Source organism: Ciconia boyciana, chromosome 17, assembly GCF_034638445.1.
Source record: "Ciconia boyciana chromosome 17, ASM3463844v1, whole genome shotgun sequence".
NCBI lineage: Eukaryota > Metazoa > Chordata > Aves > Ciconiiformes > Ciconiidae > Ciconia > Ciconia boyciana.
The window spans coordinates 10258033-10546390 of record NC_132950.1 but is presented as its reverse complement, the minus strand read 5'-3'; the positions used below and the strand labels follow the sequence as shown (position 1 = coordinate 10546390).

The following is a 288358-nucleotide window of genomic DNA, read 5'->3' as shown; positions in this document are numbered from 1 at the left end:
CTTTTGTCTGCACGATGGAGTGACTGCGGCTTAACGTGTTACCGCGTACCAGCTAAGCTGTGGCAACTCATTAAATCACAGCAAGTCTTCTCGCACGCTGGAGACCCAAGGGATCAGCGAGGGGTCCCTGTGAAGGTGATCATCTGACAGGAAGCAGTTGCCACCAAAGCTTGGTCTTACAGGCTGCTAAAAACTCTTGGCTAATTCGTTAAAGCACTGACGCTCGCTCCTGCCTTGGAACCCGTGTAGGTATCTGAAGAGCAGAAAACACTCAGCAAGAGCACATGCCAAAAAGTCTGACAGCTCTTAGTACCTCCAGGCTTCCCATTTAAAACAAGCTTTCAACCCAAATTATCTGCTGGCATGCCAAAGTAAAATAAAGCCATTTTAATCCTATTTTATTCCTCGATGTCTATTAAAGTTACTGGTGGATGACCCACAAGAAGAGTCTCCACCCACAGAAGTGGCACGAGTGGGGAACACCAGGCTGCTTGGGAGCGAGGACTGCAGGAGGGTCACCACCATGTTTTAAAGGGTCACAGCTAAATACAATTACAGAGGGGAAACCCAGCACCCGAGCCTGCGTTTGCCATGCCTGCACATACAAAGATGTGACAAAAGAAAAATCAAATCTAGTTTTGAAACGATACCACTGAAGTCGGCTGGAGCACTAACTCAAGGCAAGTCAAGCATGGGGCTTTTCTACAGAGCCAGCAGAAGAAAAAAAAAAAGGGGGGGACTTTTGCAGGTTTTGTAAGCCATTAACATTTTTATTTCAAAAGTCAAATAAAGAGCATTGGAGTCATGACACAGGTTTAATACCAAAACCGCAACTTTGCAATTCCTTCATTATCTTGCCTCAAGCCCGTACCTGATTTTCCAAGAGATTAAGAAATCTTGACATAGCATTTATTGCCCAAGTTAAATTCCCCACAAGACAGCATACTCTTTCAGTCACCAGTTTGCAGCAGGTTATAAAACCACCATATAGAGCGTTTCCAGCCACTTTACCTTAAAATGGATGACTAGTGCACAACATTAATGAAAAAATATGCTTTTGTACTACAATTTTGTACTGTATTCCTGGTTTTAAACTGTACCATTTGCACTCTTTCCATTTCAAGCTGCCTTGATTTATTTTTTGGGTTCACTCCTCTGCACACTATTATGCACAGTGGTATTTAGCTAATTATTCCATTGTAATACAGCAACAAGATTTATCCTGCAGCAACTATGGCCGCGATGCTCTAACCTCTCCTTTATTCACATCTGGCAACACCAAGCCCTCAGCTCCTTCATATTTCTCTCCTCTCATCCCTCTGTCACCGCACCCCAGCCCCGAACATCAGTGCCGCTTCCCCCATCCTGCCCCTTACGGGTGAGCCACTCTCCCCGAATTAGCACATCCTTCGAATCCCCACCCAGGCTTCCTGCAAGGATGCAATCCTCCAGCTCCCAACCCACAATGACTTGGAAAACCAGCAGCCGGAGATAACAGATGAGTGTATTTTGTGGATAGATCTGGTTATACAATAACTAATCAAGGTAATGACACACTCGCAGAACACTGATGGCATGGACCTTCCCGTTGCCTTCCTACTGCCCGCAGCATCCGAAGCCCCTCCAGCAGGAGCCCTGCTGGCAGCTCCCGAGACGGGGTCCGGCCGCATCGCCCACCATGCTGGCCACAGCACGGTCATGCCCCGCACACAACGCCAAACTCCCGCTCCTTGAGATGGCTTCTTACAGCCACGTCCAAAGTCCCAAGTCCCAGCGTGAGCTCAATAGTCTGAAGCCTGAATACCTTCCTCTTTTTTTTTTTTTTTTAAGAAAAAAAACACAAGGTGAAGCTGCTAGAGGAAACCTTAGTTATCATAAACAACTCTGCTCTGAAGGCACGGCAGGGGTCGGTAAGAAGCCTCATCTGTGCAGACACAAGCGTCCCTGGCAGCCAGTCCGAGGTGACGGACCTGTTCTGGGAGTGACGCTGGACCACCCCACGCTCCACCACCTTCCCTTCCCCGAGCGAGCAGCACCTCTGGGATTTTCTTCCTCTTTAAGGAAACATGCTTCACAATAAATAAAACCAGAACAGCAACGGAGCAGAACACAGTCCAGACACCTACCAAAACAAATGGCTGTGCGCTGCAAACACAATTTGGTCCTTAGAGAGGACGGGAGAAAGAAGGAAGCAGGGACAAATGTCAGCTGCGGTGTTTAACACGAGTTTTTGAAACACAACAGTAAAAAGAGACTTGGAAGATGCCAGACAGTCAGCACTGCTCAGCAAATGTGCATACCATGCAACCCGGATAAATCACCTGTATAAAATGTGATTGCATTTTGTGCAGATTCAAATAAAAAGGCAAAGTCTTTAAAAGCCTTTCTTAAATCTCTACTGTATTTTTGCCAGCAAAGTTTCAGAAAGGAGAGCTTTCAGGCTTCAGAAGGGATGCTCCCCTGTAGCACCAAAGGAAAATGTAAGTTTCATTTATTTTCTTTACCAAGGAAAATAAAAATATTTCAAAAGAAAAATCAAAAGGAAGGGCAATATGATAAATGGCTTTTCTTTCTATTTTGGAGGGGAATGGGAAGCAACGGCGTCCTTCACAGCATCCTTCACCAGACACCGTGAGGCTACAACAGCCTCATGAAGCCAGGGAATGAAAGTACACTAAACGCCGTCAGCCGCACGTGGGAAAGCCTTTGGAGAGCTCGGCTTTCCCTGTAAACCACAGTATCAAAACGTCAGGAAGTCCAGAATTAGAAGCAAGCCCCACAGGACAGTTAAACAAGTTACATCGGTGTAGTTTCTCCTCTCTGCAAGCGGTATCTTGCGCATTCATGATGAAGAACGGAAAAAGTTTTGTTTCTTCCGAGCGTTTCTTTATTTAACCCCGCTTCTCAGCAACACCAGCAGTGTCAAGCCTCGTTTTCCATGATTTCTTGGATGATTTGTTCTTGGTGTGGTCAGCTATGCATAGCGAGTCCTGTATCACCTTTGCTAAGGAAATACAAGCACTGGATGTTGGGATAGCTCTCCTTTGGCTCGGCAGGCACCGAACAACCGAGGTGACAATATTTAAGCTGTCTGACTCTAACTTTTTTCCTCCCTCGGAGGAAACTTCTTAAAAAGTACATAAGCTTTAGCTCATGCCATTGCGAGGGAAAGCCTACAAATGCACCCAACTACAAAAAAGGATCCCACAGAAACTGTTTCTTTTAAGCATCTTTATTTTTAAGCCAACGGCGTGAGGTTTTTGACTTGGCTCTGGAGATGCTGGTCGTAGGGGTAAACAACACACTAAGGACCGAAACCCTATTTTAACATTAACTCATAGAAGCGTCCCCCCTCCCCGCCAGAGCACGCTACATCCCACACCGAGCGGGGGTCACCATGCCCCGAAACATTTCGCAGCCGAGCCCCGCTCCCGACACCGCCGGGCCGGGCAGGCAGATGCTCCCCGTCACCTCCATACGAGGCACCCCAAGAAGCCCCCCCCGGACTGAATCTGCTCCTCGGGCAGCTTCCAGCCAACCGTCCCCGCTCGCTCCTCCGGGGTGGGAAAAACCCCGCAGGGCTCCGTGCACGCCCCGGGCGGGGAAGCCCCCCGGCACCGCCGCTCTTCCCCCCGGCCGGGCTCCGGGAGCCAGCGCAGCCCGCGGACGCGCCGGCTCCTGCCCGCGCCCTGCCACCGCCCGCAGCCCGGCCCACGGCGGCCCCTCGGAGCCCCGGCCCGGCCCGCCGCACCCCCGCCTCGCACCGCCCGCGGGCCCGGCCCCCCGGCCCGGCTGCCGGCAGCGCTCCCGCCCCGGCGAGGCCTCGCAGGGAGGCGGGCGGCAGCGGCCGCGGCCCGCCCGTGGGGATCTCCCGCCCGCGGGGCGCTCCCGCCCGTGGGGCTGCCCGCGGCCGAAAGGTGCCCGCGGCCCCCGCCCCGGTACCTCGATCTTGTCGACGCTGCGAGCGCAGCCCACCACCTTCATGCCGTGCTGCACCAGCGCCCGCGCCACGGCCGCGCCGATGCCCACGGAGGCGCCGGTGACCAGCGCGACGCGCCCGGTCCAGCGCTCCATGGCCCCGGCCCGGCCCGGCCCGGCCCCGCCGCCGCCGCCGCCGCGCACAATGCGCCGCCCGCCCGCGGCCCCGCCCCCGGCCCGCCGGCCCCGCCCCCGGCCCGCCGGCCCCGCCCACCGCGTGCCACGCCCACCGCGTGCCACGCCCACCGCCTCGCACGCACCGAGTTTGCGAGGGCTCAGCCCGCGGGGCGGGGGCGGGAGCGGGAGCGGGAGCGGGAGCGGGGGGGTGAGGGCCGGCTTGCGGTGTTCGGGTTTGGGGCTTTTCCTCCCCAAAATGGCCCCAGGGAGAAGGGCGAGTCCGGAAAGCAGAGAGGTGAAGTGCTGATAAAGGACTTTTTCCGCTTTAAAGGTAAACCACGCTAGGTCAGCTGGGTGACGGAGAGAGACGGGCCGCTTCGAATCAAAAATAGTTCATTAGCCTGCAACGGCTGCCTTAACTCCTGTTCTCTTCAACCACGTCATAACTGCATGAGCTGTATTGCAGTCCTGTCGCCGACGGCGTTACCCGTTCACTCATACGTCCAGCGAGGAGAAGGCGGCTTTGTGCTTTTATACAGAAGTCAAAAAGCATCCACAACGCAATACGGGTTCTGAAAACATAGAGCGCCGAGGGAATCTTAACGCTGTTTTGCTGCTTCTCCGCCGCCGCCCGTGGTGCTGCCGGAGGGTCCCTCCCGCTGCAGAGGAGACGCTCGCTGGCTCCCATCCACGGCCCAAAAAACCGCAGCCCGGGGAAGGAGCTGTGGGTGCCAGCATGGACGCACGGAGCCCAACCGCAGCGACCCAGCCGCGGCAGGGCGAGCGGTGGGTTCGGGAGGGAGAAAACGGCTTTGGTGAGATCAGAGGAAAGGGCTCTGGCAGAGGGGGAAGCAGCTTTGTGAAGGGACTGTCGTCCCCCCGCCCGAGGACCGGGGAGCACGCCTGAATAATTCGCAGAAACTTTTGAAGAAGCGGATGAGACGAAAGTACAGATAATTTATGAGAGAAGAAAGGGTTGGGATTTGACAATTGTGTTTCAACTCTGCGGGAGGATGTCCTGCAATGACTGCACAGACCTGAAGGAGGATAAACACTTGCGGTTCTTGACAAAATTATCGTTCTATCACATCTAAGATTTTTGGGCATCCAAACCACACGGGTGTTCAACTCCCTGGGGGAGACGGAGCCAGCAGCACGTACAAGCAGGGCGGGTGGTGGTTGCGCAGAGCTCCCTGCCTGAGTTTATCTGGGATACGAGCACGTTGCTGCTGAAAACGCGACGTTCGGGTTCCCTGCTAGAGACGAATAATATAAGGAACTTAAAAACGGGTCTGGGCCCAGCTTTGGATGATGTAGACCAGCTGTATACAAAGGATACAAGGAGGAGAAAAATAAAAACAGCTCTTTCAGCAGTGCTGAAAAGGTGTGGTCTTTCGTAAGCTTCACAGCAAAATCCTAGCTCTCAAATCAGAGAGCTCAAATACCACCTCTCAAAGACGACGGATGGGCCGTTCTCGCCCTCCGCATGGAAGAGGTTAGTTAGAAATGGGGAATTAGACTTTCTATGGAATGCTGCTTTTGGGGATTTTTCTCCGGGGTGCGACTTTCCTTGCAGTGGAGCGCGCAGTCCCGACACCCAGACCTCCCAGGGGTGTAGCAAGACCTGACAGCAGCTAAGCAGCGGGACAGACCAGATTCGCTCCAGCGCAGAAGCGTCTTCAGTCGTAACGAGTAGCAGAAGCTCAGAAAACAAGCACAAACCTGGGAGCCGAGAGGGCGCGCGCTGCAGCCGTGCTGCCCAGGGACTTCCTCAGCTGGAGGCTCCGCAGCATCGAGCCTGACGGTTTCCATGTGCACGTCCAGCTGCATTCTGAACCCAGACACCCTCACCGTGCTGGGAGAACGAGCTGCCCAGTTTAACTGGGATGAATTTAAGGGATTCCCCCCTTTGCTCTGGAGCTGCTCAGATCTGGAGCAGAACTGCCGACCTCCAGGGCCCATCTACCACGGGGGCAAGGGCTTGCCGTGAGAACGTGCTGGGAAAGCTATTTTTGAAGGTGTTTCCTCCTGTTCTCTTTCCGCTCAGCCATGCATTGCTGGGCAGCTTAATTTAAACCTACTTTCAACTGACACAAAACAAAGGAGAACATTATTAAAAGTCTGATTCCTAAGTACCACCCCTAGAGCTGATTCCGCAGCCTGTCACTGAAAATTAAAAACCAAAAAGTGAAGAATAAACTACGCAGGTATTCAGGTTCTTTTGGTTTTATATATATAAAAACAAATGAAGTAGCACTTGTGTATCTCGCCCAATAGGGCAAGGGGTGCAGGAGATTTTCGAGGGGGAGCTGAGCTTGCGTCGGCGCGGGGCGCACAGGGAGCACAGGGCTCCACCCGGGCAGCAGGACGCAGGAGCCGGGATGTTGCAGGGAAAAGGGCTCCTCGGCCGTAACACATCTATAGGGTTGTAGACGCTGCCGTCCTACACACAGCAAACACCACGTCCAGCACCTGCCAACAGCCAAGCTGGCCCCACGCTGCAGTGCCTCCGGTACTCGAGGTGTGACCCTGATCGCTCAAGCAGTCTGTGATCTCCATTCATTTTTTTTTTTCCCCATCATTTCAGCTCCTGGTAAAGCACAAAACGATGAACACTCCACTTGAAAGTGATGATTTCATCAATTACCAAGGACAACTGCCCCTCTGAACCAGCTCCTCGTGCATGCACGAGCAGCGCGCAGCCAGCAGCTCAGCTCTTTGAAGTTAACTGCATTTTTCCCGTAGCTGACAAACGGAGTATTTGATTAAAGAAACCACCACGATAAGGACTCCCCTTCCTCACATTAAAGATGGAAACGTCTTCCTGTTGCAAAATTAGCCTTTTGCCACAGCAAACACAAGAGTCCGCGTGGCTTCAGAGGAAGCTGAAGGTTCGTTTTCATGAAGCCGGATTTCACAGTTCAAATCAGGACTAGGAGAAACGTCCGTACGTGTTCTCCGTTACTCTCAGTGATTTGACTCTCGGGTTCATTGCGAGAACCCTGGGCAAACTAAGCCTCGCCAGGCACGGTGCCTCTCTGTAACATGTCTGAAGCACGGAGCAAAGCCAAGAAAACAAACCTCTTTCCCTTTGGCGGAAAAACTAAGGGACCACAGTACAGAAAATGAGGAAATGAGGAATGATATTCTGTAATTCTGCTTACACCCCCCAAACCAGAAGTTTCTTCTTTTAGTGGCAGCTGCTACCAAAGTCTAAGTACTGTCATAGAAAAAAGCACTCCTATCTTCATAGTTTTCTTCTGTGTTTTGTAATTGAGTGAAATAATCAGTAAATATATCTTAACTAACGTCCAAAGGGACTATTTATCAGTATTACTATTACCAGTTAACTCAAAAAATCATGAAGCTAAAGCTCACTCAAGAATGTGTATTTTACATCTGATTGTGTAGAACAGCTATAAAATAGCCAAGTGGGGGCATGCATTAACAGAGCATGATCTCCTGTAAATATGAAAGTTATTTGGGGCTTCTTTATTATTATGAAAACATTTGTATCGATTTCAATTTGCATACACTAATTTTTTAATTCCTACATTTCTCGAGTTGCACTCGTACAACGGAACACCCTCCATTTCTAGACACACACCAGCGTATAACAGCTTCCCGGTGTAAGTGCCACAGAAGCCAGCTCACGTCAGCTGAATCTGGATGCTTACCATGCACAACCCTACCACCACCTCCGGTCTTGTCCATTTAGTACCAGGTTTTAAGCTGCTTTTTTCTTCATCTCCCACATGCCGTACCTTCACTGCTTGTCAGACCACCCTCTTACAAACAAGCCACGCCATTAGATACCATAGTTGTAAGAACAAGATACAGCTGAAAGGATATTTATGCAAAAGCATTGCTGTCCCGTCCTCAGAACAGAGCTCGTTATTCCATTAAGAAAACGCCAAGGTGGGTTGAAAACCTGCTTTTTGTTTGATTACATTCTGATGGGCTCGTGCAGAAGCTTTAAGTCTGCTTTGTCAGGGGAGAAGGAAAATGAGCACAGTGGTCTCCCAACTCACTGGCATCAGTAGTCGCCTCGATGAAAAACGAAATTAAGCCCCAAAAATGGTACAGGCTGCACGCTCCAAACAAATCCCAAACCATCACCAAACTCGGCCCAGCACTCACGACAAGATTCATACAGCACGTCCACGCAGCCCAATGCTGTTTGGAGACGCCTCAGACAGCTCCGCGTAGCGCCGCGCCACGCCGATATGTTATCTGAGATCCTCAAGCGGAACAGCCACTCGGTGCCAAGGAGCGCCAGCCAGGTTGGGTGCAGTGCCATAGTGACACAGCCGGGGTATCGCGGACCCAGCTTGTTTGGCAAGAACTTGAAGATCTCTCAACCACGTCACACGGCCCGGTGGACTGGTTTTCACGAGCACCATGGAAGGATCTGTACTTTGCCTGGGCAAGTTTACTCACCTTACAGCTGCCTCCGTGAAGCTACGCAGACTGAAGCAACAACTATCCATCTGAAGAGCGAGAATTCAGACTGCTGGGAAGGAGTGTTTAAAGTAGAAACATGTACACCAACTTTTACTATGCATATTAATAAATATTCTTTATTTAAATTTTGCACATTGCGCTTTAACATATTACATCCAAAACATTTTGCAAATGGATGTCTACTTTGTAAAATCTTATATTCAGCTCATTGTCATTCTGTACAGAATTATAGGTACAACATTACTTTGCCACTAGTTTGCTTTTTGTAAGTCTCACAGTAAGAGAAACATTTAATGAAAAGAGATGGCTTAAATTATGAGAGGCTTGCACAGCTACTCAACTAAAGATACAAGCCTGAAGAAAGAACAAAATTAATGAAATCACCTCCACCAGCCGCCCCAAAAAACCAAGAAAAAAAAGAATCACATTAATTTAAGATAAAATTTTGCCATAAGTCACTAAATTAAGTTTTTGAAAGAGAAGGCGCAGTAGTCATCTTGAGAATTTCAGTGAAAGACAGAGCTATTTTATTGTATTTAGTTCGCTCCAGCCGTTGTCAACCAACCATTACAAATGGGCCTCTTGTGATCATTTAAGCGGCAGTATTTATTAAATTTCTCCTTCAGATGCTGTCGGTATTGTTCTCTATTGCTGTAAAAAGACTTGTTGTTTGCCATAAAGGACTGTATTTCATCTTGTGAGATAAAGATTTCCTCATCAGAAGTGCATTCAGACTCATCCTACAAATGAAAACAGGCATTTAAGAACTCAAGCACTGCCCTTCCTGTGCAGTACACCTCTGCCCACTGGACACGTTGTCTGCAGTTCCTCTGAAGACAGACGCGGCCTTCGTGTCACGACACCACAGGTCTCAGCTGGCTAATCCAGTCACCCGACTCACACACAACGCTCCCCTAGTTTTTGGGTAAGAGGCAGCCTATACAGGCATGAAAGCTACCAGAATAAGCTTCAGAGTCTTAGCACATTTCCATTGAAAGAGGATGGCTTTTATCAGAGTTTAAAAAAGAAAAAAAAAAAAAAAAAAAAGAAAAAAACCAAGAATGTAAAGCAAGGGGAAGGAGAAGGGAAGGAAAGGGAGAGAGAAGAAAGTTGTCCAAGGAGCCTATAGTGGGAAGTAACATTTGAGGTGTGAAGGCAGCAATAATGCCCGCTTCATTTTATGGAATAATACGATCCTTGATAATGAATACTTATCATACAAGTCCTGTCACTTGCATTCCAGTGACAGGCAATTTCTCCTCCTCTGCAAAGCAGCTGGGTTATATACTTTACAGAGAACATGCAAAAGCAAACAAACGAAACGCTGGGAGAGTAAGCTATGAATCTTAGGTTGAGTTACGTTCTCCCTTGTAAGAGTTCTGCAGTGCGTTGTGAGTTCTAAACCCCATCCTCAATCCCGAGGATTTAAACCAGTATGCCACGACCTAAAATTCAAAGTAAGTGGTTACTTACAAGGAGTTCCACTAAGCTCTTGGCACCTTTTCCAGTATCAGGAACAAGTGACATTTCTGTAGGTTCTGCAAACTGTGACACATTTTTCATATGGTCAAACCAAGGCAACTGCTGCCCGCTTTTTTCTGAGCTACAGCAGCTTTCAGCATGTGTGTCTTTGGTCTTGTCGCGATGAAACTCTGTGTGCATGATATTTCCTGAGGTCTCTCTGTTACCTGGATCTGCCATACAGCTTCCAAGTTTCTGAATCTAAAATTGAAAATAGCCTGTAATGAACTACGAGCAGTGTTAAACCTGAAACAGTCAGGTTTCAGGTGGAAGCAGAGAGAAAGAGGAAAGGAAAAGTTCAAAAAGAGAGCAAGGATATATCTATTTTTTTAAATGTGCGTGCCTGGGGAGGAGGGGGGAATGGCATGTTAATTCACTGAGAGCGTGCAAAAGTGCACATGCTTAGGAACACAGGAGAGAAGAGACTCCTTCCGCCACAACCTATTCGAGGAAGGACCTCGATTTCAAAACTTGGATGGAGACGTAACAGAAGATCCTTGTTACCCCATTTACAGCATTAGTCACGACTGAAATGCTTTTGTAATGACTTTAAAACACATGCATTTAAATAAGCATTTTGGAATAGCTATGTTCCTTACATGTTCATTCTCACACTTCAAAGTTTTACTTTTCTTTTTCTTCTTTTTGTTTTTGCCTTTTGTGTTATTCTCTTCCGAATTAGCCCAACATTCCACACAGCTATCTCCATCCTCCTCTTTGTCGTCACAGCGATGGACACATGAATCATCTCCTGCAAAAGACAGGGAATTTTCTTCTCAAATATTTACGTTTTGTGGATACTAAACCAATATTACGTTCTTACCAGACCTACCATTTTCGTCGTGGTTGCAAATGCCTTCAGTGCAGGCCACATCCGATCCCTCTCGAGATCCTGTTTCGCTGCCCTCCATGCTAGATGAATAGCCGCAATCGCTACCATTACAATGCGGAGATAAACCTGAGACGAAGTGAAAAGTTACGGAAATCTACAGTAGCTGTTGCATATTTTTTAGTTATGCCTCTAACAAGAAAGAATTCTTAAAAAAAAGTTACTTTTAAAAATAGCTGAGCACTGTTTACCCCATAAATGGTAAATGTTTTTAAAAATGAAAAATAATGACATTTAACATACCTTTCTTGATTTTAGGTGAACCTAATAGGGTACCACTACTAGGACAGGTGCAAGAAGTGCTTTCATTAGTAACAATTACTTCTACACAATTGTTAGCTTCTTCGGTGCTACCACAGGCTTTGCAACTACTTTCCGTGAAGTTCGCATTTTCCTGAAAACAAAACCAAAAAATACTTGCAAGTACTGAAAGTAGCTCAGCCAGTGTCTTTATAAAGGATGCTCTTTCCACAAGAAAAAAAAAAAACAGCTGACACTGGTAACAGCCACAGCACTGCTTATAATTCTTCAGAAGTACAAGACAACTAAAAAAAAACCCCACTACTTTCCCCACAATAACGTGACCTACAGTTAGCCCATTAAGTTCGGTCAAGAGATCCAGAATAATTGCCCTTACTCAGTCAATTAAAGCTTTCTCCTCTCCAAAAATTCAATAGTAATTGTCTGCAACTAGCATTTGAATTCCCATATTCTAAGTGATCTTTAAGAAATGATAGTTGAAAAGTATTCTGGCATAACCTGACCCCCTAGATTTAGGACTTTTTTTTTTTTTAAAAACCCCACCAAACCCCCAAAAGCTAAGGAGTGCCAGGCAACTACTTTACAAAAGGACTGTACGAATCTGAAAAAGTATTAAATTCCACTAGCGATCAAAAACGAGTTCCCAAAACTGAAATACACTAAAAACTTCTCAAGAATTCTAACATGGAACAGTGAGCTAATGAGTGAAGCACCAAATTAGAAATATAGTTATTTCACACCAGCAAAAAGCTGCAGCTACCAATGTTTACCTTTGCTTGATTTATTTCCTTCTCTTCTGTTGCCTGCAAAGGAGTAGGGATCTCACACACACACTTATTTTTCCGTCTGTTCTTTCGTTTTTGGCGCTTCTTCTCTTGTTTAAGCTCTCGCACTCTTTCTTCTTCTGAAAATTCTTCACAGAGCTGTTCCAATCGACTAATACCCTGTACTTTTTCCACAGCCATCTGTTTATAAGAGGTTAGATCTATTTATAGATGTTAACACAATTCAAGCTTTTACATTTATAAAAAAGGAGCAGGAAAATAGCTGGTAAGTGCTTTTTATAATAAAGTCCCAGCAACACAACTATTGACTATAGAGGAAAAATGCCTATCCAGATTTAGTCACTAAATTTAGATTGCTGGAGAAGATACATGTATGGGGGGAGCACTGCATGTAACTTATGGCCCAGATTTGCAGTTTTCAGTGAAAAGTTGTGGACTTGAATGCATTTTTGGATCTGTTTACATGGTAAATACTCTGATTGTTTAATAAAGAAGCACAAAAAACCACATTAGAACTACTGCTACAGAATTCCTGCAGTTCTAGGGTAACCAGTGAAAAATCTAACTGATTTTCTAGGCAGTCCGATTTTAAAGTGTAGCCGTTTCTCAAAATATAGCAAGCATCTAAATATGTTCCTTAGTATTAAATTTAGAACAAATATCATAATGGCACATCTACATACAAAGTTCCAAGAATACAGTTAAACTAGTAAACTATTCTGGATCAATGCTCCTACAGAGGTAAAACTAAATTCACAGGGTTTGTTTTGGTTGGTTTGTTTTGGGGGTCTTTTTGTTTTGTTTTTTGTGTGTGGGTTTTTTTTCCCCAGGTCACTCTGGGAACTCCTTAAGTCAAAATGAGACATCGTCATTCCCACTCACCTTAGAACAGTTCTGTACTTCAAATTCATAGCCAACCTTGCATACCAGTATAATTACCCAAGTTTTACAGTGTCAATGAATTTTCAACACCATACTTTACTAGATTAAAAAAACACCAAGACAAAACCTGACAAAAATGCCACAGTGTACCCAGCCCAATGCCACTTCCATAGCATTCTAAGTCTTTAAAAAAGTTACTTGTAAAAATCTCCAAGAACTAACTAGATTAGGGTTCCACTATGATCTTTCCCAAACTGATTTTGTTCCTCCTTCTCTGATGTTTTAGAAGTTTTTAGAGAGGACAGTCATTATGAATGGAAGATAAACATAACAAAAAAGATCTATGTCATACCGAAGGGGAAGTATACTATTGGCATATGTTGAAGGAACTCCATGGAGTTCTGTGTGAAGTTCAAGATCCCACAGGATTACAGAGTGCACTTGGAACATGCTGAATGCAAGAGTTAGCAGTTGTGTTTGTAATTCAAAAGCACAGCCTCCATTTTTACCAATAAGCCAAATAAAAACTGTTGTAGCCAGAGCTACTTTAAACGCTATCAGGCAGAAATACCTTCACTGTGAATTAAAAATACAGAAGATCCAGCGTACTGTAATGTGCAGCTTGGAAAGTAAAAGCAAGCCTCAATCTTTTATGCTCCGGCAGACTTCACATCAGAATGCAACTCAGTTGTGCTATGCATTGATTTCACACAACTGTTGCCTGCAGTGAACAAGGGATTGAATGCAACACCCTTGAAGCTCCTTCCAGCCCAACGTTAGCAGAAAGCAGAAAAATAATTTTAGTGAAAATGCACAGTTACTATAGCAATTCAAACACAAGTTAGATAAAATTTGATTTTTACCTCAAAGCTTTTGCGCAAAGCATCAACACCTAGGTAAAAAAGCATCTGCCACGTTTGTTCCTCAGCCCGCAACTTTTGCCAGATTCGATGTAATCTTTCATAAAGATGAATACCCAGGCAGGTCAAAACTTCTTCTTGGGCTATGTCTATTGTCTTAGCATGCCTTTCTCTTCGTCTAAAGGAAGAGTTGAACCAAAGTATAGTATGGTTAAAGTAGCTGGAAGTCTACCAAGAAATCAAAGCAGCTCAATGACGTATATTCTTTACGTACAACTGAAGATATGTTTGCATGAACAGCTTTTTAAATCGAGTTCTGCTATGCTGCATGCGGATGCAAAATAGAAAGGACCAGGTCAAAACCACCGCTACCTTCCTGCCATGCTAATCTGTGCGCGGCACCGTTAAGCTGCACTATGCCTTCCAACCTGGGACTTCTGAAGGTGTTGCCCCATCAGTCTCTGCTTGCTCCTCCTAGGAGGGATCAGCAGAGTTTTAGTGCCAAAGAGATGCAGCCATTCTTTTGTTTCCTACAATCTGTATTGAGTTTATATAGCAAATATTGCAGCTTCCTAGACATTTATGTGTCGGTTAACTGAAGCTGAATAAACACACATAGAAGTTTATACATTACTTACCGTACAAAGTAAAAATATGTCAGTATTAATCTGTATCTATAGTCTATTAAGGAAAAATCATTATAAAAGGATTTACCCTCCTAATCAAACAGTTACGATTGAGTTCTGAGGATACTGGGTTCAGAATTGTATTTTTCATTAGAAGCTTTTAAGATGCTAAAACAGGTTCAGAAATTACTAGAATATACAAACGGCGAGAAAACTAAATTGAACACTTGGCATTCGGTAAAACTGCCAACCAAGGTTCTCTTTCTATTTCGCATATTTTGAACACCTCAATGAAAAAGCAGGCAGCCCTAGTGAGTGAACAAATGAACTAGAAGACATTTGGCAATTTCTTTCAGTCTTGCCTTCAGAGTTAAATGCACTTTTAAGTCAAAAGCACATAAAAAATCTCCGCTACTTGGAAGCACTATCTTGAAAGCCTACTTCAATATGAATATTTATATTCAGAAGTTTATTATGCAGCAAGGAGGCAAAAATCACTTTTGCAAAATACATTCAATAATAAAATAAAGAAGCAAAGCGCTAGATAGCCCACTCTAGCAAATTACATACTCATACCCTCCTGCGAACTCTGGTTCAGCTCGACCCAATAGATGTGCGATGAAATCTGTTTCACAGCATACATGTATATGACGTTCATGGGGACAGCAACGCAAACCCTCGTAAAGTGCAGCGCAGTAGCCCTTTTCTTTGCTGCAGTCGAGCTCACCAATAAGAATATTGTATGCCCGAAGTACTTTGTTTTTGCAGTCAGTGCAAAACCTGTGTTCAAACAGAACATAACAGAACTGAATTCTTATTCAAGCAGAAATTTAGACCCGCTTCGTCTAAGTTATAATATACTGAGCTATTTAATAGTGCATGCTATATTTAAACTAGGTCACATAAGGTTTCTGTTACTTCAAAAAGTAAAATAGTAAGACCTTGGCTGTAAGCCACATAAGTTTACTATATGTATTATACTACCTATCATATATTACAAGTCTGGATATCAACTTTCATGCTCCAAGGCATAAATCAGGCTAATTGTTAATATGAAGAAATTCCTACACGGATATGCAATTCCATATTTGTTCAAAGATCAGAAATCTAATAGTGAACAAACTGAATCATTAGTACAAGCCAGGACAAAATTCCTCTCAAGTAACACACTCCAAGTTACTTTACAGCAATTATTTAAAGTATACTCAAGTGAGTGATAAGCAATAAGAAAAAAAAGTTTCCACTGTTGCCTGCTGTATAAGAGCGATGTTTCCACCACAAGCACCTTTAAACATATTTTGAATTATTAGATTACTGCACAGATAGCCAAACAAGGTTTATTTATAACACAATGGATTCAATTTAAATACGTGACAGCTCAGATAACTATACTCTTCTCATATTAGTTATGAAGTCTGTTATAATTAAAATACAACCAAATTAAGCTCATTCCATTTTATAAGAGGAAGTAATCTTCAAGAAGCTACAAAATCTCTTGCTGTATTATTCTAAAAATGCAAGTCAGACAAGCTGCTCACATTTCAGCTTTCAGCTTGAAAAGCTGGCTCTTCATGCCATCTCTGGATGGTGTTTTTCCCTTCCTAGTTTGTCCAGTCACTTGACAACACTAAGTCAAACATATTTTGATGTTTGATAGAACTATGATAAATGGCTAGTTTCTGTGGTGGAAGGAAAGAAAACAGTAATATTATTGCAGGTTAGCATCAGGAACGCTGCCAACACCATGTTTAATATCACAGGAGATTAAAGTTATTTTGTTTCCAAAGTGTTATTTCCACACCGCCACCACCCCCGCACCCATCTGTGCCCCCACAGTTTATATCAGAACCTTGAGACTACTGGAAATTAAAACTTTTTAATCAGCACGGTAGCTACCGTACACATGCAACAATAATTTAGTGGCCTGTTTTTTCCCTGCGAGAGAGACCTAATAGCACTAGCACTACTAAGTCATAAACAACTGTTTTAAAACAGTGATTTACAAGCAACACCAAGCCTAAAATCTGCTCCTATTAGTTTAGTTCACATTATTTGGAAATTGCACATGCTCCCCGAAAACCTAGAAGAAGGCATAGTCCCAAACAGAGTAGGCTACTTGTGAAAGAGTGAAAGAATATACACAGTTTTAATACATCAAATTGTAAATCATAATTTAATCCTAACCAAAAACAATTAAGACAAGTAGCTATGACTTCATCTGAGGTCTCCGCATTTCCCCTACCATAACCCAGAACAATAGGTAAAACGCAAAGAATATTTCACCAACTGTTAGAACACAATCTGGCAAGGTTCTCTGTCACCATGAAGCTTAGATCTTCAGTTTTAGAAGCGTACCAGAAGAATCCTCTCCACTTTTAAACGTTGTGTGAACTCTACACACATTTTGATTCACAAAAAAATGCAGCATGTATTCCTCAAAATGAAGGTGCGTGTCTGTTCTTTTAACATACCTGTGTTTTCGTAGATAGGTTTCTAATGTTTCTAAAAGACAACTAGAGTCAATTAAAACTACTTCATCCCTGCATTCCTGGGACATGAGCTCCCACACATCCATCCAACAGCCCCTGCAAAAAAAATCGTAAGAAACAAAAGACTGTACATTATCCTGCTAGGGGTTTAGAAGAGAAGCAAAGTAAAGCATCGTTAGTTTACCTGACTGCTCCCTGGAAAGGTCCATAGTGGAAAGTGATGCTACACTTGCTCTCCTCCTTCCTGCTGTCTTCACTATTTTTCTTATCTGCACTTAATTTCTCTGTACTGAGTGTGCTACTGCTCCCTTCACTGTCACACAGTATTAAAAAACATTTTTTTAAACCTATACCATATATATTACAAACTAGTTCTTTTTCCTAAACAAATGCTATGAAAATGCTACCATGTTCCTTAATTGACTTTGAATCCCTTATAGGCTAAGCCTTAACTTCCAGTAAAGTTAGGGTCAGACATGAGATACAAATTTTGCTGTCTGTGCTTATAAACCTAGATTCATAATGACTTTTTAAGCCAGTAGTAATTTTTTTCAGAATATTACCTTAAGTATAAACATATACAAGTTTTAATACTTCTGGTAGATTAAATTTCATATGATGACTTACTAAAAAAACCAAACCAAACCAAAAACCCAGAGAAAAAAAGCAAAACAAAAACCCCAAACTTCCACATATCTACCACCATAAGAAACCATAAAACACCCTACATTAAGTTTCCAAAATGTGTTAAGAAAAAAACACTTTACAACACACATTTGCATATGCTAAAAGTACACTTACAGAGCAAAGAACAAACTTTAAATAGCAAGTCATGTTTACTTACAGGCTTGTCTACACTTGACATTTTATCAGAACGGTCATTTCTGTTTAAGCTCATGTATGGATACAACAGATCAGGAAAACAGGGAAAGAAGCACTCCTATTTAATAATTAGCTCCTCAAGAGTATTTATGTATGCTATTATCTACTTTGCCAGATCATATGGCTTGCATTTATGAGAGGTTAAAATGCTCCTTAGCCCCAAATGGAACCGAGTAGCCATAAACCAGGCACATTGAAACTGAGGACGTCAAGTAACTCTCAGGTGGTATTAGCTAGTTACGTAACTTGTATAATTAAACATACAATTACAATTCAAAGCCTTTTTTGTGTGTATAAAATGCCTAACAGCCGCAACTCATCTGAAGAAGTTTCTTGTAATGAAGTCAAGCAGAAGCTCTAAGTTGATAAATAAAATTTGTTCTGTAAGACAATTCTATTTGATGCCTCCATGTCTAGGCTGTTAGCATATTTGCTTCCACTCAAGGCAGCAGATTTATTTGGAGAAATATCAGTACTGATACACCCTGACCATTTCTGTAGCATAACAAATGGGTATTGACTGAGCAAGCAGAGTGCAAGCCGTGTTTCTTTAGCAAACTACACCGACTGTCCACAAGCCATGTTATCAGATAAAGCCGAAAGCCTTACTTGCAGTATATTAAAATACTGCTCTTCTACATATTCCCTATCAACCTGCCAGCATTCAAAATACTAAGGGGATTTATCCCAGCATGAACTGAGGAAATAAAAGCAGCATTTTCCTCTCTATTCATTCGGTTTCAGAACTGTTCTGCCTTGCCAAGACGGTAAGTGCAGGTTCCATGATATATGTTCTTACACAGAAAAGATTAATCTCGCTAAGAACAAAGCAAAAAAAATTAACACTTTCATAATGCTTTGAATTTGCTTTATTTTAAAGAAAATATACCCCTACACCCCTATGACCTTTTGCTTGTGTAACATAAGCTTTAAACTAATTATATGAAAGGCTTGTAACCAAAATATAACAGGAGATAATGATTAGCTACCACTATCCTCAAGCAGCACAAGTAAAAATCAAGTGTCAAATTCCACATGCCTAGCATCTCAGGGGATTTATCTAAACCCAAAGAGACTCAAGTCTGCATAGAAAAATACATGTCCTGCAACTGGAAACCATGATCAAGCTTTCGCAGGTTGTATGCTTAACCAGAAGCAGAACACAACTGACTAAAAAAGGTCCTGGGCACTCCAGCTAAGCATAATAGTTTAATTTATTGGTCATCATACAAAAAAAAAAAAAAAAAAAAAAAAAGCCCCACAAACAAGAAAACCTCCCCAACTCCGTAACAGATTTACAAGGAGTGTTTTTCTGGTTAACCAGCTGGAATAAACCATTTTAACTTCAAGACACAGAGGCATATATGCATCTTTTTCACTGGTGTATTCAAAACACCTGCTGTCACATTTTGAGAAAATACATTTCACAGAGTTTTAGTTTTAACCCTGCAGCCCAACCACAATAAAGCCCTTTACTAACAGTTGTGCAAGGCATTTTTAATAATCCCAAGCAAAATTATGTATATTTGTTTAGCATGTACCCTTTCACCTCAATGCGAGAAAAACCGCTGATCAGTCATTTTGGTGTAGAGCACAAAAACCAGTTTGCCTTTCTAGAGCATTGTTTATATGACAATGCAGAAGCCATCCATGGCCTGAGCAGACTATACTCCAAGTTATGTCCAATGAGATATGAAAAGCACGTCAGAGCACTGGTCTGTAATGGCCAAGTTGCATTTTGGCAACTGGTTTTGAAATTAAACATGGATATTTTTATACAAAAACAACCAAACCCAAACAAAACACCCCACCACCAAGTAAAAGACCCAAAAGCCGAGAGGCAAAAATGGAACAGCTAGAACTAACAAGCAAGTTTTGGGAAACAGCTGGTTTCATACAGTAGCCTTAAACTTTATATGAAAGCATCACCAGTTGCCTTAGAGCGCTCTGACAAAGGGCAGAGGGACAACTCTCGCACCGAGGAAGGAGTACAGATCTTACGCTGGGAGGGCAGAACACCTTACTGCACTAGTTTTGTCCAATCAATAAAGCGTGAGCAAGGGCACTGGGGAAAGGACTAAACATCCTGCTGATAAGACTGTCACTCTTACTGCACAAAAAAGGACTACCTACCTTCTTATGAAAACCTATTGAGAAAGGCTCACGTCCTACAGCACACTGCCCAAAACTCTGTTCCTCTCCCCCACAACTATTTGGGTCCACTATAATCCAAATAGCTTGGAGATTACTACTCTGTCAAACAGGTAACAGCATAAGAATTTATCTCAATGCTTAAAAATTAATTGGTATCAATAGTTTGGTTCCTTACAGTATTTTAGATTGAATTGCGCATGTTAAACACAAACTTACCCCAAAGGTTTTGGTTTGTGTGTGTCCAGGGAGTGTAGTTGACATCTCTTGTTCTTCTTACTTTTGGGAATTGCATCAATCATATCATTCAGTTTGGACCTACGGAAAAAATGTAATTTAGTATTCTGAAAACACGGTTATCCAGAGAAATTTTTAAGGGATTGATTCAGCTCATGTATCAGAAACAAGTATGCTAATGAACATTAAATCTAAAACTTTCTTCCTGTCCCCCATTTCTACTTCTTACGACATACAATCCTGCAGTACACATGGAAAATACAGTATAGATTTTCCAGACAAATCCTAGCAAGCAAGATAAAGATAACTCACATCTAAAAAGCTATAGCATAACTTCATAAATAACAGACCTCAAGCAATTACACCTATTTCAAAAGTGTAGGGAACCACCAAGACCACTTCATCAAGTTACGTTACCTCATCCTCCAAATCTCAATATCCCCAGCTCTGCACTAGCCTTCCCTACTGCTCACTGGCCGGCTAACTGGAGCAAGAAGTAGAATGAGCTGAAGCCAACTGGACGGCAAAGGCACACTGTGGTGAACAGTCACTGTGTGGTCTGCTGACAGCTGAGAAACAAATGGCACTGAGACTGAGGCTATTTATTGTGCTAGCCAAACTCAGAAGGTTTAACTTTCTCAGTGTTACCTTTCTACCCAAGAGTAGAAAGTCTGGGGAGGGGCTGGCAGTGTTAATTTTTTTTTAATTATTTTATTTTTTACATGCAAAGTAGTGGGGTGAAAAAACCACTCTTCTTCCAGAGATCATGAAAAACCCACAGTGCTTATTTGAGATTAACGACTAAACGTTTAATATCGGTATCTTTCAATTGCAATCATAGCATTTGTTTTTTCCCAGTTTAGGCAATAGCTACTTTAACATGGCTGTAAAAGACAAGTATGTACTATAAGATTCAAACTTGCGATAATTTAGGTGCACCAAGAAAGGTGCAAAGTCAAATGCGCAGAAGCTAGCTTTCCTTTTCCCCAGATAAGAATAATCCGAGCAGTTCTAGGACACTTACCCATGCACATAAAACAGTGTATAAAGCTTCTTTGCATCAGTCATACAGCTTCGAGTTACAGAAAGAACCCCCTTTGGCCCTACTGTTAGGGGCTCAAGTGCTGGATTTCCAGACTCCACAAGCTGAGAAAACAGACGTTCCACGCTACGACGACAGCCAACACACGGGACCAGCTGAGAAAGTGCACTCAAAACTTCACGCGATGTCACCATCATGGCAATATTTAGATCCTGCTGTTTAAGCATGCTATGTCTCTAAAAAGAACAAGAAATGAAATAATTTTAAAAAATTAATAAAAACACATCTTAAACTGTTCAAGACTCCTTCGTCTTCAACAGCATTTCCGTATCAAAATACACTTGTGGAAACTGTATGCAGTGCTCAGAGTTTCAGGTCACTGTCTTACTGTAGATCGCTTAAAATACTTACTGCACAAACAAAACCACACTTGCTAATATCATAGGAGCAATTCTGCTTCAAGTCTTACAGTCTGCCCTCTGAAAGGAACCTAATATTTTTCTCCTCTTGTTCCCTCCTCCTACCACTCAAATCAGCAAATGCTGCTTCCGAACAAATGGCACACCTCCCTGTCCTTATCAGGAAGCCCTTTTTTCTCCACCCCAGCACAGATGTTTTAGTAAAGGGTCTCACATACAACTCTGCAAGTTTTCATCTTCTACTCACACTCATTTTATCTTTGGCACATAGAAAGGAAATTCCTGGACACTCACTGGCATATATGGAAATCTCATTTACAACAAACTTGTTCTGTTCAGACCAAGACAATTTAGCAATATTTTTTCCTGGAAGGCTAAATGCCATTTCACATTACAATTCTAATACCTGAAATTAAAAAAAAGCACACATTACCACTCAGGGTGAAACATTTTACTTCAGTAGCCAACATTCAATGTGTGCTAATAATAGAACATTAAAGAGAACACCTTCTAATATTTCTTATGTCAATAAACAATTTAAGGAGCTTCTCCTGGTTCCTCTGTCAAACACTTCCAGGCACACATACACACAAAAAGCACATACCCTTCTATTTCTTCTTCTAACTGCTAAATTACTGGCTTGGACTTCATCAACACTGAACTGCCACTAGCACAGCTATACAGAAGAGAGAGTCCCTCCCTCACACACCAGTCAACACATCTACACGTAGATTACCAGCACTACTGACACTTTCCAACATACCCTGTAAAAGCAGAGTCCCATCAGTGTATTAATTGTCATTATTCCCTGGTTATACAAAGTACAGCTTTGTAAGCATAGTTGTATCTATACAGGGAATATTTTGCCATGATAGTATTTTCTGTATTTTTGTCATATCACGCCACTTAAACACTCCTAACATAGACTTGTCACAATTTCTAGGGAAAGAAAAGACCATACAACATAGCGAAACTAATCAATCCCACGGAACGTGCAAATACATCAACTGAAAAGAGAAAATATTTTCAGCTCATTTTATGTAATACATGTTATGAAAAGTAAAGCTATTATCAGACAACATTTAATGTTTGTGCTCTTAAAGGCAGGCACATTAAATAATCTGACAAGTGATATCACTCTGCAATAATCCTCCTTCCTGTAATTAATAGTACTAGTCACGACAACAGCAGAAACGAGCTATTTTCACAACACAGCTATGCTTTATACACAGCATATGTCTGAACTGCTGCTGTCAAACCACACGTGAAGAAGTGCAAGCTGCCTATCAACAAAGTAGCCTGTTCCTTTGGACATTAAGTGGCACAATTTTTTAGTTGCTACAGGTGTTACAGTGCTACAGTTATTTGCCAGAGTGTTAGCAGATAAGTTTCTATTATTACAGCTTCAGGGGCACCACAAAACCATCTCTCACTATTCAACTATATATAATCTATAAACTGGCGCATTAATTCTATCTTGGTATGGTATTAATCATAAGAACTCAATCTTAAGCAATGCACACTTCTACTTGAATAAGCAGTTCAAAAGTATTACCAAAAAAAAATCAAAACGTAGTTAGAAACTGTAGTTTCCATTAAGTACAAACTGGCAGTGACCAGGACTCCTGTTTTTACAGGACTCAATTCTAACTAGATATGCAGCAATTGCCTCCTGACAAGACAGTGAAATAAATGCTGTGAAATACACAAAATGAATGCACCTGGTGTACTTTGGTACCAATATGTAATTGCATATAGGTGCTGACGTGCTTTTTAAGTCAGTCCAGGAGTGACAACCTCCGAGAGAAGCGAAAGCACGAATCTAAGGAAAGCAAGATCTGATATGTGGCCTTCTTAGAAAACAGAAGGATGTATTTACCTGAATGAACTGTTTTAATTGTGCACCGTTATTCTGATGTCCATCAAGGTTTAGCACATTATCAGGAAATTCCATCACCATCTATATAAGAGAAGGAGAAAAAAAAAAAAGAGCTTTCAGAAAAAAGTCAAACAGAGCATTAGTTTATTTTACTTTCTTGGGAGAAATAAGACAGAATTTATGTTAAATGCTCGATCTTTTCACATAACTATCAGAAGCTTGGGAAAGCATAAAAGTAACAGTTTAAGATAGTGAATGTTTCAGCAAAGTAACTAAATGCTTCACGAATATAATGTTCTAGAGGCAGTTTATAAATGGCAACTCTTAAATAGCTGTTATAGAGAAAGCAAAAGTTGCTAAGTGTAATATAAATACTGATGTTCCATTATCTACATGACTTGAGATTGTTTCAGTTAAAAAAAAAAATTGTACTTCAACACAGAGAGATCCAAATTGATCCAACAGCCTAACTCAATTTATAAAGCTATGAAGAAACAGTCACAACAGTTTAATGACTGAGTCGACTCCTTCAAAGGCTAATTTAAAACCATATTAACCCAAAAAGGTACTCCAAGGTATACTTTGTTTTGTATGATTGCAGCTGCAACTCTCAAGAGGCTCAAAGTAAAATGTTAAGCCTAGAGAACAATGTGACTACTCGTAAGCAATTAATAATATTTCTTTTCCAATTACTGAGCAACAAAGAGGGCAATTTCAGGGGGGGGACGGGGGGGACGACGGGGACGGGATCAGTAAAATAATTTTCAGTCAAAAATCCAACTTTACAACCCTGGAGAAAAATGAAACCAACTAGAAAAATGAGTAACGACTGGCTTAGTTGATCTTCTTTGTCCAAACTGAGAAATATAGCATTTATCAATATGAATACTGAAAGTTCATTTCAAAATCTGAAAGACAAAATAACTTTGGTTAATAACTCTAATACCAATCAACACAAAATTGTCTGATTCATCCTTTTTCTTCCCTCTACCTTTCCTCAGTTGTCTAGTAAAGACAGAATTCCCTGCTGTCTTCATAATTGCTGACACTACCTCCAGAGAACTCAATATATTTACTTTTACAGGCACTCAACATTGCTCCAGAATAAACATCTATTCTCTAAGGCCAGAAACAAGGCAATATTTTGATCTCACATGTGCTAGAATTGGAACATTAGCACAGCTGCCTTATCTTTGTGCAGAACAGTGCCACAGTCAGTGCTAGTTCTGACCTCTCACGCATTTCTTTTCCAGTTTCCCTTGCCCCTGACCCACACACCCTAAGCAGCAGCACAAGTTTTTGCTGCAGAATTACAGGTTTCCTACATTGCTAATTTGATGTTTCTGTGGGGAATAAGCTACATGCAAAAGTAAAAGCTCTATCTGCTAATAACAGAGAGAAGAGATAAATCTGTGTATTTTTTTCCCCTCGCCTTCATCTCCCACTATCAGACAACACCCTTAGGTGTTTTGTACAACAGATTGAAATTATCAAAGACTAAATTAATTCATGTGTCTGATGAGATTTTATTAAGTGGTTAAGCATCAACCACCATCACACCCTGAACTGGAAGAAAAAATTCCCGTAATACCACATCAAATGGAATGCCTTCTAGAAATCATAAGAACTGCTTAAGTAATGAAAAGGGTTAAATATTTAAACTTCCTTTAATTTCTAGTTGAGCCATAACACAGAAGTGTGACACTGAACAATTCATTTAGAGGAGCAGTATCATGTCGCACCTAAACAGCTTTCTGTGCTACTACAAAGCAACGTTACAAGCTTAAGAGCATTATAGGCCATTCATTCACTAATTCGCAACCACCGATTCACTATCTCTAGATTTAAGGCATAGATTAAGTCTTCCAGATGACTAACAGAAATGAAGTAGTCCCATTATTTTTAAAATTTGAGTTTTAAAAAAGAGGTCAACAGAAGCCAGTTACTATCAATAAACACTGCTATTTTTTAAAGATAATGCTGCAGACGTAAAATTATGTTTCGAAGGCAACTGCATCTCTTGCAATAGCTCTCATTAAGAATTTAAAACATAAATTATAGAAGACTGAGACAAGGAAACCAAGAGTTCATTCACTTGCTTCTGCAGATTTATTTAATAAAAGCCTGCAGAAAACACCTAGAAATCCAAGTACTTTGTAACAACAGTAACAGAATGGGGAAAAAAAAAATAGACCTGAGATAAGATTTCTTCATGGTGAGGATGACTTGCACTTGTATAAATGCTTTTCATCCAGATGGATACAAAACTGATTTACAGCTATAGAAACCTCTTCAATCATGAGTATGGCTCGCCTCTGGTGTAAAAAGTAGAAGGATAGCGAGCGACAACATAGTACAATTGCACAAAGTTTGGGCCAGGTGTTAAATTCTGGAACTAAACCACAAATGGAATTTTGGGTCAGTTGAAGTCATCTACCTGACGCCTGGTATAGCTGAATTTTCACTCACTCTCTCTCAACCTATTAAACACAACAAAGGTAACGAGCATGGTAAGTCTCCTACTTGACACAATCTAACGAGTAGTTTTTACTAGGGAGTCCAGGAGAGAGAAAAAAACCAAACCAAAACAAAACAAAGACAAATCTAACATCTTAAAACTACATAGGGAATGGAGGGGCACGATAACTTTCAAGGCGTGGCCAAGACATCAAAAAACCCCAAACTTACCCTATTCCTACACAGTGCTGGGTCTTCCAGGTAATCAGCCACTCTAGGAGAGCTAAATATTGCTTTGGACAACTTAAGGGAAAACTTTGCCTAATGTATAAGCACAGTTAACCAGAGATGACAGACTATGTAAAGCCAAAAAATAGTGATGACACTTGGTAAATTAATAATATGCCAGCATTTAAAATGATCAAAACTAAAATACAGCAAAGACCCTTTCTTCAAACGTAGCAAAACCGGATGGGATTGAGATAGATAACCTTTAACAGTGGGATGGAGGGTTAAGAGACCATCTGAAGATACTCAATTGTTTTGGTCTGGAAGATGGAAGAAGTTACATTACAAAGTTGCTCAAGTTAGCCAATGCAAGCCAGGCATTCTCCCATACTAAAACATGAGATAGGAATTTAAAGCACATGCATTTTACACCATTTAAAGTAACAGCAGTTACTGTCACACCACTCACAGCAGCAGAATTCAAATACAAATAATTAAGATACCCAATTACACTACCTAAGTCCAATTTTACTTCCAACCCAACATTTTCACACCTTAAGAATTAAGACGAACGACAACTGGCTAGTTAGAGGTTGCTCTTTTTTTTTCTCCATGTGCTCTGTGTTCACCTACGATGCAATTTCTGAGCCTTCCTCTAAACACGTGAGGACGACAAGAGAGACTAGAGAGCCTCCAAGCTGCATTTACTTCATTTTTCCACTGAATCTTCTGGAAATGGCAAACCCCCCATGTTTTTCAATTCAGAATAGCACACTGAAATGGAAACTCTCTCAGATTTGTTACTGTAGACATAGCAGCACATTATTACAGATTCAATAACCCTTACTTTAAGCCAAAGCTTTCAAAAACACCTTTAGCCTTTTCTCGCCTATTTAAAAGCATAATAATTACCTAGTTGTAAACCCGGGTTTTAACGTTAATATGGCTCCCTTCCTTATTAACTGAAAAATGGCTTTGCTCCACATTCGGGCTCGGGCACTGAGACACGCTTGTCACTTGAAAACAAGTTACGCGCAGGCCCCAACACAGCAATAACTTTCTTATTACGCGGTCTGCGTGTTTCTAGAGTTGGGAATCAGATAAAAAAGTTGCCACATTACGCGCTGTTAACCCGAAGTGTTGCAAAGTCCCAAAGATTAACGCTGCAGGAGCAAAGGAGGAGCCTAGGAGGCCTGTCTAGGGAAAAGGCCTCGCCTGGGAATTGCAACACACCGCCCGCACACGTTGCAAGCGGGCGGTGCAAGGGACAGCGGGTGCTCCGCGGGGCGCAGGCACTCACCGTGAGGGTGTCATCGATGTAGAGGGGAATCTGCCTCTTCTCGAAAGGGAATTCCTCCTCCCCGTCTCTGCAAACTGCAACCAGCCGCGCCATCTCTGCTGCTGTTGCTGCTTCCTCCCAGCTCCAGCCTGCGAGCAGCCAAACCCCGGGGAGGTAAATACCCGCCGCGCTTCCCCGGCACACTTTCACCAGCCCGGGAACAAGCCTGTTTTACCCCATCGCCTGATTCACCACGCCGAGCGCCGGCCCCGCCGCCCAGCCCACGCCCGGGCGCGCAGCCTGCCCGCCGCTTCAGCCCTGGAAGGGACTCAAAAAGACTACGGGCCGGGAACGGGAGAGGTGGGCAGGCTGGGAAATGCGACATAACATGGAAGAAAGGGAGGGGACGGCGGGGAGGAGCGCACCCGGCCCTCCGCCGGGCACAGCCGGGGGAGGAAGGCCGAAGGGGGACCCGCCCAGCCCGGAGCGGGGTTTGCGGCTCTCCGCCGCCCCCGTCCCGCCCCGCGGCGGCCGGGGAGGGAGGGTGGGGAGCAGCGGCGGGGCGAGGGGGCGCCTGCACCTGCGAAGCGGGGCCGCCTCTGCCCCCGGGCGAGCTGCTGGCGGGCCGCACCCCGCAGCCGCGGGGAGGGGGGCCCGCCGCCCTCCCGCTCCCCAGCTCCAGCGCCAGCCCGGGATCGCCGCCGCCGCCTGCGGGCCCGCCGCCACCTCCCTCCGGCGGGCCGGGGAAGAGGGCGAGCCGGGGGGCTGCAGCCCGGGCGACGCGGCGGGCAGACCCACCCCTTTCCTCCCTGTCCTCGCCCGGCCTCCAGCCGGCGCGGCTCCCCGCCCGGGGCGGCGATGGCGGGGAGGCAGCCCCGAACGGAGGCAGCCGGCGGGCCGGCTCCCGGCCTCCCTCTTCCTCCCGCCTCCCCTCAGCCCCGCCGGGGCCGCTGCCCTGCCCTGCGGCCCCACCGGCCGCCTCGCCCCCCTCGGGCCTTTACCGGCTCCTCCGCGAGTCGGCGGCCCGGGCGCTCTGACAGGCGGGCGGACACCCCGGGCTCCGCCACAGAGCCGCCTCCTTCCTCGAGCCCTCCCCACAGGCGGCGGCCCCGGCCCCGGGCCGCCCCGCCCTCCTCTCGCGAGAGACCGCAGCCCCGCCGCTCCCCCCCGGGCCGCGGCCCCGCCTCGCCGCCCCCGGGCCTGGCCGCAGGAGGCGCCCGCTCACCCGTTACCTCCCGTCCCCCCGGGCCCCCCTGCCCCGCCGGCTCGGCCGCCCGAGCGGCCCCTCACCAACGGCCGGAGCGGCGCCTTCGACCGCGAGTCCGGGGGGTCGCGGCCAGCGCGCTGGGCGGGAGGCTGAGGTAGGGCGGGCCCGCCGCGGCCCCGGGGCCTGAGGGCGGGGGCGCGGTAGAGGCCTGGCCCCGGGGGCGGGGGGAGCCGGGCGCGGGGGCTCCTCGGGCCTTCCCCTCCCGTGGGGCGGCCGCTGCCGTCGCCTTCCCGCCCCGGGGCGCGGCGCTGAGGAGCCGGCGGGACGCGGGGCCCGCGCTCGGGCCCTGGCCTCGGAAAGGCGCCGTGTCCGTGGTGGGAGATAAGGAGCTGTCCCCAGGGCGGTTTGCGAGCGGCCCCCGCCGAGGTGCAGTTGGGCGAGCGGGGAAGCAGGGGGTGGGTGAGGGGGAGCCAGCGGGGTTAAACCCCGAAGCGTTGGCGCGACGAAAACCCGTCGCTGTCTCGAGTGGGAGAGGGCCGGAGAGCATCGGGGCCTGCGTGTGGAAAGGGCCTCGGCGCAGGCTTTGCTCTAGATGCAGCCGAGCGCAGACCAGATGCAGCCCAAACATCAAAGTGCAGCCTCAGATTTCCCTGCCCTGATTACACGCCAGGTAGGCAGGCATTAATTGGACTTACGGTCTCTAACTTAAGGCTGTTGGCTTCTGCAGCACCCTAGTGCAACCAACTAGAAATCCTGTGGCTGCTTAATTCAGGCAGCCAAAAAAACCCCCGTAGCCTTTCTTGAGCTATTAAATAATACAGTTGATCTGTTCATTCTTGTTATTTATGTATGCAGATACTAAAGTCCTCACAAGAAAATGCAGGGGAGGCAATTAGGGAGCAGGATTTTTTTTCTTGTTTCTGTATAAAAACCATCTTTAGTGGAGGAGTTAATTTACTTGAACTCATCATGCAACATCTCTACCGGAAACATTGTGCAGAGCCACATCGCTGCACAGTTTGCAGTTTGGTATTTTTGTGGTTTTCTTCTTCGGCAAAAAAGAAAGCTGGCATTTTGTAACAAGGGCTAGTTTCTCACATGAGCGTATCATGAGCATACCAGCCTGTGAAGAGCAAACATTGTCTTCGCAGGGTCCATTCAGCGTGCGGGCTCCTGTGTCACGCCTGCCCCTCTACTCCCAGAGCGTGGTTGAATCACATCGACAAAACAGCAATACCCCAAATTTTGTATTCTGAGCGTGCACATGGATAAACTACGTGTGAAAAGCACCATTACGTTTTGTGTAATTTTTATCCACGGAAAAGGGGTTTTTGAAGTTGCTAGAACATGCAGCTTGCTTGTTATCTACAAAACAGTGGAAAGACAGACAGCCGCTTCGTGCTGTTCATTTGCATGCCCCTCTTTCGCCTGGAAGAAATACCTGTTCTTTAGGACATAATGGCTTTGAAATAGGATACTGCCCGGAATCTTTATTGTAACATTTGACTTCAAAAGAGACACTACTGGGTTGGAAGGGAAGGCATGCTAGTGCGTTGATCCTTAAAAATAATGAAATTTGGTAAGAAGCTACTAATGTTTAACAAATAACAAGGTTAAGGATAAATGTAATCAGCTCTGCTCTCCCACCGTATTTTTTCTATCGTGCAGCCCTGAAAAGGTCATTCTGTGGAATTAAAGCAGCAAAGGCAAAACAATTTATGTTTTCCCAGTCCTCTGCTTTACTGTTATTATTGAAGTCGGTGGCATGCTATAGTTGAGCCATTTTAGTCTTACTAGTTGAAATATCTTTAACTAATCTTTACTAATTGTGTAACAGCTAAATCAAAGTTTCTGATTTTTTTTAAATGTATCTTTGATCTGTACAAGCTTGCTACTAAACACACCCCAAAGTGAAATGAAATGTGGTGTTCTTGTTCCTACCAGCCGCTGAGCTAACAGCTATTGAGGTGTGTGTGGAGAAAGTGTCTACAGCAGTGCCATAGTGTTAACTCCTCTTGCATCTTTTCAAACTCGTTACAGTGCCGTTTGCTCGTACAGACTCTGTGATCAAAGCATGCTTGCTTGCGTTTCTTGGTTCCTTCAGAGGCATGGTTAATTATCTGTATCTATTCATAGCCTAAACATTCAGCATTAATAACTATGCTCGTTGCTTCAGGGCAGAGCTTGCCGCATTTATTATCGACAATAAGCAATGAGAATTAATTGTCTCTCATTAATTCAGTGGTGAACAACTTACTTCATACAGCTTTAAAAGCGGGAGACGGCCTCATGATGCGGTGTCGTGCCATTGTTGAGAGAAGCAGGTTGTTCTCGCTCTCGTCGTTACTTGTACACCACAGTCCCCTCGGTTTGCAGGCTCTGTTGTTGCAAACCGCAGCTCCAGTCCTGGAATCGGTACCCGCCACCCTGCTGCCTGTGCGGAGCAAACAGGGCCCTGCACAGACACAGCAGACCTCCCACGTAATTTTTTGCTTCATGAAATGGAGTTGGCATCTAGATAGTCTGCTGCTTGTCCAGACACAACTCCGCTTTGTCACGCCCAATTAATGCCTTAATTCTGAATCACATTGATAGACTTGTGCTCACAGGCAGAACTCATTGCAGGTCTTGTGCTTCAAATATTTCAAAAATTAATATCCGTGAGTAATTTTGCATAAATGAGTAGTGCCCTTCAGTTCATGATGGAGGCCTTTCTTCCCTAGGCAAGGCTAGGAAATGTTTTAAAATAAATACGTACACCAGTTACCAGAAAGCTTTGCTATAAACTGTGACAACTGTTTATAAGATGTTGTTGCCAATTAATTGCATTTGTCCCCAGGATAATACAGGCTGTTTTTCTTTAATTCTGAAGACAATGTGGCTGTAACTTGGAAGTAAACAAGCATGAAATCAGCATGGCCACAGCCTGTAATCCTCAGACTTCACCCTTCCATTGGCCCATGGCTAAGAGAACCTCATAAATTTAAGAATATTCCACAGCATGTCTGCCTTAAGGAATCTGATTTAGAGCCTTAATCTCCATAGGTTTCACGATTCATCACATTTGATAGACAAGGAGAAATATGAAATACGGCCCATGTGCACTGCTGTAACTCCACTGACATGAGGCATCTATCATCAATGACCATTTGTATTCTGCTTCTTAAGTATTTATACCTCCTATTATTGAATTCCTCACAATCTTTAAATGTATTTCTCTTCTCAACAACTTAATGAGGTCAGGAAGAACTGTCACAGTTAGGAAAGTGAACAAAGAGGGTGTTCTGCTCTGGGCTTGCAGGAAGACTGCGATAGAGAACCTGAGAACACCTCTTGTCAATACTCTGCCGGTACCCTGACCCACTGCATCCTGCTTCTTTCATTTGCACATTGTTTGCTAATAAAAATTAATACAGATTGTTCCCACTTGAAGACATCTCTGCTGTCAAAATACAATACTAAATAAGCTGCTGTTTAAAATAGTTTTATAGACAAGTAGGTGGGCCTTGAGTACTTTCAAAGTAGAGCTGGAGACTGTATTTTACAGCGTTCCTAAAGATGAGCTGTCACAACATGTTGGTGTGCAGGCTGGGGGTGAATTGGGTTTGGATCTTTGTATTTTCTTACAAAAGGCTTTGCTGCTCTTGTTATCTGCACCACAAATTCCAACAACTGCTTTATGAATTCATCTGCTGTTGAGTTTTATCCTTCAGAGCATCACACTTTATCTAGGGTCTTCATTTATATTCATCACTGAGGATGAAAATAAAATTTAGCTTTAATTCAAGGGCTAATTTAGATTTCAGTATATGATTAACGTTCCACATACAATTTCTCCCATCAAAGTCAAGCATATGCATAAATCTTTGCAGGACTGGGGCCAAAACATTTTTAAGTATCCACTTATTCAATACATTTTATATAAAGAATTATTCTTATCTATTATTTATGCAAGGGCCTTAACTAGGTAAATCTTGACACAGCTAAGTCTCTCTGTAAGAAAATTACTCATTTTCTTACTTTTCATCTGAATTCTACTCTATACATTGTTATCTAATTCTGCCAGCAGTTGGGTATGAACACACTTCGCTGACTGTAAATACAGTGTTCCTCTTCTGCACGAGTGTTTGTAGGAGCAGCAGGAGTATTCAGCAAACAATCTCAAAAACTAAGTTTTCAGGAAAATGTGTAACAACTCCAACAGGTAACAGAATTGACTGTATAATTTTGTAAAACAAACCATTAAAAAAAATAATCAACACTAAATCATAAAAAGCTCTACTAAATTATAAATTATTGCAATACATACAGGAAAAATACTAATTTTTCCATTCAAAAACCATCATTCAACTACAGCAAACAAAGTTCAACTAGTCCACTTAAGATGGAGTAGAATCACCAAAACTTTAATACTATATTTTTGGCATGCAATATATACATAATTAAACAGTTAAAAAACATATACAAGTGTAGTATACATAGTGTAAATGCAGTCTTGCTGTGGATTGTGTCTATTAGTATATTCACAGTACCAGTCATAACATTTGCCAGCAAGAAAAAGAGTAATTGATTTTTATTAATAGCACTAATCAGGCAAGCGTGCGACAGCTTGCCTTCCCTTCCACCAGGCACGGCCTCCGTTTTGTGCTTTGTGCTGGTGTCAGGCGGCTTTACAGCGTTCCAGCAACAGGGCACGCTGGACCCCTTCACAAGAAGCTTTGTGAACACCAACGCGAGATCAGTCAGTACAAAACAGATAAAGAAAGTCAGACAGTGAGCAACCACCCATATGCAGTAGGATAAGTTAGCCATCCGGCGGGACACGGGGTCCGCGTATGCTTGCGACACGTGAAGAAATATGAAGAGCACGAGAACCGTCAGCAGTAAGAGACACGCTGCTTCAATCCAGCCTTTGACTGAGTTTCTGCACTTCAGCAGCCAGAGCCCCACTTGGACGCTCGCCATATATATGGCTAGATATCCAAAAAGAGAGAGCAGTCCTTCCCTGTTGGCATTTAAAAAGCCAACCCTAGTATCTCTGCTGTTGCTCCCATGCAAGATAAACGTCTTCAGAGAGGTAGTGTTAAGAATAAGCTGGTAAAGTACAGCGAGATTTATAGCAACGATCCAAGAATTATTTTTTGGAAATATGGCTAAAAGTAGAGACGCTGCAAGCCTCACAAATGCTAAGGTAAAGAAAAAATTCCAGTGCACTCCATACTCTGAAGTGTGTTCATGATACTCGATAGATTTAACAGTAAGCAGTCGTCCAACGCCAAGAAAAATCAACGGCCAAACGGAAAAGAACTGCCTGGCCAGACTGGAAAATTTTGGTTGTGTCACATAAGACTTTTGTCTAACTTCAGGACAAACGAGAGCATTGCCAAAAATAAAAGCTCCAACCCCCAGATCCATAACTCCTGTTCCATAGGTCTCGGCTTTGGCATATCGCCTTGGATACTGCGGGAAATCCACTGCTAAAATGCTGATCGATGTCAACACATTGACATAAACGCGAAACACAGTTATGGCTGGAATGTATTCTGGATCCAAGTACGTCTCCTGGAAGTCTTTCACAATTTGCCTAAAAGGCACTCTGGTCTCATGTTTTCTTCGGCTGTATATTTTAGAAAATATTCCGGCACAGAAGGCTGCAATGATAGTTGGCACGAAAAAGATGATTGGAGACAAGACTGTACAGGAGAATAGGAGAGGAGATACTAGCACGAGGAAGTCTAGCAGCAGGCTGTGTTTCCTTGAACTTAAAGGTTTCCCATAGTGCAGGTAATATAAAATCAAGAGGAGCCCTCTGCAAAGCAGGCAGAGAGGAGCTAGAGACAAGCCTAGTGAAATTTCCAGCAAACTAGTTCCATTTAAGTTGCTGATAAAGGCTTCTTTCAGGTGTTTTTGTGACATTCTTCTTTCTTCCTCTGAAAACACAAACGTGAACTTGAGTTAGTTGTGTAAAACAGGGCTCTTAGAACGTCATCAAAAATGAATCTTATGTACTGGTTCATTAAAACATGCATTGATTTCAAAAATCATCTCTCTTTCAGTTACTCTTCAATTTAAAGAACACGGAACAGCAGCCCCGGCGCTGCAGATGCTGGCACTCAGCCGCGGCCTGGGGAACGAGCGGAGGCACAGGCACTTGCAAGACCTGACCAAGTTCCAGCACTACAAATCGTGCTGGGTTCCAACAAGATTCTTAACATAATTTTTTGCTGAAGCTCTCTGAATATCAAATACTCTGTTGCATATTCACATTGTGAATAATCTTACCATATGGCCTGCTCTGTAGAATATACTTAGTCATATTCTCTGTAGCGTAAATGAAATGGGTATGTAAAAATGTGATGCTAATGAAGTTTCTGTTGCCTGGTCAGCAGAGAGTGTGCAGTAAAACCGGCCGCTAAAATCCCCACTTGCAACAGACCTGCCTTGTTAAAAAAGTCCCAGTCCCGAGTGCTCCTACCCAGCCCTGTGGGACCTGTTTCAAGAGAATACGTGTTAAATGCAAAAAGCATTAATTAGAAAGTCAAAATTGCCGTTTTGTTTGTTTAACCCGCAGCGTGGGCAGCACACGGCCTCGGCAGCTAACCCCACTCGCTCGCACAACCCGGACAGCCGCTTCCCCACGCAGAGGCGGCAGAGCTTACCGGTGTCGGGAGCGGGGCCGGCTCCCGGGGGCCCGGCACTGCAGCAGCCGGCGGGAAATGGATGTCGGGGGGGGAACGAACCCGCATTTCAACGCTGCCGTCCCCTGCAGAGGCCGAGGTGCCGGCGGGGCGAGGAAGCAAGCCCGCAGGACCCCGGTGCGAATTAACCTCTTGCCCTCGGCGCCCCAGGCCCCTTCCCTTCCCCACCGCACGGCGCTGCCGGCTCCGTTCCCAGGCGCACCGCCGTTAGCGCGGCTGCCGCCGGGGCCCGGCCCGGCCCGGCGCGGCTCCGCAGCGCTTCCCCCCTTGTCCCGCCCGCAGGTAAACGCCGGCCGCGCTCCCCGCCCGCACTTTCGCCAGCGGGAAGCAGCCTGCCGTTCCGCTCCGCCCGATTCTCCACCGGCTGTTGCCGCCGCCGGCAGCCCCCGCCCCGGCTCCGCCTCCTCCGGCGGCCGCGCCGCGCTGCCCTCCGCCTCGGCCCGCGCTGCCTGCTCGCTGCCCGCTGCCCGCTGCCCGCGGTGAGTGAGTCTGCCCTGCCCTGCTCTGCCCTGCCCGCCGCCCGGGGACGGCGGGGCGATCGCCGCGGCCCTGAGCGGAGCCGCCGCCGGGCGCTGCCCGGAGCCCGCCCGCCTTTAACCCCCGGGGAGGGACCTGCCCGGAGCGGCTGCGCCTCCCCGCTGCTGGGCTCTGCGGGGCCAGGCCCCGGGGCCTGGCCTGAGAACGCGTGGTCTTGCCGTGGCCCGGTGGCGAGGCCCTGGGCGGGGGACACACGACACCGGCCCGTTGGGAGCGACCTTGGGGCCCGGGCGAATGTCGGAGTCTGCCCTGGCAAAGCCTGGGGGAGAGGCTGCATCGGCAGGGAGCTGTGGTAGCCCGTGTCCTTTGGGGAACTGGTTTAACTGGCACACAGAACTCCTCTGCCAGCTATAAGCGACGCTTCTCCTAGGAAAGCGTAATAGCATAACTAGATTAGAAACCCTTTAAAGGCGGAGAGGGTCTTGATGATGGTTGTGTGTACCATGAGCTCTTTGCACTTAGTTCATGGATCGAAGTAGTCTTTAACTGGCGTCTGTGCCAGGTAAGAATGGAATAGGAATAGGAATAGGAATAGGAAAGGATAGAATAGAATAGAATAGAATAGAATAGAATAGAATAAGAAAGAATAGAATAGAATAGAAGTGATGGCAGTTTCAGCTGCTGGAAGAAGACAGAATTCTTCCTGGGTATGTGACTGGAAGGTCTGTGTTTATCACAGAAATTCAGAGGGGAAGCTTGACTCACCTTGGGTTGGCTCCCACTGATTTTTAGAGGAAACAGGAAGAGGACAGCAAGCAAGCGTATCTTGTTTCTGCTGCAATACAAAACTTCTCTGAGTCACTCCCTTTCCAAAAGCTCTAGCTTCTCTGATGCCATCAGACCCACAAATCTTTCCTATTTGTCCTAAGGGAAGAATTTAACAAAAACAAAGTTGCAATTTCTTGCCAAGAAACCTCGTTTTATTAATTCAAGAGAAACAAAGCATTTTATTCCTGCAGTAAGGAAAGATGTATTATTCCCTCCAAATAAGCTTTATTTGCAGGGGCAAACAGAATGTATGACTATTACTCTGATAATACGGGTAGGCTTTCTAGCCCCAGCGTTATTGGGCCCTGCCAGGATCAGTACTTGTCTGAAGCCTTTGGGCTCTGCTTGTGGGACCCACCGGAGAATGACATATCCGGAGTTATTTTGTTCTAAATGTCTTCTTTTAATTTTTTTTTTTTATTTAGGCATTCTTCAGTCTGATTTGAATGAGATACCCTAGAGTAAAGGCCCTCTCCAGTGTTCCTGTCCATAGGGCTGGACAAGATGCCAAAGCAGGTAAAAAGAAAACCAGGAATTGTGTGTGCTAATTAAATTTTACTGCCAGGAAAGAATTCTCGGCTTGTTTCCATGCAGTCAAGATTAGGTAACTACTGACGTGTATTCACCCCTACTTCACGGATTGACTGGGCCTATTAACTGTGTGGTTTTGAGCTGGGTTACTAACAGCAGCTAGTGAGTTTTGTTATGCCATTGGCTTTAACGGGGCAGGTGTTAATGCACGTAGCAAGCACATCCTTAAGGGTATTTTTTCAGTAAAATTAATGGACATAGGAGCTATGCAGTATAGGTATCAGAAATGATTGTATTTTCAAATATTGTTTTTCTTCTGGCTAAGCTATCACCATCTCTTCCTAAATGAAGCGATGTTGAGCAAGGGGGTGCAGGCCAGCAAAAATAAGCCCTTTCTCAGGTCTTGCAATATCAGCTGCACAGTGGACTTAAGAACTTGGCTGGTGCCAGCGTAATACAGCAAACACATGGGAGGGTACAGGAAGAACGGGCAATTGGCAGAAACTCATCTTGTCCGCCGAGTATTTCATAATTGTGCATCTGTTCTCTGTGAAAGCAGCAAGCTTCTTAACGTTCGTTCAGAGCAGAATAACAGAAATCACTTTGATGGCAATGCTTAACTGCATTCCTAAGCTTTTTTTCCCCTTGCCGTGTAAAATTCTGTATTACTGGAAATGAACTACTTATGCTGTCTGCAAAAGATAATGATGCTCCTAAATGAGTACATTATCCTAGCTTTATTTTTTTTTAGAAATGCATTAATGGGGTTTGGCAGTATATTTTCCCCTTTATTAATGAGTTTAGCTCATGTAGTGGGAATGCTGCTAACTAAATTTAGCACTTTTTCCTGTATAAACAAGGTGATACTGTTCATTGACTTGGTTAACTTGTAAAGAATTGCAGATTTACGCTACTAAATACAAATGAGTAGGGTTACTTTGAAGGAGTTTCTGCCAAGGAGAAGGGGAACAGAAAAGGAATATCCAGAAAGCAAAAATCAAGACTGGCATCTTTTCCCTTCTTCATTTTCCCTTATAGCTCCTCTCTCCTTCCCCCCAGAAATGACAAAGAGGACCTGAAATCTCTCTTCTGGCTAAGTTTTCCATTACGTTTGTACAACAAATGTGTCCTTCCAACTAATATTGTCAAGGACACGGGAGCCCAGAGGCTAAGATTTAAATACTTTAAGTGATTCAGAGGGGACAAATCTTCACCTAATGCAGGCCAGTTCTTACAATGCCACCATTTCTTTCCCCTGGCTGTAATGTGTGCACTCTGCAACTTCACTCTTGGGGCCCTCCATCTCTGCTCTAAAAATGAAAGTCTCTGCTAGGAAAACTGCATTTGTGTTGGACCACAGTAGCTTTCAGCTCTGCCTTAGCCTCTGCAGCCAGTCCTTCCTGCTTCACTGTGCCCAAGGCAGTGTTTGCATTGCATGCATGACATTCATAGGCTTAGAAATACGCCAGTTAAGAACATTGTGTAAGTGTGTCTGTGCTGAAGGACCTGCAAAATTGCAAGTGTCAGGTGGTGTGAGTCTAAGGACATGTTCTTTCCAAGTGCCTTTGCTTACAGCCAGAATTACCAGCGATGAATTGAGTTTACAAACAGTGTTGTCAGCCTGCCATCTCTCACATGCTAGATAATACCTTTCTAAAAACAGAGCACCCCATGGGAACCATTGATGCCGGGGGAGGGCAACTGGGAGGAAGAGTAGCTCAAACATACGAAGTTATGACTCCTGCTGAGACTGAACTTCTGTTACATGGAAGCAGTAGAAGAGCTATAAACTATAGTGGATGAGGTGAAAGTCCAGCTATATTCAGCCTTTGGTGCTGATCTGGTATCCTCTCCAGGAAAATGGCCAAAAAGAAGATTCTATCATCCAGAATGACCTCAGTGAATCATTTGAAGAAGAAGTTAGAGCGTTCCTCAGTGATGAAGAGAAACTGCATCTTTTTGATGACCTCACAAAAGTTAATCCGGTGACAACTACAACGGGTAAGCAGCCAGCTAGGGGAGTATCTCCTGAGGAGCCACTTTCCCTGGTGGCTACTAATATATGGTAGTTACTGTTCTCATCGCATTAATAGTACCATGAACACAGTAGTTAAAGATTCAAAGCCTATTCAAGCCTATTCAAAGCCTTAGGAAGTGACATTTGGCTTGGTTGAATTTTTTTTTCAAAATACTTTTATTGTAGATTCAGCCATGCTGATCTCCTGCCAGGCTCTGCATGCAGAGCTCACAGTTGTATTGTTGGTTCAGGTAGCCAGGGTGTGGTTGAGAGTTAATGCTATTGAAGGACGCCTGCATGACCTTGAGATTGCAGTTTGGTTTTATATGAACCTACTGGAAAACAAGGGTCTGACTTCAATATTTTCAGATTCAAAATATGTCCATGAAATTGGTTTTGAAAAGCAAATTCCTCACTCGACTTTTAAAGATGGTCCTGTTAAGAGAAGCTAAGACCTGTTCCTAGTGCAGATGGGGAATTCTTGCCTCTGTCTGTTCTGCAAATGAACAGATTTGCTTTCTAGGACTGACTATGTGAAACCTCATAAAAGCAGAGGATTTATTGAATGGAATAGTTAGCAGATCCCTTAAGATTTTTAAAAATAAGGGCAACTCTTAATTACATTGTTCTGTGTATTAGACCTATATCACTTTCTTGATCACCTCATTCTCTATTAAACCGAATAGATAACATATCTGAAGATTTTTGTTAAAAACAGGAACAGGAAGAGTCAAATACACTTTTCAAAAGATGCTAACAGAAGGTGTGTCTTTCAGTTCTGAAATGTCTTCAAGCAAGATATACAGTAAACTTGTTTTATACAAATGCTGGCTGCAGCCTGGTGGCTTTAAATCCATTTCAGCCTGTCTCCTGCCTCTATTCACCTGAGCTTATGAGAGAGTACCATGTTGCACTTCGTCCTCAGGTAATCCTTATATTTGAAATAACTGTCCTTCCGCAGAACCCAGATGGCAAGTTCTTAAAAATCTGTACGAGCAAAATAATCCTAAAGGATAAAACCCATTCCTAGTGGAAGATGAGTTCTGTTAAAAGAGCAGTACTGTTTTCAGATAAATGTGAGAAGACCTTTGCTGTCCATTGCTGTTGAACTCTGTAATTACTGTTCTCTTAAATATGAATATTCTGTTTTATTGCCAGGATTTAAAACCTCACATCTTTGCAGTGGCTGAACAAACCTACAGAAACGTCCAAAGCCAGATAGACCCTGTAAACCAGTCTATAATTGTTAGTGGAGAAAGTGGTGCTGGGAAGGTAAGGAGATTTTTTTTCTAACATTGCTCTTAAGCTTTGAGATTTGCTACTGATTTGTAGTGTATGGCATTTCAGTGAACAAGCAAAGACAAAGAAAAAAAAATTCTGACAGAGCACGTCGCCAGTCTGCTCTAGCACGACTCCCCTGAAATACGCGTAAGGCATTAAGTGATTGCTGCAGTCAGATAGACTCTACTAAATATAGCTGCTCTTTAGGTGACATCTGTAATTTCTGGGAGGGCTAGATTTGAATCATTCAACAGGAACTGGACCTGAGTTAATGTCTTGGCCTGGTCTGTTAGGGAGCCAGTGAAGCAAACCCTATGTAGAGACTGAGAAGAAGCGGGAGAGTTCAGATCCTATCCTAGGCTCTTCTGTAATGATCCATCCCTATTCAGCAAGATATTGAGGATATTTTTAAGCCTAAGAACAAAATGATTTGCTGAGTGTTAATGACTCAAAGTCCATTTATATTCAAGTCATCTTAAGATACTAGCTGTTAATTCTAGCTGCGCTTCCAGATGGTTACATCTTGATAAGACTGCCATTCAGCAAAGCACTCCAATTCCAGTAGCATTTAAATGTGTGTCTGTTGCACGTAAGCCTATGCACAAAAAGTTTCCACTGAATTAGAGCTATAAACCTGACACAATTACTCTCTTTAGCATCAGCAGCAGCTGCATACTGTGTTTTCAGAAACTAGCACTGTTTCACTGACTGACATAACTAATAACGTGGTAAAAACAAAGGCCTATTGTCAAGCCTCTCTCTTGCAGACCTGGACGTCCCGCTGCCTTATGAAATTCTATGCTTCTGTTGCTGCTTCAGTTATCTCCCCAAAAGGCAATGAAACTGTGGAAAGGATAGAGAAGAGAGTGTTGGATTCCAACCCTGTCATGGAAGCATTTGGTAAACAAAACTTTTTTAATAGCAAAAAGAAGTAGTGGCCACTGTGGGAATTTTCTTTGTTAATACACAAGACTAAGCTAGCTCTTGGTCCTCTCCTTAAAAGACAAACTCTTAAAATACTGGAGCTATGTACAAATCACCCTTAATATCTGTATGTCTTACATGGAAGAGTGGAACCACTCTGATTATGCTGTATCTGTCACTGGCAATTTCACAGGAAATGCATGTACCCTGCGGAATAACAACAGTAGCCGTTTTGGAAAATATATCCAGCTTCAGTTAGACAGGTAATAATTACTGTGTAAAAACCTTATCTATTGTCTTCTTTCTTTAAGTCTTTACAAACCTACTTCTGAAGTCTGCCATAGAATATTTTATCTGTCTTTATAACATATTTTGGTTTGCTGGCAGCTTACATTATTATGATATCTTTTTTTTTTTCCTGCAAGCTCTCACCCTGATCTCTAAAAAGAGAGCAATGGAAAAACAGAGATGCAGTTAAGAACTCTGAATAAAATATTACTTTAAGCTTGCACAGAACTGAAGGTGAACTGCAAAGCATTCGTAGTCAGTCGGTATCGTAACAACATAACACCTACTGATTCTGTGAGGAAGTTTTGCTGAAATCTTTGCTTTTTTTTTTCCCCTCTAGATTCCACCATCTGAGTAGTGCTTCCATTCAGACTTTCCTCTTGGAGAAGACCAGAGTTGCCTATCAGGCCCCCAATGAAAGAAACTTTCATATCTTTTATCAGGTTTGCCTTCAGTTAATTTTGCTAGATATTTCTGACAAACAGTGGGGATGAAATCACCAGATTTAGCACAGTTGCAACTTTTAATATTTAACAGTTTTCCTGTCTCTGCCATGCTTCCAAATTAAATCATGCTTCCAGTGCGTTATTCTTCATTGTCTGTAAGATGTGAATACCAAAGGCAGAATTCAGTCATTACCTTGTTTTCTGTCTCCAGATCACAAAAGGTGCCACTGCAGAGGAGAGGCTGGAATGGAACCTTCCAGAAGGGGCTGACTACCGCTGGCTGCCAAATTCTGAAAGAAACTTAGATGGTAAAGATTAGTTTCACAGACTGTCCATTAATAATGGCTGTAACTTTGAAGGAAGGCAGGCAAAAATGTGTCTGTCCTATTAAATCCCGTGACCCAGGTTGGTCAGCCAACAGCAGACATTTTGCAAAGCCACCTGCATTAATGGGATTCTTTTTAAGTTTCAGTTTGCACTGTTAAGAGTTTTCACCTGGCTTAAACCAGCAGTTTTTGGCCTAGCGAATTTGCATCTCTCTGTGGCTGTGTTTAGAAACTGTCTCGTCTTCGGATGTGCTTCAGCAACCTGCTGCCTAACTTCAGAGCCCCACAGAGTCAGTATTAAGTCAATGACTTGGTTCTCCAGCTTGTACTCTGGGATTTACCAAAAAAAGCATCTGGCTTCCTTGATCTCCTTTGACAATTCTAGCTAAACTGGACGTGGTGTAGAGTGTTCTGCTTGCCTGTGTTTGTGTGCATGGCTTTCTTTTAAATAGCACTTGTTTGGCTTTTCAGAGGACTGCTTCGAGGTGACCAGAGATGCAATGTTTCACTTGGGCATTGACCGCTCCACGCAGAACAATATTTTCAAGGTCAGGTACAAAGCATGGTCACCACGAGGCTGCTAATGATATTTGGAATGTCTTTTTAGTGTGAGATTTCTGCAGGAGTAAATCTGTATCCATGTACAGAGCATGGGTTGTTTGGTACTCCTGACTGGAGGGCCTGCAGCTACGCATTAGGTTGCATAGCCAAATATTAGATCTTAAGTAAAAGCCTGAACCCGTGAACTTTAGTTTTTCTTTAGTAATTGCAGCATTAGGAATTAACACAGAAGCTTGGAATCTACTTGCTTTTTTTGCGCAGAAATGTTTTGACTTGTCCTGTTCATGTGGCTAGGGGAAGGCTAAAAGGACACTGCCTTGAAGGGGAGCTCTGTTTTAGAAAACTCAGAGATCGATTATATTTCAGGTATTGTCAGGCCTTCTCCATCTTGGGAACGTTCAATTCTCTAATCCAGTGGATGAATCTCAGCCTTGTGAACTAGAAGACAAAACTAAAGGTGAGGCAACAAGCATGCCGTGCTCCAGGGAGTCTTGTTATCTTAGTGCAGATGCCTAATGGGAAGGATTACTACGCTCTAGTCTCAGAAGACTATCAAGGTCATGGACAGACCAAAATTTAAGCATGTTTTTGTTCCGTACTTCATGGTTTCAAAGCACTGAACAAACAAAAACCTAGTGCTCCCCTGCTCTGAGAGATAATATCCTTCCGTTACGGGTCAAGGCAACTGCAACATTAGACAGTCATTTCAGAAGCATTATTGGCAGAACAGTTACAGTTACTCTTGATTGTAATCTTACGCTGACATCACAAGACTTCCAGAAATGACCCAGAGTGGAGAGCAGGACTTTGAAAATTAAAACTTCAAAGTTTTCATGATGAAGACTAAAACTTAGTAACAGCAAATCTGTTAAATTGCAGCACAGAACATAAGTTGTTCTGCATGTCTTTAGGAGGCTTGTGGATCTAGTTTTCCTTCAGAACTAAAACACTGTCCTGAATAGTGAAGTTTCTTACTATTATTTCACATGCTCTGAATTCACACTGCTTAATATTCAAATAGTTTTGCATACAGCTCAGGTTAGCAAGATCTTAAATGCTTCATTAGCAAATACTCATTCTTCTACATTTCCTTACTATCCCCAAAACCCCTGTTTTTTTCTGGCCATGACTGTTTGATTTGTCTATCTGGATTTAGAGGTCTCTGCTTAAAAAAGGTGAAAAAGTAACAAAGGCCTACCTAGAGCGTACTCTGTAAAATGCCTACTTCACTGTGGCAAACTTCAGACTTTTTTGGTATTGTTTCATTTTAATGGAGTACCTAAAATTCTAGGGGTACTGTACATCCAAATTAAGAGCCTTGTCTTGCAAAACTTTCTCCCAGGTTTGGGTAAAAAGATCCAAAATCCACATTTAAGTTGGTGAGTTCATGGAAGTGTAATTTTTCTGTACTACCTCTAGACCTTCCATAACTGTAAAGGGGCTGCATTAATTTGACACTCCAGATAACCTTGCAATGTTTTTTTTTTTCCTGAACAAGATTTTTTGAAGACCACTGGAGATTTGCTGAAGATACCTGTTGAGGAACTACTGGAATCATTAAGAATTCGAACAATAACTGCTGGAAAACAACAACAAGTCTTCAAGAAGCCATGCTCCAGAGCTGAATGTGAGACTAGGAGGGACTGCCTCGCTAAAGTGATTTATGCTAAGTAAGGACACGTAGGCCAGGCTGCTGTGCTAATCCATATAATTTTTGTGAGGGAATAGGGAGGCCGGAGAGATTTAGTTTCCTTGGCTTTCTGCTTGGACTCAATAGCAGTGCAACCCTCCCTTCCCCTCTCAACGCACCCTTGATTCAGTTGTAGATACTGACATAGCCGCAGTATCTAATAGAGAGATCTTCAGAGAACTGCTGTTTCGTGTCAGCAGGCAGTGTGTCATAATTTTTGTTTCTTCCATGTGATACTGGTATAAACAGCAGTAAAAGAAGACTGTGATTGCTGTAAGCAAGCACTTTCCAACTAATCCAGTTGTCATTGTCTGCAGGTTGTTTGAATGGCTTGTTTTGGTCATAAATGAAAGCATCTATGCAGATCCGTCGGTGTGGACCAGCTTCATAGGTATGGTTATTCAGCCCTGGTTTAACTGAGTAACCATAAGTCCTTCAAGCTACTCCTAGACCAAAGTGCACTGTCTTCCCATATTCCTTCTAGGTTTGTTGGACGTTTATGGTTTTGAAGCCTTCCCTGAAAACAACTTGGAACAGCTTTGTATTAACTATGCCAATGAGAAACTGCAGCAGCACTTCGTAGCACACTATCTGAAGGCACAACAGGTAACGCCCTGCTAAGATCAAATGTTAAATGCCTGATTTTAAAACAGCATCTTTTGTCTCTTTAATTGTCTTTCTGTGCTTCTGATCAGATTGCAACCTTCAGTTGAGTAAGTAATGCCACCGAAATCGGTAGGATGTGAGGAACGATTGCTTTTTTAAAGAGGAGAGTGTGGGGCAGCCGGTGGAATGAGACAGCCTTCTCTCCTAGGGTGCTGGAAATCGGTTCCCTCTTATACAGCTCCATTGGCTGTTAAACTGTTGGCATTCCCTCAAAGAGCCGAACACTTAAGACTAAATTCTTGAGGTCATTGTAGCCTAAATTGAGATTCTCTTGGAAGCTGCTGCTTATAACCATGTTAATTCTCTTCATCAAGCATAAAGTACCTAAATGGGTGGGGGAGCTTCTAGACCTGGACTTAGCGTGAGGGCAGAGAGCCCAACACAACCTTGTAACCCGAACATCAATAGCACGTGGTACCTGGTGGAGGTCTTCTGCTGCTGCAGAACAGCTTCATAAACCCAGCTGTCATGCTGGTACCTTTAAAGACAAAAACACACTGCGCATCAGCTTTTCTTTTTGAATGAGGAGGTACACGAGTTGTGTCGTTTCACAGTAGAGAAGGTATTTGCACCATGCTAAATACATTGCAGTCACTTGCCTAACTGGTCACACACTGCTAATTCCAGTTCTCATCTGAGTGCTGTAAAAGCTACAGAATCCCTGCCAGGCCTGGGCTGCTACTCTAATAGATGTACTGCGGTCCTTGTTGAATTCCTCCACGACACATACATTACCACAATGCTCTTTTGCCATTAACTGGAATTTGGGAAATTATTTTATTTATGGCACCAACATGATGGTACCTTCTGCCTCACGGCATAGTTTTATCAATTTATTCAGGAGATAAGTATCTCTTGGACCATAATTTGTGCTTTCATATGCCCAGCTTTTTTTTTCCTGCCTGCCCTCGTCAGTATGCCAGGGGTTAATGGTCAGTGAAGATGGAAACCAAGTTCAAGCACACAATTACTTTCCTTGAAACTGATTCATGACCTCTGTTTATAGTACCCCTCCCAGTTACTGCCTGCCCTCTTACCTCTCTTCATCTGGCTGTGTCCCAAACCACTTAAATGCCATTAGTGGCTGTGCTGAGCAAGCTTTTGGCAGGAGACTTTTAAAATAACTGGCCAGAGCTTGTGCTTGTTAAACACTCCTGACAGGTTGTTCTGTAATTCAGCATAAATATTGTACAAATGATTTCAACCCATATCTTTCTCCACTTCCGTTTGGATCAGACTTTGTTTTAAATGGAGCCCGGTTAGTAAAGTCTGGCACACAGTGGTTGGTTTAGGGCTATGTCCTAATCTAAGGAAGGAGTTCTGTGCGTTCCTTGCCCTTCAGGGCAAAACTCAGTACAGCCAGGAGAGGCTTAGTGTGACTGTAGCCTCTGTTTGTTTACTCTATAAAGCAGCCTTGCAGCTCGCTCTGATAAATCTGTGAGGTTCCCAAGTACTTAAATGAATTGCTCCAGCAGGATCTGCTGCTACATACTCAAAAGCTAGCTGGGGGAGAATATCCTCCTTTGTTTTTTTTCTCGAGATTGCCATTGAACATGAGCTGAGCTTTGGATGAGGAGGCTGAGCCTGGGCTTAACCTGTTAAACAGTAACTGCATCAAACTGCAAAAAGGCATACAGTTATTTGAGCTCTAGTGCCCTCTGCTGCAGAATAACCGGTTTCTCTCTTATTTCAGGAAGAATATGCAGCTGAAGGCCTACAGTGGTCTTTCATAAACTACCAGGATAACCAGAACTGCCTTGATCTGATAGAGGGCAATCCTCTCAGCATTTTTTCTTTGCTGAACGAGGTAAGTGTGGATCTAAACCCCTAACGCTTTTGGCCTAGTTGCCTGCCTTCTGTCCCATGCCACCAAAGAAAACATGAACACTAAATCAGTAGGAAACTTGTCAGCTATACAATTTCTGCAGAGCTTATTTTTCAGAACAATCATGACACTGCATCTTCCTATTCTGAGTTGTCTTTTTTCCTCTGATCCTGGATGTTCTGATTGAAATATGAAGCCTCAATTACTTTTTTTTTTTTAAACCTCCCCCCCCAGTATTTAGGGCTTGCATACTCAAAGCAACTCTAAAAGTAAAATGGCTGTGATTTTAATTTAAAGTGTCTTAGCTTTTAAAGACAGTTCTTTAGGACAAATAAGAGATGCTGCAATTTTGTCTCACTTGCTATGCAGGAGTGCCGTCTGAATAGATCCTCTAACACTGACCTGTTTCAAACTCGGATTGAGAAGGCCTTGTCCAATAATCAATGTTTAAGTCAAAACAAGTTTAATAAGAAGCCTAACTTTATTATTTCACATTATGCCGGCAAAGTCTGCTATCAGCTGGCAGCAATGGTGGAGAAAAATAAGGTAAGTGTTTTCAGAAAGAGCTGTTTAAAAACCAGCCAACCAACCAACCAAATCTTACAGACCAAAAGCAATTTAAATCAGAGCACCACTAACAAGTATATTCAGTGGTGCTTACTGGATATACATACCTTGCTCCAAAGAAATCCTTCAGGCCATGTAAAACCGGGTAATGTTCTTGGTCTGATTTTCAGTGAGTCATCGCTAGCACAAGCAAATGCTTTGTTAGCAGACCTTTCAGCTGAGGATTAAGTGGCCCATGTATCACCAAATCAGGGCTTCTTCCATTCCTGAGACAATGTAGAAGTGTTAATGACATCAGGGCATTTCTATAACCATAAATATAGTGCTTCATTTCCCCCCAAAATCAGATAAGTTTATGAGAAACAAGAGCATGGATTCGACTACTTGAAAGCTCTGAAAGTACCAGGAAATTCAGGTTTTGGCATCCTTGTGCCATCTGGGAATAAGTGAAATAGTCTGCAGATATGAGGGTCCCTTGTCAATTCTGACATCACCAGCAATTATGGCAAGTGGTATTAGGTGATGCAATAAAATACCATCCCTTAATTAAAAGGAAGACTTTCTAACAGACTTTCTAATATCTGGTGCAGACTGTCCTACGGGGATTAAACTAGTCCTGAGACTTCTAGCTCACTTAAGTTGTATAACAAGAACAATGTCAGGAGCAGTCGTACGTTTGACTAGATTTGCTAAATGTTCAGCCAGACATTGTTTTCCATTCCTGAATCCGACTATGATTGAATGTATGCAGTTAGATTTGAAACTACAGCTGTGGTTAAATCAAAGTTGGCATCAGAAATACTATTCCATCTACACATGTGGAATTTTTAGTCATTTTCAAAGGTGGCAGGTTTCTGCCTAAGTCCAAATACTAATGAGTGATGTTTGTGTTTGCAGGACCCCATTCCACCAGAGCTGGTCCATGTTTTGCAGAATTCTAGGGACCCTTTCCTTCAAAAATTATTTCCTGTGACAGAAAGCAATGAAAATAACATCAAAACCCAGAATAGAGCAGCTGTTGTTACAGTGGTGTCAAAGTTCAAGGTACATCCTATTCAAGTTTCTGCTTTCTACTGCTATCTTCATAACTAGATGAGAAAACAGGATAGTTGGACCAAGATCAGAAATGTTATTAAAATGAAACAGCTGTAAACCCGAAATAGCTTCAGACTCCTGAGATTCTCTGGGTTTTAACTCACTCCGATTTTACCTTTTCCTTTAACAGTTGGGCATCTGCCTTTGTGAGGCTTCTTCCTACCTGTTCCTCTTGAGAGGTTAGCTTCAACTGATGGCCCTGCTATAATTTTGGAAACTTTCTGAATTTACCATCAACAATTTTACAAAAGCATCCACAGAGTGGATTTTTTTGCTCAAGCTGTCCGTGTAGAAGAGCTCTGCTAATTCTGAGTCTGTAAAGCCATCCTTGCAAAAAATGGCTTGCTTGTTTTTATAGAGGACCACTGATTAGCTCAACTAGCTGTGGAGGAGGAGTCCCTAATGAAACCCATATTTGTTTTCTACAGGGTTCACTTGAACATCTCATGCAGATTTTGAATAGTACCACACCGCATTACATCCGATGCATCAAGCCTAATGCTGACTGCAAGGCAATGACTTTTAAAAGAGAAGAGGTAACTTTTCAAAAGCCTTTCCTCACCGAGTCAATGAGAAGCTTCCTAGAGACATTGTGCAGGGCTTTGCATTGGGTCTCTTATGATCTTGAGCCACTTGCAAAGCTCTTTCACAGCACATTTTGAAACACCTTTTTCTCCTTTGGAGCTTCTGAGATAAACGTCCTTTCAGAATCACTGATGATGCTTGTCTAAAATGGAGCTAGTAAGCACAGCAGCTCTTCCAGACACAACTTACTTGTTGCCGTATGAGAAGTTATCTTACCAGAGCACTTCTGGGTTATTTGGGGTGCCACCATCCCAGCCCTCAAAATAGATAAAGGTGATCTGACTGCTCAGCAGTCCTGGTCACACAGATATCTTCATGGTGAATGCCCACTACAAAACTTTGCTTGCTCCTGGAGTCTAGTCTAGGACAAGTTAGATGAGATCAGCCAACAAAAATGTCTTTGGGAGCAGAGCAGCAGATGCTAAAGCTATAACTAGAGAACCTCATCTGATGTAAAAACAAGCTGCTGGAGTAGCGCTGCACTAATTTTAAACACTCGGAGAATTTGCTGATTGCAAGCAAGTAGTATTAAAATACCAACACTGGGTTTTCATATTCTGCTGTATTCGGTCAGTGGAGGGGGTGTGGATCCCACAAGAGAGGGCACACGAGGACTGTCCCTCCGTGTTAGCACTGCCTTGACCCTACTCTGGGTGTTACTCAAAGCAGTAGCTCGGTGGCTGCATAATCCCCTTCTCCGCCCTCTCCGTCCGTTCCCCAGCTGCCAGTGTGGTGGTGCACACCAGGCAAGCTCTGGCGTGGGTGCTGAGCTGAGCTGCACGTGGCTTGGGTCGAGCACACCCTGTGCAGACCTTAGCAGCAGCTTCCACAAAGGCAGTGGTTACCTCAACCCTCTCAATTTATGCCTCAGGTTCTCAGCCAGCTTCAGGCGTGTGGAATAGTCGAAGCCATCACCATCAGTGCTGCGGGCTTCCCTATTAGGTAAGTCCCAATTTCTTGAGCTACGTCTTCCATAATCCATTTCTATAGCAATTAGTGGCATATTAGTTATTCAGAAGAGCTTATAAGCAGGAAATCTAAGTATTTTTGCTATCTGTTTCAGACCACAAAACTACTGATTCTTTCAAAGCTATCTGAAGAGTTCTGCTCACTGCTTGCTTTTAAGCTTCTCTGAACACCTCTCTTTCACGTTTTGGAGACAAAAATACCTGTCTCAAATCTGGACTGCTGTTCTGCATTTTGGATAATGAAACTGCTTGTTCAGCAAGTCCAAAAGTGCAGTAACAGCACAACAAGCAGTGCTAGTGCAACTTGCATTCAAAACAATGGGATTCTTAAAAATATAGCAAATACTAACAAAGTCCGGATGTGTCTATAACAGACCCCTGGTCTGAGAGCTCCCTGTACCTTTCCAGTCTGGGAAGCTGGGGAAGAGATGTTTTCATGTGGACTATCACGTACTAAAACTTCCTAATTGAATGTGGCTTCACGGTAACACTTTCAGCAATTAAAATTAAATTATAAGTGGCATTCATTTAAGCGTAGTCATCTCGAAGTCGAGCCTCTCATTGCAGCCAGTCACCTTGCTGGCCTTTCTTGACCACCTTTAAAGGAGGGAGGGAACAAGGCCTGAGCTAGTCACGTTTTTGACAGCTCGGTATTGATGGGGTGAAGCTCACCGTTGTCATACACGAGGACAATTCCTGCCCAGCCTTCGTTACAGGCAAAAGTCACTGTCCATTACTGAGCAATAGGCAGTCTCCTGAATTCCTTCAGAAGGTCTATACTTTCGTGCATGTTGGCGACTACATAGGGATCAGTCTATTTGCATTCTATGCACTGGATCTTTGAAGCCATTCTGCAATTTTTCCCCCTCAAAGGATAGGTTATTTACCGTATAGTAAATGATACTTGCCTAGAATTAACTGTACGTTTATCTGTCAGGATCCCTTTCCAAAGTTTCACTGAACGCTATGAAATACTGAGAAAATCATGTGGGTCCAATAAAAACAGAGTGTGTGATAAAAGCAACTATCATACTGCCAAGAAAAAAGGTATGTTTCTTTAGATAATTCCTCTGCTATCAAGTAAAATTATCACTGCACCAATTTGGTATCGCATAGATCAGATGCAGTTACTGTATTCAGCACTAGGGACACCACTAGTCTCAAAATATTTTTCTGATTGCCACCAATTTGAGTTTCTAATTTGCCTAACGCTTACAGCAGGCTCTTTCAAAGTCTGCAAATCTTTCATCTTATTGCTGTTTTTCTGTGTTCCTCTTGGGTAGAACAATTACAGTTACGATGGTGTTTGGGGTTCCCCCGATATAATTTGATTTAGAGTTGGTTCTTAGTAGACTTGAAAACCATTTACCTTTTTGCTTATATTCCTTCTCCTTCCTTTCTTTTTTTTCCCCCACCTTGTTTTCTTGCCGAACACACTGACCTTCTAGCTTACCTGGATTCTGCTGCTTCTTCTACCTTTTGCAAACTTCTGTATGTGATTCTTTTTTCTAAGCAAGAGTGAGGATGGACTTTAAAAAACACAATCCAATCTACAAGGTAACATCTTTGGAATGAACCCTGAAAGAAGGAGCCCATCAGGTGGTTACATTTAATGTTGAAAGTTACTGCAACCCCCTTCTCTCTCCCAGATTAATCCCGTCTTCACCCAACGGGTCTGTTCAGTAACCAGTAGATGTGGGAAGCAGGACCAGTAAGTACCAGCCTATGTCAGATAAGTAAAATGGCTGGAAATCTATTCACCTTGTGGAAATGGAATGAAGTAACAAAGTACAGGCTGGAAAATTACGTACACACCGTATCTTTCTCCCTCAATTACAAACCCATTAGCTGAAATGCCTCATTGTGATAGGTTACTAGTCCTTTTTATCTTTAGCGGGTAATAAGCTGCAAACAAAGCAAAACAATTTCCTAAACATGGGGATAAGCTTTTGGTTCCCTTATCAGCCCAGCACCATGAACACCATCATAGTCACCAGATGTCTTCCTGTAAGCAAGAATTGCTTATATTTGTTTTCAGTACCTTAAAATGCTCTCATCTCCTTAGAAATATTTATAGCAGAAAAGCAAACAGTATCCAGGATGGAAAGATACAAAGACCATCAAGTTCCAGCATTGGGCATGCAGAAACTCATGCAGCATTGCCTTGAACAACACAATCTCTTTCAAGGACAGGTCTGAATTAAGTATACCTCTATTTCCAAATAGATTAATCTGGCTAACCTGTTTGTCTCATAATGTAAAAATTTGTGTACTATGTCCCAGAAATGGTTTTAATAACCTCTTATTGCTGCAATAAACTGCTGCTTAGTACATGTCCCCGTAGCTGCTTCTGATGCCCTGCAAAAGCTGTAGAATTGTCTAGAATTTGTTTTCTGTTCCTGCGTCTTTCAGTACATTAAGGCTACAAGTCTAATGCCTTGCTTTTTGTTCTTTGTTCCCAACAGCTTTCAGTTTTGGGTATTTCATCAGATTTTCTTAGGACTGAGCTGCTCAAATCTATTCTTAATTGCATTGCTGTTGCTTTCTATTGTTTCCATGTAGGATGCTTTCAACAATGCGAGAACAGCTGAGCCCTCCGTATGTCTGTTTCATTGTCTAGATCTACCCAAAATGACATGTTACCTATGGATAAGTTATAATAGAGGTGATAAGACAGCACCCAAACTACATCCTAGTTAAAACACACCATGCTGGTTTTCTAGTTGCTAGCACATGGTGAAATCTATGCTGTCACATTTTTCCCTTAAAGACAGCTAGATCTAGTCATGTCTCAGCCATCACCTCCTCCCCTCTTGTTGTAGGTGTATCCCCCATAAATGGCCAAGAAGTCTCACTGTAAAGACAATTACTTGGTCCCGATTTCCAAGTTTTGTGATACCTTCTCTTCAATGCTTCATTTGCAGGTGAGACTCCAGTGGTGGACGATGACAAAGCATCACGTTCTGTTGTTTTTGAGATCCTTCAGAATGTTGTTACGGGACAAACTACTGCTGAGCAAACAGGGAACAGAGCAGAAAACACTTCAGTGTACTGCGGCAAAACCAAAGTATTTATGGCTAATTCTGTGGTAAGGCTGCTATTTCCTTGGCTAACAGTTCTGGAACGTACTTGCATAATAGGGATTCTGGCACAGATGATCATCATGGTTTAGGCGATACTCCTGCTAATGCCAGTGTGACCAGAATTTGGCATTTTCCTTCAAATTATTAAACTAAATCAAACATCCATCAGAATCCAACCATCAGGAGCACTTTGTTTAATGGCATCCGCGTTGCTAACAGACAAGGAGCTGCACTTGTGTCTAATGTTGTCAGTATCCTCCCAGTTCCAGTAAAGATTACAGCTTTCCTTAGCTTCAGCTGACAAGACTTGGCTACTCCGAGAGGCCTGAGCAGCTTCTTTGTGAAAGACATGAAGGAGACAAAGGCACTTTTGCAAAGCTTGCATACTGGAGGATGCAGCCATAAAAGAACCCCCTTCAATGGTGCTAGTTTTAAGCCAGCTGCTACTGTGACTTCGGGAGTGTCCACTTTTTCCCCCCCCAGATACTTATATTTTCATTTTACGTGTTACCTAATAAGCACTAATGAAGTGCTCTCACTTCTAAAACCTAATCCAGCAGTCTTAGGACACTGAAATACGCAATGTGGGTTTCTGACAAACACCAAGAGACTGTAGAAGAGGGAAGAGTTGTGAACACAGCTCCATCCCCAAGCATTAACTGCAGGCTCGTATCCCCAATGCAGCTGGAGCAACTTGAAGCTAGAAGAGCAGAGGTGTTAAATGAGAAAGCATTTTGCATTCAGTGTTGCTGGAGAAGATTTAAACAGAAGAAACTAGCCAAGGAGAGATGGTCTGCAACTGTCATCCAAGCAGGTAATTTGGTAAGGGTGGGGCTGAACGCAATGTAACAGGTAACATTTCCAGTTACGCTGGATGTTTAACGTGGCAGGAGTGGTTATGTTAATTGAACGTGGAGAAAGTTTAAGCGCCGTCTCTCTTACATTGTGTGCAAGAGCTTCTGAGATTCTTTGCACTCATTTCTTTTAATTAAATCTTCAGCTATTCGTTCCTGGTTAGCCAAGAATCGCTTCCGAAGGATGCGCAGGGCTGCTAATGTTATTAAGCATGGCTGGAGGAAATGGAAAGTAAGTACGTTGGTACAGGAAAGCATTGAAATTGAGTGACTGAGGCTTTTTAGTGTTTGAGAAAGAATCTACCTCTGTCAAGTAACTGTACAAAACCAATACTGTCAATTCTCCAGAAAACTCTTCTCAAGCTGAAGAGTAGAAGATGGATGCCAGTCTTGTACAGCTGCTTCGACAGGGTGGCAGCGTAGAGACTCCAGAATGAACTAATTCCTTACCTTCATAAAATGAGAAAGCGTCCCAAAAGGTGTCCTGTCCTTTAGATGCCCTCTTTTTCAGACTCTTAGTTATGCAGTTTTAAATTTTGTTGAAGATGTTTGAGAATCTTGTTCAAGAATATTGTTCTGCATCTCTTCATCAGGCAAAAATGGCTGCATTAGCAGCAGCAGAATTGGACGAGGGTGAAGAAAAGGCATTCTTCTCAGTTCCTGGAGCTACGGTGATCTCGGCCAAACCGCCTTGCTCTTTGGAAACAACTTGGCCTCTACGTGCAATAATTCAATTCTGGCCTCTTGGCCTTGTCCTGGCTGCTGCACCTGTTACTGTGGCAGGACTGCGGAGAGACCTGTCCCTGCTGGCGTGCCTCAAAGTACTTCAGGAGAGCGACTGCTACAAGGTGGAAAGCTGTTTCTTTGGCTGCGGCATCACTTCTATTAGAGCTCTCCCACAGGTAACAAACCTCATGCACTCAAGTCAGCAGCACAATTAAGCTGCCATGAGTTCAGGAACCTGAACTCTGCTATCGAGCAGAGCAACTATGAAGTCTGCTCTCAAGCTACAGTCTTCCTTTTTCCACAGGCTTGGACATGCAGGGATGACTCTGACATCAATAGGTCAAGCTAGACACAGGGCTGAGTTGGGACTTTCAACTAAGCGTGAAAAGTCTTGTTAATCGCTGTCATAGGAACAAACTGATCAAAGCTCTGCTTCAGAAATGGAGAGCAGAGGATTCCAACACGGGCTCTGCTATTACATACTATGTATTTTTTCTGCTTAGGGGATTCATGTTGCACAACAGGTGAACACATGAAAAAGCATCCACTTGGAGAAAAGCCACTGGATGTATTAATATCCCAGTAATTCTGTATTAACTTCACTGTGCAGACAACTGCACAGCCTAATTCGCACAGAGGATTTTCAGGGCAGAAAAGCAGGGTGTGACCCTCAAGTACTTCATCTCCTACGCACATGCAGAATAGTCTTAGATACCATTTACTACAAACAAGCCACAACCCACACTGGCTTCTCTCAGAAAATGCACTCTGGTTACAAACCACCTTGTGCCTGCGCTTGGTTTTTTGTTGATACATTTTTGAGGTTGCATAAAATTATGCGTGCAAGAACGGAGCCTGTGCCTGGTCGCAGTTACAAGTAGGAAGAAGCAGCACCAAGTTCAGTACTGACTAAATACTCACACCTTCAGAGTTTAAGCTAATTTCAGTTCAAATTACGGTATTAGTACTCTTTGTAGTAATAATTTCTCTTAAATCCATTTGTACTAGGACTCCTTTGGAGGTCTTCCTCTATCCTTATTCATATTCACTAGTTGCTTATATACTAAAGCACTACTTAGTTTGAATAGCAAAATTAGCTCAAAATCTGGCAAAAACATCAACTGACCTCTCCACCTCTTTTTCTTGTAGGGCTCTATCAAGTTTCACTGTAAGAAGTCTCCCCTGCATTACGCAAATGTCAGCCCCCACAAGGATGCCTTTTCCATCACTGGATTTAACCAGATTTTATTGGACAGAAAAAAACTCCTTCCAACATAGGTTTCAGCTGTCTGCATATACTGTATTTTTTCCTTCAGGGAAAGACTGTTGGCAAGCTGCTGCTTTCAAGTTACTCAACGTCCATATTTGCTGCTACCTCAGAGCTTTCGATATTGATGCACTGTAGGTATAATATACTTCAAATTTAGAACGCACGGGGGAGCATTCCTCCTCTCACACACACGCGCATATTGGAGAAAATACCAGTACTACGAGAACACTCAATTAATTAAAACAGATCAAGTGCTTTAAGTAATACATACTTGAACTGAACACTTCTAGCACTACCTGGGAGAAGCAAGAGGCTGGTAATGTGAGAGCAAATAAGGCAAACGTTTCTGATGCGTGCTGGATTCTCGTGTGGAGGTACAGCTACCACTGTTCTGACTGACCACGAGTGTTCAGTAACATCCGGACACTTTCTGACTCTGAGAAAGTGAGCAGCAGTCAACTGTAACACTAACAGCAGAGGTCTCAGGGAAAAGCGAGACTGGAGTCTTGCTTTTTGTCTATAGGACCAAAATATATGTACTCTCACAACTCCCATGCATTTCTAGCATTACCTCTGCCAAGGGGCCAAGGTTCTCATCAGAAGTGCTCTACACTGTCTCTTTGCTGCTCACATGGGTCTTGAAAATGTTCAGCTCTTCTGTGTATGCCACTTTTAAATAAACTGCTAAATAAGTTGTAAAGGTGTCTGACCATCCGCAACAGGGTTTAGTTAACAAAAACATTTCCGCTTAGTTTGTGGATTAAAACAAATGCAAATATATTTAATATAATTGTTATTGGGAAGCAATGTTTCCCGTGGTTGACAGTATTTCTGTACCAACAGAAAGCAAGTCCACAGAACATCAACTTTAATTCCTAGTATCTAGAAATCATTCCAACATGACTATGTCACTGCTTATAAACTCTAAATTGAAAATTAGAGCACTGACATCCATAAGCAAAGTGTGACCAAACCTTGAGGAAACACACAGAATGGCGCACCACAGTAGCATGGGGTGCTGTCGAATCTCTTCTGTCAGAAGGAAAAAATCTCAAGGAAAGAAAAACGTTCCCAAAGTAGCTCATTCAGGAAGAATGTTCTCCTTCTCTGGAGGTTCAATGATTCTCAAACAGCAGTCTGCAAACTCAACAAATAATGGCTCCTGCATGTACTTTTTCATGAGGGAGCTTTTATCTTCTGCTTGATCGACTGTCAGCAGTAGCTGCCTGAGATGTGGATTCAGAAGCAAGCCTCTCAGTTCTTCTGATTCCCCTTTAAAAAAAAAACAACAAAGAAAAAGATAAACAGTACTAATCTCAAACAAACGTGGTTGAGACCACCCTTATTTTGCAAATAAACTTTCAAAGAGACATGGCAAGAGCCCAGGTATCTGACATTTAAGTCTTTAACGCCTTGCAATGAAGTGCACGACTGGGATAAACTGCAGCGCTCCATGAAGAATTCGTGGCAATCACCAGCATCTCTGCTCGCTTTGCCGCAGGCCCGCCACCACCTGCACACCCGGTTGTCTTTTGGCTTCTCAAGATTACCTAAAAGCTTGAGTTTCTGCAGCGGGACGCGGTCCTGCTCGTCATCTTCTGTCAGGATGTCCTCCACCGACCAGGGGCCGTCTGCGGGCGAGGGCGGCAGAGCTGCAGGGGAGCCGGGGACGCCCCGCGCCCTCGCAGCCCGCCCGGCCCACCTACCTGCGTGCTGCCCGCCGCGGTTCGGCCCGCCGGGGAAGGCCTGTCCGCCCGCCGACCGCTCTTGCTCCCGCTTCGGCTCCGGCGTGCATCGCTCTGCGGGAGAAGGCGGCGTTAGCAGCGCTGCGGACCGCCCGGCCCCCTCCCCGGCCCCGGCCCCGGCCCGCCGGTCACTCACCCTTGTGGGTCCTGCAGCACGGCACGGAGCAGCTGCGGGGCAAGAGCCGCCGGTCGAGGCGCCGATAAGGGCGAGGGGCGGCCCCTCACCGGCCGGCCGCCGCTCCCCTCACCGGCCGGCCGCCGCTCCCCTCACCCCTCACCGGCCGGCCGCCGCTCCCTCACCCCTCACCGGCCGGCCGCCGCTCCCTCACCCCTCACCGGCCGGCTGCCGCTCCCTCACCCTCACCGGGCGGGCAAGGCCGCGCCGCCCCCCACCCCCCGCCGCTGCCGCCCCCGGTTCCCCGCCGCCCCCGCCCCGTGCCCGCCGCCCGCTGCCCCCCAGCCCGGCCCGGCCCGGCCCTCACTAGGCGGCGGCGCAGCGCGGGCAGCGGTACTTGGCCGCGCCGGCCGCCCCGCAGACGCCGCAGGGCCGCGGTACCCGCATGGCGCCCGCCACTGCCCCAGTTCCGGCCAGCGGAGCGCCGAGCTCCTCCACCCAGGCTCGCTAGTCCATCGCCGAGCGGCGGGCGGGGCCCAGCGCGGGCAGCGCGCAACCCTGCCCGCCCAGGGCCCGAGGTTATTCTTTTTATATATATATGTGTGTGTGTATGTGTGTGTATATATATATATATATACACCCTCTTGAGGGGATTCTGGCTGGATTCCAGCTGTCACCTTGCTTTTGAAATGGCGATCACTGCGATAGACAGTGATGCATTAAATATTCTGGTCGTTACGTATCCCCTTGCCAATGTCAATATGGAGATTAATATAAATTATTAGCACAAATATCGCATAACAAAACCACCCCCAGTCTGATCTTTACCATCTGCCCTGTGGTAAGTTTTGGTTGAATCTCCTGTTACTAAGTTTAGGTTGAAATAATACATTCAGTAGGAGACGGACATTCAGTTTCTAGCCAAACTCTTCCTGAGGCTGGTGGTGGAAATTTAACAGAACACACACACAGAACAGTAGTGTTCAGAAGAAAAAAATGGAGCCAGATTTATCTTGCCTGAGTTACATTATCCATTTAAATAATTCATTTTAGTTATGCATCATTTAGTGCCATTCATTTCCTTAAATGTCTGAATTTTCATTCAGACAAAAGAAATTCTCCCAGTTCCTCAAGGTAAAGCAGCGCAGAAGAGGGGTTTTACAGCCATAAACATCAAACACTGAGTATCGGCTTTGTTAATCTAACAGCACTTGCCCATTTCTTACACAGTGGGCAATCCCATTTCTTACACCAACGTGCTCTTTTCTCATACCTGCTCAGGAACAGATCAATGGGATTTTGTTCTTGGTTCGCTCAAACCTTTTGAAATGCTGAAACAAGGACCGCAAAGCAAACAAAGTGGAAAGAAACCCCTGAAAACTCCAACCTGTACTGGAAGGGCTGATCGCGGTTGGACCATGAGAACATTATCCCGGCATGGATTATCGCATTGGTGTAGATCCACTGAGCAGGGTCTGAGCATGCTTTAAAACCAGAAAGACGAGCTCATGTCACCAGGATCTGTTCAGTCAAGGCTTCTAGACTGGTAACTGTGCAAGAGAGAAGAAATTTAAGCACTGAGATTCTTCTCGACAACATCCCTGTAATAACTAAGAATAAGCATTCATCTCTACGAGGATCTGACAGAACAACTATTCAGCGGCCGATTTCTTTTTTGGAGAGGGAGGGGGTAAGACATCTTCCTTTTGCAAAATACTTGGTCTCAACATTTTTATTTTGTTTTGTTTTGTTTTGTTTTGTACAGACAACTCGACTGCAGTTCTGATACTGGAGAATTCAAGTGAGGTTTTCTCCCAGAACAGCGCAAAGTTCAAAAGCCATGGACTGAAGCGTGCCCCTGTTTATAAGCAGAAATATGAAAAGTGTAGTCACAAACGTCTCACAAAACCATGTCAGCCAGCTACATACTGCCATTAGAATTACAACAGTAAAACAGTGCTGAGTGCCCCCATTAATAAAGAGATTCATCAAATATTCAAAGACACGATTTGTCTGACTGTAAATGAGAAAGTAAAATTACATTTCCCCCCCACTGCTGAAAACCCGCTAGCCATTTAACTGCCTCCAAAAACATAAAAGCAACACAAAAGGGATGTGAAGCCCGGCGGCAAAGCGAGCACAGCAGCAGCCTATCTCCAAACGCCAAGTCAGCACGGCTAACGGAGTTCTTTTTACGGCCCGGCAGAGCAGCTCCCCCGCTTCCCTGCGGGGCCAGGCCGGCCGCCCGCCCGCCGCACCAAGGGAGCCTGCAACGCCGCGCCCCGCCCGCTCGCCGCCGAAGGCTGTGAAAGCTGCCGGGGGAAGGAAGCCCCGAGGCTCCGGCCCCGCGCCCTGCCGGCACAGCCACCCCCCGCCCCGCGCAGGTTTCCGCGCCCCGCGCAGGTTTCCGCGCCCCGGAGCTGTCCCCTCGCTGGGTGCTGAACCGCCCGGGGCGCGGGAGCGGGAGTCCGGCGTTGCTCTGTCTGACTACACCGGCTAGGCCAGGCAAGGCAGCAGTCCCGCAGCCAGGGCAGTCCCGGCTAGATGTTCTCAACGGTGCAGGCTCGGACGCGGTCGGCGGAGCGGCACTTCAGAGCCTTGAGTTTAGCCCCCAGAGTTTTGGCTTTCAGGGTATATATTACGGGGTTTCCCAAACAGTTCATGGTTATCAGCATAGCCGTGCAGTTTCGAAAGATGTAGACGCCTGGGTAGAGATCAATGTGGCACTGATGGTTAGTTGCATCGAATATGACTCCTGCGAAAAAAGGAGCGTAGGAGATCAACGCCAGGAGCCAAATAAAAATACTGGTTCTGGCAACCTGGATTTCAGCTGATTTGTAGGTGCCAGTAGCTTGTCCGCATGCTTTCATTCTCAGCTTTCTTTTCCTCAGGATGATAATGATTCTAAGGTAAGTGAACAGAGGTACAATAAAAGCCACCACAATGTTGGGAATGGCGATGAAGATGAGGTAGTTGACGCAAAACGGACTGTAGAGGACAGAGAGATTTTTTTCCATACGCAAGCAGTTCCACCCCATCAATGGCAAGGAGCCCAAAAAGAAAGCAAGGACCCAGTTAATTAAAACTGCAGCTACGGAATGGTTTCTAGCAACCCTGAATCTTGTCCTCATGCTTTCAGCCACAGCCAGATAGCGTTCAATCGCAATGCTTACCAAGTTATAGATGGTGGATAAAATAGACATAGTGTATAAGGCATAAGGTGCAAGCATATCCTTGGATCCAAAGATTGTAATGTCAGGATTGGTGATGAACAGCATTGAAATCCAAAAGCCCGAAAAGCTGGTGAAGAGATCAGAAAAAGCCAAATTGCAGAAGAGTATAGAGATAGGCTTGTGCAGATCCTTTGTCGCCATTCTGGTGAAGATGACTGTGCAGTTGAAGATCACAGACGCTATGTTTACGGTCAGTTGAGGGATGCCCAGTGCAAGTACTAACGAATGACTCCAGATTTTAGTGTGGTTAGCAGAGCAGTTTGTGTGTCCATTCATGGTGGAAAATCCTACTTTCAACTGTTTAACGAGGTCTGCTTTACTCATCCCATATTCCCTAAGAGACCACACTACATGACTGTTACTGCCACCTTGTTCTCCAGGCGAAGAATGAATCCTGACACACAGCTTCTCTTGCCACATCATCATCATGACGGTGGATTAAACTTTAACCACTCGTGTTTTTAAATATTTGGGTTACCAACTCAGAGCATAGCCAATTACCTTTAAGTTGCTAGGAGACCCAAAAGTGGAAAACATATTTACTACTATACAGATGATCTGCTTAAAGCAACCTTTATCAAGAGCAAAATCTGGCCAGTTCTTGTGAAGATGAACGATCACATCAGTAGTTTAAAAGTCTTTAAGGATATTTTAAAATTGAATGAAAGGATATTTTAAAATGGAATGAATGTGAATTCAGCTTTGGTTCACAAATAAATTAGATGGATAAAGGATTAGAGAGTCAGAAAATGGAGAGCAGTAATTTTTTGGTTTTGGAGGGGGGAGTATGTGACTGATGGAACTCAGAGAAGAACGTCACTGTTGTGTCACTAACCTGGACCCCAGTTCAGTGAGGATGTAAGTCCTAATTTCAGATCGACTCTAGTGACATCACAAAACTACTAAGGTGCTCAAGATTGAGCAAGAGACAACAGAACCTAGTTGTTCCCTGTCTCTCGCTTACAATTACAAATTGATGCAGCCAACAGTGGCTGTTTTTCTAAGCACAGTTAGATCATATCTACAGAACAAACCCCAAACTTGTAAGCAAAACCATATGATGAACCACAGCACTTCAAAGGGCATCCAAAAAGATAAGAGTCTTTGTCTCCACAGATGCTCTTGTGCTTGGGCCCCCTGAAATATCTCCGTACTGAGTACTGGAGTACTCACAAGTTGTCAGAATACACCTGAAATTGTATGGCCTTTCTTTCTCTTGTGTAAATCTGAGGTACTGATGCTTTACAAGCTAAAAAGAAAAGAGATGTGTTTAATGAGTTGTTGAATTAATAATTTTCAAACAAGGAAATGCAGGAGAAAGGCTTAACCTTTTAGTAGATTAATTGTATTGGAGACTTAAGATGCCTAAGCGGTTCTGAAAATGCCATTTTTTTCCACCTTAATTCTCGGATGAGAATGTACCTAGAAAATGACAGACATCTGTACTCATACCTTTGTTAGGGGATATTTTGTGTTTGCTTATTTAAAGTTAATGTGTAACTTGTACATTAATAAAACAACAGGATATCGTTATATCTTTTCTTTCTCTGTCTTTTTAAAGGTAAATGATTTTTGGGAACTAGATTTAAAATACTTGAGACTCGGGGCAAGAAGCTCTTTGGACATACATTCAAGGCTATCAGACAGCAGAGGGCACTGCTGGAACAAACAATACAGTGGCCAGTGGGGAATATGGGGATTTTGGACAGCGGAGCAGTTGTGTGAGCAGTCCATCAGTATATCAGTATGAACAGCACCAGGGATATTTTCTCTACGCAAAGTGGCTGCTTTTGTTTGCTAATGCTGAGTGTGGGTCGCCTCTGTGTCACCCCACGTTTTAGTCAAAATGCCCACATACAAGGAGAAATCCCCAATGCGCGCTGGCTGCTACCTGGCATCTATCTGCAACTGAGCAGCTTTCCTTTAGCAAAATTATCCAGGTAAAGCCATGTTACTTACAAAGTTATTCTGATGTAATTTATTTTTTACTGTTATCCTAACAAAGGATTAATTTGCATTAGTAGTAATTTTATACCATGATATTGCAAAGCAGCTCAGCTAAGTTTATGGGCTTTTCACATTCAGTGCTGACTTCTGAGCATTCTAGCAGTGATTCCAGCTCTGGAACTGTAAATCTGTGAACGATACGATAGCTCTGCCAGAATTTACAACATAAGAAATTTGTGCTAAACTGTTGAGCTTAAAAAGGAAAATTCTATAGCTTCTTTTTTCTATTAAAGTTGAAGTGTATGAAAGCATATTCAGGTTAGTGCGCAATTAGTAGTACACAAATATTATATACTAGAAATACTTTTTGCAAATAAGTAATAGGTATTTCAGATGGTCACGAGGAAGTGCAAAGAATGATTATATAGAAATAAGGGCTGAGAATTGATTGATCAAGTCTGCTGATGTATGAATATCCTACAAAGTATTCTTCTCACAGTGTCGCAGATAAACCATTCTTTGTGCATCCTGTAATCCACCTCATACAGACGTGTCAACCACACCTTCGGTGCGAGGCTGCTCCTGAACAAGGGCTCTACTATTTCTGTCACCTTGTCGGTGCCAGCACCACAAGTCAGCAAGTCCTTTTAATAACAGCAAGTATGTCAGCAGGTAACGTACAGCGCACGTCACCATCGGTCAGGAGTGGCAGAGGACACCAGACCAAGCCACATGCACTCCCGATCTCTTCTGGTTGTGTTTTCCATGGCTCTGTGAACTGAGGGAGAGGCTGAGGGCTGTGATGAACAGCAAGCTATCCACAAAGTAAAACATCTTTTAAAATATCCTAGTTACTAAGAAGAGTATAGCTGTGAACTTGGACTCCAAAGTGCCCTAGATATTCCTGAAAATGCTACTTAAAATTTCTCTAATTTGAAAATTCCGTGTTCAAGCATGAAACACTAAACGATATGAGATCAGAATGTAATTAAAAATAATATCAAGTAGTATAAATAGCTCTTCACAAAAGCTTTGTAATCTTATTTCCCTAATATAATTGCATAAAAATTAGCATAATGTTGCTAGATTAAAGGAGACTATTATTGTGGAAACTGCTTTTTTAGTGGGCTTCAATATACGGAAAAACCCAGCTTTGTATATTCCAACCCTCTGTAATACGGTTTGAGCTCTCAAAAACAGATGAAAAGTAGTTTGAATTGAAAACACGGTGTGAGACACAGGGCTACTATGTAGCCGAATCTCTACATGTAACAATCTCAATTCAAGGGTATTCTTGAATATTCTCCCATATTCTGGGAACTTTGCAATCTTTCTTGTGCTTATGCTCACAACATACCTGTGAGGAAAGAGTGTTATCTACTTTTTACAAGTTGGAAAAGATTAATCACATTATTTGCTTAAGATCACACAAAAGTGTGGTACAGAGGGAACTGAATCTAATCTCCTGTATCTCAGGCTAACACTTTAAAACCTGGCTGTAACTTGCTGTTGGCAAGCCTTTGATTGATATGTATCTAAATTTCACCTTCTACAACACTTTTTAGTTCTATAATTGTTTTTATATTTCTTTATCTGAATGTCCAAATTGCTATTGTTTTTATATTTGTCATGCGTAAGAAATGGCACTATCTTGTATAGAATCTCAAAGTTCAATAATAATTATCTGACGATCATGCCTGTGGAGAAGACAATAATCACTGAGCATGTTGACGAGACTTGAGAAAGGGACATGAGATGCTTCGGGCTGGATTTTTAATGACCATTCATTTCAAGCGGCTGTTGTGGAAAATCTAACTTCACACAACTGAGCTTGCAGTTTCAGAAATGCCCATAACCTGCAGCTCTCTGACTTCAACAGGAATCACAAGTGCTCAGCAGCTCTCAGAATAACAGACCCCGGCTGTGACATGCCAAAGTTGATTTCAAAACAGGAAATTCGGTTCAGGAGCTGAGTCTTAGTTCTGTGCAGTAACCCTTGGACAACATACACTTTTACCTTAGCGTGATGCAACAGCAATTCTCTATGTCCTTCATGCTGACAATACACAAGCAACCGGAGTTATGCCTGAAACTACAGGAGAAAAAGCTGCATCCATGTGATGAAAGTAAGAACTCCCTAGCACAATTAAGCTACAGAAGATTTGGTGTTACTTTCAAAGTCTTGTACATACATTATATGCACAAGAAAAACAAGGCACTGAAAGGGTAAGGGATTGTACTCTTCTGAGTACAATTCTCCCTGAACTCACATCCAATTCCTGCTCCCAGTCTTGAAACACCAGACCTTGTCTGTTGTGAAAGGCAATGGTTCAGCTTTCTCCTCAGTTACTGCTGCACTCCAACTATACACTTTACCAAGCTGCAGACACCACACAACCTGAGCCAAAAAATGGCAAGTGATGTGTGGCTTGGCTAAGTATTGAGGAAGATTAATTCCTGCTTGCCATGACCTTCAGCAAAGCCTTGAGACAAGAATATCCATCTGCTCAGTCTTTCAATGGGCATCATGAGGCCTGCAAATAAGGAACATTCAGGAAAGGGAGTAATACAAATAAGGAGCCTATTTATCCAATTGATGTTTTAATTTATGCAGATTAAAGTCTTCCTCTTTGGAGAGGAAGACACAAATGGGATGTATGATCTCCTTCCAAGATTTTTCTGAGATGTTTTCAAAACAGAGAGCTCTCTGCTCCTCCTCCACCCACTCTCTTTGAGGAATTTTTGCCTCACAGGTTTTGAGTTATCTGACGTCCCAGCTATGCTTTCATGGCCCTCACCAGGAACATAAAGCGAAGACAATGATCAGGCTTGAATGTCTCCAACTGCTGTTTAGCATTACGTTAGCTACACACCACAAAATAATGGCAAGGACAGCTTGTTGCAAGAACACCCCCACAAACCAGGCCCTCTCCCCGTCTATGCAGAGCCTGAACATTTCCCTGAGATGCCAGAACTGTTATTTCCACCTTTGAGGAACTTGTATTATGCTGTCTAAAGGGAGACAAACATTGATAAATACCTGAAACCAAGGTTGTATGGTAAACGAAGCGTTCTACCGGTATTTTATATGTGAAGAAGCCAGAATGCATCTTATCCCTTTAGATATGAAATGGGCCACATAAAGGGCATCTTCCTTCTGAACTAAACAACTACAGAAGCACAGTGAGGACTCTTGTTACAAGAAAGCAATGGGCAGAAATGTGTGTGCTTCAGAACCAGGCAAAGCAACTAGACAGGCTGTAAACACACAGGGCTAAATATACAGCTTAGAGGCGCACATCCTTCAGAATACGTCTTTATAATTCTAGGGAATGTTGAGTTGCTAGTGTTTCATCACTCACCAAATGAAGACTATTACAGAATCACAGAATCACAGAATTGTATAGGTTGGAAAGACCTTTAAGATCATCGAGTCCAACCGTAAACCTAACACTACCAAGACCACCACCACACCATGTCCCTAAGCACCTCATCCAAACGGCTTTTAAATACTTCCAGGGATGGCGACTCAACCGCTTCCCTGGGCAGCCTGTTCCAATGCTTGATAACCCTTTCAGTGAAGTAAAATTTCCTAATATCCAGTCTAAACCTCCCCTGGCGCAACTTGAGGCCATTTCCTCTCATCCTATCACTTGTTACCTGGGAGAAGAGACCGACCCCACCTCTCTACGGCCTCCTTTCAGGCAGTTGCAGAGAGTGATGAGGTCTCCCCTCAGCCTCCTTTTCTCCAGGCTGAACAACCCCAGGTCCCTCAGCCACTCCCCATCAGCCTTGTGCTCCAGACCCTTCCCCAGCTCCGTTGCCCTTCTCTGGACACGCCCCAGCCCCTCAATGTCTCTCTTGTAGTGAGGGGCCCAACACTGAACACAGTATTCGAGGTGCAGCCTCACCAGTGCTGACTACAGGGGGACAATCACTTCCCTAGTCCTGCTGGCCACGCTATTTCTGATACAAGCCAGGATGCCATTGGCTTTCTTGGCCGCCTGGGCACACTGCTGGCTCATATTCAGGCAGCTGTCAACCAACACCCCCAGGTCCTTCTCTGCTGGGCAGCTTTCCAGCCACTCTTCCCCACACCTGTAGCGTTGCATGGGGTTGCTGTGGCCCAAGTGCAGGACCTTGCACTGAGCCTTGTTGAATCCCATACAATTGACCTCGGCCCATCGATCCAGCCTGTCCAGACCCCTCTGCAGAGCCTTCCTCCCCTCAAGCAGATCAACACTCCCGCACAACTTGGTGTCATCTGCAAACTGACTGAGGGTGCACCCGATCCCTTCATCCAGGTCATTGATAAAGATATTAAACAGGACTGGCCCCAACGCAGAGCCCTGGTGGACTTTTTTCATCCTGTTTATCCTAGTGAATAGTGGACTATTCATCCACTTTACATAAATACTGGGAAAAGGAGAGAAGTTCAGCTTTACTAATGATGACATCACATAATACAGGGTCTAATCCTCAGGCACAGCCTAAAATAGATAGTAAGCAGTTAATGCACCAGAGCTGAGCAGAAGGCCAAATAAAGAGCCATTGCAAATGCTTCTAACTATTCCATGGAAATGACCTTGTATTAGAACAAGGTTCCCGATAGAGCAGACTCAGGGAGAATTGTAGCCAGCCCACGTTTTCACATGAAAGATGAAGACTTGATGTTTGTGATCCACCAACAGCTACGAAATTCCAGATTTCCTGTTCAGTGGTGAGGGAACTCTAATGAAGAAAATGACAACACGCAACTAAATGAAGAGCGCTTAGTGTGTTCTCTCACTCTGAAGGGTAGGTTTCCCAATCACCCAGTCACTAATCATGATATTCATCTGTGTTTTAAGTTTCTTGGAAGTGCTTCCCTGTCCCACTGCAGGGACAATTTCTCCCAGGTCAGCTCGTCTATGAACAGGATTTGGACTCAAGTCAGTCTCACCCTCACAAGCCTCACATTTTCCTTCTAAGAGCAACAACTCAGCCTCCCAGCACAAAAGCTGTGCCACCACCTTCACTTTGACTGGGACTCCTATGCATTTGTAGCATGGAGTCAGAGCCAGACTGCTCTCATCCCCTCCTGCCTGCGCTGCTGGGACATGGGGGGACTGCAGCCATTCAGCTGGAACGTTAGGAACAGCTCTGGACTTCCTCCCTTCAGCACATGGTAGGATCATTTGGCTCAGACACATGCAAGCTTCATTAGCCGTCACGTCAACCCCTCCGAACTTCCCGCGAAGTCCTTTTGGTAGCAGCAGACTAATGTCAGATCTCACGCATTTCAGAAACCAGGCTGGGGGGAACATTAAAATCTTTGCTGCTGTGGCTCTCAAGGCCACAGACTAAGTGCAGTTTTCACCGGTTTTGATATTCCCTCCTGTTCTTGCCTATCCTGTAGCTATGGATACAACTGCAATCATTATGCCAGAAGAAACGAGCCTTGAGTTCAGTGACCTGCAGCAGACTCCCTGTCTCTTACCTTCTCTGACTGAGATCCTCATATGCGTTTAGGTTCAATGTCCAAAGGCCTTTATGTAAAACCCACCTACAGTTCAAAAATATTCCTAGGTGCAAAGATGCCATTGAGAACTGATAACCAAGCACCTGTCAGCTAAGTTTCTTTAGACCAAAAAATGGAGATCACATGATGTCTGCCCTGCTTTTTTAGATTACAGACTTTATAAGGAAAGGGAATGTCTTTCCCTGAGTCTGCCTTCACTTTCTAGCACAACTAAAGACTCAGTTAACATGACTGCAGTGCTGTTTATTACTACTTTAATAATGGCAGTCTGGAAGGTTGACAAAAAAGGGCGGGGAGGGGGACCAAACCAAATCCAAGAATCCTGAATTTCAAAATCAAAATTTCTAACCCTCAGATTTTTCAGTCCTAAACAGAGGGTTTCTAGCAGGCTCTTAGCTTTCAGAGAACCAAACACAAATAGAGGGAAAAAAAAAAAAGATTACTCAAAGAGCTTTGGTTCAGCTCCCCCACTGAAGACTGCCCCCAGAAAAGAAAAAGAGAAAAGCTCAAGAGTAAAATGCCTTGTAGATGCCCTTGAAGGCTGACACCACCTGACGCCACCACGTTCACGCCCCCGTTTCTCTCTACGTGCTCAGCATGCACCTTGCTTAGATAGCTCCACCGAGACTGCCAAACTAGGAAGTTAAAAAATGCAACAAATTCCCTTATTGTTCTTGTCACTGCAATAACTATTTATCTTAGCACCATGTGCTAGGCAAATCATCATCTGTTCGTGCTTTAATCTACCTAATCCAGGATGGAAAAACACTACCCAGCAAATCTTCATTGTTGGAACGTTATTTATAGCCATCCTTTTTATGAATAAAAGACCTGCTCATAAGTCAGCTGTCAGAGTTCCCATTGTTATTACGGGTCCTGATCCTGTGCGACCCTACTACTAGCAGCAGAATGGCCATACCCTTCACCTGGGAGCCCACAGCTGTTGGTAAAGGCAAGAAGCATTTCCTTGGCTCCTTTTTTTAATTCAGCCCTTGCTGGATGACTAGGCTTGCTCAGTGCAGCTGGCAGAATGCCACTTCACTCTGTCCACCCCTTTATGGAGGAGCACTGGGTCAAGCATCCTGCTCTTCTTGCACCCAACCCAGCATGTGGGTTGCATCCCCGTGGACAGAGAGGCATTTGGGGAAGGGGAAGAAGAACTTGCACTCCCTCTTCTATTTTCCACAGCTGTATCAAAATCCAACCCCAAATGAAAAGATGAAAATGTGTCTATAATAGAGACTATAGAGCAAAAAGCAGTAGTGCCACTTTTCTGCACACACCTTTGTTTGTTGAACATAAAGCCTGAATTGCCTCTGAATCAGACATACGGAATTAAACCATTCAGATAGGAAAGCAAAGGGGACAGAAAAAAAAATATCTGTACATATTATACTATAGTACCAGAAGCAGGAAAGTTAAGAAAAAGCATCATTAAAAACCAAAAAGTACCCAAAAACCCCCAAACAAACAAACAAACACTAGGTGTGCTCTCAGTTAATTCACTAAGTGCAAAAGCATATATAAGTAAGGTGTTGGTATGCCACCTAATAAACGTTTCCTGCTACTGCACTCAGAAGTCCCATTGTCCAGCCTCACAAATCTACTCCGATCCTGAGTAGCTCTTGGGAGGGTTGCAGGGTAGGGATGGGGGGATGTGAGGGAGTAGGGTTTTTGTTTGTTTCATTAGGGTTTTATGGAACAAAACACTAAGCTTAACGCACACATTCACAGTTAATCGAATGTCATGTGGGCTGTCAGAAAAAAAGCTACCAGTAAATAAAAAGGTAGCATTTTAGTAATAGGTTACTAAAGGTGCATAGGTTGCAAAGTATCAGTTATTCACTACAGGCTACTTGCTTAGTGCTAGAAAGCCTTCTTCCTTTTGTCATTCATTTTGGAGAAATGAATACATTTAGGCAAATCAGGAGTAGGGTAAATCTGGAGAAATCACAAAGGGGAGGAGTTCACCTTCCTGGCTATGGCTTTCAGGTCTGTCCAGGACTACTTACTCCAGTATAAAACTGAGAGCAGAAATATGATCACATACTAAGAAGTCTAATCAATTCTGGTTTCAACACTGAGCCTATTTAAAATAGATAATGGAATTGCTGTTCCTTGTTCTGTTCTCTCTGCACATTCTCAAGACAGAGGCAGTAGGTAAGTCCTTGCCTGCTCTTTCTAACCCCATGTACCAAGGTTACTTTTATTTATGATTTGTTTCTGAGTATCGGTACATACAGTACAGACTCTCTAATTCTTCTGTATGACAAATGGAGAATGTTTTCTTTATTTCTCTGCCTTTTATTATTTGTGGTAAAATATCAAGTGTAGACTTTTCTCATGAATGAATGAGTGGGTTGGTTTGGTTTTTTTTCACCTTTAGAGATTCTAGTTGCCTTCCTCCTCCAAGAAAAATCAATGAGGTTTGACTTGATCTCTATAGTTAATTACTATGTAAATTTGAAAAATCAAAGCATGATTTCTTTATCTGGAAACTTCTTAATACTTCAAATAGCTTGTTTTAGTTTTCTACTCAGATTGCTTTGCTGCTTATGATATAAGATGAAACTTGTATGGTTGCCTACTGAGAAAGAAAGAACAATATGTCTTTGCTGCATTAGCCCAGCAGATCCATCTATTTTTGCAGTCTGTGCACTATGTACATAAGTACACTATGCACTTACGATGACTAGATTAAATAGCGATCTATAATTAGTATTGAAAAATGCAGAAGGTATTTTTATGCTTCTATTAGATCAGCAATGCTATAACATTGAATAAATCACCTTTCCTATGTAAATATCAGCATACAGACTCAAAATTTAAAGTAAACACTGCAGTTCTTAATAGTAATGAAGGGTCTATTATTTGCACTAAAATAGACTAGACTGCATTAAGGAAAAAAAAGAAATACAATATTATCAGAGGTATCAGAAAGAAGCACTGCACCAAGAGCCTATTAAAGGGACAGGGTTTTAAAGCAGATCAAGATTCAGTTGCCAAATTTAAAGTAACAGAGGTCTGAGGTGCTCAGAAAGTACCTTGAGGAGCACAGCCTGAGCACTGGGGAAACGGGGGTGTTTCCCCCATTTTATTCCTCTGTTCTTAATTAAATCTCCATATCCATGACTCGGTAGTTTGCCTTTTCCAGATTCTCACCTGACAGTTCAAATACCTTCCCTTTTCTTTAGTCTGTATTTTGTAGATATTCTGTCTCTGGAGGCTTCCCGCATGTGGTACAGGTGAACAGAAACACAAAGAACCTTTGCTCTTCCAAAGTCTACAGCTGCTGTTTGCTTCATATTGATTACTGACTGATTAATACTTTGCTAAATTTACTGCTCTATTAAGTGATTTATTACGGCATCTTGAAAGCCTATTTAAAAACCGTTATAGGCTTTATTAGATTAGTGTTAATAATTAGTGCTTTAGCAGATGGAAGTAAGATAGGGAATACATATAATATTTTTTGTTGCTTTTTTCCCCAACCATGATTACTTCCACTTTCTTCCTTGAGTGTAGAGGCAAACTACACAATCATTAATGCACAAGAAACCCGCTCTCCCCCTTACCTTCTTTTCCAAACCTTTTCTTGAGGTAGAAGCTTCACAGGACACATTATGCTAAGTTAAAGGCTAAATGTTTCAAGAAACCTCGACGTTCGAGAATCAACCTAAATTATTTTTTGTTATATTTGGAAGGTTTCTTCTTTTAAAAATAAGGATTTCATTTCTGTTTGACCACTTTTCAGAACTAGCTTGAGTGATATCCATTTATCAGCTCCTTTAACATACCTCCACCATGGTTGTTTTTCTAATCTGGGCAGCCTCATAATTCACCACACTTAAACAGTCAATATGACCGATTGCTAATCTTTCAAATTGCTTTCAGCCTTGACCTGTCTTAATATCATAGTGCCTGTGTCTTAAAATTATTACTAATAGTTCTTACAGGGCTTTGTAAAGAAGCAAGCTTCATTATCCCTATTCTACAAAAGGGAAACCGAGGCACATTGGTGCCGCCACCTGCCCAGAGATGAACGAGCACCGGGAAGAGAAACCATCTGGCTTGAATCTCTGTCCAGCATCTCATCCACTGACTTATACAGATCTCAGTTAGCATATTCCATTAATAGCCACACTGATGCACCTCAAATGGCTTGCTTGATTCATTTGAGAGATCAATGACCCTCTGGTACTGCTATTAGGCAGAAAAGAGCCAAAATGTCTGCAATGTTCCAACAGGAATATTCCAAACCTTTTGAGAGAGAGGTTTTATTAATGGTAGATTCAGTCTAGTGCCATCCAGAAAACAACAACTGTAGAGGACCATAATATATGTCCATCTAGAAGCTTTGTGGTGGCGTTACAGCAAGCTCCAAGTGTTACTGAAAAACAATTTTCTTTAAGAAGAATGGAATGAACCCCAGCATATTTTAACCTTTTTCTTTATCACAGACCAGGACTCAGCCATGAGAAGACATTCTCCCACAGACCATGCTCTAGTGCTCCAAAAGATTGATGCACGATAGAACGTGATTCCTCTAATTTTCTATATTTCTACTTACATACTTTTAACTTTCACAAACATAAAATGTACATAACCGTGCTGGCACTGATGTTGCCAGCATTAATTCTCAGTCTGAAGTTTCCTCAGGGCCCTTCAAATACAAAGTATACCTGATATGTCTATAAGCAGCATAAAAAGAGATGCTTTAACTTTTTCCAATTCTAACGGTATAGGCTGCACTTATATTTGTATTTCAAATCCATTTTAGGGTTGGCAAAATTGGGAAGCTGGTGCCCTTAGATACACCCTGGGATGAAAAGTTGCTTTCTCAGTTGTTTAAGAAAGAAGAGTCGTAACTGCAATATAAGACCTAGAACACATAGAAAAGGCAGTAAGACATAGCTACTTTAGGCAGTAATCCGTAGGTGCTTTAGGAAAGATGGATTACCTGAATTTTCGTCTCTCCACCCACCTAATCCAACAAATGAGTAAATATAACTGACAAGCTATCACTGACATTATCTCAAAGTAGTTACCTCAGCTATCTCAGTGCAGACTTTTGATCTCAAGTTATGATCTTTATGCAGGACACATTGCTTAGGGCTTCCTTCTCCTTCTTCCTTATAATCATTCAAGCTGCCAAAATAGATTTAAAGGCTTATCTGAGTCTGCCTACCATCATCCATACATATCAGTGTATGCCATCATTGTCAGATTCACTGTATGCAAGTGAATGTGCACTGTATGCACATTTGTCAGGTTGCTGAGTGTGCACCGAGAGCAAGAGATACCCGCTGGCACTGCTCTGTGCTCTCCCCTCTCCATTCAGCTATGTAAACTGCACAAGCAGGCTTCGGGCAGCAGAGAATTTTCTAGCTTTATCATCTGTGCTGAACCAGTAGCAGCACTTAGTACTTAATATCTTGAAACTCTGACATTTTTTTACTAATGAACTTTCCCATTAAATGTGGATCCTGCAATTAAATTTTAGCAAATGAACTCTATAAGAGGGACTGTTATGGTGAACAGAGGTTTAGCCACTGTCGTATTCATTGTCATATTCGGCTTACAATTGGAGGGGGTTTATGGCTGAGAGAAGAGTGGACACAGACTGCTTGACCAGGATATCTAAGGATGCAAACCCTGTAATCTCAGAGTACACTTATTTCCTTCCACAGCTTATGATAAAGGCACAAAGTGGTAAGGCATTGTAACAATGTCATTCTCACTCTCGCTTTGACACTAAAATTCAGCAAAAGACAGAAAAGAGCTTGTGGCCGAGCAGCAGATGAGACAGTGGAGCCAGAAAGCAGCTCTTCAGTTAGCTGTAACAGCCTGTTTCATTTAACGGGCAGAGAATCAAGCCCGGCGGGCAAAGAAACAACACTGTGTGTCACTGGAAGACTCCTGAAAGGCAGCTACAAGACAGTATTAGAGTCGTATATGAAATAAGCTTTGAAATGTTTTTAACTTCTTATGTTTCTGTAGCCTGCCAGGCGCAGCATCCAGATACACCTGTGTTGCACAAATGGATACATTTGTGTCAGAACAGGAATGCCTTGATTCTCTTCACATTAGTCTACATGTGAAGTTATTCAAGAATAGGTACTGGGCAGTCACACCTTGCTGTAAGCTACATTCATCTGCAGATCCTGACTTCCTCTTAAAAAATTACACATATAAGCGTTATAAGACCACCTCTCCTGTCTCCATCACATACGAATCCAACAACTGCCCCTCATCCCCATGCATGACTTCTGAACTGCTGAAGAACGATTGCATATAGCACGTATGTGCATATAGCATTGCATCAGTGATGAATGACTGATATCACACATGAGATGAATCCTGCTTTGTTTTATCTATGCTGCGCCTAAGGCAGCACACTTCTATGTGATGCCTTGATAGGCATTGAGGTTCTTGAGCAGACAGATTTTTTACTAGGCTGATGCATCCAAGGGCATCACAGCTCCAAGTTCAAAAATCATTGTTCACTAGTTTGCAGCCTGTTTCTGGTGACATGCAATGAGGAGGCAATTTTCCATGTACACAGTGGACCCAATCACATTATTAATGCTCCATTTAAGGATCAGCCTGACTAGCGTGAGTACACTACATTGTCGTCAATTTGTATTATCTCACTGTTTAGTTGACCTCATGCAGAACTGCAATGTGCTGCATCACCTCGTCCTTCTCCAGCATCCAAGCCAGGATGATTTCCTGCTGCTCTTCACTTCAGCTCTGGGGGAAGGAAAGGAGCATGGTGGAAGCCTTACATAGGAGCCATACGCAGGTGACAAGTGACATTACTTCAGCTTAAGAATTAGTCTCCTTTCTCCTATAGCAAAAGGTATCAGCATAAGAATTGGAGTATCCCTTACAGGCTGCAAGTTGTGCACTGTGATACTTAAGAAAACTGGAGTCACGATTTCTCCTAGCCCTTACATTTAGATTTTGAAGACTGGAAGCAGAAAAGCAGTTTCAGAGACAGGCGCTGCTGTGAAATGCCTTTCTCTTAGCTGTCCAAATAACCAGCACAAACCTTTAGGTCTTCAAGACAAGCTGCGAGGTCCAGTTCCTCAGCTAGGTGTCTGTCTCCATGCAAATAGGCTTTTTGTCCTTGTTTGTGGCATTGCAGGAGATGCTTTGTTATGCTGCAGAATATATCTATTGGCCTGTTATTAGATTTTTAGCCATGTTTCTAGCCATAGGATCAGTCATCATAAAACCAGCACAAAAGACTACAAAAGGACAGTAAAACCAAAAGTAATTTGTTTGAATTACATTTTAAAAACACTGAAAAAAGGATTTCTGAATTTTATTTGACACTACCTCTGTTGTAAACAAAGCAAAGCAAAATACCCCACAGAAGCAAATCACCTTAGCCCTGCATACTCATTTTTTGTTAAAGGCCAGCTTCCTTCTTTGATACAGCAAATTTATGAGGACACATATATATGACAGAGGCTACAACAGTATCACAGGTCACAGCTAAAAACATTTTCCTCGCTCTCTGACACAAAGGAAGTAGTTTGCAAGTGTTTATAGGGCATATCTAGAATCCTCCAATCTCTTTGGATTTTTCCTTTAGTTTATATGTGTAACAGACAACCTCACTGAGCATGTGATTTACGTATACACGTGCAAATTATAAACACTATGCTCAAATCAGATGTGGTTACTTGTAATGCTTCACTGCTACAATAAAGCTTATTTTCAAGGCTAACTCCCCATAATATCCTGGAATACATACAGATGCATATCACTATGAAAAATAAAATTTCTAGGTAAAAGTGACTAGAAGAGAGATGGATGATCACAAACATTTGTTTTTACTTGGTTAGAGACATACAAATCTAGAAGTAAATGTTTGGAACTGGTTTTGCTTGTCAAAGTAGCTGATCAGGACTTCCTGAGGATGTGTAATACTTCAGAATGTATAAATAGACGTACGTATATATGCTCAGTTTGTGCTCAGCAATCTCATTAATTAGAAAGACAGACTTAGATTCCACTTGTTTTTAAGTTGCTTTGTCTTTTGTACTAAAGATAATAAGTTGCACAAAGCAAGCTAAAAATAGTACGAGCCCAACACAAACCAAAGCTAAAAATATACCGTACGCAAAACTAGCTTTTGCCATTTTCATAGAAAAGGCCAGCCTTCACTCTGCTGCAAAGCCGGTGGTTATGACAGATTTTAGGGATGGATTTGAAACCGGTGGACAATAGAGCAGTAATGAGAGCTGTGACATTCAGGGCAGGCTGGGCTTTCTGCAAAGCAGCAGGGCAGTGGGAGCACTCTCAGCTGCGTGTCTCAGAAAACAACAAATTGTCACCGAGGACATGGCTGAAAGAGGGTGACACGAGATCTAAAGGGACAAACAAAGGAGTCAGTCAGTGAAAGAGAGAGAAGGGATTTTAACTAAAAAGCAACAGAGATTTCTTACTGCCTCAGTAATTCAGGCTGTTAGTGGCGTAAAGGTCATTCACACTTCAAGTGATGAAATATAGTTAATAAAAATAGCTAACTGTCAACATATAAAATTAATAGATTTCCAACCACTTTATCCAGAAGGAACAAACCTGGTTTAGTAACTCTTTTGTGCGGATTGACAAATTAAAAGGGCAATTTTGAGCTAGCCTGAACGCCACCTGTCTCACGGCACTGAGTCAGAGGAGATGTGGGCTTCCAAGCAGCAGCTCAGCAGGTCCAAGTAGGGCAGTAAGCAGGGAACAAGTAGAACAAAGCAGATTTAGGAACTTTTATGGAATTCAGGCAATCTGACCATGGTCCAAAGAGCTTAAGGGTCTTTTCCTAGATCACACAATAGCACATTGGCAAACTGCTGACACCCTGGCTTCCAGCCAGAAGCACTGTCCTCCATCCAGCTGCGTAAGTGAACAGAAGAGGGAGTTCTCAACTGAAGGAATTTTTTCCTCAAGTTTCCATGCTAGGCTTGATAGCTAAAACAATTGAAAACATTTACAATAAAATGAAAACAATACGTAATTGTATTGTTTCCCAGCGATTCTGGTGCCAAGAAACAGCTTTGGTCAGGAAACCAGTTGTAAATTTGACAAGGAAGAAACAGAGATAAGTAGGACTGCTTACTTGCCAAGAGAGACTCCCTAAATTTAACTGTCTTGAACTTTGTGAAGGAAGAGGAGGCCTTCAGCCCAGTTCAGACGTACTCTAAATTAAAACCCAGTAAAGTCAAGGTGAGACCTATGATATGGTGCATTGCTACTTAAATCAAGAATCCGTAATACCATGTAAGAGCCAGATACAGTTGATAATATAGCAACTCTAAGTCCAGGAATATATGTATACTGAATGTATATGTATACTGCATTATATTACTTCCAATGGTGACAACAATGCAAATGGCTCTATTTAATGCCTATTAGACAAGGAGCTTTTGGAAATCCTGGCTAGTATCTAATACTATGCTGAGCAAAGCGTGGCTTAACTCATGTGTACCAGCAAGGTGTGGGAGTAAGCTATGAAACGCTCCAGGGCAGCTCATATCACCGCAGTGGTTTTGGCACCTCAACTACAAAAACAAGCAAAAAACCCCAAAACACGAAACCCCCCCCATGTTCTGCTGCATATTTCTGGGCAATTAAACAACATGGAAGAAAATGGGGGAGCTGAGGTTTGATCAAAAGAGCAGTCAGGTGAGAGGACTGCAGGACGGGATCTCATATGTACTGAGTCCCTGTAAGAAAGGGGCTTCGGAGAAAGAGAGACGAAATACTTTGAAGTGGAAACGGTGGAAAGGTGAAGAGCACGTTGTCAAGAGATGGGACAAAGGATAGATGAAGCAAGAATAGGAATTACAAATTATGACGGAACTATTTGAATGCTGTGAACACCAAGGGAGGGAAAAGAATTGTTTAGGGTGGTTCAGTGATATTTCTAGGAGTGATGGGATGCAGATAAGCAAGTGGAAAATGTAAGCTACTAAACAGGAAACATTTCCTGACAGTGAAGGCTAATAGACTGTGGAAAAGTCTCCTAAGGGAAGTGGCAGGAGCCGCTCAGACAATTAAAACTAGACTAGACAACATACCTTAGGGCATAGTCATGCCTAAGACCACAGACAACTGACTAGATGTGACAAGTATCTTTCCTCCTTGCTTCAGAAATAAAGCCCAGGGGGAAAAAAGGACCATTGTAAATGCAAGGTCCCTATATGTAGGGAGGAAGCATACCTGACTCAAATAAAATCCAAACACAAATTTTCCTTGTAAGCGATACAGGGTATGGCAGTTTGGTTCCTCCTGAGCAGTATTTACACTAAAGATCCTGTTCTCTAATGTTACCTTACCGCCAACCAAAAAACAAAATCTAATTCACAATAAACATTAATTCATTGTTTGCTCAGGCATTTGGCAAGGTTTAATTAGCTCGTTGTTTAAGGTTTACGGACCTTTTTCTTAAGAATTGCTGACTTTATATCCTGTTCTACTTCATTGATGCTATCCAACATTCTAAATCAGAACTGTGATAAGTACTTGATAGAAAAACAGTAATTCTTTATTAGTTTGTAGACATGAGGAATTTTGCAGGAAGCCTGCAAAAATTAGATGCTAATTATTTGGTGTACATTGCATTTGACAGAAGGGAAGAATACTCATGAGTGCTGGATGTAAGGCAGCAGTAGCCACTGGAGGGCTGGATTTTTTTTTATTTGAAGTTTTAAAATTTTTTCTCCCCATCATCTTGGCTGAAAGATTTTTAGTGTGCTCACATGTCAGTCTACTAAGATGTGATTGAAAGCCACAAGCGTATTTGAGAGAACCTGCCAAACACCTATCAGCTGGTATGAAGTCAGTGGCTGCTTTGTTTGAGAAGGGTTGGACTCAGACTCAGCAACGAAAGGCTCCATAACCCACTTCCATTTCACTCCTCTGGCACAGAGACACTGTATCAGGACCACTGACAATATCATTTGGTGATATTTACCTTCCCTCAATGTTTCCTGTGGTTGTCTTTGATTTTCGTGGTTCTATGGTCATGGTCTAAAAGCTCCACAACCTTGAACCCGATGAACAAAGAACTTGCTGCACTTACTCCTAACTGTGAATCATACTGACTGTAAAATCTGATTGGCATTAAAGTGATGTCTAAATCATGATCACACTCCCATTGTGCCAGGCACTATACAAACCCAGAACAGTAGACTTTCTTCCAAGAATTTACAGTAAACAGTCTGGAATACCTCAACCAACCTTGATTTCTCACCTGACAACTTTCCTCTCTGGCTTAACTCACATCCCAAAGAGTTTGAGACCAAATTTTCGCAGGTAACTATCCTCTCATGCTGCATAGATGCTACCACCTTTAAACATTTGTGTCCAGGTTATTCCCACAGTGCAGCTTTTTTTCTCCTGAAGGTTCATGCACATGTAACTTGCAAAGAAAGAGCACTCCCAATCATAGCGTGCTGGTGGAGCCATTATTAAAGCCTATACTGACCACTGGGCTAGACTAGTTGCCAAAAATATGTCTGCAGTCATTCATCAATGCAAACACGAACACATATGAAACATAATCAGGCATTGTGAAGATTGGCTTACCTGGTATTTGCTAGGCATTTATTGATTAAAATATCGACTGAGGCACTTGGTGACATTCTGTGCTTGGAACTTCTGATTCTGCCATTTCCCAGTGGAGATGAGAAATCACTCAGTGCTGCTCAAGGTCTGGCCGCTGGCTTGTGTACACAGGCCTGAAATGATGCAACGATCAATATTAGAAATGGCAAGTCCTAAAGCTAAGGTTTGTGAATGTTTAGAAGTGTGTCAAAATAAAACTTTGTTGAAAACATTTTTTTGCTAATTACAAAATATTAGTGGAACAACAATGTAGAAATCACTGCAGTTCTTACAATAGAAATGTAGCAATGGTGTTTACTTTTCTTCTCAATATTACTAAACATTTGCTAAACTAGAAAGTGAGTCAACATTATCTATAGTTTTCAGCATTAATTTAATTTTTGTGAGAGATGAACAAAAACAGTGTCATTTTTTCAAGACTATATTAATTGCCACAAGCTCATCCAAGTCTCCCTCTGTTGTTCTAGCTAGCCACATTTTATATCAAGGTTCTGTTTATAACTTATTCTAAATACTTAATAGATGGATGGTATTGCTATGCTACTGATATGAAGATAAAGGTGTTAAAAGCAGTTACGAGCCTTCCAGCAGATGTGTTATAAATGACCACAAATTATGGTAATTAGCAATCTAATGACAGGACTCCTCCATAATAATCCCTAAAAATCGATTAGCCATTTATTAAAATGTCTATCATTTATTAATCATAGGCAAACAGAAATGATAGTATTAATCATGATTATAAGAGGTTTTGAATTGTTATTGATTAAAATTAAATAGCCAAAGAGAACTATTCCTGTTAAAGTCCATTTAAACTTTATAACTATCATAAACAGCCATTGAAGCATGCTGCGATAAACAAAATCATGCTTACTTTCCTGACTAGATCAACACATACTTAAGTTAAATCAGCTCTCTTCCTCTGAATTTCACATTTCTTCTGACAATGAAAAAGTAAGATTACGATGTTCTATTGAAAAATTTCACAACCGTCTCTGTGGGATCACAGCTGAGTTAGAATGAAGATTCGTCATGTCTTTCAGGAAATGAGATCCTTCATTTCTTAAAATTCCTTATTGCACCAAGTAATCTTTAACATGCTTCCTGGAACGGAGTGAGATAAGTCATCTTGCATAGTGAATTTACAAGTTTATGAAAGGATAGCAAGTACAGAACTGATAAAAGAAAATTTATTTTAACACTACATATATTCAGATGTGGAACTTTTGCCTCAAGAAGTTGCTGAAGCCAAAGTTTCAAAACCAAATTATTTAGAACTGCAATCCATCCAGAGTTCTATTTCATGCTAGCACAGTCTTTGGAAGGAATATTAACAGGTGTAAACTGATTCATTCAAGACTAGGAGGAGATCTAGAGGGAGACAGAGCTGCCTACTGCAGGGTTTTTATGCTCTCTTCTGAATTATTTGGTATTAGAACCCACTAGACTCACTGGATGGTGTGCTCCACACTTTACAGCCAAAGCACTCACCTCTTACCAGCCTCTGTTGTTTATGTATTTAAGAAATGAAAGATCTTACTCTAATAAAATTGGGCGGACAAAACCAATAAGTCATCAAAACTGCATGCCCAGTTATCACTCTCCGAGGATCACAAGTTGCAAACCCATTTCACATCTGCTTTTGGGGGGCACAATTTGTACAGTTTTTCATTCATCTAATTTTCAATATCTGATTTTTTTTTTCTTTTTTTAGTTGGAGGCCATTGGTGCTATCAGTCACAGAAGCATGAACAGCCACACTGTGAAGGTACTGCTAAACAATTTATTTTTCCAATCACATTAGTGTTTGGATTATCCTGTTTTGCAAAGGGCCTCTTTATAGAAATAATGCAAAAATTCACACAACTCAGCATTTAATGCTGCATGAGCCTGTTATATGCAAACATAAGTGCTAAACAGGATATCTAAAGAAGGGTATTTTGAAAATACCAGTGTTTATTCTAACTCTTCATTTTGTTTCAACCATGGATAATGCTACAAATATAAAAATAACTCTAAATGTGGTCCAGAGGTGATCATCCCAGCAAGCTGGCTATAGAGAGCTATTTAAATTCTTAAGGAAAGTTACGAAAAATCCTAATGTTCTACCTACAACTGCACCTTTTGTTTTACCAGCAGCATCCACCGAGGGTGCCTGCTCCCTTGCTCTTCCCTGTGTCCTGCTCAGCCCTCCCTGGAACCGACTGTGCTGGGAACAGCATTTCACACCCGGCACCACCACCACCACCATCACCTTCACCACTTTCTTTTAGCTTTTGTTATAGTTTCCAAGTTTCTCTAGTTCCTATAGTTCAGCCAACCTCAGTGGTAGTTCACTTTCTATTTTACAGCCATTTACATGTGCATATTTTCCTATTAAGCTTAACAGAACATTCTTGACACATATTAATATTTTTAAAACTACAAAAAACTATATGCTAAGAAAGTTCCCGCATTAAATTCCAACATCCAAAGACTTTTTCTTCAAAGATGTCTCCAATTTCCCAAGCAAGAATCTATTGACTGTTTGGTGGTTTGGCTTTATCAAGGATTTGCAGTCTACAGAAAAAAATTATTTTCTTCGTCTTTAAATAGATCCTCGACAATGGTATCAAGTAGCTGGCACCTGCAAAGGAAACAAACAGTCACCTATCAATATTGTCACCAAAAATGTCATTTATGACAAGAGCCTTAAGCGACTGGATTTTGAAGGATATGATGTGAAGGGATCTTCAAAATGGAAAATAGAAAATAATGGACATACAGGCAAGTACTGTCAAATTATTACTGTTATTAAGGGATTTTCTTGTGCCTTCACTTGGAACCATCCATTTGCTTCTTCCATGTCCTAGCCAAGTTGTTAGATATCACTACTGCTACTTAAAAGCAAGCAAGCGAAAATAAGATAGCACCCCTATATTTCAGAAATGAAACTGTCTGAACCAAGGTCTCCTGGGAACTTTGTGGGAATTATCTAGTTTTTGGATCCTGGACATGATCCTTGAGCGTCTCAGCAGAAATTGTTTCTGCGTATATGCAGAAACAGAATTTGAGATGTCTAGGAAACCTCTAGGACTAGGAGGCAGGTGAGCATAGGGGTTTAAGGCCACAGTTTTGGCAGAGGTATATAACTTCTGCTGAATGCTCCTATAGCCTTCATTTCTGGGCTTGCCCTTTCTGACTCTTGCTTCTGCACAAAGAAGAATTCTGCTGAAGAAGACCATAATCGGGGAAAGTCATTCAACCAGTGGCTTGCAGTGTGTGCGTCTTACTAGTTCTTTAAATAATGAGCTGAAATCTTCTCAGATTTCAAGCTGTTTTCTGTGCACACGGAAGTAATCTGATGTGAGCTTGTTGATCAGCTACTTACTAATTCAGTAAACAGTGAATCAGTGAACAGCAAATCAGTAGTGAATCAGTGAAATAGCACTGTTTCACTGCCGCCACTTGTCTTCATTAAAAGCAATACTAATGAAGATGCTTCAACAATATTATGCTAAAATACTTTAACTTTAAAAACAAATCTGTTGTCCTTTTTTTTTTTTTAATTATCTATAGGTCTTCTTAAAATCTTAGATGGATTGCTTTAACTGCCAAATCCCTAAAATGGAAAGTTTCAAGTGGCAAATCTTTTCCTAACTTAAAACGGAAAAGTATGGAGGTAGACAGCTGGGTCCATTTTCACAGCCAGAGATTCTAGTTTAAAATATCAGTATTTTGACAAACCATACAAAAAAGGTTTTGACTTTTCACTAGTATACGGGTTAATGACTTTATCATTACAGAATGATAGTCTAGAATCTCCATATTACAGTCGCTGTGCATAGAAATATCTTTTACACAAAAATTCATATTCATAAGGATTGGTCAGAATTTTCATCTTTCCCAGCCATGCAAAAGGATTAGGTTTTCAATCTGGGCTTTTTAAGTGTCTTCCTTCTGAGGGCAACCAATTCCTGTGCTACAATGAGTACAACACTAGAACTGTTCTTGCCTAAAATACAGCTGCAATTAGAAGCTCTACGTGACAGTAGACTATCATTATGTTTGATGATGTGCAGATAGCAAAGGTCAGTGTCTCAAAGGTCCTACAATCTAAATAAACAAAGTCAACAAAGATATGTTACTCATCTATTTACAGATAAAAAAGCAAAGTAACTAAATGACTCACGCAAGCTTCCAGTTCATTTGGAATTCAGAATAGAAATGAAATCTCTGGGGCTTCAATCCAGGTCAAAACAGTCTTTCCTATGGAAAGAAAAGTACTGTGCTTAATGCAGAGGTCTTAAGTAAATTTTAAAAATATATCCCAAATGTCTCAAGCACAGGAAGTGATGGTGATTTATAGCTAGAAAAATATCTCCTAAGAAAATTTTGTTTTGCTGTTAACAACAGATCAAGCATCACATTAAATAGATACAATGACTTAGATGCTTAGGCTTAAGTTGCAACACTACTCTAAATTAAAACAGAATATCTTTAAACCCTGCCTAAGACAAATGTTACGGTGCAGACAATAGGAGATAAAAATGATGCTTAAAAACCAAATAAACGGTGATCAAGTTTACTTTTAAGAATACTTTGACAGAGGGTATTCACCTAGACAAAAAATGAAGGAATATGGGGTCTTCTGAAAGGTATAAGTAGCTCTGACTCCTGGGGTTATAATGGCAGTGAACAAATCCCCTCAGTGCAATCAAGGAAAGACAGTCTATTACCTTGTTTTCTTCAAGATGCAATTAACTGATGATACTCCAAAGGGTATGTCAATGGCTGCCATAAAAGTCTATAAAACCCTTACCCTAGAACAATCCAAAGTAGCGCTCTGTCCTTTTCCTCCATTTTACAAAGGGAAAAAAGTATTATCAAATTTATTTTCTTTCTTATTATTTATTCAACTGAAGTAACGGGTAGCTCAGCTCTCCAGCAAGTGAGGCTCTACAGAAGTCATTCAAGTTCACAGAGCAAATCCTAGGTAGAAATGGGACCAGGAGCTCCAAGTGCTGTGCCATAGAGGGATGCCCAAATGCTGTTGCATGCTACTGGGAAGTGGGCTATGATATTTCTCCCTTTCATCTCAAATTAATCACAGCTAGCATTTTGTAAGAGTTCAGCTTCTGCAGAGTTGAACTTCTGGAACATTAGGTATGAAAAACCAAGCCAGAACTTTAGGATAAATTTGCATCTCAAGAACAGGCATCTCTCTACTCTCCAATACTATTAATGTATGATCCGATTATTTTTTTTTTAAACTACTTATTTGTTTTCCCCAGTTAAAGTAAAATTAAGCACATTCCCTAAAATGGGAGGAGGCGGTCTGGGAAGAAAATACAAGGCGATAGAATTTCATTTGCACTGGGGAGTCCAAGGTGTGCAGCAATACCTTCCCGGGTCAGAGCACAGCATAGACGGAGAAAAACAAGCCATGGAGGTAGGTGAGACTGCTTGTGGATCATGGCTTTTACTCAGGAACTCTGGCTTTTTAAGATCCTGTTGCACAAAAACTATTGGCTAGTTCTCCTATGAAACCCCAACAGTGGAAATAAAGAACCAAGGACACGTTGCTGACTAACCAGAACACACAGGAAAACACACTAGCTTTGCATAGCAAAGGCACAGGACAGACAGCAAATCTGGAGTTATATAGCCTTTGGGCGGAGAAATGTTTCAAAGTCTATACAGTCTAATTGCACTCTCATACTGCTTATTCAGATTATATATTCATTTCTGGGACTGCAACCATGAATCAACCTATGCAACCGAAAAAAAATATTATCTTCAAGGCAAGACAAGTCGCCAGTGCTGATACACATGGACTGGTGGAAGGCAACCACCCCCCTTTCAAACCATGATGTAAAAATCTGCCTGTTCCACTGCACAGGCTGAAAATTGAGGGCTGCAGCAGTCCACAGAGCACTTCACCTTCTGGGGGGATGTATGAAATGATACCACTGTTGATGAATGATGTTTCAAATTATAGTCCGCTTATTGCATCGCTCCTGCCTCAGGTCAAGGGCCTCGAGCTGTCTGTCCCCAGCCTGTAAGCAGCAAAGCAGCTCTGGCCCCACTGCAGCGTAGGTGCAGAGAAGCAGCCAGGCTTTACTTACAACAACGAACTGTAGAGGAAAATGAACAAATAAATAATGGGCCTTGACAATATATTGTCTTACAGCTCCATATTGTCCACATAAGAGAAGATGTTTCAGATATAACAGAAGCAAAGAAACATGCAGATGGTGTGGCTGTGTTAGCATTCTTTATAAAGGTAGGTAGCTGAATTTTTAATTGCCCATCTCGAATCTACCAGCAATTTGGCTGAGTGATCAATTGTGTTAATGTGACAGCAGTCCAAGACCTAAGCCCTCCTATCTTCTGCAGGCATTCAGTGCCAGCACTTAGTTCCTTTACCCTTTTCTATATTCTGCTTGCTGTTATCTTTTAGCTTTGTGGTTCTTTTCTGTTTTATTCACAATTAATTTAAAGCAACCAGTTGTTGAGAAATGTATGATTTGGAATCAAAATATTTCCATTTCAGGTTGAAGAAGAAAATAAAAACTATGCAACTCTAATAAATGCATTAGACAATATTAAATACAAAGGTAAGACACTTGTGTTGGTCAAAACGCAACATATCTTTATTTTGAGTGCATCTACTACCAGGTAGTTCATGGCCCAGTCCTATTCTAATTACAGTGGAGATTGTTACTTGAAAGTCAAAGATAAAGGTTAGTTTGTCAAGCACTCAGAGCACTGCAGGTGGGACAAAATCTAGTTCTCCATATTTGCAGGGAAGAACCCCCCCCCAGCATCAGAATGAATATTCCCACTTCTGCAGGAGGAAGCGAAGTGAGAAGAAAAACATGCAGAGCATTAACACAAGAGGTGTGCGTAACTTGTGCTCTGTGGATCCTGCAGCTGGCAGGCAGGGATTTCACAAGCAGCGCAGTGCGGCTGGCCCAGGCGGCGTGGGAAGCGTGCGTGGGGATGAGGCTTTACACAGCCGCGTTGGAAGACAAGCGCGAACAATACCTGCAGCCGCGCTTCTTACAAGCACTATTTCCACATGGTTTGTCTAGGGCAAACAACAGAGATGGAGCCTTTGCCACTGAGTTCTCTGCTCCCACCTGAGGAAGACCTTGAAAGGTACTATCGGTATGAGGGTTCCCTCACCACTCCCGACTGCCATGAGGGTGTCATCTGGACAGTATTTGAGAAGCCAGTTGAACTCAGTATTTCTCAGGTAAGTCGCAGAGGGATAGCCCGTGAGGTCTGCTTACGGTTATTTTGCCCCTTCAGCTGCCTGCTCACTCACACCAATTAACACAGATTCGTTAACTGCTCCACTGCTTTGTTCCTATGACACACACACGCTTGCTTGGCATTAGCCTAAACACAGTCGCCAGTGCCAGTTTTTTGACCCTATTAAGTCATCTCTCAAAAAATGGCAGGAAAGGGGAAGGAAGGGGAAATGACAATGTGAAAAGAAAGCCAAAAATCCCCACAGGTAAACGCCTAGCTCAGTGCTTCATCAGCAGCACTTCCACTGCTCACCCCCAAATTTCACTGCTTTTTTCCTATTGTCGTAGTATTAGGATACCAGAACAGAACACTTCAAAATCCAAACTTTGAGTCTATCAGCATCAGCTTTAAGCAACCCATTTTTGTCCCATAGAGAGGAACAGGAGACTGAATCGTGACTGCCTCTGAAATGCAGATTGTTTAGCTGACAGAGTACACGACTAAAAAATTCAGATGTCCTGGCGCGGACTCGCAGCAATACTACTGGCCAGCACAGCCTGGCCAAGAGCCAGCATCTGTATTTTAGTTCCTTGCCGAACGTACTCATAATCACGTCAGTCACAGGGCAATGCTCAGCCACACACACATCAGCATAGCACAGTACCCAGGAGGGAGCATCTGCTTGCTCTGAGCCAGCTTCTTGCTGAAGCAGTTAGAAATTTGAAGTGAAGAAAGAAATCCTAGTCCTCTTACTTTGTGTCACTGTGACGTGATGGACAAGAACAGGACTGTGCGTCAAGAGGACTGGTGTAACCAGGTCCTTGAGCTGGACAAAGCATTTGGCTCACACAGAAAGGAAGTCCCCATGATTTCCAAGGCTAAAAGAAGTCATCTGTTGGTGACCTCTGGCAGTAGCCTCCATCACATTGTTTCCTGCGAGGTTTAATGCATCCATGCAGTTCAAAACAATACCACAGAGTAAGAAACTGCAGATTTATAATATCACAATTTCCAGTGTTCTGTGGAAAAAGAATTTAATGATCTATTCTTTCTTCGATGTCTGCAGATTTCTCAATTCTCAACAGTTCACTTTGATGGGAAGAACTCAACGTACATGGTTGAAAATTTCCGGCCTGTTCAGTTTCTGAACGAACGGAAGGTGTACTGGTCCAGTGCCAGCATCCTCCTGCCTCCTGCTAAGGTTTTAATGGTGGTCCTGATCCTTACGTACATCCTGAGTTCTCTTTTCCAATGAACACTTCTCACCTCATTCAAGGTTCTGGGCTTTTTGGAGGGTTTTTTTTGTTGCTGTTGTTGGTTTTTTGTATCAAGTATTCTCTCTAACTACCAACTCTTGAATCATAGCTGAATACAGAATTTAACCTTTTCCTCCTCCAGACACTAACCAAGGACTTCTGCTGCTGCTCTTATATCAAATGAAACCTATTGCACTAAATCACAAGAATTCAAAGGAACTGTGAGATAAAACTACGAAGATTCAAATTAAAAAAAAACACTTAAAGAAAGCATTAGGATGGATTATCTGCAAGCCTGTAGTTTTAACACAACACTGAAAGGACACTTTACAAGCTATACAGAGGACCTTCAAGAGGAATCTGTTCTTAAGTGCCTATGAAGGGTTTGTTTGGAGTATGTTTACATTCAACACTGCAAATCAGGAAGACAGGAACACAGGGAGTAATTCTTACCATCCCTACCTTGTCCTACGTGAAGGTACAATGCAGAGCAAAGAAAAAATGCTCACACACAATTGAGCAACATCTGGGTCATCCTAGCTAGTGAAGGGTATGTGACAAATTTCATCTGTACTGACACAATTTTCCCCCTTCTTCCTTCAGAATATCGGAAGTTAAATTTTAGATAAGGATACTGGATTCCTTTAATCTAATCTACTGAATCGGGATTTCAGGTTTCTCTATTAAGCCTGTTTATTCAGCCTAGTACAGCATCCTGCTCTGGGATGCCCATGGCCGATATGATGTGCTAGAAAGAAAAAGGGAAGCTCAACCACATATACCAGTTGCACATCTGTGGAAATTCCCTCACTTTGGAGGGCTGCATTTGAAGCATGAGACTTTGCATAATAAAATGGGACAGCCCAAGAATTGGTTCTTTCCAGTATCACATCTTAGAAGGTTTTAAATTTCAGTTTGAACATTTCAGTGTGAACATTTCTATATGATTTTTCTTTCTATTTTTTTGGTATAATAGCATAGCTGCAAAATTTCACATATGGTTGAGATTCGTAGTTTTTCCAAGAAGATCGTGATTTGAACTGATTTCTTCAGATCTTACCCAATTACTTACAGAAAAGCTCAATATATTGGGAAATGGGATTTCCTTATATTATTCCAGTTCTCTCTCTGAAGACAGACATAACTGTTTTCTTTGGCTATTGCCATATAACATGTTACAGCTTCTTTTAGAATTTTAGGTTTTGGCCACACCAAAATAGGATTTCATATTAGCAGACTTGTATTTTTTTTCTTTAGGGCAATGTTTGCAGAGATGACTATGCTACAGCTATATGGCCATTATCAGGAAAATCATGGCAGTGAGACTAACCACAGCTCACCAAAGGAGAAAAAGCAGGGTGAAAAATTATTTTCATATTTAACAATCAATAATATAAGCTTAAAAAAACCACATGGGAAAGCAAATCCACCTTTTAAAGTTTAGAGGAATGATTAAGACTTTAACTGTATTTTTAGCTAACTGAAAAGCTTTTGAGAAGCAAACATAAATGAAAGATTAAAGTTGCACAGAGACCTATATTTCAATTGCCTTGAGTTTTTATTTCGTTCGTCCTTGCTGAAGGGGAATCCACACAACACTCATTCAGAAAAGGAGCGTGACTTTTTTTCCCTATTTTCTTCACAACGTTTAGGGTTGGGTTTGCATTTTGGGGCCGGGGGGGGGAGGATTTGCAGTACATTGGGACATTTCTGATGTCAGCAGCCTTCTGGAGATTTTACTTCACATGGGTCATCTGGGAATTAGCTGCACATAGCAAAATTGCTTTGAGTACGGCACCTTGCTCAGCAGAGCTGGTGCACACACCCAGCCCAACAGGTAGAGGACAAGCAGGTTTCTTACAATGAAGGAAAGGGTACCATGGATTTACCCCGTATAACTTCACCTCTGTACAAACACTTGGCTAGTTAGTTAACCAGGGTAAACAGTTGCCTACTTACTCATCTGTTGAACATCTCTGTGTTAGCTATGTCCATTACGTCCCTCAACATCCCCCAAGCAGAGAACGCATCAAGAAATTAAGAGGAAAGATGCTTTGTTTTCAGGCTACTTTACAAGATGTAATAAATGGAAGTATTCTGAAAGGCTCACGGTTTATTTCTCTTTCAAGATTTACGAGCAACATGGTAAACAGCACAATCGCACACAAAAGGCCCGTAGGCCTGGGAGCTGCTGTTTTAAAGACCAGAGATGTGAATACTCCTCAGGATGCCTCTACTGAGAATAATGCCTTTTGCACTAAAAAAGCCCTCTGCACCTGCTGGGAGTATGTGTAAGAGCCCCCCATCCCTCTCCATTCAGATTATTTACTAAATTCATGATGTGATTCTCATTTCATAGGCAGCTCTCTTAAGAACGACTGGAGGAAACTATGGAGGGTCTGGGTCTACTGTCATTGATTGCTAGTGATTCACAGGGGCAACTTTTCACTAGGTGGTGCCTCAGTTTACCATGTGGATAGAGAGGAGCGTTTACAGCAATTAGTTATGACGAGGGAGGATCTTATTTACTATGAAATATATTAAAATATAACTAAGAGGAAGAAACAAAAAATCTGCTGAAAAGATGGTTTGTCCTCTGTAAGTACTCTTCTGCACAAACCTCAGCATGAATAAAATCTGAATAGGCAAGTATGACCATTTTTACTGAGTGAATCTGAATTTTATGCCAATGAGGAAAAGGGAAATGCTACAATCTGCATCTGTGTCAATGATCTAGTTCAATTTGTTCTTTGTCAGAGGCACCTCTTTGCAACCAGGCAGACACATTCTGTTCTGGTGCAGGATGTGACAATTACAGGACTAGTATTAATGCAGTAAATCAATATAAATCGACAGCAAAAGCTAGTCAATTAAAATAACAGTAAAAGACAGGAAGGCTTGAAGTGGGACATTTGGTTTTCTTTTGTGAAGATAGTTATGGAAAAGCAATTTGCCGTTCCACAGGTAGCTTCAGGCGCAGATTTTCAAGAACTGTGTCTACGCTACATTTGGCATGAAACTTCTTATATTGCGAAGACGCTACGAAACAACCGTAACTCCTGAAGAACTAATAGCCAAGCTGATAATACAGGAAAGGGCGGGGGAAGGAACAGAAGTATTTAGAAAGACCCAGAAAGAACACTATTTTCCCATGTACTGAAAAGTTAACACAGAACTTTGCTAACACATTTCACATATGTTGGAGCCAGAGTTGAAGACTGCTTAGCTTCTGTGACTGAAAACTGGAGTACAGTAGAAAATGAAACAGTACTGGAAACTAAAATTCACTAGAGATGTATGTTTTAAGTTTAAAACAAAAAAGACCAGCAGGGGCTTTGTCAGTCTGAATCAAGTCAGAAGTAGACTAGCATCTGAATTGCAGAAAACCATATGCATGAACTGATCGTGTTCAAGAGCGCAAAGACCAAAACATTCTAGGAGATTATCGACGTTTGGATGTAGCTTTGCTTATGAGAACTCTGTCCTTTGGAGGCAGCTTGCATTTTGGTTTAGGGTTTGCCCGTAACGGCTGTTGTGGTAGAGTCCATTCGCTGTAAGGTTGAACAGCAACTAGGGACTCACCAGGCTTTAGCAGGTCCTCCCCATCTCTAAAAATATACCAAGCTGAGATTACATGGTGCTGTATAGTGCATCCAAAAAGCAATCCTTTTCCAGTTTTGGATCAGACCTTCATTTGAGTGCAAGCCTTCAAAGGTCTGAGAGGTGAAGGAGCAGACCTGCCACATGAAAACAGGCCCACCTTCACCCCTATCACAATCATCTGACAATCAGTGGGGAGCCGGGGGGACGACAGGAGGAGGCAGACACAAAAAAAAATTCCTAGTACGATATGCTCTCAGCAAAATATTTTCTCAGGAAGCAGAAAGAGGCAAGGAAACCTAGCCATTCCTCACAAGAAATCTATTTACATTATCCACAAAGAATTTTAACAAACTTGCCAGCTTCATTGTATGGCCAGCTCCTCCTGCTGACAAACATGAACTCAGAATGCACTTTTCTTCTCTACAGAATTATTTTTCCATGACTGCTTGGAGAAAAGGATAAAGCTTTTTGCTTTCTCCTTTCCTCCCTTGCCCGTCCAGAAGTGGATTTCACAGGGCAGACAGCATTTGCCAGCACAGCCAGCAGCCTTCCTGTTAAACAGGTATCATACAGCAAATCCATGTAAAATACCCTCCATACACCTGTAGTCAAAAAAGGGTACAGAGAAGCCTACCTAGCTTCCCAGGCTGGTTTTGAAGTCTAATAAATACGTTCGTACCGGGTGTAACCTCAACCACCTCTGATCCAGAGACAGGGAGGCCCATTGCCTATTGCTGTACCTTGCACAGGAGATGACACTCCACCACAAAAATGATTATGCTTGGAGATGTGAGGCTCTTTTCAGTAGAGTTAGAAGTGGACGCGGTGATTTTCTTCCAATAAGCACTACAAATGACATGGGATTTAGAGAAGTTTCAATGACAGAGGAAAAAAATGTCATGGTAGCTCTGTGCAGCCAGAGGCAGCTGTGGAAAATGTTTCATATAGGAGAAAATCATATACAAGTTTAAAAAAAAAAAAAGGAAATGCAGGATTTAGTTGTAAATTAATGTGTACCTGTGGAAAAGCCAAGAAAACTCTAGCTGAGATGCACTGAAGAAATACACACGAGGAAACGGAGATGGTAGCCTCCTGCCACGCTGCCGGGCATGAGCGGCTGCTCCCCACAGACACAGGGGATGACGCGGCCGACCACGATCCCGCGGGGAGCAGCATCACCTGTGGAAATACACCCCACGAAGCATGTGAAACCCACCTTGCTTGTATGCTGCATCTCCCACTTGCTGCTTACAGAGCCTTACGGAAGCATCTGTTTCAACACGAGGAGAGGCACCCAGAGGGAAGCAGCCGAGGCACCCAGGACACTGGTCTGAGGTGTCCCATACCCTGGGGCAGTGCTCAGCATGGCAAGTCTTTGCGCACCTTGTTTTTCTTGGCGTTATTTCCCCATGTGTAATCTCCTTTGCGGACAGGACTGACTCACCGCTTTGCTGTTCACAGGCTGTGGGAAGTGGCAGCGCGGCCGGGCTGGGGCCCCCCTGAGGTGGGCATGGCGGCTGGGCAGGCTGCAGCACCCACTGTCACCAAAGTCAGGTTCAAATGCCAGGCAGGGCAATCCTGCCACTTAAAAAGTGAACTGAAAGGAAAAAAGGTGGGGGGAGAAGAAAAAAAAGGGGAGATAAAAGACCCTCTCAGCACAGCAGGGGTGGCAGGCTAGGGGCTGGGCACCCACAGACTTCGCCTGCTGCTGGCCGCCATCTTCTGAGGGTCCCTTTCAGTCAGGCTGAGGGGAGCCCAACAAGCCTGGCAACCCCCTTGCTCAGGCATCTGCCGCGGGCTCGTCTCAGAGAATAAAACAGCCAGGCGCTGCCTTCCCCACCACGTTTCAGGTAGCCCTGGGGCTTCGGTGGCAGAGACGCGGCAGCAAACGTCACACCGCAAGGAAACCCGCCAAAAGTAGCGTTGCTTTGGGCTGGTGGAGGAGCCTGCTGCCCAGTGCCGCACCGGCGGCTGCAGGGAACAGGGGAAACATTGCCAGTGCTTTTCCAGATGCCGGTGGTGGAGCTGGCCAACGCCTCGGGGCTCCCGACGTGGACTCGGTGCCCATCGCAGGATAAAAAGCGATCAAAGAATTTGGGAGGATGAGCGATGGAGCAGTATCATCAGGGCCGCAGTGACCTCCTCAGCCAGGCTGGATAAAGCCAGGGCAGTTTGTCTTCTTGATGCCCTCCAAACTTTCTGAACACAAATACAACTCATTCAAGCCAACTGTTGTTGAACATGTAGTTTTCATTATGAAGTTTAAATATCTTTCCTAAAAATAACCCGCTGTTTGGGGCTTTTAGTATCAGAAATAAATCCATATACACCCATAAAACCTGATTATAATTAGTCACACAAGCAAAATTATGAGTGTAATTAACTACAGCAATTAATTGAAATGCCTTTGGGACATTATATCCCTTCTTGCAGTTGAATGCAATTTGCATTTAAAGTTATATTATAAAAGGTATAAGATTGTAATAAATTTTGGTTATTTTATTATCTTTTACCTATTCATACCTAGTGAAATGATTTAGACATCTAGTACTCAAACACAGTTCTGATGAAAAAAAGTCTAAACAGCTGACACTATTTTAATAACTATGGGTTTTGTTTTCTTATGATCTGTCTCCTCCTAGCTAAACTTTTCCATGCCCTTTCCTTTTATCATATGAAGAGAACCTCACAAAAACCTATTAGTTTCCATCTACTGAAATTACCTTCGTAATGTCAACACCCATTCACTTCCCACATTACTAAGACTACTCGTTGTTCCCAGCACGTAGGAGAAAGATCTTGATTGATTAGTTTCCAGATATGTGTGGTTATGAAGAATTTATGAGAGAGAAAGGAAGGCAGAAGTTTTACATTTTGCTGATTGTGCTGATGTTGAGATTAAGCCCTAAATAAATCATAGTCTTTTTCTATCAAGAATGCTATAACTTTGAAAACTTAGAATCATTTGAGTTTGTTGTAAATGCAACTCTCAGCATTACACAAAATGCTTTCTTACATGCAGCAAAACATAATGTTTGATGTCCTGGAACCCAACAGTCACTGCTGAACCTGTGAATAATCCTGGGAGAAAAACAGAAAGCTCCCTAAGGTAAAGGAAAGCTGCTGCTTAGAAGAGCAGGACAAAGACACAAGGTCAACCACCGAGGTGCTGAAGTCTTCCTCCAGCCCCTTCAGCTGAAATCCACTGCACCTGATGGCTACTCGGCTTTCTGTGCACCACTTCATTCCAAACCCACGTAGGTAAAAGGGAGGATTCACCATTAATTTCCACGTCCTCAGGGAATTTCAGTGCTCCAAATCACTGATATAGCTCAAACATTTTGGGAAGCGGGTGTTGGGACAGTCCCAGTCCAAGGAGTGTCCCTGTGTACAGAGAGCTCAGATGAAGACTAGGAAGCAGGTTGTAAGCAGAAAAATTGCCAAAGCTCCATTTACTTCGATGGTTTTACGACATTTTGATTGGCAGGGAACACGGTGTCTTATTAAGCACTGCGAAAAGGACTCCTGTGTCACTCATATAAAAAAACCTGCAATGAGTTTCTATTGTCCTGCTAATATTGCAGTGCCAGAGCACAAACGGGAAGTTCGGGTTTATGATCCCGCAGATATGAACGCACATGTCATGGAACAAGCTTGATTTATTTTAAGAAACAGCTATAAAAGCTCATAAAACACGAACATTCAGGTTACATGGAAATACATTTTAAAAGCCATGGAATTTCTACTGCAACCATAGGAAGGTTTTGAGGTTGTGACAGAGAAGAGTTGGGAGGACAACAGGCAATCCACAGTTCATGATTTAGAAATGCTTCATATAAAGCTTATTAAAAAGAAAAATCACCCCTGACCATTTCTCAGCAAGTACTGAATGACCTTGGTAACAGCTTCAGCCTCAAGAAAGAGATGTCAGCTTGGAGAAACCTTGTGGCCTGTTTTGCTAACAGGAGGCAACGCACATAGGAAGTTTATAAAAGGGCTGTACAACAGAAGTATATACACAGAAACACCTCTGACAGATAAAATTCATTTACAAAAGAAAAAGAGCATGCACAGTAAGCTGTATAAAATAGAATTAACTCTTCCAATAGCTCATTTCCCCATTTGACTGAGACATTTATGGCTAAATCTTAACTTCTCCAGAAGACAGAGCTGCCTAGTGTTTTCAAATTTCTGGCTAAACAGACTAAATAGAGGCTTAAAAAAAAAAAAAAAGACTGAGATAAGGGTAAAAAAACCCCCCAAGACATGAGAAAGTAAAAGTTTACTTTACGAAAGTTATTTTGCAAAATTTTCCCCCAGCAGAGCCTATGGAAGCAATAGCGTACCTTGCTTGTCCATTTAGAAAATCAGGAAAAACAGTACAATAATAAAACCTGCCGGTCGCATGGGCAGTGGTAATAAAAACTTCAGTATCAGTGCCTGCTTTGCCGTAACAAGAAGCTCCTTGCAGCACGTTCTCGATCAACAGCGCTGTTTGATCTTATTAAGAGGAATCTGATTGTCGCTGATGACTTCCAAAAGTACTCTGCCATCAGTAACGTTATTTCTAATACTGGAAGGACAGTAGTTTCCTCTCCTCCCACCCCTTGCTCCTTTTCCCCCTTTTTTTAAAAACCATCCCAGTATTATAAATGGCACACAGCAAAATGCACCATTACCAGTCTTTCGTAAGAGCAAACCAGCTACGCAATACAGCTCTTGACTCTTAGAATTACGCCTTTCCTGACAGATTGGAGGAGTTATGGGAACTCAGACTAAATGGACAGAAGACAACTGTAGGACTCCAGACTTCTGTATGTAGCTATATATAGGCATACACACACACATATATATACATCAGTGGACGTGGTAACACATGAAATAAAAGGAAGTGGCAAGTACATTTCTAAAACGTAGAAGGATACAAGATAGAGGGAGGATATTGTAATATACAGCTCCATTGTACACAAGAAGGAAAGGTGACGTTTTAGGAGTAGGTAGCTACCCTCACCTGTAGCTGAAAGACTCAATCACATACAAAGAAGCTTATTATAATAGCATTTACTAGATGCAAATTGTAAATTGGAATGCTAGCAGCATTCCACAAACCCAGCCTGCTGCTCCTGTGTGTCATGTCATGATACAGTAATGTGGCTTCACCGATTATCAGTTCATTGGCTCTCTGCAAGACGTTCTGGGACAGGGAGTTGGAGAAGTGGGGCAAAAATTGACCCAAATCAAATTTTTGTTCAAAAAGATGAAGACAAATAGCAAGCCAGCCTGGAAGAAATTGTCCTCTACACAAACTACTATAATAGCAATTTTTTTTTTTTTTTGTAACTGATCTGTAACAATTCCCATAAGAAATGATTTTAAGTTCATATTTAAGTTTCAGTCTTCATTGGGGCAGAAGGCAGGGAATCCCCTCACTCACAGCTAGTGAGACTTACTCTTGTGATGGGAGTTTGATTTTTTTACCAGTATGCAGTAATGCCTACCGGGCTCTGAAGACGGGTTCCTGGCACCTCTACCAGAGACTAGCAGAAAACCAAGGAATTCAAAGACAGCTTTGTAAATCACACCGAATGGCGCTGCTCCCCCAGACCACCTCTTTTCTAGAGAGCTGCTCTCCACCATCCATGTTTGCAGAGCCAGGCATTTGGGCCTAAGGCATCAACACCACTTTATGGTGTTGATCCATCTGGAACGCTATTTGTTAAAGCAGGATGTTTTTTACAAATTAAAATCAAAGTGATTTATGGTGTGAATCTGTAACCCTGTCAGGATCATCTATGCAAAGGCCAAAGGTCCAAATCTGATAGACTGAAGCGCACAGCCAGGGAATAACCTACCACTTGACAGTCTCTCCGGCAGATGACTGCAAAGACTAGACAAAAATACTAATATTCTGAAATAAAAATTCAATTAGAGCCCTAACAAAAGAAATAAAGTCCCATATAGGGTACAGCACAGCACCCAGAAGTTAGCACAGCCGTGTAGCATACGAAGGGTATGAGCTCCTGCAAAGCAGAGAGCAGAGCTCTACAGCCACCCTGCTGGCAACTGCACCCTGTGCTGTGACCAGTTAAAAGTACCCAGTACATTTTTCTGACTGACCTTATAACATTCATCAGAGTGCTGTGGCTTTGAGGAAAAACACACGCGAATCACAAGGCTTTCAGTTAAACTGGGAGAACAGATAGCACCAACCATTTAAAGAACCTGGGCAGCAAAAAAGGCCGTGAGGACACTTGAAAACTGGTTCACTCAGAATCTATTCACTCTGAGCCAGGGCGTACAACTGCGGACGTGGAAAAGCTACAAATAGTACAAGTGACCTGCCCATAACACGCTATTTTTGGTATTCCATTTATTTGGGGGATCTAAGTAGTGAAATTACTGGAAAATATTTGGTACAGCTTGCAAGGGATTGTCAGTGTAAGTCAGTTCAGCTAGGGTAGGTATTCTACGTTAAAATTAATTGTGGTGAAGGCAACTGTAAGCAGGTTGAAGGTCTCTGTAAATTGTGCAGGTTGTTCTTTAGCTGCTAGGCCAGAACAGCCAGCCAAAATAAATCTGGCCTCTCTCTGCAAGTATTCTTCCTCAAATACCTTCCTTTGGAGTAATCTTTTATTTTAAGCAAAATACACAAACAAAAGAAAATAATGTCAGTGTTTTACTATTGTACACGTGAATCTAAAATACCTGTTATAATCATCACCAAAATAAATTCTTGTACCGGTTTGAAATGGTGGGAAACTTCAGTTTTCCTTTCATTTGGATGGAGAACATCTTATAGTAAGACATTCCTCTGGAACAGTATATCTTTTCATGGATTCAGATAAAAGTTATCATATATTTTTTCATATCAAGGCTACATACATTAAATTTAGTACTGTGGGAAACAGAAAAAGAGCCTGATGAGAATCTTAAATGACCATTTTTATGCAAGAGAAATAAACAATGCCATTTCCCATGGCTCGTGCAAGAGCCCCTTAAAACAACAGCTTTCCACAGACTTCTGAAAACAAAATAGCAGATATTTGTGCAAAGAATCTATTTTCATATTTGAATGACTGTAGCCTCTTTCTGTAGGCTAGTAACTCTGTGCAGTGTTTTTCCAGTAAGCAGTTTACAGCTGAATTATAAAACAGAGAACCTGGCTAAGAAAACACTCCCCTGCCCCCTTTTTCCTCTGTTTTTTTTTTTTTTTAACCACAGAGCAAAGAAAAAGAAGTTTTGTTTAACAGACTGGAGCGATCTGAAAAAAATCAGAGCTCAGGTTGCGTACGTGTCAGCTTTTCCATCGCTGATACTGTTTTCTTCAGCTCTTCTGCATTTATTTTTAAAAGGTCATTAAGCAAGATACAAAAGGTGAAGTGCAGTGTTACAGATTTATAACCTGCCTGAGCACTTGTTAGACAAAGGGTCAATGCTGCCTTGAACACAAAAGCCTAGGTAAAGTAGGCGTCTGCTTTCTACCCTGAAACATCAAAGCCCAGCAGTTAAAGGAAGCAAGACTGAACCCAGCTAAGAGTGAAATGTATTAGGAGGGGATATTCACATCTGTGTTCTACCCCTAACCTTCCTTTAATCAACTCTTAATATTTTTTATTTGTTTGTTTGAACTCTACCCTTCCTCACACTCAGCCTGCCTTTTGCTGTATTAGACTGCCTGCTACCCACATGAAAGAGAAGGCAACCTTAAAATACAGCTAGCATTTTTGTCCCAGTTAAATCAAACAGGTTAAACAACAGTCCAAGCTTCTTATCCCTACAGATTTTGTGCTCAAAGCTAATCATTCTTCAGGTCACTCTTAATTCTTACTACTTTAAACTGCTGCTAGTTTGCCTCGTGCCTCGTTAAGCAGTCAAATCTCTGGATTATGCTAAAAGTGAAATTCAATGACTTCTTTAATTGAGACACTATTTAATATGAGACACTACTCTAAAGGCAATTGTATTCTAGCTTATATTTCATTCATAATCATTTAAAGAAATATAATTAGAGGGAAAGGTAAGAAGTTTAAACACCCAGTGTGGCATCTTTGTTCACATCTCATGGTCAAATTGGTCCTCTGATACGCTGCCAACTTTTTGTCAAAAAGCTTCCACTAAAATTCTCTTTGCTACAAGTTAAATACTGGGGCTGCCTATGCTCAAAGAGGCTGTGGGCCCAAAGATTTATTCCCTCGCGTATGTCTTCTAAACAGAAACATTTTTATAATCAAAACTGAAGATAAAAAGGCAAGAGCACATGGCAAGCAAACATTTACAATGCACTTGCTCGTGAGCAAGGTCACAAACATGAGCGTGGTCAATGTGCATCATCTGGGTATTCCTGCGTAGAATCCTTTCCTGCCGCTTGAAGCAGCATGCTGATACAATGTGAACGGGTTTGACTGAAAAGTCTCAAAAGGGTTTTATTCCATACCTAAAGGAAAACATCATCTAACGAATTAATCTAACTTTCTGTTCTGTTCGCTGGTGGATCACGAAAGAAAACCTCGGGCATCTAGATGAAGCACTGAGCCATGATTTAAATTGCTGCATGAACATCTGAACAGCAGAGCTTAAAAAATCAGCCGGTTCTACCCTTGTGAGGTTGGAAATTATTTCCAATCACAGGAGAATTCAGGCTGGAAGGGCCCTCAGAGGTCTCTAGTGCAGCCTCCCGCTCCGAGCAGGGTGGGTGTGCAGCCAGACCAGGCAGCTGAGGGTTTTATCCAGGTGGTTCTTGGAAACCTCCAGGAACAGAAGTTCACAGCTGCTGCACTGCCCTCTTGGTGAACAAGTTTCTCCTTATATCAGGGCAGAACCGCTCTCACTTATATTTCTGCCTGTTGCCCCCATGCTCCTGCCTTGCACCAGCAAAGAGGCCGGCGGCATCTTTGCGATTACGTCCTTGTCTGTCTTGAACTGGAGGGGGCTCGGGGAAGCAGACGCTGTACGCTAGATGTGGCCTGATGAGGGCCGAGCGGAGAGGGATAATCACTTCCCTCAGTCTACCGGCTCGGCTCCGGCTAACGAGGCTCCGGGTGCTCTTTGCCTTCCTTACTGGCAGGACACTCTGCTGGCTCCTGCCGAGCTTGCCCTCCTAATCTTTAGTTTACTTTGAGGCCGCATCGCATCAGCGTACGTTCATCCGATCCCCATTGCCAAGCTCTTCCTCCCTACTCTTCCTCCCTACCTCGGGCAAGCCTTCACGCACAAATCCGGTATACTTTGTTCTCCCCGCGGTACGCTCCGGCGTGGCACTGGCACCGAGCGCGGTACACGGGGGCAATTGTCAAAATGTCAGTGGAGCACTTTGGAGGAGGGATCTGTCTAACAATGTGAGGGCCAGATCTCTGTAATCACATTGTTCCTTGCATTGTCTCGTTACTCCAAACATCGCAATACAAACATCATTTGTAAGGCTTTCTTAATGTGCCACTCGTGGTGTTGGATCCTGTTTCTGGCTCTGAAGCAGCAGCTTTCCTTTGTTGTTATCCAGTTCTTAACTAACGTGCACTCTTCAGTTTTCCTGCAGTTTCGCATCGGGAGGCCAAGGTTTATTTATAATACATATAAATATTTTCTCCCTCAAAATGCTGCATGAGTGAAGGGACAATTTTTAATCTGCAAAGCATCTCAGCCATTGTATGCTAAACATAAAGAAGGTTTAGAAGAATACTGTGTTTTCTGTATCATATTTTAGCAAATTTTAAACAAGATTAGCCATGTACCCAGAGCTGCTGAAGTACCTGGCCAAACTTCTCTCTGATGTTAAGAGTGAGTTAAGCCTCTTGCTTCAAACTATTTCTTTGACTCCAAACATAGCCAGCACATAATCCACCACCTTTCCAATTTATTTGTCAGTTTAGTTCCTTTATTCTACCTCAGTTTGTCCAAAAAACCCTCAAATGGATGCTGTAAAGACAATATAAGTTGCAAGATAATTTGAGGAAATAAAAAGCCATTGAAGAGCCAGTAAGAAGAAGATACGTATTTGCAGACAAGATCTGAAAGCCTAGATATGATGACCTGGCTGTTACAGAATCCTGACAAACCAAAGTAAAAAGAAGGTATTTCAGAAAAGAAAATATCTTCATTTATCTTTGTTTTTTTAAATTTTATTTTATTTTTTTTAAATCAAATGTATCTGCAAGGATTAGGGCATGCCCAAATTCAGTGACGATACTGCTGTGAGCAGAAGCCTGGACTGGATCAACTCCTGAAGTCCCTTCCAACCTGAATTATTTTAGGATTCAATAGTTCTATGCAAAATTATACACCATGCTATTATTGAATTCATAGTAAGTCTGTGTTACACTCTGTGGAACAGGCAGATGGTATAAAACCACCGTGACCCCTTCAGTTTGAGTAAAAGGGAAATGTATCTGTTTCTTTCACGAGAGAAAATGCCATCTGCCTTGGTAAGGCCCACAGGAGCTCCCCGTGCTTCAACCTTTCTGGAAAAGGGAGAAGCTCATTATTTTATCACGTTACACAGAACTGAGAAACAACTTACCGAGAAACGTTGAGAGCCGTTTGGATATACTATTTCCAAAATCTGGAAAGCACGGTCGTCATACACAGGAGCTCTCTGAGCTCAGTCATTTGTACTTTGCACCCAATAAAGACCTCATGCTGAAAAAATTTTCAGCAGTACTTCAGATAAATAATATTGCTTAACCGAGTACAAGGAGTCCTATATTTTCAGAGATCAGACAAACACTTTAACAAAGGCTGTGAAGCATCTGCTGCTGTATTTATTTTTTTTGCAGGGGATGGAACTACATGAACTCTGATAAACAAAAGCAGCATGCGACCCACCTGAGGACATCTGTTTGCTCTGCAGTCACGATTTTTAAATACAGTGTTAAAAGTTAGAAGTCAGGGAACGTGGGACAGGAGATTCAGCTGCCTTAGCTCTGGTTTTACAATTTTATATTGACAAGAGACATGAATGACTGGAACCAGCACTGAGGGGATGGTTTATATCTAAAGACCAAGGAGAACATCAGAATCCGAGAGTTTTCAAGAACTGCTGTTAGGTATCACGCACAGCGCTACTAGCCAGAAAAAACACACGCCGTTCCTTGAAACCGTGTGATCCCTTCGTCTGGCCCCAGACGCTGCCAGGCAAGTAAGTAATGACTGCAAAGGAAGCCTACGCGGTGGTAATCAGACTGGAAGCACGCAGTAGGATGGCAGCTTCCAATCCAGCCAAAAGAAGCATTTAACTCTTAGAGTCTGTCTGGAATGATCCTAAATACAACTGAAAGTTGTACAACTGATATTCAACTCATATTCGGTTGTAAATACAACTGAAAGTTGTATTTTGCCATTCTTTTTCCTCATTTGATTTCTACACCAACAATTCACAGAGAGTGCCTGCTGGATGTGCTTTTGTACGAATGGATGTTCTTTTCATACTTGTTTGTTTATCTTTTTTTAGTCTTAAAATGAGTATCCATACGTACTTTTGTTGTCTCTGCACTTCTCACAGACTTGAATAAACACAGGAAAGCAGCTTGGGTTGGTTTCATCCCCGATGCCTGTTTCAGGGGCATCACCGCCACGCAAGATGCAAACACTGCCAGCAACTGATTGCATTGAAGCACAACAATTAACTTCAGTTTAACAAATTAATAGAAAACTTCCTTGTGATTTTCAGCCTTGAAGTCACTTTTCATGAAATCTAAATAAAAGACTAAACTTGATTTTCCAGTATCTTTCAACTGTGCCCTTAGATGAACAATTACATGAGCCTACGACACGTCCTGGGGACACCCCGATGTCCTGCTCAGTTATCTTTCCTCAGAGCCTACTGGTTGTGTTTGCCCAGACAAAAGGACTAAATTGCAAAAACTAGGAAAACTGATAAAGTCTGTCTCAATGATAAACATTATTTAATCCCCAAAACCCAAGAATCTTGAGTTTGTGTGTCTGTATGATACAAAAGCTGGGATGTCACCCATCTGTTTTAGTTTCTTTGTGAGCTACCGAGACTCGTGAAGTGAGCGACCATCAGCGAGAGCAACGTTTCTAGATTCTACAAATACACTCAGAAAATTTCGATTTATATTAAATCCAGAAGCATCCTTAATGTATTTTCTAGTTTGGGGCTGATTTTGCTACAGGAACCTTATCAAACATTGCTTCTGATTTTCCCAAACAGGAAATCTTTTACACATGAACAAGGAAGTTGGAGGCTTGTCCCAAACAAAAGGCACAATCTTCCAAGCTTCTGTCAGGTTTTTATTTTCCTGAAACAATAAATCAGCAAGCATGGATGACTGCATCTCACTAACTTCTTGCCTCAATTTACTGGACCTAAGGGAAAAAGCGTTACAAAAGCTGCAATTAATACATACGCTGATCCTATGGGCCCTCGGCCAGCTGTGCCCGCAGTCCGTGCGCTTTCTCAGGACGCTTAATGGCCCTGATCTGTAGATAACGGATAAACCTATGATATAGAGAAAAGCAGCAACACAATCTCCTGTGCCAACCACAGGGAGTGCAGGGGACAGAAGGATACACTCCGGCCGTAACCAGCAACTCCAGAACAGATGCAAACAATAGGATAAAGATGAAAAATCCTTTTGGAGTTGGGCTTTTAAGAGGAAGTGACGGTGGTCAAGTCCTTTTGCTAGCGGGGCATTGGCAGGAGTTGGTGCATCCATGCTCCCCACCATGCTGGGGGAAATAAGAGGTTTTTGCATAAGAAGGTACTTTCCCTGCTGCGTCTTTCCCCCTCCCAGGAGAAAGACCAAAAGCCATTCGGTTGATGGACTTTACCCAAGGTTTAAAGGAAGGCTACCTAATCACCTTCAAGTGTAGGCCACCTATTTTTAGCACTTCAGACACACATACAGGTATGTGGGGAAAATTGCAGCACAGCTCATTTCGCAGTTGCTCCTATCTGACAAAGTGGACTCTGCTAATTTCAAGACAGTCCTCACCTGAAACTTGTACAGTTTTGATCGGGGAAGTAAAAGGCATTCAACAGCAGAAAACGGCTGCAGTTTTTTGGCAGTGATACAATCCCTTCATCTATTTAATGGCCTTCGGTACACTGCCAAATTGATTAAAGCTTTACTACCGAAAACAGCATGTATGAACATCTTTGGTAATTAGAATTTTTTATTTTTTTAAATTGTACTTGCAATACCTAAAAGGCTTAACAGAGGAAATTCATGACAGGAGCAACTATACGTCATAGTCCTTGATTCAAATTAAATTTTCAATATTGAAAATGCACAGATGACTCAAATGACGCTGTGGAATTGTTACACTTGTGAAGAACGACCACAGTGAACGCTCTGAAAATTTATCACTAGGCAGTAAAGACGACTGCATTGACCAAGCGTCATCATTTAATGCTGCACAAATGCTCCAATTGCAACTGATAAACACAGCAAGAGATGGCTCCATTTCCAGAGACACCAGCTTCTCTGGCATCACCCTTGGTGATACTGATGCGTGCTAATCCTTGGTTAAATATCCATTTAGCATTTTCAAGGGCCACAAAATAAGAACAATAGTTCATTTCCAGCTAAACATAACCACACTGGTTTTGGAAACATTCAGAAAACAACCAACCCCAAGCGATATGTGACTCCTGATAGACCAGCTTACCGTGGACTTTGGTCCAGTTGCCAACTCAACCAGATTTACTTCCTTTTTGGAAAAAAGCATGATTATAATTGTAGTCTTATATAGTCACTGTCTGCTCAGAGGAAATGGCTCAAAACTATATACAATCAAGAAGAAAATACGTGAGCAAACACTCATAGATGGCGAAGCAGCAGCAGGAACATACCAGACTGTACATGAAGTACCTTCAGATCCTGGTTTCAAAGGCACTGCTTCCAAGAGCAAAACCGTCATCTACGTAAGGGATCATTTCCCTTACTGTTAAAATGGATCGTTTTCTAGGAATAAGTGTCATTACTATTAACAGCAGTCCTGAACAAGGGATTCCGCTGAGAAAATATCAGACTTACCTTTTGTAAACAACAGAAGAGTTTCAGATGAAAATACAGTTTAGGTACAGGCTGCTTATCAGTTATTGGAGTTATGGTTTCCGTTCTTTTCAGAAATTCCATGAACCAACAACTGGATTCACCTCCTGAAGTTTTATTTTACTTCTAAATTGCAATCCATCTGCAAGGGCACGTGTCCAAGCAATAGCACGATCAATTTTGACCTCGCACTCCTGTATGTTTCTCTGAGTTGATACCCCTCCAGTGACTAAGTGAAAGATTTTTGCCTTTGACTTCCCGCTTTGTTAGCCTCAAGCCCTACCTAGCAGTAGGATACATCTAAAGTACACTGGCATATATTAAAATAGTATCAACAAAGATGTGCATCATGAACAGAAAAGATTCTAGAAGAAATCGCATATTCAACTCTGAGTAAAAAGCCCCAATATTTCCTCAAATATTCTCTTTCTTCCTTTCCTTTTTAAATCTCGGTGTTAGGATCTGACACACGCAGGGACTGCTTCCACTGCAGTAACACATCAAACGAGCCCGATCTCCAGCAGAATTTACCTTGCTAAACTCAGTTTGTATCCTGTGCAAAATTTTCCCAAGGACTTTTTGCCATTAGCATTAACCTCACAGTTATTTGGATTCACGACGAAGCGTATCTTCCTACAAAGCCTTTTCTTAGTCTCTGTTTACATAAAACTCCATCTTATTTCTGCAGGTAGTACCAGAAAGTGGGCTTCAGGATGGCGTCAAGTTTTTTCTGCTCTTAAAGAAAAGAAACCTAGTGGCACATTTGCCAAGAAAAATAAAATGTAACCGAACACATCACCCTCTGTATTGACCACAGCCACAATACAGGGAACTGTTACCATACGTGAATGGAGGCGTACTTTCAACATTTAGATGGAGCAGATGACCTCCTTTTTTCCATCCCAAGTTATTCTGTATTTTTACAGACTTCACAGGTTACAAAACAACATCCGAGGAAATGATGACCGCCTGTGCTACAGCATATGACTCTTCCTTTAGCTACAGGAAAGAATTTCCTTTGCTGGCGAATGTAGCAGCTTCATTCTCCCCCTATGCAAACTGCTGTCTGGGGACAGCCAGGCATCTACGCGCGAGCAGTACAGACACATGATTTCTCGGCCTGTTATTATGAACTATATTTATTTTTTTTAACATGCATCTTTCCTTCTGCTTCTGTGTCTTTTGTGTGAATCATATGTTGAGAGCGCTGTTTCCCTCTGATGGAAACTGATATTCTGCTTGAACTAAGATGCCTATGGATCAATTATAGAAGAACAATTAAACAAACGATTACGCACAGAATTCCTAAGTGTCATTTTCTGCAGATTCCATTGTAACGCAAAAAACTTTAACTTCAGAAATTGTTCCTCCTGGTGAGGCGAAGCCCTGTGCTAATAAGCAATGTGCAGATGATTCCCACTGCAGAGTAACTTTGTTTTATTTTCCCATTTTAACAGGTTAAAACCGAGTTATTTCGTGAGCGCACATTATGAAACACGAATTCAGGCTTCTGCTCGCAGAGCAGCCGAGGCGGGCAGCGCTGCCGCCGCGTGGCTGTGAGCACCGTTGCACTGCCCCGGGTCCAGCTGAAAGCAAAAATTCAGCGCGTGCCATTAAAAGATTTGTCTCATAACTTCCTATCAAACCCTCCAATGATGGAAATCGTTGCACGATTTTCTTATAATCCCATTCTTTCTGGAACATTGTGAAGCAAAGCCTTTTTTTACCTACTTTTCTGTTAAATTCAAAAGGAGCCTTATTTACCACAGCATGAGAACCTGGAATAAAATTATTACAGCTCGAGTTTTAATTGTCCGAGTACACATACAAAAATGAAGCAATTAAATATTTAAAAAGACATTTAATTTTTTTTCCCCGCTTTAATAACCTGCAGAAGGATTCTCAAGGGCAGGTGAGAAGGGATCCCACATGCAGCCACTGTGCTTCTAAGTCATCACTGATCTCACTTCAGATCTATCGGAATTACACCATGGCAAAACGTGAGAACCGCTGAATTCATGTGGTTCAGTGCCCTAGTTCTTCAGACTTATTTGTAAGAAGGAAAAGTCTCACTCTCCCTCATGTACACAAGCACACATTTTAAACAGAATTAAATGGACTAATTCTCAAAAACTGAACAGAATGCTCTTAAAAGGAAGACTAAAATAACCTCAAAACAAAACTTAGAAGAGCTGAAATACCTTGGTACTTAGAACTAAGTGCTATGCTGGACAAACTGCAAAGAATTGCTGTACGCTTACTCACACGTTCCAAATCCATTTAAGCTTAATGAAAACAGCACAGAAACTTCAAAGCAGGAAACCAGCTACTAAAAATTATCTGACAAGAAGTGACACTTCATCTGCATCCACAGTATTTAATTTGTTTGAATAATATAGTTACAGATAAACATGTTCACTCCATATACAATTACCGATACCTTTTTTTAATACAGCTCATATTCCAGTACATCAACACTATTTTATTTACAACGTATTTATGTACATTAACATCTTTCTAAAGTCAGTGCATTGTCAATAAGTTTTATACAATAATTTACAAAGTGAATGTAGTTAATAGTTAACTTAATAAATTTACTACTAATTCATGAATTAATTTAATTTAAAAAAATTAATTACAACCAATGTAACAAACACAGAAGATCAAATAACATTAGTAGATTGTGCTACCTGCTTAAATAAAACATTTTAAAGTAAATCAGTTGAAAATCTTTCACTTTTCATGGAGTTTGTGTAGGGAGGAGTAGACAAATGGGTATTGAAAAAGCTTCTAACCTAGAAATTCACAAGTCATGTTTGCTTTTCTTCAGTCTCAATGTTTAGACCACTTTAAGGATAAAAGGCCATATAGGATAGGGAGCAACACTTTACGTGTAAGACAATACTTATTTTGGAACCAATCGGCTGTCCTCGAAGAGGCATGACCTCCAACAAAGGCAAGGAGGTTTTTGCCTGAGTAAAGACAGCAAGACCAGCTGATATAATTTCTTAAATGGATAAAACTCAGATCTTTCTGGAAATTACAAACTTACTCGTAGGTTTGGCATTCTTGTAAAACACATTAAAATGAATCCAAACATTTATTTCAGAGATCAACCGTGTAAGTATCAATTTTGTTAGTGAACATACAAAATCTAAAGAATTTGGAAGATGACATATGACAAAATTAGTAAGCTGCTTAGACTCAGCTGAAGAACAAAAGGCCCAAAGAGTGAAACTCTTATCTTCATTCAGATATGCAAACAATTTAACACTGAAAATGTTTAAAGAAATGCCTACTCAAAAAAATAACCCTCTTTTTTCCAGTCTCTGCTAAGACTCAGTCATGCCTTCCTTCATGCAATAAGCCCGTTGACGTAAAAGAGCATGTTGCAAGGGCACGGAAAGCAATTCTGGTTTAATTGCAAGTATATGCATAATCTGTTGCAAAAAAGAAAATTTGAAAACTAAATTTTCAAAAAAAGAAACTCCATTAAATTATGAAACCAATTTATAAAACCATCCATGAATGCTACGATAGCTACCTGACAGCCACAGCTTCTTATTTGTTTGAAATACACAGTGGATAATTCACAGCCATTCACTCCAGAGCCCTTACAACAACAAAAACAAACTATGTTTTTGAATTTAAGTATACGAATTTTTAAAAGTGCAAATTTAAAAGCAACACCAGTCATGAAACATAAGCTGCATCTTTCCTTCCAAAAGCTGGGAACATTTTGTGCAATGTGCACATTTTAAGACACCATGCGTGTAATCACAACTACTCTCTTCAACCTGAAGCTTCTTCTTGAGGCATCTCAAAAGTTTGAGATAGCACCCTTCAGGCAGAAAAGCCATTCCTGAAACATGTTGATCTGCACAGCCAACACGTGGAGAAAACACAATTATAATAAACCATTCAAGTGTAGAAATTAATCTCTTCTCAAATTATGATTTGGTTGTGCTCCCAACATACAGAAAGAAAGCAACTGACACACACTAGTGGCGGCAAAACTGGAAACGTCTCCTACTCTTGATGTTCATTCTTTAAATTTGTGCACTTTTCATTCTCTTGCTTTCCCTGTTTTGCCAATAAAATGCAATAAAACTGCAGGAGAAAGGAGGTAGCAATATCATGTTGTCCAAAGACAACACTACAAATTTTTTTTCCCCATTATCTTAAACCTAGAGAGCGCCTTAGGGGTTTGTTAGAACAGTTGGTAAACTCTACACTACTTTGTTTAGCTCTTATTTGGACTATTTAATTTAGCTCTTATTTGGTCCTAGTTGGCTTTTCTCAAACCATTTTATTTAAAGGCCAATGGCAGTCTCAGCCTGATGTCTAACATCAGAAATGTTTAGAGCATGTAGTGAGATAACAGAACAAAACAATACTATCTTTATATTAACTGCTATTGGATTAGGGTTTTCTTTTTGTGCTTTCAGATCACAGGGTACAATAACTACACTTAGGTTATCTGTTTCAATAACATTTTTGCCAAATGTAAGTTTCAGGATGTTATCCCTCACATTCTCAAAACAGTCCACAGAAGATCATCAGCTTACTGTAAAACACAGTACTTCTTATAATCTGACTCAAAATCTTCATCCATGCTGCTTGTGTCTGCCATCTTTTTGCCGTCTATCTTTGGCAGAAATTGTGCATAGTCTACCCCCTGCTGCTCGTAGAAAAGAATGTAGGCAGAGTCGGTGTCGATTTCATCGGGATGCAATTCCTGCAAAAGAGAAAAACATGTTCTGAAATACGCAACGGGACAATTGTGTTACTGTCACTGAACTTAAAATACATGCAATTGCCCTAGAAACAGTATTTTTAACTGGCTGTTTACAACAAGAAGAATCCCATTTTCTGTCTCCCTTATTACAGTTATCAGGCTCCATTATTTGCTTGAAAAGTATGACAAATTTTACTGTGATAAATGCAAATACTTAGAAATGTCAAATTTCTATTCAAATTCTTGAATACAAAACTGCTAGGATCATGAAAAAAAATATTCTTGGACTTCCATTTTTAGTAATTTTTCCATCTTTGTATGAAATAAGCACCTTTCCTTAACCATGATAGCAGGTGATGAACAGATGTTAAATTGAAAAAAAAAAAATCTCTGGTACAATTTCAGTTAACAATTTTAATATTTATCCAATGCGACTTTTGAGATGCTCATGATTTAAAAGAACAGTTGTCACAAGATGTAAATTTCTGGGGCACTAGGTAAGCAAGACAAGAATTATTAGCTACAAAAATAAATGATTTACCTTACAGCTACTGTCATTGTAGCAGTACCACTTGTTGTTCGGGTTTTTGGCATAAGTGACATAATGACCCCCTCCCATAATTCCTGAATGGCACTGAAGAAAACAAAGAAGAAAATAATTTCTGGATCAGACATCAAATCTCAGAATTCACAGAACAAATGGTTCACAAATGGTTCACAAATTCATGATCTTTAAGTGAGTGACAAAACATTATGCAGAGATATACTTTTCAGTTGTACTCGGTTTTATGGCAAATTTATTTTGCTGACAATGGCTCTACTTTGTTCTCCTTCTCAATAGATCCCTCCTTTTTGTAATGAAAACAATAGAGTAAATGCATTTAGTCAAAACAATGCCACATAAAGATAGTTTACTTGCATAAAAAAAAGTCAACTTACCGAAATTGCATATAGATTGTAAATAGGGTTAACACATACTTCTTCTCTTTGGTCATCTGTAATATCATCCTCGCTGTGGTTATCAATTTGACCGTTGATACTGCCATTACTATATGCATTCTGCTCACAGATGTATCCATTAGCTAGAGTCATCTCACTGTCCTGAGCAGTATATAGGTCACTCTGGCTACCACCCAAAATCTGCCCTCTGGTAAGAGCATCACCTTGATCAGAAGTAAATCTCTGTTCCTGGTCAGTACCATTCTCTTTACTTGCATCCAAATTTTCTTTGCTACTTGACAGTTTGTTTTTACCCAGTTGTGGTAGCCGCAGACGCCCTTTACCTCTTCCTAAAGTCCTTGGGCTACTATTTGGGCTACTGTTTTTACTTGAAGGACAGCTGGTTCCACTTTTCCTCCCCAAAGACGGAGATGCTGAAACAGAAAACATGTGGACTACTAAGATAAGTAAACACATAGTCCAGATTTTTTTTAAAGTGTTTTTTTGAATAGCCAAATATTAAAAACACTGTTTCAGTACAACTAATGAGCAGTATGTAAAAGTAAAACTATCTTTGCACACACACATACCTACACCTATAAACTGAAATTTAACTCTTTTATGCAGGAGCACATTCCTCACTCTCAATCCAGCCCACTTACACAAGCAGACAGTGCCAATATCTGTTGTCATGGAGTAACTTTTTTTTCTTTTTAATTTTTTATTTTAAAGTTTCACCAAGCTTTCCAGGGCAAACAACAGCAGAAATGAGTGTTTCAAATTAAGTGTAGTGTTTTGGCCAAAGAAACATTAAAATTTTGTTCATAATGTAATTTGTCCCCCCCTCCACATATCAGTATTGACTGGAATTTTCCCTAATTATTACCTACCTTTGATATTATTCAAGACAGTAGTGTTAAGGGAGGATGGACTCCTGTTCAGTGTATCTCCTTCTCCTGGTGTGTAAGTGATCTGCAGATCTATTTTTCTAGACTCCCCTTGGAGAGTCCGTGGTTCAGGAAGGCTGTCAACCTGGAGCGTTAGCTGCTTTCTTTGAAAATGACTTGGATCCCTTTGTACCAAAAAGGCACTTGGGTCAAAATTTTCTCTGGGAAATTTTACAATTTTCTGAGATTTTATCCAGCGGCCATTTACAAACTGAAATCTTTTCAGGTGAATGATCTAAGGAGAAACATGTTAGAGAAAATTAAAGGAGAACAATTACATCACAGTGAGTACTTCCACTGTTTAAAAATAATTTTTCCCAAAACACACACATTTTATCATATCCTAATAAAAAACAGTAACAATGCGCTAGTGTGACAATTTGGATTTGGGGATCAAGCTGGTAAAGTATGGAACTACTATTTTCATGGTGAAATGATGGAAAAGGTTGCTTCAATTAAGTGATCTGCACTGTATATTTTGAATAACCTACCAAATTTGGAAAGCAACAAATGCAGGTGTTACACAATTAGACGAAAGATCATGTTAAGATCATAAGTGCAAGGTCCTGCACTTGGGCCACAGCAACCCCATGCAACGCTACAGGCTTGGGGAAGAGTGGCTGGAAAGCTGCCCAGCAGAGAAGGACCTGGGGGTGTTGGTTGACAGCTGCCTGAATATGAGCCAGCAGTGTGCCCAGGTGGCCAAGAAAGCCAATGGCATCCTGGCTTGTATCAGAAATAGCGTGGCCAGCAGGACTAGGGCAGTGATCGTGCCCCTGTACTCAGCACTAGTGAGGCTGCACCTCGAATACTGTGTTCAGTGTTGGGCCCCTCACCACAAGAGAGACATTGAGGGGCTGGAGTGTGTCCAGAGAAGGGCAACGGAGCTGGGGAAGGGTCTGGAGCACGAGGCTGATGGGGAGTGGCTGAGGGACCTGGGGTTGTTCAGCCTGGAGAAAAGGAGGCTGAGGGGAGACCTCATCGCTCTCTGCAACTGCCTGAAAGGAGGCCGTAGAGAGGTGGGGTCGGTCTCTTCTCCCAGGTAACAAGTGATAGGACGAGAGGAAATGGCCTCAAGTTGTGCCAGGGGAGACTTAGACTGGATATTAGGAAATTTTACTTCATTGAAAGGGTTATCAAGCATTGGAACAGGCTGCCCGGGGAAGCGGTTGAGTCGCCATCCCTGGAAGTATTTAAAAGACGTTTGGATGAGGTGCTTAGGGACATGGTGTGGTGGTGGGCTTGGTAGTGTTAGGTTTACGGTTGGACTCGATGATCTTAAAGGTCTTTTCCAACCTATACAATTCTGTGATTCTGTGATTCTATGTTACTGGAAAGACTGCCTAAGCGTGAATTCTATGTCAGAACAGATGACACTGAATGCAAAATGCCACCATTTCCTGCAATGTATCAGCTAAAAAGATTCAAAACAGGATTTGAGGTTTTTTTTATTTGCCTGCATTACTGAAATGCATGAAACAAAGTCAATGCCCCTCCTGAGACTGTGAACAAAAGCAAATCTTCTTATTCAGAACAAGGAGACATACCTAGCAATTCAATTTTGTGATCAATGTACTTTGGTTTTGATGCTGTAGAGGAAAATTACACAAGATCATACCAAAATAGGGGGAAGTCTCCAAAGATCCAGTTTTTTGGTGGCCAAACAATGGGTCTTGCATTTGGAACAGTAGTACATCTCATCCTCCCCCAGTTCTTCCTCACTGGTGAAGGCTCTAAGACAACTATCCAGACTGATGGGCTCTGCTTGAGCTCGTCGGCTTTGTTCAACACTTTCATGTTCTTCTACAATCTAAAGTGAGATAAAACTGTATCTGACTTGGAAACATATACAAACTGCTCAAAGGAAGGCTCTATTCACAGTATCATACAAATAATATCATATAGTTATTTAAGATTAAAGATAAAAATTAGGTGCACTAAGTTTCAGCAGAAATTTTATTTCAATTATGAAGGCAAATAATGCACTGTCCTTATTCTTGGGTTCTGCTTACAAATTATCCATAAAGCACACATTTATAGATTCAACTCACAAGTTTGAACAGCTATTCTACATTAACTCAGCTACAGGCTTACCTTTAGATGTTTTGTTGACTCAATGAGGACATAGATTTACTCACATGCATTACTGTTTATAGCACTGGAGTGCTTAGAAAATTTTATCAAATTAACATATTTTGTAATATATTCTGGAGGCTAGATCAAAAGCAACTCACAACAGACAGAAAATACACTGCTGTGGTTTCTTAAAAGCTTCCCTTCCACATTATAGTCATCTAAGAGGTCTAACATGAAGACATTAATTTATCCAGAATGTACTGTTCAACGATTACTTGACTTTATGGACAAAAGAAACATCAATTGGGGGGGGGAGGATGGGACACAACCCCCAGAAAACACCAAACAAAAAAACCCCATGGTAAAATGGCTTATGCTTCAGAGCTATTAACAAACAACAAAGGGTTTGAATTGAAATTTTACCCGTTCTTGCGACGTCTGGTAGCGCAGATGGAGTGCTGTTGGATCCCAGTCTACCGCAATGTAAGCATTCCCAACACAAGCTCTATCTTCTGTGCACTCAATTTTACAGCCACGGCAAAATCTAAATCAAAAAGTTAGATGTGGTAAGTAAACTGTCCAATAAGTTTTACATGACTTCACACTCCCATTCTGCTCCTTATTTCGTAACATATGCACCCCCAAAGTTTCAGGCGTTGCCTTCAGTGTAAGAGAGAGGCATTTTTATAAAACAATAATGAGTGCCAGTTTGCTATTTTACTATAAAACTTTAATAGAGATGAGAAGTTGAAGCAGATGGGTGAGCTCAACCATCTACCCGCGTATAATGCTGACCAAGCCTACCTACAACACCAAAAAACTACAATGCTTTGTCTCCATAAATATTTTACAACATGATAGCTAATGTACTTTATTTATCTAGCTGTAAGAGACTTTTTTTTTTAAATGAGTATATGGTCTGAATACCTTCCAGCAAGGGTCTGAAATGTTCATTAGCATGTCTTTGTTTAGGGAAAATTCCAAGCGTGCTTCCAGGGTGAATTTCTTATTATCCATTTCAGTTCTTACTCTTCAAACAGCACAGAAATTAGCAAGGGTAAATGATTTACATCTAAAAGTTTGGTTTTGTATGAATCCCCCCAAAATCATCCAAATATGTACACACATGGGCCTGCATATATACACACATGCACACAGAATACTGTAAGGGGGTTAAGAGGTTTTCAATAACCTCATGTCTGTCTCCTAATTTAAAGTTTCTGTGTCAGCAGAGCTTTCAGCTCTCCAAGCCATAAAAGCTATTCTACAGTGAAAGTCTGCCATGTGAGGGTTTTGGTTAAATTAGATTCTAGATTCTTATAGTTTGATATTACCTCTGAAGTCTGAAACATATCAAAAACCCATTACCATAAATTAAATTTCTGCTGGAGTTATTCCCCTTCCTTAAATCTAAAAAGGGTAATTTACCTGTACCATGGACACCAAGCACAAGAATTTCCATCCTTCTGAACTACCCTTAGGGTGAATGGATACTGATATCCCATACTATCATCACTGAAACAGAAGAGAACGCAACATGAAACATGAGCACTCATTCAGACTGCCAATTACCTTCCTACACTGTGCTTCCTATACTTACTTTAAAAAAAAAACACCAAAAAACCCCCCTCTCAAAATTACAGTTTTGATTAGATTAAGCTATTAAAACAAGACCGGCCTTTACATGGCCTAAATTTGTCAGATATAATGAATTATCAATCACTAGATGAGACTGAACCAACCAATTTATGTAAAGTCAACCTTTAAGTGCAGCTAGAAGGTATACTACATTTAACTGTATTAAAAGGGATTAAAAGTTATTTTTAATTATTGCCATTATTAAATTGCAGGACTCCAAAATGACTTCTTACAGAAATAACCCACTAAATGGAATCTACAGGCAGAAAGCATCTGGGGCAAAAGCACACACAATTGTTCCTAAAGTTGTTGACATTTAAAGCTTAATTATACATTAAAAATATCTGTTCATTCAACAGAGGTATTACAAAAAGTCAAAACTGATAAAGATGGAGAACAAATACAGTTTTAAATCTTGTAAGCAAGTCTATGCCACTCTATTACATCATTCAAGCCAAAGACTGAGATGCCCAGCTCACCAGTCTTGTGCATGATTACTAGCTTCCTGAGGCGGGAGAGGGCTAGCAAGCCTGGAAACCTGAATCCACACTGCGTCATACAGGTCTTTTTTCCGTGTATGAACTGTGCAAGGAACAATTAGTGGCATTCCAAAGAGACTAGGACGATTCTTCTGAGATGAAAGAAAATATAATTCTGTCCGCATCTGCGTATGTGAAATAAAAGAATGACTCAGATATAAGTATGCATTAACTCACATTACCATAATTACTAGAATGCTGACCTTGTTAGTTATTTCAGGCTTTGGCAATTAAAATAAACCACGAATTCTATTAAAAGTACTCCATTTCAGCACTATTTTCCAATATTGAACACTGTAAATTTTGATCATTGACTTGAAACTGCCTGAAAACTTTTCTGTATTTCATGATATTATGGCAATGTTATTTAGGCATTAGGCCACATCAACATAAATCTGTATTTCAACCATGTACAATATTTTATATTTCATATGATGCGTATTTCTTACTTTTCCCACCACATGGTAATATTGTAATGCAGACATGCACCTAATGATGCTAATACCTGTCCCAAAATGACCTTTACACTAAGCAAGCTTATGTTTGCTAGAGAAAGAAAACCTTTACTTCTACAGGAGGCACTACAGACTTGTACACGACTTATTCCAAGCAGACAAACTAACTTTCATGCTACATCTCCCATTTATAGGAAAGATTTAACACACTGACTTAATGACACTGAGGAACAGCAAACAGCTACCACCGTGCATAAGTTTTACACAATTAACCCGTTCCACTGATACAATTTTTGACAATGACAAGTGTGGATTCCTGGAAGAGCTTCCACAAACAACTTTTATTGGTTTTTAAGCTGTATAACTAGAAGCTTGTAATGGCTCAAAAGCGTTATACCAATCACCTAAGAGATTCTGCAAAATTTGCATCAAGATAACAGTGATAACAGTGGTTAGGGGCCACTGCTTGAGAGAATAAAGCAAAAAAGCCTCACACAAACACACAGTATCCTGGCCCACATCCACCAGGCTCTAAACATCAACAGACTCTAAAGTCCGGACGCAGCGCACACAGAACGTGTGGCTATTTGAGGTGTTCAGGCATCCAGCTTTGACATTTAGAGTTCAACTTAACTATAGATGCTTTTACAAAGAGTAGTTCATGCTAACAGAATGACCCAGGAATGTACTATGTATCTTCACTGTTTCCATATGAGAAATAAGGCTGTTCCACATAATGGGAAAGAAATGCATTTCTAGTAGCTCCTCTAATTAGATTTTTTTCTCCTCAAAGAATCTGGAACATTTAATCAGGGAGTCAGTGAACACCCAAGTATGCATCTCAGCATTAAAGAACTGGGAAGCATGCCAGTACTAAGGAAAGAAAAATACACCAACATTAGACATTACGATTTAAATTTACGAGTCATGTTTCTGTAGAACTTGCGCTCACTTAAGAGGGAAAGGTACTCATGCTCCCTCTTCTTAAGAAATAAAAGTTAATTTATCATACAGGCATTAAAAAAATCCTCGCTGACTTTCTCTCAAAGTGTGTTATGTGAACAATTTATAACAAATGCAAAATCTACTAACCATTTTTCTATGGACTGCAATTATATACCCTGTACATGGACTATCAGAAAGCAAGGGCACATGGCCATTGAGAGTCCAGTTGGCAAGGTTACGCTCTGTTCCACATGGCACTACAGTATTTGGCATTCCGTTTGGAATTAGGGCTGGTTTAGGAAGGCCCCCATTCATCATTATGTTGGGTGCTCCATTAGCTGATGGTCCAGTTGAGACATCTGTAGAAAGACATTTACATTCTCAGTTACCTACAGTAACCAGGACTGATCACAAGATTTTTATCCTTTTCCATTCTGTTCAACGCATTTAATGAAATAACTTCTACTCTCCTTAAGACCAACATCTAACCTTTTATTTGCCTACAACTTTGCAAAACCAGAGCATGCAAAGGCAAAGAATAATAGAGGTGTTTACAACCCATATAAGAAACCACAAACAATAAAACCAAATCCTAACACCATGCTTCCAATTTTTTACATGTCCTGCCTTAGAGCCAATCCACAAGTAATAAAATATTTTGCTTGTTCCTTGTGTCTTTAACTAAAATAAGTATGTAGCAATCTTCAGGCTGCTATCCTGGGCATGATCCTAAAAAGGATCACAGACCACCAGTAGATACTGAGACTGCTCACAGCTTCTTTGTGGACCAGAACTCTAATTTAGCTGTCTTTTTTTAATCCTCACTGTTTACTTATTACTAAGAAGTAAGGTTTTCTCCTGAATTTCTCCAGTACCTAAGCACTGTGCGTTTTAAATGAACAGGAAAATAAATGTTTTCTTTTACCTGTCTGCACAGGACTTGATGCTGATGTAGGGGATCCTGGAATTGGTATTTCAAATGCACACAAAAACCCACTCACTGATAACCGGACTTTCTGGTTGTCTTGAGGAAAGTTCTTCAGCAAAAAAGGGAAAGTTAGTCAGACATGTATATACTTCCATCTGTGACTCTGAACATGTTTTGTTCTTTTGAAAACAGTGTATCTATCAGCTCATCTCTACCCTCCCATCTGCTTTCTTACACCTTTCTAGAAGGAAAAAAGGAAGCCAACATGCACACCCCTTTGCAGATCTCTGCACCAACACCTGAGAGTTATTAATGGTTCTCTATACAGACTAAGAGCACCTAGTTTCAAGCACTTTTAATCCTATTCCATGACAGCAAAAAAAATTATATATATATACATATACACTGTATAGAACTAAGCCAGTCATTACTTATGCCTCCAACATCTTGACAGTGTTTAAACTCATCACAGCACTCTAACTTGAGATTTATTACCTCAAGATGATTTTATCCTTTTTTTCCTAAAAATATCATTAGTAATTAATTCAATTAAACTTCTGCAAGCTCTACATCCCTATCAATTTTGTTTACAAGTGGTTTATTTTGGTTCAGTTTACTTTGATTTTCAATCTATTTAAAGCAAGCCAAATTACTGTTTAAGAACGAAATAAAAGTTCATATAGAGATATAACTAAGCTGACTTTTTAATCACACTTCTAGTTAAATTATTTCACAGTTCTCGTAAGCAAAACGTCAAAAAGAATGAAGAATTATGCTGATGTAGACAAATAACAAACAAAAAGACCAAAAGTATGTTGCATCAATGATTAATTTTTTTTTCTTCTTACCTTTATATTGGAGCTATGCACTTCCGCAAGTAGAATCTGTTCTGGTTTTAGCCCGCAGAGTTCACTTAACTGTTTTTTCAAACCTGTATACTTTTCATCCATGTTCAATCTCAGGCCATACCGAACAGGGGTAGTACCATCTAATTTAATTACTTTAAAGGGGAAAAGACACACACTAGTCAGCAAACCAGGAAAGTTTTAATGAGAATAATACATTACAGCTACTTATTTATTAGAAAGTATTTTTTCCCCACTTCAAGATATGATTATTTTTTTCTTATCAGCCAATTTTCAAGGTCCACAGACAAATATCAGAAAACCCCTTGCTGCACAGGCAGTAAAAAATAGTTTCAAAATTTATTTCACTTTTTTATCATCTTTCCTTTTGCCTCTTTTCCAACAATACATGGGTTCGTCATAGTATAGTTCATGGCCCATAAAGCATTTCTTCTTTGTATGCTCCCCCCAGCCCTTCCTTTTTGCTCTAGGCAGATTCAGGACAACCTCCACAACACAGTGGACAGGAGGAAAGTTCTCAGAATCTCCATTTTACATGTTTCTGTATTAAGTCCTTTAGTCAAGACTGAAAATGGGCCATCTATGCTGTGTTTTTAAAGGTTTTATTTTAGTTTAACTGTATTCCAGTGAAAATTCTTACATTCTATTATATTAAAATGGTTATACTATTTTTAAGCATAAGTGCTAACACAAACAAAATTTGGATGTTTTATAGCTGTTCTACATATACGATTTTTATTTTAGCAATGACGAGTTTATAGGGAGTTAAACACCACTACTCACCTGTAATTTCTAGGTGCATGTAGCTATCCATTGGCAAAGGCAAGGATAAAAAATTAAAAGGGTCAAATCTAACACTTATATGTCCACAAGTTTTACATTTTACTTGTGACTTCAGCTGCCCATGAAATAAATCTACAACAATGGATCTGTTTCTTCTCAGATGGTTTTCCCAGGCCTAAAATGATGTACAAAAAAAACAATACAAAGTTAGAAACTGAAGACTACTTGCTTGAACTACAGGAAGGAGGATATGCTGCAAGACCTCCAAAGTTTCATTGGCCTGTGGAAGTCAAATTATTTCCACATAAGTTGTTTACCAATTTCTAATAAATAGGAAGTATTTAGTTTCAACATGAGTAAAGAAAAGTTATTTCAATTAACACAATAATTAAGGCATGACATGATTTAAAGTATTTCTGAAAGGATCATCAGGTGTCTTGAAAAATTTTGATACTCCATAATTCCGAGTTGTTCAAAATGATTGTGAAGTATCATCTTTATACCTTTATTATAATACTTAAAACTAATTTTCAGTTCAAAGGTGAAATTGACTCCTTAAATCACAGATCTAACAAGTTCCAAAAGACGGTACAGTCCTGAAAGAGTATTGCCACAGACAGTCTCATCATCAGCTTAGCACTGTAAAAAAATAAAATAAAAAACAGCAAATAAACCCCAAACCCAAAAAGTTTAACCCATACCTCTGCTGCTACTTCCCAGTCTGGTCGACCATCACTGTCTTTCAGTTCAACATATGGCTTATCATGAACTCTGTTCAAATCCTCATGAAGACCATCCAAAAGAAAAGCCAGAAGCTCCTGTGAGTCTTGCTGTTGAAAGCCGTTAAATCTTGGAGCATATTTTGCTATAGTCCACTATAAAAAAAGCCAGAAGGTTATTTAACGTCATGTAACAGAAGTTGTAACAATAAATCCAAATATTGTAGACAAGATGGACGCTGTCAACAAGCACAAATTCCATTGCCAAGAGTTAAAGGTAAGCCCCTATGCTTTCAGAACAAAAGACCATTTACGAGCAAATGCATAATCTTTTGTCCCTAACAAGGGCTATAAAAGCCACATCTTATACCACAACATCTGATTCATATCAGGTAATTCCTTTGACCTTACAACCACTGAACCACTATTATATTCCACAGAAAGCTGCTCAAGTCCTGAGCACCAGGACTGATGAACCCTGGCCTCCTCCAGTTGTGCATCTTGCCCCTGCACAGCCCTTTCCTGAACACATCCCCTACATTCCTTACAGGCAAGAAAGCAAATTCTGTGACCAGTCTGGAGTAACAGACGTGATGACTCACTGCCTGGGATATGGTCATTGGCTTCACAGCCAACTTCTAATACTTGAAATATATGTCCAAGTTTCCTTCCCTTTCTCCAGGGGAGATACTGATTTGCATCCCAGAACCACCAATACAGGTAACATCAGGAAAAAGTGCATTAAAAGATTTCTGCTATCCAAAGAAATTCTTGCTTTCCACCTTTAAATAACTCACATCACAGACTTACCCGCAGCTTTAATGGTGCTATATTCTTCTGAGTTCCACTCCACAACTCCTGAACCAAATCCCCATAGCACTTGGCCATGTGTCCTTTCATTCCTATTGGATTTGTCCTAGAAATCATAAAGTAATTAATACCACACTAAAATTTAAACAAAGTTCAAGCATGGGGATAAAGAATGAAGTACAAAGGCTTCTTGCTGAACTGTGTTAACTCTCCCAGAAACAAGAGAGGTTATACTTTCATGTATCTAATATAGCACCTGCTGTATAGCTGATGGTTGATAACACTGAACTTAAAAGGATCTATTCATGCTGTCTACTTCTGAAAGCTGAAACTCATTTTAAAGAAATGTTACAGCATCTAAAATGCCAATGGTCTCAAATAGAAAATTACCTGTTAAGTTCATAAAGATGTCTTCCTGAGATGAAATACCGTGTTAGAGGTTGTGTATTACTGACACACTGGATACTGGAGTTCATGAAACATGTGTTACCCAGATTGCTTAATCCAGTAGCACCCTTTTCAGTAGGAACTGAGAAAAAGAAAACAATTATACCAATTGTGTAGATATGAAAAATTCAGAATGGTATATCAGTAAAGTTGAGAATATGACCTTTTCATAGTAACCAATTCAATTTAACCTGCTCCCAATTACAAGACTACAGCTAGCATAGATGCAACAGAGGAGCAGCCTGTTCAAAGTATCTGCTCTCTCAACTCTACTTAAGTTAACAGAAATTGAGGTATTTTGTTGGATCTGATCCACCACGGACATCAATACCATCCATACAAACTATTTTCAGGTAAATAATGATGGTACTGAAATGTCTGGATTAATTTGTTAAAATCTTAACTATTCCTTACCTTAAAAAAAATCCAAGATAATAAACACAAAATCCAGAATTCGCTATGTACTGTTTGCTACCACTGCATCTGAACATCTACAAATTTATCTATCTATACATCCAACCCTCCCACATTTCCAGCATCTAAGTTAATAAAACAGAAAGAACAAGCAATGCAGCACAGGCATAAAAGATCTCTTCCAATGTTAAGAGCACTTACATTAAAAAGAATTGTTTCAACATAGTATAGGCTCTTGGATTTTTCTTTTCATCATCATTCAGTTACTATGCTGAATCACTCACCTTTATGTCTGTCTATTTTACTGCTGTTTGCTATAAAAGACATCTCTTCTGGCCAGCTCATGTCTTTGTTTCGAACTAGAAAGAGATATGGTATAAGGATTTTTTAAAATTGTTTGTTACTTACTCCAGAGAGCTTATACAGCTGAAGAGATTTAACTAAAATTTTCTAATATTTAATTGAGATTAGAAATTTGCTTGGTTTTAGTTATTATTTTTGCTAGTTTTAATTTCAATGTTTCCAATCACTATTGGAAATCATTCTAGTACTGGCATCATTCCAACCATGTTAGTAACATCTTTAGAAAGCAGCTTTGCGATTTCTTTCCTGTTGGTTGACAAATTTTACAGTACTTATTCTAATACTTAGAAAGGATCCCCCAGATTTGAACAAATCTGTTAACTTCATGAGCCATCACTAATATTTGTTGTTGTTACGAACCAACAAAAGATTCAAGTGTATTTCAAAATAGGGACAAATTACACGTGTTTCAAGATAAAGTGGGACAAAAAAATGCAAGCTTTCCTAAATTAGCTTTACCACCCCCTCCCCATAGGATCCCTCTGCAAACCTCCATCTTGCATTGACACAAGCCATACAGCAAACTGGCTTAAGGAACTGAGCTAGCTGAAAAGAGGGAGTTATTTTTCACTAGATCACTTCTTGCAGCCAGTTCCATCAGACAGGTGTCAAGTAGTTGTCCACGGGTAAGGCACGTGGCATAATATACAGAGGAAGGGCGGACTGCTTCTTTCAGTGGCAGTGTTGACTTAATGCCAGTTTTTTTATTGAACTACAGCCTCAGGGTTCTGTTTCACCTGATACAGCAAGGTGCAGTCCCTCTCCCCTCTCTCTACATATAAATTCCCATTTCTTCTCTTGTGTCTAGTGATTAATGCAGATACAAAGTGAACTGCATCAGCCACTCTGTCAATTTTAAGTTGATTAAATACAACCTGAGCCAAGTGGCAAAAAGAATGAGTCCATCTAGCACACCAACCTGAGGTGTAATATAAAGCTACGCTAAGGGAAGCTTGTACAGAAACAATGCAAGTCCCAGATTTCTATATAGCCTCTGTGATGTAAGGACAACAGCAGAGTGGATTAACTATGTACACTTCTGTTTCTCACATTAAAAGATTAGACAAAAAGTCAGGTCAAACTGGCTGAAAACTCAGCTGACCCGTGCACCCTGATACCTTTGACAAAGGCTTAATGTATTTGTGACTGATAGCACTGCCTAGTGTAGTAGTGCATGGCAGGAGGATGAGAAACAATGGACCTAAATTGAAACAAGGAAGGTTGATATTGTTTATGACGCCTTTTCACCACGATGAGTCAGTCAAGCAGTCAAGTCCAAATGCATCAGGTTCTCTCCAGATGTGAAAATAAAAGTAGCTTGTAATGAACATCTTAGAAATGAACCTGACATGGACTGAAACACACAGTTTTCTTCACCTTTTGCTTTGTGAGTAAGAAAGTGTTCATGCAAATATCATAACCTGAACTCTTGTAGAATTAGTGAAAGAAAAATCAGATAGTGAAAAAGCCTCAGATGCCTCACACTGCTTTTGTCAAATCTCTGGTATTTTAGTTATTACTGTAGGGGCAGTGGATTATATGAAGCTTTGGTATTTCTTCCTGTATTTCTTTCAATACATAAATATATACAGACAGACCTCTACTTATACATACTCTTCCTTCTCAAAACATTTCCAAAAATAAAATATTTGGGCAGTAGGCCTATATATTTGTGTAGTTTGGGCAATTACAGAAATGGATACTACACACAATTTATTAATCATATATATACACATACAAAACTATTTGGTTTTAGTGTGTAAATCAATTACAGGCCCTTTTTATACCTTCTATTACTAAATGCTGCTCATCTTGGATTTTAAGATACTCCAGTCTGTGATCTTCATCATCCAGCAAAGTAAGATAGTTCTGCAGGAGAAAAAATACTTCATATAGTTATTACTTCTAGATTTAAAATTCTCTGAGGATATTTTAATCTTGAGGATATTTTAATCTTGAAGCAATGAAATGAAAACAGTATTACCAATTTCTTCACAGAAATGAGAGCACCAGTTTCCTACCTATGCTAATTAAATACAGTAGTTCACTGATCTCCAGAAGCATCTACTTCAATGCTTTAATTTTATGTGCTATTTCTTTAGAACGAGGGAATTACATGCACGTAATGACTAGGAGGAATACGTTCTGCTTGTTCATTGTGATTTGTTCACATACACATTTGAAAAAGATCCGGGACGGCTGTTGGCTTCTGTGCCAACAGAAGCCTACAGCATCATGCGTGTTAATGAAAGAATATATTTTTATTTCTATTTAAAACAGTTGCTATGAAACTTCATATCAAGCCTTTTAATAGGTCAAGCAACTGACAATGTTTAAATACATCACAGGATAATGTAATGTTTATCAGGCTACTAGGAAAACAAAATATAAGTTTTCTGGGTCATTAACATCAAAATCTAAATTTCACTGCTTGAAGTGCACAAAAAACTCTAGAAAATAAGTGGCAAGAGTTTTCCAACCTGGGCAGTTAAACTGCAAAGGAAACTTACATCCACTATTTTTTTTTCTGTGCATGTATATTTAATAGTTTCTAGAAAAGAATAAGATACACAATATCCAACAGCCGATTAAAAAAGAAAAAAGACCAACATTACCTCACTATTGTATAACCAGAGGCGCATATCTTCTTCTTTTATACGTAGCCTCTGGGAGAGATATTCATGTATCTCTTTAATTGTTTGCATTCGACTAAAGCAGCCAGTGTAAGCCAACACTCTTTTTAAAGGAGCATTCGGTGAAGGTACATTCCCTGGATTCACAATCATAAGAAAAGGGTAAAAGATAACGTATATACCCATAGGCCAACTGAAATCAGATCAATAATAACTTATACACTACATATACTGTAAGTACTTTTTGTGAAGAAGAAGTACACAGTTCTACTCCTTTTGTTTCTGGATAAAATAATGAGTTAGATTGAAAGCTAGTTGTTACTAATCCTTTGGGACAACAACTTGCTATCAAAAAGCAGATAAATTTACCTCCCTTCTTACCAAAACCTATGAGAAAATTGCTCCCCTAAGATTCTCACAGGAAAGAAATAATTTTAAAGTAGTTTTAAAAGACTGGACTATTCTTTTTTTCTCTTAAAGACAGAGTATCAGAGACAATGGTAATTTTCAAAACAAAGTGCTTCAAAATTTCATGAGAATTTCCTTTTGATAGCACACTCTAAGTAAAAAATAAGGTCAAAAAAATCAGTCTGACTGTTCTTGGAAGTAGCATAACTTTGCTCCAGCTCTTCTATGAAGATGAATGCTGATCTGTGAAGATGAAATCAGCCTGGCAGTTTCACAATAGAAGTATTCTTAATAACTAAATTCCTAAGAATATATTCTGTGAAGATGCCTAGGATTTTCACCAGAATTTCTCAACAATCTCATGCTTGCAACACAAACTAATTCCATCAGTCGAGATTGTTGCTGTTTTCTATAATATGAGCTCATCTTTAAATAAAACATTTGCACAAGCTCAGTTTGAGAGAGGTGAGACCAACTTTACATGCTCTATTTTTTGAGCTGCTTTAGTTTAAACTTAGGAAGTTCCCCACTCCTCACAGAGACAGGTCTGTAACATACTCATGAAAAGCTTTTATTATACAGCCAAACCCAACTGGACAACTGCATTATTTAAGTAACCAGAGAAGTGACATTGTTCTACTCTCACTGTCAAAAGATTAAAATAAAATAAATAGTACCATATGAAAAGATGCAATATTACATGCAATTTAGTACCATATGAAAAGATGCAATATTACATGCAATTTGACAAGGGAGTAAAATTATACTGTAATCACCTTATAAGTCAGCAAAGCATCAGTTTTGCTTCAGTATACCACGCAAAGTACTCATTTTTTTTAAAGAACACAAAAAAGCATTTTCTGAGATTAGGGATCAGAGGATTAGTTGTAAGATTACAGCAAGAAAGCATATCTGAAAACTCAAAAAGATTAATAACTGATTGGACAAATAAATTAGTGCAGAGCAAAATAATTCCAAATCAAGATCAAATTTGCAGATTCTCTTTATTTGAATTTGGGCATTTTAGGATGTCCAGACAAAGCAGCTTCCATTTTATTAGGTCTAGTAGGAAAAATTGATTTGGGTAGCAGGCAGTTTCTGTAGCGGAACTTGATCAAGCAGGCAGCCACTATCTACACATTAAGTTTGAGATTCTACCAAAGCAGTGAAAAACTGAGCATCTGCATGAGATTTTTCAAGACAGGCTAACACTAGCAAGGCTGAAGGATTTAATTTTCAGTAGTCAGGTGAGCCCATTTCTGGACATGCATATGGATGCATATGTATATCTGTGTGTATCCAAACGCACATGCATGTGAACATCCGGTATTTCTTCAAACCTATTGTGCACGGCAAGTATGCAACTGTGCATACAAACTGGTAACTGAAAACAAATCCTCTAACACTTTTCATCTGAAATGTGAAGCTGCAATCTAGAGATTATTCTTTTAGCCCATTACTTGTACAATCTTTTGGTGAGCATTACCACCACAATTATGGCACATATATTTTAGTTGGATGTTTACACTTTCTGCTGAATTGTCTTTCCGAACTGCATCAAATAATAGTCTTCATATTCCATTAATTCTATCCCATTCTAAAGAGTATTAAATAATTTTGGGCATTAAAGCCTAGCTGCCCAAGTAACTCAGAACCAGTTGGCTGAACAGTGATTTAATTTCTTATACCACTGTACTATCAGATACACACCCCCACCCCAATGCACAGATGCATCTATTCTATGGCTACAAAATTAACTACCAACAGGATTAATCAGATCTGCCCTTCTCAGCTGTTTAGTTTAAGCAGTGCTCACTTCTCACTTTCAACTCAACAATCTGTTTGCAGTAACTAGGTGACTTAACTGACTTCACTGCAAAGGCTCCCTCATGCCTCTTCCTTTCAAGAGAAGATAGGAGGAAAGCTTTTAAATCTTTACCAAATGCTGATTGTGCCTTACAGTTGATTAGCTGGTGTACAAGCACAGTGGCAGCAAGCTTCTACAGCTGTGGGTCTCGCTTTCTTAGAAACTGCGCACTTGTATTCTTGCTGCATTCTTAAGTTACCTCTAGGTAAATGCTGAGGAAACATTCTCAGGCTCATCATACCCATATTCACCCAGATGTTTGACTGTTGCGTTCGAGTGGCAGGCTGCTGTCTCAGGAAGAGCAGATAGCGAGGAAATAATTCTAGTTCAGGCACATTCGTTTTGCTGTTTTTGATCACCTAGTAAAGACGTTTAAAACACATTATAGAGACTGCTGTTCCAAACGTGCAGGAAATCCCAATAGGAACAGGAAGCAATGATTAAAGCAGATGGTTAAAAAAATAAACTATGTTTTACTAGGAGATGAGAAATCCTCTGAACTTCTTATGGGGTCTTAGGCAAATATCCACAGGAATAACAATTTACTGATTTCCAAGCACTTTTTGAAGCTTATTAGTTGCAGATTATCAAAAGCAAACGCCTTACTTAGTGGAGCATAGCTTCCTGTACAACACCATGGAAAGAACATTTTTGTAATTCCTGAAATATATGTGCATTTACAATGAACCTCATTAATTCTACTCAGTGTACACTTCAATATAAAAGTTTCACTTTTTTCAACAGTTTTTTTTCGAAACTGTTGAAAAACACCTCACACATGCTTAATAAGACATTTGTTCTGAACTTTTTGGACTATAGGATTGAATTAAACCCTTCATATTGTAAGAACAGACTGAAACTTACTTTTGTTGCATTTTGATATGTTGACAGAAAAAGCTGAAATTACCCCAGAACATGACTTGCAGCTTTTCAGTCACCATTCCTACAAAGATTTTGCTATCTAGGTCCATCCAAACATAGACATACATAAATGCCAGGAATGTTCACTATTTTTGTGACCATGTGAAGCAGAAGAAAACACTCAGCTGAAGTTATGAGAAGCAATATAATGCACTGAAGTGTCATGGTATTAAATTTCGGTTACAACAAAAACAATAGTGATGACATTTGCTGGAAAGAAACAACCTAATACTCCCTACTGTGGGGTGGGAGACTGGGACTGTAAGTGCCTGTATACATGCAAGTAATCAAACGGTCTTCAAGAATTCAAGTGTTCAAATAACTAAGTGTCAAAATATTCCTTAATTATAGACTGAAAAGCTAAAGTTTATACATACATTACCTATATTTTTTTGCAGACAGGATATGCAAACTAAAATTCTCTCATTCTGAATAGAAGTCTCTTTTCTAATGAGCCTGTCGCAAAAATCTCAAGCACATTAGTTTGTGCTGCGTATAAAGAGATGTGGCCTTTTCTGGATCATGAAAGGTGTTTGTTTCCATGGAGAATGTGGGGGAGGAGGGTAACAGAAGCCAGTGATTTTTCACTGTAAAACAATTGCCAGTACTAGGGCTAACAGACCAGATAATGAAAAATCATACAGCTAATTCTCTCCCATTTGTGACACTAACCACCTAATCTCTATTGCTACCATCAAAAAAAAAAATAATCCCCTTACTTCCTTTATTGAAGTGTAGCTCCTATAAGAGACTACCTGACACAGAATAAACCAACCACTATATGGAATAAATATACTCAACAGAAACTAAAGAAAGTTTCCAATGCCTCTAAGTGAATAGAGCAAATTACTTCAATTTTTCTTGCCTCTAGCATCAGCCTACTTTTTTATAAATTCAAAATTAATAATTCAAGGTATGCCAGCTTTAGCTCCAAATGATTATGACCTGTTAATAATTTTGCAATATTACACACAGAGAAACAGAGAGATAACTCAATAAATCGTGAGTAAATTATATGATTTAACAATGACTATTGCTATATAATTACTGCTTCTCTTTCAGAAATATTGTTGTTGTTTTAACTGCAACCAAAAACAATCTCATTGGGATAACAGAGACTAATTATTAGTCCACTTAGTCAATTCCATTTAATATATAGCACTTTCACATTTGAAAATTATATTCTGCAATACATTCTGCATTGTGCCCAAAACTGATTTTTAATTAAAGATATTACAGCTTTAATATAGAAAATACTCGTGTTAGTTACGGAAAATGAATTTCGGTTCTTCAAGGTTTTTTTTCTTTTAACAAAACTTTTAGGCAAACAAGTACAAATATCACCTTACTTTTGATAGGCTCTTTCTAATTCGTTAATTTCTTTGCAAGGTTTTAAGTGACTTCAAGCAAGTCGATAATTGTTCATATAAAACACAGCATTACCAATTTGCAAATACATTTTTTATTACACAATGGAAACACGTTAATTGTTTGTAAAACTATTTCACAATTTTATTGTGATTCATTGGCTTTTCTGCTTACTGTCAAATGTAAGAAATGTAAAAATTGACTACATAAGAATTATTTGCTGACAAATGAGTATTCTGTAAGTTTGGAGGAGCATTACTGATTTTGTGCTGAAGAATGAGAATGATCATCACTTGCCTTGCCAGTAAAATTTTTAGTTACTCATTAGAAAAAATAAAGGCAATTATCATAATACTAGTCGAAGAATGACACAAAAGAACTATTTATTTTGAATATGTGATCTACTCAAAATAACAATTGGTAGTCACATGGCCACCATACATAATACTTGCAACAAAAATCAAAACTGAAGAATTAAAACAAGATGAGGAGCCTGACGGGATGAGTGTATCAGGTGAGATTACTGGTCTTTGCTTTTAGCACTGAACATGGTTAACCAGAATCATGCTGATTCCGCCTTACGTAGTAGATGCCAACTCAGTTTTAGCACCTGTATCTTGAGGAATTGCTTATGATAAATGCTTTATTGAAAAACCTTTGACTAGAAGGTGAACATTTAACCAGTCTGTGCAGTACTCAAAAGCTGATATGCTCACATGCAAGTTCTTTTTAGGAATACCTACTCCTGCTCTTTAGATCTTCACCAACTCTTGTGCGTTGTATTTTCTATGACACTGAACTGGAAGGACAGCAATTGTTACCTTCCCCTCACTTCATGAAATTTTAAGAGAGAAGAAATGCATTTTCAAAGCTGCAGGTGTCCCAGTTTTAATTTTATTGGGTTTGCAGACCAGTTCAAAATTTATCCTAGCTTTTAAAGATGAGTGTTTTGATGCCAAGTCTTTTAAACTGATCTCAGGTTTACTTCTGTCTGCTTTAGCAATCATGATCAGTTGAGCAGCACTTCTGCCCTGTTGCAATATCTCCTGGGGTTTGTGCTGCAAACCTCCTGGTAAATATCCACAACTTTCTACCCATGTCCATTTCTGAGACTGCTTTTTCTCAGCTCGCTCTTCAAGACTTTTCATTTAGACTATCCATTTTGGATGAAGTGGGAGATGACTATAAAAGATTACCTTGTGCACCTGGCAGAAGCTTGGACACATTAAGTTGTTTATATTTTCTTGGTGGTTATGGCAAGTAAACAGCGTCTATAATCACAACTTACCGGCCTGGGCAAGGACAGATTTGCTCCATACCAATGGTAAAGTGCTCTCCAAACTGGTTCTGGTACCATTATGTAGTCCTTTCCTTCAATCAGCTGTGGAGATCGCTTTAATCTTCCACCCTCCATTGTTAACGATGCAGCCTTTAAACAAAAAGGGATTTTGTCTAATTTCAAGTGCAAAAAATAGTATACAGCTACAATTTTAGTTCATGAACACAGAACACTTTTTAATTCTTAAAAAAACTTTTAAGTAGCAATTAGCAACTGCTTTTCCTACTGAAAGATGGTATTTAAATGTAACAATAATTAATGCTCAAGTTTCACTACTTATTATTTCTCTAAAAGGCTGTCCAGTATAAAATTTATATTACCTTTCTTGTGTCACCTACTCCAACAACTTCAGATATTGCATAAAGAAATCCAATCTATACTCATCATTGATGGTGCTGGTCTCTGTGTTACGTTTTGTTTGTATGAATACTGGAAAAACTGTCAGTTTTGTTTTACTATTTAATTAACCATTTTCTGGTTTTATGCAATAGCAATAAACGCTTATACTTAGATTGGAAACACTGAAGAAAAGTGTTTAATTATTAAAATATTTTACAGTTAATACTGAAAGTTGTGTTTTCACAAATGCCTTTTTCATTCATAAGTTTTGTGAAGTTGTTTAAGAACATTTTGAATGTTTCTCTTCTCACAAAACACTCAGAAACAGAACTTTTTCCTTTTAAAATAAGAGTAAGAAACCCAAACTTTGTTATATAACAAAGCAGCGTTAATTTAGAATTAAGCCACTAGCTGAAAAAAACGCACATAAAAAGCTGTGATAAAAGTATGCTAAAAGATACTTTTCCTATATTCACATGACTCAGATGAATTTACCTTCACTGGTTCTTGCGTTACTAGGGGTTGGTTATCAATAGCTCCTGGTTTCTGAGGATTAAGCTGTAGCAAAGTATTCCCATTGGTTCCAAGGAAACACTGGTTATTATTGTCTGAAGTATTATGCTGCCTAGCAAAATATACATCAGTGCCTGGTGTGCCAGGATAAAGAGTATCTGTAACAGAATACAAGGGGGAAAAAAAAAGTCTCTATTTCAGTTCATGAGTCCATAACATAAATAAATCAGTTAAACTATTGTATCCTTTTTTTGTTGTTGTTTTTAAAAAAGGCTGTTGAAGAAGTTTACTATCCTTCATACTTCAGGAAAACATGCAACTCTTCCAAACTACAGAGTGACAAATATACTAGTACTCTCAGAAAAGGTAAAGAAGTGGACATACAAGATCCAAATACCAAAGCAGATACTTGCACAAATACTGGTTTGAAAACAGCCTAACTAGCTTTGTGTGAGCAAACGCATTTGGCGTTTGCTTGTTGTCTGGATGTTTGAATAGCAAGCTCCTGAAAATCTTACATACAAAACTGAATATATATGCAAGAATGCCTTATTTTTATTTTTTCCTCTTGAAACAGCAAGTATTTTTATTCTTACAGAACCTCCTTTTGTTATACAGAACATTCAATATAAATTTCAGGTTAGAAAAAAAGGAAAAGAAAGAACCTTTAATCTAAAACTTGTCTCCCTTCCTGCCCTTCCTCTATTCCCCAACCCCCACCCCAAAAATGATCACAGTAATTTATCTACTTTAAATTGAAGTTACTATTTTAAGATACAGATTTTTAAAATACCAGATGCAACATTCAGCTGTCTTATAAGGAAAAAAACATCATCTCAAATTCTCAGAAGAACTGACTGAACTAAAAATGTCGTCTTCTTTCACAAAGATGGCTTCTAGAATCTGCACAAACTCACTTAAATCACATGCCCTGTAAAACTCTAAGTACATTTTTCCTAATTTTTTTTCTGCTTCTTTCTTCTTTGTAGTATCTGAGGTCATCTCATTGCAAGACATAGTACAATACCAACTAGGAATGAGCTAGAAACAACTTAATGTGAAGGGGTGGGGGGGGAAATCCACTCAGAAAATAAATGATAGGACAAAAACTATCCTGGAAACAATTCTGGATACTAATCATAGCATAAAAGATGAATTGCTGTTTAAACAAGACAGTTTCTTGTTTATCCACCACAGATTACAAAAATCCCAGTAATTCACCGACGTGTATGTGTAGGCCACTTCTGCAATCTAACTTGTGTTATCTTTTCACCTGGAGGATTTCATGCAGTATCTAGTTTTCTCAAAACCTGTTCTACATTAAACCTCCAAGGAAATAAGATGTTATGCTTACTGCTGCTAGTAGTCTCTGAGGCTTCTGATGCAGTAGAAATATTATCTGAAAACTTTTCTTCTGTTGCACTGAAGTAATTAAGACCTCCCATTTTGTCTTCTCCCTGTTCTGAAGTATTGGCTGCAGCAGCTATGAGTGAATTCTTACCTCCACTCAAGACAGATGAAGGCTCTATCACAACAGGGTTTGCATCCTAAAATTGGTAGGCAAGTAGAAAAGTTAACTATAAGCCAGTATCAAAAACATTTAGCATCAGTCAAATCAATCACCAACATTCACACCTGTGTGACCACTTTTGCATATCACAACGAGCTTTATAGAAAAACAACTTTCTAGATCTACTGATGAAAAATCCGCAAAAACAAACAGCCAAAACTGTTAAACCAATCGAATAAACTCTTCTGCACAATACAAAAATTGTGAAACACCAGAATTATTTTCTCTACCTAGATACATAAAAAGACAACCATTTTAGACAGCTATAATTACAGACTATAAATATTTGAAGATTTGTCCTTGTTGAATTTCAGATGGTTAAACCAGAACACAAAGCACAAGAACAAAAAAAAATTCTGTCCTCAAACCTGCAACATTTTAGTATTCCCTAACTTTGTTTTGAAACAAAGTTCCTTTGTTTCCTTTGGAGAAACAGCGTTGCAAAGGCAATGTGGCTCACTCTTAGGCAAGATAAAGGTGGGAAAAAAAAATTTGCATCCCCCAAAAGCACAACTTGCTAGCCCACTACAGACAAGATGTAAGAAGCAGTGTACCCAATTTAGAGCACCAGTCACAACAAGAAACGTCAATAAATGAGAGAACAGAAGAAAAAGGGAATTAACTGAGCCTTAGAGAGGAAAAAAGAAAACCCATGCAATGAACGTCACTGTAACAACACTGGAAAAAGTGGTTTATGTTGTCCCCTATTTATCACATCACTAAACGTACTATCTTGTCAAATCACAAAACTGTGCAGTAAAGCTAAAAGTATAAAGGTAAGACTAAAATGGATGTTGGAATTACAGTAATCATTTACAGCGTTTCACGGAAATTCTGAGTGTTCTCTTTGCTCAAGAGGTAGACAGAGTGACTAACGGCATTGTGCTATTATGCAAAGGATTAGGTATGAAATCATGTGCACATCTGAGTACTTATACTATGACAAGGATCAAATTACCCAGTATTTCAGGCATTTAAGCCATCATTTGTCCAATTCATTGTGCACAAAGAATAACTGTAATTACGTGGTTAGTTAATGCATACATTGCAGCTTTCCGAATATTTTTAGATATTTGTATTTATAAAACAACTCAAATACTTATATGATTACTTATCATTACATAAAATTCTTTTGAGAAATAGTTTATTTCACTTATTCTACATTCTTGATTGTGTAACCTGCAAAGAATATTTATCTCCACCTCAATTAAATTTTATTAAATTTAACTTTAATAAATATGCTTTATTTTGTAAAATTCATAGGGATGCTTTAACTTGAGTATTTTAGTTGGAGGGTATTAAAGAGCACCCTGTAACTATAAGGTTTTAGTAGGACTCCTTTGATCACCATCAGGTACCAGACTACTTTTCATCATTGCCTATAAATCAAATTATACCAATTCCCTCCTTTATTTGTCCAGAAAATGCACAGTGTATATTTGTGGCCCAAGCAAAGTCAAACCCAAAACAGGTAGCTCTATTATCAAATGGATCAAAAGACTTAAGGGAAGTACTATTGTGAGAGTATGTTTTTATTCAGAAAAGTGTTTTGACATGCAGGAATGATGAAACAAAGTACAGAAAGAGGTGACAGTTTAATGAAATTATAGTGAAAAGCTCACCACGTGACAATGATTCAGCAAAACAATTATTTTCCACTGAGACAGGAGATGCTTAATTTCAAGCTTTATTGGTTAAGCAGTCATTTGCTCCCCACTCTTTTTTCATCATCACATTCACAAATACAAAGAAATCACTTATTCAGTATATGTTATTATTATACTTACGTATTTGACATATTCTTTCCACTGGTGCCACCATGGCATTGCAATAAGAAACCAGTTGTGCCCTGGCTGAAGGCCATACCTGCTTTCTCTTTCTAACCAGCCTCTGCACATAAAGAATGAACAACATGAAGTATTAGTTGAAACAGGGAAATTAAAGTCCTGCTTTCGAAAATATTAAAAGGTGATTCTGAAACCCATTTAAGATTCCGAGCAAAACACGTACCTAATAATCTGTCCTTCCTCTTCTGGAGTGGCAGGTCGTAGCCCCAAAACTATATGACACACCTGGAAAAAGAAAGTAATTCTTATTAAGAACTACACCACTATGAAACAAGCATTAGGTAAATGAAAGAGAAGAACAACTGTAATGGGACTTTTCAGAAAATTATTTTTAATTATGTGTCAAGATTACCTAAAATTGAACGAATCACTAAAAAAAAGAAGTATTTTGAGCTATGAGATTCACAACCTGTTCCCACTGTTAAGACAAAAATACCAAGAATGTCAAATGCCCCAGGACAATTTAAAGTGAACAGAAAATGATTTTTCATTATTTTCATGTCTGAAGCACATGCTATAAAAGACCACGGTAAGTGACACAGATCAGACATACAAAAAGTTAAGGTGGCCATATGTACTGGAGAGAGGGAAATGAGGAACTGGGAGAATGCAAGCTGCTGGAAGAGGATAAGCCAAAGGTTTAAAACAAAAACAAAACCAACCAACCAAACAAAAAAAACCCAAAACGAAACCACCACCAAAATGGGAAAGGGGGAAAAGGGGAGAAGTGGTTATATAAGGGACTGAAAGGAGAATAAGCACACGAAGAGACCGAGGGAGAAGTCTAAAGCAGTCCAACCAACCAGTCACCACCGAAAATGCTCTCAAAATTGTAGAATGTTCTCTGAATGTCTGGTGCTTTTTTTTCTTTTGTGCCCCCCCCCCCCTTTTTTTTTTTGAAACAAACGCAGAAGAAAAAGGCACCATCCCCTAAATGACTACTTGATTTGGGTGGGGTTTTATTCCGAGTACAAGACAGCAGTCCCAGATGGCTAATATTTTACTCCTCTCTTCCTGGTAAAGCCATCCTGGCCTTGGCTGCAGTGAGGTCTCTGGCTGGGCTCTCCCAGCAGCTCCCCAGCCAGAGGGCATGTGACAGGGAGTGATGAGCAGAGGGAAACAGACTCTGCAGGAGTCTTTGTTTCCCATTGCAGGGAGGAGGGTCAGGCGTCTGTCTCTGAGACGGTTTTCAAATCGGTTGCTACTCATAACGTGATTTATAGTCTTTTCCTTATGTCTCTTTTGAGGCTATCAATTTGCATCTCAGCTGGAGATTTCTAATGACTGGTGAGATATCTTATTTAGATTTATATTACAGTGTGAGAGACCATTTCACATTCTGAATGAAACAAAGGCCATTAGCTGCTGGGAAGCAACAGATTTTCCAGCACACACCACACAGCCAGCTCTGATGTTTCTTTTTAAACTCATGTAACACTGCGCTAGTATCAGGTTCTTCATATAAACTAACCCTGCTGCAAACAAACCAATTTGTTGTCAAGCTTTCCAAGGCGCTCCACTCAGGCTACTCAGCTTTTCTGTCTGCAGATGAGACACACAAGCTCATGACAGTTCAAATAAATGCCCAGACAAATCAATGGCAGACTCTGCCCTCTGTGAGCATGCTGTTGAGCCTGCAGCATGAGATGAGGGTGCCTCATATGATAAAGTTATCAATGGAAATAAAAATAAAAATCTAAAATGAAAATGTAGCAACTGTCAGGAGAAAAAAATAGTGTAAATGAGACCTCCAACAAGCAATGTGTAACAATTGTGATGTGTAATCATCATCAAGACAAATTTATTAAATGTTCACTCATTCTACCTCAATATCACACAGGTATTTGTTAGTTAATCAATATTAAGTTATCATAGGATATTTGATGCTAGACAATCCAAAACTAAAGACAGCCCTTCTTGAGACGGTCACAACGTAAGCAAAACCCGATGCAATTAGAGATAAAAAGAATTTGCAGAACTTTCTGATTTTATTCTTTTCAGCTGTGGTGCAGCTGATGGCTTCAGAATACTCTCACTCAGTCCCCATGAAGTTCTTGGAAAAGTATAGTTCCAAATACAATTTATAAAGTAGTCTAGGGTCATAAACAGGAGAATCAGTAGTATGCTATTCAGGTAGCCTCTCACAATTTTTTTTTTTTTTTTTTTTTTTTTTTGCTACAACCTGACCCTGTAACTGATTAAACTTCACTCATAAGATGAGAACAGAGCCCACTGGTTCTCCCCGGCCCTCCCTGGAACAACCGAGACTGTCATACAGGGCTGGAGGTGAATACTAAATTAGGGCAAATCTTCAAGGCTCCATTATGATTATTATTATTAAAATTCAAAGTATCATCCTCTACAGAAAATGGGTAAGGAACAATCTGCAGTGAATGAAAATACTCTTAGAGTGTTATTTTCTGCAACAAAGTGAGGCAGTGCTAAAATATGACTGGTTTAAGGATTTATAAAAATCCAATTCGAGCTCAATTAAAAACAAATTCAGTACATACTTAATCCTCAGCTTCTGCAACACAATAGTGATATCATATCACAGCTTTCAAGGACTGCTCCATTAAGAAAGCAATGAAAGGTCCCTTAGACGGCCTTAACAGAAAATGCAAAGGGAAAGTGGTTGTAAAGAGTTAGCAATACCTTTTCTCATTTCCTGTGTCACTTTCTTGGCAAAGATTTGCAAGAATAACTGTTTAAGAACGTAGACTTTTTCTGAAGGAAAATATAACTGCTGATACACTTGAAATTTCTTTTCATTTTATAAGCAGTACACTACATTCACTTTAACAAATTATGCTTTAGGCATCTCCATACACTGAAAAGAATAATAATCAAATAGAGAATCATTCCGTCAAGGTAACACACAACTGCAAAAACACATAGCTTATTGCAATAGACAAAACTGTAAGCATGTTGAGACTAACGCTGATGCTGCACTTCATGGCCATGCAAAAAGCTTCTGTGTTAATCATCATAACTTTCAAGTTTAAATTTCCTCTAAACATACCTGAAAAAGTAGATTTAAAAATTCATTGGCAAGTGCACTCTTCACGCTCCATATCTGGTAGTCCTCCAGAGTGAGGTGTCCAAGCTTAGTTGAAGGGAGTAGAAGGAAAAGGGAAGGAAAAAACATCAAACCATTAACCTATTTCTATTAACATGCTCATTAAATGTGTCATACAAGGCATGACAAAGCCAGTGATTTGATAAAAATTAGCATCTACCACTCTGATAATAAAATTTGATCCAATGAAAGAAGAAAAATCCAGTTTTAGCATAACATATGCAACCTAGAGAACCAAAAAGCTTTGAGAGTACAGAGGACAAACTATGCACAGCATGTAACCTTTGCTCCCGCTCTCCATCATTCAGATTTAGTCTTCATGCTCAACTGCAGCAGTCATACCTTCTCAAACCGTGAAACCAGCAGAAGCAGTATGAGAGTGGTCAGGACAATCACTTTGTAGGAAACAAAACAAGACTAAGACGATCTAAGACTTTGATTGTCCAAATAAGCTCTGCACATATAGATACTTGCATCCATTCAGAAACCCACCATCTTCCTCTGTGGGTTGGGAAAAACTATTTTGGATCATCAAGTCCTGATCTTACCTTACAACACAAGTCCTATTAATTCTTCACTTGCAAAGTTACAGTAGCATAACACTGACCAATGTCAGAGGACCTTCTGATTGTCAACAACTCAGCGATAGGATCAATCTGCATTTTTTATATTGTAATACAATTCATAGCCATTTTTACAGCAGTGGGAGTTACTGCACCTCTTCCTACAGACCATTTTCTCCAGAGTTCACACAGGTCAAAGCTAACATATGAAAAGAGGTTAAGTAATTTATGCAATTACTGCACCATCAGCTCTTTCCAGCACCACATTCATGATGCAACTATGAAAGATATTCTGAAGACTTAGTCTTCTTTTTAACTCTTTGTAGAAACGAGACTGCTATACACTTGCTTATAAACTACCCTTTTTAAAAAAGGAAACAATAAAAACCTCAAAGGATGAAAGAAAGAGGTCATTGAAGCCGTATTTTCTACTGCTTTGGTAATGAACGAATTATAATAAAATATTTGCCCACCACTTTGTTGGAGTACAAGCAGGCAAGACAACTATTCAAACAAGTAATTAAGCATTTCTAGACATTCTTTATAGTTTTTCTTAAATTACTTATAGTTTCCATACACTCTTCCTAATTAGTGAAGCGAGGGATGAAATAATGGAAACAACTTCCCCTATATTGTTTGCAGATGACAGTGCCTATCTCAAAAAAGCAAGAACATAATTAAAGATTTATGCACAGCTAACTATAAAGCACAATATCAACTACTACGACGTTTTGCTGTGTGTCACGACAGTCATGACAGATGCCTCCAGTTTCACAGATACTTAGCTCTGAAACAGTATTGTCGTATATAGTTCACTGGTTGTATATAATATCATTGCAAACAAAGTAGTTTGATAATGATAATGCATAAGTTACTATTGAATTAATACAGTTCTCTTCCAGCATAGGAGGATAATGTGTCTTTACACAGCATAAAATATAAGATACACTAATGCACTACCCCTTTCTTCATAAGATCATTTTTAACATGAAACAAAAGAGCAGTTTCTCCAGAACAAAAGTCAAGCATCAGATTTAAAACTGGCATTAATTATGCATAGCAAAGCCTTGCAAACAGTATATGCTTCAAATTAATTTCATCTGGTTATGTATTTTTGGTTTAGTTTCATATATAAAAATGGCTTATAAAATTCAAACATGTTCTTTCTCTTACAGAACAATGTGGAAAATTTTAATGGAAAACTGACATTTCTTGAAAGAGATTCTTTTATTGACACATCTCTGCTTTAAAGAAAGCACAGGATTTTACTTTCTTTCTTATAAATACACCGGAGATACTAGGGTATAAAAATGACAAGGAAAGAACAGCAAATTCCTACCTTTGTGGTATCATGCATATTCAAAATATCTTCTACAATTTCAGACAAATCCATGTCCAATTCCTAAACAAACAAAAGGATTAGAAAACAGAGTTGAATTCTCACAGCACTCTCTGGAGCTGCATGTGTTCAGAATAAAAATACAACTGTAAGAAATGGTTGATGATACCTCTATGTAATTTGCAACTCAGTGCTTCCAGACAGTTGTACTTTTGTACATAAGGTTTCTTTATACGAAACAGCATACATTATAGTCAAATCATTCTGCTTTGGTTAGTGGGAGGTCAAAGTTATGCCAGGTAAGTTACATCCAGTTATCAATACTCCTCAGCTAAGATAGTTCAAGGAAGCCTGTATTTCACTGAAACCACGTTCAAACAACATTCACATTCCTACTTTTGAAGGATGACTAAGAAACAGAAGCAAAAGAATAAAAAAACCAAATATAACTTACAGGTATTTTATCAGTACGGTTATCTTTCCAGACCTCTAAAAGTGCAACCACCATTTCTTTAAGTTCAGTGCGAGACAACACACCATCCCGGTCAATGTCAAAAACCTTGAAGCAAACTGAGAAGAAAGGAATGTACTTTTCTGTGTTAGAACTACTCAACAACTATTCTTTGTTTCTTGCAGAATGTAAGTCTGCAGAGTCACAAGAACATGATTTAGTACTGACAGTTTTGATGAGGCAGGATGCATGTGTGGTAGTGAGGAAATGGAGCAGCTGTGTTTAATAAACTGAAATCTAGGTTCCTGCAATTCTGTGCTGTGTTTTCTGATGTGACAGAGCAGGGAACATATGTGCATCCAGAAATTTCCAGTGAATGATAGCTTTTAAGTTGCAGCAATATGGCTTTGGAAAAGTATGGAACAAAGGTATTTCAAAACACAAGAATGTTGCAGGGAGGCAGCTGAAAACCAGACAGTAAACAAGCCAGAACATGCTATTTATCACAAGACAATCAAATAGGACGTTCATTTTATATTATATATAATGAATAGATGAGTGTTTGCACTTTCTATATTGAGATACACACTTCTGCGTCATAATGTAGAACACTGCAAAATAACTTCTGAAATATATTTTTTGGCCCAAACAGGTTGATAATTTATATGAAGCTATGGATAAGTTATAAAATATACAGAATTAGGTTTAATCATCCTTTATAAAAGGAAGCCTTGATATTTAAAACTCCTTTAAATTTTTAACTTCTAAAGTCTGTCACCTTTCACAGACACACACTTGTTCAGTGGAAAAAGTTTCTAAAAAGGCGGAAACAACTAAACTTCATTGCTTAAACTGAAAAACTTCTCTACAATTAATGGTTAACATTTTGCATACTTACACTTCTGTCTTTCTGCCAAGGGTCCCCTGCAACATGCCGAGAGCCCACAGGAAATTTCTTTAAAATCTATGTGATTGTCTCGGTTTTCATCAAAAGCGTTAAACAAACCTGCAAACCACAAAAGCATCTCCTGTTACAGCATCTGGCTGAAACAGCTGACAATCATACTTAGCATTTACATGAAGGGTTATTGGTTAACATTTGCAAGGAGAAGTACGAACACTTATGATTATAACTATCTTACTAAGTGTAATAAAGATAATTAAGCACTGCCAAGACAATTTTAAAGGTGAATTAGATCACTCATGTATGGCTAGACAAAGCCAGGGGTAGGGTGGGGAGGGAATCGAGAATTCTGAACAGTAGCCTTACTCTCATGCCTTCCTTGTAATATAGAGTGTACATCTAAACCAGTATGGTCAGGACAAGCATTTTCACAAAAGCTAAAGGACCAAAATAGTAAAGGTACTCAGATGCCAAACGCTTTGGCTTTTCCAAAGCGCCCAATAGAAACTCCTATGAAAATCACTGAATCCCATTGCAAATTTGGCCCTAAGTCTGTTGCGAGTTTTAGTTACCAGCCTTCAAATGATTTAAGAGTTCTATTCATTCAGCACGTACAACTTTTTTTTATCCCATAAGAAAATTTTTTTAGTGACAATGACTCAGTTGCACTATCCACAGAAGACATATGGAATGACCAGAAACCATTCAAGTTTCCCCATAGCAGCTGTGTAAATTTCTATCACTAAGTAGATAAAACACACTTATGAGCAAAAGGATGTAGGGAGATATCCCTATTGAATTGAACATAAGTTCTGGTGTTTTAACAGCTTGCATCCAGTGCAGATGAATTTCCCATTTTCTACTTACTGCTGCCACTTGTCAGTAAAGCTGACCATTTGGTGATAAAAAATTGTCGCTCTAGGACTGCAGGCAAAAGCTAGCATGTAAGTAGAATGTTACTTAATGTCCTTATGTTGTGCAGTAAATGGCAATTAGACAATTGCAACCTCCAGCTATTACTAGAGTGGCTTCAACTTGAAAGACCAGCTTGGTTATTAATATGTCTGCATTGCAACATACAAATCTTCTGACCAAGCCTTCTGAACCAAATCTTCCTTAGCTTACACTGTTAGGGAAGACTGTATGATACAACTTCTGACTTGCATGCTGAATTGTCATTTAATAGATGAAACTCACATTTGTCAGTTTAAAAATGTTCTTCTATTTTACCTCATTCAGGGACAGCAGTATATTTTGTCATTACAAAATCTTAAGGAACCCAATAAAAAATTTTAAGCAACTACAGGGAAAATTTTACATAAAGTTTGACATATTTCCTGACAAGTAGTAAGAATGCAACACACAGAAGCACCACTTCCTTCATCATTTCCCAACAAATAGAGATTTCTCAGGCATCTTTTCTCATTTTCAAACATTCAGAACTCAGTGGAATGAATCTTTGTAATTTAAGCTTAAAATACATTTTAAAATAGGCCCACTTTTAAAGCCATAAAATTTGTATCTCAGTAGATCATCAGGTACTGAACACCACAGCAACATCACTTCCTCACACGTTTGATTTAAGTTCCATACCTTCACTCAGAGATGGATGAATAGGAGGGGAAACTAAGGGGGCAAATGTTTCTAAATCAAAACGTCCAGTTCTTGATTGAGCTTTTAGCAGCCAGTATCGTTTTTCGAGATCGATGATGTCGGATTCTTCCACTGTATAATCAACAAAAATAAAAGAAATTTTTGGTAATATCTAGACCACGTTAGAATTCAGCACCAAATAAAAATGCAGCATTATTTTGTCACAAAGAGAAATTATATTATTTTTTTTATGTCTGACTCCTGCATATAAAAATTAAAAATACAAGCAGTAGAGAAATAAAGGTCCGATTTTACCTTCTTTATCTACAGAATCATCTTACCTGTTCACCATCTAGGAGTTCACCATCAATAACAGATCATCACAAGTGTTAAGAAATACAGAAATGAACTTTTCCCACTGCTAAAGGCTCCAGCAGTCTCTTCATTTTCACATCTTTCTTCTTGGTGAACTGAACTGGCAGATTATATGCGCAATATCTTATTTTCCCAAGGTATCCAGTATTTAAATCCTCTAAAAGGATGTGAAGTAGCATTTAAAAAAACATCCCAGAACTTTTATGGAAAAAAAAAAAAATTTAGTACTTGGCTGCTCTTGAAAAATTCCTATTTGAAATTTGTAGCTTTCTTATACAGTAATAAGGTTACATTTTAATGTGACATTTAAACACTGTATCTCAGCATTATTTTTTTCCAAATATAGTTTGTTTCACTTTATTATTTATACTGTAGATGCACTTCGAAGCCCAGTCAACATTGGGGAGTGATTATACAAACCTAGAAGACACTTTATATGGAGGAACTTACAAGCTAATTTAAAGAAGGAGAAAAAAAACCAAAACCCCAAAACCAACAATGAGTAAAACATGGTGCTAGGCAAAGCTGAATAAAAATAGCCAGAGGCAGAACTTGTGTTTTCTTTCAAAACATTATAAACTAATGCCAGTCTCCTTACATTTTATCCTTGAAGTTAAATATAAATATAAAAATATTAAGTTTCTGCTCAACAATACTTTTAACCTTTTTACATATGCAAGTGTGTCACAACACTGCTTTAGGTCAGTGCAAATTAATTGGTTCTCAAATAGATATGTAATGACAAAGCTGTCTATATTAAGAACCACTACGTGTGATCCCATTCCCAGATGGTTCTGAGTCTTTAAATCCACGCCAGCTTTCTAATAGGTTTAACTTGAGCTATTTGGCCTGGTTTAGTCTACAGAAACAATAATAATCCTGTAAGGCTTAAGAACAGAAGACACCCAAAAGGAGTTATATGTCAAATTGAAATTTTATTGATTTATTTTCCTATTTCTGTCATTAGGAGTAGTAATTTAATCACAATAGCAACTTAGGTAGCCTGCAATAAGCATGAACTAGTTGTAACCACGCATCAGGCACATCATATAATGGACCAAAAACCACACAATATCTTACCCTCATCAGTAGAAAGTTTGGAAAAATTTTAACAAAAGATTAATATCTGAAGTAGAGTTGGAGGAGTGGAAGGGGTTTGCATCTTCCTGTAAAATATTTTTAGACAGTCTAACTAGAAAAGTAACATTAGTGAAAACACGTCCTCCTTTTCCTCTGTACATTCGATACAATCACTAGACAGACCATATACTAGCATGCAGAACACCCACACCAAAGCTGCAGTTCTAGGGTCACGTTAAGCTAACATAACTTCAGGCTGAACAGAGAAAGTTTACCTTCCCCCTTAACCCCAGACACGTGCTGCAGCATCCTCACTTGCATCATTATCAGCTATTGTGCATTTACATAGTAAGTGAGATAAGAGAACTGATCCAGAAGAAAAACTAAACTGATTTCCTTTCTCCTTCCTAGATGGATCAGTTCCCTTATGTGGCTTATCATCTCCTGGCTCTTGGTTGTGTTGCAAGCATAGAATCATTTGGGTTGGAAGGGACCTTTAAAGGTCATCTAGTCCAAGCCCCCTGCAGTGAGCAGGGACATCTTCAACTAGATCAGGTTGCTTAGAGCCCCGTCCAGCCTGACCTTGAATGTTTCCAGGGATGGGGCATCCACCACCTCTCTGGGCAACCTGTGCTGGTGCTTCACCACCCTCATCATAAAAAATGTCTTCCTAACATCTAGTCTGAATCTACCCTCTTTTAGTTTAGAACCACTAGCCCTTGTCCTATCGCTATAGGCCCTACTAAAAAGTCTGTCCCCAGTACATAAGGAAGCAGTAATCTAAACATATAAAGCAACATTATTCTACTAGAAATCAAGGAAGAGAAATAGTTATTTCTTTGAAGATCAGCATACAGAAACATCATACATACTTAGGACTGCCACAGATGTAAGCAGTTTCATGATCCTAAGCAGAATAGTCAAGTGATGCAGAACTGCATCTGGTATGTTCCAAGAAATACAGAGATGTCTTGATGATTTAATGACATACCTGTCCCACAACGGTCAGCATATCAACAGATGAGAGAAAAATCTACCAAATAAAATACTCTTTCCCTCAATCTTATTGCCGCTACAGATATCAGGATGCTACAGTACTGACAAGAAAGAGCTCGCAAGACATGACATTAGGACTAGAGTACTAGTATTCCGCAGGAAATACAAGAAAAAGTATATTCATGGAGTTTCAAGAACAGAAATAAACAAAAAGTAAGATAACAAATGAAAGGTAAAAGCCACTTTATGAGAGAGAACCTTAAGTGCATGAAGAGAATCACAGTACTATTATACTCCCTAAACAACTGCACATAAAGGGCAAGTTTGTACTGTCATTTAGAAGAATTGCACATACACATTATTGCTCTCATTAGCAAATACAAGAGCATTACGCTAACTCTCTTGAGCATGAGCATGTAAATCACTTTGTTTCCTTTTAATCTACCTTTGTGACTAGGAAGAATAACAAATGTGCTAGTTGCACTTCATTATTGAAACGATGCAACACTAAGAATATTCAAAAAACATAAAGAAGCGCACATTGTCTTTACTGAAGAGTAAATCTGCAGAAACCTGCTTTCACTGGCAGGTGCATTGTTTACCTTTAGTAAGGAAGAACTGAAAGACGGTTTTATTTTGCCAGAGAACCTTTCTCAAACATCTATAATAGAACCTAGTTGTACTCCATTTCTTCAATTGTACTTCACAGAGTTTCTACAATGCTAACTTTATTGCTTTATTATTTTAATCTCAGAAAAGAAAGGTTATCAGAAAGCATCTTATCTGCGTTTCTGTCAAGCAGGGGTTGAAATTACATGGTCATTTAAAAGAATTTTCAAATAACCATCTTCAAAAGAATAGCTGGTAAGTATTAGCATAAGTGCTACATTGACATGATAGCCAAGATAGGTCCAGTGTATTGACTTTCTGCAGAAGAGCCAAACATTTTAGAAAGTAAAACTCACAAAATAGTAAATAACTTTCTTTGTACTGATTAGACTTACACAACTGAGGTTGAACACAAGTAAAAATGTGACAAAAGAATATTATTCATTCGTAGTAACAATGAATTGTAGCCCACTGCAATAGTTTCACTGACATAAAATGCAGAAGGATTTACTGGATTACAGCACACGTGAAAGTTTAACTCTGCAGTTGAAAAGCCAGCTGTTACATAATTTGATTTCTCCAGAGTGATTTTTTTGCACATAATCTTGTAAATCAGTCTCAGGCTATGTAGTGCACCATCTATTCCTCCATGAATGTAAACTGAAAGAAATCTCTTGCAATTTATGATATATACATACAATCATATTTGTTATTGAAGTTTAAATGAAGCATGATAAAAGCAGACTGCACTTATTATCCAAACATACTAATGTGTATGAAAAAAATGCCATATTCTAAAGAGGTTTTATATAGATAAAGGATTTTACCTTCTCAAAGAATAAATTTTTTTCCTAATGCCTGTTCAAATCACATCAGGAAGTGTGAACCGGGCTTTCATTCAGTAGATCAAATTTTAACGTCAATAACTTATGATTATTTTTAAAAATGTATCTTATATATACAATATAGCCCAAAACATCAGAACAGACTGGCTTTCTAGGCCAAGTAAGTATTCATTTTTGCCAATTAAATACATGATACAATTATTTGAGGTCACATGGAGATATTATGCACCTGTGAAATTTAACCATATACTACCAGTTTACTACCATATGCTATTTTATGTCTCCCTCATCACTTGTCCATTAAAAATATGAAAAACTTTCAGATCTGTAAAATTATGGATAGTGTTTCTTAGTTCAATTCTCTAAGAATTAGACAAGTATAATCAGAGGAATGATAATGTCAGGTACACCTCCAGCTACAGTCTTCATATGTTAAAGGACGAACAGGTAAATGTTTTCAGCAAAAATATGCATCTGAGAAACTGTAAATCAACTAAAAATGAGTTAATTTAAAACCAGCTGCCACACTGTGATTGACAGTCAGGTTGCATGACAGTGATAAACACCAAAAAAAGCATCCTTCATTTTAATGCCATTTCCATGAAATGTATGCCCTTCTTAAATATTACATAGGTAGCAAGCCATGAATAATCTTCTGTCTTAGAAAAAAATTTAAATACGTGTTTTCATTTCAGGCACTATTTATTACAATTCTTTATACGACCAGAATTAACAAAGTATTTAAACATATTTTAAAACTTTAATTTTTACCCACCTATTGGTACAATCCTCTCTGGCTCACAGCAGTAGAAGCATACCATATTCCCAACATTTTAACAGAAACTTGGTTTGTTTTACTGTTTACCATTATATCCTCCCCGTAAAGCCCAGTTCCCAGTCGCAGAGAGAGCTCTTCATCGTGCAACGGCTGAGTCAGAACCAGAGACCGAATGACTGAACACCAAACAGTATTTCTGACTAAACACACTTGCCTGTCGCTTTCAAATTAACACACAGAAGACTCTGGGACCTGGGCACAGAGAGCTGCTCCCCGAGACATAAAACAGCCTGGGAACTAAGAGGATAACAAAGTGGCAAGACGCAGATTAAGTGACACTGAGGCTTTTTCTTATTGGCCTAGTCTGCTGTAATACTTTCATCTTTTTTTTTCCCCCCCTAACTGGGGAAAAATGGGGGATAAATGGACACACAGAGAAATAAATATTATAACTTGAACCAAGATCCTTGTGTGCCAGACACGACTAGCCAGGTGTTTATCTAGCAGAATACAGTGTATCACTGCCTTAAGATGGGACCCCATACAGAAGAGGTATTAAACACTACAGTTCCTCTCAAAGCACAAGAGTTCGCACACTTGGAAGAAAATAGCACAGAATGAAATATGCTCTTAAAGGCACCTTTAATAAATCCAAAATCCTCAGAATTGTCTTCTAGTGGCCTTCCATACATCATTAAGAGATGGTGTTTCAAGAATGGTACCACAACTGAAGTGGGCAAGCTACAGAACACGTATTTAACATATGGACAGCCTTTTAATGTGAGCAAAGTTAAGTGATCGCTTAATTTCACTTTCCTTTTACAGACATCTTCATCTTACCATAAAGCCCTACAGGTTTATAAACCCATCTCTGATAGAAGAGGTTAATTCCACAACATTCAGTTTCCATTTTATACTATTTCAAAAACTCGCTCTTCCATTTCAACCATGCTGTCTGGTTATCCAGGGCTTCTCTCATTTATTATGTTGAATTAGTGATAACTGTATGTTCTAAAATATAATTATTATACTGATTACACACTGTCTTACTGCATCTCAGTATGTAAGAGCTGTCAGAAAAAGCAGGAGCATTTTGATGAATTTTTCTGATGACAGAAGAGAGGCTCTTCAATTCAAAGGAGAATTAGGATGCTATTTAATAAGAACTCAGTGACACAAGAACTGGGTAACAAAGAAGTACAAATTACATGGTCTGTCAGTTTGAAACCAGTAACCCCTCTGATAAATGGGAGAATTCTCCCCATGGAAAAGGACTGAAAACCTGAGTATATAAGCCCATCACATGACACTGAGACACACCAAAATGACACAGTCACAAAAAAGGCAACCACCACATACATTGCAGCAGCAGAAGTATTTCCAGCCAAATGAAGGAAACCAGTGAGGTCTCACCTGGAGTCAGTATGACACCAACATACTACCCAAGCCTGAGATGGAACAGGGGATGGAGGCACCTGGTCCGACACAGACCTGAACTGAGCTCATTTTACTTTGACAAAAAGGTCAAGAAGAAACATAAGAGTCACTTGCATTTATACTGAGCAGTAAAAAGGAAGGAGAGCAGAGACTGTCTGAAACCAAGGACAATGCTGACAGAAAATTAAGACATAAACTGCTCACAAATACATGTAGAAGATGTACTGGGATAATTTTCCCCAAGTGGAGAAAAAAAAATAAAACCCAATAAGCCTCAGTTTCTTCTGAAAGGAATGATACAGTGACCCCCCCAGGGCCTGCACTTGGTGGGACAGGAGACCCTTCCATGTGCCTCGTGTTCCCATACGTCTGTCTGCCGCACTAAGCCACAGAAAGCTGTACTTTGCAGGTAGGATGGAGTCAGTTCCACTCCGATACCTACAAGAGTGCAAACCAGCCAGGGCAGGCAACAAAATGACACCCTCCAGTGGCCGAGAACTGTTGTATTGTTGAACTACTGCATCTGGACTTAGAGTAGCACAGAAGATTAGGTGTTTAATTTGTAATTATTAAGGATGTATAATGATTTGGGGCAATATTCCCCTACGGAGAATTTTAGTGTTGGTAGTAGTCCCTGACAGGATTCATCTTTGATTTACATGTTCCACTACAGTGCTATTCAATATTATGGTTTAAAAAAAAAAAAAAAAAAAAAAAATCAAAAGGTATCCAATCATACTACAAAACCAAGAAAATCCAAACTAGTGCTAGTTGGTCAGTATTCAGGTGTAGGAGAGACTCATATCCCTGAAACTGCTTTTTGGGAACAAAGGTCCAAGAGAAACTTAAGCTATTTTTGTAGCTTTCAAATGAAATTATTTATATTTATGATTTAAGTGAAATGGAACAAAATGTGATTAAAAGCAGCAAGTGTGTGCAACTTCCTGTAACTTTAAAATTTCATTTCTAATTATGTGTTGAGAAATATAATTAAAGTCATCTGCATACCAAAATAAATGTTATTTACAAATGCAAAATTAGAATTCCTTTGTTTCCCTGATAGCTTGGCTCATTAAGCAAATTTAAATGGAGTCACTGATGCTTTGCAATAAAATGTTCGCTGTCTGTTTCTAAATCAATGTTAATAACTTTCACTATTTTTATCACTGCAATTTTTCATGTCTCTGACATATTATTCAAGATGTTTAATGGGAAGCACACTGTGAGAGGAGGTAAGGCTTGGTTGGAGGGTCTGAAACTTGAAGCAGGAGAGGGCACGCTGCGACCCAGACAGAGTCCAGCAGCCAGGTGAGAAATTCATAATTGCAATAGCAAGTTTCACAAATTAGTTTTCATTTTACAATAAAAGTAATCTTAAAACCTTTCATTCTTTCACTGTATTCTGCTAACAGCGTTTGCCTAGGTCTACTAAAAATTATTTCAGTTACTTGTTCTCCCAAAAGGCAAACCACTATCCCAGGTAAAAGTATTAAAAACAAGTCTTGGTTTGGAGAAAAGGAACTGTCGTAACAGCTCTTACTGTTTTACACGTTCAGCTGCATTAAGAATACTTTTGTACTAAATTTCTTAGTCTTTAGATTGACCTGACTAGACTGTAATTATTAAACTTAAAAAAACAAAATAGCAAGGACCCAAGTATTCATACTTTACTGCAATTACTTTCAAGAGCTCAAGCACTTGTACTTTCGTTACTTCTGCATCTTTGTATGAGATTCCTATACTGTCTCAAATCATAAGGGAAATCATTGGTTACATTATAAACAAAGTATTTATCCAGACCTGGGGGAGCCTGGTTAGTTCACCAGCAGGTTAGTTCACCAGTTCATCTTCCTACTATCTTAAATTCCTGTCAGTTTTCCACATCTGTCATTTGAAAGATATCGGGCTGCAGAGATCGTAACACAGCACAACTACTTTATCTTTTTTCTTATTACAATATTTAGCTGGAAAGTAACAAAAATACAGTAAAATTTAATTGTACCTAGAGGTCCAAACACAACTGTCATATGACCTTTCCAAATTTGGTTAAGTATACTGAGCCTGTGGACAGTATGCAGTTTGAAACATTTTACTGATTCAAAAATACATGTAAGCTACAGTTTTCTGGAATACAATGAAAAGCTTGACCCCAGATCTGACATGTACTTGAAGATTCAATAATGGCTTCAAATGCTCTCAAATACTTTATTTTATTTCAGCTTTTTAATCCTAACAATGGAAAACTTAATTTTTCACTCAGTTCTACCTTCATTACACTCAGCCAACGGCTTATGAAAGTAAGCTGTCAGTAAAGAAACTGAGACCACCACTAACTGCTAGAAAACACTGAATTTCTCAGTAGTCTGATGCAATATATAGCAACAGAAATTAATTTTTTTTTTTGGAAGTTAAATTTTTTTCCCCTGAGAACACAGGTTGTGTTGAAACACCCACCAGAGACCCAAAACTCTGCAAACATATTTCACGAGGCTTAAAAAACCTGGTAACTTCTCCAACAGAACATGTAGGCACACGAACTAACACACGTAAAAGAGCAACCATGCATGCATGTTTCCTAGAAAAGAAAGAAGATTAAACGCTTCCTTCTGTAATTCTGTTTACAGTATCAGATGCTGCAATACACAGGAGTGTTATGAAATTATTATAAACTGACTTGATCATACAGAGATTAAAAACAAATACAGGAATATTACTTGAACTTCTAACCTTAAAACATAAGGAATTACAAGATACACCTTTCTAAGAGGCAGAGCAAGCTGATTTCAAGACTGAAATTTCAACAAAGATGATGGCTACACTGAGGTAGGATCAATGAGTCTACTATGTAAATTTAAACAGAGAGCAAGACAGTTGCTTCATGAAGGAGTCAGTATACGTAACAGCAATTAAGCCAAGATTTGAGACAGTACAGTTGAAGATGTCAAAGAGGTAACTGGAAGTCAGAGGGGACAAGATTCATTAAATGGAAAACAGACTACGCTCCTGCAGAAGGCATGCTCAGGAAAGGATTACAGAGCTGAAATGGCAGCAGAGACACCGTGATTAGTTGACAGGTCCTTGCAATCACAAAGGCTCAAATGTAAACTGAGGTACTTGAGGCAATTTGATTTGATAGAGACTGATTAAGTAACTGCATGTGCTGGTTTTGCCTGGGACAGAGTTAATTTTCTTTATAGTAGCTAGTATGGGGCTATGTTTTGGATTTGTGCTGAAAACAGTGTTGATAATACAGAGATGTTTTAGTTGTTGCTAAGTAGTGCTTGTACTAAATCAAGGACTTTTCACTTCCCCTGCTCTGCCAGGTGCAGAAGAAGCAGGGAGGGGACGCAGCCAGGACAGCTGACCCCAGCTGCCCAAAGGGCTATTCCACACCATATGGCGTCAGGCTCAGCACAGAAAGCTGGGGAAGAAGGAGAAAGGGGGGGACGTTCGGAGAGATGGCGTTTGTCTTCCCAAGTCACCGTTAGGCGTGATGGAGCCCTGCTTTCCTGGAGATGGCTGAACATCTGCCTGCCCATGGGAAGGAGTGAATGAATTCCTTGCTTTGCTTTGCTTGCGTGCATGGCTTTTGCTTTACCTGTTAAACTGTCTTTATCTCAACCCAGGAGTTTTCTCACTTTTACTCTTCTGATTCTCTCCCCCATCGCACCGGGGCGAGTGAGTGAACGGCTGTGTGGGGCTGAGTTGCCATCTGGGGTTAAACCACTACACTGCGATTCTGTTAAGCCAAAACTTGAAAAATTTGAGATGAGAAGATGAAAATACTCTCTCTACAAAATGAAAAGGAAAAAAAAAATAATCTACTATGGTAGAAACAAATATAACATGGAATCACCTGAACAATTTTCTTCCAAGAATCGGAACAGATTTTGTTCCCATCCACTTTTTTTAATACGCTTCTCATCCAGTCTCCTTAATTTTGTTTTTAATTATAGCACTTCAGTCTTAATTTCTCTAATATTTTGTTTAAAACTGAAAAAATCTCATAGCCTATAAATTGAAGAAAGGAAGGCTTTCTTCTTGATACAAGAACATAGGTGTGTGTTGGCTAAAGTAGAATATTATGGTCTTCAGTCTAAATACCATTTCTTTCTTGAATAATTTATTTTGCGCATCTGAAGTACCTGGGAATACAGTTGAGAGCCTGGCTGCAGATGGTAACAGTGACAGGTATATCAAAAACAGAAGAAGTGAGAGCAATACTAAATATGAAATAAAATCTATTAAAACAGTAGCTCTTTTTTTTTAATTATAAACCTCAGTTTCAGTATAAATAAACATTCCGCAAAAAGCATAGTAAAAATTGTTCAGAAAAAGTTTCAATTTCAAACCATGAAAAAAATCGAAGTAAGCTCTGAGGTAACATCCAGAGGCCTGGGGTAAAGCTTTTGTGCTGGTTTTGGCTAGGCTAGTTAATTTTCTTCATAGCAGCTAGTACGGGGCTGAGTTTTGGATTTGTGCTGGAAACAGTGTTGATCACACAGGAATGTTTTCGTTACTGTTGAGCAGTGCTTACACACAGTCAAGGCCTTTTCTGCCTCTCACCCCACCCCACCAGCGAGGAGGCTGGGGGGGCACAAGAAGCAGGGAGGGGACACAGCCGGGACAGCTGACCCCAACTGCCCAAAGGGCTATTCCACACCATATGGCATCATGCTCAGCATAGAAAGCTGGGGAAGAAGGAGGAAGGGGGGGATGTTCGGAGTGATGGCGTTTGTCTTCCCAAGTCACCGTTAGGCGTGATGGAGCCCTGCTTTCCTGGAGATGGCTGAACATCTGCCTGCCCATGGGAAGGAGTGAATGAATTCCTTGCTTTGCTTTGCTTGTGCGCAGCTTTTGCTTTCCCTATTAAACTGTCTTTATCTCAACCCACGAGTTTTCTCACTTTTACTCTTCTGATTCTCTCCCCCATCCCACCGGGGGGAAGTGAGCGAGTGGCTGTGTGGGGCTGAGTTGCCGGCTGGGATTAAACCACACTTAGGGCAAAGAAGACTTGACTAGGTTGGAGGCATGGCAGATGTCAATTTGATATAGCTTGAGAGATTTTTTCCATGGCTGAAGTCTGGCAAATTCAGAGAGGGTTGGGTTTTTTTAGCATACCTCTTTCTCTACCTTGTCTATTAGACCTCAGAGTATTTAGTGGTCTTCTGTAACCTCAATGTCTACTGCAGTCTCTCATGTAATGAAAATGAATTACCTGTCTATAAACTTCTAATTTTATTATGCATTTTCATTTCAGATGGTCAGAACAGAATTTTAATGCTCATACTGAAAACCAAGAGAAAAAAAACTATGTTGTTTTATTCAAGTAACCCACCCATTAAAGAGATTAAATGCCATGCTCACACCATCAATGAAAATCTATGAGAGTACATAAAACAGAACCAGATTGCTCAAGTCACTGACATCTCAACAGCAAACACCCTTCTCCTAGGGATACCAAAGTCCCTTAGATGCTTCACTGTAATGTATCCTTACATTATACTCGCACATCAAGTACAATTTATCAGTTTTTTGTTTTTACATTTAATTTAAAAAACATCTGCTCCTTTTTTTACATTAATATACACATAAGGAAGCATTTGTTCTTTGGAGATTATTCCTATATGCAAATCCTGAGGAGGCTTCTTGTTAGTTAATTTAGTTCCCTGACTACATCTCATGCCAGGAATATTACTTATTTCACTGCAGAAAGCAAATTAAGAGGTAACACTTATTTTTGAAACAAGCATTATTGTCAGAACTGTCTCAATAGTTTTACGATCCACTGTATCTGAAAGACCAAATATAAAAGCAGTATCAATGCCAAGACACTTTAGAGAAATGTATTTGTCAAAGAGAAGATATTTTCCTTTTTACTTTTTTAAATTAGTTCTGTAACAAACTTCTACTATAAGAAGTGTTGTAATCTCAGTATTGTTATCTCTTAAAAATAATGACCCACTGTGTCCTTGTGTATAACAATGTTTTACACGTCACAAAAAGCAAGAGAACAAATTAGCGCAGAGAACAAATTATCACAGAGAAGAAATTTATCTCACTGAACAGAACTGCATGTATCTCAGAGTACTGAGATTTAAATGAACAACTACATCAAGGCAACAGTTTATGTCTGTGAACTCTGAAACAGTTTTTAAAAATGCACATAATAACAAGCATCGTTTACTTACAGTGTGTGACTCCAGCCAGGGTTTGATAGAAGGTAGGGGTATCACTATCATCAGTGAGTGTCACATACACACCTCCAGACAGCAGCCAACGGGAAAACGTGAAAGCATCTTTGTTGTGCAGTAGCCAAACCCTGAACTTCTCATAGTTTACCTTTTCACCCTGTAAGAAAATAAGAAAATGTGAGCTGTTTTTCCTCTGCTTTCTCCGTACCAGTAAACAGGAACCATCCAGCTGTATGAACAAGAACTGGGACAATCTCCTCTAAAAATAAGTACTAAATTTTTCTTTTTTTTTCTTTGGAGCCATGCCTGTTTTTCCATTTCATTCTGAAGTACAGCACTGAGAGGGAAATTAGATTCCTCAGCTCTCTCTGCATTTCAACCACCTACTCAATGTTGCCTTTGGAAAGTCATTTACTCTGAACCTCAGGTTAATGGGATTAGAAGAAAAATAGTTACTTACAACTCAAAATAACAGAGGTTATTTTTATGAATTTAAATTTATTATAATAGAAAAAAAGCTCTTATGTGCCAAATAACAGGTGCTATAAAATCATACACATTCTGTCATATCTGCGCAAGTATACAAACACTTAACCTAGAAAAATTAGATTTGTAAATAACTAATAGTATGATTAATCACTGCAGTAGCATGTCATTTTTTTTGCCTCTATTGACCAAAACCCACTTTGGAGCATACATGTAAACATGACATTCACTGTATCTCCTAACTCAGTCTCTCTTGCTGGATGTCTCATGTAACTGCCTGTTCAGGAATGCATTAAAAAAATATATATATAGATTCACAGAGTTTAAATGCTAGAGAAGCTGTTTAAACCATTCAGTTGAATGGTTTCCAAGCTGTGGCCATGAAACCATAGGGATCAGCAGACTAATTTCTACAGGACCTACAAAACTAAAATAAAAGCAAACCTATTATCAGTAGACAAACTCATTATATGGAGATCCTAGGGATCTGCAAAGAGAAAGAGGTTTCAATTCACTGATTATTTACACTTCCCTAATATCACAGACCATTAAACTTCACTGAATTACACCCCTACAGAATCCAACAATTTGCATTTGGCCACGGACTACCTGCCAACTGCCAACTGCAGAAAATTGAAAATCCACTACTTCCTTTGCCAGGTTGCTAAAATGGTTAATCACCATCACTGTCAAAACATTTGCTTCATATTCCAATTGTAACGGGTTATTTCAGGTTCCAGATACTCATTCTTTTTATGCCTCCTTTTTCTTAGACTAAAGAGTGTTACATTTTTCTCCAACAAATACATGCAGAAATACCCCAATACTTACAGCTACTATCATAGGTTTCCACATGGTTATAATTCAAGGAAGTCAAGATGCTCCCCTGCTATTCCATCACCAGTTTAATCTGTATATATCCACACTACTGACTGACAGCATGGTCCTAACCTTCCTCTTACCAACACTGTTTCTGATCCTTCATCCCTTCTCTTTTGTGACAGCAATCACATTAGTGCAGTCATGTGGCAAAACAGATCTAGCTGAAAAAGAACCTACAGGATTAGGAGCTACAGAAAAGGGGTTTACTTCTCAGCCAGATCAGTTTCCCAATCCAGTTCATGAAGGCTTCCTATAAATACTTGAGCCAGCACAAAGGTAGGAGAATGAATGAGTCAGGAAAAGGGTAACTCAACAATGTGGACTTTGCAGGATTTAACCCACTATGGAACCACTTGCTTAAGCAAAAAAACCTCTACTGCCAAATTAACAGAGAAGAAGAAAGCAGCCCACAATTTTTTTTTTAAATTTCTCTAGCAGTTTGGATCAGAGACAAGATAATTTTCTTACTACTTGTTCCACCCTACTTTCCCTCTACTTTTTTCACTGCTTTCTGTTAAACGCAGCAAGAGCTGTGTCACGTTTCACTAAGACTCTGCATTGTTCCAATTGATTAGAGGAAGGACAAGGAAGAAGAGGGACAGGAAAGCTTGGGGGGGGGGCATTTGAAGCAAGTAATGTTTACAGCTGAGCCATGATGGAACTTGAGCAACTTGAGCAATACAGGTATCACTGAACTTGTCTCCTGTATTTCAGAAACAAGAGTGAGGAAAACTCAGATGTATTTTAAAGCTCATATTTCTAGATGAGTACATGCAATAATTCTGAAGGAAAGAATAGAAGTACCTATAAACATCATCCTTGAAAGCATAAACTCATCCGCCATACGGCAGGAAGGAAGGCCCACAGCAGGAACATTAAACTTTCTCACTCTCCAGCAATGACCTAGTATGATTAACAGGCCAGTAAATCCTGCTGAGTGGGTTATTACACTATTTTCATTTTAAAAGAAAAATCAATATACAGCATTTTCTTGAACAGGAAAATGGTATGAAGCCAGACTGATACTTCTCTTCCTGCAAGTCTTCATGAAGTCTTTCTGGATTTCTTGGACAGTGTGTATTAACTTTTAGGGTATAACTCATCACTCCACATCAACAGGAAATTATAAATAGGAAATACTGCAGTGGGTCAGCTCCAGAAACTGGACTGCAGTATACATATGATTTATGATTCCAGCCAAGAATGAAGAATGTAATCATTGCCTACAAAGCCAACACGATACCACCGCCAGATTAAATGAGTCTGCCTCAGCCAGCGCCCATAACCAAAGTTATCTTCAATACAGTACAATAAAATTTAAGGTAATTAAGTAACCTGATATCCACAAATAAAGCTTCTAGTCAATCAGTTTTTCACTGGAATGTATAATGATGACTAGATTTTGCTGGTCTATAGTCCTCCAATAACAAATGAAGCAACCAAAGCACAAAAACCTGACAATTCACCAGGATCACTAGTGCCAAAAGAAATATCTGTGAATATTTAAAAGTAACAACAGCCTGTTTTAGAGGAGGACTTCAACAAGCTTCATAAAGATTACATCTCTCAAACAACCTAAAGCATAAATAAGTGTTGTAGGTTCTGGCGGGCACAATGAGACAAAAGTAATACTATAAAAATATTCTTTTTAAGCAACCACTGCTGGCAGGTATTTTTAAATCCAGGATGCAGATTTTCTTTCCCCTCTCAGATCTGTGTTTTAGATTTCTTTCCCAATTGCAAAAAAATGTCCACGCTAATGAATAAAATTCCCCTAGCAAAATTAGTGTTTAAATTTACTTGATAACATGATTACCCTTGGAAATTATATCCTTCAAACTAGCACAGTAAGGAAAGCAGCACAGAGAATGCCTACATTTATATACCAAGCTGCTATTTACATCAATACAACTTACATGTAATATTACAACATAAAAAACCAGGAGCTTTTACCCAATTTAAATATGGTCAATTTATTCCCATACATGCACAAGCATGTATATGTCAGAGAAAAACAAACTACTCAATGTAATTTTCACTTTTTTTGTAAATGCAATAGGATAAAACCTGTATGAAATACCTCAGAGAAACATTTCTTGAGTGACTCTGGGACTTTCCCATCAACCACATGCAGCATCTTCTCCATCTCTTCACGGACAACATAACTCCCAGATTCATTAGAAAAGAGACTGAAAATGTCTGAGGAAGTAGAGACATGTTTAAGCAGCTATGGTAGTTATATTTTTCAAATATCAAGTTTACAACTGGCTGAGAATGCCAAAAGCTATGCAACAATTAAAGGACTAAAAACTTAGATTGATTCAATTTCAATATAGCTCAACAAGGTTTAGGTCCAGAAGCATCTCCTTTTTCTTTTACCATTGTCCACTAATCAAAAGGAAAATAAATACTATCAAGTCAGATTAACAAGGAAGATAAAACAACAGAAGTCAGTAGGCAGATGCTTTCATTTGTTTTGAAAAATACCAATGCCATCTTCCTTCCTCTGCCCACATACAGTCTTTCTGTAGCATCCCAACATTTACATTCACGATGACTTATCAAATATTTCATTTTGGTGAGTATAGAAAACTAAAATGCACTGAATTTCAAAATATACAGCTAAAAATGTCTAAAAAAAAATACTACCTTTATTGGCAAATGTATGCCCTGGTTACATATAAAAATACGGACTTAGTATAACACAGTTTATGTTTGCTTTACATAAGTACATTTTACACTCACTATCCACTATCCTGCGGGTACTGTTGTAAGTTAAATTACTTACATTTTGCTTTCTCTTCCTCTCTGCCTCTTGTAAGTAGAACTAATCCGACTATCAAGTTATTGAAGTGCAGCCCTTTGGATATTCCTCCAAATGAACAGTAGATAATCTAGAAGAATAAAACAGAGAAGTTAACCAAAAAGTTAACAGAGAGAACAGCGATGTCAGAACTAAAAGCAACAACTTATACTGAGGCTCCGTCTCATGTGGTTTTTAGGCTAGTCACCTCATATTCAGCTAAACACACTTTTAATATTAATTCTGTTACACTTCTGTAGCTCTTCCATTACCTATAAAATAGCCTTTCCAGGGTCTTATTTAGTGAAACACAGGTACTTTTCGTGAACAGCAACATAAAAAACCTGTTAGAATCCTCCAATGAAGACAGCTTCTTGCTTGCTCACTGGTGCTATTTCCCCAGACTTCATCAAGGTAATGAAGATGAAATCTCCTCCAGACTAGGCTTTCATAGTCTTAAAGCCATCAAGAGGTTGTTGGAGCACCAAGTGTTTCATTGCCCCAGTCACAAGATGCACTTCCAGTAAGCCATCAAAACCTACTGCTTTGAAAAGATGTGACACAAAAAACCACCCCCTTCCATCAAATATACCTTAACTATCTTAACACTACAACTGTTGCTAGAATGACCGTTGCAGTTTAGTACCCTGCTCTAACAACAGTATTTAAATCTTTCTTCCAATAGAAAGCAATAGAAATAAAGACTTCTATTCAGAAGTTACGGGAAGATCCACAGAGCGGCCACCAGGAACAACGCAGTCAACGGAAGGGCTGAAGCATTTACTTTTCACATGAAAAGTCTGTACACTGCAGCTTAACTTACTTAACAGCATCTTAACAGTGATTCAGCACTAATATATGAGACATGAAGGAAGTAAGTCATTTTAGGACTAACAGCAACTACATTTAGTAAACAAGAATTACCAATTCACTCGTTGCAATATATTACTTCACCTTGCGTCTAACACTACAGAGCACAAGTTAAAATATGTATGCTGTACTGCTCTTCAAACATGGACTCTTCCTGTAATCCCAAATCTGTTCCTACAAGCGCCAGTACTTTATCAGTATCACAAGACAGAAATCTGCATTAGGTATTAGAATTTAAAGCAGTCAGAACTTACAAATTACTCTTACATAGAAGAATTATTTCAGTGTCTGTGTCTTTTAATTTTACTTCCTTACAGGTACCACACTGAGCATCTAACCATAAAAAGAAAGTATTAAGTCTAGCTGATGAGGAACTATTACTGTGCAAGACCAGAACAAAGTGATTTGTCACTGATCATGGTTTGGAGAGCAGACTTATTTGCTGAACTTGTTTTTTAAATAGAACTTTTTCAGAAGGAAAGACAAAGGAGCAGAGATCAACTTTTATTAAGAAAAGTGTTGTGCACATTTTAAATAGTATTTTCTTTGCTTGCATGTGAATTACATTCTAAATAAACAATATTAAAACCAGGACGTGTACATGCAGTTATGTACTGCTTTTTCATTTTTCTCCAGTAAAGCCTTGACATTTTCTTTGTATGAGAATTTATCCAAACAGCAATAGCAGACTTCAGAGGTCAGCAGAGCTTCAGAATTATTGTGGACAGATTCATTATTTTGTGTATTACCCACAAAGCACAGTGAATCACTAGTAAACCATGGTATGAAACCCACAGACCTTAACTGCAACACCTGTATCCTTTCCACCTGGCTTTTGTTTGTTTTTAAACATATGAATTACAACCAGACACAATTCTAGACAGCTCAAGCAACAGTTTTAACTTTTTTTGACCTCCTAAGCTCTGTTTGTTTGGTTGGTTTTTTCCCTTTGAAACTACAAATGCTTGCATAATGAATTTTAGCCTCTTTTGCAAGCCTACCATGACACCTTGGGGTCGACAGACAAAAATCCACCAATCTACAGAATTAAAACACTTTTAAATGTTTTAAAACTTCCACCATAACCATCAGGAAACATTTACACTCACAGATGACTAGAAAACAACTGTGAGAGATGATATGTGCAGCTGGAGTGACACTTGTCTTCTAGACTATCAGCAGTTCTGGAAAAAAACGCATGTCACTAACATTATCTCAAGTGGCTGACATCCTGTGAATCTACCCAACAAGTTAAAGTTTTAAACACGTCAAAACAATCCACTTTTAAACCATCATATAAAAAAATCATTATGGGGTGTACAAATTCTCATATTAATTAGGACTTCAGTTTTGAAGTATAAAAGTTGTTACAGCACAAAATCTACCACTGTATGACAACCTCCCACAAGTAGCAGAATTAGGATCATAAACCTACTAGATGCATCCAGTGAACACTGTAGTATAATAAATTTATCTTTGAAAAAACACGGAATAATTCTAAACCAGATTTTTTAAAAAATAAAACTACATTTAAGTATGATTAGAATTTTGCCTTTTTACAGACACATACAGCCTACAGGGTTTTTTGTTTTGCTTTGTTTTGTTTTTAAGTACTTTCCATCTTCTGCCTCTCTTAACACTGTAGTTTCATTGCTGGTTTAAACTGGGGCTAGCTGTTCCCCCGCCCCCAACAACTCATTCCCACCCATACTCCACCTCCTACATCTATGCCAAAACAACCATTCATGTAGCAGGACTATGAATGAAATCAGGGAACCAACTTGGATTTGAATTAACCATTTTTGTTACCAGGTTTCACTAATCCAGCTCAAAGTGGGTGACCTCAGGGTGAGAATAAGTAGCCAGGATTAAGCTGCCTGTGCAACTGGTACAAAATAACTACGTAAATGATATTTCAAATATGATAAGAGAACTTCTATACACTACCATAACCATGCAGGACATTCTGTGTAATCAAGTGCGGTCTATTATCAGTTGTGCCTTTCAAAGGAGTCAGACAGCACAATGTTACAATGACGTGTAATAAGGAGGAAAGCAATTCTCAACAGGCTGAAATCCCTTTGCAAAATGAGTGCCACATCTCCCAAAATAAGACTGAAAAAAGTTACCACTTCACTGATGCAGGTCTATATGCCAGGAAATTGTTTACCAAAGAACTGACAGCCGTCAATATTTGTTACTCTAACTGTAAGCTAAGAAATCAGTAAAGTACTTCAAAAGAATTTGCGCTTTTTATGCTGATAAAGCAAAATGTAACAAAATTTGTTGCCAAAAGGTTTATTTACCTTAAAACAAATAGCTGAACACTGGAAACAGACATGAGAGACAATAAAATCTTCCTGCATTGTTAAAAAGAACAGCTTTTGAGGTCATTTGTTATTAATATTTGTTATTAATAAAAGAAAATTTAGCTTCCTTAGTAGTTTAATCACTTACAATAATATTTCATAATAAATGACTTGCAAATCACAAAGTGACAGTAACCTGACACTTTTCAGAGACAGTTCTGAGTAAAGACGGAAACAAACTGACAGCGGTCAGAGGAAACCTCTGTAAACAGGTGCAGTAAGATCACTGTGAGGCTTTGAACCTGTAGTTTTTCCTATTAAAATAAAGGCAGAAGAAATCAGCTGAAAAGTCCCAAAGAATATATTATATACCTGCTAACAGCAATCACGGTGCTGCAGCCAGAATCCTCAAGTTAAGAAAAGGGTGGAAGAAGAGAGCTGAATACCAGAGCCCTGTGAATGAGTCACTGCTCCGACTATCTCAGGTGTGGTCACTTGAGATGGTTTCCATCTCAAGTAAAAATTAAGCCAGGACTGGGAGTGACTAAACAAAACCAGCCATGGACCTGTCAAGAGCACTGGATAGGATCTGGCTAAGCCACATAGTGCTGCACTGGCAAAAAGAAGAAAAGGAAATACCTAAGACAGACTAGCTACATTAAATTTACAGAAGTAACTGCCGTTTATGCTTTGCGTATAACAAGGTGTGGAAAATCTACCACTACTGCCTTTCCAGCAATAGGAACCAGACTAGCAGAATTCATTTGTAGAATGTGTTCTAGACCACCACCAAAGTAGTATTGGGCAACAAGGTAGTAAAAAACTCTTTAATTTTTGTTCGCCTCTCTACTATCACAGTTATTACCAGACATAATGCTGAAGCAGATGGATTCCCTGAAGACACTTACCTCAATATAGTTCTGTGTGTTACCTGCAGTAACTCCTCTCCTTGTCCACCCATCAAGCTATCACTTTCATTGCTATCCACTTAGGACTATTAAAAGATGTCTGAAGGCAAGTAAATGTAAATGAGGCTGATAACATAGAAGGATCTAATTCTATGGAAAACATTACATAGAACCTGCAGTTTCATTCTACTATAAGGCATAGCGCTACCTAAATACATTAACTTCCCATAGTGTGCTCAGGTCATCCTCTTCTATTACTAAAGTTCAATCCATTTACAAATGCTCAAAGGGCTAAATTATTAAAACTAAATTTGTGCTCTATTTGGACACAATGATTGTATATGCTTCATGGACAATGTCATGGCAGAGATTTGAATTCCACACTTTCTACTTCTAATAATTCTGATTTCACAAGATGCCTTCAAGGCTACACTGCATATGTAAGCAATTTACCCTTATATTACATTGGAATCATTACTTCTTTTAAAATATGCAGTTAGCTCTGCTGAACACTATAGTTTAAGTCTTAATATAACTATTTTTCATCAAAAAAACCCACAAAGAGCACAAAAAAGAAGGGAACTCTCACATTTCAGATTAACAGGACTTCCAAGACAAAAAAAAAGTATATCTATGAACAAATGAGAAATCCCTGGTTTTCTTTCACAAATTTTGCTAAAATATGATCTTTTCTTTACACTTTATTCTCCATCACTTTATTTTAACCTTTCTGTGTTTTTAGACTTTTCAAGAACAGCTATTTTATAAATTACCTTTAATAAAGCTGTCTCCTCTCTTCGTCCATTTGAAAACATATTTTAATTCATACCCATTTCTGAGTTTCTCCACTCACTTCTGTTGAACTTTGTATACCTCAGTTATGATATCAGTTGAATGTGAAATATTACATTTATATATTATTTCAACATAACACATTGACTGTTCATGATATGACACAAAAAAGGAATTCTATAGATAACATCCAATATATTGGTATTTAACATACGTAATTACAACCATCGGCAGCTGGCATTACTTTGAGTTTAGCTGCTTAATCATTCTTTGGGAAGAGCTTATAAACACCGAATAGTTATATAACAATATATAACAGAGATTAGTTTGCATTTCTAAGGAAGGAGCTCCACAATTTTTCATATTAATGTGCTATTTGGAAAACTTCCAATAAGATGCACCATCAAAATATGATGCAATTTTGTATTTCTCAAAATTACTAAATACTGTTGCAGCTTTACTTAAAATAGCCACACCCACACAGTATCATAGCAATTTACATTTCAAAATGTAGAATTTAGTATAATTATATGGTACCTAGTCGTATTTTTTTAATAAAATTTAAGTGTGACATGTTATGTTTCATGGATAACTGGAAAGTATAACAATATGGTTCCTTTTCTGTTAAAAAAGTCTCAGTCTATACACACAGTTCCCTTCAGGTCCAAATCCCTGGCCCTGTGCCCATATGCTCTAGTAAGCCTGCAGGAAGAGCAGGAGAGGATGCTCAAGGCATTCTTCTGGCTCCTTTCTCTAGAGTATAAAATGTCCTGGATTCTTTCCTGATTTTATCCTCATGAACCCTCTTCTCTCTCAGTCCTTGAGAAGTCTGTGTTCTTGTTCTTTCGACAACCCCCTCTCCGTGTCCTTCATGTCTCTGTTAGCATCAGCCCTTTTCTCTTTGCATTACTTGGACTGCAGCTTGTTAACCAATTAGTCACATTTGGAGAAAAAGATGTACTGACACTTAACTACCTAGTGTCACAGAATGCCGTGTATAAACCGTCTCACAGTCATACTATATGTAGGTATATATAAAAGGTATAACCTCCTTAGTCATTGAAATGACTGCACAGGCTGAAGTTAGGAGGTCCTTTCTCAACATTCTTTCCCTCCTCCGTCTAAAATACAAAACTACTAAAAATGCTTTCTTGAAATATTATCAGCATTCTGTCCTTTCACCTCCTCTGAACAATACTTTTTCTATCAAGGTACCCACACTGCATACGGTAATTGCATTATTTCCTTAGATTTAAAAATAAATGCTCTGTTCATACATCTCACCACTTGACCAGCTTTCCTGCAGTTAAAACAACGCAGACACAGCACATCTCTTAATTTCATTTTATTAATATCTTCAACTCCATTTTTCCAAGAGATCCTTTCAGAACATTACTGTCCTGTGTTCATACATCTCACCACTTGACCAGCTTTCCTGCAGTTAAAACAACGCAGACACAGCACATCTCTTAATTTCATTTTATTAATATCTTCAACTCCATTTTTCTAAGAGATCCTTTCAGAACATTACTGTCCTGAACATTTAAAAAATGTTTTGTGTGCATGACAATCATGCAAATTGTTTGACCAAAGTTCCACTGGCTTCAGTTCTCTGTTTTATATCCCTGCTGTAAAACTCTGTGTTTTTAATTTAATGAATTCCTGAAGGCCTATCACTACTCAGATATGAAAAACTATTATTCAAAACATGCAGAGCAGACAGTCCAGCAATCTGAGGCTCAAAATGTTCAGTTTTAATGATTGAAAGGCTGAAAACTCAGAACAAGGCTTTAAGCTGCCTAATGACTTTTGCCTGCCTTTCCACATCCTGAAGCCAGGAATTACAACGCATCCCTTTACCGTATGAGCAGAATCAAATCCAAATTTTGTCCAAATTTACACTATTCAAGCTCACAGATATGAATACTGCATTGCCTGAATATGAATGCTAGAAGTACACAGTCATCTGTACTACAATTTTGAGATGTCAATGTGCCAGGTTTTGGTGATATGACATAAAAAAAATTATGATTCTTTGATTAATTTTATTTCACCAACTGCAAACCAAGAATGGCAGTATAACCGTAATGAATGTTAAAAGAGATAATCATCACCAAAACTGTGTCTTTAAGGACCGATTTTTTAAAAATAAAGAAGGTAGCCAGCAGACGTTTGAAAACCCAGAGTCTCTATTTCTGACCAAGAGTTTACTTCATCCAAATCAGTAATCTAATCCTTAATACGGGCATAAAAGGGATAAAAAAGTCCAAGTTAACTCATAATGTAAAATTCTCAACATTTTATATGATTTCAAACCAATCGTATACAGTGTAGGATACATTTTTTGCTTAACCTTATGGGCTACTAACAGTCAAAGTATCCAGACAACATATACAGAAATTAATACTGAAGACATGCTTTAAGCTATGGGCAAATCATATACTTTCTTTTAATGTGATAGTGCTAACACACATTGCGATTTTTCCTGTTAAGCGTTTGAATACCCACATAAAAATCAAACTGTTAACTATATTACAGAAGCAAGTAATATTATCCTCTTTGTCAACACTTAGGAAAACCAGAAAAAAGAAGGGAGAAAAGATTAAGCTTAGAAAAAAAGTAACTCTACCACAGTGTTAAACCTTTTGCAATGCACGCTTCACTACTTACATTACCTAAATAAAACTGGAAGACTTGTACGCTGCCTGTGAGGTCAATACACTGAAGATACCAGAAACAGAAGCTGTGATTAGAAATGACATGGAGCAAGGTATCATTTCAAAGGTCTGGCTAATCTTTTCCTTCTCTACCAACCATATTTTAATTTCTCTCTCAAGAGGGGGGCAACACTATGAAAGAAAATAATTGTTTAAACATGCACATGTGCAGGATGGTATTACTATTTTTTTAGATATATACACACACAATATTTATATCCATGTAGCATATTTTGATTCTGGCTATTTTGCAGTTCATTTATACATTTATTATAGACAAAAATATTTTTAAGAGCTTGTAAAGATTAATCTGCACTTTCGAAAACAAAGTAAAAGCCAACAGAATCTCAGAGAAACCAACAGCAAGCACATCTCCAGGGTAAATAAAATCCTCTGTTATAATGGCTACATATAGTGTTAAAACTTCCCAACCTTTTACTTCCCCAAATCTACATCTGGATATTCAGGTTTACTTCCAAGTCATCTACCATCTATTAGTTGTGTTGGAATCAGTAGCTCAGTCAAGCACACATCAGTGACAACGCATGATCCAAGTATGGAACATTATCTTCAGACAGAGAACGTACATTGTGGTATTGTACGAAAAATGGAAAGAAATTAAATTAGCTCGTGTATCTGTATGGGCATATTTGTGTGTGCACATCTATAGGTGTACATTATCAACCGCATATGCCTCCCCAGAAAAACAGCAAGTGCATAGATTACCTCAGCAACTTTTGGAGGGACTCCATCACCAAGAACTTCCCTGATGAAGCACTGTTGAGTCATATAATATGAGAGTCCACAAGTTCTCTTGAAAGCATCTTTCAGTCGCTTTAGCTCTATGTCTGTAACTGTGTTGAGTGAGAAGAGAGGAGAAATAAGATTTGGTCAATAAAGGTGTCGTAGAAATGTAATAGCTTAAGGACTCTCAAAACCCTATACACCTTACATTTACCTTCACAATAAAAAGATAGGAAGAAATTAAATGCATGATTTCACCTAAATAGTGGGAAAATCTGACTACTAGAAAATGAGATCTAATAATCTAATCTTCCCCAAAAAAGTGAAGTAGACCTAAAGTTAACATCAATGATTACAACAGTTCACTGCCTAAGTTTTCTTTAACTACAATAGCGTATTATTATAATTTGTTCTAAATTAAGCACCATTACTGTCACACAAAAGGAAAAGAAGCTAGCTTTATGATCAATTTTACATTGCACATAAGCCACAGAAATGATCTGTAACCAACAGTGGTGAATATTATTAAGGGCAGCTCCAGCAGCATGCTTCAAGCAGTTTCATCTAGCAACCAGTCTACTTTTCCGTATTAAAAAAAAAAATTTAATCACGACTTACATACTCATAAGACAGTACAGTGAAGCATGAATTTAACAGGAATACTACAGTTAAACTTTGGACTAAATGTAATTCTTCACCTAAGATTTTCTTGCACAATCAAAATCTGATTGCCAGCTAAAACCTGTTCAAACTTGTTCACAATCTATAAATGTGAAGTTTGATGACATCCCATTTATACTTGCACATGAGCTTCCTGAAAAGCAGTCCCTGATTTCAGATTTTACAAGCATAAAGCAACTTTCTAACAAAGTGTTTAAGAAGTGAAGTATCTTGCTGAACAAAACAAGTCTTTTGTCAAAAATCAAGTTGCAGAGAAAAACACACCATGACCTGGATCCCATGGAAGTTAACGTGTAGTGCAGAAAGAGCTATTTACCATCTAGAAGCCAAAAGAAATTATGCTGTACATGATAGCTATTTCACTGTATTTACAGTAAGGCATTTTCCTTCCCCTGATATAACAAGTCAGACAGAAACAACACTGCCATGGCCAAAAGCTTGTCAAGCTTTTTGTCAGCCAAAATAAAACAGAACACTTGAGAGCTTAATGCAGCACTCTCTGTAAAACTTCTACATTTCAATTACTTCATTTATCAAAAGAAAAATCACTCCTTAAAAGTAAATCATGTTGCAACATTCCTCCCTAATTTTAATCCTAGTCAACACTGAAACAGACTAGTGACTTCACTTAACAATTGCGGGTAAAAACAGGAATTCGGTTATGTTTCTTTTCAAATTTTATTACAGATTCTGGGTACTTTTGACCAGAAAAGAAAAAAAAAGAAAGGATCTAAGAAATAAACCTAAAGTGTGACCCACACAGCACTGGTGCTATCAATTGACATGGATCTGGCAAAAGCTATACTCAAGTTATCATCATCACTGTGCTGGTTTTGGCTAGGCTAGTTAATTTTCTTCATACTAGCTGGTATGGGGCTGAGTTTTGGATTTGTGATGAAAACAGTGTTGATCACACAAGGATGTTTTCGTTACTGCTGAGCAGTGCTTACACACAGTCAAGGCCTTTTCTGCCTCTCACCCCACCCCACCAGCAAGGAGGCTGGGGGGGCACAAGAAGCAGGGAGGGGACACAGCCGGGACAGCTGACCCCAACTGCCCAAAGGGCTATTCCACACCATATGGCATCATGCTCAGCATAGAAAGCTGGGGAAGAAGGAGGAAGGAGGGGATGTTCGGAGTTTGTCTTCCCAAGTCACCGTTAGGCGTGATGGAGCCCTGCTTTCCTGGAGATGGCTGAACACCTGCCTGCCCATGGGAAGGAGTGAATGAATTCCTTGCTTTGCTTTGCTTGTGCGCGGCTTTTGCTTTCCCTATTAAACTGTCTTTGTCTCAACCCAGGAGTTTTCCCTCTTTTACTCTTCTGATTCTCTCCCCCATCCCACTGGGGGGAAGTGAGCGAGTGGCTGTGTGGGGCTGAGTTGCTGGCTGGGGTTAAATCACGACATCATATATCTTATTTTAATAAAACAAGCATACTTTGATTACATGGCAGAAGAATGTTGGTATAATACTGTTACCTGCCTTATATGGTGTTTACATTTCACTCTTTCATATTAACATCTGTCCATAGAGTAATTTTCTTTCTTTCTGTCTTTACATGTGATACTTTAATGAATGCTCAAACACTGTTAGGCACACCAGTTAGTTTTCTTCCAAGATTTTCCCTAGCTAACTGGAAACAGACTCTCAGATACAATATTTACAACCTGAAGTGACATTCTCCACACTCCCCAGCTCTTCTGAATTACAGAAACAGGAAGCAAAATAAAGATTCTGCAAAGAAAGCGACCCTCATGCCACAGCCTTTCCTCCAAACATGTGCAAAAAATTAACAGAAGTGCTTCACATCAGAGGGATGCTTCACCTCTTCTCCTCCACACCTCTTATGCACAACGTAACTACAGCAAATTTTCAGCCAAAAGGGACAACTCCCCATCACATGTTTAATGAGTAAAAGCTTGGGATTGCTAAGGGGACATTAAAAGGGGAAGCTACTGGCTTCGTTATTTTGGCAAGGTAAAGCAAACAACCTAGATCCGAGACAAAATCTTGCAACAGTTCTCTGATGCAAATATTCTAATTTATTGTAATTTTTTATATGCATGCGCAGACACACATTTTTAATAAAAATAGACTCTGCATTCTGTTTTTTTCTCCCCCTATTAATTTTTTTTAACTCCTCACCAGTTAATCCAATCTGGATTGTGGTCATTTGGCAAAAAAGTTTATATACAAACAAAGCATTAACTGACCAGATGCTTACAGCTTTACATATTTTATAATGGACTTTCAAGTAACGTAATTATTGCTTACTGCAAAAATAAGGTTGAAACACATACAACATATATAGCCATTTAATACAGCTTTGTGTCATTATCGATGTTTTCAGGTTTAGTTTCCTGGCTGCATAGAAAATTCAAATAATTTTCATAAGAAATTTTGAGGGATTTTTTTTTTTCCACAGCATTCATTTATAACTACTGATTTTGTGTCCCTTGTTCCAGTTCGTTAAAGTTTTTCCCCAGCATGGCAGCATGGTGGGGAGGAGGGAAGAAGGGTCCGTACGAACTCAGTTGCACGCCAGCACAGCGCTGCGTTCCTGATGCACCGACAGTCCCCACAATTTCTGGGCAGAGCAGTTTCACACAACTCTAGTTACCTTCCAGCTGCTGTCACTGCTGAGCCCACTTACTGCACAAGCACTTCTCAATAGAACACAAGTACAAGCTTGCTGAGTTATACTGGTGCACTGTTTTCTTGCTAGGATTAATTAAAAGAAATACAACAGCCCATGGCCATGTAAAACTTCCAATTACTGTTTTAACAGAAAATTTTATTAATCCAATAAATATGAACTGACTATATGTAATAGGCTAGAATATAAAGTTATTTTAGTCAGTCAAATACTTTCATAATCGTAAAATTTACTGGCCATTCCTTTATGAGATTTACCTGTATTAACAGAAATTAAAGCAATTTGTAATCTGACAACCTTAACTGCAGACCATATTAGTACTCCAGAGATATTTAATGTATCGCCTTACATCCCTAAGTGCACGAAATAAGTTACATGTTTCTGGGAGTCACTGAAACACAACCACCTCTCTGGTGACAGAAATGCTTAGAGCAGTATTTCTTGTGCTAAACTCTGATGTAACAAAGAGCAGTGAATTAATTTAACCTTGCTAGAGTTGCTGTTTTGCAGTTTCGCAGGACGGAGAAGGCCTCTACTCAAAGCAAATAGGTCTCACTGTATCATGAGCAAAGACAACAAGCACAGTGACGAAACTTTGGCCAACTACATCTTGGAGCACCTACGACTGCCAAGAGTGTATTTCAGGCAGTGTTCAGGAATAGGAAAATCCCTTACATACATATCTACCGTGAAACACAGAAGTGACTGGGGTCCTACTGAAGGATGGGTTGGTGAGGAGAAGACTGGGAAGAAAACTAGTCAACCAATACTACTAACACCTTCAAAAAGAATTGTTAGTGTATCATTTAATAGTAGATGATAAGTTGGTACTGCTTGCCATGTTACATTTCAAAATCAAGTTATTAGTGCTAAAGTCCACGTAATATTATTGTTTGCAAGCAGAAACTACAAAACAGGTCATGGAATTACAGGAAAGGTAATTACTTCCATTCCTTCCCCAGGACACATTAAAATGACAGACGCTGGCCATTTAAAATCTCCTGCAAAGCTTTGTAAAAATAAGTTCCTCATACATTTAGATCCAGGCACATGAAAGTACTACTGAAATCATCAGAATATAAATCAAAGATATTATCAATGTTTTCTATGAGTCTGGAAGACAAATAAAATAGTTCAATACAAAATCCCAACACCAAAGTACCAATTATTCAACATAGAGATAGACCATGATGGCTTGTTGAGAGGAAATAAAACTAAGTCATAAATTATGAAAGTAACATTTCCAGAAGCAATACATCTATTACTATAATAATATTAAAAATTAGAACACTTACACACCCACAAGCTACCTTTTTTCTCTCAATTCCACAAGTCCTATGCAGCAAGCATCATAGACCATGGAGATATTTTTAATCCCACCTTTAGACGTAAATGTAGTTAACAACCCTGTTTCTTATGCTGACTTAAGTTCCTTCATTAAGTATATTCACTTATTCCAAAGGCACAGTCTTACCAAACACTTTCAGGAAGACAGCTGTCTACAAACACCTAAGAAAAGACCATTCACAAGCTGCTTTCATTAGACAGACAGACACTACAGGGATACACTGTTGCTGCATTCATAACCTGACAGTGAAAAATAGAACACGTAAGACTTCCCAAAATAAGTTTATGGTAGCCAACACAGCAAACACCATCTCCACATTGCTCCTACCAATAGCAGACAGCACAACCTCAATATTATGGCAGAGAAAGCAATGCAACTGGAACTGCACACCTAATTCTTTACACCTCAAGACTATAGAAGCTAAGTTTCTATTGTGAGGTTCTGATTCAAAATAATAAAAACAATTTTCAGTAGTTAGATACCATATTCTAATTCTTAAAATCATATCTGCCTACTTGCAAAAACCACCATGGAAACAAATGGTCTTTTTCACAAAAGAAAAAGTCACAGACTATGTCATTCTGTCTAGGCAACTTTTACTAATACAAACCTCCTCAATGCCGCCTTGGCTGGATGGTTTCCAACAAAGTTAAAAGACAGTTTAACAGAAGATTAGTACTGCTTCCAACTCTCCAGGGAATATTTGAGCTCCAGTTTGTTTAATAATGTTTAAATGAAACCATGCAACCTCAGCTAAAAATGTCACCGCAACTTAAGTAATTGTAACAAACCTTCAGCTCATTCAACTGCTGAGGATATTTTTAGGTTAACAGTGTTACTTAAACTTTATGCTGTTTATATGGATTTATGACTCTACTATTTTTTTAAACTCATATCTCTCCAGGTAATGATTTGTGTAGTGTTTTCCAAAACAATCCCATGCTGGGAACCATCCTCCTTCCACTGCTTTCACTCCACATATTTATCACCAAGTCATCCTGGAGCTTTCCTTTTAGAATAAAACTGTATCTGAAGCTCAAACTATGCAAGCCTAGATACCCAACTCCAGACTGAAACTGTATTTTGCCACCCACATAAAACTGACCTGAATTTCAGAGGGGATCCCCACCAGCTGTGTCACCGATATAAACAGGAGCCGCAGGGAATCTGTCTCAGAAAAAAATACACTACATTTATGTAAAAGCCTAATGCTAGATACCCACATTCTGGACATTAGATATAACGTTCCATTTGAAAAAGGCAGGCAGAAAACACAGCTGAAGTTACTCCCCTCCTCCTCAGCCTACTTAAAACTCACAGGGGTGTGTAAAAACAAGGTTAATCATCTGAAGTATTTACTGTCTAATACTCAAATTCTGTAACATTTACATGAGCTCAATCAATTACTCTCAAATTTAAAGTCTGTTTTGTATAAAAACTGTAGTCCAAATAGTATACATAAAACAATAATATATGTATCACAATTTCTCTTCAGGCAGCAGATACTATTCTTTTTGCTTACCCATTCTGTAATGATAAAGTACATCTTTAGCTGTACCTTAAGTTCTGTTTAACTAAACAAAGGTGGAAGAAATCAACCCTTACAGTGGAGCTTTGGCACATTTTGCAGACACATTCTCTATTCAGTTTAGAAACATTTTCCTTCCACATCCTGTAGCACTAATCCCACCCCCACCTTCTTGTCTTTATCTTGGAAAGTTCTAAAATGCATTTTGAGTAACATATGGTTCAATGTAGAGCACAACCTCTGTCACTTCAAGACAAAGGTCATACTGAAAAGCACAGGACAACTTTATACAACAAACACCTGCGCAAAACTCAGCAAGCTGGGAAGCAAAATATCTGTCTCAGCAAAAGTTACTCTGCTGTTACAAGACTACTAGTGAAATTTATTAAGAGTCATCAACAAATATGACTACAGAAATAAATACACCTAATACTGATACTTTTGCTTGTTCATTTCCTGTTTTGGAAAAAGAGATAGAAGAAAATGGTTACATCAAAGCGAATGCCTCACTAATAGAAGTACCTACATGGCATACTCCATCATACTTCCTTAGAGACCAATTAATCTAAGCTAAGGTTTGTAAAAATTACCTCAATAGTATGTTTTATTCAAATACTGTAAGAAAGTAGTTAAAATCTGCCTTAATTTTTAATATTTTTTTTAATGATGCAACACTAGGAACACTATTGGGGTCAAGAATATAAGAGCTGCCATGCACCACAGTCTCTGCTTGGCACCAGTAACTAACTTGCACCTAAAGCAAGAACCAGCAGAGTAACTTATCTTCCCATCTTTCAGCATACGGCTGTTCTCCCAACGCCCTTGCAAAGAAGTTTAAAGATTTACAGATGCACTGAAGAGAAGCAATACGAAAATTTACAAGCAATCCTCCTGCTTAAAATGCAACAGTTCACACATGAATGTTAAGCATTATAAGAAACAAACATTCATTTTGAAGGGAGCTTATCTAAAGGTTAAAAGAAGTGGTTAGTCAGGCTCAATGGATTTATTACAGCTTATATATCATAATTACTATATACCTTGCCTATGACATGTGCAACGAGAGAGAGCACAATAAATGCATTTTCAATTCCTATTTCCTATCTATTAGGAAAGTCAGACCAGCCACAAAAAGATACCTTCCTTTACAATGCTTCTTCCCCTACCCTTCAAAATCCAAGCACCATTATGTAAAATGCTGTGGTGATACAGAATGAGATACAAAACACAGCTTTCAAAAGCAGACAGTTGTCTGTTGTAGTAAAGGATAAGAATAAGAGCATAGCATTTGAACTCTTTTAATACTGCCCGAGACATTCAGGCAAAAGACACTTAACCTCTCCATGTCTTAATGGTCTCAACACTAAAATGAATATAAATTCTTGTCTACATCAGACAGATGTTGGATAAATGATGTAAGATACTCTGTAAAAGTCCTGTAAGCTACTACTAAGGAGTTGCTTTAATCAGTGAAAAGGATAGAATCCCAATAGTTTAACTGAGGGTAGGTCGAGTTAATCTGCCATGGCTACTATAAACTGACAGCCAACTAACATAATCTATAACCAACTGGACACAGAAACAACACACATATCTGTTTTCTTTGCTTTCATCTTATTAGAGAAAAGTAGTGACTGTTGAAAACAAATCAGTGATTTGGTAACCTCTATTTACAGCAGAATCACAGACGTAACATGCAAATCATCACTTCCATTAGTATGAGTAGCACTAACAGCACCAAAAAGCTGATAAAATCTTTATGTCTCAAAAGCCTGAAATATTTCATTTGGCTACATGAAAAGAAATTATTTATTCTATTTTACAGGTGACCAGCAAAAAAAAACAAACCAAACCAAAAAGCACCAAATCAAGGCAGAAGACCACGATGTATCAACAATGCTGAAAATCAAAACAGGAAACAAAATACTGCATAAGCAGGAAGAAAAAAACAGAGAGGATAAAAAGTTCAGTTAAGGTGAATGGTTGAGAAACTTTGAGCTCATCTGACTAAAGTATCTTACGATATACCTAGTAGAGATGGGACTTTTTCCCGGAACTGTAAGCATCAAAATGCCCACAATACTCTACAAACACACAAACACAAAAGATCTGAATTTCCAATGTCACTACTGGATGAAAACCAGATTGCTATGTCAGTGCCTAAAAAAAAAAAAACAAACACCAATGAACCCTGCAGATCTCAAGCATACAGAGCAAGCAAGAATTTGCAACCATCAGCATAACATTGCATTTATTCTTTACTAAAAATAACCAAACCTGAATTTTAATAAAACAGACAACTTGATCATCCTTCAGAAAGCAAGCAAAATTCACCTACCTCAAGCTCTTCCTAAATTCCAGCTCAGGTTTTAATAATTCTAATATTTTGATTTTTAAGTGGCAATTTTACAGGTTCAATATCAAACTTGCAGGGCATATAATTCTCTAACCAGACAATTATCTTCCCTGTAATCACTTGCTCAATATTTCCCCCAGGAATCTTCATCCTAGTTATACATGGAAATTTTATTACTTTTTTCATTAGTCTTTATTGTGACTTAATGGCTGCAGTTATGAAGTTGTCAAGAACCAAAGCAATTACTAAAAAGCTTCAAAGAGGTAAAATGTGCAAGTAAACATAAAGCATGTTTGGGAACAACCCCAAATTACAACTGAGATAAATGAACCAGCTATGACTAAAAAGATAACCTCCACACCCACCCGTCTCTGCCAAAAAGGAATCCACTTGAGAATGTTTTGGGGGAAAACACAGACAAAAAAAATCCTACCTCCCCTAACAAAAAAATTAATCAGCTCTTAAGGAATTTTTCATAAGCAGAGTATCAAAAATGGCACCATTTAAATTACACAGTGCATCTCACTAAAGACTTAACAATCTTAACACGACATTTACCAATACAGGAATTTAAGGATAAAAGCAACACAGTTTTGGTATTTTTTTTTTTTTTTAATCAAATCATTCAATCCATTTGTATTTTTTTCCTCCTACCTATTCTTTGGGTTTTGGTAGTAGTGGCTCATCCCGGGGATAAAGCTTTTCTTGGTTCTAACCATAATGCATATCAAAGGTTTAACATCTTGTGTGCGGAGAGCAGAAGAAGATTTAGTTATTACAATAGGATTTGCCAATTTTCTGTAACATGAATACTTAGCATTTATGTGACGCTTTTAATCTTCAAAGAGCTTACTTCTCACAGTTACCATCCTCAAAAAGAATGCCATTAAGTATTATTAGCCTGTTTTATCCATCTGTAAAGTATCTCCATCAGGGCACACACTGTCACATTGCTATTTGGATTATGTTTGCTTCAAGCAAAGCTAATCAGTACAGGTTCTGTGACAACCCTCCCCATAAGACTAGTGTGGATAGGAATTGCTACATAATAGCCCCAACATTGAAATAATCCTCCTGCCATCTGAGCACTTAAACCTTATTGGCTATATTTTATATCCTCGGGAATTAAAGGAGCCTAGTTTTATATGCTTACCAGTCCAACCCTGTAAGCGACAGAAGAAACCTGACAGAACCTGAAAATTCAGAAACCTCTGCAGATCATTAAAATAACTTTTACCATACATACGACCACAAATTTAAGCGCAATAGGCTGCAATATTAGGGACGCAAGTAATTACTGTTACCAATTCAAGAACTGGTAAACTCATTCTCAGTGACTGAACAAAGTGATTTCCAGCCCTGATTAATCACAGGATGCCCTTTCCTGGCCACAGGCCCCTGTCAGAGCACTCATCGCCTCTTCCAAGATGAGGTGCTGTTACTGCTCTAGATGGTCTGAATAAATTATTGCTGACCCTGGAGAAGAGAAAACACACTCAACTAGCTGACCAGCACAGCCAGGCATGGAAACAGTACAGGAAAGTAAAAGGAAAGGAGGCAGAGGTACACATTTTAAGTGGTTTTAAACACAGAACATAAGCCATCTTGCAGCAACAGCAAGAACCCTGAACTCCCCTCCAGAAGATGGAAGCGTAGACAAAAATTAATCAGGAGTTAGGGAAGCCCTAAAAGTAAGCAACCCCGTCTGGGATGCCTATATTCACCTGAGCACAGCCATCACTCATTGCCCAGTTCCTAACCTCTTCATTCATCATTTTTCTTTCCTTTTCCATTACCATTTTCTTCTGATGCTTCTTCATAGTTTACGTAGTTTGTACACAACTTCCTAGGATGATGGTTTTAGCTCTCAATCTTTTCAGTATTTGGAATGGTTATTTAGTCCGATTTAGATTAGAAACAATACTCTGCTCTTCTGAGCTGTCCCCTCATCGGTTTTCCTGGCAAATATACTGAAGGTTTGTATTGTCATAGGTGAGCAGAACAGCTTCTGTCACAATTCAGAAAAGCTGCTTCCACTTTATTACCACCACGAAAATCATCTAGACATTTATGCTTGCTAAGATACAAAAAATTACATTATATAACTCATTTCCAAGAAACAAACAGCCTATTAAAATGAAAGGCAAAGGCAAATGCCAACTATGTAAATACAAACAGCATGTAAGGACCTTGCTACAAAATAAATTGTAATATAACAAATATTTCATATCCTCTCTTCCAACAGTGTCAAAGATACTAAATGTAGCTGTACTATGAATTGTTCTTTAATTAAAAAAATATAGTCTAAGCCTGAAAGTTAAACATAATCTGCAACTTATACACAGGAAGGCAGCGTTTCCTATAGCCTTTAGTGAGGACCAAAGGCAAGGAGTTCTAATTTGCGATCGCTGGTATAGCTTTGATCAAGTATTTACTCAAGTGTTGGTCTCTGACAGCTAAAAGAGCCAGCTCTAGTTAAGCGTAATACTTAAATGCTATGACAAGTAAAGAATAATAAAAGATTCAGACAATATTTATACACTCCTACATCTTAACTTCTAAAGTTAGAAGAAAAATACTACTCACTTAGAAGTCAAGTGTTTTGGCACAAACACATTACACCCATGTACGTATACATACAGCTGATGGACGATAAAAGGCTCTGTACTTTGAGCCTACCTGTTCTCAGCTCTTGGGGATACATCTGTCTAAAATATAATCTCAAACTCAGATGCAAAGAGAACTATTTTAGTGTCAGGTCACAAATTTACGTCTTCTGTTACACTGTTATAAACACATGATAACAATTTTGCTATGCAATCTGTGAATGGCTGAAAAATAAGAGCAGAATCACAAATAGAGACACTAGCCTAAAGAGTCAAGAAATAAAACAAAAACTAACATGTCGTTAGTTCTGGGACCCTACTACATGTTTGGTAGAACACCAAGAACTGAATCAGAGATGGTTTTTGACAATAGCAAACAATTAGCATCACTATTTCCAAACTTAATCTCCACTGCTGCATCTCCTGTTAAGAGAATTCTCCATAAACACCCGAGGACTAATATTTTGAAGAACCATCCTGAAAGACACCGTACTAGTTTTAAGTATATCTGTGCTCTATTACAAAATTTCTCTCTAAAAATAATCATCATTAGATGTATACTATTCCTAAGGTTCTACATTCAGAAGAATGAAACAGTGTATTTAGATACACTGTGTAACAGCTGTATAGGAAACCACATTCCAGTAATTTTACTGTCACTGACCAGTTTAGATTGATGTGATGACTCAAATTTCAGAGTTTCAGATAAATACACTGTCCACTGTTTCACAGAAAAGAAGTACAGAAACAGAAAAGGTATTAGAATGACTTAACACCACAGAGCTACAATGCTCTGCGTAGCGTGAGCAGTTGGAATCTCTCCCTGAATCCCTGAAGAGACTCGCAAGATATCCCCAAGGACACTACCATCCCTATTAGAAGAGTACGTTTACATAATAAATTATGAACGTTTTATATGAAGAGATATTTATCAATTATTTTATATGCTGCTTTTTAACCTCTATTCTTGTAATAGTCTGCCTTCTGCAGATATTTAGCCAGTGTTCTATATCAGAATTAGTGTATATTACGGTTCCTTCCTCCTTTAACCCCATCTACATCGCAATCTACTCATTATTTAAGGAATAACATTAGTTCACACAAGACATTTACACAACTATTCTTTAAGCAAGGTGATTAGAAGACAAGTCTAAATTGCAGGTAACAAAAAAGTCAGGAATTTGTTAGAGGCAAAAAGATCAATTATAATTCTTTAGGAAAAGAAAAATCATGTTGTTAGCTGCAAGACTGGAAAGCAGCGACCAAAAAGTTGTGATATTACTTTTCCACTGATGATAACCTTCATTAACATCCTCACAGAATACAGAGCAGGCTATACTGACTGCACTAACTGCTGTTGATGATTTTTCTTAAAGCTATGCTGCTTCAGCTATGCAAAGTGCAAATCCACTTTTCTAATTTTTAAACTAAAATCGAGGATTTAACTGTATCACATTGTTAGGGAAAACGTGGTAAAAAACTTTTTTACAAGACTAGGAAATTTCCAGTGCAGAATAAGATTTTGTTTCTGGATAACACCTAACAACTAGAAATATGGATTGAAAGGAAGTGCTTCTTCAGCCCAAAATAGATTCACGATGCCATATTCAAGTTCATTTTTAGAATAAATTTAATCTGCAAAACTGAAGTTCTCATAATTACTACCCCAAAACTTTCAGTTCTTTTTCTCTATATCCAGAATTATTAAATCTGGCACTTCCTGTTCTGCTTACGTTTCTGAGTTTCTTCCACTTCTTTTTCATTCAAGGTTTCAGAATTTTAAAAGAACCGTTTTCCAAACTAATGCAGTAAATTTGATCATTTAAAACAACTGTCAAAAAATCCAACTAAATCAGTCTTATGATAATTTGTGGAGTTCCACTGAGACAGTAGCATATACCTGTTAAAGTATTTCAGTTCATGACTTGCTGCCAAAGCAGTCTGTCACAGGAGAAAACCTGAGCATTTCCATTATCACTATAAATTAAGATAAGGAATATCAATTCAAAACACAAAAGAAATGTAAGCATACATTTGATATTAAATACTTAACATGAAATTAAATTGTATGAGCGGATGACAACTGAAAGACCAGCTAACAAAAAGACAGATATAATGTGAATAAAAAACACAGCTTGTGAAGAAGAATTCAAAAGGGCTTGTAATAGGTTTTATTTTTAAAGGACGAAGAAGACATTTTTATGCAGAATGCAATTCTCTCTTATTTTGGCCTGGTGACATTGCCTGTCATAACTTCTGGTCCAATTGAGACTAAACTAAGTGAAACAGCTTCAAAGGATTTGGACATTAAAAAAAAAAAATCATCAAAATAAATGTTATACAAGACACTGGAAAGTATAGCTTCGTTTTCCCTTTGTAGTTGATGGTTAGAAGCATGTATGGCACTCTGATGACTGATATGGCTGTCTCACTCCAGACCAGCTCTACACTGCCTTTCTCTGCGGCTCATGATGTGCACCTGCAGAGAACCTGACCAGAAGAGAAGTCAAATCCCTTTTTAAGGTACAGAATGTCTCACTGTTTAAACTCATTCTAAAAGTCAAAATTGAAGTGTATGGCAAGGTGTAAAGCCAGATGATACTTCTGTCCATCTACTCAGTTTGTCCAAAGTTACCCATTACAAGTAAGGGGCTGTCCTATTAGTTTCAACGGCATCCTTGTCCCAGAAACTCTGGATGGTTTGCAGTGCGTTCCACCTTAATGCATTGGTGAACACATTAACCTATGCAGCTTATGAATACCATTCCAGAAAAGAGATTGTTATTTTGCCCCAAATACACCATGTCGTAAGCACAATGAGTTGTTAGCCTCATCAGCACATTTCATGTGATAGGAGAGGTTTGTTATGTGTTGTGATAGGCTAAAAGGAGAAGAGAGAGGAGGATTTAAACACCTGAGAGATCATGGCATGTCACTTGATAGGCCAAGTCACCCTACCTGTGATAGCTAATCACTTTAGCAGAAGCAATGATTCAGATAAGTAACAATTTCAGTGCTTTCGCCATTTTTACATTAAGTAATGTATACAATGGGAATTAAACCCTGGTCATTACAAACTGCCTTGAGTATCATTTGTCCAAACCTTTCTCAGGCATATTCTGTGTTGCCTCAAAACCAGATAAAGGCCTTGTTGCAAATGTTAGCATATTTTTAAAAGAAAGTAATTTTGTTAAAACTATTAGATTATTTAACCAAGAAACATACATCTCTATCTCCCAGAACTCAGCCGTATGTCAGTATTACACTAAAATAATGAAAGAATTTGTTTTATGGTCATTATGATGAATGACTTAATGGTCTACACAGAAAAATGCTGTTGTAGATTATAACTTGCATCAGTTTTTAAACGGATTTGGTGAACCACTACAAAAACTATATGCAGACACATTTTCTTTCAAACCAAGATCTGGACCCAGCTTATACCCATTAAGAATCAGAAATCCAGAAGAGCTTTTACGCCAGTTTAATAAAACTGCAGTTAAAAGAGATGCATTCTTTCCAAACGTGTCCCCACCTATAAGAAGGACTACGCCAACCCTGCTCAATTGTAAACACAAGCTTATAAAACACCCACTTCTCAGAGGTGTTAGAATTCATTACGTAGAAAAGAAATGCTAAGTATTATTACACAGCTAAGCTGAAAACACTAAAGCTATACAGACACAGTCATCACTAACAAAAGTAAGATGTCCCTGAAGGAATCACAAAAGAGAATGTGCATTAGGATTTTGCCACTCTTTAGGCAAGCAGGGTATTTTAATTCCAGTAAGTGCTAGCAATAATATAGTATTCAAAGTTTTGTGAATTAGACCCTTTCAAACTCTTAGGCAGAATCTACATTAATGGATTTTTCTTCTACATTCATCTTTGCCCAAAGGCTTCATTGTCTCATTATGTAAATAACCTTTTCATATGAAAATTAAATGTTAAAGATGCTTTTGCTAGTTCTTCAATACTGCAAATATCACATGGACTTTCACAGTAATTCAGACCAAGTATAACTTAAAAAGCAACTGCTTCAAGCAATATAACAAATTAAGAAATAACTTGTTTTTAAAATACTTAAAAATTGAAAGTCTTCTTTAGAATTAACCTCCAGAACTTTCTTTCCTATACAGAAACTTAAACTAGGATATCATCTGTTTTATTATGAACAATACCAAAGACTAGATTGTAAAATGCAGTTCTGAAAACATGTATGCAGAACTTGAAGACCTGTATATATACCTTCAGCACACTTTCCACCTCATTGGATGTTCCTTGTAGAACCCAGCTAGCAGTCAACACCCAACTGCAGCTCACCTAAAGACAGCTTGGGCAGTTCAAATCAAATGCTGTGTGCTCCTGAGCAGCCTCCACTGAACACTAAGGCCCGCATGTTTTTCAAAATCATTCTGTAAGTTACCACCAACTAGTTTAGTACTGCTAGCTACCTAGGATGCAGTAGCAAAATGGATAGCAAACATGACACGTTACAAAGGCAAAGACTTAACAGTCAAGGACAGGCAGAAAAACCCTCACGCTTCTTCTACTCATTAAGAACACAACTTCACTTCATAGGTGTCCATAAGTACCTTACTCTGTAAGGTTCCACGGTGAGACACCAAACATTTCTTGGTGCACTCCCAGTCACCCAGTCAACAGCAGTAAAACAACCCTGCAGCTCCCAGCCCAAGCAGGAACATAGCACCTAGCTGGCCCATTAAGACTCAAGTGGACGCACAGCTCCCTGATGAGCAAATCTTTAAAATTAATAGACTACTGTTAAATAACCCAGGAGGCCCTAAAAACCCCAACTGGGCAGCTATGGTTTACAACAGTCCTTGAAATAATTTAGTCAGTGGACAGAAACAACTCTGCTATTTGAAAATGCAACACTTGTTCTACCCTCCCTCCATTTCTTTTCTGTATGCTCATTGTATTTTGAGTTTCTTCTTGGACCAAAAAAGAGCAGGATTATTTTAAAAATAATTAGTAGCTAAGTTATACAGATGCCATGATAAGAGCTCAAAGACACGCAACTCATTAGACCTACCTGGCACTCCCCATATGCCAAATTATTTAGAACAAATGTATGAATTGACAACGTAACCAAAAATATACTCAATTTTCAGGATATATTCTAGCATTTTTAAAATGACAGACACGAGTAACATCTGTTTTTCTCAAATACGGAAAAATCATAATCACAAAGCAGCAGTTGTACAATAATCTTAATTTATAGAATTAAATAGACATATCATGATGCCTCACCTAATCACATAGCTTGCTAATGCCATGTTCTTTTTTATTCTCACAAAGCTTGTCATCCCTTCACAGGCCCATTTTTTGAATGTGATTTCATTTTTTTGAGTACTAAAGAGCTGAATGCCTTACTTATCTTATGAAATGAGGCAGTAAGCTGGCTTCCCTTTGAGTAAAAGAAAGGTAGTGAGGGTTGTTTTACTCATTTCTCCCATAGTGCCAGCAGCCAGAAAGCTTGGTATTGTTACAGGTCAAGTACAACAGGACTCAAGTAGCCCCCTCTTCCCCCCCCCCCCCCCCCCATTTCATTGGAGATGCTTCGTATCATTCTGAAAAGCTTCCTTAGTTTCTATTTTTGTCATATTTTATTTCCTCTGTAGGACACTGTCAGGTAGATTTAGGACCCTGATGTTATGTTTCATAAAAACAAGGCTTTACAAAATTCAAGATTAACAGAAATATTTCATAGAATCTATCAGGTTGGAAAGAATCTCAGGAGGTCACCTACTTCAACCTTGTGCTTGAAACTGGGTCAACACTGAACTCAAACCAGTTTGCGGAGGGCTTTGTCCAGGCAGGTCTTGAAAATCTCTAAGGATGAAAGTTCAACAACTTTCTCTGGGCGTGTATATTTTAAAAAAAAAAAAAAAAAAAAAAAAAGCCTGCTGTTACAGGAGTAAAAACTAGAAACTGATTAGAAAGAGGTGACCGTAAAAATAACTGATTCCATTGATTAAAATACAAGAAATAAAGCAGAACAAGCAACAGTTATATGAGCTATGAGATACATAAGCATATAATCTATAAAACAAATAAATGTTTTGAGTACTCAGTTTTAATCTACATAAATATAAGAAAACATATTACATATATAATAGCCTGATAGTGTACTTTTAGCTTATATCAAGGTGTTTAACACTCAAAATGAGGATTTGTTCAGCTCATCCTTTAACTTCCAGCCACCATGGCTGGAATTATATTATCTATTTACGCTCATTTGGTAGCTTTCCTGACCGCTTTGATTTGAATCTCTAGTAACATGCTGACAGGACAAAAATGCATCTAATATTATGAGAGTACTATTACTTAGAAACACGACTCACCTGTTGAAGTGAGAAACCAGAGGACTCCCAACATTTACTGAATCACATTTCAAGGGTTTGAGGGCTTTTTCCTTTAAGATGTTCAACGTTTCTTGTTTATGAAATGCCTACATTCTTAAATCTTTTTATCAGACTTACATCACTGTGTGCATATCCAACATTTGAGCACTTACCAAGTTACTGCCACGCTTGGTACAGCTGGACTTGGGAACCGCCTAAGAATTACTAAAAACCTACTAAAAGGTATGCGATCAGCTCCCTCAGAACCATGGCACTCACAGAAGCCTAAACAGAAGACAACATTTTCCTCTCATTTGTAAGTTTTCAACTGGTATTTCGTAAAGAACTTCTAAAGACCACAAAAGGCATCTCAGGAAAGGAAACTTACTGTTAGTTGACTTAAGTTCACTATACAAATGTTCCTCATTTCCAATAGGAAATAACTTGGGCAGTTCTAAGTAAGAAGAGGTTGAAAACCACTGAGTACACTTCTCTAAACTTGGAACCTGAAGTAAAAGAAGAGAAAGTGGTCACTGCAACTTAGCAGATGAAGAATTACAGATAAATAACCTCTTCTAACAGTAGCCTCTTTTCATCAGTCCATGGAAGTTTAAGTAGAATTCCCCAAGTCATTTGTGCATCGTAGTACACGTTCAGCAGAGACTACTGAGGTATCCTCCCAAAACAAGCATCAGAACTGAATGCCAAAGTTGTGAAATAATTACTGCTCCGTGAATTTGAGCAGCTACTTGCAGCTCTACAGATTTATAAACAGGAAGTGTGAAGCTATGCATTCAAACCTGCTTTACTCATATGACAGAGCCCTAAAGCCATCAAATACTGGCTGACATAACAAGTCTCGCTGTATAATCTAGACTGTCTCAACAGTGGATCCTATTCATTCTGATAGCTTAAAAAAAAAAAAGAAGACTGAGAGAGATCTAGGCATTTTCATGACGTACATCTGAAAACTCAAAGCTCCTTAAACAGGACACGGGTTTATACTCCTAGAAAACAACATATCCTGAAGAATGTTCACCTACCTATGGTGTTCAAGCGCTGTTTTTCAGATATGAGAGAAAAGAAAGTAGAACGATTGCCTTAGTGGGATATAGAAAGAAGAGAATAAACCACTAAAATGGTTCCCTGATAATTTTCCCTAAAAATGCATCTGGGATTTAAAAAGTTAATTTCATAGTCTGGAGTAATAAAAAGCAGTCTTCTATGGGCTCAAGGGCTGAGTCCATGGATTTTGTCACCAGGTTGAGATCAAGACCACCTCAGATAGATGATTATATATTTGTGCAAGTTTTCCATCATCTTTTTGTCAGATTTATTACATCTGTATGCTTGAGGATGTTAGTGATCAGACACCAGATATATATGCCTTGATTTAAATAAAACAAATGTAGCTACTTTTCAAATTCAATCAAGACACAAAAGGTCATTAGCAAGATTTATCCTTTGCCCATCACATAACATTAGTCATTATTGGAAACCATACTAATTAACGTTTTTGTGGATTAAAGCGGGTTTTCATTGCTTTGACTGGCTGCTTGTTCTGCAATTGGTAGCATCTTTGAGTTACACAAACCGGAAAGAACACTGTCTTCAAAAACTACTATTTCATGACCTCTCCAGAGGCAAATCCTGTGAAATTGATACACCTGCAAGTTTTGCCTCAATATTAGCTGGCGTTTTAATTCCATGGACGTTTTTGAAAGATGGCGCTATTTTTGTTCTTTCTTTCTGCTCTTATTCTCAGAGATCATTGTGCACAAAACAAAACACAGTGAAACGGATCTATCAGCAGCCACTGATCTCTCCAAACGGTATACTCACTGACCACACTGACGTTGTGGCAGCTCCCCCGTCTTCCATCCCAGCATACATGCAACAAAAATTTTACTTACTTTAAGCAGAAAGAAAACCCCGCCTTCCTCTCTGGCACAAATTTGACAGATCCATGATTATTCACTGACATTTCTTTTCTTTAAGTGGTTACCTGACTGCATATTTAGCATACATAAGCTGAAAATGGCCTGAGTTAGCATGTCCCACTCCAAGTAGCATTCACAGAAACTTTGACTACAGATTCTATAACCTTATAATTTTCAAGTACCTTCATAAATTTACACTCAGTCTGTGATTATATTCTGAAAGTTACTTAAGCAGAATACATTAACAGTCACTGGAAAATACAGTCCTTAGGGATCTGAAATAAACGGGCCATCAATACCATGTAGCCATCTCTTTCCTGGGGAATGCTTATTAAGATATTCTATACCTGACACAGCATAGTGCAGGAGCTGCCATCCTGGAGCTAACAGAATAGTAATAGAAAGTTCTTCCTTTTATAAAGTTTTATCGGCCCAAAGACAGCCCTTTAAGGAATCGAGTGTCAAAGCTGCCAGCAGAACAAGTAAAAGATAAAGCAGACTTTAGAGCACTACCTCCTTGGCATAAGGCAAGGCCTAACACTGGGCAACTGTCAGAGTGAGCAGCCAGACAACCTGATGAACAGAATGGTAGTAGAGGAGTCAGAAATCAGAGGTACATGTTGGAACAGGCACCAAACCCAAAAGGGACTAAGCTAGGGAAGTCTCCCTGGCTTGTGGCACTGCCCTAGGAAGAAAATGGCTGTTGGAGATCAGGGCTAAGAAAAAAAAGCAACAAACCCAAGAGCCACATTACCAGTTTATGCCATCACAAACTTAGTTTCATAAAATAACTAATAATATTACGCAGAGTTTGGAATTAAGCACTTCTTTTACTTCACCTATAATGACCTGTCCATGAATTTCACCTCCTTACAAAGAAGTCATCCTCAGAAGGAGGTCTACAGGGTCAGGAAATAAGATGACCACAATTTGGCAATATTCATAACAAGACATGTCTAAAACAGCATCCCTTACTTTTCACTCTCAAACTATACAACCGGACACAGATTTTACAGGGCATGAGGGAAAAAGGGAGCCTAACAAGACTCAGTGTGACCTGTACTGGTGGACGCAAGTCAACTTCATCACGCCCATCCACATAGCCACGTCATCCACAGTGCAGTCGGCTGTCTGTGCCAATGAGCAGGAAAAAAAAAAAAATTTGGAGTACTATCTTATGCTCAAGGGTGAAAAAGGCCATTAACACTGCTCTCACATTTTCATCTCCTTGCATAGAAGTTGCATTTTAGCTACAATTATTTATATTGTGAGTGTTTAACCACAAAAACTCTCCTCACCTTCACAACCTTTCCCCAAATGGAATTGCAACAAATAAAATTGCAGCCATTCACAACTTAAAAGTCAGCCTTATTTTCTGAAGCTTACAGAATCACCAGCACTTATTGCATTTTTCCAGATATTCTGAACAACTGAAATTAAAACTAGTGTCTCAAAAATACGATCACAACATTCTGAATGATTACTACGTCTACAAGTATAGTTAACCACTATTGATTACATATGCAGAATTCACAGTTGAAGAATTTGTACAGTATCACCTAATATAAAACTTTCTCGGCATTTAACAACCAGGACACAATGTTAGAGAAGATAGATCTAATTGGACATAAATATATTTGGCGCTTTTTTTAATGCTTATGTTTATCCATTATCACTGTTTGTGTCCACAGAAATGCCACAAGTACCAGCATGGTTCTGTGCAAGTAAGAATGGCCTAACAAATAATGTTTTGATAACTAGCCTGTTTTATACATACAATGATTCACTGGTTAAGTAAACAACATAGTTATTTAGCAAAACACCAATTTATATTAGAGAGCCTAAAACAACCTTTCTGTTCTCCTACAGAAAAACAGTATTAAATGCCTCATACGGATAGAATAACATCAAAGAAAAATATTACATTCACTATGCAAGAAATAATTTTAAATAACTTCTTAAAAAATAAAAATCAATCTTATTTTTATGTCAAGTAAACTTTTGATTATGAAACATCCAGATCAACTTCCTAGATTTGGAAGCAGTATATGAGTTTAAATCTAGCTTTAAAATTCAGAACATTTGGTTTTTCTTATTTATGAACTTTGGAATATACATCTTGACCAAATGAATGTATTTTCCACCAAAGAGCTTATTTAAAACGTTTCCTGTTACATTCAACTTCACACCTCTACCAAGCTACATTTATGACTCCAGCTCCTCTAAAAATACATACACCGATGCTTTTAAAGACTTCCTATACTTTCACTGTAAGTGAAATTCTTCAAGGCTGTTATGTTTAAAATCTGTAACGAAAGTGAGTTTGAATCACATATTTGTTTCTTCTGCTTAACAGTATGTTGCTCCATTTCCTATTTGACATGGCATACCTCAGAGGCTCCACCATAAAAAAAAAATAGAATATTTAATAAAAATCCTATTTCACGTTAATTTGTTTCTCCTTCAATTAACACTCAACGTTTCCTCCTAATTTTCTCTTATCAATCATTACATGCTTCTCAGATGTAAGCAGAAATAAAATGGGCAGCCATGTATTGGCTTGAGCTTATGAATTTTATCAGTGCTTTAAATATCAAACAGGTGAACTGCTTTAACTGTACTACCTCACATGAATCCACAACAAACCAACAATTACAAAAAACTATCCTCCCTGCAAACCACTGACTGTTGAAAATTACTGTCCCTCTTTGTCCTTGGACTTGGATATCAGTTCTAGAGCAAGACAGCTGACAGGGTGTAGCTTGCCTGTCGCCTTGGAGCCCTGCAGCTGCAAGTGTTCGGCATTTAGCTTGTTTATGTTTTCCCTTCCTCTTTAAATTCTCCAGGAGGAATCTAGAAACGGACTAGAACAACAACATATATAATAAACCATAAAAGCTACATCCATCTTTCAACCTAGAGATGCAAATGCGTGCTCCCTATCACGGACAGCAGCAAGTAAACACGAGGAGCCAGCAGGTATGAGCCAGCCGTGAGCTGACAGGCGGCGGTGAGAAGAGCAGCACGGCTAGTCCTGCCACATCGGGGTGGCAGGATTTCCCCCCCATGCCGTTTTCCAGGCTAGCCAGGAGAGCCGGCAAGCGACAGGCAAAAGCAAGGCCGAGGGCTGCGAGACAGCGGGAGGGTCTGGCGGCATCAGCGCCCGCCGGCTGCCTCTGCTCCCCGCCTGCCTGCCCGCCGAGCGGCGGGAGCGGGACGGCACCGGCGACTGCTGCCAAGGCGTGCAGGCGGCTAGGCGAGGAGATCCTGCCCGCGGCTGCTGCCCAGGCCCCGTTATTAAGACAGGGGAGATAAATAAATAAATAAAATGGGGGGTGGGGGGGAGAGGAAGGGGGCGGGGAAGGAGCCTGAGGGAGAGGAACGGCGCAAGTGCCTCCGCGCCGGGATCTGTCATGGTGGTGCGAGGAGCCACCAGACACCGCCTCGCCGCGCCGCACGCTGACAGGGGCAGAGCGGGGCCCCCTCCCGCCGCCCTCGCCCGCCCCGCAGGCCCGCCGCGCCCCCTCCCCGCCCCCCCGCGGCTCGCTCCGCGCCCCCCCCCTCCTCCCCTCCGCCCTCACCCCTTCGCAGGGCCTCGTCGTAGCTGAGGAAGCCGATGCGGGACTCCTTGGCGCCCATGATGCCCCTCAGTCCATGGCCTCCCCCGCCGGCCGCCTCGGCGCCGCGGAGCCCGGGCTGCGCCGCTAGCGACTCCGGAGCACAGGGCGCGAGCGGGGGGGGGCGGGGCGGGCCGGGGCGGCCGGGGGGAGGAGGCGGCCGCGCGCCCTCCCCGCCGCCGCCTCCATAGCGGGTCACGTGAGGAGCCCGCCCGCCGCGTCACGTGACGGGGAGGGCTGTTATGGTCCGGCACCGCCGCCCGCTTCCCCCCCCCCCCTCCCTTGGCGCCTCCTAACGGTCGTCGCGCGCGCGCCTCCCTCGCTCCCCTGCCGCCACAGCGGAGCGCCCCGCGTCACGTGACGCGGCAACAGCCCCCTCCCCCTCGCTGCCCGCCGGAGGCGCCGGCGCGGGGCGGCCGCGTCCCCTCAGCTGCTGCCGGGGACGGGGGCGGCCGGGGAGCGGCGCCGACAGGGCCTGCTGCCCCCGCGCCCACCGCTGGCCCGGGCAAACCGGGGTCCTTCCCTCGGCATAGCGGAAGAGGCCGGCTGGGGCTGCGCAGCGGGGCCGGCGTCTCGGGCCCTGCCTCAGGGCCGTTACCCGCCCAGCCGTGCCGCACGGGGTACAGAGGGGAAGGGCCTGTGAGGAAGAGCTCTTCCCCCGCACACACGGTTCAAAATTTGGCATGCGCCGAGAGAGAGGTGTCACGGAGCCCCGGGCAAAACGGCCTCCCCCCCCGCCCCGACAGTGCGAGGGTCGTGGCTCTGGGTCTGCACCCTGTGCCTCGGCCCTTCAGCCCCCCTCATACCTCACAAGGGACCGCGGCTCTCCTCAGAAAGCCCTCAGAGGAGAAGCACTGCAAGCATGGGGTGACAGGAGGAAGTTCCTGTTCCATTAAAATGTCTTTTCAATGTCTGAAACAGAAACACGGACTGAATTGTAAAAGAATCAAAAATACCTCTGTCCTTTGCTGTTCTTCAGCATGTTTGCTTTTAGTATTCAGTCCAATGCTTATACAGAATGGGAGGATTTCCCAAATGGCTTTGTTACAACATTAAGCCTCGTAACATACCCTGGGTCACTCCCGAGCAGAAAATCGGGAGTTTGAAAGAAAACATTGATTTCCAAGGGCAGCTTGTTCCAAGGATTGTTCCTGCACAGAAACAAAGCCTGTGAAAACACCAGTTGCAAGTCATTCCCTAAGTTATGGTTTCCGTACTGAATGATCCTACCACATCAGAGCTGGAGAAAGGTCAAGCCGAAGCTGCTTTCTCATTGATGTAAGTTAACGCGTAGGTATTTTTATAGCAAACATTCCAAACAAATTTCATATCTGATATGCAAAGGCAGGAATGCAGCTTACAGAGAAGCTAGCTTGAAGGCCAAATTTCTCCTCATGCAACACTACTAAAGTGCAAAGACACTACAAGTTAATTAAGCTTCGTAACTTTCTTCTCTGCCACCATCTGAATTGTTTATTATCTTAGATTTGTGACAAAGAATGTAATTATTACACTCAAGCATGAAATCTGCCACAAAGGACCTTTTGCCTCTCTGGAATATAGACTATGGGGGTGAGGGAGGGAGCTTAAGTGCTTTTTAAAAATATAAATTAAATTGTTGGGAACATACTTCACCCACCAGCCACTTACATACTTATCTTTAAAGAGGATATAAGCTCCTTATATCCTCTTATTCCTATGCTACCTTTACATATCTCTTCTCAATATAGTCCCTCACCCAAGCAGCTTTTAATTCAGATACAATATAAACTCTTTAAAATATTTGAGAGAATGTATTCAACAAACATGGCAACATGTCAATCAAAAGCATAAGTTGGCAATATTAGAAACAGCTGGAGAAGTCGGTTTATCTTGTGGTTAAATGAAGTATTCCAACCCCTAACAATGGCATTCCTTGTGCCACGCTCCGTTTGCGGTGGATTACTTTAAAAAAGTATTACCTCGCAGCTGAGGAGACACAGTTTAATTCCTGACTTCACTGTGGTATTCCTGTGTGACCTTCTGTCTAGTAAAAATCTTGTAATGTTTTGCTTTCTCTTCTGAATTACAAAGATAACGATACATAGAGAGTCCCATTTTGCTTGGAACAAGCTGCACTGGGATACAGCCAGACCCAAACTGGGAGAGCAGTTACAGAAAGCAATTAGAGCAGGAAGCAACTACAATGGTGTTGTAAGACAGCTTCACACCAATTTCTTCTAGTTTTCATGCCGATTTCTCCATGCCTATCCTTGCCTCACCTCCCGTAAGTCTCTTAACTTTCAGTAATTTATATTACTAAGCAGCAACAACAAAACCCCAAGTAGCAAGGCACACCCCAGAACTGACATTACACTCCCAGGCCTGTTTCATCTAGACGTATAGGAGTGAAGGAACCTGCCGGGACAACGATTCCCATCCGATGCAATTGCAGCTACCACAGTTTATAACTGCTGTCCTGCATCTACTCAATTCCATGTTGCAACATGGATGACTTACCGACATACCTTCCTGTATATTTACAGGAACCCATTTTTCTCTTTTCAGCTTTCAAAAAAACTCAAATCAAGCTCTTCTAGTTGCCCCTCTCTAAAGAAGTCCATCGTTCCACCAATTCTTAGCAGATTCCCTCTATGCCAGTTTCAGATCACTTTTTCGAGTATGGATAACCAGACTTTTATTCTATTTTCAGCTGAGGCCTCACCAGCACTTTGCAAAACTATTCATTTTTTATGTTATGTCTTGACAGAACCTCTACTTGTAGCATAAACAAACCCTATTCTCAGGCAGTGGAGATTATTAGGCAGTATAGGGTTTTTAAGGACAACTGGTTTACTTGCTAAATCATAAAAAAAAAAAAAAATCAATGTCTAAAATCATCATTACAAGTCAGATCCTGCCACCATCCCAGCTTAAAGTATAGTCACAAACAGCTGACTTGGCATTTGATGCAAATGAGGAAGCAGAAACCTCTAGTGAGGAGATCCTTCCTCTAGGCAAAGGAAAATAGATTGGAATGACAGTTAATAGTGATGGTTAACAATTCATATTTTAAAAAATGCTCTTTCCAAAAATGGTAAAAAATATGTATTACATTAAAGCTTGCTGCTTTTCACAGCTAGCTAAGTTGTTTAGACTTATATTGCATTTTTGTATGACATTTTAAAAAAATCCAAGCTAAAGTGACATCCCTTTTATGTCCCAGAGATACAAATGATGTCTAACAAGCAGTAGAATTTTGTTTGAAGAGTGCTTTAGAATAATTTACTTGATCCATTGTATGCACCATGGCTTGCACCAAATTTAATAACAAAGATATTCTAGATTGGAAAATCAGACTGGAGGTTTACGATGGCAGTGTCTTTGTTCAGATTAAATTAAGCATGTTCTCAAAGGCATTGAAGCAGGAACCTAGAGATAAGACTTTGTATGCTAACCATGGATTAGATCTGGCAGTAAGTTTTTAATGAAGCCTTATTGGGGAGCATAAAATTACAGATGTTGCTACTATTTAAATGTAATGTCAGAGGTAAATCAAATTAAGATACAGTGCATTTAGACTTGTATTAGATGAATTGAGCTCCTCTCTTCTGGTGGAAAAGTGCTATATATGTAAACCTAGCTATAACTGGCCACGTGCCCTTTGGATTGCTGTGATTTATTTAATGATTTGCTAATCGCAAATTCATAAGCACTTTGCAAATATCTTTAAGTGTCTTTGCATCATTGTCAAGTATCTGTGGAAAAACAGACATTGACTGCTGCACAGACACTGCAGGAGGCTTGCAGCAGCGTTGCCTCCCTGGCAGAGCAGCTGTCAGTCACCAGGAGGGTGGCTGGGAGTCCCCAAGGCTACCAGGAACAGGGGAAAAAAAGTCACACAGACTTCAGCTGAGGCTGAAGTGGGCATCTACTAAGGAAAAGGTGTTTTGAGTTGCATTGAAAAGGCCTGAACTCAAGAGAGATAAGCCAAGTAATTGTGGAACTGCTGTAGTGAATCCAAAACAATTCTGAGAAGAGTAGTATAAGTCCCTAGGATTTCCTGATTTAAAATTCACTAAAAACAGGAACCAAAAATGCAGTTTTAGAACCTGCTCTATTATTTGCCTCTACATCTCTGCCGCTCTTTCCCCAATATCTGTCTCCCTCCCATCCTGGGATATGATTAGTTTTTTTAATGATCGGTTGATTTTTGCAAACTACTTCAAAATATATAAATGTATGATGCTATTCTATGTAAATGCTGCACTCCATTCTCCAGAGTAGTTGCCATCTTTATGTTGAGGATGATATAAAAAAAAATACAAAACATTAGGCTGCTCTTTAGTATTTGTACTTCATACGAGATTAGGAAGTAGGGCTGAAGGGGTTTTCAGCACAAAGATTGAAAAGCATCCAGAGAGCTAAAACTGAAGCTGAAATGGCCAGAAGTGTTGTAGAAACTGATGGCCCAACAGACAAAAAAATACAAAATAGCATGAGAGGATGACGAATTGACAGATTAAGAGGAAAACTCATGTCAAAGGCCTAGGTCAAATAGAGCAGAAGAGATCTCAGGTTTTGTACTTCCACAGAATAGTAGCCCATAACACCAAAGTCCCTCTGACTCGCCGTATCTCAAAAATATTTCCCTATAATCATTACTTAATTGTTGGGGGTTTTTTGTGAAGTAGCTTCGTATTATTATTGCAGATTATTTACAAAAAGCAGAATTCTGCTAAAACATGATGTGGGTCATCTTTAGGAGTTTGCATACTAGGAACCCAGTAAGGGAGTTTTCTGGGTTTTTATTACTCCAGCAAGTGAACTTCCAGTCATCAAAATAAAATTTGTGACTAAGAAAATACGTGAGCGTGTGAATGCTCAAACAATCATTTAGGGCTTAAATTTTTACATGTCAAAGTCAGCATTTTAGTCTATCCTCTATTTAAGAAACCATTCCTTGTCTGTCCTGATCTGTTCCAAGCAACTGGAGGCAGGGAGGGGAAGTCCATCCCAGGCATTTAAACTTGATAAAACTTTTTTCTTTTTCTTCTTTTTTTTTAAAAAAAGAAAGAAAAAACCCTAAACCTGAACAAAACCACAGTCCCACACTAGAAGCAAGTGGAAAACTTTGTTTTCTCAAATGGTCACAGAGCAGAAACGTAAGAGTAGAATTTGTAATTGCATTTAATGGATTCTGGTCAGGCAAGTCCTACTCAGTGCACTAGGATTTATTCTTTTAAGACATTCATGTGCTTTTGAAATGTAGATCCCACACCTCCAACACAGACACAGCTAACAGAACTATCTTCACCCCTCAGTCTGGAAGGAAACTTGGTAAAGGACTCCAAGAGCCCATTCTCATCTGTAATTTGCATTTATTGCCACCAGTGAGGATTTGAGACACACTGTACTAGGCACTGTACACACATGAGACCACTTTTACCCCCTGCTGCTTCACAGACAGTCTTGAATGGAGTGCAGCAGAGCACATCTCAAATATTTGAAAAGAGCTGAAGGTGGGAGAGATATCAAGGTGCAATAAGAGTATTCGTTCACCATAGGCCTGCTGTGTTCATAACTAAATGGTTTCATATCTTTCTAATTATAACGAACTGATGAATGAGAAAAATACCTCGAATCATTATCTGCTAATCTAATTCTGATGTTAAACTACAAAAGGCTTCCTCACAGAACAACAGAACTACATATGCAAATTGCAACTTTTCTCACATCCCACATTTTCTAGGAAACAAGTGGTTTAGAATAGCAGTCAGAGGGTGACATTCGCTACAGATTTACATGAACCGGGGGGGGGGGAGGGGGGGGAATCCCAAAACCCCAGATTCTTACCAGGACCCTCCTATGTGACATTGTTATCATGTAAGCTGTACTCCCACACTATTGCCAGCACAAACTTTGTAGCAGAACATTGCAGGGGAAAAGGCCATGGCTTTTATGGTCAAAGCTGAATTTAAAAAAAAAAAAAGAGAGAGAAGAAAACAGATGTAATACTCATAGAATTCCGTTTTAATAAGCTCACTGTAACTAGCAGCAGCAGATAAGAAAATGAAGTCTTAACATTATCTTCTTTCTCAGGAAGTCCCACCCTATTTTTAATAAATTTTGTGTTTATTTTTTAACCACAAATATTCAGACAGGATTTCTGCAAACCCAGTAATCATCCGCCTTGTTGAAGGGATGTGTTAATAAATGCAGTGCTCACCAGGGTGGCAGTGTGGTGTAGCCAGGGGCCTCTCAGAGTGAGATGATTTGGATTTTTCCCGCTTATTTTCAGTACAAGGGCACTTTTCTTTTTACACCTGCCCTATAGATCCCCACTTCCCAGCACTCTCATGACTTGTTCAAGCAGTTGCCCTTCCCCAGCCACCCTGACACTGCTGCCTCTGCCATAACAGCCAGGCCCTTTACCCCTGGGCTGGCAGTCGTCCCCTACTACTTCTCGGCAGCAGCAGCCACTTCATACCTTCCTCCTTCCTGATGAGTCAATACCATGTAAGCAGACTGGGGAGGCAGGAGAGAACACTCTGTCCCTCTGCCCCAAAGGGCTGAGCTCTAGTGACAGCACAGCGTGGAGGTGACAACTACTGCTACGCAGGCAATAGTGACAGGAGACCTGCTATGCACACCCACATGTGGCAACCACCATACCTGTACATCAGGTTGCAGCAGGTATGGGAAGAGGGGTTTGGACAGCAGTTCCCAGTCCTCTACATGAAAAGACAGCAAGGGAAATGGAAGAATCCCACAGACCTTATTTGGGCTGTGCACTACCTCTGTTTAATTTTGCCACCCCTTTATAAGAGAATTAGTATTTTTGCTGAGCCACTTCCCTCTGGATGTTTTTGTTCAGGGAGTTCATGACAGGTTTAAAGCCACTCAGAATTGCTGCTCATATTACTACTCAATGCATAATTTCAGCCCATGTTATTAATAGCATTATCTACACAACCAAAGAAAATGAGGTACGTCACACGCATTCTTAGCTATTTTAAGGTTTGTGGGTAAGTGATCCCCTACTTTTACTGCAGTTGCCTTTGCAACACACAGAAGAAAACACCATAAGGCACCCTCCACTCTTGATGTTCTCTTAAGTAAAGCTTCCCTGTGCGTGGAAGGGTGACACAATCACACTTGAGGCCCACAAAGAACAGTAGAAAACCTTTTTTTTCCTGGCAGACTTTGCTGACGTTCCTCCAACCCAGAAGAAACAAGGTGCTACAACTAATGAAAGTCACAAGGTAAGTGTAATGCATTAGAGATTTTTATAAATACCACATCCTTCCTGATTTTCTATCAACCTGTTGGATTATGCCATATATGGGGAAAAGTGTGATAGAATTAATCAGCCTGCTGGAGTGAACGCTAAAGGAACAGATGAGCTTTGGCAAGGCTGTTGCTAGCGTTGAAAAAGAAAAACTGTGACAAAAAAAAAAAGCAGACCTAAATCCAGAAGCATGTCATTCAGAAAGTGAGACATGCTATGATTTATCAATGTAGCAAAAACTGATGGGAACATAGATCTCCCATTTCAAAGTATTGTCTCCGTGTAGATTAAGAGTAGTATCTGTCATCAGGAAACAATGGGAAAAGAAATATGTTTGATAAAAGCAATTCTGTGCTCTCTTGTAGACAGAAAACCACTGTGTCATTGGAATGGAAGTGAAGGATTTCTCTGCAGTTCAATCCCCAGCAGCAAAAAAAAAAAAAAAGTGTAACAAGAGGAAGTGCAAATAATTAATAACAGAAGATCAAATGAAAGGAGTGGCTTTGCAAGAAGTGCCTAATGTTTACCCCGTCTCAGAACTGTCCAAATTGCGTTGTAGAAAGAGGATGCTTGCATTGCTCCCAGAGTGCAACAGCCAACCCTGTGCACAGCAGGCAGTGGCTTACCACTGTGGCACAACAGGGCAACTTTCCCTTTCAAAGAAAGAGCTGCTTTCTTCTCAGCTCAACAGCTGCTGCACACAGGGTCTCCAACATCTTAGCAGTTTGATTGTTGTATACAGAAAAAGCAATACCAAAGCATAAAACACGTAACAACTTCATGAATGTTTTGCCAGCAGCTGATACAATGGAAAGCGCATCTCAAAACAGCAGGACAGCGGAGTAAAACAAAAACCATGGAGCCAGTACCATCATGTCACTTGGCACATCCTTGCACCTCCCTTAAATCCATTTCAGGTCTTGGAAGGGAAGGCCAAAGCATCTTATTTGCTAATTAAGGTTTCACACAATTCAAACACTGAACAAACAAAGGACATCCCCAAATAGAGAAACCTGCCAGCCTTCATGACCTTGCCAACAGACTGATGTCTCAGTTCAGTGCTTTCACAACACAGATAGTAAAAGAACTCTGGACAACTGCATATACAAATGTGTATGCATCACACACATTTTTATGCTGGTATGCACACACCATCACTGTTCATGATCCAAAAGTTACACCTCCCTGTTTGAGTTAAGAACACTCCAGACACCCTACAGACAGGGATAAAAAAAGACATTAAAATAACAGACCTCGATTTTATGGTGCGAAACAGCTAATGATAGTAATTAAGGATTTTGAAGTTCTTTACCAAATGGCATTATCTAAGATAGTATCGTGCCTGTAATCTGTCCAGAGTCAGGGAAGAACCGCTGATCAAGCCAACAAAGCAACGAAAAAAGTCCGACAGCTTGCCATCTGCTCAAACCACTACATCACACCTCATTCCCCTAAATACAGCAATAACCCACAACAGGATGCAGATGACCAGATTGTTTAGCTGTCATTTCAACTGAACACGCGGTGCCTGTTGATGTGTTACAGTGGACTCTCAAAACCAAACGTGACATATTGCTGCGGGATAAATAGCTCCTTCAACGTTATACCTTGCCATTTTTGTGGATCAATTGTAGCCATGCAGCAAGGTAAACCATTAGGAGTTAATCAAAATTTTGCCTACTATATTAAGTATTTGCATGTGTTTTTATTATATAAAACATACTGTTAAATGATCCATAAAAGCCTTTGGCACTCACTCTCCCTTTGGTTAGAAGCCCAGCTACTCCTAGAAGAGCTTTTGGCCTAGCAGCTCCTTTCAGCTACTATAATAAAAATTAGGCCTGGAATATTGAGTAGACTCTTGAGCAGATTCTTAGCAATAGAAAACAAGTTCAGAGTAGCTGGAGGTTGCCAAATTGCTGCAGCTTGAAAAAGAAAATTGGTACCTTCAAGGAAGGGAGCAATTTGAAGTTGTTACAAAGCACTTGGACACCACGATGATGGGCAAGAGTTTCTCCTCTCATTTCTCTTTCTCTTATCACTTCCCAGCTGTTTCTTCCCCTTTCAGGTAGTTTCAATTTATCCTTCCATTTTTACCCGCACAGTTAACTAATAGCCTTCTAGTTGAGATTCTGCTGTTTTTAGTGATGAGGTACCAGCTGTGCATCCCTGCAAGCTGGTGCACATATGACCTTGAAATTTTCCATGTAGCCAATCAGAAAATGCCCTTAAACAGCATTTCCTATCTCCCAGAGAGCATCTCTCAATTTTTAGTATTAGATATATATCACACTATAACATCCAAAGCATTGTGCAAACGTTAGCTAGCTAATACCAAGAAAAATCACTCCTCTCCCAGCCCATACCTTGTTATTGTCTAAGTAACAGTTCCTCCATTTCACCGAAGCCAGCCTAGGGAGTTCTTTTTGCTCGCTCCTCTGCAGGAATATTAAAACAGAATGAGAATGAAGATAGCTGTTAATTTTATGTCACAGCTAGGAAACTGAAGGTCTTCAGATCACACCTTCTCCTCAGTCTTTTAATTGCAAAATTATACTTCAAGATTTGACACAAGTCTCTCACCTCCCTATTTTCAAGCTACTAGCAAGCAAAACCAGACAAGAAACTACTTTTTTTCTAATCTGCAGAGCCTGCACAATGCTTTAATTTCAAATAGGTGAAATACTGCTAATTACTAGCATATTCTAACAGTCCTTGCGATTTCACAGAGAGCTATGTCAAACTAAACCAAATTATAGGTCAGAATGTGCCAATCTTTTCATCATTATCACTGATTTCCATAGTGGTTTATGCCCTCCCTCCCCCCCCACCCCCCCCAATGTCTTACCAGGTTCTTTGAGCCTCTGGCTAGCATTGCTCAGCCGCTCCGTAATTATTCATCACACTAGATTCAGCAACAAGACATTCACAGCATGCTCTTCTCACATTTCGTTTAAACTTTAGGTACAATAGCGGATAATAGAAAATTTAGATTTTTGAGGCAAGAGACACTGGAACTTGGGTGGAATCAGCTGACTAACAGAATTATTGCTAAAAAAAAAGGGGGTAAAAAAAGATTCTTGAGCAGACATAATGCCTTTCTTCTTTTTCTGGATAAGCACTAATCTAGACCCTAGAATACTCCCACTTCTAGATATGGTGCTTAGTAACGCATTCCTAATTTCATATTCAATTTTAAGTACAATAATGGGAATGTTCCCTAAATAAGTTAGTTCATGACTTCCTGTGGTCCTCTTCCAGATCCCACACTTCTTGCTTTTCCCATCAGACCTACGTTAACTCAGCAGCGCTTTGACCAGCAGTGTCCCGGGATCCTTGCCTGGCATCAGGAGCCGTTCTGCCCCACCCTGTACCCACCCGTGGCCTCTTTCCCTGCAATTAGACTCCACCTTCTTAAGATAGAGATGCATGCCCTGCATCTGCCGTAGCACCTAGCACAACAGGATCTTATCATCTAGAGCCCTGGCTGTGAATTATACAAGCAATAAATCATCAAAATCAATTTTTTTCTGCAGATTAATGTTATGTAAGTTATGCCTGCTATAAAGTATAAACAGCACAAAATGCACCTCTTTGCATTTCAGCATGTTGTGGAAGATCATAAAAGCACTTAATATATTAAGTCAGTTAAGCTAGATAGCACAACTGCAGTAATTAGCAACAATTCTCCCAATCCCCATATGCCAGACAAAGGATCATGTTTAGCATTTTCAGGCTGGTAGGAGGGAATCAGAACATTGCAGAAATTAAATGGCACACACTGCCTTTTTTTTTTTTTCTTCCGCCTATCTCAGCAGAGCCTATGTTTCACTACAGCTACCCCATTGCACTACCAATACAAGGGACTGAAACCCATCACGTAAAGAAGGCTGGCCTTTTTGGTTTTATTATTTTAAGCATAACAGGGTGTTCAAAGCTTTAAGAAAGAGAAATGAAGCCACTTCTCTTGATAGCTACATTCTGTAGGCTAGAGGGAAATTCCCTTGCTTTTTTCTTTTTCTTTTTTTAATAAAACCAAAACAAAAAAAAATACCCCCAGACCTGACTTCCTCTGGAAAATCCATGAACTAAGCATCAAGTGGAAAATTAAAAATACTCCAAGCACTGGCCACACCCTTCTTGCATACAGGGTCAGGCACAGGGCAGTGTGATGCGAGACAGGTATGGGAGCAGGAGAAAGACAGGAAACGCAAGGTGGGATGTGCACGAAAAGGGCATCAGTGACAACAGAGGGATGAGACGTGAATACTACCAGGAGACTGAACTTCATTACCCCTTGCAACCCTGGCACACGTCATGTGCCCAGAAGCCTCATCACGCTGCATGCCAGCAGGCAGCCAGCCCAGTGGCACCGATTGCCCTAGGAATCGTAGCCAGTCTGACACTCCCGTGCAAAGAACAAGATCACTGGAGACAGATACCAAAATCTTCTAAAGGAGCAGGGAAAGAATATACAGATTTGAGAGCCTCTGCCATAAAGGGAGGCTCTGAAATTGAGGGTGCCATGACTCAGAGAGGGGAGAGACTTGATGCAGACAGTCTCCTGGCTCTGAGCCCCACTTGCTCCGACCAGTTGTTATTTTCCATCCTCTTTGTATGCGCAGATAGAACATGGCAAAAGTTTTTCCCCATCGAGTTGTTCAGAGAAAAGCTTCAAGACTGGGAACAACAAACAGGACAGGAGAACCCCTTCTGGTGGCCTGACATTTTATTTCTGTTGCAAAGAGAGGAAAATCCCTTTTTATTCCTCTCCAGTTTTTATTACTTTATGATTTATTTTATTATTTTATTCGTCTCCATTACAAAGAGAGGCAAAATCTCATGGGAGAGCAGCTGTTTGCTGAGGAGGGCTCGCAGCATGCCCAGGGCAGAGCTGTGAACGTAGGGCACAGGGCACAGGAGATCTGCAAGCTCCTCGCTTCATCTCCCTGGGACGGAGCAGTGCACAAGAGGGCTGGCACATTGCTCTCTGAACCAGGAGGGTTTTTCCCAGGAGTTAATTTTCTTTGTATCTGACTGAAAAAAGCATCACTAAGTTCTGTACTGCCTCCCTGAAGGCATCCTTGTCTTGATGGGCATTTCTCTACGAGGTTGTTTCTCCTTCTCTTTCCGCTTCCATTTTGAGACTAGGAGAGATCTTGCCCTAGCTCCCAGAGCAACTAGGTTTCCCACCTAGTTATGCCCACCTTTCTCCCTTGCTGTCGATTTCCAGCCCTCTCCTCCCTCCCAAGCACTGCTTAGTTCTCCCACCTCTCACATTTCTTTTTTTGCTCCCTACCTCTACATTGTGGCTCCTATTTGGCTTATACATTCGGTGCCTCTCTGCACATCTTGCTAATCCCGTGCAAACGCCTGCCACATGCCCCAGGCAGAGCTGACCTTTTGGCACAGGCATACCAGTCTCATAATTTTCCAGGCTTCTTCTATTAGTTACTAAGATGGTGGGTAAATTTGTTAGGGAGGGGGAAGGGAACAAGGCAGATATCACCTACCGCAGTTTGTATTACATGATCCAAAAGATTAACAAAAGAAGTTAAATTACTTTCAATATTAAGAGTTACCCAACTTGTTATAAGATTTTATTTTATAAACAGCAGCAAAGGGATGGGCTTATTAACATCTCATTAACAATGCCTATTTCAGTTTACATAAAAACTTGAAAACTTCTGAAGCACAATAAGAAGGAAAGCCTTTAACTGTCTTGTTTCTCACAGGTTGCAAGTTGCAAAGTGTGGAGGAACCTGATAATGCTCTTTCAGTTCCTGAGGACTTCAAGCAGCTTAAAAAAAAAAAGAGTTGTAGGATATTAGCAAACATCATCAATAAGCTCACCAACAGCTGGCTGAAAAGCTAAAGACAAACATCTACAAAACTGCTGAAGTGCAAAATAACATAGAAACACCAGAAGATACATCGATTGACAAGGAGGTGTCCAGCACGTGAGGTTAGTCACTAGTAGCTTAGGGCACCATGGAAGGTTTGGCTCGCTGTGTCTTCCAGTGTGGGAATACTTGGACCACATCTGATCAGATTTTGCAAGAAGAGGTTACGTGGAAAATATTGATGCAGATGTATTTGTGGCTTCTAGACACCACTGGTTACAAATGGTGTTTGTATTCTTTACCATATTAGTTCAAACAAATGATTAAATGAGCATCTCCCAACACTTGGCAAAAAGGGACTCCTATAGTATATTAAGATGCTTCTAATAATGCCACGTAACTAGGCCCAAATTCTTTCAGATCTCTTCCCCTGCTACAAGATTTATGAACTTGAGCTGTATTTATTGGCATCCAACTGCAGGGAGAAGACAGGTCTCCAGTTGGCTGTGAAAGTTTTCATCATGCTTAAGCATCAGGAAAGGAATTTCCAGATCCAATTAGCAAAGCCTCCGCCCCTACAGTCTGAGCAGTTGTGCTGAGTACCATTAATCACTCTATCAAATGAAGCGTTCACCACCCTCCTGGTAGGAACAAGTAATGAGGAATGTTTTTCAGTAACAATTCCTATTTAGTATTACATTGTTATATATCTGGCAATGATGTTAGGGTTTTGTGTTTAACTAAACCACGTGTACATACAGTTGGTTTAAGTATAATGTAAAATACCTGTACATTTATCTGCGTTTATCAGCTCTCCTTCCTGTGACCTACCAGTAAATAAATATTGCATCAGATGCCTGCGTATATTATAGGCAACCTGACTCATCACATCACACGTGGTATTCATGCTAAATCCAGCGAAAACAGCAAATAACAAACAGCAGCATAAACACAGCATCTTCACAGCTGTTTCCTTTTTGGCTACATGCTTACTCTTGCACTGGAAGAGCTGCTGTACTAGAGAAGTTGGTTAATGTTTGCACTTCCACAGCTCCTGGAAGACTAAGACACTCAAATAGTAGAAATTAATATTCACAAAAGAGCTGTCAGGGGAAAAGGAAAAGTTTTCCCTAAGGTGCACTGTTACAGTACAGTGTGTTTGACTGGCACTTAGGCTCCCTTTCCTTCACAGGGAGAAATATGAGATGCATAATCTGTTTGTACTCCTGACTTTTCCCCATCTAATTAGAACATTGTTTCAAAGGACTCCTGCCCTTAAGTAGGCAATATAATCCAATAGATTTACATAGATGTGGTCTGGGTTATGCCATCTGCCGACATGACGGGCTTCAAAGTAGAAAGTAATGTTGACTTCCAGAGGGGCAGGGGGAAGGGATACAACCACAGACTTCTGAGGACTCAAAGGCATGTCTCATGCCTGATCTCACAGGAGTGGACTCGTCCACAAGACCTTACATGATGAACAAAGTGAACTGAAATCTGACTCAGTGCTACCAAAAAAATTCAAGAGATGGAGAAGGTTTATAGTTTCAGTGGTCAGAGTACAGCTTTGAACGTTATTATATGGTTCAACAATGAAGAGAGGCATTTTGCAACCTCAGCTGTCTAGTCTCCTGCTCTGCTACTGTACTGAGTAATGCCAGAGGAGACTACCAAGACCACTGCTCCGCTGCAAACCAGGTTAATGGACAACAACTAAATACAGCAAGATCCTCAGATGAAGACAGGCCAGGGAAGTCCATCTATACCTCCTGCTTGTGTATTTATGGCTTTGGCTGAGCTCTGGGTGCAGCATACACTGAAAGGCAGAAGAACAAAGACTGGGATTTTCAAGGGGAACTCAAGGCCTTCTCCATCCTCTGAAACAGTGAAGTGTACACATGATAAGCCAAGAGACCCACTCCATGCTGTAGTCACATGCTCCATGGAAGCTGTAATCTTACAAGGACACAGATATGGCCATGCAAATATGGGTTATGCCTATGCTAACAACCAGCGTATGTCCCTAGAGCTCCTAAATGGCTTTTAACTAGCTGCCAATGTGTGTGAAAGCTTGTTCTGAAGCAGCTTCGTTTCTCTTGTGCTCCTGTTAGCCAGGAACACGCTACCCATCAATACCCTGACTTGAGAGATGAGAGCATAAGCTGGCAACCTCTTGGTTTAAACCTCTGGAGGTGAAAAGGAGAGGAGCTGCCCGCCACACTGGGGACAGATGTCACGATTGCAGGCAGCAAACACAGCAGGAGGGCAGTTGGTAACAGGCATTGAGAAACCAGCTGCATTTTCAACATTCCCTTCAACCAAACCACCTCCAACATAGTCCTTGCAAAAACCAGGCTGAAGCTAGCATAGGTACACTCAGCTGTGCTATCACCACTGCTTCACTCTGCATAGCTTACCTTGCGTTAAGTAATACATAATATACTGTAAAATCCTAGTATAGGCTAAACAAGTTGTAACATACCTCAGATGGTCATAAGCAAACCTAACAGCAAAGCATTAGAAGGTAATTGTCTTTGTGTCTGCTCAGCACCAGCCTGTGCAAGGCTCCTGCATCAGAGCTGACAGCAAAGTTTCAGACGTGGGGGAGGCAGAAAGCAGACACAGGAGGGAAAATGCCACAAACATCTCAAGGGGAGGGCTTGTCTTAATGGATTTTTGTCAATATTGAATTCAATCATGGGTAAAGGCCAAACTTCCCTAAGACAGCCTGAAAATAAGAACCTATCTCTGTTTCAAGACTCATCAATAGGTACTTTCCCAAGGCTACTACCTGCACCAGGCATTTGGCTCAGCAGGTGCTCAGCATTGCTGGATGCACAGAGAAACGCTTGACCAAAAGCATCCGAACTTTTGCCAAGAGCAGCGCTGGTCCCTCCGCAAAGCCGTGCCCGGGGACCTCAGAGAGAGGGGGCCTTTGTGTAGCCCTCGAGATGACTCCCAGTGCCAGAAGCGACCTGGCACAGGAGCCCAGCTGAATCACAGCTGCAGCAATTACACTAATTGTCTGAGGGACAAAACAATTGCACTTGTCTGACTGGTCAGGGCATGACAGGAGCCCGACACATTTTTCTTTGTGAAAGCATTTTGCCTTGAAGTAAATTTCCAAAACAAAGTCCCTTTAACTCCAAGTCTTTCCAGACTTCTTCCTGGCAAGTGCAATTTATTCTTTCTAAAAAGGAGAGCTTTAAAAGAGATGTTACCCAGGAGAGTGAGATCTCACTGCTGTTGGCTTTCACTGCCATCTGTGAAGGAGGTAACCCTGAATTTCCATTACACTGTGATGGGAATTGAGGTCTCAACTCCAACCAGCTCCCTGAAAAACACCTAGGGTGCAGCCCAAGGTCCCTTTTTGCTGGTTGCACCTCTGTTCCCCATTCAAATGGGACTGCCTCTGTTACAGAGATCATCCCTGGCCCCATGTGAGCCAGGCTTTCTGGCCCCTGCCTCGGGGCCAGTGCTTCCCCGCAGCATAGCTCAGCAGCTGCGGTGGGAGACTGGAGAAAGGCCCATCCTGAACTTGCTGGTGCACAAGCTGTGGAGGAAAATTGTGATTGCTCACACTGGGAACCTCACCCACACTCGCAGATAGCCAATGCAGCACACAGAGCCTTGCATCTGACTCAGAAAAAGCAGCACTTTGCACCACCTTCAGAGGCCAAAATAATCCGGACTGAGGCACAGTTACAGGCACTGGACTCACTGCAGGTGCAAACCCAGTGCCAACCAAGAGCCCCAGAGACTCTACCAAGCTCCCATGGGCGCAAAGCAAAGCAAAGCAAGGGACCTTTCCTTCCCTTTAGCCCACAGGAGCCGTTGACAGCATTGAACACCCTGAGCACCACCAGCAAGGGGAAAATCCAGGGGTCTCTGCCTATTTCTTTAGGACCACAAATCAACAGCAAAACTGATGGGAGAGGTGACTCTGCCCCAGAGGGCCACAGTGTTGTGGGGCTGGAGGACACCAGCAGTCTCCATGGCTGGCGGAACTCAGAACCAGTGTCCGGGCATCCCGGTCACCTTGGTCACTCTGGCTCGTTTTGGTCCCAACACGGCTCCGTGGCAGTTTTCCCTTCCTACCTGGCGTGAGTGAGGCCCTGGGGAAGGGAGAGGGAGTCTGCGTGCCATGGAGGAGATGGGCTTTAAGGACGAAGTGTGCAGAGCCAGGGCAAGGGACAGCAGCAGGGACAGCACGGACAGCCAGGTGAGCACAGGCAGGGAGATCAGCACATAGCGGGAGCAAAGCAGAGTCCAGCTTTAGTTTCACCTCTGAAATGTGGTTTGGGATCAAATTTGGAGATAAATAATCTTCCAAGGGAGCAGAGCATGTCAGAGAGGAAAGGACTTCTCTTCCTACATGCTTCAGCATATTTTAAAAGGCAACATAAGCTTGTGTTTAAGTCAGTTATGTAAGTGTTGCTTTACAAAAGATGAGCGGAGGAGTTACCTACACAAATGTTGACACAGGGAAAATACACAAATGTTGACACAGGGAAAATACACAAATGTTGACACAGGGAAAACAGCCATTGCCCTTTGCAAGTGAAAATATCCCCCTCCCCAGACCAGGGTGATGCAAATGCAGTGGCCAAGGATTCTGTTTTGTTTTCAATCTGGCTTTGCAGTAGGTCAGCCATGGTACCTTTGCCATCAATAAAAGCTGTGGATGGAGCAGTGTGGCATTACAATGAGCCCATTGTAACCACATATTTCCACTTAAGTGACTGCCAGCCCATATTTGATTAATGCCATTAGGAACGAGTGGCCATTGTTTACCTTGTAATTTATTAAAGGTAGGCTTTCTAAAAGGGACTTCAAGTAAGCACCTAATTCTTACGGACTTTTAATTATAATTGAATACCTAGCTTCATTAAGCACCTCTGAAAACCCAATCTGAAGTTATTTGGCAGGAAGAGAAATGTTTGAGCCTTAGGACAGGGTTTGTCCTTGGCAGTTTTTTAAAGAGAGGATGCAAGTTTTGCAGGAACTGGAAGACTAACCTATGGCTTTGGCAATTTGTAGACCACAGAGAAGGATCTGGCTGGCACGGCGAAGGAGGCAGCTTTTGTAACGGGCAGTGAGAGTGCTCCACCATGCAAGACCCCGCTCATCTGCTGTGCAGACGGCCTTGATCAAGACACGTTTAAAATTGTGAGATACTAAATAGGATTTAGCAATAGAAAAAGTCAGTAGCATCTCAGATTGTTGAGAGAGAGGGAGCAAATAAAACCCAGGACTTTGGCAGAGGAACCAAAAAGCAGGACAAGACGCTTTATTCTGTAGCTTTCTTCCCTGTCTGAAAGTTTTTACCTCATCATTGGTTTCCAGTCATCTGGACATCACACTTCTAGTTTAAAAAACAAAAACAAAACAAAAAAACACCACCACAAAAAAATAATCACATTTCACATACACTGTTCAGTTTTTCGAAACAAGTACTGCTACATTGTCATTTCACATGACATCATGTTCTCCCTGGCTATGGTGGTTTGGTTCCTCTGCATCACTCACACCGCAGCCAAAAAGCTCCATCTCATACCATCCTCCCCCACTGTGGGATATGACCTTCCCGCTTCTGATGCATCATGGCATAACCACGCACAGCCCCAGTCACAGCCCGGTGCACATAACAGGCAAAAAGAAGACGGACAAAAGGGAGGGCATTTGCAGCATTTGCTCCTGCATCACGTGCGAGCATTTGCAACACATCCCAGGTTTGGCCACAGGAAGAAGCAGTGTGAGAAAAGCAGTATAGTTCCCTTTCCCCCTCCCTGCAGAACAACAGCTCTTTTGTAGCTTGAAACTTCTCTCTTTCGTCCTAAAGTGGTAAAAAGGAATTCCCAGTCTTGGAAATCCCTCAATTCCCTTTTCACGTCACCTTCGACATGCTTCGCCCAGGGTGTTGCCAACCTTGAGACATGCAGGAGCGACTCGCTCCTGCATGGACATGCAGGTGCAACCTGCAGAGCGGTGGGACCGCCTGACAGAGATCCTGCTGAAGACCCACATCAGCTCCCCCATGTCCAGAGACACTCACCAAAACACAACGCTCCTTCAGTGCTTTCCCAGCCAGCTATTTAATCAGTTTATTTAGTGAAAAGGAATGCCTGAGACTGGATTTAAAGTGCTGAACACCTGTGCCAACATTTTTTTCTTTACAGTGCAAGGAGCTTTTGAGACCCTTTAAGAAGTCACTTCGGAAACTGCATTTGCCCCGGCACCTCCCCACAGAGAAAAAACTGAAGTACACAAAGGAAAGTTTGACCATAATCGGGGACCGCATCGATCTGTTTCTCCAGCGGTACTGCAGAGCCTCAGAAGTCAAGCACTGGCAGAAGTAAGGGTCTCCTCTTACCCCACCCACACCGGTGGTACCACACCAGCGATGCTCCCAGCGAGACAGGCTCCTGCCCCTGCTGCTCCCAGCAGGCATTTAGACACTTACTTTGGTCCTACATTCCAGGCATGGGAAATGAGCTTGGGTGTCAACAGAAGACTTGTATAGCTTGCTCTAACTGCTGAATGCTCACAGATTTTGCAGGTAATTTTAGCAGAGGCCGTGTGGCAATTACTCCTGCCCAGCGCAAGGCCAATTTTGATGTGCTGTCCATCAGCAACATCCCTTTGCAAGTAAAGGGGCTCCTCTGTGGCCACCTGAGTTAACAGATAATCCTTCCCATGCTTAGGGAAGAACAATTATTTAAAAGTTTATAAGCTTTGGGGAGGAAAAAAAAAGGGGGGGGCAGGAGAAAAAAAGCTGTGCAAAGGGTATATCAGTGGTTACACTCACCAAGCGAGAATCAGGGAGCAGAACGAGGAAGAGGATGAAGTTTGTACTCACATGCACAATTCGCGTGTCTTTCTTTTCCCAAGGATGTTCTGGCAGTTTGTCTCCCTCTTCTCAAAGATGGATGCAAAGCAGCTGCAGAAGCTGTATAAGTACATCAAGAACAACCAAATGGATAAGTTTCTGGTAAGCAAAGATGAAAGTTAATACCCCACAAGGTGTTCCTGCTGTACTAACTTTAAGGGGATAACTATACCATGCAGCTTACATGGGTTGATCCATGTCAAAGGAGAAACCTGCTACCAAGAAGCCTATTTATCAAAAGGCCACAAATCCTGCATAGATATTGCCAGTTCCTACCATAACGCAGGCACTGAGCTACCACAACAGCCAGTAGCTTTCCCTAGCTAGCTCTGGGAAGCTGAGCTGATGTCCCCAGCAGCGCGGTCTACAATTTTCAGAGCTCTTCACTGATCTGTTTCCAGTCATGTTTTACAGACCAAATCTGATCTGTAGTATAATCTGATGATATAAAAGTTAAACTTTGAAACAAGTAACTAGTTCAGGTAAACCCTGTGCTTGCCAAAGCTCATTTCTGTGCCTGAGCATCAGCTACACAAGGAAACTGTAATGAACAGTTTCCCAAGAACACCGACTCTGCAGGGTTAACCCATTCAAACACACTCATAGCCAGCCATAAACATATCTCCTGAGCAAAGGCTGAGTACACCAGGAAGTTCAAAGGTCCACAAGAAACACATACTTTAAGAAGTTTATTAAAAAGAAATTAAAAACAGAACTACAATTTAAAAAATAAAAAAAGAGTTAACTAGGAAATGTTTTGAGTAAATTAGAAAAGGGAGGCAGGCGAGACCTCGTTAGGTTACCAGAGCACTGCTTGCTTCGTGTTAAAAAGGGAGCTGTGGTCACCCGATACCTGGCAGTGATAAGGCCATAAATAAGTTTGAGGCCGCAGGTAAACAGCCGTCTCCTCCAGTCAGAGAGAAAGAGGGAAGCCGGCCATGCAGTTTTTGCTTTTAGTTTATAGGGAAGCAAAACATTTATTTTTAAGGCTCTCAAAAGATATTGCAACAATGAGGAAATCAAACCTATTGTAAAGAAAAAACACCCAAACGCAAGTTCCCGTTGCTAGGATGAGACGCCTAAGATTAATTGGGAGATATTAAAAAAGCAACTGGCAGCTCCGGGAGGCAGGTGGCAACAGGCGTTCTTGCTCCCTCAAACTCGCGAGCGCTGCGGAGGGTGAATCGAGCTCCATTTCCAGCACGGCCCTTCTCAGAGGCTCGGCCGAGCCCAGGACACGACCTCGGCTGAGGACAAGCCCTGCTGCTCGCACAGGGCACGTGGCCGAGGGCAGCTCCCCATAGCCACCTTGGAACAAGTAGTAAAAAGCAAATAACCCCCCCAAACGCCTTCCCATCCTTTTGCTCTCCTGAATAAAAAATACAGCCAAAACACACAATTCCACATCTTCCTTTCCAAGGGGGGGGAAGGAAAAAACAGAACAGTGGGTGACAAGCATTAGTCACGCTGCGTCGTGCGCTATCGGGATGCACCGGCGCGTGCCGAGGAGCATGCACCAACCTGCAGCCAGCAAGAGCCTGCCGGCTACGGCTGCGTGGTGCTGCCTCCAAAAAGGCTGACAGAAGCAGCGACAAATTCTGCCGTTATGTAACAGTTGATAAATGCCTTTTGTTATGCAAGACAAGTGGGAGAAAAATAAGCATCTTTGCCCTTTGTGGGAAGGGAACAGCAGTCGGCTCCCTGCTAGAGCATAAACAACAGGCTGTGGATCCGGGGGGGACCGGCACGCTCCGTGCAACAGAAATAGATTATTTGGAAACGCCTCATTATTTAGATGAGTGAGCATAAAAATACAGAATCAATACGTAATTAGTAAGTGATTGAGGTTGTCAGCATGGTAATTTGATAATTTTGTGAGTTTTGTTAAAGGAGAGAGGCTAGTGAGCAGCCGACCACTAGCCTTGTTCACCAGTCATCTTAAAATTAGGGATCTATGTCCCCTTCCCTCACGTTTGGACTTTTAGGCTTTTTAAAATTATTATTAAAAAACACAACTCCATTTGAATTTAAACACTGGTCCCAGCTCTCTGTTTTTAGACTTACTGGAAATACCAGACCAGACCCACTTCTCAGCTTGGAGCTAGAGCAGAGCATCTCATTTTCCTTTGCAATCTGCTGGCTCCCGTACACTGCCGAAAGCTGTAGAAATCAGCCCCACGTCTCAGTCTGAGAGAATAAAGAAATAAGTCTTCTGGGCTATCTGAGGCTCTGGAAGTTGTGTTTTGTTTTTTTTTTTCTTTTGGTTGTTTTTTGTTTGTTTGGGTTTTTTCTTTTTTTTTTTTTAAAAAAAGGAGAAGTCAAACAGCATGACCACTGGCAACACAAAAATCATTTTCTCTGGGATTGCCTCGAAGGATGTGCAGCGCAGGTGGCTGCTCTCCATCCGGCTCCGTGGCACGATCCCACCACCCTTAGGATGCTCAGCGCAGGGACCCATCGCCACCCCGAGCCATCCTCCCCGTGCACAGAGTGCCATAAAGCGACAGTGACATCCAGTGGCAGCGCACGCCCGTCCACAGCACCCCCCCACCCGTGGCAGTGGGGCTGAGCAGCACCCACGTCCCATTACACACCCTTGAGTCTTGGTTCAAACGCAGCCACCAAACGGCACCGTCAGCCACAGACCATCTCCCCGAAGCGCCTGAAAAATGACAGTCCTCTCACTAGCGTGCTGAGAAGGGTTCTTGCTTTAAAACACAGATTTTAGGTGCTTGGGTAGACTGAGCTGGGCTGCACAAATAGCTGGGCTGGGCGTCCGCACAGGGAAACGGAGACTGCACAGAAAATGGGGCTTTCCAGAGGGCAGCAGGACTCGCTGCTGGGCAGGAGGGAGCCTCGGATCTCAACTGCGAGGAACACTTTGCAGGACAAGGATCTGTGCAGACGGTACAGTCATTTCTTAGCTCATTCCTGCTGCCACCCAACAGGACCATGGTTGAGCAAGAGTTATTGCCCAAGCATGAGTCAATGTGTGGTGTTTGCTCATATAAGTATCTTTAAAAGTGGTTTTTGTTGTTTTTGTTTTGTTTTTTTTTTTAAAGCAATTATGCTGTCCTTCAGAAAACCCAGATTCAGTTCCAGGACTTGAAGAAAAGAAACTGAAGCAGCTTTACATCAGCTGGGGTCTCTGCAGAGGTACAAGAGACCTGCAGGAACACCCGGGTCAAAGAGACACTCACCACCAACATGCCCGCAAAGGCACCGCCCAGCAGCAAGAATGACAGATGAGAGGTACTCGCATAGCCGGTGTCGTATTGGCACCAAGCAGGAAAAGCATTTTCCTGATCAAGGAGAGCCATCTGCACTTGACATTTTTGCAAAAGGATCAGCAGGTGAAGACGTGATCGGTGGCAGAGCTAGAGGAGTCGGGCAGGTTGAACTGCTGTCTCAGAAGAGACATGAGAGTAGGAAAAACAGCAGCGAGAGAAGCTCCTATAGCATAAGGCAGTAGTACGGAAGGAGAAGACAACCCTTTGTTGGCCCACGTCAGTTGGCATTAATTAGCATGTCTTTACATAGCAATCTGGATGCTCAAAACATACTTGTGGTTTGCCTTTGGGTCCACCCTAGCAAAGCCAAGCCACACATGCTTGTCTTCTGGAGCAAAAATGCAGACCAACCTGTAGCAGGCGTTTGCTAACCAGAGTCACTGGCAGCCTGTTTACTCCAGCCAGAACTCCGGCATATGCAAACCCCAGAGGAGGAATGAAAAAGGGACATTAGAAGCAATTGCTGACGAGATCGGCTTTGCCACAAACAGGTGCCACAGTCTGCCTGCGGAAGGAGGATTTGTCCCACATAAGCCTATTTTCAAGCTGCTAAAATGCAATCACATGTCCTGTGGGAGTTCTCATGCACTCATAACCATCTTGCTTTTCATCTCTTTTCTCCCCAGTCTCTCTATTTACCTCTAAAAAAGTCCAATCTGGTATGTAACAGCTCTGAGGGAGCACTTAAAATCCAAATTGATAAACTAAAAGTCAAAAAACAAGAGCTAGCTAGACAGCATGATCTGGGAGGCTGAGTAGGAGTCCCACACTAACCTGCCGGCTGCGCGGCTCCCAGCAGTCCTCCTCCGCTTGTCTGCTCCCTGTAAGAATGGGGAAAACATCACCCAACCAATTCTTATGTAGATAAATGCACCAGAGACACAACGTGCGTGAAACACTCAAAATTAGCGCGACTGAAACGTAATGAACATAGCAAGGGTTTGGGATTGCTGGTTGCTTCAGAGCCTGGGTGACGAGCCAGCATGAGCAGCCTGGTGTTCCTGTAGGTCTCTGGTGACAATGTATTTGTGGAATTGAACCATATGCAGAATCCACCCAGTAAAGCCCCAGGGGACAGCATGGGCATACCAGTATCAGCTCCTGTAGGAGATACAGCTTCTCGGAGGAGTTATGCCTTCTGTTTGTCTTTTTTTGTTTTTAAGGTTCTCACAGACAACTTCAGAGGTCAACAAAGACAGAAATCGATTAATACAGTATCATCACCTGAACAAAAAGCAGGGAATAAAGACAGTCTTCATGGTTTCCCAAAATCACAAAATACTGAAACACTTGCAGCATCATAGCAACAAGCTTCACCCCAAGCAAAATGAAAAATTGTGCTATTTTAAGCCATGTGATTTTATTTATTATTATCCTGGAGTTTCCCCAACAGCTGTGCACCAGCGTCGAGACTTGATCAAGGATGTGTAAGTATCAGACCTACCTTTACTACATCATTCTTTTTGTTTAAACCCCAATAATGGAAGAGCAGTGTCTGTAAGGAAACGGGCAGCTGCTCCTTTTCTTGCTGCGGCAGAAACCCTCTTCTGAGGAGAGCAGGGTCTGTTCCCCATTCACTTCTACTCAAATGTACGCACACACACTCGCAAACCCCACACATGGTCAGCAGCCATACCGACTAGGGAGGAGAGACCGAAGGAGGAAGGGAAGAGACCAGTGTACAGAATATATTCTGGTAAAAAAAAAAGTTTAACTTTTACACATACACTTGCCCTTTCTAACTGTTTTAGGCAAATAACAGCCATAAGCCCATATGCACATCAGTTTTCTTGATTCATTCATCAGTGTTCAGTCCATCCATTGATCCAGGCCAAGACGGCGGTAGCCCTGTTCGACTGCTGCTGCAGGAAGAGGCTCATCTGAGAGCTAACGCTTCAGGGTAGAAATAGCGAGAAGAGAAAATAGTAACAAAGCTGGCTGGTTTGTGCTTTAGGGTTGGCTAGATTTGATTTATGGTGGAATCGAGGTTTTAAGAAAACATCAGAAACATCAATAGCTTGGCATGGAAATCTTTTAGTCTGACCAGTAAAAGCCCAAAGATCCTTCCTTCCTACATGCTAAAAATCAGGTTGGGTAGGGGGGCTTAGTTATTGTCTTCAGATCTAAACCCAAGCAAGCAAAACCCCTCCTAGATCCCTTTGGAAGGGCAAATAACACAGGCCAGTTTTAGAATCAAGACAACAGATTTCCTTTTTAAATGGCATCTTGGATCACATCCACAGACCTTGGCAAGAGACTAAAGTCCCTGGCTGTGCTGCCCGCGGAGGCACTGCTGCCAATCGTACACAGAAAACTCTTCGTGAGAAGTTGTGAAGGAGGATGTCGTGCGGTGCCTTCACGGTGCAACAGATTCGGCTTCTTGCTTTGGGTTTCACTGTGCGTAAGAGCAGACACTTGTGCGGTGCAGACCTGCTTCAGCAGCAGAACATGAGGAATTTTCTTAGAATAATAGAATATTTCTTTCAGCTAAAGCTTTTGAGCTTTCTCCATAGCACGCACTCTATAAACCAAATGTAGTAGCGCATGTAGCCGCATCAGAAAAAATACTGTATGCCCTCAAAATGTCACACTTGTTTAATACAGAACTGAGCAAGATTAAAGCCTGCTCAAGTCTTGGATTATTCTACAATTTTTCCAGTAGGACTTGAGGTGAGTTAGAAGTGACAGGAAAGCTCTCAAGGAAAACTGAGCTCTGCCAGAAATAACCTCACCGTTTCCTGATCAGATGACGTGGGCAAAGAGAAGAGATTTCACCTTCAGAGGTCCCTGCTCTAACTGTATGATGAGAGAACCTTTGGTATGAACTACAGGATGCATCGGTGCCACTCACGCTACGTTACAGGGATTGCTTTTTCTGCTGTTTAATTTTGGAAGCTGGCAGGCAGTGGTGCCACCACAGCAGACTTGCACAACTGCACGATTGTAGCGCTCAACGCACATTTCCTAACTCGGGCTGTTTGCTCTTTTCAATTTAAATGGAACATCAGGGGAATTCATGGAAGTGTTGCACAACCTTGGCTTTGGCTCTTAAGGAAAGTAAGATTTTCATGCATTTTATAAAGTGTCAATGCATAATGTAGAAGCAAAAAAAAAGACACAAAAACCATTTACCCCCAAAACCACAAACCTGAAGAGATGCAAGCAGAAGCCACTATTGACAGTTAAGTTCAGGATAGTAAAGCACACGTTTTGTGCCACAGAAAGCAGAAACTTTGTTCAGAGGGAAACAAAAGATGTCAGGAATAAGCAGAACTTGTGCTGCCTGCAGCAATGATGCCTCATGGCAGCCAGTCACCCTGGGACGGACATCCCCAGCAGAGGAGCCGACCCTGTCAGAGATGCACTAGACTTTACCAGCCAGAAAGAGCTTCCCGTGCTTCAGAAAGTCCACGGCAGCATTTCTCTTAATGCTTCAAAAACCCCCAAACCACCCGCAAACAAACCAGCCTCCCCGCAGCAGCTTGCCTCAAGCCAGTTCTAGGGGAATTGTGCTCACGTTTCGTCAGCACGAGGAAGAGCGCGATCCTTGCTGATGTCAGCGTTTTAGACTTTGCTCAGACTAACCAGAGGAAGGTGGTCATTACTGGGAGGCAGCTTTTACCCAGCTTGATTTGTTACCTCCCCAAAAATCAGCAAGACAGCCTCATACCTCTGTTTGCAACACCAGGTTACTTTTACCTGGGCAGGAGCAGTTTGGGGTTTTGCTCTTGTTAATTCTTCCTTCATACCAGCTGAAGTGAATAGGCTTTTTACTGAGTCCTCTGTTGTTGGTTTGTGCTTGGTAGTTTGGCTTCAGCACTCCCAAAACGTCAATGTTTCCCTGGGGAAAAGGGAAAGAATTGAGAAAGTTGCAGGAACGCACGCAGATGCCCGGGGACTTGCCTCTTTCACCCATTTAATTTGCAACTTTCACCCATTTAAATTTGCATGGTACGACTTATCGGGCTACACCACCGCAACGGGCACTGCCACAGCCCTGACGACTTCAGCCTCACCACCTCTGGAGTCATCCTTGTTTTACAAGAGGTGAACCTGGCAGAGACCTTACCTGGGTTCCGCAGGGTGCAGCACCTTTCAGTTGTGCTCAGCCTCCTAACAGCTGGACCAGCGCTTGAAGGCATTTTTCCTTTGAAAACTGAAATCGCAGACCTGTGAAATGAGGAGAGACCCCTGCCTGAGCCCAGTGCACAACTGGAGGTTCATAGGTCATTTACAGGCAAACAGAAGACAAACTCAAATGACTCAGAAACCTGACGGTTTAAAAATAAGAGCTCCTAGAAGTGCTGGTTTCCAACCTTTCCTGCACGCAGGCAGCCACATGAGACGCTTTTGTGCTGTGACTGCTCACTTGCACAAGAGACTTTGTGTTCCCGTGGCTACTTTAGGGGAAAGAGACCAACGAGCAGGGAAGGATCCGCGCCTGACAGCTAACGAGGGCTCCCACCCTCCCTTTCATGGTGGTTCAGACTTTACAGGTACCCGACGGGCTCAGTCCGTTACCGCCGCAGCTCCCAACCACCACCTGTAGCGATTTGCCTGTAAAGGCCAGTATCAACAGCTTCACTTTGTACCCGCAAGAGCATCCAAGTATTAAGGATTACAGCAAGCGCCCAGAGGAACACGGAGCGACTGGCAGGTGTAGGGTATCAAAGGTAAAAGCCTTCAGAAGTGCCATTAAGAACCAGAAGCAACTTTGTCCTGCCGTTTGCTTTCTCCTGGAAACGCTCTCAGGCTGCCCCATTCCAGTGAAACGTGGAGGCTTGGGAGAAAATGGGTTTCCCCGTATCTGGACACCGCTACAAGACACAAGAACAACCACCCCACCCAAAGTCTCATTACAGACCCGCTCCATAGACAGAAGAAACTAGACCGTACCCATCTACTCCTGAACGCAGGGAACAGGAACCCGCCTGCTCCTTCTCCCGAGGCCTCGCTGGGTGGCTGGGACACAGCAGCCCCCTTCCAGGAGCTTGTAGGTAGCTGGAGATTGGAGGGAGCCGCACAGCTCTTCATTGGCAGTGAGCTTTTAGGGAAGTTTCCAGATAAATCTGCATAAATGGTCAATTGAATTATCAACAAGACAAGTTGAGAAGGGGAAAAACCAGAACCAAAATGAACTATGGCACCTCTCCCCAGGCAGCCACTCTCTTCTTAGAGAGCACACGCCTGGAAATGGGGTCCGGTCCATGAAGTAGCCAGAACTACCTCCTCTTTGCAACTCAAGACATCTCAGCTTAAAACCAGTGGTGGGTTCACAACACTGCTGAGCACAACCTCCTCCCTCGGAAAGGGCAGGACATTCTTCCTCCTGGGTGCAGGCAGGACTGGTTTTGGTTTAAAAAAATCTCACTACAGTGAGCTACCAACAGCTAAAGGTACTCTCGCACACAGACGTTACCACACTGCCACAGTACAGTCTGAATTACTGAACTATAAATACCACTTCATCTCTTTGGGGAGCGCATTGTCTACAGATTCTCATTTAAATACATAGAACAGAAAAACTGAAGCCATTAAAATCTATAGCCCAGTTTCATTAAGTGCTTCTGCTTTTTAATTCAACTGCTGGAGTATCAGCAGATCCTAGGTGAAAAGGCAACCACAGTTACAACTCAATATCCAGTAAAGAGAATCAAACACAAAACGCAGGGGTCAGCCACAATGAAAGCACCCCCGAGGCTCTATGATCAGAGCTTTATGGAAACCAAATCATCTTGCTCAAGGAAAATCGGCCGGCCTTGTACAGCTTCTTCCAGTAATAATGGCAGTAATGGTATCAGAAGTTATCCAACCGATATTTATCCTGGTTTTGAAGTTAACTGGATAAACCGGACACACTCGCGGACTGACCGCAGGACCTGCTCTCCCTACGGTTAGTTAATGAAACCAACAGCAATACAGGCTGTCCTCGCATCCCGGGGGGCCGCGCTGCAGGGAGCAGCGAAGAGGTGCAAGCCGACAGCAAGGGGGGCTAACTCGCTGCAAGGAGGTGCGCGGTTCTCCTCCATCCCCAAGGAGCCAGCCCGGGCGCACGCCAGGGCTGGACGCACCAGAATAAAGGTAACATTGGCAGAAGAGCTCAGAGGAAACGACGAACGCAGACCCGCTGCAAGGCAGCTCCGGCGCCCCAGAAGCTGCATTCAGATCAACTCAGCTTCTATCCTTGCTCTAACTTATTTTTAAAAGTTGATACAGCCAAATACCCACTTTTATACGTTACGATAAGGCGGGGGTGAGGGCGAGCAAGAGGGCAGGTAGTTGTTGAAAGCAAAGTTTTAACCAAATTCAATGCAGATACTTCAGAATGCAGGAACACTATATTTATTAGGTCAATATTTCATTTTAGCAATACAGTTACAGAATATCACAATGCTGGTTACAAACATAGTATGGTTTGATGGTTACAAAGAATGTCGGGCACTGTGAGAAGTAGGATACGAAACGTTAGTCTCGACACGACAAGTAGGGTGGTCTTCAAAGGCTAGTAATGAGCAAGATACTCTCATAAGTGAACGTGGCACTACAGGTAGAGATTCTGGTTTAGAGGTGGTTTTTGTATAAGTAGTTCGATTTATACAGTTATACAGTTCAAGCAACATCTTTTTTAAAATGCTATTAAATTAAAATCCCCTGTAGTTCAATAAAGTATAAAAATAGTACTGAACCTGGTAATATTCAATAAAATGTAGAGTTCATTCACATCATTAAGTAGTAAAGAAATTGTAAAGTTGTAGTTACCATGGCAACATCGCTTCCCATAAAGGAATATACATAAAAGAAAAAAGTTACACGTATGGTACCTGCGACAATTATTTAGCGATCCAACACTGAACTTGTGCACCACAAACCAAGTTTCTAAATATCTCTATATATTTATATAGTATATATCTTTTTCATCTTAAAATTTACTTTTGAAAAAAAAAATGTGCACTTCAACAAACCCACTAAGGCCACTCATGCTATAGATACCTAGGATTGCAATGAAATATTGTTAAACAAGACCCGAGAGCACGCACCTTGAGATTACTGAAGGGAAACCTGTTCCACTGCCTAAAACATTCCTGAGATTTAGGGACAAAAGCATTACCAGTGCCGCCAATTTTTCCATACGTGGTTTAGTTTATTTCTGGGTAAAGGAAATTTCTTCCCCGCTTCTCACAGAAATCCTCGCGAGGCCAAGAAACACAACGTGCGACAGGCCAGTCGTGGCGAACATGGAAACACCCACAACGAAGAGTCAGATTTGCAACGAACGTTTGGCCAGTAATTTTCGTATTATAAAACGTAAGGAAACAAGGGAAACAATGATCCTTAGATAAACAGGGCTTCCGCACAGGCGGCGGAGGGAAGGATCGCCGTTTAAACAACGTCTCCCCCACGCCATTTGCTGCTAGCCTGCGAAGTCAAATCCGATCCAGATAAATCAAGTAAAGTTTTTGTCAATAGCTTCAATCATGTTTTAGGCACGCTGCGTTTTCCTTTTTGTACTCTACCAATACGTAGGACTGTAAAAAGGAAATCAAGTGAAGTGTGCATTTTTTTTTTTGTACCATGAGAAGCAGCACAACGGCACCTTTAGCAAATTTCAGACTGCAGCACATTTAAAGAAAAACTTCATTTTTAAAGTTACAAGAGAACATCGTTGTCCTAATAAGTTACACTTCAACAACAAAACCCCTTCAAAATTATTTGACAAAAACTGTGTGCAAACAGAAAAAAAGTCTTAAACAATAGGTATCGATACAGAGTACAGAGTGCACATGAAGACTAGGATACCGAGGCAGACACTTACTGGTTGTAATTAATATCATGCTATAAAAGTGACCAAACACCTGTTTGGGGCCAAAGAGTGGCTACTTGTTTTACTTCAAGTAGCTGAGGGATAGATTCATTTTCAAATATCTTTCTGCAACTTCCCCTTTTGTCAGCTCTTGAAGTCTGTGTGTGCTTTTCCCCTTCCGTAACAAGTCACCCAGAACAGCCCCAGCCCCAGAAGAGCGGAGGAATCCTGACAGCACCTTCCTCCCTCTCTTTACAAACTGCAGCGTTTGCATAAAACAGGACATACAAGTTACTGATTCAAACAACATTATGCTGGAAATAAGATCTTAAGGGTTTAATTTAAACAATAGTTAAAATAATTTTCCTTAAGGTGACGCCTGTCCTCACCACTCGCGTCCAATTACTCTGCTGTGATTAAATTACTTACCTTTGAGAAAAACTCGGAAGATGCATTCCGGATTTCCACTGACAGGTCTCCCCCTTTAACGGCAGCACCAAACAGCACCTGCTCAGCGAGCGGTAGGTGCCTTGGGCCTCTACAAAATGCCAATAATTAATTAGCTTTATCTAGTGTTTCACAGTTGGCTACTTGAGTCACGGGGGGGCACGAGCTCTCCCCACGCGCAAGGCTAACGCACAGCCCCCGTCCCCAATACTTACATTCAGACACGTATGGAAACCTGCTCTGGGGGTACGAGGGGAGGGGAACGCCCCGGTTCTGCCTCTAAGGGGAGAGAGGGAGGCGCAGGGTTTGCGCTGGCAAGTTCTGCGCTGGAAAGCCACACAGTACGGAGAACGTAGGGATTGCGCCCTCTGCTCCTTCAGCTCTGCCTGATGCAGAAGTCATGAAACACCGAAGTGACACCACAAGATCTACTCCAACCACGTTGGCACGGAGGGACAAGTCCTCTACCTTCCTCTGAAGTCATCCAACTGGACTCCTACTGCCTCAAAAATATCAAACAACAAACCGTAACAGCAGAGACAGTAACAGGAGTTAACGACTAACACCACCACGTTTCAAATCATCTCCAGATGCCGATACAGACATCTTCCGAGAACTCAGTTTAGGAGATACAGAACCAAAAACTAGAAAGGTCAGTTTTCTGTTATTACATGGAGAATAAGTACTACATCTGCAGCAAGGACAGCACGAGGTGAAGGTTCCAAGCTACGGCATGCAGAGTGGGCAACAGAGCATTTTGTAGGCAGCTGCACAGTCGTTCTGCAAACCTCCTGTGCTTTAGCGACTTGAGCAATCAGCCACAGCTACCCTTCTCCAGAATTTACGTGCCTTGGCATGACTAGAGCTGCGGAGATGCTACAACGAGAAGTTCAGCCCAAGAGTCAAGTGAGGATTTAATCTGGTCACATGAGAAGCACGCTAGTATTCCTACAAGGATCACTGCAACTACTCTTGGCCAAGGCACATTTCTTGGCCAAAGTCCATTATCAAAGAGAATTCTGGGTGACTTTTAGGACCTTAATTCCTTCCAGACAAGCCAATGCACCAAAGCGTATCACATGCTGGTGAAGTAGCTTTAGGAAAGAAAGAGAAGTACATCCACCCAGGAAGATGTGAGAATAAAGCTACCGATTACGCAAATTGAACCAATGCATTTGGTTACCCGACAGAAGCATAACACCTCCCTAGCCTGCCCCACGTTGGAAGCTCTCCTGGTTGCCCTAACTTGAAGGCAAACCAGAAACACGTACACAAACCAGAGCCGAAAGAACAGCAGTGGTTGCCATAGGCCACTTTCACTGCTCTCGGTCAAATAACGCTCCTCATCCCAAACACAAAACCTTGAGATCTTTGAGATTCCTTAGTCCAAAGCTGGGAACGGAGACCCCAGACTGGAAACCCTGAGCAAATAAATGGTCTCCAGATAAATATGAGTGTAAATGCACGTACCCAGTTTGAAGCTTTTAAACACTTCTGCAGTACAGAAGTTACACAGCTCCTTTAGGACAATTTTAAGCACACCTTCCCTGCCTAAGTCCCGACACCAGTATTACATACTTCATTTAAATAGTTTTAATAGGACTTAAGAATTCATAAGAACTTTTAAATTAATTTATCAGTGCCCTGCTGTATGGGCATTCAGGGATAAAAATGTTTTGCCTTGTAGATAGCTGAATTTGTTTGTAGTACCTAAAGCGGTCATAAACAAAGATTGCTATAAATACATTAGATTTTAAATCCACATAATTTTAAACTGGATTTTCATTGAACAGCTGTTGAGGATATACTGCAGTCTAAGTCTTAATACCACAGGGTTTTTTTAATGCAAAAACTTCTTTTCACATCAGTGAAGATATTCCAGGTACACAATCATTAAACCTGCATTCACTAATTACACAACTGCATTTTAAAGTAGGTATTATTCAGCCTTTCCCCCAAAAATATACTTGAAGGCACCAGTATATGAACTATTGGCCTGTAAAATTTCAGTTCTTAAAAGAGCCATTGAGCTCAAAGTCGTGTCTGAAGTTTCTATTTCTTCTCTGCACTCCTTCTTGAAGATCAACAAGCAGCTTTCCCTGTCCCAAACTTCATAAACAAATTAAAATCCAGCCCCCAAACAAAATATCCAGCCCAAGTCCTGCAGGAACTGTGCTTGCTGAGCCTCAGCTTGGACTGACCTGCCACGGCCAAGTCACAGACCCCTGAAAACAGGGGGGAAGGGAGAAACCCCCAAACTGACAGAATCCTGGCCATAGGAGCACTCTTTGTGCTGCTGTGAGAAGAGCTGAGGTAACAGCAGGGAGCTGTTTCTAGTTTGCCATGTTACACAGACTTGCAAATCAGTTATTACCTCAACATGAAAAACCCCAAACACAAAACCAGAAACAACACCCAAACCAAAACACCACACAACCAAGCAGCCCCCCAACAGAAGAAAAATTAAGACAAGCTAGTGAGATAGGCATTATTAAAGATCTTTACAGCTGACTTCTGCTTTTTAAATTAATATAAAGGAATCGGTTTCTGGTTGTACTATTGTTTAATGTAGAAATGAAGCATCACAAAAAAAGACCTGTTGTGCTTTTTGGCATTTTCCGCTGACCCCTGCAAACTATACAATAAGTTGTGTTCTCCAGAAACATAAAATTGAACTGGATTGTAATACAAAACTATTAACTGGTATAAACAAGTTACTGCCTCAATTATTAGAGTAAGCCCATTCAAAAAGGAAAAAAAAAAAAAAGATGGCTGCAGCAAAGAGTTAAGCGTTTCTAGTTTTTGCTTGTGGCGTTGACATTAATATTTGTCTAAGCTTACTAGGTAAAGACATGCCATCGCAACCGCTAAAGAACGTTCACTTCCTAGTTTTGTATCTATTACATGAATATAATTTTGCACTGATCATACATCTAAATGAAATAATCCTACTGTAAAAGTGAATGCAGGGGCAGAAATATTAAATTAAAGCCACTGGTCCAAAAACTGTTTCTAGCAGGCTGGTCCACTTTTGATTTTCCTGGTCCTGTTCAGAAGAAGATTAGCACTCTTGGTTGGTACCAAAGGAAACTAAGATTGCTGGTCTACTGGATCTTCTATCACTTATAGATGAACACTGGTCCAGTTTAGGCTATTAACAACAACATACGGTGGTTACTTGCTTAACAACCTATGGCGGTTCACAAAGAGTATGTAGCTCTCCAAAGTGGTTCTTTGCCCCTTTTCTTCACGAGGCAGCAGCCAAGGCTAGGGCATTCTCCCTTTTCTTGATATTTACGATTAACCTTGCTACAATGCATACAGTAGAAAGACCTTTCTCGTCTAACTTCTTGCGGTACAGCATTTATTCTTTCTACGTATCAGAAGAAAGCTCCTGATGAAACCTTCCATTCGTAATAAGAATGCAACTCTTTTGAACTCAAACAGTTTTATTTAATGTTTTCTTGCAGACTTTCTGCAAAGTAGCTTCTTTTGAAAGAAGAGAGAAAGAAGGGGTTTTCGGGAATACCAAGTTAAAAATGTGAGCCGAACTAAACATGCCATACACATGCTGATAAGAATTTAACACACATTCATCCGTATGGGCACTCTTCAGTAGACTGGACCAGTGTTTCAATGCAAATTCCAGCCCCCAGAGAACTACATGGTTTAGAGTTCACAGTATGACTTTTCCCCCGTAACCTGGGGGAAAAAACCTTAACTGGTTAATTGACCAAGTTCTTAGCTACTCTGTCCATCAACGTTCTGAGACATCAGAAAAGACTGGACCACTTCTTCAGTGGATTGAGGGCTGGTGCTTACGTCCTCCAGAGCATCCGTAACCGAGAACTGCCGATCCCGCAACCGGTTCCAATTGGCCAAAATATTGTGGTATTCAAAAACTTTCTCATAATTGCCAATGGAATTGTACAGTTTAATGAGACCTCTGTAATCATATTCAAGTCCACTGTATCCTTCACCAAAAAGCTTCTTTCCTAAAGAAATCCAAAAGAAAACAAAATTAGAAAGGTAATCCACCCATACGTCACATCTTACTTCTCACATCATTCTCAACAACAACGTGGACCTTTTTGTTACGCAAATCATCACGTTTGTTATATCAATCAAGAACACAAGCAACAGGCAAGCTTCCTGGATGGTGGTTTGAATTCCAGATACCTTTTCCTTTAAGGGTACTGTAACTTGTCCTCAGGGACGCTACAATCAGATCATTAACTGTACCATAGCTTTACATGCATAGAAATCTACCACTCATATAAAGGCGGCAGTCATTTTGTGTCCCTATTTCACTCCAAATTCAATTTAAACAGTGAAGTTGTTTTTGAGTTTTCTACTTTAAAATCATCAGTTTTTCTGTAACGCACTGTACGTAACTGTATGAAGGAAGACTGTAGCTCAATTTTGAGACAGCATGGCCCAAAGATGCATTTGATTGGGAATTATAAGTTCACTGCAAATAATAATGGGCAAAAAAAAAATATTGAATGAGAGCATAGTTAGGCTGACAGGCACATTAGTTCTCCATTTCTTTCAAAATTTAATAACATTCTGCACTTAAGTTTTAGCCACAACCCCAAAACGTAGTCTAAAGACTAACGCCCAAGTTGCTAATTAGTCCGTTTCCAGATGCTTTCAAGAGCACCTTGTGATGGAGCACTGAAAATAACACAATTCCAGAATTCAGTCCCCAGCAGAACATTCAAGAAGCAGCATTATCTTGAGATTGAAAACACATACACAATAAACAATCTGCATTCCATTAAGTTCTCTACTAAAAGCTTTAATATGCTTTTTAATAATGTTTCCTGTAGTGTTAAAACTGGTATAAAATAACACGTTGTAAGAATCACCTACCAATTGCTATGGATCTCAAATAAAGCTTTTCAGCATTTTCGTATTGATTCATATCATAGTTATAGAGAGAAGCTAGATGACCCACTGAGAGGGCAACTTCATAATCTTCTTGACCCAGAAGCTGCTCCTTAATCTGAATTGCCTTGATGTGCATTTCTTCTGCTTCCTATGAGGATCAAATTCACAGAGGTCAGTCAGACACCACTCACCATGCCATAAAGAGCGAGGAAAAAAAAAAAAGAGGAAGGTTTAAAGAAACACAACTATGTAGTGACTAAATAGTTTGTAGTATTTTATAAAAGGCAAAAGTAAGAAAGCCAAAACCAAATCAAGTTCTCCAAATTTAGTTAAGCAGATCAGCAAATAGTATCGCTTTTTGTCATCAAAATTGCTGTCATCCTGTCTCTGAAGGCATCATGCATCTTAATGGGTTATTTTTGCACAAAGCTTTGGAGAGATGAATTATAAAGTTTTCCAACCATAAAACTACCAACTGAAGCTATAAATTGTGGGCATTGAAAATCATTGTTTGTTGTGAAAGATTTATAGATGCCTTGCAGATTTTAAGTCAAGACCTTTACATCAACATAATCGTACCTTAAACTTTCTCATGGACTGATACAGTCTTCCAAGGTTGCCATAGTGTTTTGCTGTTTGTACATTAAACTCCCCGAAGGCTTTTTTAGCTAACTGGAGTGAGGACAGATGTAAGTCGTGAGCTTCTTGAAGTAACCTCTGCTCCGTTTCCTTGTTGTGACAGTCTATCGCAATCTCCTCCAGGATAAGTGCTGAGTATAGGAGAGAAAACCACAACATTACTGTGTTCTAAACAGAGAGATGTTAACGGTAGGTAGCAGAAAGCCATCTACCCAAGACATCTCAGGAGATGTCTAATCAGGCTTTGTGTTTATTACAAACTGTTTTCAAACTGGTATGACCAGATATCAAGCTCCCAACATATATTTTTTATAGTCTGTACTTTTACACACACACACTCAGAAAAAAAAAGAGGCTTATGGCTAAGTTTTAAATAAGTTTTTTTGTATTTTACAAGCGTGGTGACAGAGAACACCGAGGACTACAAAGAATATTCTAGAGTGACTTCCAGAAAAAAACCCTCAAGTTACATTGCCTCTGTTCAGGAACAGGATAAACATATCTGAATGACTGATTTCCAACTGTCCCAGTAATGCAATTAAGGGTACTACCTTTAACTCTCTTTGAAGATGCCAAGAGAAGATGATCTTCTGGGAGAATGTGAGTAATAATGCCAATAGCACGTTCAGCATGGAATCTGAAAGAGTTTAAATAAAAAATTCAAGATACAAGTTAGCAGCTGACTGAAAGTATTAGAAATGTTAATGCAATAAACAGACACATTTAAATTCTAATTGGAAAGTCTCTATCATTTAAGAACATTTTTCTCCATTTACAGTACTGAATTTGCTGCCAGTACCTCAAACCATTGTACTTACAGTGCATTGTCAAATTTTCCAGAGCTGTACTGGTGAACATAGGAAGAGTAAGCCAAGTCTTCATGAGCTGTAGCTACATGTATGTTTTTACCTCCAAATACTGACTGCCGGATATCAAGAGCTGTCTGAAAGAGTTACAAGAATACAGTTTCATCGGTTAATACAGAAAAAAACCCTAATGAATCTCTCTCACTGTTAAAAAGGGAAAAAAGTAAATCTACTGGCTCTGAAATTCTGTAGGCCTATACCTACATACTTGAGGCAGTAAATATATAAAAGCTACTTAAGAGTCAGGGTGGGCGGAGCAAAAATCCATAGTTGGGGGTGGGTTTTGGTTTGGGTTGTTGGTGGTGCCTTTTTTTTTTTAAAGAACGAGCATTGCAGTAATTACATCAACTATTATCTATCTCTATGAATTAACTGTATGTGAGTTTCAGTAGAAACATTTGAGGGATTACGAATATCAAGAGAAACTGAAGACAGACATTTAGCCCTGCTGCATACCTGATAGATTGCAACGGATTGGCATATGTTGTCTACGTTGAGCAGGTAAAATCCATAGTCTAGTAGCGTATCAGAATATTTGGGGTGCTTGGCTCCAAAATGCTCCCTGTAGAAACATACTTATATTACAAATTGAGGCAAGTTAAGCATAATTTTAAAAAGGGTTTTTTTGGACTGCCACTTACCGGGCAAGGTATACTGCATGTTTTATCAGCTGTTCAGCCTTCTTAAATTCACGTTTTACAACACAAGCCTAAACAGGTTGAAATGAAGCATGTGAAAAGATGTATACTCAGAACTCATCTCCTCCAGATACGGGCCCAATTGCTAACTACTATTTTTAATTTTAAAATATCATCACGATTGCCAAAGGACTTCTCAGTTATTTAAGAAAAGGTTCACAGATAACATTAATAAACTTCTATTTTATTCTGACATAAATGCCTAAAGGGCTAGTACTGTACCTAGTCTAGATCAAACAGGGGAACAGATCACTTTTTTTATGGAAAGCTCTCAGGTTAATTTTGTCATGATGTTCATTTGAATGCTGTAACTCAGTTTCAAGAAGGAAAAAACTAAACCCCCCAGGTCTGAGACTGAGGTGGACCAATTAAACACAAATAACAAGCCATAAGGCTCACGAAACGGACATGGTTACCCAAGTATTCTGGGAGGTACTACCTATCCTCACCCATTCCTGGTAGTAATTTAGTTACAAAAGAAATGCGGAAGATTTTAAATTCACCTTTGAAGCTTGTCGTAAAACATCCACTACTACTTTTACAGGCAGGCCAACTGTGATCTCCTTCATAGCTTCTATACACCATTTATAAGCCTGTTGAACAAAGAGTTACCGACATAACGAAGCTGGAACTTCACTACATTGCAACATTAAGAAAAATATTACTTGGCTCTGAAAAATAAACTGGTCATTTACATTACAAAATTTAAAAAATTCTGTTTAATTGCTTATGCATAATGAAACTCGTTCAGCTAAGCCTTAAAAGACAGACTTTAAAAGCCCTCTTAAGGTTAATACTGAATCTGTAAGTAAGTATTTTATACTAGCCTAAAGTTATGTATTATTACAATGACTGTATTACCTTTTACAGACCAAAAAGGGTATTTTATAAGCTTTAAATAATCCTCACAATTCCTACTGTGTAGGACAGCTTCCTGCTCAGTGTACTTAGGAGCTAAAGGAAAACCGCAGTTTACACAGCAGTTCACTTAAGTCACAAGTTTTTATAAAATGGGTGCAAAGAACTGTGACCCATGTTCTGCTATTCATTTTTACCTATTAAAATAAGCTTTTGATAATATTTCATTTACAGATTGGTAGTATGTGTTGGTTATCTATCACACATCATTTCTTAATGTTGGTCGAAGTACCATGAAGAGCTTGTAGACTAACTCAGAACAGTACATAGAAAAGTCGATAAATCAAGTATACCTCTGGTACTGCCACACAGGTACCAAAAGAGACCAGGAACTCTAGCTAGAAAGATAATGTGAATAATGAGCCTGTCATGGAACGTCCTAGCAGATTTCATAACCAGTTTTCTGAAGAAAAACAAAACCAAAATCCCACTCACCTCATCATAGTGGCTCTTGGCAAAGAGCAGTGCACACAGCTCCCCATAGAGCGCTGCTTTGTTTGCTTGCTGACCGTGCTTTGCAAGTTTGTCCATGTAAGACTGAGCAAGTTTAAATGTTTCTTCTCCCAAGTGATATTTACAGTTACCGTTTCGAACATGCAGCAACCTTAGGAAGATGTAAAGAGATCTTCTAAACGGTGTCTGAATAAACCATTTCAATATGCAATAGTGCCATGGATCTACAATTCGGCGTTATACTTACAATAGAACCAGGCTGTCATCCCAACAAAATTGCACTGTCTGAATTCAGTAATACGGAAGAACTATTTACAGAATATTGTTTCAGTACACCATGCTTTATCTCTTGCATGGCAAGAATTTTTACTGTTGGAGATGTCAAATGATTTTACATATTGATGCTGTTTTACATATCCAATGCTTGAACCACTTTGGTGTGGTGGCTTTGTTTTATTTTTCATAAAATCCATTCTTCTCAACGCTGATAAATTTCCATTTCCAAAACCCTGTAATATACAGTATTAAATCCCTTCTACCTCCTTCCCAAAGTATGGTAAACTGAAACAGACACTGAATAATTACAGACATAACTAGTTTTCATGCATCTCTGCACTTTTTCCTCAGACCTTAAATAGCACATGCTTCACAAGTGGGTGGTTTTTGTTTGGAGGATTTGGAGGGGTGTCTTCACAAGAGATTCAATCATGTCCATTTGACATGATATCCAGCACTGACTTAGCACCACCAGAAAAGACTACTTTGTTGACCCAGTTCACGACAACTCTAAAAAACCCTCTCCCCCGCCTTGCCCCATCTCCTAACCCACTGCCTTTCCGTCCGAAGGATTAACAGAAGCTTCGTGAAACGACAGCCAAATGCAGACAATAAAACACAGCACTATTGAAACACACTCTTGTTTCTCTAGAGAAGTAACAATTTCAGCTTGTGGCATCTATTTAAAACAAAAGTAAAGAAGTTTTTTTGTAAGTGTAAGCTGATGCTTATTTACTTTAAAGAGATACGTCAGAAATGTGTGTGTACCATATTCCAAGCCAAAAGGGCAGAACTGTATTCCTACCCATTGCAGGCTAAGAGGAGACAAGCTGTTCCTTCCCTACTGCAAATGCCTGCCATTTAGCACACATGAAATTTTGGTAAATTAACCTCCATTGTGCCTCCTGAAAAATCAGACAATGAGTAAGAGAGACTGAAAAACATCAGGCAAAGCCTTTGCAAATCAGGAGGACAACATCACACAGGAAGAGAAATACACAAAGTGAAGCGAAGCAGAACATAACGCTGTATTGCGGAGAGGCTGAAACTCTGAAAGTGTGAGCTAATGTGTAGGTATAGCACTTTATATACCTTTTATGATACATTATGATAGATCCTCCAACAAACTGTTAAGGGGGGGAGGAGGGAACAGTGAGGTTTTTGATCAAATGTTTCTCTTCTCCACACCTGAGTAGAGATCTATAAGTTATTGTAGCCATGCCTCCTGCAATAGCAAAGTAATACAGCTATAGTTTGTCCTATAAATTCAGCCTGCCTCTAACATAGCCTGCTCCTATACTTTCCTATTGAAATGTATTATGAAACTTGAACACTAACAAGAAAGGAAATAAAGTTCATATTTTCACAAGAAGGGAGTGGCAGGCAAGCACACAGCAGATGTGTAGTAGCCACACAAAGAAGATCAAAAGAAAAAAACTTCAAAAAACCCCCTGAAAGAAGCTATGTAAACAAACACCAGCTTTCCAATGAGAAACACAACAACACGGCTCAAGAACAGAAAGAAGACAGCAACGACCACATTCTTCCTTAAATAAGGTCTGAGAACTAAACATGATGTAGAAGTGCATTGTGTTCTTGGTCACAGGCAGCAGAAAACTATCGAACATTCAAGCAACGAGAGACAGGAATTTTAAAGAAACAAGAGAGAAGAACTATGCAATTACAGTTCCCCTAAAGAGGGAAACTATTTTGCCTACACCATTCAACTGGGAGCTGCTATGCAACATCAAAAATATGGAGCCCAAATCCCATGCAATGGTATAAGCCAGTAGGGATAGTACTGCAATTTGGATAAGCGCCTGGGAAAGATAATATCCAGTGTCTGGATGCTTCAGTGATAGTGTCTAAAAACAAAGAAATGGACCAAAACCCAAGCTAAACCTAACCCAATCCTCTAGGATAAGCAGAGTTTATGTGAGCTGGTTTTGAGTACCAAAAAAATCCTTTATTAATCCAAAGGAATTTTAGAAGATAAAGCCAAGAAGAAGAACAAACGCCTTAGGACATTTATGCTAATAGCTATGAATCTTCTTTGATGTCTGCAATAATAGCTCTTGGGGAATAACTTGCCACCCGCCCAAATAAAATAATTCTCTAAGAGCATACAAACATAGCAAACACAATGTTACACAGCAGCTTAGGAAGTCTAAAAACATCAGAAAAAAACCTAGAATCAGCAAAATGTGAAACAATGAAGTGGGAGAACCACGTATTTGTAATATGTATTTGCACCTTATTGTTTAACATATAATGAGAGAAAGCAAACCAAAAGGAGCACAACACATGCAGGAAAGTAGTATACAAGCCTGTAGAAATCTCAAATCTTCAAATTTTCTCAAGTTTAACCATATAATTTACTACTGCTAGTACAAAGAAGCACCAAATTATGTCTAAACACCACAAAACTTTACTTTTTTTAAACTGTATTCTATGAATAATGCAATGTATTAAAATCCCAGAGATTAGACTTCCTAGCTTTTAGAATAAGAGCAGACACTTTTTTAGTGTGTCGTATTTTCAAAAGCTGGGCTTAAATTTTGTTCTCTCCACCTAACTCCACTGCAAGCACAGCGTAAGAACAAGATATTCTACAGGAGGGATTAGATGGTAACAATAAAAAGTTTATCTTGCTGCCTCATGACTTCGAGGCCGAGTATAATTACTGCTCTCTCCCACAAAAAGCTTTTCAGATTTTACATACTTAGCACTTCTGAAAGTGTTTAAGTTCTTCCTATGTGATATATTTCCAACTGAACGATGCTGTTATTTGATTGTTTGGGAGATGCCTGAACATAAAGCACTGTCTCCTCATTCACACTGTCGCCCAGAGGGACTTCATGTTACATGCAGGCCATCAGCTTTCATTACAAGAACAATGGCTGTCTTTACCCAAACAGCATTAACATCTCCCGTTCAGAAGAGTTCATCCTAACAGGATGGTTTTTTCTAACACAAAATGAAAATCTTTCCACAACTGTGTGGGCTGTATGCTGTTGTCCAACAGAGAAAGTGTTACCTTTTTTCCCCTCTCTCTACCTTCTTTTCTTTTTTTCTATTTGGAAACAGGGAGGGAGTTTATTTTTAAGGCAACTTCTCCAGTTTGCCAAACAGCCCAATACAAGTAGGAAACTTTTTTTAGGTTAATTAGAAGGCAAAGGACCAAGTACTAACAGTGGTGCTATAGCTATAATTCCCCAGTTCTAGGAAGGTGAATATGTGTGCCCAGTCTTCTATTGGCATAATCTTATTTCTGGAATGAAAGCCAGTGGTAGCTGGCAGGGCAGGACAAGGCAGAGCAGCAACCGTTGCCACGGCCCTCTGGTTGGCACACAAAATAAGCTGTACTGGCAAAGCCTATTTACTCTTCATATTTGTCCAACCGTAAATAAGATGCAGGGTTTTTTTGGAGCAGTTTTCCAAAACAAGTTTTGCCCTATATTCAGATAAAAACAGTACATACTTTGTTGTTCATTACAGCAGCTAAAAAAATAATCCTATTTTAATTATGCTCCCTAGCACCCAGGTATTCAAGTGTATACCTGTAGCACACAAAAGAGGTCAGTCATGGTGTTACCAATGGAAACAACCTGGCTGCTTGCTGCAGACCGCATCAGTATAGTGTGCATCCAGATACATAGACGTAAGAGCAGAGCAACTAAAAACTAAAAGTCATAATCTTTGAGGCCTCTGTGAATGGAATTTGAGTCTCAATGGACCCCACTACAGGCCTTGAGAAACAAGGCAGGTACAAAACCCTAATGTCTCCTAAAAGCAAAAATCCTTTTCCAAGTGTTTAAGCTGTGGCTGAAGGTGTCCACAAGAACTGGACATCTAGATATTTACCTAATCACAGAGTTAAATAGCTCAGCATGGAGCAAGAGAACTCATTGGATCTGGAATCAGGAAATGTATGTTCTCCTATTTCTGCTCAACTGTATTTATATCATTCATGTTTGGATTTGGCAAATTATTCTTGTAGTAAATATAACTTCAGCAAACACCAACACATAACATTCCTTCACATGCAAAAACCACTCTTACTGTCCCGTACCTGTTACCTATGGTATATTAGGCAGAAAGGCAAAATGGTGCTTTTTATCCATTGAACTGTGCTGCCAGTTTACAAGTTGAAAACCCAGGGATTAGTGTAAAACAAGCACCTTCTCATCTTCAGCTCCACCCAGGAAAGTATTCTGGTGCAGCAGAATACTAAAGGGAACATCTGAAGCTCGATGGCTCCAAGGCAGTTATAGCTGGTAACATATTAATTGTGTATTTCACAGTAAGACATACAGCAATTAAAGGTGAGCTCACCTTACACAACATTCTACGGCACGAAACCAATGAAGGATTTCATCATGAAGGGTGCATAACTGAAGGCAGGAAAGAAATACCTTCTCGGCATCGCTGTACCAGCCTGCATCTGATAGGAACCCCCCTGGGGGAAAAAAAAAAAAAATCAAGAACAGAAATCTGAACAGCAAAACACCTTTTTAAGAGAAAAAGGGTTTGCTCAAGTCTTGTAAGAAGACTACTTATTTCACAGAACTGCGTACTACATACGGGAATCCTGTCTAGGTTAAACTCTCCAGTCCTGAATTGAAAAGGATGAAACATAAGAGTAGAAGAATTCTCCTTCAACTGAGGATGACTTTTGGTATTACATAGTTTTCCTACAGTTTTCTGTCAAGAAATACTTACCAATACTAAAATTATGCAAAGTCTTAACGTTAAGCATCACATCTGCAAACAAATTTTAAATCTAAAACATTTGAAATAGCAAAGATAAGCCTATATATTCTTAGATATTAAAATTCAATATTAAAGACACCAAGTAGTTTTCTAAAAATTACATTCCAAAACCCACAGATGTTCTTTAAAAAGAAATCACAGACATTAATATGAAAAAAAAAAATTAGCATTAGCTTAACTGAAGCTTGTATGAAAGAAAGTATCATACTTTAAACAGCCTATCATCACCAGTTACCTAAAACAAAACCAATCTGGATTGCTTTTTCTTTTACAGCAGAATCCGATTCTGCTATGTAGGAGCACCGTCTACTGAAAGAATAGGCCAGTACAGAAGCAACTTTTACTCCATGGTCCATCAAAGCCTGAAAACAGTGATGAAGCAGATGTCTGAAACAAAAGAAAACAGAGTTTGATTACACATTAAGTTTTTAAAACACTGCAGTCAGTTGGCTCTTGAGTGCCATGAATTCAAATGAGTAGTGATTCAGAGAAATAACTCCAACCCTCTCTCAAACCAAAACCAGATGAATACAAGCATAATTGACAATCTCAATGCTAATGGATTACAGTCGTTGGATTATCCAACAAATAAAGTGAGTGTACACAAAGTTCTTTACAAGGACACCCTCCAGTATAAGCAAAACACAAGCTACCCACACAATATTAAAACTGGCAAACAACATTTTCAGCTAAAAGTTGGAGGGGGGAAGCCTCAAATCCACCCTCACCCCACAACTCCCACGGAAATTGCAGATAAATGAGCAGTGACGAACCCATTAACATCACAAACATGCAAACAATGGGAGGGAGGTATGCCTAAAGACTCAAAGCTTATTCTGGTTACAAAGAATCTGTTCTAAAAAAGTCAAGTTCTGAGCATAACACCACAAATTGGAATATTTAATGACAGGAAAACTCTTTAAACTGGGGCGATCCTATCAGCCTGATAACCCTTCACTTAGGATTTGCTACAACACCAAGAAACAGATACGTTGACTGCCACTGCTCAGGGACTGGCTGGGCATTGATCAGGTGGTGGTCAACAACTGGGGGTTTTTGCATCACTTGTTTTTCTCGTTTGGGCTCCCCCCCCCCCTTTCTTGTCTTATTTTTCCTCTTTTTTTAATTAAGTTGTCTTTATGTCAACCCACGAGTTTCCACCTTTACCCTTCCAATACTCTCCCCCCTCCCACTGGGTGGGTGGGTGAGCGAGCAGCTGTGTGGTGCTTAGCTGTCCACCAGGGTTAACCACGACAACTGACTGCATTGCAATAACAAAGCAAGCACTTTGAGAACCAAGTACCACAGCTGACTCGGTACTTTTACACAGAAGTTCTGATTGTTTTATTTTTTGAGACAAAGACACATCGTAAGTTAAAAGTTCATCTGTAAATCTAACAAGATATTCTTACGGTTATTAGATGGGCTAGTAAGACCAAGAAAATTAGAGACGTCTTCCAGATTCAAAACCTAGACCAAGAGGTAAGAGCTGAAATGAGAATTATCGCTATATTAAGACACTTACCTTTTATCTAAAGCTCGTAGCACCTTTGCAAAAACTTCTAGTTCACAAAATTCACTACCCAGCTGGCACAAGCGGCCCTGTTGGTAAAGCTGAAAGAAAAATAAAAAATATATTTTAAAATTTAAGACTGAGTTCTTCTGTGAAATTTAGCTTAATAGTAGAGATTACTTATGATTAAATCTAGACTTCAAAGTATTGAAATACAGCAGACTAAGAAGTAATAGTTCCATTATCTCCACACAGGAGCACAACTTTAGTGTTTAGAAACTGAGCACACAAGCTACGAGAGCTCCACAGGCGGTCTCAAGGGGGTTTTTTTATCTATGAATGTATTTTCAAGTGTCTACGTCCACCTGCATCATCAAAACACTGCAACATATAAGCTAGAAAGCCAAGACAAAAACCAAGAAACCCCTAAAGTCAGCAAAAAATACCTTGATACCAAATGCTTTAAAAACATTTTTAAACGACACAGAATCAGTATCTAGCATACAGCAGTGCAAATAGATTTTATATTATTTATAAATAAATATATATAAATAAACCCCAAACCCACAGGTTCTGCAAGGGGTGACTCACCAATACCCAGAGCTGAAGACAGGCACGAGCCCTGACCCATTAATACCTGAGCTTACATGAGTACTTCCTGCATAAGTAAATGGGGAAACTCAAGTGAATCTGTTCACGCATCTATTAAAAGCAATGGCTAGTTTTATGCCCGAACTGATTTGTGTCTGCAGAGAAGCAAATATATCAGTTGACTTGTTCATAAAAAACAAACCACGGAGACAGTTCTTTATGCAACGCATAGTTAAGCTGCAGAACTATCTGCCGCATTATGCTATAAATACTAAGAATTTACATAGGTACAAAAGTGACTGTACAAATATATGGCAGAAAAATCCATCACGGGCTATTAATTCCCGATATCTTGAAGCCCCTGAACCACAAATGACTGAAAGCAGGGTACGTAACCTAAGGAAGCACCACTGTACACTTGCCATAGTCATATGTACCATCACCAGCCTCTGCTAGAGGTACAGTACTGGATCATACAGGACTGTTGCAGTACAGCCATTTGTTATTTTAGGTGTTCTAGAAAAAACACCACCCCCACCCCCCTTATTTAAAAAAGTAATCTTTCTGTGAGGCAGTAGCTCCATGGGGAAAAAGGGAGAAGCCAGTAGCTCATGTCTTACAGGCACTTCGCTCTAGAAGCTGCATCTTTCAACACAGGCCATTCAAGATCCATTTCTCCTTTTGTGGTATCTGTGCTATGCGATACAGGGATCGGAAAACTACGGTTTGCCAGTAGACACAAACCAGATTATACACTCGTGTTTCACGCCATCATGAGCACGCAGGTAAAGCACTGCTACGTTGCGCTCTTAACAGTTATTCACAAAATCCTAATTTCTAGTCCGTATATTAAGACATTCAAACCTACACTGTCCAAGATGGGCATATTCACACCTACAGCAAGGTCCTCCATGCTATCTAAGCAGGTTTTGCAGCTATGACAAACTTTGACATGAGGACTGCAGCTACTCTTATTACTAAGGCAGAGAGAACACATTATTTAGGCATGCTCAATTACAAGCACAGGTTTAATGAAAACTTTAATATTCCTCTCAGATTTAATAATCTCTTAAAATACTTCTATTGATAAGTGTCTTGTGTCCAGTTCACCTTTTTCTCCAGGAACACTGGAAGGAGATGAACCAGTATTCAAAACAAAGCATGTGAGAACATCTCCTCCAGCCAGAAATTTCATTTTAGTCAACTCTTCTTATAAAAGCACATGACACTGGTTCTACAGCACAGCAAGTTTGTTATTTTAACAACAGAACCTACCAAAAAACTTCAAAAATACTTTGACCTAATAATGTCAATTGCCAGAAATGAATGTTTTCCTTTTAGTCATCTATTTCACTGAGGGGAAAAAAAGGAACTCTTTTAAAAAGCAGTGCAAGTTTGCATGCAAAGTTACTCCCCAGATAAAACAGTGCCATGTCCCTGTACTTCAAAGAGATCAGAGTTTCTTCTGAAGCTATATTCTCTCTGGCGGTGAAAGAACATCCAATCTGGTGTATTTAAAAACTACAGTCATGGTTAAGTGTTCTCATTTTCTTCAACACAGCTGTCTAATGGTAACTGTTCTATAAAACCTAAAAAATATTTTCCATAATCAAAAGAGGATTAAATCTTGTCTAGTATTCCAGGCCCAAAACTGAAGGTGGATATCTTATCAATAATTAATAAGATAATATCTAGACAAAACTAAGACATCTATCCAAGCTACTTTATCAGGACTTAAAAGAATCAAAAGTACTAGCACATATTCAACATTTAGGCTTTCAACCAAGTACATTAGCATTTCCCCTTACCATCTTGCAGTGCCAACTAAAAGTCCCAGAGATTACTCTGATACTAGTTCACCAAATACTAACTGTAGTAAGACTTTTAAAAATGAATATATTTATGAAGTTACATAAACACATGTTGTAATATGCCCACTGTTACATGCGATTCTTAAATTCCTAATGAATAAATGCCCCGGCTAGGGGGGATGGAGAGGGGAGGTCCCAAACTACGCCCTCAATTTTGAGACATCAATTATTTCAGGCACATGTAAAATTTGGCTTATGGCCCAGAGGTCCAAGACTGCTATCTGCACACCTCTCGTCCCAATTCAAAGGTAAGTGCTTGCACCATTCTGGCATGCAGAAAAAACCCAACCTATTTTTCACTAGTATAACCAGAAATACAGTATCCTTGGGACATTTACCACACTACTCACCCCTTCCCTCGACATACTGGCAAACATTTTTAAGGAACTAACTCAGCTTGAAGTCTCGTGAAACTGTTGTAGCTGTTACAGCAGTATTTTCAAACAAAATTTGACATGGAAATAGTGAGCGAGTATACGTCAAACTGAAGCAATTCCAGGAGATTCAGGAACGCTCATTTGTCCATTGAGAAGCAGTTGCAAGCACTGAAGAAATGGTTCTCTTGTTAAAGCTCCAGAGAGACAAAATTCCTGACCACAAGCCTTGCTACATAACAAGAAAAACAAAACAAAATAGTGATTCAAGAAAAACATGCCCTGACAAGAATGGCAGAGGTTTGGACTTCTGAAGAACTATTCTTTTCTTAAGAAACAAATGTCTTTTAGACACAAACGTAACCTATTTGGGTCTAAACAGAGATTTTTTTTTTTCTTTAACTATAGAAAACTGAATAAAAGCCTACAATATGACTTCCAACTTCATCAGCTCACACTGACACATTAATTCTGGTACCGAAGACAGGAACCAAGGTATATGTTTAATATATAGGTGCATTACTGCACACATGCACAATCAAACTGTTTTGCATAGCTGTGAGACAATCATCAGGATCCTCCTGCAGGATCTAAGGCTTAATATTTAACTCATAACACATCCACCTAAACATTCAAAAGCTGCATATAGTGGTGTCCCCAATTAAACATATTAATAACATTAACTTGTAACTTATCTATTACTATATCATCATACACATGTAATTCTATTCAAGTTCTTGTCAGATTTCTCTTTCTGGAGAGATTAAGCTGAGCTCTAACTGCTTCCTAGCAAACCCCTGAAAATAAAGACAAAGATATGTTAAACTGCTACCAAAAGCAAAGCTGTAACACAAAAGAAAAAGCTATACAGTATTTGTATCACCACCACTCTGGGCTGTTTCACTACGTGCAAGCACAAGAGAAAAGATTTTTCTAAACCTAGTGGAAAAAAAGTAAAAAAATCACATTTTAAAGCAGCTGGATATTAATTCTAACCAGTTGTAAAGGACCCTCTAGAAGAGGAGCTGTAGCATACGCAATTTGAAAAATATGCTCCTATTGCTCCAGTTTGGAAGAAGACTGAAAAATAAATACAGATATTTCAGTAAGAATTAAAGATACAAGGAATTCTAAGGAGCTCCCCAGCATGTTTAGTAATGTCTAATAACGTAATGTGGAATATCATGCCAAATTTGGGAAGGACTGTATACTTAACCAATAAACATCAGTATTTGGGGGAAAAAAGGTTGGCTGTAACCACAATCCTCCTTCCCTACTTAACGAGGAAGGAAAAAGTTTCTTGAAAGTCAACAGTGCACTGAATCCATCTGTTGACAAATGACTCATTATAGATGGGGTGGGGAGGAACAGCCTTAGAGAATTATCAGTTAGAAATGTAGGTACATCCAATTCTTTGAAATCTATTTCAAAATCATCTACAAAGCCTCTGGACAAGCGCTAGTTCTATTGGATATTGTTTAGGGCATTAAAAAAAGCAAACTTTACAGCTCTTCTTTGAAAACATACTGCCAGTTACAAGGCTGATCTTTATGAACCTCAGTCAAATAAATAAATAATCAAGAAAAAAACCTCAACCTTATTGAATAAGCCTAACTTCAGAGACAACTTTTGCTCTGAGCCTACCGCTTTCACACACGGTGCACTTCTCCACATCTTCCCACTCACTCCTCTTTCTGTACCAATCAGCAAAGTTTTTTGTTTCACACTACATAGAGTCCAGCACAAGGGATACAAAGTCTGAGCCTTGCGGTCACACACATATATGATTCTCCGCAGTAGCAAGTGGGGAAACCCAGTTTGCTTTGAAGTTATATCAGTACAAAGGAAATGAAGTGGAAATAGCAATTATTGTTTCAGCAGGGGGTGAACACCTCTGTTCATGACGTGACCTCATTATCTGAATTATTATGAGTTCTAGTGTCTAAGACTAAACAAGGATACCAAAAAAAATAGGGAAGCTAGAGCATATCAGGACAAGAAAACATGCCCCATAGTTAGAGGTTCAAAAAAAAGAAAAAGCAAACTGAGTTAGAAGAATGGTAAGCAAAGGCAAGAAGTTTCAAACTAGTAAAGACATAACAAGGAAAGATGGTTCAGTTCTAGTCTAAGTTTAGACTATAGAAATAAGGCATGTGTTAAAATAAAGAGTAATAATAATCGGAAAAAACTCATGAAGCAATGATTCTCCTTCAGTGTGAGGCTTTAATTTAAAGAGGGGGGCAATACAAGGACACAGTTTAATTCAAGCAGTATCCAGTGAAGTCCTACTACACACACCACACTGGAAGTCTAACCAGATTATCAGAATGGTTGTACATGTGTGCACACATGCAGAAATCATGATCGTTTCCCACACATACATTTAATTTCTGACCCCCAAAAATACAGCAGCATGAACGTAATTAAGTCTTTGTGAAGTCACACTGATTGGTCACAGCAGAAGTCCTACAAAATATGACCCATTCGCTCTAGGATTTTGCCTCCCTCATACATTGCTTGCTTATGACCTTGTTTGCACTCCTCTGGTCACAAAACCTCAAAACTAGAGCAGCACAGCTACACTTCATTTCATGGGTAGCTTATCCTCTTCACTCTCGTCAAACACCCAGGAGACTGGAGCCTTGGGACAAGCTAGTTTTACTCTAATCTTACAGAAATTATGCTTATAATGATTCTTCATCAGTAAAAACCACCTCTACTGCAATGCAGAGAATGGATGTTCTATTCCTTGTTGTGAACAGTCAGCAAATTCCTGTTTCTTCGTTTTGTTTGGTTCAAAGAATACCTAGATGCGATACAAGAGCTTTCATTAGCCATGCCTGTTGTTTTTTGGATTAGCAGAATACACAGTGAGGAGACATGATACTGCAGCTACACTCATTATTATAGAAGTTGGAGCTATCAGGATGTAAAGTCAAAATCTGGTATTTTGATTCACGTCAAGGTAGGAGCACTTCAGAAGTTTTATCTACCACTTCAAAGAGAAACCATGATTATAACCTTCTGGGTTTTGCCTAAAAATTTTAATGCAAAACAAGGTAGCATAGCACAATTACTAAAGGTTACAGGTCTGCACTAACTAACTAAACCAAATTAATGGCGTCTCCAATTGTTCCTGTGGTTAATGATCTCATCTGAAAACATTCAAAGAACATTGGATCCCAATGATTTTCAAGAAAACTCAATGTAAAAAAAAGAAAAACACACAATCCAGAAAAGACATTCCAAAAGGAAAATAAACATTGGATGAAACTCCTTGTTAGCCAATACAAGTCCAAGATCCGCCTGCTAGCACGTAACTGCAACAAATACCTATGACGGAGAACACTAAAACTAATGAAGCAGTATCTCTCCAAAAGCACCATGAGAACTAAGGAAATGAGATAATTACACATAATAGAATATAAAGCTGAGACATGGGCTAAAGAACCAAATTCTATATAAGACACTAACTGAACAGTCATCGGCTTGATAGTTCAATATCTTATTTCTGTCAACAGAAACTAGATCCTTTACATGAACACCCTCCCTCAAAACACCTCCAAAAAACTACAAAATATAATCATTTTCCTCATTTTGTGGGGGTTTTTGAGGACTTACAGTTTATTCCAGTTGTCACCTACTTTTTAATACAGAATTTTGGCATTTGCAAATGCTGCCTACCTGCCAGGCATGTCCCATTTTATCTGAGATCCAGCATATTTCTTTCTTTGGCTTCTAAAAACTAGACACCCTCTCTCTCCTCTCCCCCAAAAAACCAAGAAAGAGAACCTAACTAGTTTTACTAGGAAAGAACACAACCAGGATATACATAAACCTGGCAAAGACACAAAGGAAACAAAATAAGTTATGTTTGCACGTATTCCCCCCCCCCCTCCGATGCAGGTGTTACTTGTAACAATACTAGTTATTAAGCTCTTCAAAATACAGCTGTGATTAATAAGACATTTAAATATTTTTAAGCACAAATGTAGACCTGAAAATTTCCAGGATATCCTTACAAGCATTCTGCTCTGCCTCTACTATTTTTCTAATGGTTGCAAGGAAAAGTCAAATGCCGCTTGAAAAAAAATCCAGTAACATCCTGCTGGACCAGTACAGGTTTGGTTTTTTACTACAATCATCATTATTTGATATTGCCTTTTTTTAAGCTTTAGTCATTGTTTAAGAATGCTACAGAACGATAAATATGCTTAGTATTAGGAACCTGCCTGCTTCTGTCACCTTGCAGCAGAACCCATTTCTTACCAAGTCCGCAACAAAGAACATTCTGCCACTATCCCAGGTTTGATTCCTCATTGTTAACTGCAAATGCACAGGTTTATAAGCCTTGTCCTAGAAGTTAACAGCTCTGGAATATGTAGAATTAAGAGTAATTGGATTTGTTAAGGAAGGGGAAGTAAAGGCAATATATTATGACAACAGAGCCAAACACTGGATTGGAGGGTACCCTGGGGAAAAAACCAGAGGCCAAGACACTCTGATAGCATTTTCCTCCCTTTTAAATAATAGCACTTTGACTATCTCTGCTGCTGTAATAGTACTGGATCCTACCTAGGTCTTCTTAATCAACATGACCAGGTAGGCAAACCGTGCAAGATGGGCGAGTGTTCATACCAATGAACAGGATAAAAAAAGTTTTGTACTGCCACAGCCAATTAATACCTGTGTATCAAAATAAAATCTGACTGATATTACCTTTTATTATTTGCAAAAATCAGAGGCAGTTTCTCCAGTATCACAAACCATGATTAATACCTGGATAGCAAACCATTATTTACAAGTTATATGTGAAAGACTGGAAACATTTTTATTCCTTTTAATCATCACAGAAAGAAAGCCATTCTCTATCTTTTTCAAGGTCTAAATGCAAGTACATTCATGCAAATCCTCAATTACACATCACTTTTCCTCAGCTGTATTTAAAGAATAAGTACTATTCCATATGATACGAACAACTAACTGACACCCCCTCAACACAGCAGCAACAACCACCACCATGCAGTCAGAACAAGGATTTAAAAGTCTTCTAGCGTGTCTTACTTTAAAGACTGTTAGTGACTTTGGAAATTCTACTTCTGCTTTAAAGAACCTGATGGTCAGGATGTACTGAACATAGCTCACCAACCTGAAGTGCTATTTAATATCCACGTGATTTTGAAAATAACTGTGTCCAGAACCAAAACAGTAAAACAAGCACCATACACAACAGGAGAGGACTATCCAAAGGTGTGACGCTGTCCTCATTTTAACCTAATTCAGCTATGTCGTTTGTATTGCTGTAGCCATCCAAATACAGAAATGAAGAACCAGTTACTAAGTGTTGTATAGGTGCATAGAAAAATGCAAACACTGTTCCAAAAGACTTGTAATCTGGGCTAGGCTTCGAGGCACTCACTGCAGGCAGACATCTCTGCATATAGCACACCATTTAGTAAGGGCTGCGCATTTCCTTTCAGCATCCCATCCAAGGTTTAGTTACATTTATGTATAAGCTAATTTGAATGTGGCTATTAAAGAGGAGAGGTTCTCCTACACAGAAAAATATATGAAAAAACCCCCAGAGTAGTGAGGACATGGAAGACTAGCCTACCATTGGCAGCAATGGGAAAACACTCACTGCACCATGTAGGCTAGTTTTATTTATTCTGTATGTGGACACCTCATAGATGCGTATTTTTAAGAGCAATATAGGTGCACCTTACACACTTCAAAGATTGTCCTGTTGTAAAACAGAGAAATAACAGAAAAAGCAATTACTGTCATTAACAAAAGTTATACTGGCTAGTGATTAGTACAACAGAAACATTATTTTGAGGACTGGTACTTAGCATGTTATCATCTGCCCAACATGACACCATACCAATGTACACAAGCAGAACAAACAGATTAGAAAGTCTCTTCAGAAATCATGTACACTGCTGGTTCTTTTTTCATTATGGAACAACTCCATATGAATCTGATTCAGTGCAACCACTGAAGAATGCTAATAAAAGGATAAGTCAATGATGTATTAAGCTCACCTACAGATGAGTTTTTAAACAATCTGGGAATAATACATACTTGGATATTTCTGTCATTAGAAGGAGGTTTTGTTTTTATGCGTTTAAAAGCCACAGAGTACCATCCTTTCATCCGAATGAATACCAGGACAGGCAATGCCAAGAAAGGTTATTTATCAATGGTCATACCTACTAACAGTTAAAAACAAACCCCAAAATATTCTCCCACTTTGTTAGTTCCATATCTTTAGTCTTTATCTGATGATTGCCATATGTCAACCACATCATTATCTGTGAGCATGCTCATATGTGGTAGAGAGGGGTTTCCATATTTCTCAACACATAAAGCAGACAAGTAATAGCTAGTATACAGAAAATGTCCATGTTTCAACACTGTAAAAACTATTTCCCTGTCTCTAGTGAAGATCAGCCTTCCTTATAAATACTATTACTCCATATATATGTGATGGCCTGCTACTCCCTGTTCATAAAGATTCGTCTAAATAATTAATTCATTTAGCACATCCTAGATTTTTAGACATTTACTGGCAGAGGAAAGAAGGGTTATCCCCATCTTAGTTTTGTTGTTTTTTTTTTTTTACACATGGTTTCTCCCCAGATGAATGCTCATTTCCAGCCGTTCCCGTACATGGATGAAATGCCTATTTAGTGGACAATAGAAATTAATGGACCATCTCAGTCTACCTTTTACTCTAACTCTGGATATTTTAGAGGCAGTTGAATGAGAAACAGCCCTTTCATGAAAAAATGATTTAAGGCTAATAAACTATATCATTAAATGAGTCTCAATTCTTTTCATCTGGTTCCTACCAGACCATTAAAGAAGATACAAGAGCACGGCAAAACTCTGCTCCTTCTACCACTGACATCACCTTCTCCAATACATTAAAAAAAAAAAAAAGGGAAAAGGAAAAAAAATATATTCCAGCACAGATAGCTTGGTGTCATCCTGCCCCTACCCGTTCTCCGGCTCCAAAGGCAAGCAGGCATCTTCCCCCGCCCCGGGCCCTCACCCCACGGCCCCCAAGGACAGGCCCCTTCTCCGTGTCCTCCGCAACGGGGCTCCCCCAGCCTCCCTCCCCGCGGCCCCCGGGCGTTTCATGTAGGCCAGGCACCCACGAGCGGGGGGGGGAAGCCGCAGACCCCCAGCCCTGCCCGAGCCTCCCCCCGGAGCCTCCTCTCCTTCAGCCGCAGCCCAGGCGGCCCCACACAGGCCCTCACTCCCCCAGCCCATCCTTCGGGCCCTACTCCGCACCGGCGGCCAAGCGGCGCCGGTAGGGGGGCCGAGGCCCTGCGCCCCCTCACCTCCGAGCCCCCCGGGGAGAGGCCTGGGGCCGGCCAGGAGCGGACCTTCCCTCCCTCCCTCTCCTCCCCCCAGGCCCGGCCAGGCCCAGCCTCGCTCGGTCCCTCGCCGCCTCCCCGTACCTTGTAGTACACGTCGAACTGGATGTTCTCGGGCAGCGAGCGGATGTCCCGGCGCCGGGCCCGCCCGTAACTATCCACCACGGCCGAGATCGCCGTGTTATAAAGCGTCTCCGGCACCCACTCCAGCTCCACCGCCGCCATCTTGGGTGTGCGGAGCCGCCTTCCCCCCACCCACCTCCCCCCCGCCTGCCTGCCCGGCCCGCTCCACCTCCCGCGCCTCACGCCCCGGGGCTCCTGCCGCTCTGCCCGGGGAGGGAGAGGCGGCAGCGGCTAGAGCGCGGAGGATACGGGGATGATAGGGGGAAGAAAAGAGGGAAAGGGGAGGGAATCATCCACCTGCGCGGAGGCGCGAAAGAACGAACATGGGGCAGAGAGGAAAGCCCGGGCCAGCGAAGAGCTGTGCGGCTACGGGGTTATATGGAGGGAGTGAGAGGAAATATGGGGGAGGAGGGCGTGGGGGATCCCTGCTGGCAGTGACAGGGAGCGAGAAGTGAGGTGTTGTGGTGGGGTAGGGCTGTGACTTGTGGGGGGAGTATGGCCCGGCTTCAGGCGACCACGATGGCCGGGCACAGCGTCTTCCCCACGGCCAACGCGGGCCTTGGGGCTGCCTGGCCTTGGGGTGCGGTGGCTCCGGGGGCTTTATTTGTACGGGAGGAGCAGGCTGAGCACCCCCAGCAGCTGGCCTCCAGGAGGGCCTTGAGTGACCCCCCCCTCACAGACTGAGCTCCAGGGCCCGTCCAGCCCCAGAGCTCTCTTGTGAGTGGAAATGTTAGTATTTACAGCTTCACCTGTGGTAACATACTGCTACTATTGGGCCTTCTATGGCTTTCAGGTGTGTTGGCAGCTCAAGGTCTGCATTATTTGGGAGCCTGGCGTTTGAGGGGGTTTGCTAAGGTACCTGAAGTGTACCTGCCTCGTCTGGTGTTCCTCCTCGGCTGCCATGTGGCAAAACCACCCTTTTCCCTGTGTAAATTAACCCTGTGAGCCCTTCGTGGAAATGGCACTATATTTTGTCAATATCTCATTATCTTTATCAAGCTGTTTGAGGCATGTTTCTCTTCCTAATTTGCTTTCCATGTGGGGCTTGCACACACCACTAAGAACATATTGGATAGTTCTGGGACACAGATGGTAGATTTTTAGGCAGAGGCAATTAAGATCATTTGGTCTAAAACAGACTCGTACTGTGTGTAGCCAGTGGTTTAGCCACCCCAGTGCAATACAGGCAAGGACTCTGAAATTACTACTTGGCGTAGATTTTGATATTGCACTAAGTTAATATCACTCAAGTTTGACTGCTCTAGCATGGTCTTGAACAAAACTTTTTTTGGAGTTAAATATTCTGCATGTTTCAAACTTTCTGTCGTACACATGGATAGAAAAAACCCAGACCTTAGATGCACTAACTATACTAGGAAATATTTCTTCTTCTGTCAAGTCTTATTTTGGTTTTCTTAGTAGGACTGCTACTGTGGCTTATTGTTTGTTCTTTTTTATTTAAAAAATTAGAGGAGGCAGAGCTTCTGCTGTTTCACTTTGGGGACTGTTTTTAATAATCCTAAATTGTTGCTATTCCTCCCTCCCCCTGTTTTGTGAGAGGACATTATTCTCTGTCCTTTACTTGCAGAAAGAAATGCTATGAGGTGGGAAGAAAGGAATGTGACCAAAACAGACCGTGGAAGATTGCTTTGTCCTCTTTTTCCTTTTGCTTTTGCCTATTAGTGGCTTCAGGTTTTTCTTTTGCTTTCTGAGAGGGTGTGGATTTTTTTCCCTTGAGGAAAGGCAGCTGGTTTCTATTGGCAATTAGCCCCCCAGGAGGCAGAGGCTATTTACCTCAGGTTAGAGTTGGAGGCCTGTATTAGGAGGGGACAGACAAGGCAGCTTTCCAATGCATGAAGGAAAAAGTATTGATAATACGTAGAAAATGGTAATTCTTGACCTTGTAATGTTCTTTGTTTTGCTTTAAAATAAAGTATCTCATAAGATTTCTGAAAATAATGGTTAACATAAAAGATACTTTTCAAGACAGGACTGTGGTAATGGACTTTATCTTCTTGATAAGTTATTATTTCTTGAAAAATTAGCTAGGTTACACCTTTTACTGTCTTGTATTTTTTTGTAGACAAAACTATAGTGTGCATATTCAAGGAGAAGAAATAAACATATCTATGAAAGAAGGACACGGTATAAACCCTCTCTGGAGTATATTATGTTATGTATTCAGTCTGTAATTCATTTTGGTAGAGACTGAGGAATAATGTTTATGGCAAGAGTGATTTAATCTCTAGGTAGAAATAAAATTTAGATATAGTAGCATTTGTTATTTATTGGTGCTGTATGGCTTGATATATTTATGTATTGAACAACTTGGTGATCTTCTATTGTAGATACATACTTTGTTCTTAAAGGCATCATTAGAGAGTTGGCGGAGTCCTTGATTCAATGTATGTGTGTTTAATGTCGAGATAGTAGGTAACCATTCAAAGTAACATAGTAGCAAAACAGACTTACAAAAGTCTGTTCTATTAAACAATTGGTTAATTCTCTGCATACCTTTAAGCTTAAGAAGTATCCTGTTTGTTGAATGGATTTTTTTCCTTAAGCTGTATTGGGAACTTATTAAGCAAAATGGCTCAATTCAGTGATGTGTTTTTCACATCCGTAAATTATTTTAGTGCAATTACTCATTAATAGTTGCAGATGTTAGAAAATCTTTTTGACTCCAGTACTTGTTGGCAGAGGTTCTGATGAATATTCTTATCCTTGTTGGTATCTTTCTCTTTTATTTTGTCTTTTTTATATAGGGAAACGTTTAAAGGACATTTACAAATACTGCCTGTGTCTGAAAGCAAAAGGGTAATGTATGTTGTTTAGGCAAAAGTATTCACTCAGTCTGTCTTCTGTAATCTTAGCTTTTGAAGATGCATCTGGGTATCTGAACAACTCACGTGCAAAGCGTATGGAGTGCAGCGGCTCTGTACATCTGTGTATCATTGTAGTGGATGGGGATGCAGACAAGCCTAATCATGGGTAAATGTATAAAGAAAGTCTAATCATAGTCTTCTATTATAAAAAATGCCCCTAGAGATCAAACAACCTCTTCGTTGTCAAAATTCCCTCTGTTGAAGAAGTTCATACAGAAGAGATTTTACATCTGCAAAGGAAGGTGGTTGTGTAATTTCAATAGAATGTGGTTGGAGCCTGATGTTTTTCTGCACCACAAAAAACCTCCTCAAAACCCTTAAAAAAATCCCAACCAGATATTGGTACCAAGTTACTATTTCTGGACGACAGTGAATTGCTGAAGTTCACCTCTGCTAGAGGAGGTTGTTCACATGAGCTTTTCCAAACCTGTATGTGAAACCACGGTTTCATGACTAACAAGTCAATTTGGTCTGCAAATTACTGCAGAAAGTAGCAGTGCTGTCTTTGTCTTACAATTTTTGACTCTGTGGCTGAGCTGCAAAGTGAAAAGGGTTTTTTTTTTGTTTTTTTTTGTTTTTTTTTCAGTTGTGCATGCAGATTTATATTTCGGCCAAATTAGGAGCTGTACATTTGTTAGAGCTTATGCAAGAAGCAGTAGAATTGTCTCTTTTACGGCTGCATTTTTTTCACTGGTGTGTTCTTAGGTCAGGTTAAGTCAACTGCAGTTTCACCTGACTCGTTTTTAACTGAAATTAATTAGAAAGTGTTTACATAATGGGCATTTTTGGTGGATAGGTATAGATGCTGATTTTTGTCAGAAAGGTGGTGATTAGTGTTTGTGAGTCCTTTCATTGACGCAGTGAGGAACTGAGGTGGGATGCCTGCAGATGCTCTGCCTTTTATATGCCTATCTCAAATAATTTTGTAACTGTGGTGTAATAGTATAACTACTGCAATTGTTATATCGTTTCAGAGTCAAAAGAATAAACAGTGCTATATATTTTGAGATGTCAAAGTGAAAAGTACTAAAATACTGTGTCTGTTTTGCAGGAGTATAGTTATAGAAAGCCTGGATGAAAAAGATTGAATCTGTTTCATATGCTGCCAGTGCAAGACTATTGTTTGCATGTTTTCATTAAAGGTAAGGTACTTGTCAAAGAGCAAAAATGTGTTTGTGAAATTGATATGTTAACATAGATGAAGCTCAGCATGAATGTAGCTGAAGATTCAAGCTAAGTCATCAATGGAAAATTTGGATTTGGATCGTAATCCAGCATAGTTTAGCATAGTTTAGGCTTTTCAGGTTAGACCAGCGGTTCTCATTTTGTCATGGTTTAAACATGAGCTTGTATATGTGAAAAGTTTTATTTTTTTAATTACTATAGCTGGACATACTTAGTGGAAAAAAGGTTCTAAGAAAACAATAAAAAACCTGCTGAATTTTCCTGCAATGGGCTTATTTTGAAGTGGGAAGGAAGTGAACTGACATGGATAACATATGAACCTACTATATCTCCTTGATGTGGATATTAAAGGAACCTTGAAAATAGTTTATGGGGAAGTTGTTGGAGGCTTCTAATTTTAAATTCTTAACAGGAAATCATTAAACTGTAGAGGAGCCAACACAACAGACTGTTGCTCTAAAACAAGAGCTAAACGCAGAGCATTCACGTGAAGTTGTCAGATCTTTTTTTAATGCTGGTATCTTTTTTTCTTTCATGTTTGCTGCAACCCAGATAAATACATTTTAATTTTTGTATTCTTCATATACATCAGTTCAGGAGTCACATTCTGGATGAAATGTTAAAGCAATGCCATTATGACCATATCTCAGGGAATATGAAGAAACTGAGATTATACTCCATCAGACCCAGAGGGTGTTAACTCCTTGCATGGTCAGGTCCTGCACTCCTTCATTGGCTAGGGAAAAACCTTTAAAAATGTGGATGCTGTTCAGTTTGGTTTTCTTCTTTTACATGAGTTTCTTATGCTTTATCTGAGACTATTGCTGAGATGACCTACACATTTCATATAGGCTATGCAAGAGACATAAGAGGTACGATAACCTTTGGCCGCTATCGGCTTGGCTCATTGAAGCTTATTCAGGGGCTGGAGGAAGGAGAAGGATTATTATGTGGCTGTAAGCAGCAAGACATGAAGGTTAGTCACCAAAGCCAGCTGAGGTGCTTTACAAACGCAGAAGGCTTTAAGCATGTAGGTTTGCCAAAGCCAGGTGGGCAGTGCTGCTTTCTGCTGTTCTGTGCTGAATAAGTTTGTGCCCAGGTTATGGGCTTTTTATGTATCTGAGCTATTGATAATTTTGTATTTTTCATCTGTCAGACAAAATTAATCATGGCTTTTACAAAATATAACTTTGTGTAACTTTATTTAAAGCTTGCTACTAGAAAAGAGAGGGCAGGATGCTCGCCACTCAGCACTGGCTTGTGATGTGGAATTAAGATGAACGTACCTGTGTCAGTTCTTTTTATTGTCTGATGCAGCTGAGGGAAAGGAGTAGTGCTGTGAAAAATGTTAGTACCTGTGTGAGCCTCCTTCCCTGCCACTCCTGCTGAGAAGGTAGACTCATTTATTCACTTGGTTGAGTGTAGACCTATAAAATGTTTAATTGGAGATTCACAGGGGGTGTCAGTTGAGGAACAATGTAGTGCATTAGTGCACATGGCTTTCTCTTGGTTCTTCTGTCTCTGCTACAATGTACCTGTCTGTTCTGCAGTATTTGAGCTCCAGGCACCTGACCTCATGCATCTTGTTCCCCTTTGTATGTTTCTTTTTCTTCTTTTTTGCTTTTCAGTCTTTGAGCCTGTGGATAGCTAATCCTGAAAGATACCCTAGTGAGATCGCCGATGGTTATATCTAACGGACTACTTGATGCACTAGCAAACATTAGAAAGTAAAGTAATTCATGGAAGTCATGACGCTTTTCTTCTGATGTCAGCTAACCTAACAGATTAATCGGGGTTTAAACTACAGCTGCTCAATCTGTTTTGGCTAAAGATAGGGTCATTCTTTTTTCAAAATGTAACTAATTTAATTTAGCTTAAGCCTATTTGAGAATTTTTTTAAACTACAGTTAAAAGAAAAACTAAAAACTTTTCATCCACAAAATAAATTGTGGCCTTTAATTTTGAGAAATGGTTTGAATTAGTTGAACCAGACCAAGCAATAATAATGCCTGTACAGCCACTCTGAAATGGATTTATTTTAATAACTGTTAGTCAAAATGAGAAAAAGCTCTCATCAAGTAAATATCTGATTGTATTTGGCTCAGAAACATTTTACATTAAATGTTTGTAACTCATATATAAAAAAGCTTTTAATTTTGATGAGCCACTTAACCTAACTTCAGAATCTTCTGTCTCTGAAGTAGCTGGGGGACCATGGGCAGTTTCTGCTTAGCATTTGGTTCCTTTAAGTATAAAACAAAGAAAAGCACTCCCCATTTTTATATATGAGTGAGAGGTGCATGAAAAAATGCCAAATTGCCCTTCAGTTATTGCCTGTTACTTAGGTCCTGGAGTGTGGAAACCGCAGTGGTACTCTCCATCAAACTTCACCTTTATTACAAGTTTTTCTCCCTGCATCTTCAACTTTTATATACGTGTTCCTATTTCTGCAAGCATCTGGTTTACTTGAATTGAAGTTTCTTGTGAGCTAAAGGACTTCAGGAGATAATTAGGAAATATGGTTTTAGTTGCTGGAGGATATGCTGGTTGTGTGCCCTGTAAATCTTGAAGCACTCTTGTTTTCCAATGGCGGTTTTGGGAATGTAGTTGTTGCATGCAAAAACATCTTTAATGTTTTGTAATTTAATGACATTTGTGACTGTAGGTATGATTTATATATGGTGCTGTTGTCTTGACTGTAAAAGTCAGTATTGACAGAAATGAGGCACTTTATTCCACTTGAAAAGGCAAAGCAATACTTGGACATAAGAAGAGACAGAAATACCTTGGCATTTGAAGAGGAATTTCTTCCATCATAAGTAATTATTTTTTCCCCTTTGTTTCCTTAACTTCTTTACAAATACTAGACTACCTAGAACATGTTTACGTAAAGCACAGGGGTAGGAGTCAATCTGTTTGTTTCTGTTCCTGGAGTAGCCTATGATTTTCCACTCCAGATTGTTTCGGAGAGCATTACCGATGTTGAATGATACTAATCCTTACATAACACCTCTGGCTACATTTATTCAGCTAGGAAAGAGGGATATTGGACTTCTCGGAAGTGATAAACTTTAGTTGTCCCTATGATGACGTAGATCTGACAATAATATTTTGTCTTTTTTTTTGTCAATAGTTTCAAGTCAGTTGCCTTGTTTTCTGGCTACGTTGTATTAAAAAGTAATTGAAGAAAAATCTGTTCACCCCTTTTTATGTGCGCTGTGGTGTGGATGGCAGTGGATCTGCTGCAGGCCTGGCAATTGATGTGCTGTGCTTTTATGTTAATTAGAAGGGAAATAGGGATATGTTGTGATGTTTTGGATGGTATAAAGCTCAAATTAGTCTTTGTCTCCTGTACGCGCCTTTAAAGTATACATTTCATTGTTTATGTGGCAAATGTCTAAAATACTCTGTTATGAGACTTAATGGACAGACTTTGAAAGCAGGATTTCTCAATTCTGTATTTGGCTGATGATCTGATGATTGATCTGATGGTACAAACACCTGTAAAATAGGCAGGGATAGTTATTTTATTGGATTAGCGTGGATTAATTCATTAATGTTTGTAACAGATTTTCAAATCCCTAGGTGTTCTAGAAATTCAAAGCTTTTTTGATGTATTTCTTATTTTCAAATACTGTTGACTTTAATGTGGTTAATGGAAGGAAATCCAAAGTACTTGCAGTACTTAAGCCAAACAATTATCTCCATTTTACTGACAGTACAAGTATTTTTGCAAAACTCAGTAATGGTTTTAGCTGTTTTAAGCTTGCAGGGGGAAGGGGCTCTGGGAGTTGGAAGTGGTAGCAGATTGCAAATAAAGCGATGTCTAGAACTGCAGCTATAAAAATGAAATGCACACACCCCTCCAGTACACAGGGAATGTCTTTAAAAGTCTTATGGTCGTAAGCGTAAACACTGCATCTGCAGGTCCCGCAGGATGCGTAATTGCAGGGAAATCACCGATAGGAATCCTTATTGTCCAAGCGGGAAAGCAGGGCTTTCAGGCCAGGAGCGGGGAAAGACGGGGGGACGGACGGACGGACACACCTTGGAGTAACGCGCTGGGATTCCTGGAGCAATGTGGGGAGTCCCGTGCTTCGACTTAGCAGCTGGCGCCCTACTTGGGGCTAGTGAAGCGTGCACGTAGCCTTTAAGCAGAGCGCCCGTAGCGGGGCCGCCCCACGCCCCGGCTCGGCCCCTGCGGCTGGCGCTGCCTGCGTGCCCGCCGGCCGGCGCCAGGGGGCGCCGCGGTGGCGGCGGACGCGCCCGGCCGCCCCTTCCGCCGCGGCGGGGGGCCTGGCGAGGCGGGGGCGCGGCAGGGGGCGCTGCGGCGCGGAACGCGGAGCGCCCGCCGTTCCGGCGGCGATTGTCGGAGGCGGGCGGCGCGGCGCCGCGGACATGCCCGAGCCGGGCCGCCGACATCAACAATAGTCCGGGGCGGCGGCGGCGGCGGGCGGGGAGCCATCGCGGGCGGGGAGCGGCGGGCGCCGCCGCGCCGAGCCTCCCGCCCCCCCCCCATGGAGGGGCTGTACTCGCTGGGGGTGAGCGTGTACTCCGACCAGGGCGGCAGGAAATACATGGAGGACGTGACCCAGATCGTGGTGGAGCCCGAGCCGCCGGCCGAGGCGGAGCGCGGCCCCCCGCACAAAGGCGGAGCGGCGCCCGGAGGCCCGCGCGCTGCCGAGCCACTCGCCGAGAGCGGCCGGCGGAGGGGAGGGAGCCCGCGGGCGCCGGAGGAGGGAGCGCTGCCGCTCGGCCCCGGCCCCGGCCGGCGCCCGCGCCGCTCCGTGGCCTTCTTCGCCGTGTGCGACGGGCACGGCGGCCGGGAGGCGGCCCAGTTCGCCCGGGAGAACCTGTGGGGCTTCATCAAGAAGCAGAAGGGCTTCGGCTCGGCGGAGCCGGCCGAGGTGTGCGCGGCCCTGCGCAAGGGCTTCATCGCTTGCCACCGGGCCATGTGGAAAAAGCTGCGTAAGTTACAGGCGATTGGCGCCTTCCAGCCGCCCCCGCTCCGCCGGGCCCCCGTCCCCTCCCGCCTCGGTCCCCGCCGGCGGAGCAGGTAGCGCTGCCGGCCCGCGGCCTTTCCGCCCGGCCGCCGCGCCTGGCCGTGCCTCTCCCTTGGGTTCCTCTTCTCCTTTCTGCAGGGCCCAGCGGTGAGAACTAAGGGGACAGCAAATCCCCCTGCCTACCCCCGACATCACCCGAGAGGCTGGTCGCTCCCTTTCCCCGTGGGCTGGTGTCCCCCGAGCGTGGGACGTCCCGCTTTTAGCCGCCTTTTTCTCCCCGCGCCCGGCCCCCCCGCACTATTGTGAGTTGCGTGCTTGAAAGCCTCCCTCCATCTCTGCCTAGGAGCAGGGCACCCGCGCTGCTGGTAGCATCGCTGCCGTCTGTGTGCGGGGCATGGGGAGGAGAGGAAAAAGCGGGATGTGACTTGAGGTGTTGAATCGAGTAATTCGGTAAAACAAGAAAAAACTGGAGAGCAAACTGTGGGAGAAGAGGTAGAATCATAGGGTGGATAGAATCATGAGGACACATTGTAGGGCGATTGGGCTATGTAGCTGAAGATGGCGTGATTATAGGGCTGCAGTTTGTTTTCAGGGTGTTACAAGTCGCATCTCCAAATTAGATTTATTGGGAGGTCTTCATCTTGTTGCCTTGGGGAATTGCTTGGAACTCCCCCTTAGATTTCCGTTGTCCAGAGTATCATGAAAAGGAAAAAAAAAAAAGTAATTTTAGAACACTTAAATGGGCTGGGACAGTGTTTTTTCCCGAACTGTGCCTTGATTCCAACTGTTTCTGTCGAGTTCTGATGGAAGGATTCGCAATGTGGCTGTTTCATAAAGGGTAATAGTTCGCTCCTTTTATTGTTTGAGTATTGGGGAATATGCAGTGTACCTGACAAAACAGAGAAAACACTCAATGTCCTGAAGATTATATAGATTGTTTGCTTAACTGCAGTAGGATAGGAGCTGTGGTCCTAAACAGGTAAGGGTGAAGGAGAGGAGAGTGACAAGACAGGTGACAGTAACCATTCTTGCACTCTTCCTTCTCCCTGAGATCTAGTGAGACTGCAGAATTGAGTTTCTGAAGGGGATTTTTTTTTTTTTTTCTTCGTAAGGTGAAGGTTATGGCTTAGAGCATGGTGGTTGTTTATCTATAATGTGTAGAGTGTGTGTGTATTGTGTATGCATTTATGTATTCAAAAGCCCCAGAAAGAGAAAATATAAGAAAACTGAACAGCATATGAAGACAGGTGGGCAGGAGTGGAACACAGTAAAATTGGATCAAAAACATAGACAGCGATACTGACAGTTGGGCTTGGGAGGCAAACAGAAAATGCAAGAATTGCACTTAGAGCACCGTGGGGTTTCAACGAAGTGATTAACGGGGGGGGAATTATAGTGTGAAAACAGTTTCATTTTCTTTTTCCTTTTTCTTGAATAGCAAAATAGTGAAGTTGTGCAAACGTCAGAGACTTGAAAAGATACGGGGGAAGGAATAGCAAGGTTGAGGGCGCACTGATATTGGAGGCTGTGAAATTTCGAAGCACCAGAACTTGACCACAACCTTGATGCTAGGGAATGAGTGGTGAGTGGCACATGACCTCCTGGGCTGCAGGCTTGCATGATAAGGAGAAAGATGTGTGAATAGGGAAAGATGGTATGGGAGAGAAAGATAAGGAGGTTAGTTTTCTAGTTGTAGTGTCCCTGATCTGTTGTTTGTCACTGTAACTATGCGCAGATACAAAATGGAGAGAGGTGGAGTGAAGTGACAGCAAGCAGGAAATACTATTTTAGTAATGAGTGTTTAGCAAATAGTACTTGGGTTGTGGAACCAATTTAAATTGGTGTGAGAAACATCATCACTCTGGCTATGAGCATTCGATGACAGTTTTAGGTAGGCTATATAGTAAACTTCTACGTAGCATGTTTGGTCTTACTGATTTCTGCTGCATGTGCGTAACAGCCAGAGTTTTATGGGATAAAAGCATTACTATGTCTAGTTTTAACTTCTCATACTATGTTACGGAATCCCAGTGCAAATCTTACTTATAGTAAATAATTTTCCATATCATCATATGCAGAGCAGATCTTTAACTGTGTATTGGTGATCCTATGGACGTGAAAGGGAGACTGGGTATTTTGGTATCTTGAAATAGGGGCGGGAGAATGGTTTGGATTTTTGGTGTAAAGGATGGAGTCTTTATTGCTTCCAGTTGATGGCCATTGGAAAAGAAGCTCATACTCAGCAATTCTGTTAGTTCTTGGAAGCTGTGGGGTCATGCCAGTGGCTGTCTCCTGTGACAGACAGGAAACATATTGATGATGAGAGTACCAGAAAAATTAAAACAGAAAAGTACCCCTTTGTCATTGCTGATAATTTTTGAGTTAATTATATAGTAATAAAATTATCTGTATGCTAAAGAGTAATTTCCAGAGTACAAGTTCTTATTGAAGCCTGTTTCTACAACTGGCAGTGGTAGGAAAGGTGTTTACAAGAAGCATACTCAGGAGGTCCCAGATTTTGATGTGACTTTACTGAGGATTGCATAGGTTTACATTTCTTTGGTAATTCAGTATTTGTATAGGCAAGAGCTTGTTTTTAAATGTTGTATTTGGCTTGATACTATTAAAAACATTTTTTAGCATTACTAGTTACATTTAGAAAGAGTTGCATACTTCTGCTTTGGTTCTAACTCTTCCCATTAAATTTAATTGAAGCAATAAAAGTCAAATAATATTTTAATCTCTTGTGTAATAACAAGGGTTTTTGTAATTTTAACTGCAAAGTCATAATTTCAGGATTATTCTTAGAAATGTTTAAGAGTTTGTGGATGTATTCTTATCTGAAAAGGACCTAGACAACTTGAGGCAATGCAGATTTTAAGGATAATGTAAAATTTTTATGGTCTATTGCTGTATTAAAAGTTCATACAGCATTTATTTTTTGAAAGTTTAATAAGAATTTTAGAATCAAAGTAATTTGAAATGAGGTATTGTAGTTTGACTTAATGTATATAAAAACAGCGAAACAAAAATGAAATATATTCTTTAGCAATTTTTTATTCCCAGAATAATCCTGAATCATTCTCAAAAATAAACAGGAGCAGAACTTCCACAAATGCATTTTGGAGCAGTCTGGTTGTTTCAGATCACACGCCAACCATCAGAAGTGAATTTGCTTTTTAGGCTGTGGCAGAGTATTTTTTTTTTTCCGTTACAGATGTGGTATCCAGGTGTAGGATTCATATTTTGGTGTAACAGATACACTGTTTGGGATGGGTTGTTTTAAACCAAGTCCTATCTCTTTCTCCCTCCACCAGAGTGGTGAAAAAACTAAGAAGTAATTTTCAGAAAGCCAAGAAGCTTTCCAGTCCTGGAAAGCTGCATGGATTTGTCTCTTGACACTGTCTACTGTTGCAAGGAAGAAACTAGATCATAAATTTGATAGCCTCAGATAGCTTGAACACTTAACATGCATTCTTTTTTCTTTTATTTTTTTTTTTTTCTTGGAAGAGTGGGAGGTGCATCTGTTAAACTGGAGAATGTGGTATTTTGTGGGCAGGTATTGTGAGAGTCTGTAACAGGCCCCGTTGTTTGTTAGTACCCTGCTAGACACAGATGTGGCCTTACCTCCTACTCTCCATTCGCATCGGCTGGTTCAGCGTGTGCACTGCACTGTTCCATAAACGGTGTGATTTTCAGATCTAAAGGCCCCTAGCTGTGGTGGAGTCGTGTCCTTCCTGGGATATATCAATGTTCCTGGTACATAGCTTAATAATTCATGACAATAAATACAGAATTGGGGACACAGGCCCACAAGGAAACTTTGACTAACTTTGTTTTCCCAGAGGGCTACCTAGAGGTATTTCTCTGTTGCTAAGTTGTAGAAGTGGTATGGCATCCATGGACATTTTGGGTATATCTTTGAAGTGTGAATTGTTGTGATTTCAGGATTTCTTTTAATCTGTCAGCTTGTTGTGGTATGAAAAATGGGCAATAATTTGCTCTGAGCTTACTGAAGTAAAGTTCTAAACTCAAAAGTGGATGGCATTTAATATTGTTACTTTGAAGAGATGTTACTAATGCTGGTTGCGTGCTTCAGAAGAAACTTGTGTTTCTATTGGAGCTGGTGTAGCCAGGTAGGGAAAGAAGTGTCGTGTGTATTATTTAAATAAGAATGGCAACTGGAGCTGATGTTTCTCCAAAAGGAAGAGTTTCATGCGCTGTTACTCTTAACAGTTAACTAGTGTATATTCTCAGTTAATTTGTTAGAGGAGAAAATGCCTTTTGATCATACCTGATCATTTGGACTATTGTGGTACCTTAAAAAAAAAAAAAGGCCTGTATTTCTTTTATAAGTCAAAATGATATTTTGTCTTGTGTCTTGTATCTAAATACAAGAAAAAGAACAAGGTAACAAGAATAGGCTTTCAAAATACCATTTGGCGAGTTTTGCTGGGTCACGGTAGCATGTAGGAAAAGAATTCAGCAAGGAAGAAAACATTCTTCATAATAGTGTCCTGCATATGTTTGTTTTTAGGGGTTCCATATAATTTGCACTGAAATGCTTTTTATTTTTTTCAAGTGAATAAAGGGAAAGAAAAGATGCAACCAAGTCAAATTTCATGAAGCAAAACACTTTATACTGCCTGTCCTAGCCAGTAGGTGAGAATTTCAATTGGCCGGCTGATGTGCCAGCTACAAAACCCGTTGAGTTTGCAAACTCAGAGTTACAAAACTGAGTGAAGGGTAGTGCTTTTCAAGTAGAGGGAAAAATTGTTTTAGAAAGATGTCCTATTGCTTAAGTTACAAGATTGATAAAAACATGCTCCTGTTGTATGGAGGAGTCGGGTAAGTGACTTTGATTTTAATACTTGAGCTCAGAAGAAAACTCAGGAGTTTTGACGCTTTTGTTAATTTCTGATGAGACACAATCTCTAAAGAAAGGAATATGCTATGCTATATATAATACTTATGTCTAAACAGGAGCAAGGCATAAACTAAAATCTGTTGATGATAGGCAGATCTAATTTCTGGTTCTGTTGGAGCCTAAAATCTGAGGCTGCTCTATCATTCTTTTTCTCAGAAGTGAGTGATTTCACTCTCTGTGCTCTTCATTCCCATAAAGACTGATTTGACTCTAATATTTTATTGCTGTTGAGGGGTTGTTACACTGACAGAAACTCATTAGTTGGAGCTTGTTTTCTGTTAAGTGCATGGTTGAAGTCCTCATTACCACTTGGCTTCCTCCCTCATTTGCTTTCCATTTGGAATGTGTTAGATTTAATATCCACAGTTAAAATTGCCAGACAAAGTACTTCCAATAAGCTGATTGAATGTTTGTGTTCTTGAAATAAAGCTACTCCTAGGGAGAAAGTGTATTTTAGTATTTAGAATACAAAGCTAGAACTCCGTGTTAAACTTAAATGTTTAAATTATGCTGGATATCTTGGTAGCTAACACTGAGGAAATGCAGCTTTTATCATCAGACTATTTATGTAATTCTGCTTCTCCTTCAGCACATCTTCCATGTCTTCTCTTTTGTGCCTCAGGCACCCGAATGTCGTTCAGTGGCACTAGAATTTACTAAGTTCCTAATCTTTTTCTCCTGCTTAAAACTTTTGAAGTTTAAAATACCTATTTTCACAGAGGGGAAGGCCTAATAGTGTGTTGTGTTTTTTTCTTGTGTGTTTGTTGTGCCATAGGAAAATAAATAATATAGTACTTTGGCAGTCTGGCTTGGGTATTTCCTGCAAACAGAATGTGTATCACAGTGAAATTTTTATACTGTACTGTGTGAGCGTGACTTGTGAAGTGCAGAAGATAGAATGTGACAAGGAGATGAGTCTCCCTTCTGAGTTTGTCTGAAGATGTGAGTGGGTGCAGCGAAGAAGAAACATGAGGTCGCTGTTGACAGTTGAAATCAACCAGTAACTTGGAACTTGAATTCTGTTTTCTGAGGGTACTGAAGTAGGGAGGAGGACTGGTATGGCTAACCTTTCTTAATTGGGATGTTGCCTCAATTATTTTGAGGAGTTTTGGAAGAAGGTGAACTTGGGTGTGTAGACACAAAAATAGAAAAGGCATGAAAGAGAAATTTGGGTTGGACATAAATGGGGAGAGTAGTGTAACAGGAAATTAACACAAGTATTTTGAGGCAAAGCAATTGAGAAAGAGGATTTCCCTAGCCATGCGTAGTTCCTGCTAGTACAGGTATTTCATTGTTCTGAATTCAAGGGATATCTTCTGCAGAAGATTCAGTGTTGGGTTATGGATAGCACACTTAAATAGTCTGCGTTATTTATTCTTCCAAAAGGAAATGTGAATAAAGCAGTTGAGATGTTATTCAACTTAAAAAGTTGTTCAGTGTACAAAAGTAAAATAGCATTTTCTTTCCTTCCGAGGGGGTCGGGAATGTCCAGACAACCTGATTGCCAGTCAAATGTCCAGACAAAATGACCTAATTTATGACATTTCTACCTCTTTAGACAGGGAAGTGAACAGTAGATCTTAATAAAACGCTTGATCGATCCTGTTCAACACTCTAGGAGCACATCGTCCCCCATATTCTTCTAATGATGCTTGGAATATTAAACTGGAGGAGACAGTTTTTTGAATCCTATCTCAGTGTTTTGATACTGGCTTTATATATGTGTGTCAATTTAAGCTGTAGCTAGAGGAGTGATGTTACGAAAGTGGGGGGGACCTGAGGGCACTGGTTTGCCTGGCCATGCTATAGTTACGTACACTGTATTGTAATGTTACGCAAGCCTCTGTGACACACCCTTCATCTTGATCTTCAAAACATTACCAGTTCCACAGAATTACAAACAAAGATATTTTTATTTGCCTTTTTTCCTCATTGCAGCAGAGTGGCCGAAGACCATGACAGGTCTCCCCAGCACGTCGGGAACTACTGCCAGTGTGGTAATTATCCGCGGGTCAAAGATGTATGTTGCTCACGTTGGTGATTCAGGAGTGGTGCTGGGAGTCCAGGATGACCCCAAAGATGACTTTGTGAGAGCTGTGGAGGTGACGCAGGACCACAAGCCAGAACTTCCCAAAGAAAGGGAGAGAATTGAAGGCCTTGGGGGCAGGTAACTGTGCTTTTTACTTCAGGTTTGATCTCTGGGTGCTATTTGTGTCTTTCTGACTGAACTAGGCTTAAGCTTGCTTGTTTGGGGGGGGGTGGGGGGAGGCAAGCAAGCTGGTGAATCTCGTAGTCTATTTATATTCCTTCCCTACCTATTTTTTTTTTTTCTGGCTTGTTGGGTAATAAGGTATAGTGATCCATTGTTACACTGTTGTGCTTTTTGCTAGCGGTTTATGGTATAAACAAAATTTTAATTTCCTGGTGGATTCCCATGCAGCTGAGGTGTGGTTACAATTCTAAATGTTCACTGAAAACTTTGAAAGTGGAGATACTGATATTTGAAAAAACTTGCCTTTCCATATAGATAATGATAGGAGCTCTGGAATATCTGTTTTGTCAAATGGTGAAAACACAGCAGTTTTGACACAAAATACTCTATAATTTCTCATGCATTCTGCATTGTTCCGGAGGTGACAATGGCAGCTGTTGAGTAGGCTCTTCAAAGCTTCTGTTTAAGGAACGTTAAAAAAAAAAAATCTTAGATTTGAAACAAGATACTGTATTTGCTGTGTTTAAATATACGCTTAAAATGTTAAAATACCACATTTTAACATGTACCTTTACGTTAATAATTTCTTCACTGTCAGGAGCTGGCAGATGTTAGAACATCTCCGAATTGTGGTTGATGCGTGTTCCCTGTGACTGAGGAGGAAAGCAGGCAGGTTTGTCAGATGGCACTAATGTTTTGAGACAAACCTCAGGGCTCGCATTTGGCGTAGCTTCACAGGAGCTCTCTGTTCTTTCGGTCTACAGTACCGCACCAGATGGATGGGCACGGTTTCCTTCCCTTAGCAGTTCAGAGGCAGAGATCACTGAAGGTTTTCCTGTTGACATCATTCGTACGAGAAGCCTGTCAGCTCATTAACCTTCAGATATTTGTATCTCTGGCAGGTGGAAGTTGATCAGTTAGCTGTATTGGTAGCTTTTCAGGAAGGGTAACGTGCAGTCTTGCTAGGTTGGTACTTGTAAATATAGGGGTTTCCAAGTTGCGTATCTCAGAGATTGAAAGTCTCTGAAGCTTCAAAGAAGTGTTCCCTGGAACTTTGTATCAACAGGAATGGTTAATTTATTTATTTATTTTTTAAAAATCTTTATTTTTACTGGTGCTCCTTCTGTTTTTCCCAGGCTGGCTGTTGTGAGGCAAATGGTAGGAGTGAGGTGGAACTGTGCAGCTGTGCTTATTAAGGTCTTCCCCTTCATGAGAGCAAACTGGGAAAAGTTAATGGGAGAGCATAACTGAATCTTTCATTAAAAATGGTATTTTCCTAGTAACAGTCTCCGAGTGTGGGATGAGGTCTTCTTCCAGATAATGACTGAAGTTAGCTTTGTGTGGTCATTAGTTGTACAAATGGATGAAATCGATTTTAGGATGTGGTGTTTGTGACTTTGCCGCACTGTGCGTGCGAAAGGATGGGGCTAAACATGCCCTTGTTGTTAAGGCCTTTGAAGTCTCAGGAAGTTCATCGTGAATAGCTTCAGTATGAGGAATCTTGAGGCTGTTCCAGAGCTTCTCAGTTTCTAATTACCAATGGCTGTTCCTTGGATAAAAGTTAGCTTTTAAGTATCTAGTTCTTAACTTGGTTGGGACCAAGCTTTGCTGGTTCTTTGCTCCATTACCTTTTCTGGCTTGATGGCTCAGACTCCCTCTCTTCTTCTTTCCCTGCCTCCCCTGCCCCATAACAGCTCCCCCATTTACCTGCTCTGTAGCTTCTCCTTTGGCCCTTCTAATGCCATCTGTGAGAACTAAAACCAGTTAGTGCCTTAGAGCAGTGCCTAAAACCAGTCAGTGCCTTAGAGCAGGTGTTAACATTCAAATGCAGAACTGTTTCTTCCTATCTCCTGCTTTCAGCAGATAGCAACTATGAACAATTCCTCTTTTATTTCTGCCTCATGTTGGTGCACCATTAAGGAAATCCCTACAGAAGGCTGCTCCTTTCTCTTTTGTTTTTTTTTTTTCAACTATACTGTGCTGCTCTTTACTGCCAAACTTTGGCAGATGGAGAAAACTGAAGGAGGAGCTCCATGGTATTTCCACCTGAGTGAGTTGGTGTTGATGGTCCTCCTCTGAGGAAAGCAAGTTCAGTTCTGCTTTTTCTCTGACAGATTAAAAAGGTACTCTTACATCTGGTTGTTGCAGCCAGCTAGAATTTCTTCCAGGTCTTCATTCCCCTGCTTTTTCTCTTCTTCTGCCCTTCATCCCTCACTTTTCCCTTTGGCTTAATACGGAATGAAACTATCTAAATGATACTGTGTGTTTTGAAATATTTAATTGTGCTGTGAACTTCCCTGAGGGTGCTGTCATTATTGACCCCATATTTGCCTGTTTAACTGGTTTTGTGTGATTGAAGCTAACTTTCATGCTTTCATTTCCATTCCTTTTTAACCCCTGTCTCTTTCTGATGGTTTTAGTGTGATCAACAAGTCTGGCGTGAATCGTGTCGTTTGGAAGAGACCTCGTCTGACTCACAATGGCCCTGTGCGCCGCAGCACTGTCATTGACCAGATTCCATTCCTGGCAGTTGCTAGAGCGCTTGGTAAGTCGTGCCCATGTTTGGGAAGTGAGACACCACTGCATACAGGCCACCAGAACTGAATTATACCCTGTTTTGCCAAAACATATAGTTTAGAGGGATTTACTCGCTTGCCTTGATTACAAGGCCTTCTCAAAGTCTGGGCCTTTTTAAAGTATTTTTCATAAAATATGGATTTCATTTTTTAAATAAAGCTGTAAAAGGTGTCACTGGTGGGTGAAGGACTCGCCTTACAACATGCAGGATTTTCAGTGTCGGTCTTAAAAGGATGGGACTTCATTTCTGTTGCAAATGGAAAAGTACAAAGAAGTATGTGTCTCCAAGATGGAGAGCACATTTGTCTCTTTCTTACTGAAATAATAGGACTGTAATTTTTGACTAGGTGGTGGTAAGAGTAAGTTCTGCTGCACAGCGTATGAATTACTTTGGTCTTCCTTTTGTGGGTGAATCTGTTTCTTTCAAGACTTGGCATAGAATGTACAAAGGAATGAAAGTCAAGTCTGTGTTTTATCTATAACTTGCCTTTGCAAGAGTATTAGTAATGGGAAACTCTCTTTGAGGAACACTTTATTCAAAGGGCAAAAAGGCATATTACAGTACGTAGCAAACTTGTTACAAATGGTTTTTGGGAAGTACTTCATAACTTAATCTTTGGATAGCTCTTGCCCATGAGTGTTAGTGTTTTCTGGTCAGGTTTTTTTCCTTAAATTTCATTCCAGAATTCCAGTCTTCTGCAGTTCATCTTGTTTCCTTCCTTCCTCCCTTTGGCCCAGTGAAGAATTTGCTATCCAGGCATACCCAGTATAGGTTTGATTTTATGGAAATGTGGTATCATATTTTTACCTGTGAAAACAGTCCTGTGACTTAATTTCTTCTTGGCGAGCTTGACAGTTACATGATAGTGTTGTCAGTGTTCCTAGATCAGCTAGCAGTGTGTCATGGGGACAGTCTGTTCCTGGGACTGTGGTCATCTTGATAATTGCATAGCATTACTGTGTCTTATTTCAAAGGCAGTGATATCTGTTTCACATGGATTTGTCCAGCGTTAAGAAGAATTTTGCAGTGATAACTAACATTGTAAAAGATAGCTGTATATCGAGGAGGGAGTCACAGGTGGCTAGGTGGCTGAACGGTGATCTTTTATTAAAAATAAAATTTTAATTTTATGGACTTTTTTCTCTGTATCTTACAAGTCTTTATGTGTTATATTTTAGGCGAGATAGATGCTTATTTTATGGTTAGTAAAACTGACTCGAGTTTGAGTAAATCCTTCGGAGTTAATAGATGACTAGCAGACAGAGATCTTCATCCACTGAGCAACATATCCCTCTTTTCCCCTTTTCTGCAGAAGGGTACGTGTTCCTCACAGATTACAAAAAGTGTATGCTTAATTTTGATGAATCTTTCATTCCTGTGATTGCGAGTTTGTTGTTTGTCTGAATAGTTCGATGACTTTTGATCCGATTCCTCTCGGTGAGTTGAACAAAAGGATTTGGCTGGGTTTTGTGTGCAAATGGGAATTCAAGGAATGATGCATCTGTTGGCCCCCTATTGCATTCTTTCCAGTTACATGGATGAAGAGGATTACTGGAGAGCTTCAGGTCCGAGAAATGAGAACACCTATCTTTTAACAGTTCTTGGTGTCAAAAGTTAGCATATTTGAAAGCTTAAAAGAAGGCTTTGGCATCTTCAAATCATGGAGAAACAGGCTTACAATGTGACAGTGTTTTGGTGTTTGCCTGCTCAAGCAGCCTCCGTAGCCTCTTCACATCCCCTTCTGAGGAGGTATGACAAACCTCCTGGAAAAGGGAACACAGCTGCTTCGCTCTGTAGGACCCAGATGGTGCACAGACGCTCACAGTTTGGAAACAGGATTTAACTTCTTTCTGAGGCCAGCATGCCCCTTACGCTGCTTACAAAAGACCTACCACGACTAAAGCCATTTGCATTCACGCTGTTGAGGCCTGCTCGACCTCTTGGCTGGCTCCCAGATTGCTACCCTGGTTGGCACAGCACTGCTGCGTTGGAGCCTCTCCAAGCAGAGTAATAACTGTCACTGTTGACATATACTGGTTACCAATACTCTAGTCAATCCCACTAAGATCTAGCACAGTGATTCTTTTTGCTAAGTCCAAACTCGGTGGTTATTCTTCATAGAAATCCCATACAAATCCCAGACTGGACAATAATTGGACAATAATCTTTAGTAGGAGAGCAAAAGTCTCTCGACGCTCTGCTCTGCACTGTGGAGAGAAACCTAGAGTTGTGAATTTACTATCTTTAAAGTGGGAAGATTATCTAATTAAAAACCCTAAAATTTAGAACGTAAGGCTTTTTTTAAAGTTTGTCTTTCTCTTACAACACTTGAAAATATGTTGATGGTAGTCTCACCCCTCATCCAGTCCTGAAGTCTAGCACTCATTGTAAGCAGTGCAGCAGAGGTTTTAGAAATAGCAGGAGTAAAACACTGTGGAAAAGTCTTGCATTGGTCAAATATTTGGACAGCAGAAAGGATACTGGTGCAATAGAAGTCCTTCTGGCCAGATTAATTCCGTTAACACTCCCTTTACTGTTCTGATTGTCCACAGTGTCTTTCTGCCCTAAAATAAGCATTTGTGGTATCCACTTTTTATTGCCACTGCTTCTCCCGACAGTAGTGACTGCAGTTAAGTAATGTTCGATTTATTTATAGCCCCATAACAAGTCAGAAATATTTAGGCTTCGTGCTGTCTCTGTAAAGTATCTGTATGCTGCTTTTACTATATACAGGTTTTAAGTCTTCTAATAAAATATTTTAAACTGTAGCAGAGTGTTCTGCATTTTAAGCATAGCTACTTCTGCTAACCTTTTCTGGTATAAAGAAAGATGTTTTCATTGCCCAATTTGCCTCGTAATAGATACTTATGAATCCCTCGCAGTCTCAGAATTGTTCACGTCAGGACTTGCTACCCATTCTGATCAGAAGAGCATTTTGTTTCCTTAGAGTGTAATCATTTGAGTAAGTTTCCTGGCACCCATAGTTTCATGTTAACTGTCCATTTTATATGCCTGTCCCTAAAACAGGTGTGAGGTGACTCAAATTACTTGAATCCCCTTGTGTAAGGCAAGGCTACGAGTGTGCAAATTGCTGGATACTGTAGAGCAGATGCTCAGGGCAATAAGCCATCATGTAACTTGCTTGTGTGTTTCGAAGAGTCTGTGTGTGCCATTGCATCGTGTATTGGTTATTGTCTCCTTGTGGAGACAGTAATTCCATGGGGCACTCGGGAAGGCATTGTAGACTCCTGTGAGTGTGCTTACATGTGCACATCTTGGGGAAAGAATGCTGAGAGGGGGAATAACCTGCTCTGTGTATGTATAACATAATAGCCAGATGCATGCTAGCAGAAAGGTTATATTTCAGCTATAACATCTGTCTAAATACATTAACCTGTTTCTGAGATGATAAGCACAAGGCTATAAGTGTACAAGATGATGTGTGGTTTGTTCCCATGTGTTGAACCCATTGTGGAAAAATGGAACGAAGAGTTTTGATCTTAGGAAACCAATTTTGAAGTAAAATCTGGCCATGTGTGTAACTTTCAAAGACAGTATACAAAGTAGGGGAAATATAGGAAAGCTACAGTCTGAGCTCTGAATATCTTATACCATAACTTGAAACAAGAACAGAATGTAGAAAGAAGTAGACAAATAGTGTGATCAATCACGGAGCTTTGTAGGTTGACTGTAAGTGTAACTTAAACTCATTGTAGTTTTCTTAAGTTGCTATTTAAGTTCATATCCCCAGCTGTCCCCCAGCCTGATCAAGTTGACTGGTAATGCGTGGGGTGATGGCAGAAATGGGTCTTGATTCGTTTTTAAATCATATAGGATCTCTCTTGTTGGTAAATTAGTTCAGGTCTGCATCTAATAAATCTTTTATGGACTTTTCCCCTCCTCCTCCTTGTCCCCTTTTCTTGGGAACTAATATAGAGCCAAGATCTGCAGCTGTCAAAAGGGTTATGTAGTAAGGGATTGCCTTGCATTATTGTAGCTGTTTGGTGTGGGGGTTTTTTTATTAATGAATGATGAAACATGAACCAAGAACCCGTTAGTTAAACCACTCATTCGTGTGGTGACATGAAGTATCTTTTCCCCGTTTTTTATTTTAGAAATGCAATAGACTCACCCCCATATTTTAGGTGGAGTGGCCTCCACCATACATGTTGGACTCTTCATAAGAACATGAATTTCCCGCTGACCCCTAAAAAGAGTTCTGTACCAGAACAGTGAACTCTCAGTTTATAGCTGCTACGAGAATGTTGGCTCTGACAGTGATATGGAACCTGTTTTCCAGAGCAACTTACTGGATGCCAGAGTTGTTTTGTGAAGCTCTCTGAACGTGCATATCATGAAACCCTGGAGAAGAGGGTATGGCAGACCTCAAATGATCTAAGTAGATTCCTGTATAAAGGTTTAGTTTTTTTATGTGCATTTAGCTATTTAAAAAAAACCAAAAAGTTGCCAAATAGAATGGGCACAGTTGCTACACAGTGTCAGCTTCTTAGTTCTTCTTTCCTGCTCCTCTGTAGGCCCCACGTTGAATTGCATAAGCTAGTGAGTTATATTTAAGTACTGCACGGCATTTTCTAGGTTTTATTGATAATTGCTTTTTTAATTGTATCTATGTAAAAACAGACAAACTGAGGTGCGTTTGGGATTCTAGTCTTGTCCTAGAGATGTCTTGCTCTAGCTTGTGTAATTTTCTTCCCCAAGACAAAATATATAGGTATGCCTGTACAAAATGCAGAGTATGTACTTCACTTTGTGGATCTGTGTGTTATACGGATCGTGTGAAGGCGTGTGTGGATCCACGTAGCTCAAATGAGAAAGTTTGGGACTCCCCCCCTTTGGCAGACTGGAGGTCTCTGTGCATGCCTCTTCAGCACTTTCTTCTTCGGCAGTGTAGAAAAGCAATAATAAACCTTTTCTCCTAAAGGCAGAACTTTATCCAGGTTTGGTCAGTGCATTCTTCTGTTTCACCCCTTGTCCTCAGCTAAGCAAATGCTGTCTAGGATTGTCGTTTGAAGCTTGAAATTCCACCTTAGTGTTCATTTGAAGGATTTATTTCAAGGCCAGAAATTGTGAGTAGCTTTCTGCATGCCATTTTAGTTCTTCACCTCTACTTTTGCATAGTGGTTCTTGGAGGCTTTTCTCACGCAGTGTGCTCTGGCGTAGCCCTAGACAGACACCTTTTTTCTCTCTTGCCCGTGATGTTGCTCACATAAAGGCAGAGATGAGCAGTCATGGTGAAGACTGTCGTATGAGCACCTTTTAATTCACCATTCATTTTAAATGCAGTTATTTGTTTAATTTGCTGTTGAAATACTGTTCTCTTGCCTGTGCTTTCCTTTTTTACATAGTGTTGAGGGTGGCATTCTTTCAACAGGTTTGACTGAGATGGTATGTAAAAGAAGCTCCTAAAAAAAAGTACTCCTGAAGGAGTAGTGAAAGTTTGAAAGCCTGAAGTGCTATCTGTGTAACTTTTCTGTTCCCTGCTGCCTTCAGTTTTGTCCCCATCCCTCGGACTGAACTGTCTTTAATCATTCCTGGCTTGTGTGAATTGGACATTGCGTTGTGTTCATCTTTAGGCTGCTGTGAAGATGCCCTCTTGTGGCTATAGGACTAGATTGCCATGAGTTTTGGTGAAAAAGTTTTCCACCCTGGCTCAGCCTGAATGGTTTTAAGTGGTTGCTGTCTGTATCCTTGCTGAGATTTGTCTCACTTCCTAGCAGCGCTGCCTCACTGGCAGTGAAAAAAGGAAGTTCTGCAAGTCTCTTTGTACTAACAGACCTTTTAGATAAAACTTTGATTTAAAAAGATCTGGGATTAATCAAACTGGGTTTTTGTTTTGGACTGACTTGTAAAAGTAAACTTTTCTTTCCTCTATTAAAACCAAAAGATATTTTTGTATTCAAAACAGCATGCTCCAGAAACATAAATGAAGGACTTGATTTATATGACTTCTGGACATACTTTTGCTATAAGAAGGCTTTGGGCTTAATCCAATCCAGTCTACTTATATGATGGGTGTTTTTGTTTGTAACTTCAACTACTTTCCTGGCAGCAGCTGAGTTACAAGTAGGTTTTTTCATTGTATTTTAAAAGGTAATAGTAAGCAGATAAGATAGACTACATATTTTGATATTTTCATAGGTAGCTAAATTAGTTTCCTGCTCCTTTAGTGTATGATTTCAAACATCTATTTTTCATTTTATAAGATGCAATGTAATTTTTTTGTAGATCTCTGTATATTATTCTGGTTCATGACTAAGAAACAGGTGTGATTTTTCTGGAAAATATGGAAGGAACTACATTAATACCTTTTTTTTGGTTTGTTTGGAAAAGAAATATGCAAGCCTCACAGCAAAATAAATATTTCTGGTGTGTAAGTTTTTAGAGAACAAGATTGCTAAGTTTTGTAAGTGTTTGTTTTTTTAATTCGGAACAAAAATAGTATGGCTCACAAAGTGAAGTCTGAGAACCTGGTGTTCCAGTTCTGTAATAGTAGCCTTTGGCATATCACATCATCTTGCTATCTTGGCTTCCCCGTCTGCTAAAGGGTCACTTGCCTGTCTACTTGCTTTGGGACAGAATTAAAGATTTCAGAGCACTTTGAAAAGCCTGAGGAAAAGTGTACTCTGCTTTCTGGCTTGCTTTCGTCTCCCTTTTCCTTCCCAGAATTGTAACAGAGTGTGCCGCGTGAAGTGGCTCTTCCTAAGTTTGTCATATATTCCTCAGCCACTGTGGATGCTGTGCTCTCCAGCTGGCCAGAGAAAAATATACAGCTGACATTAGTATTCTATCTATGCAGCAGCTCTAAAAAGCATTGACTTAATCTGTGGTGCTCTGCCCTTTAGAAAAAAAAATAAATGAAAAAAATAGTACCTCACCCTACTGACATGGGTTGGCCTTTGCTGGCTTGGAGTTGAAGGATCTGAGAGAATTTTTCTTTAAGTGAAGTACTTTTTATGCAGTACTGTTCTACCAAGGATCACTTGCCTGCTGGATTAGTCTGAGTTTGTGGGTTTATGGGAGTAGATTGACAAAAGGTTAACACTGAGGGCCATTTTCCCTGTTCTTTAGGGCAATCGCAAGTACTGGTTGTTTCCTTCTAGGCAGAGGAAGGAAGAATCTGGATTTTTGTGTGCTTCAGGCTTCAAATATACTTTGTGGAATTTTTCCTGGGTCAAAGAACAAAAGCTTTATTTTTTTTTTCCCCCCCAGTTTGTGACATCTAGAGCTCTATTTAGCTTTCAGTAGCTCCAGACTTGTCTGGAGTTGGTCAGTGAATACCCGATTGTGCTTTAATGCTGTTCCATCCAACTTTGTAAATAAGTTATTGTGTATTTCCTAGAGATTTTGGAGCTTGAATAGATGATGAGTACAGTTTAATTTAAAACTCATGGATATCCAGTTCTCACGGTACATTTGCAGCAAACTTGGAATGCTGCTTTGACAGATGTGATGCTACAGGAGATTATTTAAAAGAATGCATTTTGCCAGAAGATGCATGTTTAATACACTTAGTCTTTGAAGCTGTGAGTCCTTGAACTAGTCTAGCTCCTCTTCACCATTTGCTCTCCGGAAAAAATGCTTTTCTCTCGTGGTATCTGATTTTCTCTTTCTGCCCCCTCCCCAGTTAAGAATGATGATAGTACTGTAGAGATGTGGCTTAGCTGCAGATTTGCACCTGGATTTGGCCAAAGATGTGGACTACTATTATCAGGTAGTCTGGCAGCCGTTCTAGCGCAAATCATGGCAAGCCAGCTATTAATTCCTGCGTCAAGCCCACACCTCAGTGTGTAGTTCCACCACGGCCTTCAGAAGGGCAACTCGCTGTGGAGGAGAGACACTGAGGTTGGAAGGCTTTCAATGGCAACTAGGAAGGCCGGGCTCCTGGTCAGGGGTTTGGCCCGTGATTTGTAAGTGTGCGTGCGGATTCATCGTGTGTGTTCCCAGAATCTCTGTGTGCCCTTCAGCAAGTTTATGATCCTTGGAGTCCCCTTCATAACCAATGTGATATTCCTGATTATCCCCATGAGGAGCCAGCCGCCTTCCTCTTGGAGGAAGATTCTCTGAAATCAGTATGATGATTACTTAGCTGTTTTCTCAGGAAGAGCAGCAGATGGGCATGATGACATGTATGTAGGTGAACCAAAATTAAATAGCATCAGGTTATTTTTATAATACAGCACAGTATTTTCAATTAAAAAAAAATGATTCAGCTAATAACATTTGTCATTTGTCCTAAATGAGTATGAACAGACTAGCAACTAAAAGCCTAAAAATATTATGCATGTTGGAAATTGATGCTGCCACTGATTCCAAGATGTGGTGGTTGTAAGATCCCAGGCTCTTGTTTATTTTACCTGCTGTGTCCATGACAGACATGATACGAAGAACTCGCAGTGCATGAAGACTTTTTGTGGCAATTCATATACAGTAATTGCTGTGCTGGAGCTCAGCTCTTCTGTTCCAGTATTTATTTTCATCTTGCTGCCAGCTGGCTTGCTTTGTTGTGAGTCTGCAGAGGGAGAGTGCACCTCTATGCAAGCAGGCTTAGCTTTTAATTAGCACTTATTAGAAGCGTGTGTTTCTCTCTGCTGCTGCTGCAATGAAGGTGAATTGGTGCTTTAATGAGGATGGACCATCCATGCTTGCTATGCTGAAGTGGAGTAATTGAGTTGAAGTATTCCCTTTCCTGATTCTGGAAAAGTCTTTTCAACTGGCTGATAGCTTAAGGCAAAGCTAATGGAAGGAAGTAGGAAGACAAAAAGCTTATTTATTATCTTTAAAAGGGTGGTGATGGATGCGGAAGAAGGCTACAGGCATGCTTTCTGAAGCCAGCAAAAAGCAAAGAAAAAAACCTGACAAAACCTTACTCTTAAACTGGAGTTCTTAAGCTTCTGTATGCTTTTCAACTTTGACATTTTAATTCATTTCTACTTTTAAAGCCATGTGTTCTGCACAGAAAAATCTAGCCAGTGCTTGCAAATAATAATGTTACTTTTTGTTGCTTATCACTACAGGAAGCTATGTATGAACATTAAAAAAAAAAAAAAAAAAGAGGTGTTAGCACAACATAAAACCATTCTTAATTTAAAGGCCCAACCTTAGAAAAAGCTTTTATTTTTTTCAAGTGTACCTGATACATTTATTTCAATTTCATTTATCTGGAAATGCATTTTTCTTTTGGAGTGGTTTTTACTTGATGAGGATGGTTTGGAGGAAGCACTTGAACTGATAGATGTTTTGATTCAGATGTGTTATTCGCATTCAGTTCAGGCCATTGTTACTGGTGAGGTGACCCCAAACTCTTTCGCATATCGAGAAAGATTTAAAAATAGAAAGGTTCACTGCATGAGGCCTTCCAAGGGAGAGGCTTTAGCTCTCATTTTCTGCTTTCCTGCTGGAACCCAGGCACTGCTTGTGTTCCCGTGGCTTCTTTCCAACTCCAAAATTTGACACATGGTGTTCAGCTGGAAAGATGCTCTAATACAGCAGCACTGCATGGCTTTGAAAGTGATGCTAATGCTGTGGAAGGAGGAGGAATGGGAAGAATTAATTAATAGGGGAAAGGCTTCAGTCTCTGCTCCTTTGCCCTCTTCCTTTGTTCCTTCTCTGTGGCACCTGCATGCACAAATACATACACAGCAGGACGTAACTGTGTGTTTCTGCATTGCTCGGATGGCTGTGGAGGAATCGGTTGTTTGTTTGTTTGGTGTGTTTTTTGGTGTTTAGCATCTTGAGTGTGAAAAGGTGGGGTTTTTAGTTTGGGTTTTGGTGGTTTGGTTGTGTGTGGGTTTTTTTTTCCCTTCTATGAGCAGGACCTGTTGGGGTGTGCAGGGCAGCATACCATCGTGGTGCAGGTTGAAGTCTAATGCTGTGTATGATATTGGGGAGAAAAAGGGTATTATATGATCCTCTCCCCCAAATCCCAACCTAGTTCTATAAACTGTGCCATGACTCCCTGTACAAGAGGTAAGGGTTTTGTCTCCAGTATTTAAACTGTACCAATAACTGGAAAGGCAGATATTTGCAAGTTTGGTGTGGGCTTGACAAAGTAAGGCTTTACGTGTGTTTAAGGAGATCTTTAGTTGTTCAGATAGGTTTTAGTTTGGATACTGAGGTTTCATTGTTTTCTAGGTATTAATCTGTTATATTTCCCCTTTTCCTGGAAGTCTTAGTTTTAAGAGAGTAGAAGACCTCCTATAAACAGATTGGTTTGAATGTGTTTTTATTTAAATTGCTACATATTAATAAACATGATGGGAAAGTGACAGCAGCAGAACAGTAATTGTGCTGAAATTACTTTGCGTTGCTGCTGGTGACTTGAGACTGGTGGTAGTTGCTTTCATGGGAACGTTGTTCTGTAGTTTCCAAGACTGATATTTTCATTTGTAATGTAACAATTCAAAAACATTTTCTTCTTCGCTAGGTGATCTTTGGAGCTACGACTTCTACAGTGGTGAATTTGTTGTGTCTCCTGAACCTGACACTAGTGTGCACACAATTGATCCCCAGAAGCACAAATATATTATCCTTGGCAGTGACGGACTGTGGAACATGATCCCACCTCAAGATGCTATCTCCATGTGCCAGGATCACGAGGAGAAAAAATACTTCATGGTGAGAGCAGTGGCTATAAGTCATTGTGGAAATTTAAGACCTTTTTCCTCTAAAAATTTCTTAGTCTGGCAGTTATGAAAAGTACCTAACAATGGCATTGTTGTTTAGCCATAGTCATAGTTTTGCCACAACATGTAAGTTGTTATGATGTGCCTGATACTGTGCTTCAGATACTGTCAAATGCCATGTATGTTAACATGGTTTCAATTATTTGGTTGTCGTTTTTGGGAAATTTGACTACCAGGATGGTATCTGTGAGTAATAAAGAAGATAACATGTTCCTTCTCTAAGGAAGCTATACAAAGTATTGTCTGAAAATGAAATTTATTTCACGTTAAGACACGTGTTACAATGCGGACAATTGTTTATTGTTTTTTACATGATTTGCATGAAGTCTGAAATAAATTCTTCTCTGTTTTATTTTACAAAACAGTTGAGAACTTACATAGTGGCGCATCTGAGCATCAGATAGTAACTGGTCTGTAAACCCCTTGAGAGACTTTAGGAAAGACCATAGGATGTGTTACAACCCGGCTATTTGTGCAAGTCATTGCGTCAGTTTTATGGTTTAAAGCACTCATATATATATGTGGATTCTACCATAAACTGATTTTAAAGTTATATTTCACTAAGAAGAAAGATACATTTCAATTAATACTTCCTCCTGTGTTTCTAAATAAAGCTACTTTAGCACATGATATATAGGAATATATATTTCAGGCTGTGCCACATAAACTCTCCATCTTCCATTTATAAAGTAAAGTGGACCTGATTGCTTTCTCTGTCTGTCCCTCTCTTCTAACATAAAGGGAGAGCACCGACAGTCTTGTGCCAAAATGCTGGTGAACAGAGCACTAGGCCGGTGGAGGCAACGCATGCTTCGTGCAGATAACACTAGTGCCATCGTAATCTGCATCTCACCGTTGCAGGATAGCAAAAGCAACTTGGAAAATGAAGAAGAATTGTATCTCAACTTGGTAGAGAGTCCCTGCTATAGCAGCCCTGATACGAATGTCATGACACCCTCCCGCTGCTGTACCCCACCTGTCAAGGTAATGGATTTTTTTCAGTGTTTTAAATGTTCCGCTTTTGAGTGTGGAGCCCCCTAAATATGTATCAATCTCCCTTTTCTCCCCCTAGTAGTAATTTTTTTCTATGCAGCTTACCATGATGCGTAGGACTGGGGCAATGGTGTAGTTAGACCATTGCCAAGGATTGAAGTAATACTTTTAGAAGCTACTGGCCTGTCAACTTAAACCACTGTTTAATGTTGCTTTGTTTGTTTTATTTTTTTAACTACAGTGGACTAAGCAGTATGTATGGCTAGATAATATATTTCAGTTGTAGGACAGTAACTTGACAGCCATATCCTCAATACTTCCAGGTCCAAAGCTTTGGAGAAATAGATTAACTTTTAACAAGTTTCTTAAAAGACTTTGGAACACCAAGGCAGAGCATTAAAGTAGGAACTTCTCAGAATTGCTGAATTTAGGGATACAATGTTTTCATAACTTTTAAAATCCTGATAATTTTTTAGTAGCTGTTGATCTGTATTCCCTCCTTAATGTAGAAGTGATTACTGTAACTTCATGCATGTAGTTCATGCAACTTTAAATGCACTGTTTCTTAAAAGTAAGTTTTCCAAGATCCCCTCCAAAATCAGAAGTAGGCTATTGAAAGAGAGGCATCAGACTGTGGGGATCTGAGGTTTAAAAAAGAAAAAAACCGCAACACAGCCCCTAAGAGAATAAGGTTGGGCTACAGTTTCTTCTCCTACCTTGCCATGTACTTGTCTAGCTTGCACAGCTGATGCATTGCAGACTGCTTGTGGATGTGTTCTTAATCTTGGTGTGGTTTGTTTTGGTTTTCTTTGGGGGTGTGTGTGTGCTTGGTGGTTTTTTGGTGTGTGTGTTTTTTTTTTTTTAAGGTAACCCATGGGTTAATGTATTCAAACACACATTGGTGTAAGGAATTGTAAGGAATGCTTTCCTTCTGGATTGGGAGATCTTCTTATCGTCCTCTGGTTGATTTGATGTTCTTTGTTAGAGGAAAAGACATTATAATACAAGTCTTTCTTCAGCTTAGAAGTTTTAACCATTAACATAAGGCAGAGCTGTTCAGAAGCTTTTTTTTTTCTCTAAGAACTAGAGTGTAGTTATGAGTGGATGTTTGTTTCAGTAATTACCAGCTGCTCCTGATTTAAGTAAGTGTCCTTTGATGTTCTGCAGTATCTTTGGATAACTGTCCTTTGGGCAAAGTAAAAAGAAAGCAAAAATTAGAAAGGGAGTCCTTAACATTCTCTTGGTAGAAAGAAGCTGCTAATAAAATGGCAAGCTCAACCTTTCTGTCTCCTTCCCTTCCATCCAGTGTAGCAAAATACATGAAAAGAGCTTAAAATCTAGCAAAATCTCGAGTGGAGAAAAATTATTTGAATTCCAAATACTCTTAAACTTTTAAGTTGTACTGTATGTTTTCTGTGTGATCTATTATCAGTACTCATTGAATAAACGTTGAGCTACGTTGGCTGCAGAATATCCAGGAAGTAGCATTTCTGGATAAGGACTTAGGGAAAACAATTTTTTTTTTCCTTTAAGATTCCCCTTTCCCGTCTAAGTAGATTTGGTGAGCTGTGATCTGTGAATCTAGATAAATTGCAGTCCACTCTTTGTGTTCACAAAGAGTGAAGAGATCAAAACTTCAGACAACTAACAGTTTTGGTGTTTGCCATGTAGATAAGGCCTTATTTTATTTTTTTGCTTAATGTGCAAAACCCAAAAGAAAATTTTGACTGGCTACAGGTCTGCATTGATAATACATGTATAAATTAGTTTTTCTTTTGCAAAATTTTTTGCAAAAGTTTTTCTCCTCTTGGATTAAAACAGAACTGGTGTCGCCAATTTAAAAACATAGAACCTATTTTCTCAGTACTTGTTTTTAAAAGTACTAATGTAATGCAGGTTTCTGCTTTAATAACAAGCATCCAACTGTCCTCACAGCGTACCTGTAAATATCAGAAGAAAAGAAGTGTGAGAAGGAAGTTGAAAAGAAAAGAGACAGAAAAAGACCACTGTGCTGTCAGAATAATTTTGGAATACTGCCTGGAGGCATTTGGTATTTCTGAAGATGATAATAAATGAAGTGTCATAGCAGTTGTGTCTCCGTGTATGTGTGTTTTCAAAACAAGAACTTTGTGTAGTTATCTGTAAGTATGTTTGGTAACTACACCATCCGGAATAATAGTAGCTTTTTCATAGTACCGAGAGCTTTATCAGTTAGGTAAGAGCCACAATGGAAGGAAAAACATATTTCCATAAACTTTTGATTATGTAATGGCTGGACTGTAGGCTTTTCATTTATAAGGCCTTCATGGGAGCCGTCTGGGTAAAATTCAGTGCATGCAGGAGCGCTGTTGGCTCAACATTTTCTTTGAAATCAAAATTATGTGAAACGTAATTGAGGCATTTGGGACTCTCCCCCAAAACGGTGGAATACATGGTTTCTTATGCTTGCCTCAGACATTGTTACAAGGTGACAGTTTTCTTATGAAGTACAGCCACACAACTATTTCAGAATATGCGTTTTGGAATTTTTTTCTGATGGTGATAACTCGAGAGATTCAGGAAATGCCCTTATTTCATGATCCTCTGTGATCCTAGTGATACTGTCAACCTCACAGGAGGGAAAAGCCCCATTTTGTTGATTATGCAAAAGAAAGTACAGCAATAGATGACAGTATCCATTTGCAAAACAATACCGAAGCACCTTTATACATAAAGCTGCAGGTAAATATACGATCTAATTTAGGTCAGTAATTAATCTTTGTACAAAATTACTGTCGAATTTTACTGCAACGGGATCATCACAGTTTCTGTAAAGAAACGAGAGGTTGTTCCCCCGATCAGTCTGAACTCCTGGAGGTTGTGGAATGATTATAGCCCAGAGAGGACAGGTCAGTGAAAACAAGAGGTGGCAATGGGAAGGATATTTGCCTGTTATCTCCAGAGAACTGAAAGAAGCGCAGATAGCCTTGGCTCTTAACAGCTGCCACCTTCCAAAACAATTCATTTGGACGTAGATGGAGACCAAAGTTTCTCAATTAAACAGAAGTATTTCTTAATTGCATATCCTCTTGGCAACAGTTACTAATACCAAATTAATTCAAGTATTCCTGAGGCCAGTGACAAAATTGGATTGATTAGATTGTTGAGAAATGAAGTTGGTGATTCATGTTTTATTTTACTTGTTTGGTTACATCACTCTTTAGCAGTCCATCCTCTGACTTCATCTGGCTTCCCAAAGCCTTACCCAATCTCAGCTATTCATACCAAGCAAAAGATGTTGGCAACAAGAGCCACAGTGTTAAGCATCTTGCACAATAAAAACATAAAACCTAAGTCGTGGCTAGAGACACAATTTCAAAAATTAAATTGAGCAGATAAGTAACGTTGCCTGAGCTGCTCTGTGTGTGTCATTTAGCTTTCCTATGGGTTCTGCAAGAACTGAGCTGAAGAATAACCTCTAAAATACCATCCATAAAGGTCTTTCCTCTTGTGTTGCTCTCTGTAGTAAAAGAATATTACCTAAATGGTTTTATCTACATGTGGGGAGCAACGGGGGGAGTAGAGGAGTGGAAAACCAAGTCTAGATGCTAGAAACAATTCTGATTTTTCTCTTTCGGAGTGCATTTTATTAAACCTTAGTATTAGATTTAAAAAAAAAAAAAGTGCTGAGCAGTCATGGATCCCTTCTTGAAGGTGGACTGAAGTTGTTCTGGGCCGTGACTTCAAAAGCATCTGCTTATTCATCTGAGATGTTATGTGGACTTACTCTGATTCAGCTGTGTGTGCATTTGAGTTTTCAGCACGTTATTTTCTTAAAATAGCCATTGTAATTTGCCTTACATTGATGCTATGTAGAGTAATGCGGCCTTGAAATTGACTTTTGAAGGACTCGCTGAGTAACTAGGGATTTCTTCACAATTAAATCTTTAATAAGGTCATAATTCCTATCTTCAGGGCACTGCATAAATACTCATTTTCATAATCCCCCTGTGGCTAGGGAAAGCAAGTACTGTCCCCATTTTCCTGTTGGTAAAACTGAGCACGAGGCAGAAACACTTATCAGAGGCTGCAGAAGAGATGAGTAGCTGAAGGTAGGATTAGAGTTTAGAAAGTCCCTGGTTCTCAGGACATCACATAAAGCAGCCTCTCTTCAACGTCCAGAATGACTGTGCTTCACAGAGCGGATAGATGTGCTGTGGGGAATGGAGTTGCTCTCCTTCCAAGTTGTAGAGCATAAAACTAGGCAGTAAGATGCATTACTTCACATAGCAAACAGCAGCTCTATTTTTAGAATAGTTTTGTCTGATGCTCCACCTTTCTGTAGGCAATCAGGACACCTACGATGAAGAGCTCGTCAGTCTCCCTGATAATCTGGTTATGCAGTAACTAAGGATTCGAAATGTAACAAAGGTCAGAAGATTTTCTGCTGTTTGCCCTAATAGTGCTTGGCCATCTGATGATGTAGAAAATCTTTGGAAGGCAGTATAGGTGCGTAATCGCAATGTCTGAAGGAGGGAAGGCATGTCTGCATGTTGGAAAACGCTACTGATGAAAATCATAGGACGGAGAGTGCAGGCACTACTTTCTACATGGCTTCCTAAGTTAACAGCAGATGCATGCAGATTCCTTGGCATTTTATAGCAGCAAAAAGGAAGGTACGCAGGCTGCGTAAGTCTGAACAGCCCTCTGAATGGAAAGATTGTGTGTCTGCCCTTAGGAGACACTTGCAAATTGGTTGATTGAAATAAACGCTTTTATGAAGTTGGTGTGCTCAAAGTACCGAGTTCAGATCCGCAGTCTGAATCTGTTTCTGGCTCTCAACGTGAAGAAAAGATAACTGTTTTTGGAGTAGGATTTTTTCTGTCCCTGATAAGGTTTAGAGAAGTTCTGTCACACACTGTCTCCACCCTCAAAGGATAATGCAAGTGAAATAATTATGCCTAAATATTTTTTATTATTATTTTCCCTCAGCTTTTAGAAGATGATCCATGGCCACGACTGAATGCTTCTGAGCCCATTCCTCCCCTCATGCATAGCAACATGATCTCAGAAAAATATTTAGAGCTGCCAAATGAGATTGCCAGAAGCAATTTACCTTCATCAGGAGCAACCCTGAAGGATTCAGGCCCACAGGAGGAGAAGTGCAGCAAAGCGTTGGCTTTGAGGATACACGAGTCCTACAGCAATGGTTTGTCAGTCAGTCTCTCCCCTTCCAACTCCGCAAATTCAGGCACGGACCAAAAAGGCTTCAAGGTGTCTCCTAATGGCCAAACAAAAGCCCAAGATGCAGAGAGGACACCCACAGCAAACTTTAAAAGGACATTGGAAGAATCCAACTCTGGCCCAGCTATGAAGAAGCCAAGACGTGGCCTGAGTCGAAACATTAGTGTCCAGCCAGAAGGCATCTCCACAACTCCACAGCGCAAAAACTCAAACAAGCTGACCATGCGACGCAGCCTGCGGGGCCAGAAGAAGCTCAGCAGTTCACTCTTCCACCCGCCCAGGAAAGCAGTCTGCGTTTGCTGAAGGGCATTTGTGTAAGGAAGTGTATTTTGGTCCGATTAGAATTTTAAAGTTGGTGCAGAAGTCTGAAACTCTTCCTGTTTTATCTTTTTTTAAAGTAGAAACTTTTTTTGGTATCAAACAGCTTTATCCCAGCCTTGTACTTGCTTGTATTATAACTGTGAATTTTGTAGATGTGTAGGGTATAAGTTACTGTAAAATGTGTGTAAATTTGTATTCCTTCATATAAATGTAGTCTTTTCTTCCTTGTATAATTGTTACAGCGGGGCTAAACCTTGTTTTAAAAAAAAACAAAACAAAACCTTTTTGTTAATTTACTAAAGTCATGAATTTGTATACGCTTCTTGTGATGAGAATTTCACAACTTTTTAACTAAAGTAAATTATTAAACAGAATGGAAGATATGTATTTTCGTAGTACTATATGTTCCACCTAAAGCGTGTCTTTTAGAGAATACACTAGGGGTCTATATTTTGTTTTTAAATTTTAGATTTCTCTACTCAGAAATGAAATGTACGTGGAAGCAGAGATGTTGAGTCTTGCTTTACACAGCTCAATGTCGATTTCTTTATGTTAATTAAAATACTATGCAGTATCTTACTTAGTTGTATTTTTTTGTAACATTAATCGTCAAAGTATTTAGCAAAAAAAAGAAGTGTGTGTTTTAAAACTCCGACTCCCAAAAGCATCCTACAAAGCCATTCCCATCCCCCGTTATAAATGATGGCATTTTTACCCAGGCATAAATGTGTGCCCTACGGAGGCATGAATTTTCTGCTATTCCAATACTGATGGTGCTGCTACTACCTTTCAACAGAAGTTCTTAAATTATTTTATGACTTATTTTCATTGAGTATGTGGACCATGTGTATGTTCACCTAAATAAAACACGTGAAAAGTTGATGGGGGTGCCTTTTTTTTTTTTTTTTTTTTTAATTTCAGGCTTAAGTTCCATTGAGCACATTCGTATTTATTTTGCATTCACTAAAATCTAATACTCTCCCCTTCTTCACTGTGGCTACGTGGCTTATGAAGCAAGACATCCTGCATGTTTTATTATGGAACTGATCTTGGCACTTTATTTATACTGTTTGTTAAACTTTATGATGTTTGTTAAACTTTAGCAATGTATAACCTGCATTTTTTTTAATGGGGAAGTAAAGGGCCAGTATTTTATTCCAGTAGCTAGGGTTGGTATTTATAGAATCTAATTCTTTACTGCTGGAACAATAAAACGGGGGTTGAAATCAGGCCTGCTATCTATATATGTTACCATGGTTACCAAAATCCTAGAGGGAATGTACGCTTTCTGCAAATGTATAATTCTCTTTCATCCATCCTGTGAATGCAGCACTATCTTACATGATGAAAATAACAGTCCAGCCAAATTGGATCCTTCAAGAGTTTATTTCTGTGTATATGGGATGTAACTTGCAGTTAACAATAAAGTTTTGCTATAACTGATGTTGAAATTACACACCACGTATGGGGGGGAAGTATATAGAGGCCAACAGCAGCTGTATATACTTACCTAGCAACAATCTTTGCAATGAACTAAGATAGTAATTGTCTATTTTCAATTTAACCTCGTGACATTCAACCTCTTAAAGATGACTGGTCACAATAAAGATGCAAGTAGAACATGTCAGATGAGTATCTGTATTGCTGCTCATAATGTAAATTTGCAAAAGAAAAAAAGACTATAGCAATTTTCCTGGTTTTTTTTGCTCTGTATAGAAGCAAAATGTAAATTTGCATCTAATTCTGCAGCATTCATAAACGCATGCCTCGTTCTCCCCCATTTCCTCACAACAGTTCTAGACTCGGGCTTCTCCAGCTGGGGGGGCAGACATTGGCTTTTTTCACTTTTAATAAACTAGACAAAACTTACAGGTTTTCCTGGGAAAGCTGCTGAATGATGGTAAGCGTTAAACATTCAAAGACATAAACTTGCCGATACAAACTGGCAGCAGTTGACGCTGCTGTATGCTTTGCCCACCTACGGATCGTTTGACTTCTCTGCAATTCATTATCGAAGCCGAGCCAGGGAAGTGTGGGAATTTACAGCTAACACATGAAACGTGCTCTCCTTTTCATAAAATCAAGTCTGAGTTACACCAACTTTTTTTTTCTTGCGAAATAAAGCTCCAAGATGTGTGAGAGCGCAGTTCTGCATCACCAAGCAGCAGCTGAAAGCGTACATCGCTTGCATCACCCTGTTGCGCTTTCCAAAGGAAGAGCGAGCCTGTAGCTCTCTTTTTCCAGAGGACAAGTCTCCTGTGGGGCAACTTCCAGTTGAGAAGCCACCCTTTGATATTTTCTTCAGGATGAGAGGAAGAAAATATGGTAATCATCGCCTCTGGTAATAAGTACTTGGTGAAGAAGGCTGCTGCGTCACACTTTCCAGTAATTAATTTTTTTGATACTTAGATTATGGCTGTTGCTTACAGAAGTCGGGGTAGATTCCCAGAACAGGTCACCCAGTCCTGACTTTAGGTGCCCG

General features: G+C 40.6%; 11 protein-coding genes across 27 annotated transcripts in view; 4 read left to right on the top strand and 7 right to left on the bottom strand.

The window, feature by feature from the left end:
* Positions 1-4106, bottom strand: part of DHRS11 (dehydrogenase/reductase 11) — a 28651-nt gene extending 24545 nt beyond the window's left edge. For both annotated transcript variants that reach the window (XM_072882347.1, XM_072882345.1), the window contains exon 1: positions 3943-4106. In XM_072882347.1, coding sequence (XP_072738448.1) covers positions 3943-4074 — 132 coding nt within the window. In that variant the 5' untranslated portion in view covers positions 4075-4106. The remainder of the gene's footprint in view (positions 1-3942) is intronic.
* A 4565-nt stretch (positions 4107-8671) lies between these two features.
* Positions 8672-31241, bottom strand: GGNBP2 (gametogenetin binding protein 2). 6 transcript variants are annotated; one of them, XM_072882516.1, is made up of 14 exons: positions 30911-31241; positions 27468-27595; positions 23483-23563; positions 21167-21420; positions 20125-20223; positions 16855-16968; positions 14954-15163; positions 13761-13935; positions 12001-12195; positions 11213-11363; positions 10913-11038; positions 10680-10831; positions 10033-10281; positions 8672-9299 (listed from the first exon to the last, which is right to left on the bottom strand). In XM_072882516.1, the coding sequence occupies exons 2-14, from the start codon at positions 27558-27560 to the stop codon at positions 9096-9098; spliced, it is 2103 nt and encodes a 700-aa protein (XP_072738617.1). In that variant the 5' UTR covers positions 27561-27595; positions 30911-31241; the 3' UTR covers positions 8672-9095. The 6 variants fall into 6 exon arrangements, with proteins under 6 accessions (XP_072738617.1, XP_072738616.1, XP_072738614.1 ...); XM_072882515.1 differs by lacking the exon at positions 30911-31241 and adding an exon at positions 28737-28857; XM_072882513.1 differs by lacking the exon at positions 30911-31241 and adding an exon at positions 28448-28565.
* Positions 31242-33038: 1797 nt separating this feature from the next.
* Positions 33039-35452, bottom strand: PIGW (phosphatidylinositol glycan anchor biosynthesis class W). The gene is made up of 2 exons (XM_072882520.1): positions 35313-35452; positions 33039-34583 (listed from the first exon to the last, which is right to left on the bottom strand). Exon 2 carries the CDS (start codon positions 34567-34569, stop codon positions 33049-33051), a length of 1521 nt encoding a protein of 506 aa, XP_072738621.1. The 5' UTR covers positions 34570-34583; positions 35313-35452; the 3' UTR covers positions 33039-33048.
* Positions 35453-35685: 233 nt separating this feature from the next.
* MYO19 (myosin XIX) lies at positions 35686-57043 on the top strand. Of its 5 annotated transcripts, XM_072882511.1 has the most exons (26): positions 35686-35830; positions 37082-37172; positions 39044-39188; positions 39981-40129; positions 40363-40476; positions 41253-41385; positions 41603-41672; positions 42038-42140; positions 42355-42451; positions 42941-43017; positions 43397-43487; positions 44529-44700; positions 45038-45111; positions 45205-45326; positions 47080-47193; positions 47581-47757; positions 48676-48822; positions 49302-49409; positions 50330-50400; positions 51364-51473; positions 52492-52619; positions 53351-53514; positions 54175-54323; positions 54510-54595; positions 54957-55265; positions 56239-57043. In XM_072882511.1, the coding sequence occupies exons 2-26, from the start codon at positions 37161-37163 to the stop codon at positions 56365-56367; spliced, it is 3051 nt and encodes a 1016-aa protein (XP_072738612.1). In that variant the 5' UTR covers positions 35686-35830; positions 37082-37160; the 3' UTR covers positions 56368-57043. The 5 variants fall into 5 exon arrangements, 2 of the variants coding, with proteins under 2 accessions (XP_072738612.1, XP_072738613.1); XM_072882512.1 differs by lacking the exon at positions 52492-52619 and having other exon boundaries at positions 54194-54323; positions 56239-57038; XR_012045557.1 differs by lacking the exons at positions 54957-55265; positions 56239-57043 and having other exon boundaries at positions 54194-54323.
* A 140-nt stretch (positions 57044-57183) lies between these two features.
* On the bottom strand, positions 57184-58728 carry ZNHIT3 (zinc finger HIT-type containing 3). Its single transcript, XM_072882521.1, has 5 exons — positions 58587-58728; positions 58241-58272; positions 58066-58158; positions 57910-57990; positions 57184-57631 (listed from the first exon to the last, which is right to left on the bottom strand). The coding sequence occupies exons 1-5, from the start codon at positions 58664-58666 to the stop codon at positions 57441-57443; spliced, it is 477 nt and encodes a 158-aa protein (XP_072738622.1). The 5' UTR covers positions 58667-58728; the 3' UTR covers positions 57184-57440.
* A 2031-nt stretch (positions 58729-60759) lies between these two features.
* Positions 60760-61728, bottom strand: LOC140660856 (lysophosphatidic acid receptor 1-B-like). Its single transcript, XM_072882188.1, has one exon. The coding sequence runs from the start codon at positions 61726-61728 to the stop codon at positions 60760-60762; it is 969 nt and encodes a 322-aa protein (XP_072738289.1).
* Positions 61729-65425: 3697 nt separating this feature from the next.
* On the top strand, positions 65426-89048 carry CA4 (carbonic anhydrase 4). The gene is made up of 8 exons (XM_072882619.1): positions 65426-65525; positions 82269-82322; positions 83150-83320; positions 85828-85985; positions 86727-86819; positions 87090-87153; positions 87631-87794; positions 88860-89048. Exons 1-8 carry the CDS (start codon positions 65426-65428, stop codon positions 89046-89048), a joined length of 993 nt encoding a protein of 330 aa, XP_072738720.1.
* Positions 89049-108950: 19902 nt separating this feature from the next.
* USP32 (ubiquitin specific peptidase 32) lies at positions 108951-193123 on the bottom strand. 7 transcript variants are annotated; one of them, XM_072882182.1, is made up of 34 exons: positions 192895-193123; positions 169813-169940; positions 161476-161581; positions 160768-160886; positions 157317-157476; positions 145006-145137; positions 143407-143514; positions 142512-142627; positions 142058-142120; positions 140099-140182; positions 137240-137301; positions 137017-137119; positions 135014-135206; positions 133642-133817; positions 132757-132897; positions 129379-129538; positions 126887-127041; positions 126059-126140; positions 124193-124267; positions 123438-123576; positions 123048-123153; positions 122220-122393; positions 121519-121693; positions 120718-120869; positions 119867-119978; positions 119089-119300; positions 117482-117666; positions 116793-116879; positions 115788-115908; positions 114907-115098; positions 113232-113523; positions 112342-112796; positions 111944-112036; positions 108951-111402 (listed from the first exon to the last, which is right to left on the bottom strand). In XM_072882182.1, the coding sequence occupies exons 1-34, from the start codon at positions 192950-192952 to the stop codon at positions 111229-111231; spliced, it is 4890 nt and encodes a 1629-aa protein (XP_072738283.1). In that variant the 5' UTR covers positions 192953-193123; the 3' UTR covers positions 108951-111228. The 7 variants fall into 7 exon arrangements, 6 of the variants coding, with proteins under 6 accessions (XP_072738283.1, XP_072738288.1, XP_072738284.1 ...); XM_072882187.1 differs by having other exon boundaries at positions 135161-135206; XM_072882183.1 differs by having other exon boundaries at positions 108952-111402; positions 112342-112775.
* Positions 193124-210190: 17067 nt separating this feature from the next.
* CHCT1 (CHD1 helical C-terminal domain containing 1) lies at positions 210191-216177 on the top strand. Its single transcript, XM_072882618.1, has 5 exons — positions 210191-210268; positions 211087-211215; positions 212226-212401; positions 212938-213037; positions 215998-216177. Exons 1-5 carry the CDS (start codon positions 210191-210193, stop codon positions 216175-216177), a joined length of 663 nt encoding a protein of 220 aa, XP_072738719.1.
* A 6384-nt stretch (positions 216178-222561) lies between these two features.
* Positions 222562-249968, bottom strand: APPBP2 (amyloid beta precursor protein binding protein 2). The gene is made up of 13 exons (XM_072882043.1): positions 249808-249968; positions 239515-239603; positions 238225-238376; positions 237552-237675; positions 232923-233091; positions 232073-232162; positions 231513-231580; positions 231328-231433; positions 230824-230948; positions 230557-230642; positions 229946-230136; positions 229349-229514; positions 222562-228468 (listed from the first exon to the last, which is right to left on the bottom strand). Exons 1-13 carry the CDS (start codon positions 249946-249948, stop codon positions 228215-228217), a joined length of 1761 nt encoding a protein of 586 aa, XP_072738144.1. The 5' UTR covers positions 249949-249968; the 3' UTR covers positions 222562-228214.
* An 8255-nt stretch (positions 249969-258223) lies between these two features.
* PPM1D (protein phosphatase, Mg2+/Mn2+ dependent 1D) lies at positions 258224-286455 on the top strand. Its single transcript, XM_072882027.1, has 6 exons — positions 258224-258884; positions 265785-266013; positions 268479-268603; positions 279081-279271; positions 280081-280323; positions 285304-286455. The coding sequence occupies exons 1-6, from the start codon at positions 258434-258436 to the stop codon at positions 285856-285858; spliced, it is 1794 nt and encodes a 597-aa protein (XP_072738128.1). The 5' UTR covers positions 258224-258433; the 3' UTR covers positions 285859-286455.
* Positions 286456-288358: the final 1903 nt, after the last annotated feature.

Coding starts and splice junctions, on each gene's coding strand:
- GGNBP2 (XM_072882516.1), bottom strand. CDS start 27,560: ATGGCGCGGCTGGTTGCAGTTTGCAGAGACGGGGAGGAGGAATTCCCT. Junction 20,224..21,166: donor ACACTGTTTTATGTGCATGG/GTAAGTGTCCTA, acceptor TTTTTTCCGTAG/GTCCAAACTGAATGATATGA. Junction 9,300..10,032: donor AGAGCTTAGTGGAACTCCTT/GTAAGTAACCAC, acceptor TTTCATTTGTAG/GATGAGTCTGAATGCACTTC.
- PIGW (XM_072882520.1), bottom strand. CDS start 34,569: ATGTCACAAAAACACCTGAAAGAAGCCTTTATCAGCAACTTAAATGGA.
- MYO19 (XM_072882511.1), top strand. Junction 47,194..47,580: donor TTTTTTCTTTGCTGAACGAG/GTAAGTGTGGAT, acceptor CTTGCTATGCAG/GAGTGCCGTCTGAATAGATC. Junction 54,596..54,956: donor ATGGCTGGAGGAAATGGAAA/GTAAGTACGTTG, acceptor TCTCTTCATCAG/GCAAAAATGGCTGCATTAGC.
- ZNHIT3 (XM_072882521.1), bottom strand. CDS start 58,666: ATGCGGGTACCGCGGCCCTGCGGCGTCTGCGGGGCGGCCGGCGCGGCC. Junction 58,273..58,586: donor CCGCGCTGCGCCGCCGCCTA/GTGAGGGCCGGG, acceptor CTTGCCCCGCAG/CTGCTCCGTGCCGTGCTGCA. Junction 57,632..57,909: donor GCAGAAACTCAAGCTTTTAG/GTAATCTTGAGA, acceptor TTTTTTTTAAAG/GGGAATCAGAAGAACTGAGA.
- LOC140660856 (XM_072882188.1), bottom strand. CDS start 61,728: ATGAATGGACACACAAACTGCTCTGCTAACCACACTAAAATCTGGAGT.
- CA4 (XM_072882619.1), top strand. CDS start 65,426: ATGCAACAGCAATTCTCTATGTCCTTCATGCTGACAATACACAAGCAA. Junction 65,526..82,268: donor GCTGCATCCATGTGATGAAA/GTAAGAACTCCC, acceptor TTCTTTTTTTAG/TTGGAGGCCATTGGTGCTAT. Junction 87,795..88,859: donor TTGAACTCAGTATTTCTCAG/GTAAGTCGCAGA, acceptor CGATGTCTGCAG/ATTTCTCAATTCTCAACAGT.
- USP32 (XM_072882182.1), bottom strand. CDS start 192,952: ATGGGCGCCAAGGAGTCCCGCATCGGCTTCCTCAGCTACGACGAGGCC. Junction 145,138..157,316: donor CCTGGCTGGAGTCACACACT/GTAAGTAAACGA, acceptor TTGATTATACAG/TGGAAGAATCCGACATCATC. Junction 121,694..122,219: donor ACTGGGAAGTAGCAGCAGAG/GTATGGGTTAAA, acceptor ACATCATTTTAG/GCCTGGGAAAACCATCTGAG.
- CHCT1 (XM_072882618.1), top strand. CDS start 210,191: ATGGAGGAGATGGGCTTTAAGGACGAAGTGTGCAGAGCCAGGGCAAGG. Junction 210,269..211,086: donor GGGACAGCACGGACAGCCAG/GTGAGCACAGGC, acceptor GGCAATTTGTAG/ACCACAGAGAAGGATCTGGC. Junction 211,216..212,225: donor ATCAAGACACGTTTAAAATT/GTGAGATACTAA, acceptor TTTTCTTTACAG/TGCAAGGAGCTTTTGAGACC.
- APPBP2 (XM_072882043.1), bottom strand. CDS start 249,948: ATGGCGGCGGTGGAGCTGGAGTGGGTGCCGGAGACGCTTTATAACACG. Junction 232,163..232,922: donor CCAAGAGCCACTATGATGAG/GTGAGTGGGATT, acceptor TTTGTTCAACAG/GCTTATAAATGGTGTATAGA. Junction 231,581..232,072: donor TTTTACGACAAGCTTCAAAG/GTGAATTTAAAA, acceptor CAACCTGTTTAG/GCTTGTGTTGTAAAACGTGA.
- PPM1D (XM_072882027.1), top strand. CDS start 258,434: ATGGAGGGGCTGTACTCGCTGGGGGTGAGCGTGTACTCCGACCAGGGC. Junction 266,014..268,478: donor ATTGAAGGCCTTGGGGGCAG/GTAACTGTGCTT, acceptor TGATGGTTTTAG/TGTGATCAACAAGTCTGGCG. Junction 279,272..280,080: donor AGGAGAAAAAATACTTCATG/GTGAGAGCAGTG, acceptor TCTAACATAAAG/GGAGAGCACCGACAGTCTTG.